The sequence below is a fragment of the Labrus mixtus genome, chromosome 7 (assembly GCF_963584025.1).
Source record: "Labrus mixtus chromosome 7, fLabMix1.1, whole genome shotgun sequence".
NCBI lineage: Eukaryota > Metazoa > Chordata > Actinopteri > Labriformes > Labridae > Labrus > Labrus mixtus.
This window is the reverse complement of record NC_083618.1, coordinates 26,361,057-26,643,541: the sequence shown is the minus strand read 5'-3', so window position 1 is coordinate 26,643,541 and position 282,485 is coordinate 26,361,057. Positions and strand designations below refer to the sequence as shown.

Sequence of the window (282,485 nt, the reverse complement as noted above, 5' to 3'; positions counted from 1 at the left end):
GACAGTTTTACGCTGCCCTACAAATGAAAGCCATGTAAAGACTGTGTCAGTGTGTGAGGCGGTCCGATGTTGAGTAAAAAATTCCTTCAACTCTGTTCAAACAGAGCAGCCAGCGCTGACGCAGAACCTTCCCTGTGAAACACATGCTTTCAATGCAAAGCTACACACGACGCCCACACGTCCATCAACACAAACCCAACATAAAAATCACACTTTACAGCTTTACATATGCCGTCTATGCATCAACACACACACACACACACACACACACACACAAACAAACACACAGGATTCCAGTCTTAGAATGTCCAAGAATCCCCGCGTGGATTTACTTCAGCATAGCGTATCCTTTATCGAAGTTTGATGGAGCCCATAGTGTGATTTATGTGAAAGGCAGATGGAGTCGTCATGCATAACAACTCCAAACCTCCTACAGAATAGAATGCATGAGCAGACCCCTCTGCTGCAGGGTGTGTGTGTGTGTGTGTGTGTGTGTGTGTGTGAGCGTGCGTTGCTGCGTGCGTGTGTGTGGTGTACTGTCAGTGCTTTCTTTGTGTCGTCTTACTCTTCTTTGATTGAAAGAGGGAGAGACACACACAGGCCACTTTGTTTTTCTGTGTATTTGTGGCCTATGGATTTGACCATTGTTTCTCCAAAAGAGAGTGGGAGGGGGTACAGTAGACAACGGAGGTTGGTACAGCCGTCTCTGACTGTTCTGCCTACAGCCACACACCACATTTTAATACATTTCCATGTTTCAAAACTCTGGAGTTTCTCATTTCTTCCTCTTTTAATAACACTAACCTGTGCCAGTGCAATGCTTTATGCTTGTGTGCGTGTGCATATGCGTGAGCCACATGGTTGGTCCTTGTTGCCATGGTGACGTGGCGAGCCATGGAGACAGAGGTGGCAGGTTGGGGTCAGGCACAGTGGGGAACGGGGCTGAGATTAACTGTGACTGTGACTCTGGACAGAGGAGAATAAAACAGCAGGCTATCAAGGACTGACATGACCTCCGTCTCTCCACTCCTCCGGCTTTACTGGCCGAGGATCCAAAAGGAAACTTATCATTGTTCAACGTTTGGGGCTGAAACTTTCAAGATCAGCCTTTCGCTTATCTCTGTAAACCCTTGCTCAGCACTCCGGGAGATGTGTGTGTGTGTGTGTGTGTGTGTGTGTGTGTGTGTGTGTGGTATAGTCCAGATACTGAGCTAAAGGCACAGCACAACCCTGGGAGTCCTTTTTCCTAAGAAAGTGTTTTTTGGCCCGCACTAATAAAGTTTCAATGGAACTATTTAACTGACTGACATGAGGAGATATCCGAATAGTCGCTAAACACACCCCCTCCCTGTCATTCTAGAGGACTGTGAGGTGTTACAGTAAAAGACAAGGTCAAACTGTAGCTGTCAGTTCCATTGCTGCTGTCCGGCCCTCTTCTCTAAAACCAACCTTGTGTTAGAAGGACAGAGGGGTCCATTGTTTCTGCTGGTTGTTCTGACGGATGCCTGGCCGATGACTTCAGCCCGGCCATGAACTATCTCGTTATTCTCCTATAGGACTTGGGATCACAGCCGTGCCGGTCTGGGCTTGGGACCACAGCTGAGAGGAGAGCAGAGGTCCGGTTAGGTGCTGGGCATGTATAGCTGTGCAGGAGGACAGATCTATATGTTCCAGACTGCTGGGGGAATTATTTTTCCTTGCCCCCCTCATTTGCCATTATTCTTTACTTATTTGTTTCTGTGTTGTGGTAATCCAGGGGAGAGAGATGATTCAATCTGTGTTTGCCCCTTTTGTCTGCTGTTTTCATCCCTTCTTTTGAAATGTATTGTATAAGGAATTATGTGTATAATATACTGTATATGATTCTCCTCTCCTGTATATTTGTGGGCTGTTGTTAAAACGCAACATCTTGTTTTTCCTTTACTGTAAGTGTCAATGTTTAAACATAAATAATAACAAATTGATCACAAAAAAAATATTCCAGACTGACATTTTAAAAATAATTTAACATGGCAGCAAAATAGTTGGATCTGACTTCAGCTATTATTCTAGCACATAAAATAAATCTTAGGATGTAAGGACACTGTACTGACAAGGTATTTGGGGCAAATTTGTAAAAACAAACAAACTATTTGGTGATTTTACTCGTACTGGAGTATTACTTTGTAGTTAATGAAAGGCCTCTTTATAAAAGTTGTAATTTGTGAATAATTATAAATCCCCTGTTGCATTAGTGATGGGCCTGTACGATTTGGTTTCCACGATTTTGTTACGCACAAGATGTTGCTCAACAGTGCATTTGTTTTTAAAGTTCTGTTTCTGGCACAGAATTAGTCTGGATGTTTGCTCAGCGCTGTGCGGAGGACCTAATGGACCTAAATAAACAAGCGCTAACATCTGAATGACATTTTTATTGGCCCTCATAAAACAGGATGTAAAAATAAGGATTTTCTACAAATCCCATGCACTCTATCGTTGCCTCACAAATGCACAGTTTCAGTGTGAGTGAAAGCAGAGGTCCATCTGTTAGTGTGTGCATGCTCGTGCTGCAAGGTTAGTGCGTGAGAAGACATCAGCTGCTCTTTTGGGAACAAGATCACTGCGCCGGGGGGTATTTCAGAGAAGTTAAACTCCATGTTGATATATCGCTCCACTCCTTCAAGGCAACTACATTCCCTTTCCTACCTGTACCTTCCTCTACAAATCTCTGGCTTTAAGCCCAACGGCTGCTGCCCAGCACCCATAAGCCCCCTCAGGGAACAGCAGTGATTCTTGGAGGCCCTTTTGTCCCGTCAAATGAAGACATCTCAGCTGGTTGTTCACTGAAGGCAGACCGGGCTCACTGCCATCCACACAGACAGATGGGTTGGTGGGAGGGAGTAGAAGAAGATTTGGAAAGTTGGGAAAGATTTTTGCATGAGAACAAACAAAATAATATAGTATGAAAGAAAAAAGAAAAAAAAGGCTCCTGTATGTGGCAAAAAGGCAAATGGTTGGTGGGAACGCCAGCAAAAGGGGAAGTGAGAGAGACGGAGAGGGGGGGGGGGGGGGGGGGGGGGGGGGATTCTCCTTCACGAGACAGCATGAACATGACAAATTTTTGGAATAGCAGCCAATAAAAAGGTGGCAAAGAGTGTGAGAAAGGTTTTGTAGACACTAGTATCTAAACAGTTGGAGAGCGCTCTCAGACAGTGTTAACATGTTGTCACATTCATCCATGAGATGTAGCTCTGTCTCGGGTTGTCGTTTCGATAAGTTTAGAATTGTTTTTTCTTTTTTAGTAAAGGCTCCTCAGCTGCCTAGAATATTTCAATTTCATGGCTGGATTGCGTTTTTCACCCTGCAGCATTCCAGATATCTGTTAATCTTATAAACATAACCACATTTTTTTTCCGCTTTGTCAGCATTCTAAAAAGTTAGACTATGTTATATTTTTTTTGAGGGATTTCTCAAAGTTTCACATTGCTACAACTCAATATTTGTATTGGATGGTTCCCACTAGAGTGTTAACCCTTTGAGTGCACATCGAGCACATAACACAGTCTCTGACTAAGGATTGACGGAGGTGGGAAAACGTGTCGGTTTCCGGCAGAGGTCACGCATTTGAACTCAAGCAGTGCAGAATTCTACCTACTTCTTCTCGTATAATGTGGATAGAAGGAGAGTTGAGATCAGAAGAGAGAGAGAGGGATTTAGAGACTCAAGATGCTGATGGGGCCCTATTCATTAGTAAACAAAAAAATAACAGAAGCCATGTCCACACATGCACAAAACTTCTTAAAATGTCCTGAAATCTTCAGGAGGAGCTGCATGTGTGAACACAAACAGCCTAAACTTCAGGCCAATTTTATCACATTTTTTAAATACATTTTCCACAAGAAGTCAGAGTGAGCGGATGTGTGAATGCAGCAGCTAATATTCAGGAAAATTCAGCTGGTGACCAGTCGCTCTTTGTGCATTTAATAAAACTGCTTCATGAAATGTTCCGCTCACCTGCACTCTTCCATTTATACCGTGAATATGTTCAATTACACATGGCATTGATATGAAGACAAAAACTGTTATCCTAGTGTCCAGACGATGGATCAATCAGCCATCTTGATGAAACCTTTTTACATCACCTCTTTCCTCTGAGACCCCCCCACCACCACCACCACCACCAACACCACTACCGCCCCAGCCGCCATGCAGCTGTAAAGTACATGTGTGAACAAGCAACTCTAAACAACTTACAGAAGATTTTAGGGGCAGGTTGTCTGAAAAATGTGTTTTTATTTTTAGCAGTGCATGTTTGAAAAGTTCATCTATTCAACACTATACCGTCATTAATTCTTATACTTTCATTATGTCCTGCTGCTTTGAACTTAATCTATATGGTATTTTTTCCCCAAAAGATTACACTGTCATTGAATTGATTTTACTCACTCAAGACAAACTTTGACCTTAAAAAAGCCTAAGTCAACATCTACAACATTATCTAAAAGGTTACTGTCTAACACACGGTGACGTTTTGTTAACATGCTTACACTATACTCTTGAGCGTCAGGTCATGCTTATGCTCATTTTGTGACATAATTGTGAGGTAAGAGCTGAAGGCATTGTAGGGAAAAGATGGGGAGTGTGCGGAGGTGGTGGAGGTTTTGAGGGGCAGAGGGCTGCAGCCGATCAGAGTCGAGGGGCTGTCGAGTGTTTGGTTAAGGCCAGATGGCAGGAGAATGGCGTCTGTAGCCCCTGGTCTGTGTGCTGCGTAGCGAGGGCTGGAAGGAATGCTCGTCTTTTCTTTGCTTTCTCTCAGTGAGTGGAGACTCAGAGGACTGCAGTATAACAGTGGATTAAGTCCCACATTCCCTTTTTAATCTCTCTATAGTCACCCTTAGCTGTTCACCCTCAAGCCTCGGCTTCTCTACCTCCCACTGCCTGTCTGTTGATGTTGGGCTCACATACAGTATACACACACACACACACTCACGCACACACACACACACATGGGCTCATGCACGGACACACACACACACACACACATGGGCTCATGCACGGACACACACACACACTATGACCAGACATGGACAAAACCCCATCACTCAAGTGAATGTATCACAGATTTTACTGAAGGACACCTCAAGAAACATTTGCCAACCTGTTCACAGCCACCGTGTTTATACGGAGCTGATATTGTATATTTGTTTTGATAACACACGGACATAAAACATTAAAAAAAGGCATGTCATGAAGTTGAATGGCACAAAGAAAACAAGGATGGATAAAAAAATAAAAAATAAACCACTTCTTCTGCTTGTTTTTGGGGATTAGATCATGAGTATATTGTGTTTTTAATAACTCAAAACCAGGTAGACAGCATCTGAAAAAGGAGGCATTAGCAACATACAGTAGCCTAAGGCTGAAGATAAATATTGAGTATTAAGCTAGCATGCTAATGCTCATTGTTGATTTTAGCTGAGTTGAAAAAATGACACTATGATTATGTAACACAAGTTTTTTGTTGAAAAGTATTCAGCGGAATTGTTAACTATAGTTCAAGAATGTTTTTAAGATGGTAAAACCTGCGGTGAGAAACCTCAGGTAAAAAGCTAGCAAAGCAACACGGAAACCTCAAATAGGTAAGGTTATACAAACATGTTTGAATATTTATCTTTAAACATTATAATGAGGTCCCAGAATGACATGAAATACACAAGTTTCCTGATTTCACATTGAGTTTTCTCATACTGTATGCTCCTCCTCACTTGCTGTCCACCCAGATGTGAATGTTTTTGTAAGCTCAACATCATAGTGGTTTGTCTGGTTTTTAAAACAATTTGACTTTGGACTTTGGAAAATCAGAAGCCTGAAATGACGCTCCATCATTACGCAGCCTTTGTGCTTTTAACCTGAATTAAAGAACTCTGTCATATTGCTGTTCCAGTGTCATTGTACTGCAGAAGCAAAAGAGGTTTGACATGTAAATGGAAGAAGCTTTGCACACAAACACATGTTGCGTTGCTCTGCCATTTACACAGATGTGATTTTGCTTCAATAGAATATCTTCAACCGCCTGAATCTTGACTTTTTACACAGGTGGAGATGTTCGAACACCCAGTGGAAAAGTGGCAAAAGATGTCTAAAAAATGGTTAATCATAAGAAAAATATATTTCTCTGACGCAAGCTAATTTTAATTCACATTTAATTCGGTCTTGCAACTAGACAAAATGGTGATTAAGGCTAGCTGCTCATTTAGACTGGTCAGTGGGGCTTGAGGTTAATGCTAATGTCATGCATGATAAAGTGCTACCAAGAAAATGATTACGAAGGTTTAATGAGTGGGCTACCATGTTCTTGGTCTTTCATACAAACAAAACAATGGCTACTTTGCATTACCTTTAAGACCTTACTTTCACAGGTATATTTAGTAATAAACAAAAGCACTGGATAAACTGAACTACTGACCTGGACGGAAAGGTAAAGTAAAGGTAAGTAACCAAATGGTAACTTATCATCTTGATGAAGGGAACATGGAAGCCTCGGTTAAATGTCACAGTTATTGGGGTAGAGTAATAGAAACAACTTTGATTCTCTATCCTGTACTTTCAGCTAGATTCATTTCTAGGTTAATCTATTATTACATTGTGCCCTGGAAACATGGTGACACATAAAAAGCAGAATCCTGATTTAGCTAACAGAGCAGCACATTTAGCTATCACTCAAAACACATGTTATAAAACTGGAAAAGCTTCTGTTTCTTGAGGGGGGAATTTAAGAATTTAAGGATCAGGTTATTTTGGAGGTGAAACATTTCCCTGAAAAACTTACATGCATGACAGTGACCGTCTCATTTTTCACATGTTGGTTATTATTGGGCGAGAAAAACGCAATTTATACACCTGAATAGTTAAGGATGTTTAATCTTAGTTAAGGATGTTTAATCTTAGTTAAAGTCATGTAAATGTAACACATAGGTAGGAGCAGTCGGAGTAAATGCTGAAGCCTTACATTATGATTAAACATAACCAATGAGCTGTAATGAGCTCGTCATTGTTATGAATGAAACATCTGATGCTAATGCATGCCTGCTTTAGTTTAAAGCAGGAACTTATGCTTTGCTAATGTTTTCCTGTCCTACCACAAAATATTCTACATATCTTGCAAATACACGGCATCGTGTTAAAGCTATATTACAGTCCTGTATTTCACATCATTGACATTTAGTCCTATGTTATTGCAATAAAAAGCTGGCGTTGACATCCTGTAGTGATGCCCAGAATGTGCTCCAAAATCAATCTGTATGTGACTTGTGAGCCAAACATAATGCTAAGAGGAAACTGTACTGTTACAGAGGAACTCAGGGGCCCCACTCCAGACCAGGGGACCCTGTGAAATGTAGTTATTGTCCTGAGCTCTGGGTTAACCCTGGACTTCAATAAAGCTCTTTCTGGCTTAAGATAAATGCACACTAATAAGAGACACCCTCCCCTCGACTTAAAAAAAAAGGGTTCCTGCTTTCCTTTCTGTTCCCCCTCTCTTTCCCCTCCCTTTCCCCCCTCCAGGTCCCCGATAGTGCTTCCAGGAATTCAGGGCACCGGATAGAGCCTGAACAAACAGGTGCAAGAGGTTTGGTTCCGGCAACTGCATGCGACGAGGAGAGGCGAGTTATAAGGTGCCAAGAGGTAAGGGGCAGGAAGGGAATGACGGAAGAAGAAACAGACAAAACACAGGCTGGATAATTCACGATTGTTGTGTTGGTAAAGAGGAGGAGACTGGCAGGTGACAGAGCCAAATTAAAGAGAATTGAAAAAGTAACTAAGCATATTCAAGACAATGGCTGTTTTTTAAAATGTGCTGTCCCCATGAAATGAAAAATGCATTTTCCTGGTTTTAATCCAGCATCCTGTGTTAAAAGTTATATATGTTTCAATAAAGTATCATCTGATCTCAAAATAACTGTATTGTATTTTCCTATAAAACGTTTCAAATGTCTGATGGCTCATCTTGCACTTAGAAGCGTACTCATTTTAGTACTAAGAAGTTTTGTAGAAGCCTGCGATCCAATCAAATTCATCCCAACGTTATGTCCCTCCTTCTGTCTTGGTGATTGGTTCTACTTCGTTTCAGTAGGAAATATATCAGGACACAGCAGTTAGATACTCCCAAAGTTCTGTTTCATTGGGACTTTAACATTTCCAATCTCACCCTGATCATGAATTAAGGAAGAAGACAAATAGATCGATCATGTCTGTAATCTATATGAAGCTTTAACCATCATGTCTATAATAGTTACACACTGGAGAAGAAGACAAATCAGAACAGAAGATTCACTTCGGCCTACTTGATGTTTCTGGAGTGAGTTTGTGGTTTTTCCTTTGACTTACAGAAACTCCATCTCATTAACACAGAGACCTTGAGATGCTGCTGAAAGATACTTGAAAAGCAAATAACTGGACCTCGAGTTACGCTTTACTACAGCAGCCAATCAGAGTGATTCCTCTCACCAACAGTGATTCAACATGTCGAATCGGACCGAAAAAAGGCAGGCGGGTGCCGACAGGTAGCGACAGAGCTGGACACGTCGCAAATACCAAAGCGACGACCGCTCATCATCCGTCCTAGTTGGACCGACGGCCGGCGATCACCTTGGTGTGTCATTGCCTTTATCCTAAACCGCTACGTTTAACAAATGCTATGTCATGGTTGAACACATTTCTATGAACACACATATTCCATCAGCTGTGAATCTTTCAAAAGACAATACAACTAAAAAAAAAATGAAATGATGATGCTTTGCAGATTCATTTGAGACCAAACTCAGAACATAATTTACCACAGTTTCCATGGTTAACATGTTAGCAGGTTAAAAGAGAGCCGGCTTTGTCACGCTTAAAGTCTGCTTCAGGCTCAACTTATCAGGCTTATCGGTTAATCTTGCTTCAGAAAACTCTTCTGGTTACTGACAGGCTGATTGCCTTTTGAGAATTCCCATTGACCCAACATCTTTGGAAAAAGATCAAATAATGATGTTGTTGTCACTTTACTTTTTCCATTTCTCATTTTCTTCCAAGATGTAGTCTACAATCATGCATACATTTTTCCAGGGATTAAAGTTTCATTCCTACTGGCGTCAACCAGCTGCCTACAGAAGGGCTACAGTTTACACTGTAAAAGTAAAAGGGACTGAAACAGATGAAAAGGTCATAAAGGACAAAAGAAAAGAAAGAGAACAAATGGAAGAGGTGAAGGAGGGAAAGCCTGCTAGGGCTAATTAGAGTGATAATAGGGGGCCAGAGCATGCGAGCAATTGAAGGGGTTGACATGCCAGGGAGAGTGGTACATCTAGAAGAAGGAAAAGGCGGGGTGAGAGGGAGGAGAGCGTTGGGAACAAGACCTGGACCTTCCTTTCACACATAAGGGGAATGCTGGGTAATGGAGGGTGGCTCACTCTGTGGACTCAAAGTCACCCGAGCAAACCGTCAAATTGTCCCGTGGACCTCAGGTCAACCTCTGAAAGAATACATTTATTTTCTAAGTAAAACAAGCGGTCTGTGTATGTCTACCACACAACTACTCATGCAGTCACACGGGCGAAGTGTATAATCAGCTTGTGTCCCCTCACGTCGATTTCAGTTACAGTAGGTCTATAGTGGTGGAAACCCCTGGGAGGTCCTGTGTCGTTGGGAACTCTCGCCTCTAGTTAGCCACTACATGACTACGGTCTTTGATCAGCTCAGCTGACTCTTAAGCTGAGCTTAGTGCGGCAGGGGTCTGGAAAATCTGGGGAGAGGGAGAGAGGTAAGAGGTGGGGAGAGGCGATGGAGAAAGGGAGTAACTGATGGCGCCCACTGAACCATGTATCCTGTAGGAGAAGGAAGAAATGGATAGAAAAGTGATTGGTGGAAGGTTTCAAACAGATGGACGGGAGGGTCTTCTTCCATTCCACCCCAGGCATTCACATGCTTCATAACGACCATCACCAGAGGCCACTGACCTAACGAACGAACTGAAGCCAGGCATGAAAGAAAGGTCAACGTAGCGAGTTTAGGAAACAGTGGGATGAAAAGAATTCGAAGAAAGCACAGCCTCCTTTAGGCTTTACAACATGCATGGCAGTGCTGCTCTTACAGCACTTTTAGGATTCAAGTGTCCAAAATGACAATCGCGGCAATTAGGACACCAGCCAAAAACAATTACCTTGCCAAACATCAACTCACCAACAACTTTCCTCCTCAACATTCTTAATGTGTTGGTTTTGTTACAGCACTTGATGTTGCCCTGTCTATGGGAAAGATGTCCTATTCCGCCTTATAATGAGCAGGTTCTTTAAGAACACTTGAAGCCCGACAAAAATGAACTCTCCTCAGGGCACAGACATACATCATGCATCTCTATGCAGAGTTAGCTTTTAGCTTCTTTCAGACACCACCTTCTCCTAGTTAAGAACATTAACAGAAAAGGCTGATTTGAGAATGACAAAACGGGAGTACTGCTAATTACAATTACCTTCCAGGGTCATGACTGCATTCAAATATTCTCTATTTTACATCAAAGTGAACCACCTGCCTGTTGTGTTACATAATTCTCGTCCAATACTGTTTACATGTCCACATGTCTCTCATGGTTACCCTGACAACACAGGCTAATCTGATAAGCCTGATGTCTTCACGGGTATGAGACTGTGTTAACCACATTTTCTGGTTTCCTGTTTGGAAGAGTCATTTCAAAGACATAACATTTTAGATAAGAGAAGGGGTGGATCCAAACTGTCATTGGTAGGAGAGCCTAGACAATCAGCGCGAGAGTTTTGGGGTAAATCAGACAAAGAGAGCAGGAGGTCTTTTTGTAAACTCTGTCTATAATTGCACCTGTTTGACCACACTTATTTCAAGCTGTGAGCAGTGAAAAAAGAGTTAAAGATGCATGGCACAAACAAACATTTACCCAACCTGCCTTAGGTGGTGACAGGCCATGCCCATCTGGAATTTAATTTAGGTAACCATAGTAAAATTAGATATTTCACCATACCAGCATTATGACTTTTCATACCCGCTCCAAACTCTTCTTGAAAGAAAAAAAAAAGAAATTCCGAGACATTTTGGAAAACAGATCATATGCTACGTATAAAAATACAGCAAGTCGCCAGTGGGCCTTCCTTACCTTGACCTTTGAACCCTTTCTTCACCCCTGTTGTTTGCATCAGTGTTATCAGTGTCAAAATTATAATTATACAATTTCAGGCATTTATGCATGGGCTAATCGTGGCTTTCATTCCCACATGGCGCACGCACGATAACACCATAAAGGAGAAGCTCGTTCTGAAGCGCTCTGTATTTTGATCCGTGCTGGATGGAGACCTGCTGCCTTTTTTTTACTTGTTGACTCGTGAGCTTTCTCCAGCCTGGGCTTTTGGCAGGCTCTTGGCAGTAGTAGTTTTGATGGTTCATGCTATTCTGTGTTTTCCCAACAACACATACACAGCGGCTCAGACGAGCTGAATGAAAAGTGACGATCAGGGATTGTGCTGCCGCTATAACGCATTTCAACACGTCGCAACTGCGAATGCGCGCCTTTCTTCTGTAATAGGGTGCGTTTCATTTATTGTTCAGGGACTCTCGATTTCACAACACTTGACCACGGACAAACGACCTTGGAAGATGAACCTTAGATGGAGTGGAAGGAAATCAGAATTTTTATATTAATTATTATTATTTATTATTAATTTATATTTTTAATGGTTAAGGTGCAATCTTTATCAGGCAAATGTGAAAATTGACAACTTTCAAAAACATGTTTTCTGTTGTGCTGGTGGCATAATGGTTAGTGCGCGCGTCCCATGTATGGAGGTTATAATCTTCCAAGGGGGCGGCCCAGGTTCAAATCCAGCCTGTGGCTCCTTTCCCGCATGTCTTTCCCCACTCTATCTCCCTGATTTCCGACTCTATCCACTGTCCTATCTCTCCATTAAAGGCACAAAAAGCCCCCCAAAAATGTTTTCTTTCATTCAAAGAATCTTAATTTAACATCTTCAGTGTTCTTCTGTCTTTGACTTTTCAGAACATTGGACATCAAAAGAACAGATTTTTGAGCAAAATCTCTTAAACATAAGTCTGTTTTTGGAAAATCCTTTAAGTGTTCTGTTTTGGTGGATGGAAAAATCCATCATTTAGCACATTGTAGGAGATATTTGAAGAGATTTTGCTCATAAAAATTATGATCTTTTCGTGTCAAATGTTCTGAAAAGTCAAAGACAGAAGAAAACTGTTCAGATGTTAAATACGCTTTGAATAATAAAAAAAAAACAAGTTAACAAGTTTCCTTCTACTCCATAAGGTATCCTTAAATGTTAAAGTATTTTTTTAAGGAGGCCTGAAGCCAAGGAGAGTTTAGCAATATGCAGAGATGGAGGTTGTGGCAAGAATTTTTAACTACTTTCACCCCTGGCGCGATGTATCTTGAGAGCAATCCTTCATTGGACGGGGAAAGGAGGACATATTTTTCAGCAGCATCTGAAGGAGTCTTGAATTTTGACAGCATTCTCCTCACCGCAGTGATTTAATCGGTTCTAAAATGCGCCCTCCAAAGGATGCAGCCTCTTACAGTAATTGGGGCAAAGTGGGCCTTTCTCAAACCACTCCCTACACACTTCCACTCCGTTTGTGAGATCGCGTGGAGGGTCCTCCACACTAAGTGCAGTCCAAAACCTGGGAGTGTGGAGTGAGAGTGGGTTATTAAACCCTCTAACAGCAAGTCTGCACTGATTCTGACTTATTGAACAGGTGTAACACCTTTCATTGTTCGTCATTGAAGACGCTCCGTACATCAAAGTTGTGTGTTATCACCCGCAAAAACCTAAACACTTGGAGATGAAAATATAAGTATCATACAAATGTTTATATCAAAGGGTTAACATTGTAATCAGGATCTAATTATTGATCTATTCGTCTTGAAAACAGTATTTATATACTGTGGAGTGTTTAATGTTCACAGGGAATTATCTTATCAACATCAGATCAAATTGATAAGTTAAAAAAATGTAAAGAGAGATTTGAGAAAGGCCCAGTGTGTGTGCGTGTCTGTCACCTTGTTTGCAGGTGTACAGAGCCTGGGTTTCATCTAATCTCTATAATCAAGCCTCTTCATACCGTCAACTCTGCCATCTCCATACAACCAGGTTGTAAACTCAGTTGCTGTGGATCCAGATATATCGGTAAACGTTGCCATTCTGCATTGAGTTCTTGTTCCTTTTCCCCCTCTCTTGTTGCAGCCTTCTGTTCTGCCCGAGTTCCTGCCTGCCCCCTGCTCTGCTTTGGTTCCAACATCCCTTGGAGCTCTCTCTCTCTGGACCTGCTCACTTGGCTCCAAGACCAATTGGAGGTCTTTCCCTGGAAACTTTCCACTGGCTTCCCTAACCATCCCTACCTGCAGTTTAGCAACTTCCATACCCATAATCCAGACATCATTTCTGCACCCTAAAAATCTTCTGAAACCAGATATCTCAGCAGGCAGTGGGAGAGCAAGGTGTTTTGTACTATCAACTTGGGTTCACATTATAAAGCCCTTACTGCAAAATGGTAGGCTTGAATAGCATACTTGCAGGCTATCAGATGCATCAGTTCAATAAAAGTCCCCCGGTCTGAAACTAAAAACTGTCTCCTGTGTAGCAGAAAAACAAACAGAATCTATGAGACTCCGATTGATCTAATTTAATTCACCTTTTCTTTGTAAATGCCAATACCCTGCCCCCATTGTTCTTTCGAAACCACTTTAAAAAAAACAAATCTGACTCAGAATGGGGACCACTGTTTTTGGTGCTTGGCCAAACAACATGGTTTAAAGGCCCTGACACGCCAAGCAGAGGGCAAAGAACTAGTGGCGACAAAGGCCGCCTGTGCTGCGGCGCACAGCGCCTTTTGTCTTGGCCAAAAAGTTGCACTAGAACACACTGCAAAGACTACAGCCGACGGCCAACCACCACGTATGTTTTGTGCATGTGTGAGAGGCAATAACTCTCCATGCCAGCAGGTGGCGGAAGTCTGTAATCGTCATTCCAAAAAGGTGAAACCGTAAGAGGACGAGGAAGAACGCGGATAAATAAATCGTTGTTGTGATACGAGAAGACAATTTTCTCACCACTGTTGTTCAACACTCGTAATATAGGTACTTCTAAACAAGACTAATGTCTGATAAAAAGTTGAAAATGGCACTGCCGTTGTCAGCCCTTGGTCTTTCATTAGTGGAACAAGAATAGAAGAGGCACTTCCGTATTTCTTCTCGTGCACTGGCTCTCCTGTTTTGCTTAGCTGAACAGCCAATCAGAGAGATTACTACCCCCAACCGCGCCGGCGACTGCTCACTCTGATTCAATATGGGGAATCTGCCAAAAAGAGGTCAACTGTGGCAGAATGGTAGCGACAGAGCTGGACACGCCGCAAAAAGTAGGGCGTGTCAGGGCCTTAAGTTGTTTCCTGTAACAGTCAAGACCTAGGGTGGTTTCACAGTGGGGACTCGGGCCTGGATCCGAGTACGCTTGACCCCAAAGTTTGGTTCATTTGATCAATGTGAAGACAAAAAAGTACAGGGAATAAAACGGTTGGTGTGAGTGACAATTCACAAATCATGAAATGTCATGAAGTTAAGAAACCTATTCAACCAAATAAAATTCAATAAAATTATTTTTCCAATTGCATGCCAGATCAAAAACTATTTAATGAGTATTAAGGTGTTGACACACAGTGAGAGTTTGACATTTAAGTTTCTCCGTTGGTTGAGTTCCACACTTACAAAGCCATAACCTCACCAACTGTAGTGTGTTGTTATGATTCAAAGTCAGAAAGACCTCCAAAGCCTCAAAGACGCCCCCACCGCTCCACCCACCACACTGGACCTAAGCACTTGTTTTGCTTCTCTTTCATCTCTTCTCGCCTCTCGGGCTCAGCTGACCCCTTTACTCCGACCAAAACTCACCCCATATGTCAAACCCCTCATTAGACACAGAAAACCTGTACACACAAGGTTTGAACACACACGTACAAACACCCTGAATATTAAAATCTGTAAGGACAGAGCAGATGAAAGGCTTTGAGGATAACAAACCAGGAATGGTTTGAATCATGGGTTCACCTCTAAGTGAGATTCTTTCTGTCCATATACGTGTGCAAATGTGTGTGTGTGGTGAAGGGCGTTCACAGACATGCTTGGTGCCAGATAAGTGAGGTCACATGCATGTTCACATGCTGTTTTAATGGCAGAAAAAGTTCAAGTTCAGGGTTGAAGGAAACACAATGGCAATCAAAAGGAATCAGCTGAGAAAACCAAAAGTGGAGAGAGATTATGTCAAAGCAGAATCATTTCACCACCAACACACCCAACTTTTCCAAATGTGTTTTACTTATTTCTAACTATTCCTAATGCTGAGGTGGATGAGTAATCCTTTTTTTTTTTTTTTTTTTTTAAATCTTAGTCAGAAAAAGAAAAGAAAAGCTGGAGAGTGCATGCAAGAACATGGATGTGGTGTAGAAAGGCTGGCCATATGTGTGTGAGTGTGTGTGTGTGTGTTTGTGTCTGTGCAGGGTGGGGGTGAGACATGTCTCTTACAGATGTGAGAAAACGGCCATGTCCCCGAGAGCGAGTGTGTCCACAGCCTAATTGGCAGAATGGAATTATTGAGTCAGTCGGTGGATTGAAGCTAATTTAATGAGTGGAGTTGAAGCGGAGCTGATAGGATGTGCGACTGTGGGAAAACAGGTTTCTGCGCTCTCCACACACTCACAAAGGACTGGAGTGTGTCTGCGCTTACAGGATGTACAGTGGGGGGAACTCTTACTCGCTCTGTCTCTTTCTCTCTCCCTCCATTGGTCGGGGTTGCCATGGTGACCGGGGAGGCTTGCCTCGGCGGCCCATAATTTCCAGAGAGTCTGTCTGGATGTGACATGTCCTTTTCAGCCGGCATTGTTTGGATGCTGATTTACGCGTGTTTGTTGCACTTTACCACCACCTCCTCCACACCTCCAGCAGCGGCTGCAAACTTTAGAGGATCAAGGAACACAACACCTGCTAAAACAGCATGATGACGTTTTCGGGAAGAGTTTGATTTGAATGAATAAGATACAACGATGAATTTATTATTTCAACTTCATCATTTAATGAAGTTGTTACATCTTTTGCCTTTTCTTTGCCTCCCGGTTTAAAACAGCAATTATTCTCTCAACCAGAGCTGCCCTCTTCCCTCCCAGTAGGCGTTCCTACAATCCTGAGGAGTCCAATCACAGACCAACCTCTTACTCCATCCCTCTGTGGTCATCCTGTTAAGGACTTTTTGTATTCACATGCTTTTTTTTTTCTTTTTTTCCCTGCTACCCCTCATTGAGCCACTTGAGCCTAGAGCAGATGGAAAGATTGTAGAGGGAGGAAAGTAAGCAAGCGGCAGAGATAGAAAGAACTGGCAGGAGCCATGCAGAGAGTGAGGCAGCCCAGCGACAATGCTTGGTGAACTGAACCACTGAACATCAGAAAGTCGTTTTTTTTTTACTCCATTTCAGCCCACTAAGAGACCAAGGAATCAGACAGGACAGCCTTGAGCGGACACATCAACTCATCGTCCCAGCCAAGGACGTGGAAAGCAAAGGAAAGAAGGAGTTAGAGACAAGGAGAAAGAGGGGAGTTCTACAGATGACAGTGAAAGCAGAGAGGTAGACGGATGTGATCAGAGGGACCAGATAGTGAAGAGAAAGTGACAGGATTGCTACAGGTGTGTCCGCAAAGACTGCTCAGAGGAAGGGGTGACACGCCAGTCGACAGAGCGAAAGCTGTTGCAAGTCAAGCAGGGAGTAAAGAGAGCAAAGGGAAGTCAGAGCTAGATAAGGATGGCCAACTCAGGTCTCCAGTTGTTGGGTTATTTCCTGGCTTTGGGCGGCTGGATCGGCATCATCTCCACCACCGCCTTGCCCCAGTGGAAGCAGTCGTCATACGCCGGAGATGCCATCATCACTGCCGTGGGTCTGTACGAGGGGCTGTGGATGAGCTGTGCCTCGCAGAGTACAGGACAGGTGCAGTGCAAGATCTTTGACTCCATGCTCTCGTTGGACAGTGAGTACGATGTTTGACTTTGGCTTAGCCTGACTTGTAGTGGCTGTTTCTCATATCTCGCCTTTGAAGACTGTGAACTGATGCAATCGAATGCTACTTGGTTAAACTGGTCAAGAACTTCCAAATGGATTTTTACAAGAATATTATCGATTTGCTTGTTTTACCATCTTCATTAATAAGTAACCGTAAACAGACAACATATGCAAGATGTTTATGGGGCACTTTGTTGGAAGACTGAACAAGTATTTCATCTGATAATTAATTTGATTATTGAGGAAAACTTTTGGATTAAACTCAGGCAACAACATTCTTGTCAAGCATCACCAGGGAATGTATTTTTTCCCCCTGGTAGTTCTTCTTTTGAATGCACACTACTTCAGATTTTACTGCTGCTCTCATTAGATTTTATTAGTAGTCATGTTTTACATACACTATATGAGCTGTCATTGGCCAAGATGACTAAAGAAAGATTTACTGGAAACTTCTCTCTTCCCTTTGTCCTTCTAAGTTGCCCTGAATAAAAAATCAAAAAAAAAATCCATGGAGCTCTAATATAAATCACAGCAGTTATTACAGTTGGCCCATTCATTTGGCCACACATATAAATCAGCAACAGACGCAAAACAAGCTCTCACTATCTGGGACGGATTATTTTCAGGAGCTGTAAATCTCCCATATAATGCTGCTTCTTAAAGTTTTAATGAAGTTCAATTAAAACTCGAGAACAAAATGAAATGTAAAATGTGAGGAGTGGGAGGGGGTCAGGAATGTGGGGTTCAGACATAAATTAGCTCAGAATATGAGCCTCCTGTCATCTCTAATCTGTAAGTAGGACCCAGTGACTCATAATTAATGACACACAGATTATAGGAATCCATCCATCTACTGTCTGCTTGAATCACCCTATTAGTGATTCTAATGACGGACTAAAAAGGGGGGTGGGCATCGGTCAGAAGACATTTTCTTAAAAACCTTATTGAAGACTTTCAACGCGTCTGTTTTTCTCCCTTGTTTGACCATGTTCTGGTACACTAGCCATGAGAGCAACAGTTGCCGCACTTTGCAAACATTTGGGTGTCTTGTGAGTCATTATATCAAAACATTTTCTGAGGCCTTCTGTCTGTGTGAGGGGTGCCCGAGCTGATCTCCCATCTCCTTTGGTTAGTTGCAGCAATAAGAACAGCGTATTGTCCTGGCGGATGAATAGAGGCTGTTAGGAGAAGAAAAGGGCAGTGTTGAGCCAAACACCAGAGATATTCCCAGAATGCGCTCCGTCTTCCCCACACGCGCACATTGTTCCATTTGTTCATTAACACACCCAGTGAATACAGATTTAGACAGAAGACAAACATTGAAGAAAAAAAACCCCTTAACTCCATGCACATCTGAATGAACACTGAACTGGAAAATCATGACCAAACATTCTCAGGTTCATTCAGGTGGTTTCCCAGACAGATTAGGAAATGGAGCAGATCAGCATCCAATCATGTGCCTGGGGTTCGCAGAAGGCACCGCGGGTCTTGATTAAACACCCCTCAGGTGTTGGTTTGATCCGGCCATAAGACTGATGTGAGTTATGAAGGAACTCTTCTCCCTTGGTTACGTTTCACAGCAGGATTCAGCATGTGATGGTGGGTCGAATTGTTCACTAGACTGTGCTGCGCCTTTCTGATGTGGCGTAGCAAGCGTAGCGGAAGCTGCAGGTTAACCGAGCATCGTGCTCAAGAAGGAGCTGATGATCGGGATCATTCACGGTTGAGCAGGTTGGCTGTTATTATCACAGGAGTGGATGGTGGTGCTGAAAGGACAGCTCTTCAGAAGTACAAAAAATCTGAGCATGATATTAAAGACACATCGCCCCTGACAACACCCTTCATTTACTTAACTGTTGCAGACAACTTAATGTCCAGTCTGCATTAACATTCATGTTGAAGATAAATGCTGCTAACCAAAGCTTGACATGAGGACACTCATTTTACTTTATTGAGTGTTTTGAAATGTCTTTATCTAAATTAGTCAGTCCATCTCATTTCACGACAACTTACAAGTAACATTTGCTTGCCCCACTGCTAGACGTTTTTACTCAATAGAAGCAATTCAGGCCATATGTTTTGCTTTGTATATCTTCAAAAAGGATGTTTATCTGGACTTTGTAGGGGAATGTGGCTTATAATAAGTGAAATTAGATATTTTTTTTACTAGAAATTCGATAAATAGACTTGCTACGATTTGTTTTGTTGTGTAGATGAGATCAGTAAATGAGAGACCAGTTGCTACTAGTAAAAAAGTTTTTAAAAATGTTGCTTTCGGCGTCTGTAGGTCCACACAAGTTTACAAGTATCCAGTGGAAATGTACCATGCATTCAAAACTGAAAAAGTAATAAAAAGCATATAGGCAGAAGTGACAAAAATCAAAAGCACTTGAACTACAGGACAATGGGAGTTTTAATACATCTAAATCAAATATAATTAACCAGTAATCCATCACTATACAACACCATTGCCCATTGATTTAACTTTTAAGAATCCAGCAGGTATAGATATGTGCCCTATAATTATTTAAAAAGCCAGAAACAAACAATGTGTAGTACGCCTCACATTAATGTCTGACTTCACTTCACAGTAATACCAAGCTCAAAGCTCATTGGTGCTTACTAAGGACATACATCTTTGAAAAATCACTAACAGTCTTTTAAAATCTGTATTTTCCACACACATCACACAAATAATCAATTGCTTTGGACCAATCTCATGTGTGATTTAAATACATTTGGTGGGCCAGTGATTATTTTGCGCAACAGGACAGTGTGGTGAGGATATTTGAAAATGAACTGCTGTGTTATTGGTAATGACCAAACATGCTACCTTATGTAAAAAAGGAGACCCATTGATGAGTTTTTCAATCGTTTTAGAAGAACAAAGGAGCTCTTTGGCTCAGACAAAGAATAAACATCACACTATCATTTAAATTTGGATCAATCCATCGCTGGTTTCTGCCTCTAAATGGGATTTGTTGATGGTATAGAACATTACTATCTTTATCTTTTAACATTGAAAAAGTACATGAGTTGAAGTGGTTCAGTTAGGTTTATGATTAACATTGCCAAAATGGTCCTCAATTGTGATAAGGAATAGTGAATAGTGCTGTAATGTGCGATGATGAACAATATCAACATCTACCTGAAAAATACCTTTTTTCTTGTCTGTTTCAGTTTTTAACTTTTAGAGGTTAGTATCGACCAGTTAGGATAATCGATTAGGACAAATTGAATGTCCACATTGGCAGAGTATGTATACATGCATGGTTCTGTAGTGAGTGGGCAAACGCAAATTACGTACGACAGAGTCACAAGTGACCTCACAATGGGACCTTACAGTGCCTACACACACACCAGCTAGCACACACACTCATTGAAAGCTTGTGGCTGGCACCACCAACCTTGGCACTGGAAAGAGAGGCGAGCCCTCCCACACCTCCCTCCTATCCCTCCTCTTAACCTCTCCTTCACCCCAAAGGCCCCTGGACACCCATACTGGTCTGTCACTGATTGAAACTGGTCAGAGCGGTGTCACTATGCAATGGGGCAAACACCCGTACACGCTAAGAAGAAAAGAGAAATCCCCCCACGTGGATGAAAGAGAAGGAAATCAAACCTCTCTCTGTTCAGACACTCCATCAAAAGGAGCTCTGGAGCCATAAATCAGACTTCAAACATGTTGTACCCTCTTTCCTCCATCATAAGTCCCCTCAGATCGGCTTCTGAAGTTATACTTCACTGCCACACCATGAATGATGGTGTGTGTATTTCTGTCACAATGACAAACGATGACTTTAGGAGTACTGCTAAGGCTGTTGTTCAACAGCTCCCCTTGAAGTGATCTTCTTTTTCTTTTAACGCTTTGGCACAAGAGATACCCCCACGAAGAGTCACGACAATGAAAAAAGGCCTTTTCAGAAATCCAGTGAATCTTCGGCTATTGTATTTTAATATTACTGTGAATCCTTGAGACAGCAGTTTGACAAAAAAAAATCATGTTCGTGGACCCTATTTAAAGCTCAGACGTAGAACTTTCCGATTGTGTTGATTTTGGCGCCCCCTGTGGACAAACCCGTACCTTATCTCTTTTTTTATATGGTCCTGTAGATGTGTAAATTTCATCGTCCATTTTTTTAACTGTCAAATATATCATTCATTGTGAATCTTTGCCATGGAAAATATAAATAATAAGAAGGTTGTTTTTGCAACTTATTGTCAATTATTTGTTCGACCCGTGGAAGCATTTTCAGGCTTTAAAAACTACCATATAACGATTATAAATCTTTGTGTCGATGGTCTTGTTTGCTTCAGGAAATCACTTTTAATCCCAGTCTGTTTCATAACCAGCTAAAAACTCTGCATTGGAGCTTTACGATTTTCTGTCAAACTAATCTATTTAATGTGAAAGTAAGTAACCCTGACCTTAAAAAATGTACATGCAAAAATGTTTTACATGGATTCCCTTCCTGGTCTTTATTAAGAGTAATGAAGAAAACCATCTGTTGTTGAAATATCATGAAAAAGTTGCCATTATTTTCTGTTGTATGCTGATAAGCTCTATTCATTTAAGTGTAATGCCAGAGCTCAGTCTTGACTATGATATAAATACCATTAGAAAGTCAATAAACATCATTAAGTAAGAAACTTTCAAAGCTGTAAGCTGCAGAATAAAGCTCCATTAAAAAAAGCTTTTTTATTTCTAGACAGAATCAATGCGATAATTTACAATAATTTCCAGGAAGGAAAACCTTAAGAACAAATAATTTGGCTAAATCATGAAATGGTGTGGTGCAATTAGAAAAAGAAAAAATGAAAAGAAGATCTGTATTTCATTGTAGAAAAGTCAAGTTGTTCTTGATTTATTGATGAATGAACCAAGCTGATACTTAACATTAAGCATTGAAGCTGGAGCAGATGCTGTGTTGTCTTATCATTGTGTAAGCAGGTTAAAACAGAGAAACTGTTTAAAAATCAATCTGTGGTTAATAAAAGTATAACAGACGGTGTTTATTAAAGATGCTAGCAAAGGATGAAAAAATGACTTAAAGCTTCAAACATTACAGTAACAACTTCACATGACATCAGGAATAAACAAGTGTATCTATTGCAGTGATATCTTCTCAGGTCTCTAGTTAACCATGTGTCTAAGCTACATGGGAGACGGCATGCTCATTTTCATGGGACATCAAGGTGATAGTTGTTCTGTTTTAGTTTAGTTTAAATGTTAATTTGGATGTATGACCCCAAGTATGAACAATTAGATCATTTACTGGCTATACTGAAGACTGAGATACAGTCAGATACACATACACTCAGTGTCCAAACCCATTGTTAACTATTCATGTGAATTAAGAACATTAGTTGCAGCTACCCCCCCCAGAGTTTTGTGGCTCTGGAGAAAAACTCAATAGGGAGGGAATCTTGGATTTGTCAAATCAATCTATTGTTTCTCTTTTTTCTGTGGATTTGATTTAATTTGTATTTTCTCTCTTCATGCTCAAACGCTGGATCGCACTCTAAGTCATTATTATTTGAAGTTAATGTCTGAGACCTTGTGTGTGAGGAGCTTCGATATATTGACTTTAATTACCATATTTGTCAGCTTTGTCACATATCAGACTCAGGTTATTGGAGTTTGCATGTTTACCGCCGCTGCTGGGATTTCGGCAATCCCCTCGGTTTTTGTAAATAAGACGCTCTCCGTCAGTATTTTGACAGTGTTATTAAGCGCTTAGCACTGCTTTCTCTTCAATACAGTTGTGAGCGGCTGCGTTTGAGGCAGTAATGTCTGATCGCTGTGGCGACGGCCCCGTGAAAACAATCTTGCTTTGTGACAAAGCCACACTAATCCCACTGTGTGAAGCATGTAAAGCAGGCCCTCCTACAGCTGCTCAGTGTGAGAGAGAGACTTCTGTGTTTCATCCATGTCTGTCCCACCTACAGTTATTGCCTGTGTGCGGATATTGTGCATCTGCACATGTGTGTTTGTGTAAATATGTTCCTCCCACTGAGTTATGTGATCTGACGCCCGCGTGTGGGCAGCACATTAGATTTTTGAAAAGGCAAAAACCACAGTGGAATGACGTGGTGACGATTTAAAGGATCGTTTAAGGTCAAAGAGCTTGGCCAAGAGGGTCACCTATTGAAATTTAAAAGAGAGGAAAACATCCTGCTGAAAAGTAGGACAGTGGTGGACTCGCCCTAATGAGCTTTTAGCCACAAATACATGTGGTCGCCCATCAATCCTTCATGCTGTGAAGCTTTATTTTCATAGTGGTCATTTTGTTTCTAGAAATGTTTTCTTTATACCAAGTGATTGACTAAAGCACTATTTGTTTTCTTATCCTCCTTTTCCCCCTTATTTCCTCTTTCCTTCCTTTGTATCACTATCATCCATCATTCTGTGCTCCCCTCTGTGCTCCCTGCCTCCTGTCTCCTTTTCTTTATCTAGTCCACATCCAGACATGTCGGGCCCTCATGGTAGTGTCAGTACTGCTGGGCTTTATCGGGATCATCGTCAGCGTGGTGGGCATGAAGTGCACTAAGGTGGGAGATAACAACCCAACTACCAAAACCCGCATTGCTGTCACTGGAGGGGCTCTCTTTGTTCTCGCAGGTAGGTTTTCTGTTGTGTTGTGTCCGTTTGAAACCAAAGATAAACAGCTGTAATTCTCAGAAGCAGTGCATTAAGCAAGAGTGGTCTGGAATTTTTCCTAGCCTGAGTCTCTCACCGGGGGTCTTTTCAGTAATTAGAGTCCCTGCTGTAAACAGGAAGTGGTCATTTTAGAGGCATTAGCCGCTGACCTCAGATATAAACCACAAGACCCAGAGGAGAGAAATGAACCGAGGAAGGATTTCTCTTATTCATTTGTGTGTTGTTTTAGCTATGAGTAATGCAACGCACTTAAACTTATTCTGTCTCTCTCGACAGGGCTATGTACACTGGTTTCTGTGTCCTGGTATGGCACTCAGGTGTCCTACCAGTTCTTCAACCCAAATACACCGCCCAACGCCAGGTGTGTAACCGAAGTGCTGAACAACTCTAACCTTTAATTCTTTCTATGGATCTAACTCGGAGAGAGAGTTTATGTGTAACCTCCTTTATAGTGACTTGTGTAAAATCCAAATATTGTTGCCAATCAAATGTCATTACAAACATTGCTGTCAATATTTGAGATCAACAGTAAAAATTGAATTTTCGATAATTGTGACATTTTTTTAGCATTGGAGCCCTTTTAATGACTGATTGACACAATCAGCTTATTCAGCTTTGTCTGTGAAACATAGTGATCACCTATGCAATCTAATGCAATCCAATACAGCAGCTCTATAAATTCTACATTTACGAAGCTTCTATATATATTTTTTGTTGGCATAGTCAATGATTCTACTTCATATTTAAAGAAGTCACTGAAGTCATTGTGGGTGGTGTACTGGAACGCATTACATTTACAAGTGTTTTTAATATATAGCCCCACACCCTGCACACCCTGCAAGTTCTAAAATAAATATAAAGTAAATGGTAAACAGACTTGAGCTTGTATAGCGCTTTTCTAGGCTACTGACTACCCAAAGCGCTTTTACACTTCAGGTCACACCTACACATTCACACCACATTCACAAACGGATGACCGAGGGTGCCACGTGAAGTGTCCATCAGTGTTAGCTAATCCCATTCTACACATTTATACACAGCTGACGAAGCAGCAGGACACAATTTGGGTTTAAATGTCTTCGCCAAGGACACATAGGCATTTGGCTGTGGAGCTGGGGATCATACCCCCAAACCTGGATGAGAGACGACCGACTTCACCACTAAGCTCTTATCACCGTTCTGACCATATCGGCAGAAAGCTTTGCACAAATGGAAATTTATGGTAGAGTTTTTGTATTTGATTGTATTGGATTGCACGTCATAATGTTTTGGCTCATCAGTGTAAGCCATAGTGTCTTTTACATTGGCAGAGTATTCAGTCGACTGAAAATGTATTAGTTCAGTTTGAGGCATAAAAATCCGAATATTAAAATTGTATCTAGAGAAACGAAAGTATAAAGCCCATTGGATAAATAACCCATTTTAAAAGTTCTTCCTCATGTCACTTATTATGCATATAACAAGCTGTGTGACTGTTGTGCAGCTGAGCGATGAATTCATGTTGAGAAGAGGATGTGCAGAGAGAAACTGATCGAGGAAAGACATCTGTCTCCATGCTTATCTGTTGAGTGTTTACATAATGGCAATGGAATGATTCAACAACTCTGGCCCCATGTTATACAATACTGTTATATCACTGTACTATATTATACTAATGACATTCAGTCATTTCCTTCAGTCATTATGCTTTACATTAGTTAGAATAGATGTGAAGCTTGTACTCAACAGTGATCCACGCTTAACAGTCTGTGTCAATCAACAGTGCTCATGACCCCATTTTCAGAGCGTTTCTCATCAGCACCTATTGTTGCTATGTTACGAAAACTAACTTCTACTTTCATCAGTAGTGGCCGACATTAGCAGCAGCTCTGGTCCTGGAAATTGTAACATCAAACAGTCGAGTCAGATTAGCTTTTCCTCCACCAATGTTGTTTAAAAAAAGCTGATTAGTGATGTTTCAGTCGCTAAAAAAAGCCTCCTCCGTTAAATGAACGACGGAAGCTGGCTCCTGTTTTTAGCTTGTTTTCCTTTTTCGCCTTTTTTGTTATTATTTAATACAAAACGGAATAAAACAATGACCGTTTTTTTTAACGTCACTCGGCCACAGGCACACCTATCGCTCAGTTGTATAACGTTAATGTTTATATCAAACATCATGTTAAAATAGTTTTATTCTAGGAATAGTACGGTTTGGTATAACTAGATTGAAAAATGTCAAGAAAATACATTCGCAATTATCAATCATAGGTGAAAACGTTGCTAAATTTGGATGATTTAGTAAGGCCAAAATGGTAATAAATGAAGAGCCTTTTGGAAAATGAAAGCCGGCTGGTATTACTGAGCTGAAATAAAAGCTGATATCAGATATCCCTGCCCCTCTTTATTTTGATTGGTCGGTAAGGAAAAAATGACGTTGAGTGCAGTGGCAAAAAATACAGGACATTTCTGCACCCAGGATGCTGAGTGCTTTACTACATTGGTTTTGTTTTGAAAATGGGTGCTGCCAGCGAAAAAAACAGTGTTAGTGGCCAAGACCTTCATTTTGTGATTAATCACCTTAATTGTGGTGATTGGTGATGAACTAAAGCTTCTAAGATTGCCTAATTGTAGGTGATAAACATCACTGCTTTAACTGCTGCCAATTACTCAACTGAACAAATGGTTAGCTTAGCTCAAATGGTCACTACTACTTATACTAAGTCGGTTGATCAACCGCCAAGGAGATGCATAGAAAATGATTCATTATCCATATGGCTTGGTTTATCTGCTTAAAGTTCCTTATTAAAGCTATATCTAAATGATGGCTGTCATTCATAGAACAACTGCTTATGTTTCCTTATTATGGCTAATGAATATGGCTAGCTTAAACTAGTATTTTTTCCAGTGTGCAGCCCTGAATACCCAAAACCAACCCCAAAGAAAAAGTTCCTTTTATAGCATTAGTTGGGGATGTCTTTGCTTTCCATCACACATCGACCTTCTGAAAATCAGGAAATGCAGAAATGTTGTGGGCGAAACCTCATGACGGTCACTTTCATTGGCTCTTTTAAACGTTCAGGTTTGTTTGGGAATCAGAGAGGAGGTTGCTCTCGATCCTTCTTCACCGTCTTTTATAACTTTTCTCATACCTTGGTTCTTGGAATTACACGAATGACGTGAAAGCAGTAAAACAGCCCACACTGTACGTATCAATCCTAAAAGCGTTTCCCTTCTCTTTCTTCCACAGGTATGAGTTCGGCTCGGCCCTGTTTGTAGGCTGGGCAGCAGCCAGTCTGACGGTTCTGGGCGGCTCCTTGCTGTGCTGCTCGTGCTCTAAAGAAGAGATGCGAGGGCAGCAATATTACCGCCAATCACAGCCTTCCACAACCAGGGAGTACGTCTAAACCCACCCACCCCTTCAAATAGCCTCCCAAACAGAGAGCATAGGACACATTTGGCACTACTGCCCCTTTTCTTCTTAGTATTATAACTGTAAAAAAAAAAAAAAATCATGCAATCATGTAGGTACTCACTTACTGGCATGTACAAACACAGGTGCTCATACAGTACATACAGTATAACACATTACCCAGTACTGGGACTTTGCAAATATTATTAATGAAAGGAAAAGTATAACAAGTATCAGAGAAGATACATGGAAAGACTGGACATGATAGGTATAAATACTGATATAGTACCACTGAACTTTCGTTAGCATGTCCTCTGCTTCCTGGTTGGCGCTTCATTCTGCGGTTTGCCTTCATATTGCTCTGTGTGTATTCACACTCCACTGGTGCAGTTCAGTTGTGTCAAGCAGGAGCCCCAACCACTGCTCAGAAAAAACTTGGGAAAGTCACAAAGCGGCTCCGCTGCAGCTGTGGGAGAAACAGCGGTTGGCCTGTACAATCTCACCTGAGAAAAACAGCAGCGATTGCAGAGGACACTGATTTCACCTGCTCAGACTCAAAGCATATAGCTGCAGCTTAACAGAGAGCAATACAGGATTCCTCAGGATAGAGGAACCTTTGCAATAAGTTTTACTCTGGTGCAAGTGCAAGTATCTAGTTTGTAGTATTTACGTTGAAGTTATGACGAAAAACATGTTTTTAATCTAAAGCTAAGCAAGATGTGGAGTAATTAAAACTAAGAAGACAAAATACAAACTTTACTCAGAAAGACTGGCTGGTTGTTGCCTGAATTTCTGAAACAGATTTTGATGAGGAACTGCTAAATACTTAAAGTCTTAAAAAATAAAACTACTGCCAATGCAGAATTCTGGTTAAAAAAAACCCCAAAAAACAACCTATTGGAAAGAGACCATAGCTTGATGAATACAGCTAATGTGTGTCAAGAGTTTAACAGTTGCATTGTGTGTATTGCCACATTAGAAATAAACAGTTTGTCATATGGCAAATTAACTAATTGATAAATATATGAATTACACCAATTATTTTCTACAGCCTCCATCGTTATGTTTTTTTATTTTTTTATTTATTTTTTACAACTTATATATTCATCATGACTTCTCGTTATTTCAGTCTGACAGAAGCAGACAGCCGGTGATCGAACACTTTCATAAGGTACAAGAGTTTAAAAAATGTGAGTTTGTGTGAGAGAGAACACAACCTTGAAGCAGAAAGCCAGAGTTAACTGAGTAAAAAAAAACATAACCAGCTTGTTAAACCCAATTTCCCCTAACTACAACTTAAGCTTTGGCAATCCAGCTCACTCAAAGACAGCTCCGGTGCTTTCAGTGTCCTGTGTAATTAAGACTTCAGGCAGCCGTTTGATAATCGCAGAGGAACGTCCTCACTTTAAAAGAAGCTAGTCTTGATATAGTCCTGAATCATACAAGAAGTAGGCCTACTCACTGAGAGCTGCACATCATACACACAGTCTGCACTGCAGGAGTGGAGGTGAACTGCTGGTTAAAAGATGTGTATTGAGTTTGTTCTTTGTATGAACACTGTCAATGATCATTTCAACACTTTACATTTGGACAACGTGAAGGTTCTCACTAACACACATAACCGTTCTCCATTTACTAACACCATCGTTCTACGTTGATTTCATTATCTCTTGTGTACAAACACATGAATGACAAATATTTAAGCTATTTCATCGACTTCTCACACAGGTCTGATCATCATAAGCTATAGAACAGGAGTGCGGTATTTAACATTACTTTAAAAGTGGATCATAAGCTAATCATGTCATATCTAACTTCACTGCAATAGAATTAACTACTTTTTTTTTTTTTTTTTTTCACAAAGATAGACTACTACATGTATTACAATAGACACAACCAACTTTTTAAAAACCTTCCCATCATAAGAGCCTTTAAAACGCAACAGCAGGTCTAAATTGGCTCTTGAGTTCCCCCTTCATGCTCCCACGTCACGGCCCCTGTATTTGTGTTTTTTTTCAAAAGAGCTGCTCCATCACTGCTCCAGATAATGAAGCCATTAATGCTTCTTAGAATCGCCCCCCAGTCCCCTCGTTTCCGGGTCCTACAGCCTCTCTTCTTGGTAGACACTTGTTTGTGGAGTGCTCTGTTATTCTCAGTTTGTGGGGGTGGGGTTGTGGGTCTATAGGAAAGTCCGCGTGCCCTTTAAATAAAGGGGGATGTCAGGCGTCGCTGGTCTGTCAGTAGCAGCTGTGCTTTGAATAGCAATGGCTCAACAACACGCCTGATGGAATGACCTGGTCAGATATGTCCAAAGAAAAGAAAATGGGAAAAAGTACGGAAGCCCCGAGCGAACATGCATCCATATCATTTATACTGGGATTTTCAGTGCTAAAAATAGATTGCAGTTGTTTTCTGGAGATCTCCACTTATTCATCTCAATCTCGGGATAACCGCACCAGTTGACCAATGACAGATCTTGGGAAGTGAAGTCAATGTCATGGGAAACCAAACAAGATAAACACGTTGAGATATCGAGAAAGCAGCCAATAAGTCATTATCACTAAAAAGAAAAAGGGAGTATAATAAAATGTATGGGTGCGTGTCCTCTTCGGGCTTCAGTATAAAATACTTTTTGGGGTTATTTTACTGTTTTGCTTGAACCCAGATCTTTTCTAAAATGAGTTTTGAAGTGATAGTTAGCATATAGCATAGTTTGTCAATGGGTTTTTTCAAGCAAACCAAAAAAAAGAGATCAAACTAATCCTTAAAGATATTTTATAAACCATCAGTTAGCTTAAGTTAAGCATTGTTTGTATTTATTTGAAGTAATCTAGAGATTACCGTTGGCCAACATGTAGCAGCACCATCCACGCTCTCTCACTGACTTTCTGCTCACGTCTTCATCTTCATACTCATCGTTCATCTGTTTCTCTTTCTAACACTTCAAAGCTGTTTGTGAGAATCTGAGAGGTCTTGATGTGTCTCTTATTTTCCCCTCGCGTCCTCTAATCCTGTTCTTCTCTGACTGTCTTCTTCTCTCCTCTAATTCAGGGCAGAGTTGTTGAGTGAAACTAGTTTCCCTGACTGATCAGCCCCCGCCTTTTTATCGAGGACTGTCCGACTGTCCCACCACTGTCTTCCCCCCCCGCCCCCTTTTTTTCCTGTTACCTCTTAGACCCCTAAATTTGGACCTCTTGTAGCAGAATTTCCCCCCCTTTCCTCATTACTACAGATGCACCTTATCAGTTTTAGTGGGAAACTAGATGAATTGTCTTCTCCCATTTTCCCCCTACCTTCTGAGCCTTTTTCTGTAAATATGGACTCTTTAAGGATACATGATCTGACCTTTAAACTCAGAGATAAGGTGACCGCCTCCATTTCAAACCTGTCGACCCTCTGCTACACCACCCACAAGCCGGCTCTGTTCATTCATTGGTCGAAAGTTAACAATTTCTTGAAACCCTTTGTGGTTTTGTTGCGCTGATTTATGAGTTCACTTATATCCTATGACCTCTGGGTTTTGTTTTTTCTTGAGTTTTTATGTGTGTGTAAATGTCTCTTCTGCGGTTTGTTTTGTTTGCTGTGACTGTACTTTGACTGAAACATGTCTTTTTTTTCCCTTTTGAATTGCAGACCAAATGTTAAAAGTACCCCACCAGAGAAAAGGGAGCAGTACTTGTAGTTTGGGAGAGTCTTCTGGCCTTACCATGGTTTAGATTCTGTCAACAGGCAAAAAAAAAAAAAAAACCCTCTCACCGAGGAATTCAAAACAGACAAACAGACACCATTAATGAAAGACGTAATGCACAGCAACCTTACAACATGAATTAAACTGTTTTTCAATGTTCAATTTGTTTGGGTGTATGAGAAATAGTCTCGGGGGTTTGACAAACATCAGATTCTGTCTTGTCTGTTTTGTTGACTTTGGGAGAGACATTCATTCAGGGTATGTTTTCTATAACATTGTTAAAATGCCCGGGTGTATATACCACCTTATTCTTTTTTTTTTTTTTTACTACATATATAATGTTTTACTACAGTGCCTTATAACACATGTTTGTGCACATGTTTGTTTTTGACTTCAAGGATTCTTTATCCCATCCCGTCTGAGGGATGTGTGTCTATAGTTCCTCTGCCAGCATTTCTGGATGGCTTTTTCTATTGTTGGATTTCTGAAACTGAATGTGAAGCTACTCTACAGTACCACTTATGAAACAACAAACACATACACACGCTAGATCTTCAGCATATAGTGCCTTATGCCACTGTTTGTGAGACGCTGTGTGCCTGCTTCAATGTAGCCTGGATTGAGGATATACCCAGTAGATTTTGTTTTTGTCATGTGCTGATTATGATTTGGTGTGAATGACAGAGTCGTTGTCTTATCGGCTCCGAGGATGTACTGTACTGTGCCGTCTCCTGTACTAAAGAGCACCAGTTAGCTGAGTGTTCAAAAAGCCCTTCTGATGCCTGCATTTATTTACCATGCCATTCCTTTCTCTAATATTTACCTCCTTGATGTTGTGTATCATCTCATTTACAGTATACCCCTGTCTGTTTCTTTTAGAATAAAGTAAACAGAGACATAAAAAAAAAAATGTGATCAGACTGAGTCATTGCTTTTTGTTTTTTTGTTATTTTCCTAACTTTCTTGCCCTTGCCTGACTCGTTCCTCCTTTCCAGCTCAAATACTTCTTTTGCACCCTGTTGTTCAATAATTGCAGACGTGGAATTCCACTTCTGCTCCACTGGTCTGTGGCACATTCTCTACGGTGGGCTCACAAAGTTAACACCGCCGCTACGACTGACAACAACACTTCAATTTGTTTTTTTTTTCTCTTGTTGAGACTCTTTGTTTATTTGTTAAGTAGAAGCTAGCGTGTTAAACCTCTTTTGAGGGTGGCTGCATTTTGGGAGCAGAGACTTTACATGCCAGCTGATGAACCTGAAGCAAAACCTAATTTTATACTGTGAAATGTTTCATAAAAGGAAAGGTTAAGATAATACGCCTTACATGTAGTCCAACAAGTTTAAGCAGGCTTTGAGGGTTAAAAATTGCTGAGCTTGTTTTTCTTTAATTTGACGCTTCAGCAGTCTGAGTTTGATAAATCAAGTCTTTCAGTGCAAACAGTGTCAGTGTTTTTTTTAAGGGGGAGAAACAGACAGTATTTGAGTTTGCATACGGAGTAGAAATAAGGCAGTTTGAGTGAAAAAAGTCACAGTGAAGACACCAGTGATGTGAACACAGTGTGGGTGTGAAATCTCACATACACCTGACATGTACGGATGCACCTACACCACCTATGACTATACAGTCTGTTCAACCAATCTGACGCGCAGCTTTGACACCCTGTATGACTATCGTGAAAAAAAGAAAAGCGACATTCGCTCCAGCTGTATGTACTATATACAGACTTATATTAAAGAAACTGTGATTTATGCACAATCATAAAACTGACATCCAAAGAAAAACACACGCATCAGCATCTTTCTCCTCCACATTTTCCTGCTAATCTCAAGCTATGCAAGCGATATTTTTATCCCTCTTATCAGACATAAACTTCTACAGATATGGGACGTAGAGCTGCAGAGACGATCACAGCGCAGATCCACTGTTATGGTGAGTGAATGAAGTTGACACACAGAGCAGAGGTTATTAAGATAATTATGCCGATTAACTGAAGGTTGCGGCAGAAACCGAATCATTATAGTAAACACGGGAATGTGTTTTCCTCCCCATGATGATTGATAATGTGTAAACATGCATTTGATTGGATGCGCACTGTGGTAATATAGGAATGCGAGACTGGAATCTACTATTATTGCTAAACAGTAAACATTATTACAATAATATAACATGTTTACATGGGGAGACTGCTCGTTCATATTGTGGGGGAAATGAGGGGGAAGACTTTTTGAACTCATTGAACTGGAGCTTGATTTAAACAACTCCTCCAAAGAGCGGATGAACATAACTCATGCTGAATGTAAGGAGAAACATTGGAAACACTGTTGATACATATTAATTTAGGAGAACATCAAAGTCCCTGGAAACCCAAAATATTATGTTATGTAGCCTACATAATGTTAAGTGTTTTTAAGTATTAGAAAATAGTTTCACTCCAGTTTTTTAAATATTATTCAGTATCAAAGTCCTTTAACTTTCCGTGTCATTAGGTTTGGATTGGGCTTTTTTAAGCTTGAATATTTATATTAAAATGACACAATTATTCTGCTTACAAATCACAAGAACACTGGCAGCAATGTACATCAGTTGTGAGGATCTTCAGGGAGTTATTTATTGATGAGAGGGATCCAGTTTGCTGCAGATGCTAATGCCGGACGTTGATGATATATTTTCTGTAGTATTTTTTTTTTTCGTGTTGCTGAAATTCATATATATATAATTTTTTTTTTTTACAATTCTTAAAAAGTGTCTTTTCACTTTGATTTAAGTGAATGCTTGAAAAGACTAAAGCATTAACAGAATGAACAGGAAATAAGTTTGCTTAAATAAAAACATCATATTGAAGATTTGTAAAAAGTAAAAAGTCAAGATTTGTCAGGTCTGTCCTTAAGAGGAGAAGAAAACTACTTTCAAAAAGTTTGTTTGTTGAATGGATGTCAGATTGATCATTTTTGCTCTATAATCGATTGTCACCTGCATCTTAAATATATCTGCTGCGTGTGTCATTTTCACAGACAATGCTACACCTGTTTGTTGCTGTCCACAAGGACTGTTTTTCCTGCATACATATAAGGCTGCCGACATGTAATTGCTCGATACAGCTCAGCACAAATGTTCTAAAAATGAAACAAGAACACTTGTTGGAAATCCAGATCTCACTGAACAGATTCTAAATTTGTATGTAGAATCTGTTAATAGAGATGACTTCCTGATGGACTGACTGAGAGAGACACTCTCCTAAGCTGAGGTAGGAGTAAACTTCCCTGAGCCTAACTCAACCTAACTCAAGTGTTATTTTCAGCGTCCCTGGATTGATCTGTTGGAAAGGTCTAAAAATAGGGAAGTCAGCACATTATGTCTTCCTTTGAACAAGCCTTGAAACCATTCAAACTTTCTACTTGTGTTTTTCCTGCATCTCTCTCTCACTGATGGATTTATTAGAAAGTCAGTGAGTGGGAAGAAAAGAAGGGAGCTGCTGTTTAAAAAGAACCTCAGCCTTGATTTCTCAGGTTCTTAAAAATATATTTGTGAACTGCATTAGATCTTTGCTACAGGTTTTTATCTATTTATCTCTCTCTCTCTCTAGAGCCGTTTTCACATATGCACTCCGGATAATATCTAGATAATTACAGGAGGAACACTCCGGAGATTCTCCCGACCTAGCCGTTCACATATGCTCCTCACAGCGGGGGACTATCCCTGTCAGAGGGGAGGGGGGCTCGGGGGATTTCCTGAGGTAAAATGTGTTGTAAAAAAACAATGGGGAAGTAGCGGCCGAAGCAACAGAGTCCGCTACACGACGTTATAATGAGAATATTTGCCTTTATATCAATGCTATGTGTAATCCAATGGAATGACAACATCCACAAAAGAGAGGAGAACAACATACTGACGAACAGAAAACAGAATGCAGACGTTTAATTACGCGCACGGAGATCGCAGCGGTCGCGTGCAGACACTTTATGCAGTCACTGTATATAAACGTCACTGGGGTCCCATTGGCTCGAGGTGAATCCTTCAGAGAATATGGTGCCGCGTTCAGACATCGGCTCACTCAGACTTTCTGCGGAAAAAATACTAGGGGTCTGGTACTCCGAGTAAAGTCAGCGCAAAAAATTTGTAACAGAGCATCTTTAAACTCAATATGTAAGGTCTGTTTATTGTTGCATTATAAAGCTTACTTAGGATGTAATGTAGTTGGAATTGAATTATACAATGTGGGTGTGAATGTAAATCCAGGAGAGGGAGGGAAACAGCTGATTCATGCTAAATCGACACAAAACAACAAAACACCCAAGAGCCAGCCTTCATGCTGCTGCTACACTTTCCCTTGCAAAGTCGGCAGAAAACATTTCATTTGACATTGTGGTTCATGATCTAGATATCTAAAGATAACTCAGTTTTGCATCCTTAGTCGTATAGAGGATTTAAAAGTTTTCCCTCTGATAACATACAGCCTCTCAGTAGCTGATCAGTTCATGGGTTTATTTCAATGGCTAATATACATGATCTCATATTTCATCCACTTTGGTCTTGTGTGCGTCACAGCTGCAACACACACACTTTTTCAACCAAGACACAGATATGAGTCAGAAGTTCAACATCACAACAGTCGCTGCCTGAAGTTCAAATAACAACAAACTCCATCATGTGGAAATGTGTCTAAACCACAGAATGATATGAATCTGAAGTAGTCGCCCTCTGAGCACAAACCACAAACCAAACAAACTGCTTCTGGCAGGATTTGATTAAGACTGAGAGTGAGGAGCTGCAGTAAAGACCTCCACACAGACAGAGGGCAGCAGACACCTGCAGCAGCCTGACCCGCGTCTGCATGCAGGGGATCCATGTCCCACGCCTGTTATCTTATTGTTTTCATATTAGACAAATCAACTACCTTCAAAATAAGCACACTACAGTTAATCCATTGAGTTTATTGTTCTTTAATTAGTTTTAAAAGTGTCTATAATTATATATCCAGCCTGTAACATGAGCATTTAAATCAATAAGGAAGCCAGATTTACAAATTGTTTTTTTTATATTATTTTGGGAATAACCAAAATATCTTGACATTTATTAAAATAAATTGACATTCAAGTTGAGATCCTTGTAATTTACTTGATTTTTTCACGTCAATATTGCCACCGCTATATGACCTGTATGTCAAAGGCAAATATCATCTTTTTTCTATCCCTCGTTTTCTAGTCTTCTGACAACTCAAAGCGCTTTTACAACGCCGGTCACACCTACCCATTCCCACCCGATCACACACACTGATGGTGGAGGCTGCTATGTAGTGAGACCAATCAGAAGTAACTAATCCCATTCACACACATAAACCCTACGCCACCGACGAAGCAGCGGGAGCAAATTGGGGCTAAGTGTCTTTGCCCGAGGACACCTGTAGCTGCAGGAGATGGGTATTGAACCCCTACACCTCCAGGTTAGGAGACAACCGACTACCAACTGAGCCACAGCTGCCCACCATGACTGCGACTGTACAAACAGGGCGAGTCACTGAACAGATAAATATATAGATTTGACACATAATGAATTGATAAACTGTAAACAAATCTAAATTCTATAACGTAGTAAAAACATGTCTTTCCCATCCAGCTGCAATATTAAAATACTGCATATACATCATCATTACCTATTATACTTTTTAATGATATCACAGCATATTGGAATATGGCCTGTCACTGCTTTATTTTAGGAAAGATATGCACTAGTGAACGTGAGTAACAGAAAGCTGCTGCGCTGTACTGAGGATCACAGATTGTGCCTTTAAATAAAGTTACAGTGATATTTGTTGGATGGAAACATACCATGTCCACAGGGGATGTAGCTACTGTTGTACCTGGCAGATGCTCCATGTAAGATACAGATACATCTTCTGTCTTCAGGGCCGGGGAGCTGTCAAGAACACGCTGCCCCTCACTGAGGAGAACTCAGACCTGCTGAGGTGAGCTGATCTTCAGCGCTTTGCTCGACCATGAGACACAGTGCGAATGTGATGTTTAAAAAGCCTGATCATTAAAACTGTGTATGATTGACGTCCATTTAGACTGTTGGTGGTAAGATAGGGGTGTTTGAAAATAAGAGAAAATATCGAGAAGCCTTCTAAGCGCATGTTGAAGCTCAGAGTTTACCCACCAGTGTATCACTGCAGTCAGATAAACTACACAGTAGTGCAGCCTAGTGGTTACTCTACATGCTTTCTACATACAAGGATTAGCGGTGAGTGCAGATGAGAAGTTTAGTGTGTACGTGCATGCAGAAATGTTACCCTCCAACAGTCCTTTCCAGCAGCAGCGATTAGCAGCAGAAGGCTTGTCAGCGCTATCAGCAGCCCCAGGACCTGAGTCTGTCCTCTGATCATCCTGTCCTCTAGTCAGCTGCTGGAAAAATTACCAAATACTTCCATCATTAAAAGATCAGAAGTGACGGTTGCAAAAAAAAAGCCTCCTGAACAAATGCAGCTGGTATGGAAGGAGAGAAAAAATATTTTAAAAAGGAGTTAATGACCCGTATGATACACGTCAGAACAAATGGAAAAAGAAGTCTTCACATCGGGCCTCTTACGTCAGAGTACATGTTCAACAATGTAAAACTAAAGCATTGCAATTGAAAGCCCATTTAAAAGTGGGTGTTTATTCTGCACAAAAATAACTCCTGTATACAGCTGGAAATAAAGATTTTTACTTCAATAGAAAACTTTAATGGGACATGTACCACTAAGTTCCTTAAGACATTTTGTAAATAGATAGATAGATACTTTATTGATCCCGAGGGAAATTCAAAGCAGTGTAAATCTGTATTTCTAAAATCATTGCAATGACAGCATACCTCTGTATTAAAATATTTGTAAGAATTGATAAGTCATTGTGTACGTAGTATTTGTTTTAGTTAAAGCATGCTGGGATGAAGGTAGGTTTCGCTTTTCAAACCCAACACAGTTTCAGCAGATGGTTTGGTCCTGCTCGAGGTTTCTGCTTCTTAAAAAAGACGTTTTTCTGTTGCCACTGTTACTTTGCTAAATTATTCTTAATGTTGGGTCTCAGATAATAAAACAAGAGTAAGGTAGTTTTACCTGCTCTTTAGTGTCCTGCGATAACAACTGTTTTGAATATGTGGCTACACAAATAAAGATTGATTGAAAACAATAGTTCGGCATGTTGGGAAATATGTGCATAGTTATGTGGAGGGGCCAACAGAAAACAGATCATTTGGCTGTACTAAATAGGAACCCAATTTGGCCAATGATTCCTCTGAAGCTTTCAAACTAAGTCAGTATAATTTGCTTGTTTAATCCGGGTATTGGTAGACACATTTCTGCATTAGAAGGGTGTATGTATCCAGTTTGCTGCAGTATTTCCAAGCTTGGCCCACCAGGAACCATGCAGAAACTAAACCCAATTTGCACATTCCAGTGTTCCAGCTGTTTCCCCTTTGCTGTGAGGTCTTTGTGCTAAGCTAAGCTAAGCTAACTGGCTGCCAGCGTTAGCATCATGCTGAAAAAAAAAAAAAAAAGACCTGAAAAGCGTTATTGATCCTACCGTAACATTTTGAGCAAGGAAAGTGTCCAATGTGTCTAAAAGATGATCCTGACATGTCTTTGATTAAAAGATGGTGACCGTGCTTTCAACAAACGCTTCAAACAAAAATGTTTTCAAAGAGCTGACATTATCTTTTAATGAGAACAATTTCTTCCACACTTAAAATGTTCTCCCCGTGTGTTAAAACAACCTTTCTTTACATATCTCTAAAAGATAATCACAGAAGTAATCCTGCAGCTGTCACGAGGGTAATGAACACTACTGTGGAACTATGGTAAAAAAAAACAAAAAAAAAACATCTCCCACTTAAATGTTTTTCTTTTTTCAAGGCTTAACTTTCAAAGTGGCTCTGCTCATTTCCAAAAGACGGAACATGGGAGAAATTTGGAGCGGCGGCACAGCGTGAGAGTGTGTGCACGAGTGTGTGCACGAGTGTGTGTGTGTGTGTGTGTGTCTTTGCCCTTGATCATGCTCAAAGTAAGAAGTGGTGTTGGCCTTTTTAAAGAAAAGGTTTTGGCAAAGAGCTTAAATTAAGAGTCTAAACACATTAACCACGCATGACCTTCATAACTGCACAATGACTTTCTGTTTTCATCCTCTAAGAAATTTTCAACCCGTCTGAACTTTGACTGGAAAAATGAAAATCTTCCCCTCGGAGAGAAAAAATTGTATTTGAACACTTTGTTTTGCACGGATGTGTCGGGCATATTGGTGTTGAGGTGAAAGGAGGAAAAGTGTGAGCAAAGAGACAGACACACAGAGCGCCATATTGAGACGTTCACATCTCGTGGATTACTGAGTGTGTGAAAACATCAGGCTCACTGTTGGCTGCCCGTGAGCTGCTGCTGCTGCCAGGCTGAAGAGGGCAGTGTTTGCCTGCATACTGCATGAACACATCACTCTGAGGTTTTGAGTTGTTCGGCAAAAAAAAAAGAGAAAAAGGAAAATGCTCTTATCCATAATTACTTTCAGTGATGTATACTGAACCCAGAAAGCTCTCTGCATATTAATATGAAACATTAATAGGTTTCACAATAATTAAAAGTGAAAAATAATAATTTACAAAGATTAGTTCAGGACTTATAAATAAATGTGCTTTAATAAAAAATAGAGGGATGTGGTTGCGAGCGTTTCTGCTGGGCCAGTCATTAGTAATGAAACACGATGAGTCACAGAGCTGAGTTATTCATCTGTGTGTGTGTTTGTGTGTGTAATCAGAGAGTTCTTCTCCGCTGTATCAGTGTGAATATGAGTTTAATTGTGTGTTTTGGTGAATATAGGCATCCGTTGGCATGTTGTTTTGTGTGCATGTGCTTGCATGAGCTCATATCGCTGCATGTGTGCATCATTTAGTGTCGGTTGTTTTTATTCACGCCTCTTTCTATGTGAATCCTGCCAATAATTTCACAACCTCCCAATCTTCTCTCTGAATTACTCTGCTCCGTCTCCTAACAATGTGGCTTAAAGCTTCATAATCACCTATTGATTCCTCATCATCATTACCACAGTTAGGGTTGTATGTGTAGCCTGATCTGAATGGGGTGCTGAGGCGGAGAACTGCACGGGACAATCGCAGCTCTCTGCCTTTGATTTCGAACAAGGTCACGGGAATCGATCTCTTTTGATCGGAGACTCGCTGAGAGAAACAGCCATTCCCAACATGCACGGCTGCCTGGAGAGTACACAGTCTGAAGCCTCTCCACATCAGACACATGCATGCAGCCAGTGTCTGCTGGTAAAAGACTACGAATGAAAAGAAGACTGCACATCTGTGTTCCAACATGCACAGTGTGTGTTTCATATCTGCACACTACAAATACATTTTGGCAAGTGAATAGTCAAAAATATCTCATCACATTGATTAAAATCCACATTCAGCTGACAAGTCTAGAATAACATCTTATTACAAGACAGAAAAAGCAAAGAATAAGGCCTGCTTGTAATATGTAAAAATAAAAATATTTACTTATTACAAGTCATTCAGGCCTTAGTTTTTGCTTGATATATCTGGAAATAAGCCGTTATCTGGAATTGCCCAGTGAATGTCGCTTATATTATAAATGCAATTAGATCTTTTTGCATAGAAAATAGATAACGTGCTTAGATTTGAGATTTTGCATTGCATATATCCTTTTATGGTCACTTTGAAGTTAAGGTCTAACCTTTTTTTTTTCATGTTACATACTAAAAACTCACTGTGCAATATTTACATTTTAAAGCTGTTATTCTGTTTACCAATTTAAGGATTTATTTGATCCTTTCTTTCCTTTTTCTGTGCTACTGCTGCACTGTGTTTTTTGTATTATGTGTTTAATTTTTTAATACGATTGTAGCGACATTAGAATATTTTTTTTATATCGCTCTGTTATCTAGAAACGTGAAAACTTGCTGGGAAAACTGGAGGGTAAAAACTGAATATTATGTGTGCTGCGCTTTCAGCTCCATCACTTGGCATTAGAAAATGTTCAAATACATATGTAGGATAATCTAAATGGCTACCCCCGCGCACAGCCTACACACCGTCCTCAGGTACACACCGTTGCAGGAACATACCATGAAAAATAAATCAAAACTCTGTGGCACACCGAAAATAACTTTTTTGTATTTAATTATGAGCTAACGGCGCGTTTCGCCTGTAGCTTCCTCAGGTTCGTCCAGCACTTATAATGATGTCAACATGCGATAAAAAGGAGAATCCTCTGACAAATAACGGTCACAAACAGATCATTATTATTTTTGTTAAAGTTTTACTAATTTTTTTATTTTATATTGGATTAAATGAGCTTTTTTTCCACTAAGTATTATCCTAACTCTAAAAAGTCAAGGTCAATCTATCGACTTCTTTCTTTTCCTGTAGAACATCACGCCCCTGCTGCTCGTTGTTAAGGAGAACCAGAGGTGAAACTCTTTGAGTGACATTAAAGCTCTTTGTATCCAGCAGCTTCATCCAAACATGCAGACAAAGCTGACAGTAAAACCTAACGTCTTTCACCGTCTCCTCTCCCATCAGCCTCCGAGAAACAGACAATTAGAAGATTCAGACGAGTGTGAAGTAACGAAGTCCTTCAAAGTTTCACAATGCAGACAGCGATGTGTTTGTGTGTGTGTGTGTGTGTGTGCTGCTTGAGGCTGTGTTGCCTTGGGCAGCATCACAAATAAAGACATCTCTGCATATGTTCTGTTGTCTCTCTGATCTTTGAAGTCTTTCCATTGAGAGACAGCATCAGTGGAAATGCATGCTTGTTTTTCACACTGCTGTTTTGAGACTTTCCAGAGTCTAGTTCTCTCATTTCTACATGGCTAAAGGCAGATCTGTGCTCACCATGCCTCACTGCACCTATACAACCCAAAACAGCCCGAGGATTTGGGAATAATTATCTAAAATTGCCTCCACTTGTCGTGCTGGACCACAGAAGAGGTCTTTTTTTTTTTCTATTCCACCGAAAATTTCACACAACAGCTTGAAAATAAAGGTTTTGTTTTTTTTTGTTTTTTTTTGTTAAGCAACTGATACCTGCTGCCAAACTTTGAGTGATGCCGGGAAGTTGGCTGAACTCAGGACTGCGTTTTCATTTCTTCCTTCAGGTTTGCTGTAGCAGTAGCAGGGCTGACTCGGACAACTCCATCATTAAATTAACTGCGCACAAGTGATTACTTCCAGCCGCAATCACCGGAATCAAACTTTGGCAGGCATTCATGCACAGATGCACACACACACACAGACACACACAAACACACACAAACACACACACATACATAAATACAAGAGAAATACAAACACAGTTGAACCCACACTAAGTCAGAGTTCCAGTTAAAAGTGTGTTTGGGAGATCTCCACAGCTGCAGGCCCGGCAGCTGACAGCTGGAGAGATGTGTGATAGAGAGTGTTTGTCAGTGTGTGTGTGTGTGTGTGAGATGTGTGCACATGATAAGCTGTGAGTGATTATCATTGTTGTTGTATCGCAGTTTATCACACCACAGGAGAACGGTTACACTCACCTGGCCATGTTTTCCCTGGAAGCATCATCATTCAGATATGCACACACACTCACACTCACTCACACTAAACTTAATCTAATCTGTGTGTTTTCTCTCTTCTGCAATAATACGACGGCCTAATTGGCTCTGACAACTTGGCCAACTCAATTCCAGCCAGTCTCGTCCAGAATGCCTCTCTATGTCTCTAATTAGGTCCAATCAGCCAGAGTGATATTTATCGATTCACCTCATCTCTCTTTCTCACACTGACTCACACACTGACTCACACACTGACTCACACACACACACACACACACACACACACGCACAGTCTCTCCTTCACAGCGGCTTCCCTTCAGCGTTCCTGCGTTGCTTTCTGAAGGAGACTGTGTTCCTCCTTTCTTTGGCTAATTTTAGTATGAGTAAAATAATTATGATTGATGCAGGTGCCTCTCTGTTCCTTCAAAGCCTTTTAAATAGATAAAACATCCCCCACCTTAAAAAAAAAAAAAAAAACCCACGAAGCTAATTAGCTTGTGAGGATGAGCGAGGAGAGAGGCCCTTATCGAGCCGTTATCAGCTCGCCTGCCCCGCAGCTTTAAACATCATATTAGATATCTTAATCGTTCATTCTGACAGGGGCGTCAGGGACAAACTTTCTCATTTTCCCGTCCAATTGATGTGCTCTTTTTCCCCCCTTTGGTTCCTAACTTGTTTTTTTTTTTTTTTTGTCCTTTACCTTTTTTTTTTTTTTTTTTTTTTAAAGACAGCCGTCAGCTACGTGTTGGGAATGTTTGACGCTTTAATTCATCTAAACAACCTTTTAGCCTCGCTCCAAATGTAATGCTATGATTGAGAGTCTGAGCTAAGTCGACGTGTGTGTCATTTCGGGAGTATTGACGTGCCAACCTCACTGCCTAAGACATGTCTGCAATGACATTGGAGCTGATGGTTATTTCTCTAAGACTGTGATGGGATAGTTTCCAGTTACAGACAAAAGGAAAGGTTAGAAGAGATTGACTGCACATACAGCTTCAAAATGCAGCACCATGATATGATCAGGGGAGCCGCGCATTTAAATCATCATCAGTATTATTAGTTTATAAGTCATTAGATAGAAAGTGAAATGCTTCCATTTAATAAAAAAAATATTCTAAACAAAAATCTGAATTTGTTTTGACAAACAGGGTCAGATTATGTCCGAGATATTATTCATAATGTAAGAAAAACAACACTTTCCTCAGATGAGTTTTTTTTACTTTTATTTTCATTTTACTTGAACTTATTCATCCTTCAAATAAGAACGCTGTTTATTTTATTTTTTATTTTATTAAATGCTAATGTAAACCTCAAGGTCCATCGTGTTCATTACAAATGTTAATTTCTGTTTTCAATCGTTCTTTTTGTGCGCAAATAAACAGTTTCCAAGCTGCGTTGATTTCTAAGATTTTATAAATTGTAAAGTGTCTTGAGATAACATTTATTATGAGTTGGCGTTATACATATAGAGATTGATTGAATATATATTTATGATTTATATTTACATTTGTACAAAAGTAAATAAGAGGTTGTTTTTACTTCATAAATATTTTTCTGTTCTAATAGGAATAAAACATTGATTGATATGGAAACCCTTATTTTGGTAGGTTCAGACTTTGCTGCAACAACACAACAAAACTAAAAGCGGCACAAATCATTTTCCTAATACAATAAATGAATCACACATACAGTACATATGCACACGTTGAAGGGGATTACCTTTGACTGATAAAATGAGTTTGAGTATTTGATTGTCTCTCAGCTCATTGATCATAATCCACCAGACGGTTCTAAGTAGTTCGCTCACCTTGATCAGAGCTGGATGAACTTCTGATGAAAAGTTGTTTCCTTGATCAAATTGATGGTTATTGAATGGGCAAGTTCAAAATATATATAGGGATATACATAGGGATGCTTAAAAATCGGAAACATCAGCATCTCTGCCGTGATTTTGAAATCCTGACAGGTTGTGTAGGTCACCTGTAAACCTCAATCTAATTATTTAAAGCTAATACAACACGGTTTTCTGTAATCTTTATAACAAAGCAGCAGGATGCTGTCATCACTTTCTCCACATCGGAAGACTCCAACCTTAAACCCAGTCTGCTTTCACTCTTGCTCGCTCTTTCAAAGTGAGGTGAGTGAACAGTAGTTCTCACCGAGGCTTCGTGACCTCTACATAACCCTGATTTAAGACAGAATGATGCTTTCTGATCTCTGCGGCTCTACCCAAACGTGCCTCTCCCTGTCTGTATCAATGTCTCTCTCCCCCACTCCCTCCCTCTCTCTCTTTATTCTCTCTGTTCTGTGCCGAGTGTGTACAGGCTGGCTGTTTGTGTACCTGCAAACTGACAGACTCTGCTTTGATCAGGTCCGAGCCCCGGGGGCAACACACCGCTGGCCCTCCTCTCCTAGTCGTCGTCTGTGCATAGACACACTCACACACACACACACACACACGCTCATCATTCACATACACTCATTCATGCGCACATCACAGAGGCAGAGCGAGGTGATGTAGCGGGAGATAGCGGGAGAAAGAGGGAGAGAGCGAAAAGTCTTTGATGTGCTTCAACATTTTCTGTGTTCATGTTTCAAACAGCAGCCGTGAAAGAGGAGCAGGCTCAGAGAAGATTGGATGACGGCAGATTGACCCTTCAAACCTGGCCTATCTTAACAGGGGGCGATGGGAAGAAAAAAAAAACATAGGGGCGGTGCTGTCGTCTGGTTTCCCCTCGACTTCCAGATCTGGCCCCTGCTAACCCCTCCAACTGACAGACATCTTCTGCCTGAGCATCCTGCTAGGTGATTAGCAGTTTTCCGTTACCCTGCTGGTGTGTGTGTGTGTGTGTGTGTGTGTGTGTGATGTGACCGAGGAGCCGGTACTTGTAGAGATTTTTAAAGTGCCGAAATTGGCTGCTCAGATGCTTCAGCCATGACCCCTCTCCGAGCAGATGGCGTTCAAGTAGTTAGACCGCGGGTGGATGGAGCGGAGGTTGAAGGCGTGGTCGGTACAATGAATGAAGTGTTTGGTTACCTCGCTTCTCCGCTCGAATCCTTTTAGGACAGACATGGAAGAATGCGTTAAGTGATTTTCTTATTTGGGCGATTAAACCGTCTATTCAGTGAACAAGCTCAATTCGACCCCCCCTGCTGTGCCACAGACATGGAATTATGGAGGTTAGGGATGTCACTTTTCTTCCAGCAGATCTTCTCCCTCCATCATCTTGAATATCCGCTCATCATCCCTTCATCCACTCTCTATCCGCGGCATCAGCCTGGAGTTGTATACGTGTCATTTATTCCCCGGCTGACGTCTCGCTGATGTAAAAATGATTTTGTGTCCAGGTAAACGCTTCATAATCGAGACACAGACGCCGCAGGGGAAATTAAGTCCCCCCGGACAGTTTCTCCCGGCTGGTGAAACACTTGAAAGGTCCAATCAGAAATAACGATCCCCAGCGCTGCATTGAGCGCACAACACGAAGATTGTGCGTTTTCCTATCTGCCGTGGATACGCTTGCTCCCAGGTTGCAGGTTATTAACTGACGACACAGGGTGATGAGAAATGAAATGTAGCTGTAGTTTTTCCACACTGGATTTAGGTCAGGATATCTACAGGAATAAGAACGTTCTGGTAGGAGACGGGCTTTGGTGCTAGAGGGGGGAAGCAGGGAGGTAAGGCCCAGAGAACATCGGATTTATTTTTTTAAACATTTTTTTCCTGCTCAGCAAATCATCGCAGCCTGAAGCCAGATGGGACAGAGCCAGTGCATTCTGCAGAGAAAAAGCAGGTGTCTACTGTATGACTCACACTAAATAACACACTCCCATCCCTCTTGCTCACAATTACACTCTATTTGTGTGTGCTGCTCACAATTAGAAAAACGGAAAGGAGGAGGGTTTGCTTTTCAACAGCCAAGCTTCTCCAGGTGCAATACAACGACTGATTGTCTCGGCTGACCTGCTGGACGGCGGTCAAATCGGCTATTGTTCTATTGAGGGCTGTATTCAGTCCTGGCGGTTGCAGTTTCATGTCAGATCTGCAGGTTTCATTTTAGTCTAGATGGTTAATATGTACAGGGGAAGTGTGGCCACAATGTAATAGCTGTATTTTGTTTTATTGTGAGGCAAAACTCACATTCTGCAGCGATGGCTGTCTGTGTCGAAAAGGTGTAACCATGCTCTAATGCTAACAAAGGCGATGCTAACATGCTGTTGTCAAGGTCTATAGCCAGTTTGCATAATTACATTTGTTACACATGTTCCAAAAAATAAAAAATGTCTTTCTTAATCATGTTTCTTGTGTTACATGAAACGAGTACACAGGAGAGTACCTCCATTTTACTAACTACATGCACAGACTCATACATCCACATACTCACACGAGGTTGTCAGACCAAACTAACAATAATCATTTCCTGCTTGCTATAAATTTCCAAGTAGTAAAGCCATCATTTTGATCTTTAATGGAGCTGAAAAGTCATCTAAATGACCTTCTTAGATATGTTGGTAATAATCCTCAAGCTCCCTGCGCTTTATTTTCGATGATGGAGCATCCAAACTCTTTGTCCAATTACACTGCACTTGAATATTACCAAAGTCTAGATATTGCGTTTGTATTGATGTTCACTTTAATTTCAACACAAACAAAAAAATGGTTTCCCCACCCTTCATGAGCTAGAGCAACTACTAATGATCATCTGCTGTTATACAGGTGCTGTGTGTGGTTTTTTTTTTTCGAGTTATGTAGATGCTGCATAGACATGTGCATTCATCTTTTTTGGGTCACTTATCAGGTTTTTAGGTATAAGGACAGACAGCAGGGAGGCATGGCACAGTTACAGTTGGTTGTTATGATACCTGGGTTGCATCCATCTGTCACATTAAAGCCTGTTCATCACAAAGCAAAAAAAGGAAGGCTATATGCATTATGTCAGCATAATGCTCACATGTTATGTCTCACTTTATGATACATCATCAACACCATTAAAAATGAAAATAGTTGTTCAACATGGACCGATGTGTATTCTAATGATGTATTCTGAATACACTTTGTTTTTATCAGGGCTTAGGCTTGTCACTTTTCCAATAAAAAAAAAAAACTTAGACCAAATGTAGAACATGACACAGTAATGTTCAGACATTGGGTGGGCTAAATGTAAAATGACTGTCAACAGGAGAGAATTTCAAAGGCTTTGAAATCGTAATAATATGAGCATTAAAGCAACAGCCTGCTGACAATCCGAAATTACAGTTATTTTTTAATATTACTCGCAAGAAGTTCAAGTCTTTCAACTTGATTGGGATCGAGTGCAGGTCTCTTTTATTTACAGTATTACCTGCTCACGAGAACACCCGTTCAGATCGCATAGAGGTTCGGGGTACACACACTTTTCAGCCCCGACTCCACCCAGCGGTCAGGTTCGCTTCACTACAGTTTGGTATGGTTTGGAGCGGTAAATCCTGCTTACGTCTCCACAGCCAAAGCGACATAGTGTAGACAGCCAATAAATTCAACAAAGAAGAAGAATGTAATGTGACACAGTAAAAAAAACAAAAAAAACAATGATTACTAGGAAGGTCTGCATCTCTGAGCTACGCGCTGACAATAGTTGCAAAAAAACAAAACAGCCTTGAAAACACTCCACAGGATTAAATCCACAGAATATTTAAACATTGTGAGTTTTGTGTTGTCCTTTATTACCACTGTCACAAAGTAAGTGAGTCTAGCTCCAACCTTTAGGGTCGGATCAGTATGCTTGGCACCCCAACAGTATAGGGAACAATAAAATGGGAGGGTACGGATCAGTTATTTTGGTACCAATCCCAATTTTTGACAGACGAAAACTGTACCGTACCGAACCAGACTGAACCTGACTGCTTGGTGGAAGTGGGGCTATAGTTGCGAGCCAGCTTGGAGGGTTCTGGGTATCTCACACACCCTGTGTCTCCATCTAAGCAGTGTGTTGCTGTCTACAGAGAGAGAAGTCTCCCTCATTTAAGTTTGCATCACCTGAATCGTGCCCCAGTTGCTTTTGCCACAACATTACTGTCTTTATCAGCTGAGGTCAGGAGTGTATGAAATGCTGAAGTTACGCTGAGAGCGCCCTCTGCTGAAACAGACCGCAAACTACTTCAGACAGCCTGATGCGCTGATAGACCGCACATTTTAAATTTGAACGGGTCATTACAGTTCTAGTGTGAACTTTCTCCCTCAGGTTCGAATTTCAAATACAAAGTGACATCTCAGGGCTGTCAAACGATTACAGTTTATATTTGCGATTAATTGCCTGAATAATAGTTAATCATGATTAATCTTTTTTTTTTCTCATATTTGAAATTGAACCGTTTTAGGGGATTTTATTTTAAGTATTTGTAACTTCTTAAGCTGAGGGTACTTAACTTCCTGACTGAATATAAACCTGCTTTCATTTTGAAATAAAATAAGGAAATTCCAGTAGAACAATAGTAATTAGTAAAGTAAATGAAAACAGCTAAAAGGAATAATAAACAAGTTAAATGTTTGATGTCATGAAATGGATATTACTACTGAGCTGTCTGAGATTTTCTTTTAAAGTGAAATGAGCCATTCAAAGGCACAGAGGTGTCGTTATTTTTTAACGCTGTGCCTGCGGGGAGAGGCTATGCAGGCTAACCTGTGGTGTGCCTAAACGACAAATTAGCATGTGATTAAAAAAAATGAACGCATTAAATTCAGAAAATCGCATCCTGATCTAGATGTAAATGTTACACATCTGCCCAACAATTGCTTTTTCTGTGTGTTGATATTTTGGATCAGGTCTAATAGAATTCCTGCTTCAATTGGAGGTGTAATATAATAGTTTATAACTGAAAAAAACCAGCTTATAAAAACGTATAAAATTTCACTGTCAATGCACACAAAGGAGTGGAAAAGAAAGTGATATTTGGGAAGAGAAAAACATTTTCATTTGTTCTGCCCTCTGTCTTTTTTCCTGGGTCTGTGTCTGACTGTAAGGCACTTTGGGAACTTGGTGCAAAAAGGATAACAGGATACAAATGAAATCATCTCTGCATTATTATGCAAACCTGCTGTCAAAGTTCCCTAAAGATAACACAATAACTATAGCAAAGTAATGTTATTAGTTAAATTGTGTGATCCCACAGCAGCAGAGTTGCAGCTTTTCATGCATAATAAGAACAGCATTGATTGATGTGCTATAATCGCACAATCTCTGTAATCTCGAGTTGCACATGATCTGGGTGAATCCGGACTTTGTTGGTTGATAGTATCCCTTCAGGTGGTCCAGACTTCATTACTAACAGGGAGTCCATCTGCAAACAGCGAAAGTCCCCACATATTACACTCATAAATGGCCTGTGTGTTTCAAAATCAGACTGGAGACAGTGAGAAAAGATATGTGGTTGCTTTGAGATTATCTCTGTCTACAAGATGCATGTGAATGTTCCAGTTTGTAATTTCTGTGATTTAAAGTTCACGGCTGAAATAGAGGCTGATGGCCTTTTGAGCTTGAGCAAAAACACAAAACAGCTGTGAGTGTGAGACTTTCCATTGCTCTTTTGTTTTGGGGACTGCAATTAACCTAAGAGAAAAAAAAAAAACCTCTTTACTTTAAATCATGTAAATGAGTGAGACCATGGAATAGAGGCTTGGAGATTTCTCTCACAACATCTGGCTTTAAGGCGCCAGCTAAGGGACGTCACGTCCTTTTCGGGGGTCAGAGGTGAAGTTATTGAAGTGGAAATCAATGGCAGATTCCCAGGTGGCCTTAAGAGGACTAGAAAGGAAAGGTACATTTCAAACAAATAAATAGCAGCATTTTCAAGGTGCCCTCAACACTTCACAGCTGTGGATTGATCTCGCTGGTTTAACCCAAAGGAGGCGGCAGAGAATGGGAGAAGCAAGGAGAGCCCGGCTCTGACTCGCTCTCTTTTATGTAATTGCTACTTTTTCACCTTGTTGCTGACACGCTTCCTCTCTGTGTTAGTGCCAGCCAGGCTGGGACTGCAGTCAGTCCAGACTTACAGGCGGCCACTGAAGGGTAATCTACTTCACACACAGCCTAGGCCAATGTACACTTTAAAACAGTCACGTCAAACAAGTCTTTGAATTTCAAAGTTCAATTAGTGTGGACAACTTTCTGATGAAAAGTGACAGGCCGCTGAGGCTCACATTTTAGCAACGCAAGAGGCCTTAGAGGGAATAGATGTCACAGTCTTGAACGAGCGCAAAAAGGAAATAACAACTGTGCTTAAATTTGTCTTTATAGCAGTCATACAGTTAGGGCGGGAGAACTATGAAAATGAAGTAACGATGAATAGTAGGGATGTAACAATAATCAAAACCTCACGATACGATGATATCCCGACAACAAGTCCATGGTAAAATATTTATTGTGATTTTCTTTGTTTTTAATTGAGAATTGAAGACTTGGGGGGTAAAAAAGTATTTTCTTAAACAATGATAGGACATTGAAACTGGGGATTAGGTGGGTCAAATGACCTAAAAGAGAACAACTGCATGAGCTTGACCTTTTAAAACAAAACAATAATAATATAGACCAGCTTATCAGAGACAAAAGAAAAAGCATAATCTGAAGGTTTTTTGTCTTTTTGCAGCCTACGCTTTTAACAAATTTGTTTATCTAAAAAAATAATAATAATGATTGTTGTGCTTCGGAAAAGGAAATAAGAAATCTTTTCACTACTGGAAACAATTTGAAGATCTCTTGTGCCTCCTTAATCGGTAACATCTAGTAGATAAGTAATGAAAATGCAGTAAATGTATATATATATATATATATATATATACATATATATATATATAGCGCTTTTCTAAATACTCAAAGACGCTTAAAACAAGTCATACTCACAGTATAACATTTAACGTTTTTTCTCCCTGACCATCCAGGAGGTGTTATATGGTCCTCTGAAAGGTCAGGGAGTGAGTCAAAGTATTTATTGAATTCAAAGAACTATCTACACAGTATTTAGAGCTGTTTTGTAAAAAGTGCACAGATACTAGAATAAGCTGAATAGGATGAATCCATGCAATTTCTTTGCTGAGAGCAGACTGTGATGTCTGTCTCAGACTGCCCTTACAGGTCATCTGATCGCAGATACAGCAGTGTCCAACTAGCCGAGAGAGCGAACAACAGAAATGACACTATTTCAGTAAAATGTTTATAAAAATCCTCACGGATTGCCTTTGTTTTTTTGGGGGGGGGATTGGATCAGGACAGTCTCTGAAAATACATTGATCTTTACACTGATCTTCTCAATGGGATAGAAAAGCCCCTGGATGTCACAGAAACACAGAGCAGAAAGCTGCTGATCTCGCCACTTCAAACCATTCTATTTTTAGAATATATTGTAAAGAAGACAATTTTCATGTCGTATAAGACAGCTTTGACCTCAGAGCCAATATGGTCTCCCTGTTCTCCCTTCCCACTGATGCTGGTGTCCGCCATTTTTGCTGAACTAAGGCAGCTAAGAGCACACAGGATGATAGTGTCTGTAGTTACAAAACTTTTTGTTTCAAACCGTCACAGATCCTTGACGGTATTGAGACACTTTAGTTTGCAAATTTACGTTGCCATTAAATCCCTAATGAACAGTATTTTATATTTCATTGTTGCTGTTTCGAACACATCATTCAAGCAGTGATTTATGCTTTTCTTGTCATAGTACCTTTCTGGGGTTTGAATTTTGTAAGCCAAATAAAAAAAGGCCTAACCCAGATCAAACTGAGTTTCTTTGGGTTTATTCTTGGCTACATCCCCGATAAAGTGCAGTGTTTGAAAATGATCCAATCCCACCCCTGCCAACCCTTCCATTTGCATTTGTGTACCATTTTCTCAGATTCTCAGATTGCTCCTGGGAGCCGATCTGTGATCTGTGGTGTTATCTCCCTTGGGTGCATGCATCTATATCAGTTTAATACCAGGCCACCGACCTGGGAGACCTCTCTGGGTGACATCTCCTCGGACAGATAAATATCAGGAAGAAAAAAAGAACCTGCTTCAAATATCCGCTCTGACTCCAATGGACGGAGCAAGCTCCAGTCCCTTTAAATTGTTTTTTGTAGTAATCTGTGCCCTTGCCTGAAGCGAGCCCAGACAGAGGGGGGTTTGTGTGGATAGGTTTGATTATGGCTATCAGTAACCCTAAACACTGTCCTCAGCCAAGGTGACAAGCCTTCAAGCGTCCCCTATTTGTATGAATGACACTCCCCCCAAAAAAGTGCCTACCAGATTGCCACAGCCATGACAAAAGGGTTGAAGATTCAGTATCCTAGCATTAAGGTGAGACGGCTATTTGTTTGGTCGAGAAGGCTCCAGTCCTACAGTTCCCTGGAAGGTTTCCTCTGTTGTCTGATTTTATTTGTATTTTTTTTTTTTACTGTTTTCTTACGTGTTCTCTTAACTTCATAGTTAAGTCATGTTTAAAGCCATTTTAAAATCATAAAATGAAAGAAAAAGGAGATTCATATTCAGTAAAATTCATTTACAGTAGTAGTTTAGAAGCAGACGTTTGATAAAGCAATTGATATCAATCTCGTGTTTGAAATACAGGATGCGGCCGTAACAAACTACAGTAGATGGTAACTGGGCAAGTAGCCAACCTGATTTTGTCCTGGTGCATATCAATACTTAAAGTACCTCAACTTGATATTGATAAAAAAATGTTCTTTTACTTAGGTAAGGTTTACATGAAAGACTTTTACAGTGTGGTATTAATATTATTATTATACCCTGACTAATGTTTTAGCATTGAAGACTTTAAGATTAAACCTACCACCATAATAAACATAATTCATCTTTATAAAGAGATCTTAAACTCATCATTTAACGACTCTTGATCACCTTGCAGGAGACATGGCTGGACCAGCCGACTGTCAATAATCGAACGAACTGACCAGCCTTGCCCCTGCTTAGCGGGCCTGTCATAAGGAACAAGTTTGTTTATTATAAATATTATATCGGTCCTTGTTCCAATCATTCCACTAGGAAAATGTCCAGTATATCAGATTTTCAGTCCATCCCTGAGAGTTTCACATATTTCTATGAGACTTCTTTGTTCTTATGAATGTCCAACTCAAAAAGTCAATTAGCTTGAGAAATCCGAGCAAAAACACCGACGAAAAATGAAGCACGCTGAACTCAAGCAACCAACGGGACCGTGTGTCCACTTCTTATATACAGTCTATAAGGCTAAAAAGTATACGTGGAACCACAGCTAGAGTCTGTCTGACTATTTTGAAGTTGACTTAAATGGATTTTACTTTAGTGGTTAGTGGGTTTTCAGAACTTTTATTGGATTTGATTCCCCAATATCATTTGACCCCGCAGCTGATCCTGTCAAAGGTATATTTCATTACAGCACAGAAGACAGATTCAGGCCTAGAATATTGGAACAATATTGGACTGTTATTGAAACTCAGACATCATCCAGTCACTTCACAGGTCATCTGATGGGGGTCCCTTCACTGACCACAGCTAGTATTAACCGCTTGTAGTTTTTCGTAATTATGTTTCTATCAGGTGTCTGAGCATAGAAATTAGTCCAGTGTGACAAGCGTCAGATTTTTTTTCTGCAGTCCGTAAAACCTGGCTGATAGCATGCCTCCCTCTCCACCACTGTCAGATTCTGTATCAGGGTCCTATCAAAAGTATCTAAATTATGTAGCGGCGCTGGTTGCGCGGTGGTTGGAGCGCGCGCCCTGTGTGTGGAGGCTGTGGTCCTCCGGGCGAGCGGCCTGGGTTCGAACCCGACCTGTGACTCCTTTCCTGCATGTCATTCCGCTCTCTCTCTCTCTCTCTCCCTGGTTTCCAACTCTGTTCGCTGTCCTGTCTCTCTAGTGGAGGCCCAAAAAGCCAAAAAAAATAAAAAATCTTAAAAAAAGGCTCTAATTTTGATTTTCTGCAGGGCCTTTTTCTGCAAATATGTAAAGTAATTAAACCTATACAGTTAAAGCTGTATAATCTACGTGCGTTTGGATTTTATATTTCCATATCTGAAACTAAATGAACACAGAAAGAGAATAATATAGTTAAAGGAAGCAGGAGGAGTTTGAGTGTCAAATGTCCTTCAAATCAGCATTAATGGAAGCCCAATATAATGAAAGTTTATTCATTTAAAAATGTTTTTTTTACAGAACTCAAGAAAACAAAAAGACTGCCAAGCAGCATGCCAGGGATTGAAAAATTAAATCGTGACATTTCCAATAGATTAGCATTAGATGTAGATGTTACAGTACCACACAGCAGCACTCTATTTGACAGCCATGCACTGTGGAGGGTTATGAGTCTCAGCAGGGTTGTTTAGACAAGTATAATGCCCCATTAGCTGGAGCTTTAGTTTCATTATGCTCCAACAGATGAAGCGACTCAACACCTTGAGCCTTATGCTGGTGTTTTCTTAGTACAAACGCTGAGACGATCATAGAGCTTCCTTCCAAAACACTGAGCTTTACATCCTCCCTTTTCGACTCACTTTGTACACAGACTGTCCTCTGAATCAAAGCAGTTACATGAATATGAAAAGGATTCTCTCCACCTGTTCATCCCTGCATTGTAGCCATTGGAAACCATAAAACATTTTTATAAGCGTACAAATAGTGTTGTTGCTTATCTGCTGCCTAGTTTTACACGAGATTGGTTTCCCTAAACGACACAGATATTGTTATTGTCACATCGTGGACAAAAACAAGAGGAGGACCCACATGCAGAAAAACCAAACATATATATATAATTAACAAAAAGACCAAAAGGCAAAATCAGGCTTACCCCTTTAAAGTCCAACTTGAAATAGAAAAGACAAGGCGCCACCAGGGAATAAATACATACCACAGGAGCAAGGAACACGGGCAGGAAGTGGTAACACGTGCACAGGCAGGTTAGACAAATGAACTGACGCAGAAGAGAAGAAACACAGAGATACACACTGAGGTAAACAGACAAAGGTGAGACCAGTGACACAGGTGAAGAAAATGGAGGGAAAACAGACAAAGGGAGGAAGAGAAACACTGAAGAGAAGAACTACAAAATAAAACAGGAAACACTGAAGGCACACAGAGAACTCCAGAATATAACAGTAACAATACAAAGAGGACATTGAGAAACACGAGGAGAAATGACAAAATAAAACAAGAAATAAAATCAATCAATCAATCTATATTTTTATAACCCCAATTCATGGCCAAATGTTATCTCAAGGCACTTTACAAAAAGAGAAGTTCTAGACCGTACTCTGTTATATTAGTACCAATATGAAGTGTCAAGAGCTCTGATTGGCCTGGAAACTTTGGGCAGTTTGAACTGAGCACTTTAAAGTAGCTCTTAGCTAAAGACTCAATTTTCCTAAACGTTGAATAAGGACTGATCAGGTTCCTTGACAACTTTTCTTTAATGTCTGAGATTGTTGTTTTGATAAATTTCACTTTCTATAAATGTTGAATGGTGGTTTTAGTTAAAGGCAGGAGTGGTTATTTTCTCCAGATACACTTTTTAAGATTTTGGTTGAAATTGTCCTGTCCCGACAGAAATTAATAATTAATGAGCTCTGAAAAAGGAACGAAGAAAATCCATCATCTGTAGTAGTTTGTAAGCGTGTAAAAACTTTGACCAATGTCTGCCACGAGGTACCAATCTGATGAACCAATCACACGCCTCCCCGTCTCCCTGCTCGTTCTCTACCCCTTGCGTGCACTAGCCCACACCTGTTAGTGCATGCTAGTGAGGGGGCGTGGCTTTTGAGGGAGCACAGGGGGTGGGTGCAGACGGAGCGCTGAGGGAATGCTACTTTCAAAATCAAGCTAGTTTTTAAAAATGACCAACCATGCCTTTAAGTTTAGGCGACTACCACATTTGGTTTAGGTGAGGGATTGTGGTGCAAACTCTTACGATAAGAGTGCTATAAGTTTAGCTTTGGACTGAATTCATAAAGAATGGAATTGACCAATTTCCAGGGTGTTAAGTGCAGATCACTTTGCCAGTAGAGTCTGTTTCCATGCTTTTTTTTTTAAAGGGGGGAGTTCATTAAAGTTTCATAAAAGAGAACAGCCCTGTACTGCAGCTTCCCCTCCATTTTGCTCTATTGAGTAGCTAAGAGGAGTAGAAAACAACTCTGTGCTTCAGATCTGTGAGAGACTCAAAAACAAATGGTAAGTGGTTGTTGCCAGGCTGTAGATCCTGCGTGCCAGAGACTATTTGCATAAAATTGAACCTTTCACAACCTTCACTCAATGTGAGCACAGTTTGTGAGTATTGCCAGGCAGTGCCAGCATTTTTTTTTTCTAAAAGGTTCATCAGCTAAAAATGATTGCGTTCTGTCACGTTTCCAGACTTCCGTTTATATATCTGTGGAAATGGTCTAAAAAGATCACTGCTTTGAGGTTTGTGGGAAACATTAATTCTGCCAATGAATAAAACTTTTAATTGTAATGACCCTAAGGCCTTTCCTGTGGTTTCATCCTCTCATAAACTGTAGTATGAATGGAAGGTGATTTAGGCTATTCTTCATTTTTAGCCGCAACTTTCCTGTGTATTTTTAAGAAATAGCCCGACACATGATACATTTATTTTGTTAAAGATTTATTTTTGGGCTTTTGTGCCTTTAATGGAGAGATAGGACAGTGGATAGAGTTGGAAATCAGGGAGAGAGAGAGGGGATTGACATGCGGGAAAGGAGCCACAGGCTGGATTCGACCCGGGCCGCCCGCGTTGAGGACTACAGCCTCCGTACATGGGGCGCGCGCACTAACCACTGCGCCACCAGCGCCCCACATGATACATTTCTATGTTACTGTATCTATCCATTAAAAAACAGCGAGGGTTTAATTTCATATTCCAAGGAGGAGTGTCATTAACTATATTTTTAAATTAACTTGTGGGTGATTTGGAAAGGACCTTTGGGTGAATGACATAACACATCTTCTCATAGCTTTTGGCTTGTGTGAGCATAATTAGTGCAAGTACTCAAAACTCTGGAGCGGATCCAAGAACTGAACTCTGGTCTGCTTGAAAATGGGGGTCTCTGTTCGCTTCCACGTGCAAAGGTGTGAATGCGATCCAGCCCATATAGGGAAGTGAACCAAAAGGCAAAAAAACCAAACAAATGTTACTTTTTCTACTCATCCCTATAATGCAGCCTGTCTTATTCTGTTCATCTTTATACTTGAAGGTTTAAAAAAAACAAAATGAACAGTACAGAGAGTAAATATGTATACTGGTACATTTCTTGAATGCTCGTTGAACCCTCGGGTCAGTAACATTTTAAGAATTATGTTGGACCCGTATTGTGTTAGAAAACAATCGACAGCGTGCTGAATCTATATGTGGTCCCCAGAGAGAGTGAATCACTTTTGAGTTTCACAAACTATCACTGGGGTTTGGTGAGGCCGAGCTGCAGCTCTGCGGAGGTCAGTTGTCCACTCTCTCACCCTCCAGCCTTTTCCGCTGGTCACACTCAAAAAGTCCCCCGCGGTACCCGTCCCAATCCCTATTCAACCCGTGGTTACTCCCCACTCCTGTCAGCAATAAGGTATGGATCCTGTGGAGCAGTAATGTTATGCTACAATATGGCAGCTTGCTGGATGAACTCTCCATCACCCCGGTGTGCTTTAAGGTGTGTCTGCATGCCTTCCCCTCATCTCCGTCCCTCACTCTGAGGAGACTTTGAATTAGTCTAATTATCATCGCCTGTGTCACGGAAACATGAAGAGGAAGGTATCATCCCCAGGAGGCCTTCTTAGATTTAATGCCATACGTGTGTGCCTGTGTGTGTGTGTGTGTGTTTATGTTAATATGGGTGCGCCTGTGTATCTTTTATGAATTGCCACAGCTGTGTTAGACAGCTGCTAGAGGGGCTGTATTCAGCGCAGGCACCTCCCCTTTCGTCATTGCTGAAAACATGCCGCTCTTCTCGTACACAAACAATTACAGGCACAGTCTATCGCACACACTCAGGGCTTCACATAATTACAGAGTTCAGCGCTTACATTTAAGAATATATGCAAATTAATTCTGATCACCCTCAAGACGAGTTGAGGGGATGATGGCAGCCGGTGTTTGAGCACATTCAAGTTTATGTGTGTGTGAGTGTGTGTGTGTGTGTTTTCTTGTTGATATAGGCTGACACTATGAAGACCATTAGCCTTGGGATATGTTTCTGACAGGACATGAAGGGAGTGCAACAGTGGGGAGAAAAAAAAAAAAAACCCTTCCCTTGTAGCATTTGTGTGACATTAGCTGTAGGCGATGGTGGCTGCTGTGCGTCAACACCAAAGGAGTGTTTCTCTCCCGGCTGTGATCTGTACGCTGCAGACTCAGCACATTGTTCGTCTGTCATCTTGAAAAGTTCATAATGTTTACCGTTCAAACTGCCAGATCTGCTCACACTGGACCTCTTATGAATGATCGAAAGGGATACATTTCTCCCCTGTGGTGGACTTTTCGGGCTACATAGTTGTGCTGAACCACCTCGCCGCCTCCGACATTACACATCGGCAGCTCGATTCCACCCTGTGAATGGTGATTACAGAGCAAAGAAATAATAAATAACAGCAGAAAACACTGAGAAATAACACTCTTTATTTTAAGTTTAATAAGGCAAATACGACAAGTTCAAAAGTACATTTTTTTAGACGTTAATGTTCAAAATCAAGGAATTGCATGGCATTGATACATGAAGCACTGGCTTTAACTTTATTAAATAAAAACTTTATATCAATTAATGTTTGGAAAAAAATGTATTACTAGGGCTGCCTGTAGGTCATACATGATTTCATTGTAAAAATACTACAATTTATTTTGTGTAATTACAGAATAAGGTTTAGTGAAAAGGGCCATACTACTATATGAGCCGTGTATAATGTTTTGGGGGGTTTGATGAAGAAGAAAGAGCGTCCACTGATTGGCAGTTCAGTCCCCTGCTCACACGGTCTGCATGTCAGAGCCAAGGGCAATACTAAATCAAAAGTTGCTCTGTAAGGCATTTGGTGTTTGAATGTCTGGGCTGGTTTTTATTGCAAAGTCATTTGTATCTGTATATTTGAAGCTGCAAAATCCAGGAATAAAAAAAAAAAAAAAGCCAGCGTGGAAGAGGTCAAATCTGCAGTTCCTCAAGAGGCCACTTAAGGCTGTCCATCCCCCTTTATACATCATCTTCAGTAACTTACTTTGCAACACAATTAATCCCAATTACTTCAGTCTGGTACAAAAAGATACTATTAATCTCTATAGCGCATTCTCTGTTTGTGACAATACAGGTGAGAAATGTTAATTTGTGTCAATGGTATTAAGATCTGCAGTTTGGGGGCATAATCGCTTTGAGTGTCATACTAGCTGTCTGCTAGGTGTCACTTCTACTAATTCAGAAACGTTATTTAACTGTGTTTGTGATGGTGCCTCTTGGATAATTCTTTAATGCATTGGATAATATGTTTATTTTTGTGGGGTTTATTGTGCTAGCAGCAGACTGTTAAAGAGGTCTACATGAGATGAGATTCAACTTTATTGTCATTACACATATACAAGAATAGAGTAACAAAATGAGGTTTGGCATCTCACCAGAAGTGCAATAAGCAGAAAGTGCAAGAATATGTGCTATGTACAGTAATTACAAAATGTACAGATGTAGACTAAACAAAAAAAAAAGTTAATTATTGGGTATATGTGGCTGGATAAAGAGGTCTACATGTTGATATTAATCAAATCTTAGGACCAATTATCAGGTATTAATGTCTGCAGTCACTCAAAACTTGTCCAATGCATGTCTAACAATGATTTATTTGTGAAGTAAATATGGTTGTTGGCTTTTGACTGCAGAGATGATGGTGGGCTGCAGAGATGAGAAGAATATTTTCAGTTACCTGCCTCGTGTAGTTCACCTGCGGTCTCTCCTACAGGAGATGTGGCCAGCAAGTGCGTTATGCTCCTCAAGCTCACTTTAGCTTTTTTTTTTAATTCCAGGAAATAAACTTAATTCAGCAACCCCCTTTAATAGAATCTCTATCTTGGAGAAACGTTAAGATCAACTTAACTTAATAGCCAGCTAGTGTATTAGCCTCAGGCACAGACTGTATTGCTTCTCTTCAGGGACAAACTGCTGTCCAAACAGGGTCTCCAAAAAACCCAGAATAGCTATTACCAAAATTTTACACTTACTTCAAGGCTTCAAAATGGCAGTATAAGGACTGATATTTAATAACGCCTGACAGCCTTTGTTTTAATTACCTTGTCATCTATGTAGAACCTTTAATTGTTTTTACAATACCTCTGTGAATGGAGATGAATTTGACTTTAAAGCTTTAGTTCAACCCTTGCTGCAGACTGCTGCTGTTTTGTTTAAACATACCCTGATGGGTGGGAGGTGATGACTCCCTGCTGCTTTTCTCCACCCACAGCCCATTTTGATGCCCCGATGATTTCCTCTGTGGTGAATGCTAGAGGGGAGATGTGCTCCCTGCCATGATGCCAATTTCCAGGTGCTGCCTTGCTGTGGTAAATTACATAGCTGTGAAGCATATCTGTATGTCTTGGAAATATGGACTTTTGCGAGATTGTTACTGAAAGAAAATCTATTCAGGTTACCGGATTTCATGAAACAAATCTGCTTCCCAGGTTTAACGTTGAAGGTGGATTGTACGTTTCTAACACAAGACTTATTTGTCTAACTCAACTAATCAAAGAACAATCTGGTATTTGTTCACAGCCACTGTGTAATACAACCAGGGCTACACCCTTATATTCATAAGCACTAGCCCCATGGGGCCACCAAGCCCCTAAAGTCAGTGGCCAAATGTCTTTGATTGCACAAATGCAGCCTTCTAATGAAAACGTAAAAATTTGGTTTATTTGAAGACATGAAAGAAAAAGTCATATCTCATGAATTAGTAATTACATTTTTAAAAGGCCTAATAAACACAGCAAGCATTAAGGAGAGGTATGAGGATTCAGGCAATTGTGCATTGGTCAGTCGTTACATGAAATGAAAGACTAAACAATTACATTTGATTTGGAGTTAATGAAAAAAGGTGAAGACAAAATATGTGTAAAATGTGCTAATTGAACTTATTAATCCAATCTGAAGCCTTCGAGTCAGGTCAGAGAGTACACGGGAAGTTGCTGTTATTCTCTACAAAAACTGAAAGCTGAATGCATGGATGAAAAAAAAAATGGTTCACTTCAAAATGCCTTAAGGCTACCAAAATATCAGCGGGCCACCCAGTGGTTGCTTTGAGAGAATTCCCTCCACCCTTCTTCAGTTCATTTGCTGCTGCAGCAGTTCATTAGCCTTTGCAGTATTAGCCTTTGCTTACACGAACACAAAGGAGTCTGGATGTTTGTAGACGGATACATGCGATGGCAAATGCTCACAAAATCACAAAGATTGGTGGCTAATGTTTAATTTGCTGAAACTTTGTGGCCACCTGAACATTGGTCAATGTTGAATCCTGACAACAAAAAGGTTTCAAGAGCGCCGCATAACAGAATTTTGGCCCATTAGCAACACGTCCCCATCGATCAGCGTCATTCTCCCTCTTTCATACCGTCATCCTGAAGGACCATAACTACGCCATGATCGGGGTCAAAATACCTTTTTTCATTGAGGCTTACTTACCCATAGGCATTAGATGGTCATGATACAGTCATTGCTCAGGGAGGGTTGCATTTGGTTGACTGTTGAGTTCAGATAGCTATACCTATTTTTTAATCTACATTTATTTGAAATACCAACAGGGATGACTGGTGCTCCTGCTATTAAACTATTAGTAGAATTACTTTAGTACTTAAGTAATAACTGCCCAGTCATCATGTTGTCTTTTACTTGTAAAACGTATGTGCTGCATTACAGTAAAGGGATGGGTTGTTCTCAGACATCTGATGTATTTGTAACTAAGAAAGGGTTCCACTGCACTGAGGCTGATGGTGCTATACATCCCTGTGCCTTGCAGTGTCTGGGTGTCTTCTCTTGGTGATTTTTTACTTTGCTGCTTTCAGAGGAGAACTTGTCTTTGGTGAAGAGTAATTTCACAGTAATTGTAGAGGGATGCTTGTAGGGAAGCTTTGCTTAGGCTATCACTTTTCATTTCTACCTCAGAAGTTATTTTCTCCTTTGCAGACTCAAATAATTCTGATATTTACCTTTGCTAAAGAGATGAATGCTACCTACATCCATCTTCCTTCAACTCATTTTAAAGATTCCTCCAGTGAAAGCAACCCTCAGTAACCCTCAAAATGTCAATGCAAGTGGCTGGATGTGCTTCTGGACAAAATGAGCTTTTGCAATTTGCTGATGACATTTTTCTTGCTGCTTTTCCTTCAAAAGTGCACTGGACATTTGGCCAAGGAGTTAGGAAGGATTAAAAGGTTTCTCTAGCCAAATGTTGTTTGTATTTCCACTGATCTTAAGGCCTGTGATAATTAGGCAAGAGAGTCCTCCAAATGTAGCAAATACTCAGCTAATAAAAAAAATGTTCAGCACTAACATTCCTACACCCGAAAGTCTCTGTACTTTCAGAAAGTTCCATCCCATAGTCTCAGGGACTTCATTTAGACCACGGGCCCGGTGGTGGAAATGCCCTGCGTACCCCATAAAGCCCCCTGTTTGACCCTAAGAGATGGACCGGTTGGAGAAGGTAAAGTCAGGTCATTTTACTTTCTGAACAAATGATGAGCACTGTCATCTTTCTGTGGAGGATGCTGTAAAGATCAGGGAAGTGCTGAGCCGCCGGAGGGCATCTCAGGTGCCTGAAGAATGTCAGCCCCAATTAAGTAGAGTTCCCTTTGTCTGTGGTTCTCATTTCTCATTAATCCTTTGGAAACTATTTAATCCATTTAATCCATTCACACTAATCCTGTCCACTGTTTTTAACTGACGGACCAAACACTTACCGAAAAACGACCTCATCTCCATTAGTCATGAAGAAGACCATCTTATTTCATTAATCCTGCAGTCAAATCTGAAGATTTCAACTGAAGATCAGTAAGCAGAAGGGTTATTTAACCCAAACTGTGATACAGTGCTCCTAACAATTAGTTTACATACTGTATGTTTCCTGTATATTACAGAAGTGATGTGATTTCGCAAATAGTTGTACTGTAGCCAGATTTACCTTTTGAGATTTGACCAAAAAAAAGTGATTAATACAAAGGTTTCATTTAGTGTCAGCTGCATAGTGAACCTTTACTCAAATCTATTATCTATACTTTTAAAATAAAAGTTCAGAATCATTTGGGTTGTCAGAGTCTAAAGACGTAGAGAGATTTTTATTAAACACAAAAATGTTTTCTTAAATTCCTTCTTTTGACAGCAGTAGTATTTCATCAACTCAGAGCATTATTGGAAGATTAGTTTCGAGCACTTCAAGCTCAGACTTCCTCGTCTGGGACTCAGAGAGGCTCCGAGTTCTGGAACATGAATCAGTAAGAAACATTAAGACAAGTTGCACAGAACAGCTGTGGTACTGTGTTAGTGTCAGTTCTCTAATGGAAATGCCGATCACACACACACACACACACACACACACACACACACACACACACACACACACACACACACAAAGTACTACTCTTACAGATTTTTTACATTCATCCGACTAAGTGGAATAATCCAAGTTATGCTTTCTATGATGTATTTGTGTGTTACTGAAGAGACCTCTTTAGGGTTAGGTCATGCCATCACATGCAATCATCCAGTTATTCACCAGTCCCCTGCCATCATTACACAGTGATTTAGAGCCCCCCCCCCATAACCCCTCTGCACCCAACTATTATTACTCCTCTTTATTCAGTTCAGCTCAATCCTTACTCCTATACAGTAACAAGGGTCATATGTCCTACCTGTGATTCACTTTGTCACTCAATGCATTTCTTTTTAATTTCCAAAGTGAACAAATCAGATTTCCACGCAGGCACCCAAAGTAGGAGAGTGTATCCCATTCAGTAAGAAAAACTGTAACATAGGGCTGAGTATTTCCCTTAACCTCACGATAGGATGTGTATCACATTACAGAGGCCATGATACGATATGTTTCTTGATAGACATTTTGGATAGTGACCATGTCGTCCATAAAATTCATTCAAACAGCTTTTCTTTAATTTAGAGAATAACAGCAGGCATCATTCTAATGAACCAACAACTTAAAACACTTTAAATTCCATCACAACGTTTTTGTTTGGACATGAAACCTTAAAAACTTACCAATCAGAATCCAAACACAATGTTTTTAAAGGCTTTATATGTGATTTTTCACACTTAAATATAATAGAAATCAAGTATATCCTCTGAAAATAACTCTGTGAGTCATGACTGTCTACAATGGGTGTAACACCCGAGTCCCACTGTCTGTGATGTTTTCAGAGTTTTCAGAGTCCTATCTTCAGTTTGTTTACATCGCCAGGACGGCCGGATGACTCCTCCCCTCGCGTATAAAAGTTGTTTAATTGAGGGACTAGAGAAAAGAAGAATAACATACTGTACTCACTGCTTAACTACGTTTCTAGATCACGCTCATTTCAGGTAAATTTACATGCAGTGTGATGATACGAGCATAATAAAGATCACTAGCATTAGCATGCTAACACAACAATGCAGCGCGAGTTGTTTTGGTTTCATGCTGGTGCTCAAGGGCGACATCTGCTGGATCAAAAAAAATCACATAGTCCGCCTTTAAGACAAACTATTACTGGTGTGATGAGTTATCAGTTATTGTTACAGTTCAATTATAAGCACTGTATCAAATTCAAATTGATGACTTACAAACAGAATGTGTCCTAAGAGCTGAACACTCTGGCCTTGGTGGGTCTTTATGTCTCAGAATCCATGTTCAGGAGTTTTTTTTCTTCACACATATGACTAAAAACTTACATGTGGGAGGATTAGATCATAGACATGATCCCTTCACGTGCTGAAGAATTTTTATTTTTCAGTGCCTCCAAGTTTTGAGGCACCAGGCCTATTGCGGTGAATCAGAAACTTTTAGAACAAAAGTCTCAAGTTTTGTATACGAGGCATATAGCTGCCATACCACCTACAGTATATGTCTGGCATTTTGTGATCCATCACACTGTCTGCTGGTGAAAGGTGGGAGGGGAATTGGGAAAACTCAGACAGGAGGTGAGATGAGATTTTAGAAGCTGCATGTCCACGTTGACCGTGTGTTTTTTTATTCCGGTCTCACACTGTCTATTGTTTGAGTGGCAATATACTCAATTTGGTCCACTTTACTTATGTTTCACACAGACGTACACACAGACGCCACTCCCACCCACGCGTCGACGCTGGCGCACACACATACAGATGAGGCCGAGTCTCCTTTCCCTGCCTCCTCTCAAAGCCCTTGGCGCTGCTTGTTTACCCTTCACTGTGACAGCTGTGTGTGTGTGTGTGTGTGTGTGTGTGTGTGTGTGTGTGTGTGTGTGTGTGTGTGTGTGTGTGTGTGTGTCGATCTGAGGAAGGAGATATTGCGTGTCAAGTGCTCTCCAGGGCTAAACTATCATTTCTGAGTGTTATCACACCATCCAACTTCCCAGGGGCTGGCTGTCTTTCTCTCTGTCTCTCTATAATACACACTCTCTCTCTCTCTGTCTGTCTCTTTCATTCACACACACACACACACACACACGCACGCACGCACACACACACACGCACACGCACACACACACACACACAGGAGGAGCCCCAGACACTGTTAGCCCAGCGAGGCGTGCAGTCAGAGGGAGAAGAAGAGACTGGAGTAACTTGACCAGTTGGTGAGCACAAAAACACACACACACACACAGACACACACACACACACACACACACACGTGCACACGCACACACTTTCTTAGACTGGAAAATCAGTCTTGCATCGGTCCCATTCAGACACAGCGCTCCAAACCTGCGACTACTCCACAGAGTTTAACTGTCAGGCCACTAAAGTAAGGACAACTAATGTAAAGTTTTCACATTATACATATAAATAGTAATAAGCTGAGGTCCTCTGTAGTTCATAATCCATATCGAAGAGTTCAGCTCCAGTTGTGAAGGGAAACACTGACACTGATGCATTCAAATTTAATCGGTCTTTTTTTTTTTCTCCCTCATGCCACTGACTGGTATTCAACACAAAAGTCCTCATCACTTCTTATGGCCATCCCTGACACGCTGAAGGACAACACACATCAAATGTGTTTCATGTGCATCAAAGACACTCTCCTCCCAAGAAACAAAGACAGCATAAGTTGACCAGCAAATTCCTCACAAAGCATGTGGGGGGATATAATTGGAGTGAAGAGGAGGTAGTTTAAAACAAAATCATTTTAGAGCTACAAAGGAATGGATGGAATAGTTAAATAAAATACATCACTCCAACAGTGGAAACCAAAGTTTGTTTCACATTTCAAACTTCTTCAAAAGTCTTTTTTTGCTCAAACTTCAATTATTTCCTGAATGGTAACAAGTTCTACAATTCTACAATTCTACAATTCACTTAGCAGACGCTTTTATCCAAAGTGACGTACATCAGAGAGTAAGTACTACATAAGCAAGGATCTAGAAAAAAGGGAACAATGTCAGTAAGAGCAAACGATCAGCTTTGAGTCTGATTGGACACACAGGTGCTGACAGGAAGTGACCAGAGGCAAAGCACAACATTGAGGGCAGTTCTTGAGAGCTCTAATCAGTATAGAAACCATCTTATAAGTCGTCGTTATCAAACAAAAACCATCGTCATTACCATCATCATCATCAATAATATGGAGACCATCATCATTAAGTTAGTAGGTAGTCATGAATGGTCTTTAGTTTTTTCTTAAAGGTGCAGAGGGACTCTGCAGATCCAATGGAGTTTGGAAGTTCATTCCACCACCGGGGGGCGACAGAGGAGAAGAGTCTAGTCAGAGACTTAGGACCCTGTTGTGAAGGTTACCATCCTTTACGTAAGCTTTTTTTTTATGCTTGCTATCATGGGTTGATGCTGTCCATGTCATCAGGATACAACCAATCACAGCAAAATTTCACAAATTTGCTTTCTGACTCTACATTTTTATAGCTGCTGTATCCTAAAGGTACTACACATGACCATTACCTACCCATGCAGATGATTTCACTTTTTTCTTCTGATACCTTTCCACAGCAAATACTTTGATCGACATTGTCCTTATGCCCCATTAGGTTTTTTGTGACTAAACTGGGGTGGGAAAAATCATTGTATAAATTTTTACTGGTACAATTAGTGACCCTATGTTAATGTCAGAATCATTCCACCACAATAACTGAATACATCTGTGTGGACATGCACGGCTTTAAAGTAATGTAACAGGAATGTTAATATCCCTCTCTTAACTAAATGTATAAGGGGCTTCTAAAGTACTAATCACATAGGTTTGGTATTATCTGGGAGCTCTGGTAATTTGGCAATTACCCTCAAACATACATTTCTCTTTTTTAAGATAGCTGTGCAACATCATTAAACAAATGAACGATCTCCCCTCGCTCTCCTCAGAGCATGAGATTGCATCCATCCAAAACTAAAAGTGCAATCATCATCCACACGGAGATCATCCGTTGTGATCACAGAACATTAAGTGACACATTTCAAAACCAGAGTTGTATTATTTGGGCGACTTTATAAAATGTACAGCTATTGATATAAGATCAGGCACAGGTGGGTGAGAGAAGCGCTGTAGGTAAAAGGGGAGGAACTGTTCATGCATGTTTGTGTGGATAGTAAAACTGAAAAGAAGTAAGATAAGCATTTGTTTACAATTCCTAAACCTCTGTTATTTTCGACTGGAAAAAGGTGCAGTAGAGCCCATGTAGACTTTCACATCAACACCGACCCAAATGACTGAGATGCTATTACCAGAGGAGTTCTGTGTTTGCAGAAATTTGGAAGGTAATTTGCCCTGGGATTTTTACTTTACAAATGACATGAGGTTGATTCACACAGGATTAAAAATATTAACATCCTCTGCAATTATTATAAATTATCAGATGGCTCCGGCTAATTCTGAGTGAATAGGAATCTTAGAATGCTTACTTTTGTTAGGCTATTACTTTGCTTTAGTGAAGATAGACTCTAAAATAGAAGAAGGTATACCAAGAGAGTGATTAATGATTAATTAATTTAAGCCCATTTTGCCCGATGATGTAAATCTGATTAGTGTAATGGCTATACTGGTCAGTGAAATAATGATTGAATTATCTATGTATAATTGTTATATTCTCAGTTGAGCATTCAGCCTCCCCTAAGACCAAGAGACCAACACTTGAAAAATGGCTTCATTCAATCGAGGCAAACAAATTTATAATTTCTGACCCTTGAATTCCAGCCTTTCAACGAGCTCTTTGGCCTCACCATCTGTTGTAATGTTACATCATCATCGGATGATAGCATGCACATTATTTGTGTTTCCAGTAAACAGAAAAGCTGAAGCCCACGCCAACAGGCAAAAAGGAGGAAAGCATTTCTGAATAAAATAAGTTATCAGTCCAACAGCCAGCTTACCTTTCTGGGGTAAGAAGGTCAAATGCTGCTCTTAACAGTCCTTATAGACTTTTGTTTTTTCGATCCTGCCATGTTGGTAGGCTTGATGAGTTTGCCCTTTGCATGTCTGAAACTTTCACTTTCACATACAATGAGTCATCTGTGGCATGCAGGAGAGGAGTTATGCAAACACACACGCGAGGACTCAGACGCTCATACGAAGTTAATATTTCAGCATATACAGTCATGGTGCATGTTGACGAATCTCTTCAGAAGATATTGTTGCTGGTTGCAGAAAATGACCAGGCATTCTGCTCGGTCTCGGACTGCTGCTGAGAGGCACAGATGCCACTGTTTGTCTAAGGCCTGTGCACGGTTATGTGTGTTTGTTTGCAATCGCTCGGCGGTGCGGCAGATGCCTCTTGTTAGAGACGTCCTTGAAATTTGTCCCTGACTGCCAATTAGCGCTGCCTTATTTGGCCACTGCAATGCCGCCCCAATTAGCATCAAACCAATACCTGTTACAAACTGCCATGAACCTGCCACACCTCTGCTCCCCCACTTAAGGCATCCAGACCCTGGGTCATCTCTGTTAAATGGCTGTCACCAAGCATTTAATTATACTGCTGCTACGGCTAATGGGATGGCAGATATTCTTGGTCAAATTAAATGGGATGTGTTCTTTGTTTTTGTACAAATAGCACAATAGCTGGTGTGTGAGATCATTCATCAATCCCCTCTGTGTCTCAGACCGCACTGCTCCCATTTTGAGGAAATACACGATGCATCCGAGAGATTTAAAAAGTGACACTGATTGCCCCAAAGGAGCGAAAGGGGAAACAGACTTGAAGTGACAAAATGAAACTTGTCCTTGGTGTGCAGAAAAAAATGACTTACAGATGTAAGTTAAGTTGCAAGCTGTAGCTGGGGTAGGCAGCTTTGGAAGAATCTGACAAAAGGAGGCTGCACGGTGTTGCAGTGGTAAGCGCTGTTGCCTCACTGCAACAAGTTTCCTAGTTTGAATCCCCATCGGAGCCCACAGGAGCCTGCGTGAAGATTTCATGTTCTCCCCGTGCATGCAAGGGTTCCAGCTGCAGCTTCCTCTCGCAGTCCAAAAACCTGCTTGTTAGGTTCATTTGATTTATTTATATTTGTCAGCCCTGTGACTGTCTGCCGCCCAGTCCAGGGTGTGCCCTGCCTCTCAACCAATGACATCTGGGAACGGGATACAGTGTATAGATAATGGATGGATGAGAAAGTAGGCTGAAAAAATCCAACAAAAAAAAAACAAAACATTAAAGTCACTCCTCCAAAACTCTACCTCAGTAAGTCTGTTAGAGGAGCGCAGTGCATCATTGTTATCAATCTACGTTCCTCTGCCACCCTTAAAAAATAAAATATGGTTATGGCTAAATGACAAGTGACCTACAGTATGATCCAAATCTTCAAGATGTTTAATTTTCAGGCTGCTAGCACGGAGATAGGGACAGATTTCATGTATCAACTAGGATTTTGAATAACTTTGGTTTTCAAAAAGGGGAGGATAATTCTGTTTGTAGTTGGGGGGCAAACAGCAGACTATGTGTACTTAGTATTCATCTTGTGAGTCTTTGACCAGCTTCTAGCAATATTACCATGAACACCAGATCTAAGCAATTAAATCACTGATTTAAAACCCTCAAAATAAATACACATAATGACCACAGATTTTATGTTGTGAATTGGGCTCTGTGTTCATATGAGCCTTGAATGTAATTAGAAAATGTCTAAATTATTGGAATCTATAATATAGTCATCTTTCATTCTTTTCTATTTAATGTGCTGCTTGTTTATTTATATAAGTGAATGAGTGTGTGAGTTTGTCACAGTCTGAGTGTTAAGTTGCTTCATTCACCCCCCCTCTGTGCAGGGAATATATTTCATTCATGAACACTTTCTTTTCTCTTCTGGTGAAAAGCATGCTTCAGTCACGGAATGACTCATCCCCACACACACACACACACACACACACACACACACACACACACACACACACACACACACACACACACACACACACACACACACACACACACACACACACACACACACACACACACACACACACACACACACACACACACACACACACACACACACACACACACACACACACACACATATTAGAGCATCTGAATGCATGCATTTTTAATTGATGAATAAATGAAGGAAAAAGCTGAGAAAGGTCGTAGTTGTGGGAGAGGTGTGTAGTGAGACGGGATCATCCATGTGTCAGGATGAGCCTCTCTCTCTTTCTGTGTGTGTGTGTGTGTGTGTGTGTGTGTCTGTGTGCTCTTAAATCGGTCATTAACCCTGTGCCCCCCCCCCCCCCGAGGCAGGCTTCCATGTCATGATGTCGTGTTTTAGGGGTAGGCACACAAATAATACACACATACACACACTGGTCTGGGTCTGTGCTTGCGTGCAGCACTCTTAAACCAGGCATCAACCCAGATTAGACTGGCTTCCATGTCGTGTCTGGTGGTTCAAACAGCACACACACACACACACACACACACACACACACTGACATACCGGCTCACACACAGTCACATAGTCCAAAAAATATTGATGCATGAAGTAGCTTTAAACTGGAGGAAAGAAGAGTACTTTTCAGCCCTCCAGTTCAGTTTGTAGACTTCGACAGTCCACGAAAACACACCAAGTCCTGAAAATGAACACTTAATTAAAATATATTATATAGCCTTTGACATTTCAGGAACATGCTATTTAATGGCACAAGAGCCCCAAAAAAGATTTATAATTATTTCTGATTTGGATTTACGTATGTTCTGTTTTGCATCATGTCTTTGCATCATTTTAGAAGAATCAAGGTCTTCCTTTGTGTTTGAGATGTTGATCTCCATGGGATGCACCAGGCAGAATGAGAGCAATGTATGACTTATTTTACAACTTTAAACAGTCTTCATGAGATCATAACAGAAACCATCTTTGACTGTATGTGCTTATCCAGTTATTTCGACTGAAACTGTTCTGTAAATCTTCAGTTGTTTTTGTAATTGTTTGTTTTATTGTCTTTTTTCCAAAGAACATTATTTTGTGTTTGTCCGGCTTCTGCAGCACATTCTAAATGATCCAGAAAGGTGCTTGGTGACACATGAGTTAAGATGTGAAAACTGAGTTTTGGGGTAGCAGGTTAAAAAAACAATTAATATTTGGCTTGACTTACAGTGTATGGAGAAAAGTGTGTTCAAACTCATGAAAAGCTGAAACTCATCAGCCTTATTAAAGCAACTGATTGCCAATCAGCCGGCACACCTGGTGTCTATAAAGTATAATCCTGACTGTGTTTCAACAATGAAGCGCATTGGAAGCACTACTTTAGCAGCTCGGCGGCTTTAATCCTACATATCTGTAAAAAGACAAATTCTCAGTGTCCTACAGTACCGTAGCACCTCATCGTGTATGTGTCTGTCCACTACTTTAAAGTCTAAATTGCTACAACGGTTAAACATCTGCTCAAAGATCATAGGCCAACAAATGCAGAGACTTTATGAATCAGCCTATACGATACAAACATGTTAAGGCATCGCCTCTGATCCTAACCACGCTCTGAACACAGAATACTATTTCCATCAAACTGGAGATACAGAGTCCCACGTTTAAACAAGGTCAGACTGACACACTCGTTTGTTCACCAGTAAATACTAAAATTGAATGCGGAGCTGAATCCCAGATCAAAGCACGTTTAAGGCCTCTGAATATTTGTTTTGGGGTTTTAATGCTCTGTAAAATGTTTGTATCTTTGTATCTGTGTCTTAACTTTTTATGTTGCAAATGGAGCAGCTGTGATGCAAGACCATTTTCAGAACATGTCTGACAATAAAGTTAAATCAAATCAAATCAAATCCTCTCTCTACAAAGTTATAGGTCTGGGTTTCTGTTTCTGGAGTTTAAATAAAGTTTTACCTCTTCAAAATTTGATTCCACCTTCCTGCTTCTAAGCAATCCTTCAAGAGCCCCCCCCCCCCCCCCCCCCGGCTTCACTCAAATGTTCAGCTGTAATGTCGAGCATTGAAAATGATTCATCATGAGGTATTCTCCTTTACCTGACTCTAGTTATGAAACAACCACCTATGGCAACTGTTCACTTGGAGGGTGTGGTGCCATCCAAAACTCCTTTGAATGGAGTGATGGTGGTTTACTAGTTGATAGTTTGAAATGGGGTTGTATATTATCTAGTACAGGGTCCCTCTTTAAGAATGAACCCAGGTAAAACAGGTGTGAATGGAGTTGTTACCTGTCCCTGTATTAAATAGATATGGAGAACATGTTGGTCCCGTTAGAGATGGTAACATATTATAATGCTGCTCTGTGTTTACCTGTGTCTGGCCTTTGTTTGGATGCTGGGCAGGCAGTGTAAAATGTGTTCATCAGAGGACATGCCTCGATCCCGCTGGTGGAAAAACGCTTGATATGACCATGAAGTTGTGTACCAATTATTCACAAAGGAACTAAATGTAAAACAGGGGAAATGCAGTGAATCCTCTGTTGTTCATCTTTTACTGACCCTTTTCTCATAACAAATAGGGTGATACATTACTCACATGAAAATCTTCATTAGTGCAGCTTTAGTTTGTTCTGTAAAGACCTTCTTCACCTTCGACCCGTTTCTAGCTTTGAACAAGACCACACAGAGGTTAGAGTCATAGAGTACAGAGACGCGGTATCGGTAAGTCAGCAGTTTCATCACTAACATGTATCGGCCCATGTTGGTTGAACTCTGGCGTTCGGCTGTGTTGTTCGAGGAAAGCAGGAATCCTGCTGATGTTGGTCATTTTTATTTTGGGAGCGATTAGTCTCTTAATTTGCATATTGGTAGCGCCTGATCTCCCCGGCACTCGTTCATTCATCCATATGCAATACATCTGGAGAGGAATAATTTTCCAGCTTTAGCTTCAGGCTGGTAGAAAAGAAACACAACACCTCAAGAATGGTGTGGCGCTTGTGTTTAATGTATGAATTATATGCATGAAGCCTTTTTTTTTTTTTTTTTTACAGTTGATTTGAATTCCAAATTACCTCAAGGATATGAAAGGAGAGGGTCAACAAGGGTTGTGCTTTAAAAAAAAAAAAAAGAAAGGCTTTAATGTGTTTCTTATTGATCTCCTGGGGTTCATTGGGGAAGAGGAGGTTAAGAAAATACACACGATCAAACAGATCATGTGATCAACAGATGACTCGATAGCCTGCCGCAGTTCGTTATCCAAATCATTAGACAAAGTGGAGCCCAAGTTAGGAGAAGTAAAAATAAAACTATGGGAGGAAAATGCTGGATATCCTAATCATTTTACATTCCACTCTTCCTTTTATAACCTTTTCTGTCGTCTTTCAGTGATGGCTTCTTCTTCTGACAATGACAGTAATCCAACTCTTAGGAGGGTCCACCTTTGATCCAGTGTCTATCATGCTTTGGGTATTTGACTGCAGCTTAGTCCTTTCCTCATAATGAAACACAGCAGAGATTTATATGCAGAGCATAATATGGAGAATTGTTTTCACATTGATGACTGCTGAATATCATTCTGAGTTCAGTTCCAGTAAAAGAATACTTTACAGCAATACTTTAGGAAGAAACTTTATTCATTGAATCAGTCCAGATGTCAAGGTTGTTGGAAAACAAGGAGAGGTGGACCCAAGTGCAGAATAACAAAAGACTATTTAATTAAAACAAAAAGGCAACCAAAACTTACAATGAAAATATCCCAAAAAGGGTCAAAACAGGAAGACACGAGGAGTCAATAGGGAGCACGAGGAAAACTAACATCTGACACTAACATGCACATACGACAATGACCTGACACAGAGGGGAGGAAACACGGAGGGTGCGTTCAAATTGTCATTTTTGCTTAGGAAGGTTCCCAACTGAGTGGAATGACCCGGAAGCATTTAAGTGGCGGCCATGATAAGAGCCGTTTGAATTCTCTAAAAGCTAAGGAAAGGTGGGTCAATGCTTCCTTTATAACCTCCTTTAGCATAGGACACACCGGACCATCCTTTACCAAAGGAGATGAGATATGCCGCCCCACAATTCCTTGCGGCCGCAACATTTAAAGCGAGTCGCGCATCCGACCGTTCACGGAAATGAACGATGATCGTAAAGTGACACAGATCATGTAAGGGATAAAAAGATAAGAGACATTTTTATCCAGATGATGTTTTATTCAACATATTTAATTCACTTAAGAATGCTTTGTGCAGTTGTACATTTGTATGCTTAAAACATTATGTGTAGGTTATATCCTGCATAAATGTAACAATTAATTTCATACAATCAAATTTATTTTGATTTCTGAGTGGACAGGAAGCTGATGGTTTCACTTTTCTTACTTGTAGCCTGGTGGTCTATATTGCTTTTATTTAAATCCCAACCTTGTGGTGATTAGGATTATTTCACCGGCAAGAAGGCACAGGGGAAAGTTTTTTAGATGTGCTTTTAGTAGTCCATTTTCGGAACATTGTAGTTTCAACACGGCGGACCCACGTCATTAACCTCCACCAGCCCGTCGTATGTAATGACGTGGCCTAGTGGAAATGTGGAGGGGATTGTCAGAGCAGCGTGATCGCCTTTCCCTAAGTCCTTTATGAATTCTCCTAACATCTTTCCTGAACCTCATGACGTTTCCCCCGGGGTTAAAGTAAAGTGGATAGTGAAAGGAGATAGGAGGGACAATTCAAATCCACCCAGAGACCAAACAGACACGGGGTAATCAGAAACAGGTGAGACTAACAAGACACAGGTGAGGACAATCAGGGCAATCACACTGGGAAACACACAGAGGCAGGAATAAAATACAAGAAACTACAAACTAAGTCATGAAACACTGAAGACACAGAACTGAAGAAACACTAGAGTACGAAGTTACAAAATAACACACGAAACACTAAAGACTAAACTATGAAACATTAGGACAAAAACACACAAGGGAAACAAGCAACACTAGGATGAAGAACCACAAGGAAACCTAAACTTTGAAATAGACAAAATACAAACTAAAGACTGACTCATGACACCAGAGTCACATCATGCCTTGGACATCACAAAATAAGAAAAACAAGGTCAATGTAACAACGGGTATCGACTGAGGGCCTTAAAACACGTAAAATATGTTTAACTTTAGAGGCCTTCAGGTCTGATATTCTAGATGGAGTTAGCAAGTGTTGCTTTTTCAATGTCACTCATCTCTTTTTCTGCTGGGATTTGAAGCTTTTTAATAAAAACGAAGCTGCTCCAACATATACTTTGTTTGTTTGTTTGTTTGTTTAATACTCTACTCAAGAGACTTAATGGAAGTAGAGAAGAAGCTGGTATATCACGCTGTTGTTGTTGAGTTCACCAGGGAAGCAAACTCTTGATGTAGCTACGATACACACAGCTAATGATGTTATTTTAACGACAGGGCAAATTTAACATTTTACAAGAGGCTACTTTCTTCATTACCTTGTGTTGCTAGCTGTAAATAATCAGTACAGTAAGTACTCTCATGGATATGAATTAAAAGACAAATATGGTCTTCTAAATCTACGTTTCAGAATACTACTTGAAAACAATAAAGGAATCAATCAATCAATGAATCTTTATTTGTAGAGCACGACTTCATAACAAATGTTATCTCAATAAACTTTAGAAAAGAGCAGGTAAAGACCTTACTCTTTGATATCTACAAAGACTCCAATGTTGATCAATCATGAGCGCTTAGCAACAGTTAGCAAAGTCACAGTGGAAACAAAAACCCATCCTGGGCAAAACCAGACTCAGGATGAACAGCCATCTGACAAAACTATGTTGGGCTTCAAAACTGGAAAAGAGGGGGATGCAGGAAGAAGGATGGGGAAGAACAGGGGGGGTCCATAGCAACAGGCCGTCCCCACCAACGATCCAGAGGAACATATGAAACAAAAGAGCTCAGGAGCTCCCAGGAAAATATGTGGTTAGAAACTTCTTACATATTACATGAAGATTTACAGATAGTGAAGTACAGTAATAGAGAGAGAGAGAGATCCCCCGGCAGTCTAAACCTATAGCAGCATAACTAGGAGCTGGTCCATATAAGCTTTATCAAAAAGGAAAGTTTTAAGTTCTTTAAAAGGAAGGATTTCTACTCTGGCCAGCCTGTTATATTAAAGATAGATTGTTTATTTTAGTAAGATGGAGTTTTCTGTATGTATTAGGATTGAAGTCTCCATGCATTGTGTTTTTCTTTGGCAAAACCTTTTAGGGAATAAATAAATAAGAGAAATTGTTGATATATTCTGGGCATCAAGAAAAATCCTAAGGTCAAGTTTTCTCGATGAAAAAAAACACATGTAATGTTGCTGTAGACGTTTCCCCCTCAAAGTTCCTGTAGTGATGAAAAAAGTAAAAGAATTAAAAGGACAAATTCATATCTCACTGTCTGTCTGTTTGTTTGCCATGTAAAGATTAACTTCTGTGTTTTTAAAAAGGAACTGAATGCTTAAAAAAAACAACATCAGCACATTGAAGTGGATGTGTTGCTGTTCAAACTGTAGGCCTTTTTTTTTTTTTTTTTTTACATGTGAGTCAATCAATGAGAGTGTGAAAGAAAATGACTTCAATCTAATGGATGAACAGTTTAGAGGAGCCGCTGCTGGATAACAGTGTTTGAGCTCGCTCTAATACGGCAGTTCACCCTATAATAACCATTTACACAGAGGAGGCCATTTTCTGTTATTCCCCTAAATTACCCGAGTCTATACCAGTTTATTGATGTACTGTATCTCCCCGGTGCCCGCGCTCTGTGTGCCTGGCATACACTGCTTTACTTGGCGTGTTTCCTCTCCTCACTCTCTTCTCACACGGCAGCGGGGGGGCGAGCGGGGGGGGGGGGGGGGGGGCGTCACACGCTGTGAACACAAAGATCTCTGGTTAAACTGGGACATTACACTCTGCCACGCTAGACACACACACACACACACACACACACACACACACACGCTCACATGCTACAGAGACATGCTGATACACATTCAAACATACGTACACTTGCATGCAAGCTTGCATACATGACGTGTCTAATGCTGAAACAGGCACACAATCTGTTTCCACACGATTCTTCTTCTTCTGTGGTTGTTTTTAAGAATAGTTACTGTCTGTCTCCAGATGAAACACAGCTGGCTGCCAATTTTCTCTGATATTTTCATTAAAACTTAGTGTATAATTCTTTCCATATGTGTCTGCATCTTGTTTTTTTCTTTTTACAGCTCTACTGCATGAGAAAGCATTTTTCTGCTGTGGCACAAACAACTCGTGATTTCACTGTTTTTCTTTTCTTTGTTATCGTCTCTAAAACTTCTGCTCCTGTCAAAGACATATCAAGTCACAGACTACACAGATTAAAATCCAATGCAAGGCCCCCTCTTCAAAATGAGTGTGACATTTAAATATATTTTGAATACCAACGAGGTGTTTGTGTTTTAAAAATGTGGTTAAGAATATAATTTACACGGATCAAAAATCTTTGAGTAGTTAATTTAAGTAGAAGTACAAGAGCGTTACAGTGCCTTTTTTTCATTTAAATATACTTTATCAACTGAGTATGTTTTTGTTACACTTTGTCATTACTCAGGATTCAATGTTTAAATTAAAACATCACGACTTTGTAAACCATCTTTACATACCTGTCATGATTGATCGATCGGGAATTCTCATGATTACAAACAAATAATTGAATCAAAGTTATCATACATTTAATTTATGAGTTATCATTCATTAACTCTTGTTACTTTAGTTTCTTTCTCACACAACTTAAAACATCTCAGATCATGTCAGACACACACTGACGCGGAGGTCTGCAGTTTCCTTTGCCCTTCATTTTTCTTATTGCTTGATCTCAGACTTTAAAGATTAAGTATTTATCTTGACGGTTTAACGTTTACATTTCTGATAACCAATTATTTGCCCTTACTACTTTAGAGAATTAATTCACTGTGTTTGACTCCAGCTTTCCCTTTTCTTATTGCGCTCACACGTCTCAAGAAAAACAAACCCAGTGTCTCATATACATGCAACTCTTGCACAACACACTACAAATGAGCACTTTCCTCTTCTTCTGTTCTAAATATGAAACATGCCATTCAATTCACTTCTGACCTAGAAATCTTAATAAACTCATCTGTGTATTAATTAGCCTCATGCACTCTTGCTGAGATCTTGCGTTTCACATTTGCATTCATTTTTTTTTCCCCTTCTCTGAACTCTTCCCATATCCTCTCCTCACTCTTCCTGTTTCTCCCCCCCCCCCCCACTGGAAAGAGTAAGTTTAGTCAGGGCGACATGCCTTTGGCACCGCTTGAAAATCAGGTTTCCCATTAAGCCTTGGAAAGTTGAATCTGGGGGCACGATGTGTGTGCGTATGTGCGGCTGTGGACTTTGTATTTTGGAGCTTCTTGGCAGAGCGAACCAGTTTAGCGCCAGTAGCCTTTGAGCTGCTGTTTAACATATTGCCCGCAGTCAAACGTGAAGTGCTCCTGTCTAGTAGAAATAAATGTTTGCTGTATTTGAAACATAACATCTTTGCTGTCAGTTGGCTAAAATGGCCAGGACAAATAAAAAACAGGGTGTCATGGGTAAAAAAATAGATCATGGATTTGATAATAAACACTCCAAACGTCCTTTATTTCTTTTGTATTATCTTTAGCCGTAATAAATCTGAATCAACATCATTTAAAGGGTGAATTCAGGCAAAGCAGCTATTTATCTTCACACAGAAGGTATTCAGATTTAACATTTCACCCTGTAGCAGTTCGAGCTGATAAATGCTGTTATCAGTTGCTCCTCATCCAGCCTTTTAAGTCTCTGCCGTGTTGAAATGACTGCGAGCGCTGGCGGTGGAAGATGATATATTGTGGAATGACAGTCAAGAGCAAGCCGTCTTCTCAATCCATCTCCCAGCTTTTCATTGCAATATTACGTCCCAGGTTTATTGCATCGATTTTTGTTGCAGCTTAATCTTTCTGCAGGGTTGTGCCAACTCCTTGCGTATTTGAAGGTGTTTTCCGCTTCTTGTGTGCCTTCTACAATCCCAAAAGCAATCCCCGGTAACCTTTTCCCCAAAAGATGCAAAAGGAAGGTTGCATCAGTGCAGCTCTCTGGACGTGTTATATACTTCCCCTTTCACGTTTGCTGGACATTTTTGTCTTTCATTCGGCAAAACAACTTTGAAAGTCACCTCTTGTCTTTTTTATTTTCTTTCTGTTGGCTTTGGGCATCTGAACTTCCCATCACACTAAGCGTGCTGTCAAGTTGGATTAGTCCATGAAGTTTAACTTGTGGGTATTTTTTTATTACAGGAAAGGCACTCTAGGCTTATGTCTGACAAATAAACCTTGCTGAGTTGCGAGTTCAAAGTTTATCCATTTATTTTCTGCAGGCCGTTCCCCCCCCCCCCCGATTATTTCTCCTGAGTCTAAAGTTTTCTGCTGCAGCTTAACGATACACGTGTGGCATCATCAATAGCAGGGATACAGGGAGAGGTGGAGGATGAAGAAAGAGAGGGGTGACTGGGAGGTCGGCTCCTGCTCTGCCTTTTACGGCGGGGAGGAAAAGGAGAATGATCCGGAAGCACAAGTTTAAAAAAAAAATAAAATTACAAAGGAGCAGTTGTTAAACAAAATCGAGGTGATCGTCAGAACTTGCAGAGCGAGATGTGATGTTGGAGTAAATGCCAGGAGGTCTGATGCAGCTTTGCTACATGCTTAATGTTTACTTCTGAAAGAGGATTGTTCAATGAATCACTTCACAGTTCTGGACCTCTTAACAACACATGTACAACAAAGCGAGAGAACGTGTCCACAGCAATGCTAGCAGTTCTGTGAGGCTGTGTTTTAAGGGAGAGGCTAACACCAGTAAGATACTGAGTTGACTTTATGACTTGCAAATGGAGGTCCTAAACTTCTTTTTACATTTTCCAGTGAGATCAAACCACAAAGAGTGGCTGAGGCTGATGGGAGAGTCATGTTATCAATGTATTGTTACTTTAGTTTTGCAGGTTTTGCAACTTAAATTTTGACTTCATATACAGTATGGAAACATTCCAAGTTGAGGATGTTTTTTTTATGATTCTTCCTGAGAGAAAACAAACATCTGAACCTTATGCAAATCTATGTAGCCTACTACTTGTAAAGATTTACCATTTAAATATACAAAGGGCAACCTCGCGATGCATTCAATTTAAAAAAAAATCCAGGGCATCACCCATCATTAGGATTCATTCTCGTGTTGCCATAAGTCAGTAAGTATCCTACGATTGTCAGGACATCAGAGGGTTGGATATGTGCATGCAGGGTAGTTCATTTTATTCTATCAGAGAAAAAGTCTGAGGTAAGATGAACGTTAGCTCCAGCATGTGAAGATTTATCGCTGACGTTTTGACTCTGATGTCAAACTGAACCTGAAACGACTGTCTATCCCCGACCTGAAAGCAGCTTTGGACGGCCGACTTGGGGATGAAATTGTACGTAATGCAAAACACTTTTTAACCTAGTTGTAAGGATTTGTGCATCTTTTGGGCCAGAAGAGGGCAACAGACACTTACGAGATGTGATGGTAGTGAGTGAAAGAGAGGATGAGAGCTGTTATCAGAGAAGGAGAAATTCTCAGTCAGTACTAGAGCAGACACACGCTTCTTCAATTATTTCTTCCAGTTTGAGCGGTGCATGTATGTATTTCTGCAGCCATTCTCCAATCTGACACCAGCCTGCTCCCTCTACCTTCAGCTCTCCCACCGTTTTCTCTTATCACTCCTGAACTTTTCCTTTCCTTTTCTCCTTCTCTTTGACTCGTCTCCTGCCTCCTCCCCTCCTCCTCTCTGATTCAGCAGTGCCCCTTTGGCTGTGTCGCAGGAAGGGGAGTTTATCATCATCATTATCACCTCATGTTAATTCCAGAGCCTTATCTTCCTAAATAAAGTGTGTGCTTTTGTCTCTTTGTGCTGACATCCTCAGGCTGCTCTTGAATGTAACTTGTTTCTATCTTGCTCCACTTAGCATCAAAATGAACCACTTTTTGGGGGGGACTAGTGCTAGCGTATAGCTTGCATCAGCTTGGTGCAAGCTAATAGGGGTATCAGCAGTTGCCTGCATCTGAGAACATCAAAGCAAGCAATTCCCTCTGAACACAAAATCTGAGTGCACTCAGCGGGCACGCATGCACAAACACACACGTACACACACACACACACAGACTTGTGCACAGACGGGTGCATTCAGCGGGCATGAGGGAAGGGGTATAGCTTGTTTTCACACTGCATTTCCATATATGTTAATAGCATTCTTGTTATTGTGCAGAAACAGCCGGCGGTGTGATGAAGTGATGAGCTGTCCTGGCTGCAGGGGAAGGAGGAAAGACAGGGTGCAGAAAACAGTCTGTGTTGTTATTACTGCACACAGACTGTACACACATACACAAAAAAAAGAGGATACACATACACACAATTGATTTCCCGCCATTGTCCGTGTTAGTGCTGATATGAATGATGTGTTTGATGTGGAGCACTTTGAGGCGGATCATTGATGTTTCTGCTAACACCACATGATTACCCGGGAACGGCTTCATTTGATGGCGCTTCTGAAAAACCTGCATGGGAACTGGGTCATGAAATTTCCGACGTTCAAACAATCATATACTCCAAAGCTGGATGAGTGAGTTTTTTTTTTCTTTTGGAACAAGCGCAGCTTTTGACCGGCTAACTGATCCACTATCAGCTGTGACTGGAGCGATCGCTGCTCCTTTATCTGCACGCCGGCGTGACAAACAAAACACATTATCGGCTATCAAAGTCCTGTAATCATGTTTGGTTAAGAAGCTTTTTTTCTTTTTTATTTGCCCCATTTGTTGAATAATTTGATTTTCTTGGTGAGTGGCCGCCGGAATAATTCATAATGAATTATGTTTGTAATTTATTCTTTTATTATCTAACCTCTTTCATGTCATGAAACAAACGCATCAAACAGATAGAGGTTAATATCTTTTGCATGTATTTTTTTCTGGAAATAGAGACCCACTCTCTTCATTATTTTTCATAGACCTCGTCTTCTCCGGTCGTAGGAAGCTGAAGCTGCTATTTGGGAGAAAAAAAATGTGGCGCTTGAGGATTCTAATGCCAGTCTCGCGCTGCCATCCCCAAAGTTTTGAATGATTTGATATAATATGCGGTAATAAGTACCTCTGTGCATTCTTAGCGTGTGGAGACCCTTAAAACATTTAAGTGCAAATTGCTATGTGCTCTAAGTGCACATGAGTTATTTTATTTCGATCATTAGCTTCTTCAGTTGAAGGGCAGGGGCAAAGTTCACCTAAAGTTCACCTAAATCTGATGAAATCTTTACACAGCCTACAGCCTTGCTGCCCTCCTGTCTCCATCCACTATCTAATCCAAATTTAGCTCCTCCTGACTTTTTCTTGAATGCTATTATGAATTATTGATACAGAAACGTGAGAATTCATGGACTCCCAGGATTCTGAAGTTTCATCTCCGATATATTGCTTGCAGTCAAGTGCAGAGTTTGTTTTCTCCGTATTTTTTCAAGCTTTTTTTTTTTTTTTTTTTTTTTGGTACGTTCCAGTCTGACAGCAAAGACTTAAAAAAAAAAAAAGACATCTGTGTGTGTTGGTGAAAACTGATGTTATGTGTGGAGTTATGGTCTTCTCAGATAATGAAAATGTGTTACCAACTTTACAAGTGTTACTTGTTTAGTTTGTGTTGGACTTTAAAAGAGTTGTGCTTTGAGACTTTAATTTCAAGACATAGGTGATGAAGACATAGCTAAGATCATGTCATCTCATCATGGCTGGGATAGAGCATGTATGAGGGGAAAACATTTTACAAAGCTGAGATCAGGACTGTAGGTCTAAAGTGTGATTTTCTCACCTCCTTGTAATTTGTTTATAATTTGTTACCTGCGTATCTAAGTTAAACTATCTAACTATGTCTCAATGTGTGTCTGCTTACTATTACTATTTTTAGTGCATTATTGTGTTCAGACTTCCAACAATGGCAAACTGCAGTTAATTATCAATAAGCCAGTGTATTTTTTCACATGAAAAAAGGGTTCACTAAAGGATCTTAAAGTCAAGAAATTTTTTTTCCATTTCTTAAAAACTGAATTTTATTCTATTGTTGCAAAAAGTTTATCAGGAGGCATTTGAGGTCAAATCTAATGATAAAACTCAGAATCATTGCGATTGAAAGTGATTAAAAAGCAGTCAGTTCTTTGTGATTGTAATTACCGGTGAGTGCAACAACAGCCACGTTAGAGATGCTGATGCAGGTAAGAAGATAGTGTACAGGAATAACTTCATGTTACCTTCAACTTAACAGGGTTAACTTCATGGCAGTGCACAAGCAGAAGTCTACAAATAGCGACCCTGCAGATCTTGGGGCGGCTGTGGCTCAGTGGTAGAGTCAGTCGTCTCTTTACCAGACGGTCCGGGGTTCCTGCAGCCACTTGTCCGATGTGTCCTTTGGCAAGACACTTAACCCCAATGTGCTACTGCTGCTCCGTCGACGGCGTGTGAATGGGATTAGTTAATACTGATGGACACTTAACATAGCAGCTTCTGCCGTCAGTGTGTGAATGTGTAGGTGTGACCTGCGGTATAAAAGTGCTTTAAGTAGAAGATTCAGAAGATTAGAAAAGCTCTTATCTTGCGGTTTTCTCACACGTTGAGCACAGTAGACTGGTGAGGTGAATTACTGTGAGGGAAATGTATCATGCAGGTTGTGCTTCTGTTGTTAGGACAGAGCTTAGCTGAAAGGAAAAGCCAGGGGAACTGACTTCATTGCTTAAAACCCTGACATAAGTTCTATGAAGTTATAAGATAGTTTTTGGGAAAATTTCTGGTCCCACTCCCACTCCAACTGAGCTGTTTGGTTATGTGATGTAGGTGTTACCCATGATGTCTCCATGTTATCGGGAGAAGACCCTGAACATGCTGGAGGGTGCAGACTGTACTCCAGCTGACCTGGAAATGCCTCAGGATCCCTCAGGAGGAGCTGGAGGCAGGGACTGGGGAGAAGTCTGGACTGCACTGATTAAGCTGCACACATGGATGGATGGATGGATGGGATTTTCTGTATTGTGGAATCAACCTGCTAATACAACGATGACAAATCATCACTTTATTAAGTTGTTAACACTTTACTTTTCAACAACATAAGCATGTATTGCAAGGTGGAGCAGTAGATTGCAAATCAGCTGACATTGCTACCTGTGCAATAAAATGGTTTCTCATTAAAATAACCCAAAAGGCCTGATACAAGATACGAACTTAGGTTTGACCTTGGACTAAATAAAACTTAGCCGAGGCCTTTAATGGCGACGCAGACTACACCGAGGAGTGCCTAGGGGTGCTACCACTACTCACCTTGAGTGCCACACAGAATAAATCACAGCAAAACTGGTGCATGTGTTCTTAAATCTCATGATGAGGTGGAGGGACTTCAACTTGTTGCTTAGCCTTAAAAAAACGATTTTGTGCTTTTGCGACAGAAAAACAACTAATTCACAACAAACAGTTAAGAAGATCATGCACATACTCACCACCTCTGATAAGGGCCATCACAAGGAACGCTCGGCGAGAATAAGGCGAACCATGCGACAGGGTAAGTATTAGGGCCATGTGGTAGGATCTAAAACAAAAAGGGATCTTACTAATGTCGACATTTTAAGAAGATGCCGATTATAAGTCAAGGCAGGAGCAAGAGGTCAGAGGTGTCTTATTTTACCTGGCCCTGATTAGAGGGATCAATGGAGGTCACAAGTACAGGGGCTGATTTCTGATTTCACATCGCCTTTCAGTGTTGCAGAAGCCTATAGCACACGATGTGTAACTAGCAGAAGCTTCACACCTACACACACACAAGCAGCACTGTTCTGCCCTGCACTCCGGCCTTTTAAAGCGATCCTGTTCGACCTCTATAATGCCACTACCTCCGATGCCTGAGTAAATATCCTACCTTAAACTGGCAATGTAAAAGGGGCTTCAGAGTCTTGTATCCAGCCACCAGGACACAGCTCTACCTCTGTTGAGGTGTTCCACTTCTTCTTTGATGTCCCCTCTGTTCACAAGTTGACCCTTAAAATGTCTGCATTTGTGTTTTTTTGTAAAGTGTATATTGTGATAACAGCTACAAGTAGCAAGTAGCATCCTGCAAGTAGGATCCTGGTTCGATACCCCTCTTGGACAGGGCCTTACTGTGTAGAGTTTGCATGTTCTCCCCCTGCATACTTCACCCTCCACCGACAGTCTAAAGACATTCCCTATAGGTTAATTGGTGACTCTAAAACTGAGTGTGAAAGTGTTTCTGTCTCTATCTGTCAGCCCTGTGATTGAATGGCAACCAGTTCATGGTGTACCACGCCTCTCAACCAATCACAGCTGGCGTGAGCTCTAGCCCCCCTGTGACCCCGAACGGGATAAGTGGTATATGGATGGATAGGATAGCACAGCCATGATAGCTACTGACCCAAAACTGTTTTTTTTTTTGGGGGGGGAAACCAAAAATAATGAGTTGAAGGATACTTAAACTAACTAAGAGCCCAGAGGAGATGGGTGATCATTCTCTGTGGATTAATCAAAACAAGCTACCCCTCTCACATTACAGCATCATTAATATGAAGGTGATTTGTGCAGCTTTAATTTTTTGCATGAATGCAGCTTTTTATTTTGTGAATATAGCAGAGCACTGCCCTTCTAAAGTTTGCCAAGGTCTTTGATGAGAGCAGATCTTTACATCTCCTCCTCGTTACTCCTCCATGACATGAGCACAGCCCAAACAGCTCAGCAGGGTTCTCCCTTTTTTTTAAGCTGATTTAAAAATTAGGCTAGTATCAGTGGGACTGTCAAGAGTTTACTCTCTGTGTTAGGGATTCTGCAGCTTCTGTTTTATTGATTACCGACATTGACTGCTGTTCTTTATAGCTCAATTTAAGGCTTGTGCTGCTGAGGCAAAATGAATAATGTAATCAAACTAAATAACTAGGTAGATGGATAGATGGAAAGATAGATTGCACACAAAATGATATAAACAATCCGTAGGATATAAATTCTTAATGATTTATGAAGCTTTCCAGGAAAAAAAAAGCTCACAGTGAAATCAAGAGATATTCTTCCACTTTATCAAGAGGTCAAACCTACGGAAGCCTATAAGGGACATACTGTACATCCATACAATCTATATGTTACACTTTTTTCAGTATTAAAGAGTCCACTTTTTTTCTTTTTTAAGATCTCAACTTATTTATCTCTGTATCTCGGGATCACAAAGCTGGTTTTCTCGTGATAATGAGTGAATTTCTCCAGATCTCCAAAAAAAAAAACATCTGAAATGAATTTGTTTTCAGTCGTGTCAGCTGGAAAACAGGGTTAAATATGTCCACTTTGGGCCTCTGTACCACCTGCTGACATGCAGAATGCTTGTGGTGGTTTTAACTACTTAATGACTCCCTCTCAGCTGAAGTTGTGACGCAGCCTTAAACTGCCACACGGACAGGTGGTGTGTGTCCACTGAGAGGAATACTGTCCAGCAGCAGAGTCTGATTCAAATCTTTCTGTCAATATAACAACTTCATGCCCGAACAAACACATGAATAATTGCACTGATGCAGTCTTAAATCTGTTACCATATGGCAAACATTTACACAGTCATTACTATTCATTTGTTGGCATGCATAGCGTTATTTGGTAAACACTTATGATGACACTTAGCGCTGACACGATGCTGCTGTCGTGGTGAACAACAGATTCAACACTTTGTTTTCTTTTCTCTCCTCTCGTGTTGAAACTAATCGCTGACCTGACCACATCAGCAGCTCTGTGACGCAGCAACGCGTCCAAAGTCCACTCCGAGGTTTACGTATCCTCTGAATGTATATATTTATTTTGTCTTTGTCAGTCTGTGTGTACCTCATGAATTATAAATGACTTATTTACAAAGCAGCACCATTAAGTCATGAATATGTGCACAAAATAATAGTGTTGACTCGATACGGTGCAGAGGAAACATATTGTTAGATTCACTTTCTGCTCAAAGAGTCGCTGAGAAGTCTGATCCTCCCATTACCCCGTCAAAATCAAATCACATACAGTATGATATTGTTGTTACTGTAATTAAACAATATGTCTTAATAATATAATAAAATAAACATGAATTATGACTTACATTCTCCACTATTGAATACATTAAGTTAACAGTAAGTATAAAGAAAGTTAAAATAATACATTAAAATAAATTATTCCACTTTATTTGTTTACACTTTTTGCGTAAAGTATCTGTCCTTGCACAATTTGTCACACAGTTAAACATCATTAATCTTCCTTAGCTCGTAATTTTGCAAAACTATTATGATACATTGGTGTAAATATAACTTTTTATGTTTTATTCCCCTATGCATCCATTTTGTCTGAATGTTTTTGTAATTATATATACTGCTTATGCTCTGAGACAGTACTATTGTGATAAATATTTGCCAAACAGTTTCTACCCTGCATCTCTTGATAACGTAAAGCTTCAATGGACAGCCTGAGCCGTTTTTCAGTTCAGTCTATGAAGTGAGTCTGCTTTAATTGGGACAGGCAGCAACATGAGACGGGCCTTTGATTATTTTAAAACAAATATCAAACATGGAAGAGAGACTCTAAAATTGTAAATTTACACAAGAAATAATATTTTACTGTGAACAAAGTTGGATATCAATAAACAAATTAAATTACAAATCAAGAATTAGATTTTGCTTTCGAGACAACACGCTCACCTGCTGGCTGGCACACACACAAGCGTCAGATGTTAAAGTTAATCTTTATTTTTTGTGTCTTTCTGCTTTTATTTTTTAAAACTAATTAACACTAAATGCACAGTGGAATCTAACTGAAGCCGGCCTTTGTTTTAAAAAAAAACATGCAGCTACACGAGACTAGTAAAGGGGACAGGGCCTTAAATAGGGGTGAGCCTTTATTAGAAGTTTTACAGAATTTAAATTTCTAAATAAACTGAAGAATTTAACTTTCTTTTGAAGGTGTTAAGACTTCCCTTCAAAAAGTACACTTTGCTCTAAATAAGCAGAAAAAGTTTATTTAAAGATGTCATGTTTAAGTCTCTTGTTTCATGATACATTTTGTGTTCAGTCATCAGTAACAACAAATTCTGAACTTAAATTAAATGTTAATTCTCAAATATTTTCTTCTGAGAGAACACAGTTGTGCTGGGGATCTTGTCATAAGGACACGCTGACAAAGATCTGTTCAAACAACATTTATAACCAACACATTTAATTAAAATGTGAATTGTCCAAAATCATGCAAACCTGAAATAATGAGACTTTAAAAAGCTGCATTTGCCCGATTAAAGCAGATATGTGGGAAAGCTTTCAGTGTCCAGGTCAAAAGTCTGCTGTGTTAAAGTGTCAGGACGGGGCTGAAGAGAGACATACTGTAGTGAATCAAGCTAAAAAAAAAAGAGTCTGTATTACCTCATTCGACTTTCCAGACTTTGCCAAGCTGCCACAGTTTGATTAGAAACGAAAATAAAAGGTGAGAAACATTATCTGAATCTATTTAGAGCAAAATCCTGGAAACACAGCAAGACAGTTTTCAAATGTGTCCTCTACATATGACCTTATTTTAAAGTAACGATTAATTAAGGAGCTTTTTTATTGAAACATGTATCGTGTGTGTGTTGTGAAAGGGAGGGTGAGTATCCCATTGCTATGACAGGCTGTTAAATAGGAACACACACTGTTTCCTCACAGCGTGAAATGTGTCAAGTCTTCTAAACAGTCGGTGTGAGGCTTAAATGTGGAAATCAAAGTATTTAAGGAAACTAGTTTTTGTCAGTTTCAGATTTGACTTGACATAAAATATTTACTTTAAAAAAAACCAACTTGAAATCCTTCTGCTGGTGCTCGACTCTCCTCGTGCACTCTGCTGTCACTGTGGTACTTTTACTTGTTTGATGCCTTTGTTAAACACACGCCTCCTTGTAAAAAACAGAGCAGACATCTGGTTATACATGACTCAGAAATCTGCTTCATTCTTTTCTCCTACCTTGATTTCACACATCGTTTGTGGTTTACGCAACAAATCTGCAAAAACTGAGAGCAACACAAATGTTACAAAAAACACCTCAAGTTGACTGAGGCCTAATCCCTGATCACATGATTATTTATTTTTTTTTTTGCCAGAGAGGAAGCCTCTATCTCACTCCCCAGAAGTCATTTTATTTCCTTGACGAGGATTTTCCGACCAGTCTTCAGGATGTTAAATACACATAATGCTTGGCTTTAACGTTTACTGCACATTTTTTTGAAACAAGCACGGTGGCATCAAGTTGAACCGAGAGCTTCGGGCTTATTAAACAGTTAGCTTTTTTAAATAAAGAGTTCCCTTCCTCTTAGAGCGTGAAAATCACATTTCAGGTAGAACAGTGACAGGTCAATCCAATAAACTGCAGGTGCTGATGAATTTGCACACCTCTTTTTTTTTTTTTTTTGCCATTGTATCAAATAAAATGCCTTAAAATAGTGGAACTGGAAGATGTTTTTTTGTTTTGTGTAAAAATAAGAAAGAAGAAAACTAAAGAGTACCTATAGCAGCAGCCAGAGTGAGCTGACAAGGCGTCCCCCAGAGACGGCTTCTCGCTCAGCCCTCGCCGATTGTTTACTTGATGAAATATAGTCGTGGAATTACAACACTGCCAGCTATACACATGCATTGTTCCAAGGTTGTTCACAAAGACTCCATTATTATAGATTTAGACATCGATTTGAAAGCTGCTAAATGAATTTGCATTGTTGCTACTCGACGATAGAAGCAAATGTTGACAATAAAGTGCTTAAATGTTTAAATCCATCTGCATTGTCTGCCACTCCCTCATGATGTGGACCTGCTGTAAGGCGATAAGAAACCGCTCTTGTCGTGATCAGCTTTGAGCTCAGTCTGCAGTCGACCACGGGGGTGTCAGGAGGAGGAGAGGACACGGACAGCGCCGAGGAGAGGAGGGTAAACGGTTGCAGATACAGAGCCCTATCGCCGCCGCTCTCACTGAAGTCAATCAGGGGACAGTGGAGATGGCCGGTGGTGATGGGGACGGGATTCTGCGGCGTCATGGGGACACGGCCGCGGCTGATAATTGGGCGTGGGACTCGGTGGCTACACAGCAACACGGCCTTAGTAATGAGATTAATGATGTTGTGTTAGGTCTTGTTTCACCAAGGAGAGGATTATCTCCTAACATCCCTCCTAAGGTGAAGGAAAGGACAATTACTCAGACACAGATTCATCAGAGCCATTCGCTATTCAGGCTGAGCTCAAAATGATGTTTCAGAGCTGGGTCAGGGCTCATTCCCACAGAAAAAAAAAAAAAAAAAGCAATTTACTCAAAAACTCAGCGACGAGCATTAAGGAAGTCAAAGTCAATTGTTTTCAACCTGAGTGTAGCAGAGTGAGTGTTATGGTGCTGCAAAGTTCACACTGACTCCTGATCAAACACCGCAGGGTGAATCTAAAAATGCTTCTCGTATGTGAGCGACCACGGCGAGTAATGACAGTTGTCTTTGTCAGAGATGACTCCTAGATTAATTTTGTTGAGCTCTGCCCTCTCTGAACACAGGAAAGAACATTCATTACAAAAGGATCTTCGGGCCATCTGAGGAGGCTGCTCAAATGACGCACCACTTCTCAAGTGAATCTCTGTATGATTGCTTCCAGACTACATGCTGAGGTCTTTCATGTTTGTTAAGATGAATCCGAAGAAATCCAAGGAAGGGAAGTTAAGTGTATTGAGAGGGTGGAAGCAGTTTATTTAAGGCCCTGCACTCCTTTCACTGGTTAAAGCTTCCTCCTGTTCCACTCGGTTTTTTTTCCCCTGCAAAATTAAAGTTTGTGTCACTTCAATTTTTCGGGGGGGGGGGGACATTCAGCAGGAACATCAACAAAAAGCTGAAGAATGACGCAAATGAAGAACATTTTTCTGAATCACGCAGAGAGAAGGGAATATTAGTATTCATGAGAAGATGTCATGTTTTTCCACCACACAAACAGAGCAAGTTCAATATTCAGCTTGTTTGCTGCTTTAGGGCCTGGCAGCGCCCACAACCTCAGCTTCATGGCGCTTCTCACCAGCGCTCGTTGTTGCTAGGTTACTAAAGGTAACCACTGCTTCCCTTGGTATTGTAGTTATTTTTTTAGATGAAGCAGTCGTGTCCTGGCATCAGCAGCGGCTCTACGCTTGGAAATGATTCCCTCGAAAAGCCGAGTCACACTAGCGTCTCCTCTGCCATATTGTTGACAAAACTGATGTCAGAAGTCCCTCCTCTTCTTGATTCTGATTTGTCGGTGAGCGAGAAGTGACATTCTTCTTTGGACCGAGAGCGCTGTGGACGCAGCTGAGGACATTTCAGCGCTTAAGGACAGTGAGCGCTGAAAAAACGTTGACCTGCAGTACATTGGTTTTGTATTTAATAAGGGGTGCTGCCAACGCAAATAATTCTGGATGTGGACACAGGCCATTATGTCTGTCTATTTTAAATCCCAGCTAGGTCATTTTGATCACTGATCTGCAAGTTGATGAGAACGGATCCAGGAAACCAAACCGCTGCGCCAACAGGATGATATTTGTATGTCGGTTTTTCTCTCACACATTACATTTAGTTATTTGACTCACCGGTGCAACTTCAAACCAACGTGATCAAGTCGTGCATTTAACTCCCATCAAGTTTAGAGTTTGCATAAATTAAATGTTGGGTAACATCAGCTCTGAATCTTCTTAGAAACAGACAGAAAATCACTGTTGCAGTCACACACAGACAAACGTTCCTTTATTGTGTAATTATGGACAGTTTGCACATTTATCATTAGCAACAAGGATGATTCATCAACTGTAATAAAACCTCTCAGAGTTGTATTATTTGGAAAACAAACAAGTATGAATAAATAATGACATGTGAATAAATCCGGTTGGTTTTTTTTCTTCCTTCCAGTGACTGAACTTGCTGTATACATTATAAATCAATTCATCTAGCAAAAACATATGCTAACTTTATAAAATATGGGTTTTCAGTTCAAGTCCAGTGTTTTTAAAAGCATCCTAAAGAAAACAAAGAAATATTTGAAACCAGCAGTGAAATGCCACTATGATACATATTCAAGAGATATCATGAGGTTCTTCTCTAATAAAAACTGACATCAATCATCTAGAGGAAAACCTACCGAGGTGCACAAGAAAAGACATTCTCTTGATGGCACAGGGGGGGGGGAGAAATCAGGGCTGGTTACGTACTTTTCAGAGCGTTTAGATATAAACATTCTACTTACATGTTCTTCTTCACTTTTCACCAAAACTGAGGCAAACGGTGCCATCACATTTAATCAGAAGTAACACTTTATTTTACAGTCTGCGTAGCTTATTTGTACTTTGTATTCCCAGGAGGCTCCCCGGGGAGGGGGGGGGGGGGGTTAGAAATATTGCACATGAATGGAATAAGCGCTGATGTCGTTCCCATAACATCCACTGCACTAAACAAGCTTCTGCACCGGTTTGTTCATAAATGCCAAGAGTAGGAGGGCTTTCAGGTGTAACACACCTTCCCGGCATTACATTAGGCCAATTAGAAGAGCTGGTGGAAAAGGGCAGCTCGGGGATAGTGGACGAGCAACCCTAATGAACGTCTCATTTTGGTTGAAACTTAAAAAGCACATTATAGTTATATTTAATAATTCAGGATTTCTTAGGATTAACATCTAATGGAACTTTGAGGAAGTATAACATTTTGGATAACAGGTTAAGTCATGGGCTACATTATAAAAAGAAATCATGATCTGTTAAATTTTAACAAGTTTTTCTGGGCATGATGTTTGTCACAACAAGTATTAGTTTAAGCTAACAGTTGGTGCTAAGTGGGTCGGTTGCAGCCATGTCGTACGCTTCACACAGTCATTTCTAACAGGCATTGTTTAGCACTGAAGCAGAACTTCAGGTCATGAATGTTACACATCTTTTACTGATGTTCTGTCCAAAAACGTATTGACTGGTTTGAGATTGAGATATTTTAGCAGCCGTAAGCCAACAAACCTTCTGCTCAGCTAATGAACCTGCCGTATGCTACATTTAGCTTACACTCTGCATCATGTAGTTAGTTAGCGAGTTAGCATATACTTGCCTGTTAATAGCAGCTGCTTTGCTTGATGAACTTGTGTTAGCTACCATGCTAACAAACAAAGAAAGATAAACTTATATTAATTTAGGTAATGAAATATTTACATTCTCGATGGTTTGGATATTTCAAATGCACTTCAAGAATGCCTCAAAATACAAAATGAATACGTAATTCTGAAAGTAATTCAGGAAAAAACTGTAGGCTAGCACATTTTTGGGATTGTAATGTATCAAGGAACAATGTTGTTTTCCTTCTTTGTGCGTTTATTCTATTACTGGTAGTTTCAGGTGAATTTGAATTCATTTGACGGAATAATTAAAGCTCAGTGTTTACTGGTGTTCAAGCTTTTTTTCTTTGTTAAGTTTCCTCAGTTTCATGATGTAACTGTAACAGTTTGCATGTAACTTGAGTCCCATGATGATAAGCAGTCAGGTATACTAAGTGATACACTAATCCTGTGGTTCCCAGCCTTTTACCTTAGAGCCCCCCTATGAAGGGCTAGCGATACTATGCTGTCAAAAACTAACCTACACTTTTAATTATTTTCACTGAATTATTCAGAATAGGCAACACACGTCTTCTACCAAAAGACCTTTGCATAAACTTCCTAGCACGTTTTTTTTTTTTTTTTTTTAATCATAATTTTAATTAATATGTGCAATTCTAATTTTAACAGAGCCTCGCGCCCCCTCTGAGATCTCTGGTGCTCCCCTAGGGGGGGCCAAGACCCCAGGCTGGGAACCAATGCACTAATCACTTTAGATTCATTCTTAAAGTCAACTTTAAACCTGAAACTCATTCAGGTTTGCTTTGCTAGAAGTGTACTGAATAAATCAAATATATTTTCTATATTTCAAACAGATGTTAATTGCATTAAAAGAAGCATTGCATATGAAATAAATGTTAAAACGTGAATGTCCAAATATATTAGAAATGCACAAGATGCAGGATCTATTAAAATATCTTAAATAATATTTTGTATTCCCTTTCAAATGTATTTGTATAATTTAAATATATTTTTGTTTTCAGTTTATTGTCACTGCAGAACAGAAATATTGGAAAGAAATCTCATGAGCAAGCTACTAATAAATATTAGATATCTCTGACTCATTTTAGTTTTTATACTGTTAATAATGTTTAAAAGTAATTCTCTAACGGACCGACATTGTGGCTCCAGTTGTGGCTGAGAGGGGATTTGTGACACAACAGGAAAGCCTCTCAAACACAGAGAGATTGTAGAATAAAGTGCACTGTAACTGAATCATACACATCTTCCAAAGTACAGTAGTTGTGCGCCGCGCGGCTTCAAACTGGGCAGAGGGCTCCACGGCTCTCCTATAGGAAAATTCATCAAGGTTGGGCGCTGCGGAGAAATGTGCCTGTTATTGGTATTAATAGCCTTGGGTGAAATAGGTCTTCTCCACTGTGGAGATGATCTGGCAACTCGGGTGAGCCCTATCTCACTTTTCTCCACTTTGAGACACAGACTCGAGCCTCGGTGTGGGCATCGCTGTCCTCGAGCGTTTGCTGCAGGAAAGGCAGCGTGTGTCTTCAGAACATTTGAAAACAACCCCCCATCCCCAGCCACCACATCACACTTGATATTGCTCGTTCACTAAATCATATTTCTCTGATAAATTCATGATTGATAAATTATCTTCTCTTTGTAGGCAATAAAATGAAAATAATTTGTGGTAATTAAGGCAGTCTTTCCATGTACAAACGAGACAATTGAACTCAGAAAATGTAACCAGATAGGAAAAGAATTGAAAGGTTGGACTTGTCCCATTGAAGTCGTGTTTGCCTTCTCCAAAGTTTATAGTACCTTTCAAGTTTTGCTCTCCAATTTCTTGAGAAAAAACGTCTTGTAAAGTTCCCATATATTCACTTTTCCTGTTAAACAGATCATCTTAAAATCCCACAGAGTCCCTCTAGACCTTACAGAAGCCTTGGTTTTAGATTTCAGCAGAAAGAAACCTCAGATGTGGAGTTATACGTGCACAGATGGCACGCTCTTGTTGAGTACCTGCGCCCTCATCAGCTGAACGCTGGTCATGATCTTCTTCTGGTGGCCCATCAGCGTCACCCCGAGCCTCTGGATGTCCCTGAAATTGAAAATAAGGATCAATCTGCGTGGAACATACGCAAATTCTCAAATAAAGGCCAAGCTCTCATTCACCTCAACAGTAGAGAGGACAAGCCCGGAAAGATTATTGAAATTTGTACAAAATTAAAATATCGATAAACGAATCAAATTACAATTCACTAATGAAATCATGTGTGTAAGACAGCCCATCTCTGCAAACCTGTGGCAATGTGTGGGAGAGACCCCTGTTAATATAATAACCAATGAGCGCTGCGCTGGAGCTGTGTCAACATATCAGAATGTCTTTACTGTAGCTATTTAAATAGTTTTTATAGAGTTACAATTTTGCACAGAAGAAAAAAAGAAAGAGAGGAAAAAACATGATTCCATAATTTCCATATTTATTTCCACCTCTAAAGCCAGCACAAGTTTGTCTTTATTTTTGGTGTCTTGCTGCTTTTTTCTTCTTAGATTTGATCTGAAAACTATTTCAACACTGCATGCATAGAGGGCGCAAATTGACACCTGCCTTTATTTGTCAAAAACATTTTAAAAAAAAACGGTGGCTTTAATTCCGGTTTGACTTTATCTGAAGTTTTACAGTATGTTTCTTCTTCTTCGTCTTGCTGCTTCACAATAGTTGTGACTATGACATTACTCTGCTGTTGTAAATCTACTGTGGGAAGGTAATTTCTTCCTGGGGTTAATGGTAGCATTGACTACCAAGCTAATAATGGCATTTTATTCTGTTTTTAATAAACTTGCTAGAATATGAAATTTGACATAATGCAGACAATACCAGGTATTTATTCAATTGAAATGCAATAAGTCGGTCTTAACAAAAAATAAACGACAAATTGGTGCATAAAAATACACCAGCATACAATAAATGACGAGTTTGACATTCAAAATGTACCTTGGGAGGTCCCCCACATCCAGCCAGAGCTTGTACAATTTAAATGAGGCCTAAAAAAACTTGTAAATGAATACAACCTCTTACAAAAATAAGTAAAACCAAGTCACCACCCCCACCCCACACACACACACACACACACACACACACGCACACACAACTCACTATATACTGCAAACAGATAAAGAGAGGAGGTCATGTAGTGTGAGATGATTATTGAAAGCCAAATGAATTAAGTAAATCATTTTAACGATTTGACCGGAGGCTGTAAAGTCTGATGTCAGTAGAAGTGGCTGCTTACATGTAGCTGTGGAGGAGGTAGTTAAAGTAAATGAGTGGCTCAGAGACACAATAGTAAACAAACCGATTTTATCTCAATTCTAAGATTTAATGTAGTTGTATAATCACCCGAGTGTTTAAATGCGTACTTCAGTGTAACATTTAAATGTTTAAGGTCCCTGGGTAGTTATTTCTCACCCTACAGGGTCTTAAAGCTGGTGGAGCCCTTGAGCTCACTTCTGTCAACAGCTAAGAGTTCACATCTTGATCTCACCCTCCATTACGGTCAATACTTACCCTTGGTTCATGCTTATGACATGTCCCAGAGTGTGGTACCCCCCTGCTGCAAAGTGGTCCTTATAACGGCTCATCTTTATGGTGTCCAGCCACTCGTTTACTGAGTTACAGCTACTGAAGTCTGGGATAGCTCTCTCCATCAGTGGGGGACTGCTTAGACTGCGGCCGATAGAGAGACAGATGGCCGTGGATACAGAGGAGGGAGAGAGGAAGATGAATGGGAAGACAGAGAGATTAGTCGGAGAGAGTCCGAAACAGCAAAAGAGTCAAAAAGTGAGCAAGAGGCAGAGCGACCGGGGGAATGGGAGGGGGGGGGGGGGGGGGTCTTTGAAATGCGTTAGTAGCTGAGGCAGAAAATCAATAGTGGTTAAAATGATAGAGAAGAGGGGGCTGCTGTGGTAGCAGGGCTGCTGCTTTGGGTAGATTAATACAGGGAGAAATCCTTCACATTCCTCCTATACCTGCTACTTCTCTCACCTCGCGCACAGAAGCACAGTGTCATGCACCGCTGACTCTGTAGGACCTGCGATCTGAGCGGAGCAATTTACACAGGTCCGTCCTCAGCTCGGGTGTCCTTTCAAACCTGCTCCTGGATTCACTGCGGATCAATGTCAATATCGCAGCTGGGCTTTTACTTAACGCACAGCGCGTCTATCAGAGATGAGCTTATCGGAAAAACGAACGCGACTGCTCCCTACATCTGCCAGAGAACTTTGAGGGAAACTTTAGGCTGCTACTTTATCCCACTGCGCGCATGTTTGAAAGCAGCTGGATTTGATTGGATTTAGTCTGCCTCCCACACTAGGACAGTTACTTAGGAGCCTAACAGTCTGTCAACGTATATTGTCCGGGAGATCATCTTCTCAGCCCCTCGCAGGCGGCGTCTAGCTTTGATTTGCAGCCTAATCCGCTAATCACATGAACCAATATTTGATTAAATGTTGGCCAACTGTCACGCCAAATTAAATCAAAAGAGTCCTCGGCATGTGACACAATGCACCCATGTTGCCTTCCAGCGAGTAAAGATCTATTCAGAGGCCCACCCACCTGCAGAGTGTGTCCATAGACTTCAGGTTCTCTGGGTTGCGGATTAGCTTGTCAAGAACAGTGACTATCTGGCAGAAGCGCGGCCTCTCGTTGCGCTCCTTCTGCCAGCAGTCCAGCATGAGTGTGTGTAGAGCACCGGGGCAGCCCATAGGAGCAGGCAGCCTGTAGCCCTCCTCCACCGATTTGATCACCTGCACATGGAAAGCAAAATGCGAGTGTGCATGATGAGGAATAAAAAATAACATTTCAAGGTAAAGTATTAACGACAAATATTGCTCACATCTCTGTTTGTGAGGTTCCAGTATGGCCGCTCCCCGTATGACATCACCTCCCACATGACCACTCCGTAGCTCCACACATCGCTGGAGGACGAGAACTTTCTGTAGGTGATCGCTTCTGGGGCCGTCCAGCGGATTGGAATTTTCCCGCCCTGTCAGGATCATAAGGAGGAATGGCCACGATGAATTACAGGTTTTGAGCCATGTTTGGAGGGCATTTCGAGGTTTGAGTATTAGACCCACAATTACAGTTTTCATGGTAAATCAATTTGAACCGTATGGTTTACGTTGCCAAAAATACTTTTGTATCTAAACCCTGACACATCTAATTCAGTGTCACAGAGCTTTATTTGTGTCCCAAACTTTTCAAAACACATCTGTGAGTCACATTGTTGCAGTCAGTGATCTTTTCCTTTATTATAAAGCCACATTACCATGAAACACATACTGTTTATTTTGACTCTATGCACCAAGAAATGTTAACTCTAACACCAATCCACAGCTGAAGAGAGTTCTCAACAAATGCACTAGTTCTCCTATTTTTCACAAGACTAAAGTGACTTAGAGCTGAGAATTTTTTGTGTGGATAGTTGGTCTTTTTCTGTAATTTTTTTTTGAGAATAAAAAGAAGATCAAATATAGCTTGTCGTTGACTTTGAACACTGTTGGGGAGTATTCAAAGATATGAAACTCTTTGGCTTCTACATGAAGGAGGAAGACAGACTGAAGGAAGTCACTTAACCTGCAACTGTTTAAAGCCTTACTGTGTGACTTTCAGAGCAGATTTTCAGATCAAGAGGCTCTCTTTAGACACCGCTCCTTCATCCCTCAGCCCCCTCCTCCCCTCATGTCTCCACACTTCCCCTCACCCTCCTTTCCTGTTCCACTAGTGTGGAGTGTTCTGCTAGGCAGAGACAGCAGCAGACAATTATAAACATCCAAAAACAATATTTGATGATCAATTTCAAGTAATGATATGCACCTCAAAGTAGATTTGTTTTTTTTTACGTTTTTGTCTTTTTAGGACATAGAAAGTATTTTCTACTGTTTTGTGTCCTCAAACAGGTCGTTTCGAGACATCACAAAGGGCAGTAACCCCTCCCCAAAGTGGATGACACTCCCACAGCTAGGTGTTTGTTCTGCCCTCTGAGGGTACAGTCACACTGGCAATCCGTATCGTGCCGTACTCAAGCACGATTGCCCCCCCCCCCCCGCTGTGCCATTCCCACACTGGCCGGCATGGCCCGCAGTCACACTGTACAGGACTAACCGTGCCTAAGCACAATTACCACTTGTACATAAAGTTGTAATACAACACATGCATGCTTTATGTTATTATTAATCTTGCTCAGTTTACAAACAGGCAGACGCTCTCTCTCTCTCTCTCAAAAAAAAAGGGACGCGCAGTCGAGTCCGCGTCTGCACATCGGAGAACAACACAGAGAGCATGACAGCTACTTTACTGACTTTGTGACTTATTTCGAGTCACTTTGAGTAAAAAATAAATAAAATAAAAATGTGCGGTCGAGTCCACGTCCGAAGTGTGCCAAAGCCAAGGAAGTGTACCCTGCCTGAGCACGGCACGGAGCGGTCACACTGGACAAACTAACTGGACTTTAGGATTGAAGCGCGCTTGGGCACGGTACAGATTGCCAGTGTGACCGTGCCCTGAGTCTGCCTTCTCACCATAAACAACAGGGCTTGGAGCGAGAAAACCTCAGCGACATCACCTTCCAGAGAGGGGGCGTGGTCAGACACAGCTCATTTACATTTAAAGGTACAGACACAGAAACAGCCTGTTCTGAACAGGGCTGAAATAGAGGGGTTTAAAGGCATGATCAAATACAGGATCAGAGTGGATTTAGAACAAGAAACTTCACAGATGTGTTTTGGGGAGCTCTGAGAATTATTTAAACTTGTTGAAAAGGAGGAGAATATGTGACCTTTAACTGAAGTACTTGTATAATAATAATAATAATATTAATAATAACTTAGATTTATATAGCGCCTTTCACAAAACGTATGTAGTATGTAGTAAATGTATCCTGACAGCGTAAAGTCTAACACACTGGAAATGAAAACGAGCGACTCAGGGTACAATAGTGTACAAATTGATTTTATCTTGTACGACAGAAGATAGAGATCAACTGTGGTTAAATGACCACAGTGTCGTTAAATTGCTTAGCAGAGCTCCTAAAAGCATGTGTTACAGGAAAGGTCTAAAATGGACTTGCAATAGCTGGCCAATATGTGATCTACTTACATTATGTGCATATAAAACTGACACTTCATTAGGCTGAAAAATGGAAACATCACATCTTAAACAAGCAACGCGCTCCCTTTGGGTTCTTTTAAACATCTGAAGGTTACTCAGAGAAGCCCATTAGAAACACTTTACGTCCTGCTGAACATTCAAAGCAGCCATCTGATCTGCTAGAATTCTCCAACCTTAACTTATGATCTTAATACTGCAGGTTCTTCAAAGTGACTTTGCAGCCAGATTCCACATAATAGGCAGCTTTATCCACTTCATTTAGATTTCCCCGGCAGTAATGTGAGCTGTATTAATCTTCAGCCACTATCAGGCATTAATTCCTGATGTGCTGTAATGATGCTATATAGAGTTTGTAATGTCATCCGTGATCCAGAGAGATGCTGTGTGTAATCACCTTGCCTTCTGTAATCTGATAGCTGTGCTTTAACCGACTGTAACAGACAAATGTGTCAAAGGCGGATTTCCATCAGTGCGCGGTGAGCTGATAGCATTTGACTGTGCGAGGAGCCACCTTTGCCTTTTCTTTTAGTTGAGATTTAAACGATTTGTTCCCGTCAGGCTGCAAGGTTTAATATTGGACTGTTCTCTCCTAAAGGACTCTGCTCTTACTTTCATGTAGCTTTGATTGTATTTGTATTGCTTTTACAGTCGTGTTCGTCTCGATGATACTCTCCTGAACAGATTTCAATGGAGCTGGAATCGCAAATACATTTTTACCTGTCAGTTAACGTCGTCAAATATTAAGCCATGGATCTTCAAAAAATTAAATGTAATGGCTGTAATAACATTCAGCAGGGAAAAAAAAAAAGCTCAACTCACCATTTCATTTCTTTTCTTTATTATTCAGCAAATCTCAGAAGGATTTGTGGATATCTGCAATTACATCACTTCTCCAAACCAAAGCTGCCTACTTATGTCTTGCTGCAGGTGCTTGTTAATAACTACAGCTCAGTGTGCGTTTGAGTGAGAGGTCTATCTTCACACCTTATTCTAACATATCTCTCCTCATCTCTCTTCCTGCTTCTCTGATCGGCTGGACTTCACATGTATTTCAGTTTAAACCAGCAGGATTCTGCTGAGCTCTCCTTCAGTCAATCATAATGCTGCTGTCAAACTTTAAATATGTCGTTCTTCAACCCTCCTTTGGCCCGTTTAACTCAGGGTTTATCACATCTCGTGTCTGGGCTGATCCTTTTCAGAAATCCACACCTCATCTCAGGGTTCTTCCCGCATTTAAAACTTGTCGGTAACCGCCAACGGATGGCGTCAAAGTCTGAACCTGGTTAGTTGGTCATTTCAAACTGCAATTAGGTTTGTGTTCTTTTCTGCTACGCTGCGAGGCATGCCTTACACAAATGTCCATGTGAATGGTAACCAGCGTTGGGAATAACTTACTGCTAATCAACACGCTACTGCTACACCACTATTTGTGGTAACTAGTAGCATTTAGCTACTTTTCAACTTCAACAGCGCCGTTACAATGAGTAACATTTAAAAAGCACTCATTACTCGTTGATTTACGTAAAATATCTAACATATGTTATGCTAACATATGCTTAGCACAGTGTAGAAAGAATATCACCCGCAGTCAACACACACGCTGATGATCCTTCAGGCATCAGCTTTCTGTGTCGGAAATACTGACATCATTTTTTTCCATCCTCGAGTTCAACGACAAGAATCTAGCGGTGAGTTGTAGTCTGTGTGCAGGATGGAAAACTTTGTCCACCGCTAAGGAGAGTCATTCTAATCTCACAAAGCACCGAGCTAAACAACAACACACTTCTACTAAGCTAGCTGTCAGAGAGCCACGTGCTGCAGACACCAGAGACCCAAGCCACGACTCCACAGACTGATAAGAAAGATATGTTGTGGACGACATGCTTCATATAAACTGTTGAGTCAGTTGTATTCAGAGAACTTATTAGCAGAATAGATTTACCTACATATTGAAAATGACTCCAGTGTTATATGAAATTAGATGTGCAGGTTGTTCCTTCTCACACTGCCACAGTAACACTAGATAATGTTTACATCATTTGAGTATTCAAGCAAAAAAAGTGATGCCAAAGTAACTGTAACTAATTATTAGTGTTGCAGTACTCCAAATCCGTCTTGGTTTCAAGACCGATGTCGAGACCACCTTTTTGAAGGTCTTTGTCTTTTCTCTGAAACACAAACATTTTTCCTTGGTCTTGTCTCCAAACTGGACAGACTCCTGATTTGAAAACAACACCGGTCAAGACCACCACTGACAGGCCATCTCCGCGTCATAACTGTGATAAGAAGGAAAAACACCCTTTCAAAACTAAAGAATAATTTCAAATAATTTATAATTAGATTTTTAACCCCTGGTTACGGCCGCAACCTTTACGGTCTAAGTGACTGACACGTTCCCAGCACACACGATGATGATTTCTCAGTGACATGATCTTGGTCTTGTCTCGCTCTCGGAGTGCTCTGGTCTCGGGTATGTCTTGGTCTCGGTTAGCGTGGTCTTGACTACGACGCTAAATAATTTTTAGTAACTTACCCAACACTGATGAAAACACTTTAAATCTGCTAGAATGTGAAATTTGAAATCCACGCAGTACCATTTTTGTTTTTTGCTGTGTTTTGTCACTATATTATTGACTTGATTTTTAGTCGCTGTAACGCACTTTTAATTGTATGGTAAGGTGCTATATCAAGCAGAGTATTTTCTGGCACAACTTCACCAACTACCAAGGTGCATGAAGAGAGAAAGGCTTGAAGAGGTCAAGAGGCTTGTGGCACTTCATCACAGTCATCCAGCCACAAGCCGAAACGTGTCGGTCTAATTTGTTAATAAAGTTGATCTTCGTACTACAAGTGTTGTTGGAGCTTTTTGACCTCTTCGAGGTGCTATATCAATAAAGCTTCTTTGATTGATCGATTATTTACATGAAATAATTTTCTTTTTACAAAAATAAAGGGAAGATAAAATATTTTTGCCAGATTGGTGCACAGAAATACACCAGAGTACAAGAATTACAGTGTTTGATGCTCAAAATGTCCTTCATTTGACACAAGTGGAGAAGTTTCTTCATCACGATTCTTTAAAAAGGATGTGCAGATGTTAAATAGCTGAATTGTCAGTCCTTACTTCCTGTGATTGCTTCTCTTTAATGCTACTATTTCCTTGAAAGATCTGTGCATGTGTATCGAATTGCATGTGTGTGTGTGCTTCGTTAATGCTTGCCTCAATGTGAAAACTCACACTGGTGGTGTATGCGGCGTCGGGGTCATCCTCCAGTACCCGGGACAGGCCGAAGTCAGACACCTTACACACCAGGTTGCTGTTGACCAGGATGTTCCGGGCAGCCAGGTCTCTGTGGATGTAGCCCAGGTCAGACAGGTAGGTCATACCGGCTGCAATGCCACGCAGCAAGCCCACCAGCTGGATGATGGTGAACTGGCCATCGTGTCTCTGCAAGGAGAAAGAGAAGGAAGGGGGAAGAAATTCAGGAAGGAGGAAGCAGAATGAGAGAGAGATTTATGTGGAGATAAAAAAACATGATGGTATAGGAGCAGAAAAGACGAGGAGAGTGATAGCAGGAGAGATTTTAATCAAGATAGAGAAGAGAGTGAAGATAAGAGAATAAAACATGACAGGGAATTTGCCTTTTAGTAATAATTCACATTCATATACGCAAATACTGGAGCTGGTTGACATTGTCTATGAAGTACAATGTTAAATCAACTCATCTTGTTAAAGAAACTTCGATATCTGCTCAAAACACTGCTGCTGTTCTGATATTCAAGAAGCCATGCGATGTGATGTGACGTCTTTCTTTTCCAATATTCAATAACAAATACAAATATTGCAACATTTGCAAATATGCTAAATAATTACACCTTCATGATGAGATGGGAAATAAAAAGATTGTAGCGCCTCATACAGCTTTTAGAGAAATGCACTAAATTATCCAGACAAATGAGACATTTTACATGAAAGCTGTTAAAACATTTCTGAGAAGTTAAAAACTTCTGACACAAAGGCTTGGTTACAGAGACATCTATGCACTCCTTAAGGCACGGGAATTTCAGTTATGCTTTTCGGTTGCTTTACAGCAACATAACTTTTTGAGGATTAAACCTAAGTGAGAATTCTGCCGTCAATAAAAGTTGTACGCACTATGTCAACAAAGGCCGACCGCAGCAAGCGATCACAGTTTCTATCCTTTAAAGGAGTCGTGTTTTTTTTTTTTTATTAATGGGGGGGTTCACTGTTGAGGGCCTAAATGTGCCAACAATAAAGATAGGCAAATTTTTGTTCTCAAAATTATAATTTCAATATATGTTTTTTTTTTTCAATCTTCAAAAAAAGAGACAGAAATCTCTCAAGATTTTAGAATGAGAACTGGAATTGATAAAATCTAAATATAGTGACACGTCATTGTTTTCAAAGGACAGGGATAAAAATAAGAAGGAAAGAAACAGTTGAACAAAATAAAACAAAGAGTTACCGTCACTGCTTATAAACGTGTAAAATCTCACCCTGAGGAAGGAGTCCAGAGAGCCGTTCTCCATGTACTCTGTGATGATCATCACTGGTTTACCTGAGGAGACAAACAAGGTCCTTCAGGATCCTTCTGAGCTCAACAAGTTTGGCACTAATTACAAACAGTCTTTTATTCATGTGTATGAATGGTAGCTTTTGATTTTAAATTGTGCACAGCTTTGTATTTGGGTGTTTTTTTTTTTTGTTTTTGCTTAACATTTTCAAAACATTTTAGTTTTAATAAAAAATGTAATCCCAGATAGAAAACTTGACTTTCAGCCAAGGACACGAGTACAAGTACCAAGACAAAAACTGCAAAATTAGACGTGAGCAGGAATCCACTCAGCTAACAAAGCTGTGTCTACTTTCCACCCTGAATATACAGTATGTGGTAGGATCATTAAAGGTGCACTGTGGAGTTTTGGTAGAGAAATTTGAAAGTTGGAGAAGAGTACAGATTCTGTAGTATATAATAATAATAATAATAATTTATCCTTTATTAATCCACACGGGGGGAAATTCAGTTTTTATATGTCCATAACTCTAAACACAAACTGTCCTCAGAGTGAAATTTGGACCCTGTATCTGTTTGAAGATAAAATGCTACACGAGAAGTTATGATGGAGGGCCGCAACAGTGACACCGTAACTCTCCTGGTAGCATTGTAGCTCCAAACAGTGTTCAGGGAGCCATTTTTTCTTAAGTTTTGAGTTAAGTTTGTGTATTCAGAACAGAAAATAAAGCATAAAATTGTTTCACTTCTCCAACTTTCCAATTTCACCACCAAATTCTGGGTTAAGTGTTTTCCCCAAGGACACGTCAGACATGTAGCTGCAGGAGCTGGGTAGCGAACCCCCAACATCCCAGTTGAGAGACGACCTACTGTAGCAACTGAGCCACAGCCGCCATCTCGTCTCATATCAGTAAACTGTTAATGTCTTTCTATATAAGCTAAAAGATTACGTTGACATCTGTCACCACTACCCACATTATATAGTTAACGACCTTCATGTTGAAACACTTTTTGAAAACAGTGTTTTTATGATCTCTGGGTGAACTGACCCTTGGATGCACTTTGTTCGAGAAACGAACTTTAAAGATTTTGAAAAGCAACGTCACATTTACACAAAGGAGAGATGTGTTGGATGGTTTAAGATTTAAAGGAAGAGATGGTTCATTTAATTGTTTCCAGTATTACCATTCCAATAGGGATAATTTTACTATTCAGCCTCTTTTTTATCTTCAATCTCCCAGTAAGAAATCCTACAAGTTACAGTGGTCCCATTTGAAGGCTTAAAAATTGGCACATTTTAAGCCATCTTTTCTTATCGGTTCCATTCTTTGATACACCTTTACTGCTAAAGTCTTCAGCCCGAGTCCATCACATGATCACGAGGGCTTAACTCAGTAAAATGTTAAGTGATAGATTAACTAAGTCAAGCTCTTTTCAGACTTTTTTTTCTATTTTCAAAAGTTGTTACAACTTTAACCCAAGTCCTTTCTTGAGCTTATGCTATTAGTGATTATTACTCATAATCACATAATCATGACTGATCATTTGTTGTCCTGAACATATCTTTACATTAACGTATCGTTTAAAAAGCTTCATACTCTGGGTCACCACTCCCTCCAGGCGGATGACGTTGGGGTGGTCAAACTGGGCCATGATTGACGCCTCAGCCAGGAAGTCCCTCTTCTGTTTCTCCGTGTATCCTGCCTTCAGGGTCTTCAGGGCCACTGGGATGTCTCGCTTCCCCGGAAGTCTCATCCGACCGTAACAAACTTCCCCAAACTCCCCTGAAATACACAACCAGGAGACACGAGAATGATTTTTTTTTACCTCAGAGGAAACACATGCTGTCTTAACACTAAAAACACAACTGCAGTCATTTTGATGTTAATTTGAAATGTGATCACTTTATTGAGATAAACACGGAAGCATATGACTGTGACTCTTTCAAAATGTATGAATCTTTAATTACGTGATTTCATTTAAATTACAAAACACAAAATAGTATTTCTACTTTAAATAGTCATGAAAGTTATATTGAATGTATTTATTATAGACGAAGCATCAAATGAATGTCTGCACATCAGCGTTGCTTTGAAACATGTATTTATTGTTTTATGCTTTTGAAAGTATCAACGCTTTAAGCCAAAACCACCAGATGCTTCATTTAAGTGAGACAACTGAGAGGAGAATGCATTTATTCTTATTTAAACTTTTAGCCTGATGATTTGATTAGGAATGAACAGATGCGTTTTGATACATAAATGTAAAAAAGTAGCTTGGTTACTCAAGTTTATTAGAGCTGCAGTTGAGTGATTCTTCATGTTTTTATAGTGATGGTCTCATTGACTCTTCACACAGTTACATGCAGGGTATACATGTTGGTATATGTGTCTCCTTACAGGTCCATAAAGGTTTTTAACAACACATATTTGCGATGTTTTTTAAAGTTCATACATCCCGGGGAAAATAAATGAATTGATATATAAATCTGATCTCATTTGATCATGCATCTGCAGGCTCTGTATTTGAATGAACTAATAAATATTCACATTCATTTAAATACGACTTCATACATCTAGGTTTTATCCTTCTGAGACTTTTGCAAATTACAGATCCATTTATTCGTAGGTTCTGAATGGATAATTGAAATTATAGTTAATTAAATATGAACAGTCAGAACGACTGCTTTGAGCAATCAAGTGTTTCATTTACAATCATTAAAGTATAAACTTTAATACACTGTATTCAACATACTACGCTGCATCCCAACTAGCTTTTAAGACCAACTACTTCATGAGAACTAATGTTAAAGGAAGAATGTGCAACATTTTACACATGAATACAGCATGACTGTTTTTACTGTGTTTACATCATGTTAACATGGACGGGACGGCCGGCTCCTCCCTTTGTGTACAAAAGCTTTTTAAGTCAAGGACCAGAGAAAAGAAGAAAAACATACTCACTGCTTATTTAGATGTCATGTAAGCGTTTTGAGATCAAAGTCATTCTGTGTCAATTTATGTGCAATGTGAAGCTTCGAGCTAACTAAAGTGTGCTAACATTAGCCTGCTAAGACTACAATGCAGGCCAAAGGCAATTGCAGCTCGAGCAAAGGACATTTTTGTAAAACTCCTCCATGCGAACGTGAGTGGAGCGGGGTTGGAGGTGTGTCGCTGGAGGAGAGCGGAGGCTTTTATTATGGAGGAGGTGCAGCCAGTTTGGTTTTTGTTCCATGCTGGTGCTCAAGGGGCGACATCTACTGGATCAAAAAGTTGCACATTCTTCCTTTAAGGCAGTGGTGTCCAAACTTTTTTTCTTGCGGGCCAAAATTGTCGTGTGAGAAACGCTCGCGGGCCACAGGTTTTGTTTTTTAAAATATAGTTGAAAAAATAGTAAGGCTTTGTAGATCAGAATCAAAAGGCTCGCTAAAGAAACCCTTTAATAAAAATAAATCAAATATTTAGATTTCTTCGTTCTACTTTATTTAAATTTTTTTTCTCAGAATCAAGCCTGTAACGTGGTTCATTTTTTTGGAATTCTGCATTTAGCTCAGGTCATTAAATGGTTAAACAACAGTCCGCTTGTTTGCAAAAACTGTGCATACGCTTTTTTTCATTTCAGTTTACAAAAAAATGTGGAAAATAGTAAAAGCTGTAGATTTAAAAAAAACAACAACATACATGTTACTGAACATTTTCTATTTTAGGAATATTGTTCAACCCTTGTTAACATGAAAAATAAAAATAAGATAATGTGCCAATCTTCTGATTCTTCATTTGAAGTCACGGGCCGCAAAAAATCCCCTCAAGGGCCGCAAATGGCCCTCGGGCCGCACTTTGGACACCCCTGCTTTAAGGTAATGTCCTAACTCATATAGAAAAAAACAATTAAACGCTACCAGTCTGAATTTTTATGCAAATCTGAGCTGATCATCCAATGTCCATTTTGTCATCAGCGCTTATCTTTAGTTTAGAAGAACTTTTTTTTTTACGTCGATTGCTGTTATTTTATACTTTCCATTAAGGTGTGACTCTGCAGGGTTTATAACAAGCACAGTGTATAGCGGAGCTGACACACCGTTAGTATTCCCTCCCTGTCTGAGGAGCTTTGATTGACAGCCCCACGCAACGCTCTGATTCCGCTCTGCCATCCTCCTCTCTGCTGCACACCACAGCTTTTACACCGGCCAATGATTTTAAGTTAGCTCAGCCAATGATTCTTACTCTGTGTGTGTGTGTGTGTGTGTGTGTGTTTGTGTGTTTGTGTGTGCTGTGATAGTGTGTGAGTTCATGGTTTTACCTGAACCAATGATTTTCTCTATTTTGATCCTGGAAGCTTCAATTTCTCGGGCAAACTCGTGCACCGCCTGGCAGGGGTCCTCGTATGTGTGCGGGTCGATATAGAACCTCGTGTCGGGGAATGACACTAAGATAAACAATATTAGCATTTGGTCACATATCGGAGAATGAGAGCAACATCGCATCTGAGCCCCTGTCACTGGTGTGTGCGGAGGGGAAACTTGATGAAAAGGGAAGAAATGACTTGCAGAAAGGAGCAGACAGAGAGAGGCGGAGAATGAACAGCATGCGAGGGAATAAAGCCTGTGTGCTCCTGTAATCACTCAGCGCATGATGAAAATTGTTTGCTCTAAGGATGAACTTTATTACATGGGGATGAAAATGCGACCTCTTTGCGAGGAATGCGATCTAATCTATTACTGGTAATAATTCGGGAATGGGCCAAACATACCGTGACCGTTCTGGTAATGCATCTTCTCCTCGTCAGAGTCCTGGAAAGCTTTGCTGTAGCCACAGTGTCTGTACAAACCACACGCATACACACACAAGAGGACAACCACACACACGCACACACACACGCGCACACACACACACACACACATAAACATACAGTGGGATGAATACAGGACAATCGTGAAACATTTGTGCTATCAGACTCTAACCACAGCTTATAATTAATAAATCAATAATTGTTCAAGAGAAATGATTAACTTCAGCAGAGCTATTCATCACTTAGTGATGCTTAGTTATTAATGAAGAACAACCAGTCAACCTGTTCTCCCCCCGCTAATGAGCTTTTACAATGTTAACAAGGTAGAGGGGAGAGAGGGCAGAGAATGCTTAAAGGGTCAGTGCTGGCACATTACACGCCATACTTTCAAGTTAAAGAACAGAAAACAGTATTCATGTGAGGGAGGAACAATAAACATGTCTCAGGAGGGGACTTAGGAGAGACAGGGCAACACATTCAAAGCCTTCTATTAAACAGAGATTAAAATACTGGCAGCCTGCCTCACTGTCTTTATGAATCCAGAGCTTCTGAGCCAGTCATTCAAATGACTTCACTCCCACTGAGCTGGGGTTAATTTGACCGACTTCTGCCTCTATTTCCATGTCTTGTATAAGTGTATTGTTACTGCTTATTTAACCTTTGACATTCTTTTTTATGTTACTTAAAAACACTCAGTTCCTTCATGAAGGGAATTGGTGTGGAAATAACAGATCTATGATTTGATTTCAGGTAAGAATCTTCAATAACTGGATAAAAAACACTGGCGGCCCTTTTGAGTTCCATTTCAATTCAGACAGTATTCATACAAAGTGTCTTCATACTGCCTCCCATCAGTGTCTGGGTCAGTGTCAGGCTGTCTGTGTCAAGTTTTGATTTAAAATGTATGGGGAATAAAAACACAGTTTTGGCCTTCATAAAAATCTTTAGTTTTTCATTTTGATTGATTAATTTGATTTATTTCACAGCTGCACATTTATAGAAATTCTGAAACCTGGCAATGCCTTTAAGATGTCTACAACCTTCAGAAGTTTGTTTCTTTCAACACAAATCATTGACTAATTCAAGCTCCCAGAGACTTAGGTAGAATATTACAAAAGCAAACTTATCTGCAGTTCAGGTATGTAAGTCCGATAGTCTCTGGTGTTTGTGGGTGTTTATTTATCAGTGAGGAGGTTATCAGCCCATAACTCTCTTTTTTTTTTGATTCTCCATCTCAGTATGGTTACATAAACATGATTTTGTCTGGATAATATTTTTTCTCATCCTTCAATGTTTTCTGTTATTGCTCCTCAAACAGATTGTAATGAAACAAAATGAAAAAAAATGCATTGAAGTAGGAATTAATTAAGTGCAATGAAATTAATTATTCGGTGCAGTACTACAGAGATGTTAGCTGAAGACATCAAACGGGAGGAAGAGGGGGGGCTGATGGGATAATTGGGAACATTTGGCTTGCAAGCTACTGGACATGAATCAACATAATTAACTTCAATATGAGGTGGAAATTACGAGTTAGGAAATTAGCTAGTTATTAAGACAGTGAGGAGACGTTACGGGTTGAGGAGGCGGGATAAGCTAAAGCATTAGCTTTAAAAAAAAAAATCCTTTCTACTCACAGTCTTTATTACTGATAGAAAAGCATGCACACTATTTGTGCGCTTAGACATTTTAAACATTTCATGATGACAAGGGGGACTAAAGGTATTTTATATTCTGAAAAGACAGGCTTAAGTGAGATCCGTTTCTCGAGAAAATTGTTAGCTTTCCTTTAAAGCCTCTCTCAGATTACAGCCTACTTTCATTTGACTTGCAGGCAATACTACATGTGGGAGAAGCAGGGAGGAAAAGACAGTGCACACGGGGCTTTGATCACAGGCAACATTACACAAGAGAGATATGGTAGAGTAGTGTAAGAAAGTGTTCCACACACAGCAGCGATGGGTAGTGTGGTAAAGTGTAGCCTTGCCGTTTCCTGCAGATTATGATGGCCAGAAAGGTGACCAGGCAGGATACCAGGGCCAAGCAGATCCAGATTATGGACATGGTGTTGTAGCGCAGAGGAGCTGAGAACACACAAAAAAACAAAACACACACAGTGTAAGGAAAAGGTGGCGCCGACAGTGGAGAGTTTGCAGTTTACACCGACACACACGCGCTGACACCGTCTGGCAAACACAAGCGGCAGGTGGAGTGTTCTTGCTCAAACAAGATAAACAAGAATCTGGAGCTTCATTAAAGAGCTCTGTGCTTTTTTTAATTGCTTCCTGTTTGCGTTTGAAAGTTTGTCAGTGGCATTAGAGGTAGGAAATATATTCGGCGCATGTTGTCATCTATTTATAAAGACTTAATGCTGCTGTCCAAACTTGTGATTGATCCTCTACCATTCATTAAACTTTTATATTTAAAAACTCCTGGACGAGTGAGATGTTATGGATGAGGAAAAAAAATCTTACAAGGAATCTGCCACTGTCAGCATTTTAATACCCGTTCTCTCTCTTCCACAGTCAGTTTGTCGTTTCAGTGCGATCGCTGCGACCCTCCTCCGCCTCAGTCACCTCCATTCCAGCTCAGCAGAGTTCAGATACTGCCTCAGATGCCCACTCCTCATCCCATCCTCTATTCTCCTATCACCACCACCACCACCAGGTTCTAGACTCCATAGGGGGGCATCCTATCCTGCTGCTGGCCTCGCTACCCCTCTGAGTGCATGAAGTCATCACGCCGAGTCTAATCGCCAAAGACTTTGCATATTTATCTTTCCTAAACTTTTAAATAAATAATTGCAAACTCTGACTAAGTCTTTCCTGATTGACTTGATAGTGCACTAACCTGTTTGTCATTTTAAAGAGTATGTGTGTATGTTTGAATAAAACTATGTTTATGACCGTCAGTGAATTTAGATTTCTGCAGAAATTAAAGACAAACGTAAAATCCAATAACTTAAAAGTATGAAATTACAATTTAAAAAAGACGGCAGTGACTGTAACTCTTACTGATGGGATGAGGGACTTCACTGCCTAAACCGTGGACAGTGACATTCAGCCAGGTGATGGCACTGAAATGTACAGATGTTTCTCATGATATTGTTCTTTTGTCATTACTATCAAATATCAAATCTAATGCTTTTTAAAATTCACCAAATTCCAAGAAAATGGCTTAACATTTTTAACTAGTATTTTTTGTTTACCTTAAACAGCTAGTTGAGGGTCAAACCTGCACCTAACCACCCAGCACACTGAAACAATTTTTTAAAAATGTTCTGCCCACTGATGAACTTAAGACACCACAGTCCTCACATGTCCTCCACCTCCCAATATTTCACCTCGAGGCTTTTTGAGACAGTTGTTCTGCAAGTACAGTTCAGCGATTAGCACCACAGGTTCCTCCAGGGAAGGACTGGGGATTGAACACCTCACTGTGTATTAGGATCCCTGCCTCAGGGCTGTGCCCTCTTCAGTGCTGCATGTACCAAAACTCACCGTAGCCACTTTCAGAACCAGTAAGAAATGACAGGATTACATATTGTGTCAGATATGATTGCAAGAGACAAAAAAACTTGATGACTGACTGAATGATTAAAAGATGAGAAGTTCTAAATTCAAAACATGTTTCAGAGAAGATTAAAGTATGTGTACTTCATGCATTGATGCTCTTTATATGTTAAAGAAAGAGTCAATAGCTTTTCCTAATAACTAAATATAATATTTCAAAAAAGTAATGTTATTAAACATCTGTTAGGATTAACTAGAAAAACAAACATGTCACTATCTTTTTGTGGATAATGATGAGTTTCACTATATAAGCTACAACTTTTCCTCCTGATGGCAAATGGCCATCAACATCTGCTAAAAATGTCCTGAAAAGCTATCCAAATATTGTGAAGTTAATTCAGTCTAGATGAAAATGATGGCCTGCCATTTCTTCCTTCAAATGAATATGAATATGAGGTTACCTCCAAAAATGTACGAGAGATGGAATAAAAGTCAGTATTGTAGGTTAACTCCACCGTGTTTGCTGAAAGCAGACGAGGAAAAAGTCTACCCAGACTGTTTTTCATAAACTTTAGGACGTATTGATTAGTCAGCACGTAGGCTAGTGGGATTTGTGCCGTCCTCTTGCTTCCAGTGTGAAAATGAATCAGTATCAAGAGGAGGAGAGTCGGGGTCCAGTGAGCAGCGGAATGAAAGGAGACTATTAGTCAAAGAAACAGCACTGGGACTCCAACCAGGCGGGAGGTTTAGCTTTGCAGACCTAGAGTCTGTTCTGCACGCTATCTGCCAAATCCCCTATTAGGAGAGAAAAATGTTCTAATAAAAGGTTGGTTTTTTTTGTTGTTATTCCTAACTTTGAGAGTTGTACTTGCCTCAGGTGGACAGACCCACAAAGACTTCCACCCGACCCCGGCTCTGTGTACAGCTGTTTGAAGCGGGGATACTCTGCGGTTCAGCTGACAGGGGTGACCCTCTAACAAAGTGCAGATCAATGAAAACAGAGGGATGGACTCAGGCGGTTACCGGCCTCTCTGACACCCAGGACTCTTTAGCCCTTGACCCATGCCTGTGCAGCCTGGCCTGGCTTTGAGAAACTCTCTGTGCCAAATCTTTTAACACATCAAACCATTTTCTAACTGGACTTTTTCCAGTGTGTAAGAGAACATACAGCTGCTAGAGGGATCACGTGGTTTAGGGTGGGGCGGGGTGGGGGGGAGTTTTTGAGCAGCCGCCTTCTTCCTGTTTCTCTGTTTCTTGTAGAGCATCACAAACTCACCTGCTTTCCCAGTCTGGATCTCCACGTTCTGGCTGAAGCGTCCACAGCCAGCTGATGTTCTGGCTCGGACCTGGAAGATGTACTTAGTGCCCGGCTTCAGCCCTGACACACGGGCACTGGTATTTTTAGACTTCAGAGTGGAGTAACTGTGCTCTTCATTGTCCTGTAAAGGAGACAGCTGTAGTGAAGATAACGTTTAAGAGGACATTCTGGACAGCTCTGAAAACAAAAGCTCTGCAGACACCTTTTAAGAAGGGGTTTGTAATAAAACATGTGATGTAGACTAGAGCGGTAGATTTCACAACACGAAACATGAACAAATACGTCTGAGGGCGTAAAGTTTTTTTATTGGTTACATTTAAATCTGCAATAAACTGTCACAGATTTGGACACATGGGAGCAGCAGACACAACTTGTTGAAACCGGCTGTGGGTCAGTTGGTAGAGTCGGTCGTCTCTCAACCGGAAGGCCGAGGGTTCAATCCCCAGCTCCTGCAGCAACATGTCCGATGTGTCCTTGGGCAAGACACTTAACCCTGAATTGCTCCCCCCTCTGCTTCGTGTAATGTGTGTGAATGGGATTTACCTGAAGTTGTTACATAGAACTTAAACAGACAGAAACCCTGAATCATTTGAGGGTTTGATTATTGATGTCTGCCCGGTCTGTACAAGTCTAACATTCACTCTCTTATAGCTGCTTTGAAGTAGTTTGAAGAAACGATACGGCTCACTATACTTATTGCTTATTTGTCTCTCTGCTGTTTTTTTTTTGCAGAGCAGGTAGTGCATGGTGGGTTTCAAGTCCTTTTTTTTCTGAAAACAAATGCTTTCAGTGGTTAAAAGCAAAGATATGAGCAAACAGCTCAACTCCCTTTAAAGCTGAGTTAAACTGAGGGGAGTTTGGTTGGAGACGGTTCTTCATAGTTCAATCACTATCAGAAACACCTTTTTAATTTCCTCTTCTCACTTTGTCATTTTTTTAATTTATCGATAAAAACAGCTTTGAAGAGAAGAAACATAATGCAGTGAACAGATATGCATATGGTTGATTAGGAGAATAATATTAACTAGTTAGCTGTGAGGAATCTGCTGGTTACACTTAGATTTTAATGAATCAGAGTGTATTTGTGCTTTTCAGAGATTACTGCAGATAAATAAACAGGACAGCTTGATGACATTTATCTTGTGATTTTCCACTGGATAGAGTAGTTTGATGTGTCAGCGGGGGTTAAATTAGGACAGTGTCTGTCAGAGCCGAGCACCGCCTCATGAATATGTCCATGGTTGCCAACTCTCACAGAGTGGTGCAGGACACCTGCTCTCAGGCTCTAACGCCAAACAAACAAACTGCACGCCAAATAACAGCGTGCCTCAAAGCAGCGCCTTCATAAGAAACATCATTTAATAAGATCAGGTAAAATGTAAGCTGGAGTTTTCCATTAAATTTAAAAAGTGTCTGCACGTCAACAGAATCAGGATCTAACAGCAGCCCTTTGTTTCTGTACAGATGTGATAAGTACAAACTTTAAAGATTGAAAGTGAATTTACTTTTAAAACTTTAAAGTTTTGCTTTAAAACTTGTTTTTTATTTCAGAAAAGGTCAAAACACCTTTTTAAAAATCAAATATTTTATCTTGTTATGTCACCTGATGAATACATGGAGTTTAAAAAAAATTGCAATTAAATTTGTTACCATACAATACTGAGTTCACTATAAAATGTTATCAATAATATGATAACTTGATTTTAATTACCTGACAATAAATATAACAACATATCCCTTTTACTTACTTTTCTATATAAAACAAAAAATGTTTTTACATTTTGATGTTGTATAGATACTAATAACACAATGCATATTTTGCTTTATAAAATGTGACATTGATAATATTTAGCAAAAACATTTTGAAACTTTTGTTGAAACTAAATTAGTTTAAAAGAAATATTATCTTTTTTAGTCTGTGTTTCTCCCACTGGAGCACATAAAAGTTTTAAAAGACAAATAATTTTCTCAACTTTGTAAATGGTAAACAGACTTGAGCTTTTTCCACCGCACCAACTCATTCACACACTGATGGCAGAGGCTGCTCTGTAAAGTGTCCATCTGTAATAACTAATCCATCCACTCACATTCACATGCCGCTGAAAAAGCAGCAGGAGCAATTCAGGGTTAAGTGTCTTACCCAATGACACATCGACATGTCGCTGCAGAATCTGGGGATCAAACCCCCGACCTTCTGTTTGAGAGCAGCAGACTACCACTGATGCACAGTGGACGGGTTGTGTCACCTTCATTCAGGTTCTTAAAAAGTTGGGTCGTTACAACTGACTCATACATGTCAATCATTAGTCCAAATCCTAAAAACACCAGCGCACAGAGTAACATGTTGTCATCTCTGTGCCACTTGTTCAGACAAGAAGAGTTTCAATACTGCTCCCTAGTGTATGTTATTAATATGTTTTAGTGCGTGCAGATGTTTTACATGCTGCATCATGTTGGTTTTCCAATTTGTGTCATTTATAAGACTCTTGCAATATTTGCACTATTTTCGACTTAGCTGATAACTTCACATCTACTCTCCTGCTTTGAAACAAGACGCATTCTCTTCTTTGACGTCAAACAAGAGAAGCCCAAAGTAGATAGCGCCCTCTGCTGGTTAAAATACACAGTATCGCGAAATATATTGTATTAAATCGATCTAAATTGTCAATATATGCATCTACTGTATTTTTAATTGTATTGTGAGGTTTTGTTACATCCTAGTTGCATAATATTTATATATTGTTATAATGTTCAGTAGTCACGTTGCAGCATGCAGGATGATAATCATTCAGATGATCTGTGAACAGACATGTATTCCATGCAAGGACAGGAGTTTTATTGCTAAAAAATCATCAAGTCATTGAACCAAAAGTCTGAAAGCTAGCAGAATTGGGTGATTTATATCAGTATACAGAGTATTATTTTATTGTCTTCACACTTTTATTTCCTCATATTAGTCACCTTCACAAAAACATGTTTAAAGGTGCACTATGTCACTTTGGAAGTGAAATTTGAAAGTTGGAAAAGTGAAACACTTCTATGCTATATATTCTGAAATAAATACACAAACTTTATTCAAAGGAAAAAAATGGGTCCCTGAACTCTGTTTGGAGCTAAAAATCTACCAGGAGACTTACGGTTTCACTGTTACGGGATCACCACCATAACTTCTCGTTTAGCATTTTATCTTCAAACAGTGTTCCAGGGATCAAATTTTCCTCTGAGGACAGTTTGTGTATGGAATTGTGAACATTTACCACAGAATCTCTACACTTCTCCAACTTTCACATTTCTCTACCAAAACTCAAAAGTGCACCTTTACCTTGACCCTTAACGTTTCCCCAGTTCTCTCTGATTGTGGTCATGCAGATTGTCTAGTTTTTAAGACGAGGGATCTCCTTTAAGATTAAGATTAAGATTTACTTTATTGATCCAGCAAGGCACTGGGGGTTCAGTGCCTTGCTCAAGGGCACCTCGGCAGTGCTCAGGAGGTGATCTAACCCCTCTCCAGCTACCAGATTTGGTTCGCACCGGGACTTGAACCAGTGACCCTCCGGTTCACAGCCCAAGTCCCTACAGACTGAGCTACTACCGCCCCTTCTCTCTAATCCTAATTGAAATGTGTTCCACACACACACATCTTATCATCTGATATCTGATACACAAACACCTCTTACTGCAGTTTCTAGTCTGTTTTTTCATTCAGCTTCTGATCCCTTTACATTTTGCTTTAGAGCTGTTGCGAGTAATGGATTCCAGCTTTGGGGGGGGTAATTGAAATACTTAACATAATCCAGAAATCAGAGGTAATATTTCCATCACTTAAGTGCTTGTAGCTTTATATTTTTGCTTCAACAGTTACTGCCAGGATTTTATTTCTCACTTCATGATGCCTGATGTATTACAATAATCTAATCTGATAAACACTTGCGTCATCAAATTCATTTACATTACAACATCATTTTACAAACAATGCTGTGCCAAGTGTCTTCAGTCATTTGAAGAAACATCAATGGATGGGAAAGGGCAGATTGTGCTGGATCTTAAATTATCATAAATGAATAAAACGGGTCTGCCAGTCAAACGTAATTGGCAGGTAACTACCTCAGATATCTTTTGATCTGATTCTATCAGCCAGAACGCTGACAGGCACTGTGAGGAGTGTTATTTTCTCGCTTCCTTTCAGATTAAAGATTCATTTATATTACATCATTTGTTAGAAAGTAAATTCTCGAGCTTACTATGCCTAACTGGCATTGATTTCTTTTATAAGCCTCCAGTCATTAAAAATGGGATGCATTTGTTGTTTTTAAGGAAACGTCTCTATCTGAAGTCTTGATTAACGATGAAGTTCATTTTCCTCTTCTCGTTTTGTTATCATCCACATTCTGCAGCATATTCACAAACAGCGATTCTTGTGTGGAGGTAAAGTAAGTTCAGCACTAATAAGAAGTGCAAGGTGCATACAAACAGCAGAAAAAGTGAATCATTCATGTGTCCTTAGAAAGGATAAGAGCCTAATTATGAAGAAGTGCAGGGTGCAGAAGTAAGAGCCTTTTTGTGTCTTTATTATCATCCTCAGCTATAGTGTGCTGCTGCAGCGACTGCCAGCCTCGCTGTGACTCATGGTTGTTTAGTACAGTAGTAGAGAAGCCTTAGGATAGCACATTGCTGACTTGTCCACTTGAAATCCCCCACAGACGCCCCCCCACCCCAGGCGAGGCCAGATTAAGACACCAGTGCGAGAGACGAGCTAATCCTTCAGCACTCCCCACACCATCCTGCTTGTTGGGCTATGAGACTGCCTGTTCCCCGGCTGCTTCCTCCGCAATTAGCTGATTTCTATCGTCACACACACATACAACTACATGTGCACATTCACACACACACACACACACACACATACACACACACACACACACTCGCAGCAATTAGCTCATCACGAGGCTTATTCGCTCGCCAGCCGCTCGCTGTCACTGTCACTTTTGCTAAGTTGGAATCTACACCGACTCATCCTCCTCATTGCTCTCCCTCTCTCGACCCCCATTTCCTTTCAATTAGCCGAGCTGCCAGCAGGATCTTTTTCTTGGATTAAGTTATCCAGAGTCTATCCAACCGCCACTGCTCTGCATTTAAAGTTATCTCAGCTCCGTTTAGTCGCAGCCTTTTTGGAGACAATGTTCTCAGGTAGAGTGGAGACCATGACACTGCTCTTCCTCTCAATAGCCGCCTGAACAGTTTCCTGTAAGCCGTTTGTAGGTAAATACACTCAATGTGTTGACAAGTCCTTAGTACGAGTTTATCTATATTTTGAGGTATGTGCTTTTTAAGTGTAGTTATGGAGCGGTACAGTGAAAGCAGATGGTGAAGTACCTTCTCATAGTACTTGATGTCGTACTCCAGAATCACTCCGTTTGGCTGGTGGGGTTCATGCCACATCAGAATCACACTGTCTTGACTGGTGTTCTCCTGACGGATCGCCATGACCTCCGAGGGAGCTGCACAAGAAACAGGAGAGATTACTGCTTTGTCAGCTCCAAATGTGTTGATGAATAAGCTCCACATGTAAGAGAGTCTGTCATGTTAACACTTCATGAAACGTGGTGCTGACAGCTACATCTGCTGGTGCAGACTTCATACCGCCTCTGAAAAGATGTGAACATTCTGACAGACGAGATAGCCATGTGGTTACAATCCAGACAAATCTAGCCTCAATCGTCCAGGCAGCATTGTTTTCAGTGCATTCAGATGATAACAAATGATCATTCACGACTGCAGTTAATATTTGGTTACAGCAGAGAAAATGTTTCAGTTTGAGAAAAGATTTAGGTTATGGACAAACCACTTCCTTCAAGACTTTCGCTTGCTATCTTAACATCAGGACACCAAATAAAAAATCTGCATAGCCACAAGTTCCTTCACCCTTCAGCATTCTTTCTCCGCTCTAGTGTTTTCTCTGCACAAAGTGTGACTATCAGAGGGCCATTTTCAAGAAAAAGAGCGAGATCGTCCACTGATCAATCACAGATGGCATTGTTCTCGAGAAAGGATAATAAGATAACCACACCAGATGCAATTTAAGTCCTTCCAGGTTTACTTATATACGTATATATATATTTGAACTCGGCCATTGAACACCAAAATCTGATTAGTTCATCTCTTAATCCATGTAGTTTGTGCCAGAGGGTATTCCCTCCAGGTGTTCCTGTGATTTCACTTTCAAAAAAATAGGACAGAATAATGGACAGGAAAGTGATTTTCCAAGACGTTATTAAATTGAAATGACGTTGACCTCTGATAGAAAATGCCATCACGTCATGATTTCATCCTACGAGATGATTTTGTGTAAATTTGTGACAAAGTCAGAACATTTTATCTTAAATTAATGATGAAAAACCCACCACGAGTCCTTCCATTTGAATAACTTTCTAAAGGGCTTCCTCAGACATCAGACTCAAAAGAATGGAAGGTACAGACAGCTCACCTGAAATAAACATAATGCCTGCAGCCAGAGCTGTCCCTGTGTGCCTAAAAAATGAAACACAGGCTTCTTGAACACTAGTAGATGAACCCTTTGTGACTGACACACAGAGCAGTGTACAAAATACGGAGCTCACACATGGGGGTTTAAGACTGGTGCAGTTCCTGTTCTGTAGGATGATGACCACATTGATCTCTTGTCAGTGCTTCATCAGAATGACCACTGACATCTCTCCAGTTCTACTCTATTGTATATGTGGCTCGACTACGGTGGTTGGACTTTGATGGCAGACCACATTAGGAGGCACTTTCGTTTGCTCTTTTAACACCACAACCTCAAATGCAGACACTAGTCCAGTGGATTTAAACCACTGGAGATTTTTCTACATTAAAATAAATCAGTGCTGGCTGCAGGAAGGACTGATGAAAAAAATTGAAATCGTCTTTTCAACATTTGACAGTTTATTTATATATCATTTATATTTGATTTCAGGTATGACTTAATAGAGTCAAACAACCAATGGCAGATCACGCTGCATATGCGGTCCCTATTGTTTTTGTTTTTTTAGAGACAGTATGGAGATAAAAGTCTCAGAGCTGGACACAAGTTCTGTTTGCTGACAATTGCAACTTCTCCAGCAAGTCCTTATGGAAGCAAAGCTTTTGTGCACCAACCTATTTTCCATTATCAGCAGAGCAGTTCATTGAGACAGCACATTTCTTTCAAAGTTACTTATTTTGACACCTTTGCTAAATTTGACAGTAAGACAGAAAGCGGTATGGCCGGTTTCAGAGTTGAAATGAGGCGGCTGCAAGTCAGCCACCAAAAAATGTCTATTTCTAATTTATTTTTATTTTGGATAACTCAGGTTAACGGTAACAAGCAGAAATCTTGAGCAGAACCAGACTCATGTTGAACAGCCGTCTACTGCAACTGTGAAGGGCTTGATTCAGCAAAAAAAATAATGAATAAAAGGCTGCCCTCTCTACGTTTTTAGCTACAATACCAGTAATAATTGTGAAAGTTTATAGTATAAGCTTAAACAAGAAAGTATGATAGTAGTCCGATCACTCTAATTTTAACATTAGAACCTTTGAAGACAATAATAATAATTAAATCAGTAGCTTATAGCATACAGATCAAAGAAAAAATAAATTAATTGGACGGCATATAATTAGACTGCTTTAAAATACCTGTTGGGTCTAACCAGGTAAACTCTTGATACGTAGAATCAGCCCATCATGCCTTGTTTTCCATGATGCTTTATGCAGGATAACAAAGTCTATTCACCTGGTTGAATATAGTTTACACGTAGCTACTTATATTTTGTGATGTTAATGTCATGCTTCAGAGGATGTTATTTTATGCAGATAAATCTCAGTTTGTGTGAATCTGTTGTTTCCCATGATGACTGCAGATGAGATAAATGCATACGTTGGCTCTAAACGCCATGAAGTGTAGCAAGATTAAAATAAAATAAAAATGTTGAGCCATCATTTTAGATACCTCAATATGAGACATGTACCACACATAAAACCTTAAATAAACACGATGGCCAGGTACTGATACATTTGTGATTAAATCTTTAAGATAGTAAGAACTTTTGATTTCAAACGACGCTCAGGGAGGACCTCTTGCGGCCCGCCTTGCAGTAACCTCGACGCCCACCAGGGGGCCGCAGCCCAAGCTTTAGGAAGTTCTGTTCTACTGTGTTTTACAAACATGAATTCAGTGGAAATGTTTCACTCTTCAACATTGTCATTCTGATATTCTGTTGAGCCTGACGAGAATAAAATAAGACCCTTGTAATGAATCTCTTTCATTTTGATCACTAATGACTTCTGAACATCGGTTTCATTACTTGTAAGGAACAGTCTCGGAGTCGGAGGTCTGTGATTGAAGTAGTGAACCAGACAGAGACAGCTGGTGCTACGCTTGGCCTGAAAACCACTGCATGATACTGTCTGACAATGATGCTATGAGAGCATGACAGTGACGCTGCAGCCAAGCAGCAAAACAATGAGCTGAAACTACTCACAGAGCTCCATAAAGCTGAGGACAGCTGTACTTAGGTGAACAAATGTCTGTAGGCTCATCACTTTGAGAGACCTCTTTCACATCGTCATTTAGACGATCAATGTTATTGTCATTTAGAAAATAACTGCAAAAATGAATCTCACTGCTTCTTTTTTCTTTCACTAGAAGTGTAACACCTAGAACTGTACAAACAGCCTTCAGTTAGAAATGGACATGTGAAAAAAAGGTTATTTTTAGATACAATTTAATTTCCAGAATAAATCCAGTTTATCAAAGCCCACTTTCTTAAAGGTCCCATATTCTGCTTTTTCTGGTTTTATATGCTCTTTAGTGTGTTTTCCATGTGTCCTGTGCATGTTTAGGCACATCTATTTGCAAAAATTCAAAGTCCTCGGAAACGCGACTTCTCCTACCTCCTCCTGTTAGCTGTAGCATTAGCTGCATGTAACGCTCGGTTCTAGCCCCCCTCGATAAAAATTTGTCAGTCCGACATCATTGTCAGTGTGAGATCACTGATCTAAGCCCATTGGCTCGTTGTGGTAAGCCCTGCAGCTCATGTTGCACGCCCATTAACTTCTGTAGCACGCCCACGATATGCCGTAGCCTGCGGTAGCACAGTAGTGCTAAGGTGCTAATGTTTATGCTCCCCTCGGACGGAGCCAGTGGCTGCATTCCCAATATGGTAAAAGAGGCGGGACATTTCCGAGAACCGTGATGAGCAACTGACCAATAACGACAGAGCCGACAGGCCGACCAATCAGAGCAGACTTGGCCCACGTGGGGTCTAACAGTGTGGGCTCAGCAGAGTGTAGCTGACGGACTCAGAGCGTAGAGGGAGCAAGGAGGAGCAGTACATGTTGGGAGGAGCGAGTTGGGGTTGATATGTAGCAGAGGGCTTCTTACCCACAGCCGCTGAGACGAGGACTATAGCCTCTGCACATGGGGCGTGTGACAGAACCGCTAGGCTATCTGGCGCCCCTGTTGTTTTTGATTTTGTATATTTCTATGTTTCCTTAATAGACATAAAAGTAAAGAGGAACTTGTGGATATATATTGGCTTTTTTTGTAGCATATACAGTAGCCAAAAGCGATAGACATTAAAACATTAACCTTAATTAAATGAAAGATTTCTTCATGAAAAAAAAATGTGTTGTCATTGTTTGGCTAGAAACTTGTGTTAAGGTGACATTCGTTCAACCCATTTGAATTAAAATAGTAAACAGATATTCTTATTTAAAGGGAACATTACATTTTTCTGGTAAAAACTGCTTACGTATGCATTGCAGCACAGCCTTCAAGATGAGTAATTGTCCATCACTGTTCTGAACCCTACCTGCCTGGTTTGTTGTGATGTTGGCCACGGCGTAAAGCGACGGCTCATTGCTCAGGTGTGTCACCGCGTTCATGGCCAGGATACGGAAGGAGTAGTTGGTGTGAGCCACCAGATTGAGCACCGTCACCCACGGCTCTGTCAGGCCTGTCTGCCGGGGAACGAATCGAACAGCTGCAGTTCCTGTACGCTCCACCAATCCTCCTCCACCTCCTCCTCCTCCTCCTCCCCCGACCCCTATACTCGCTCCAGTTTTCCCCCCGCCGGAGCCTCCGGGGTAGGATGAGCAGTCCTCGCAGAGCCCTCCTTCCCCTGAGCATTTCTGACACAACACGCCGTACTGCAGGTCGCTGCGACCGCCGGTATCCAGAGGGCGATCCCACTCTAGATTTACAGACGTCCCATTGACAGAGGAGATGACGCTGACTGGAGCAGATGGAGGGCCTGGAGAACAGAAAGACGGAGGTTTCAGTTCATTCACACGTTTGATCGCTGTCGGAAAAAAGTAAATTTCATTTCTTAAGGCACACATAGCTTTTGCACAACGTTCCATAGCTGCTGTGTGTTATCGGTGTATGCGAATGCCTTTGAACTACTTGGAGATGTTCCTGCCTGAGGGATTAGTTGATCTTGTGTACCGTGTGTTTGTGCTTACGGGAGCAAGGAGCTGCTGCTGGGTCATCCGCTGCTCGATAGTAGTTGGAGTCGCAGGGGCAGGAGAGGGCAGCTCTGGTCTCTGAGTGGCTGTGTTGAGGACATTTACCACACAGGCCGTCCCCCGCCACCGGTTTATAGAAGCCCACCTCACATGCTGCACAGAGAGAGAGAGAGAGGGGGGGGGGATAATAAATAGAGTAAATAGAGAACTTGTGAGAAAGGGCTCTGCACTGCCGTAATCACTGAGACCATGATAAAAATGAGAGCATGCAGCCAGAGAGGCATGAATCACACTCCTATAGCAAGCTGTGCATATTATCACTGCTTCAACTTTTTCTAAACTGTGTCATCTTCTCCAAAGCATTCATTTTAGGACATGTCCCCCCCCCCCTCCCCCCCTTGCCCCCCTCCTCCAAATCTATGTATAATTACAGGCCTTCTAGCCGTAGAGACCATGGAGCAGGGGAGATGAAAGTCATACTTCTTTCTGCTCAGATTTGGACTGAAAAGGCTCTGCACTGTTGATACTCCCAGTGGGACTCTCCGAATCCAGACCCTGTTTCAACCTTATTCAACTCCTCTGATACATATTCACTTTTAACTCTGCACTGATTAATAATGGAGGGAGCTCTGATAAATATATTCTCTTTCCGAGCAGTTAATAGGCTGCTGCTATGTTAAATGGGGCAGGGGTAAACCTCGCACACACTCGTATAAAGAGCAGCAGCAGACACGGCTTGTGCTCTTCCTTTGCAGGGTAATTTATGTTTCTATAGAATGCTGTGTGTTAGTTTACAGATGTTCTGTTTTTCCAACCTTCCCTTTTTGAAGTTCATAGAAGAACGTTTGAGGTGCTTAGACTTCAAAGGGGCTGAAAGGAGCATGGAATTGGATAACCAGCACGAGTGAAATGCTAACAAAGAGAACATTTAGGATGCACTCTGGATTAGCGGCTGAGACATTTTTAGATGCGATTGAAAAGGAATAAAAACCTTCCTTAGCTTGTACCTGAAAAGTACACGTGAAAACGTTTACGACGGTTTGACAAAAACACACAAAGACACACACACACACACACACACACACACACACACACAGGATGCACAATTCATCCCTGTGATTAGAGTTTATGACATCCTGAATTGTGGTTTCTTATTTGATGAGGCTTAATTCTTAAGCAGCCTTTTTATTCTCCGACTACCCGAAAGGAACTTTTTTTTTTCTTAATGGTCACGTGACTATTACCTCATAACGTGTGTTTATGTTCACACAATCCTTGAAAGATCTTCTGAATGGAAAAGTTGTTCTCTTAATCAACCTGCACAAAAGCCCTCATTGGCTTCTGTTAGGTAAGCGTGTTTCTTTTGTAAATGTCTGATGATGAAATCGTGAAACAGACTGTGGATTATGTTAGATTCATTCGGCCGAGGTCAGACAAGAGCAACAGAGTACGAATAGCTGACAAACTTTTTTATGTTAAGGAGTCTTGCTTATATTCTGTTAGCGGGCATAGCCTACAAATTCCTTTCTATTTGGGAATGCTTCTAAAAAGACTATAAAAAAAATAATTAAATTAAATTTCTCGAAAAGGGAACAATACACCAAGATAACGCAGCTGGGGAGTAATTTACTCTTGCATGTACACGCCTCAATCGGACCCAAACTGAACAAGGTGCAACAACAATACATTCTGTCAACCTCTGCAAACAAAAAGATACATCAATAAGTGGCTCTTACAGATAACTGTAAGAAAAAGGGTGGAAATGGGCGGAGATGCTGGAAACCGCAACAGAAAAACTTAGAGAGAGCAGCCATTCTCCATGGGAGAAAGCAGGACTTCTTCAGATGATGTTGGTATGCAAAGTAATTCATCTTTTTATTCAAACTGTATCAAGTGTAATTCATAGTGACTTTGAGCTGTTGACTTATATATTAGCATCTTAAACTCAGTGCAGACCTGAAGTGCTTTCAGAATGAGGACAAACTGGGAAACGTGGAATCGAGCAGGGTGAGCCAGTCGATACGAGGTGAGGAAGCAGCTTGCAGGAAAGGATTAGCAGCTTAGATTTCCTCCACTGTGTTTACCAAAGAATGGATATACAGACGTCGAGATGACATGCCTACTATTCTCGAGGGACTAGCAGTGTTTGCATTGCACATTTGGACAAAGACAATGTCAAGACTTTTACACAGAAGTCCATCTGCTGAAAAGATGAAACCCGATTGTGCAGTTCAAACATATCCAGGAAAAAAAAACCCAAAAATCTTACTTGGCACTTCTCAAGATGATCATTTTTACATTGCTGAAATTATTAACGGCGTCTTCAAATGTTACTTTTTATAATGGTAGATTCTATTCTGTATTTCTTCCAGCTATCATATCATCATACCACATGCTTAACGTTTAGTATCTGCTCACGTGTTCATCTTTAACCACATCCATCACTAGGAAATTAAGCCGCTGCTATTTATATGTCACAAAGCTGTAGCTTTCCTGCTGTAATACCGGAGAATGGACTTGCAAAATATGCTACACAAAACATAAAACAAACCCATACATGCACCTGCACAAGTGCTGATCATGTTAAACACAGAGAAGATGTTCAGATAGCTGCATACAGACACACACATTCTCACTGTCGGCTGTGTATCATCGTGGACAAAGACACTGGGGCAGATAAAGCCTTCCTCTTTCACTGTCAGGACACCCATGAGAGCCAAAAAGAAACTATTCCTATTTGCAATATTTATCCCAGACTGTTTTCTCTTCCTCCTTTTTATCCCGTTAATCCCTCCATCTCTTGATGTTTCTTGTGATGCCCCCGAGTTGAAAAGCAGGTCACGATAAACATCAGGACAGCTCGTTCATCGAGGAGAGAGGCAGTGAGCGCTTTGATGAAACTGACAGATTCACACACACACACACACACACGTACACAAACGTGCAAAGGTTATGATAATGTAAAAAAAAAAACAACAACGCACACATGGGATGTCTGATGCAGCCACAGTAACCACAAGCAACATCACAACACACACAGGTAAGAATGCAAAGAGAAGGCTGTCCGTGTTGGGAGCAGCTGATAGCCTTTCACTTCACTAAAAATAAGATGATAGTGAAAAATGATGTTGCTACACAAGGAAGTCAATCACAGCCAGCATTTTTTATTTATTTCAACACGTAAAATGAATTCTTCATTTTCATTTTACACATAAACATCAGTTTAGGCATCACCCACGGTGCTACCAAGCTGAAAAACATTTATGAAAACAGTTATAAATGTCTTCTGCAGCTTGAAGAAATATGATAAAATAAAGTTGCATTTCTGGAAATGTAAGATCCAGGCAACGTGAGACAGGAGCTTATGAGTGGCTTTGATTCGTTTTTTAAGACACATTTCACGACACAGATATTCATCAACTCAATGATAGCTTTGGCCTTACAAGGTTTCGGGCTGATTGATGGCAGGTTGAACCACTTTCAACCTCTGGAATGCTGATTTTTACACGTTTGACATCCTGGCCATGAAAGATGTAAAGTCACTGAGTAATGATATGACAGTGCCGTCATGCCATTTAGATTCAAGCTGGAAAAATGTCTATTTGCTTTTATTGCAAATGTGATTTTCAGAGCTGTAACAATGAGAGATCCTGCATTTTTGCAACAACTTTTGTAATGATTTGTAAAGTGGCCTTGTGTCAAACTGTTGTTTGGAGTTCTAGTTTAAGAAGGTGCATCACAGGCATGATTCAAACTAGAAATGTTGGCATTAAATAGGTGACCAATGTTACATTTGTGCTCTATGGAACTTATTTAAAGGAGCAATATGTAAGAAAAATTGCATGTTACAAATTTTCGTGTAGCAGTTAAATATATAACTCTGGAGTGCTGTCCTCATTGTTTTTCTAGTTCAATCATTTTTCAGGTTTCAGCACCAAGTTGTTTTGCGTTGAAAGGCATTTGAGCATGTTTTTGTCTATCACTTTTTTAAAGGAGCAATATGTAAGATATCTCCTGGATTAAATCATAAAGTGACCTTACTATATTATCAGACATTAAGGAAACATGCTGTGTTAAAGTGCTGGCTTCTCCGACAACAACGCAGCAGAAAGTATGTCCTCCTATGTTTAGATTCTGGTGCAAAATAGTTTGCATTTGTTTGGACTAGAAAAGTGGGCGGCACCCCCAAACAGCCGTTTTGGACGCTCCTCAATTTACCTGGCAAACTGGAAACCAACCGGTGTTGCAGCGATGGAAGCGGGCAAGCAAACTAGTTTAAGATATAACTGATTTTATCCGACCTAAAAAGCATCTGCATTTTCTCAATAAGCTCCATGACCAGAAAAGTGGTCAAACTAGGATAAATATTGAAGATGCTTTTGAAAAATGTACAGAAGTTAGAGCGCGGAAAGGGTTCAAGACCAATGCAGAGCTGGCTAAACACTGAAGCTTCAGTGTCCGGGACACGGCAACCTGCGTGCACATCGCCTCGAGAGCTCTCTCAAATGTTTTGAACGTGGACTGCAGTACCCATTTTAAACACTAGGTGTCAGAGTTACATAATGCTCCTTTAATTGATCCAGAGGTTTTTCCATTTGTTACACTGATGTTGAGAAGTAATGGTAGACAAAAAAAGTTGCAACAAACATCCCCTTCAGAATAATGAATGTCCGATGTTCCTTTTGTGTTTAATATTGAGCAAACATTTATTAAGAAATAAGCATTTTATAATTTCTTACATGTTGGGGATACAGGGTGGAACGTTTGTCAATTTCACCGTCACAGCTTTCCAGTGTCCTATTGTTAAAGCTGTCATTGGTGTTTTGAAGTTTTTACCCTGAGAGGTCGGCCTTCATGACGGAAATTTGATTAGGTTAATTATCTTACCACTCAAACATCTTCATGCCAACATTCACCCAGACACACACAAATTCATAGTGTGATGGCGTTTTCGTGGCGCCAACCTGCTCAACTGAATCGCATATATAGTAGCACACACGCTCACACTGATATCTAATCATTAGGGGACAATTTGAGCTTCAGTATCTCGTTCAAACATGGTACAGCAAGTGGACAGGAGGAGCCGGTGTAAGACACACTCTGACGCCTAACCACAAACGTTATTCAACTAAACTTCAGAACCATATTCCAGGTTTGATGATACAATTAAAAATTATCTTGAGCAGCACGTAACAGCTAAAACAATATGATAACTGTACTTGCAAAAACTATTTTTTTCTGATTATTTATCCCATTTTAAAAGGTTAACCATTAAAAATGTAGCGAACATGATGCAAAGAAATATGCCAAGAAAACTTTCAGGGCAGTAAGGGATATGAAATGTGTAATTGACAATGTACAGAAAAACATCATGGGAATGGAGAAGGTATTGGTGGTGTCACAAACACATTTTTCTCTCTTTGGTTGCACTTCTTTAGGTGAACTGTTTACAGAATCTGTAAGTTGGTAAATGTGTGTGTCTCATGCACGCGTGTGCTCACGCTGTTTGTGTGTTGCCCGGCGTGTCAGTAGCTGTCAATGCAGTGCGCCGGCTACAGGAGAATTTGCATTACAATGAATCTTAATAGCCGTGTGCGGCATTGTGTGCTGACCTTGATTTATTCCCTGTATAAGTGGGTAAATAAATACATTGGAAAAAAAGGGGAGCTGGAGAAAGCACATCATCTTCCCACGCGTGAGGAGACTGAGGGAGGAGAGGGGAGGCGCCGAGGGGGAGCAGGGTCTTAAGTGCAAACTGGGATGGCTGGGAAAAGCTCACAGTTTGCTTCCTCTTCTTGCTTAGAGTCGAATTTGCTTCAAGGATGAATTAGAGTGAATCTAGAAATCAACAAAAAGATTTAACAACGACTGCAGGTGTTCATTAAAGACACACGTAAGTGCTTGAAAAAAAAACAAATCTATCTCTGAGTAGACAGTTAAAATGTGCCAAGCAACATTTGGACATGGCTGCTGTGGAAAGTCCCCTTAAAATGTTAAAGGGCTTAAAGGTGGAATTAAAATGGAGATGAATTATATTGAAGATGCAAAACCATCAGCGGTGCCAGAATGAAGGCTGAGCTGAAATCCATTAACGACTGGTGATGGTCGTATTCCCATCAATTAACCCTCCTCCAGCATTGTGTCACTTCCTCATCACGTCGCAGTGGAGGTCATGTTATTCTGCTCTGTTTTCTTTTGCTTACCTCAAGACTGTGCTCTACTAGTTGCTGCTGCTGTTTAGACTTGTTTGAATGCTCTTAAAGTGTACACAGACACTCTCATCAGGCAGCTTCTTGCTTTTCTTTTTCTCCTGAAAATCAAGAGTCAAGAGAATATTTTCTTAATGCATTCTACAAAAATGTTGTTTATATTATTGAAACTAATATAGCAAATAGGGCTGTCAAACACTTACATTTTTTAATTACGAATAGACGATAAATTTTAATAGTTATTCATGATTAACCACAAATTTGAATCAATCAGCATGAGATAAATTCCATCATCTCGCATTTAAAAATATAACCTGTAAGACTTCCAGTTTGGATTTCTGTACTGTCTTAAGCTCAGAGTAATTTATTTGCTGTTTAAAATCAACCCTGTTTTTATTTTGAAATAAAGTAAGGACATTCTGGTAGATCAAAGGTTACGACATTAACTTATCCACAGAATAAGGAACTTGTCACCGATCAAAAACTAATTGAAAACCGTTTAAAGGAACATCCAAAATTAAGACGTAAAAATGTTTGATGTCATAGAGTGGATATAACTTCTGACTCGTCAGCTGAACTGAGAGTTCATGTATAGTGGTTTCACACTGATGGTAGAGGACCGATCGGACATGTTGCTGCTGGAGCTGGGGATCGAACCTCATCAATGGTTGAGAGACGACCGACTCTACCAACTGAGCCCAACCATTTTCTTTTCCATCACAGTGGCTACAGTGAGACTCTGAGGAGGATTATCAACGGTGCGCCAAAAGGAACAAAAAAGCATGGGATTAATCGGGAATTTAAAAAACAACTTAATTGTTATCGCGATTAACAACTTAATTCCGACAGCCTGTATATATATTTTATATATATTTTATACATGGCACTCAAAAACCATCAGTACAGCAGATATTTCGTTTTTATAGGAAATAAAAACACTTCACTGTAAAAATTAAAACTTTGAAATGACAGATCCTATTCTTCTGCAGGAACATTAGCGTTAGACAATTGTGCCTTTTTGACTTCCCACGACAGATTCTCTCTTTAACAATAATCTTATGTCAACTACAGTATGAAAAGGGAATGATTGGGGTGACAGCAAATAAAATAAACATCTGAAATATTGAAGATTTGAATTTGCCTCAATTAAAGAAAATCCAACAAAGAAACAACAGAATTGTTCAAGTACGTTTTATCTTTCTCCCCCTCCAAAAAAGTTAAAAGAAACCCCTGAATGATTGTCTTTTAAATATGTTTTTATTAACAGTAAATGTATGCTATAAAGGAAATACGTTAATACAACAATGTTTATTTTATTGAACTTTTCTGCATTTCATTTGTTTTGGTTTTAACCTTTAAAATCCTCATTACTTAAATTAGGTTACAAATAATAATTCTACAAACCTGTATGCCATGAAAGACAATAAACATCTTGGGCTTTTCATAAAATCCACAATAGTGACCAACAGATAAATAAAGAAGCAAACTTCTTACTTTATTATGATGACAATTGGTATTGAATCCCTAAGAATATTCTGTGTGATACTGAGCATCCGTCTGCTGTTAGAGCAGCTACTGTAAGAGGTCAAGTCCAGACCACCAGACCAGAGCGAGTACAAGATAATACAAATATGACAGAACTAAACACCAAGCATGACCAGCTTATCAGAGACAAAAAAAAAGCATAATCTGAAGGTTTTTTGTCTTTTTGCAGCCTACGCTTTTAACAAATTTGTTTATCTAAAAAAAAAAAAAAAAAAGAATTGTTGTGCTTCGGAAAAGGAAATAAGAAATCTTTTCACTACTGGAAACAATTTGAAGATCTCTTGTGCCTCCTTAATCGGTAACATCTAGTAGATAAGTAATGAAAATGCAGTAAATGTATCTAAAACTATTCTGTCAACAGTAGGAGATTTGAAAATTCTGCATGTGCTTCAAGGACATATACAGTCATGATGTCCTAGACCTCCTGCAGCCTTGACCTTGAAAGGAAACGAACATGCTCCTAAATCCTTTGTGAAAGTTTGCCAAACACTCCTTAGCTGGTTCCCAGGGGAGCGCATGAATCCGCTAACGAGCCGCTGAGGCTGTCTGAGTGATGGATGAACGTGTCGGTGAGATCAGCTGTGGAAATGGGACACTCACCATCCACACAGACCCTCCTGTTCGTTCATATGCTACCAGCTGGATTGTCCCACCGTCTCAAACCCTTGTACCCTGTAAATGGTGGTTCGCCCTTCCACTTTGAGTTAGGCCTGATTCAGTCAGTGGCCTGTCCAGGTGCATGGAGATAAATGACCTTGAATTAAGACTGGATTGGGCTGCTTAGGGAGGATAGTGTAGTTGTTTCAGCTCGTTTGTGTCTGGTTCAGATGACAGTATAGGAACTAAACACGATAATTATTTACAGAAAATCAGTTATTTTTAATACTAAAGTGTATGGTGGCATGGTGGGAAATAAGAGCGAAGAAACAAGGGCATGGTCCAATTGGTTGGTTTGTTGTTTATGTATTTTTTTTTTGTTGTATTTTTTAAGGGCGGCAGTAGCTCAGTCTGTAGGGACTTGGGTTGGGAACCGGAGGGTCGCCGGTTAAAGTCCCAATGCGGACCAAATATGGAAGTTGGTCTGGTAGCTGGAGAGGCACCAGATCACCTCCTGAGCACTGCCGAGGTGCCCTTGAGCAAGGCACCAAACCCCCTACCCACCACCAGCTCAGGAGCGCCTGCCGGGGGAGGCTCCGTCACCCTGACATCTCTCCATTAGTGCATGTCCACAGGATCCTGTTTGTGCATGTGTGTATATTTCAGCCTATGTTTGTGTTCATGACTTACAGAGTGTAAAAACTGAAATTTCCCCTTGCGGGATCAATAAAGTAAATCTTAATTTTTGACTGATTAACAGCTGAGCATTAAGGGTAACAAAACACAAAGTAGACAAATTCTTGTGATTATTTTTAGTTTATATGCCAAAGATTGACACCGTTTTGAACGCAGGTGTTGAAGAATGAGAACCATTGGATTGAGTTGTAAAATGTTTTGTTAAAGATGTTAATGTTACAGCTGAGTAGCTCACTAGTTTGGAGTATTAAGGGAGCAGGGCACGTCACGCACGGTGGATGTTTGATTATCTGCTCGTTAAACAGAAAAAGACGCAGCACAACTGTAAAAGAGGACAGAAACACTGCAGAGCTCATTGTGCTTTATTCTCAGTCTGAAGCTTAGCATTTGGTTACCTCTGCCTGGTTATCACTCAGAGTCAACATGAAAACATGCTGACATTCACTACTTGGAGCTACACACTCATCTTTATTTTAATAAAACAGATTTGATATCTTTTTGCACCAAACTCTTAAGGTCTTCTGAGCTCTAGCATGTGAACGGTTTGTTTTGGCTCTAAATATCCTTTTTATTGCAGAAAACAAAACAACAAAATAATTGAGTTACCTGCTCTGCACCAACTGACAGAAAGAGTCAGAGTTAGCGGCTAACTTGTAAACACCATGAAGCTTTTGATAGATACAGTATTAATGGAATTAAAAAAACAGAACTAAAAGTTGAGTTTACATTAATGCCTTCTGGGAGACGCTACAGGTTTATTAGGTTTTTACCCAGGCGCCATTAAGGAACTGGACTCTGTAAAGAACCAGGACTGTGATCAACTATAGGTCAAAGTACAATAATCATGATCTATTTATTTTTATTAACTTATCTTATTACTGTCGTTCTGTGGAAATGTTTGCAATTTTAAAACCGTTATTTTTATTTTCTATTTCTTGTTAGAGAAAAGATGCACTGCATTGATGTATTCTTTCCTATTCCATCAGTAAATGTACTTATATTGAAGGCTTATTTGCCCTTTGTTTGATTAACAAAGTTTCACTGGCAAGGTGATACAATGTTGCTGGTGTGTTAATGTTTTTCACTGCCCTCAGGTGGAAAATGAATCAATGAATGAATGAATATATTTAATACCAGATAAAGGTTTAATTAGATTAACAATCAACAAAGAATGTAGTGTATGAATATAGCTAAGTTTAAAATGATCCCTTTTGGCTATTAATGTTTTGATTAAACAATAATTTTGTTTTTCATGGTACAGATTCTCCATCTGTTAAAATGTGGGTGTGCCTATAGAACATTGATGTGAGTTTAACTAAGTTAAATAACAAGCATGCATCAATGTCTTCTCTACATACACATCCCTGCCTCCCCTTGCCTCCATGTTCGCCTCCCTGCTGGGTTCAAATCAATCCCATCAATGAAGCCATCACAAAGGAAACATTAACGTGGTGTTTTCCTGTGAAAAAGCCCTGGTAATTACAAATCAAACGAGACAAATACATCCTGGTTAATGAGCATTAAACGGATGTTAATTATCCGATTGAATGGCTGTCACCATTAAACTATGTCTGACTGAGGGAGTGGGAGGCAAAGGGGAGGAGGGAGGTTTGCGGGGAGAGGGGCGAGGGGGATGGCAGCTCAAAAAAAAGACTGGCTTTCTGAAAGGCATATCAGCGGCAGATTGAGGAGATCAGACAGTGTGAAGCGCGTGTGTCGGAAATGGAAGAGAGAGGGGAAAAGCGTGGGGAGAGGCAGCAGGGGAGAGAAGCAACGGGGCGGTGGAGGAAGGGACGCTAAAACTTTTTCTCTTTTTTTCGACATTAGCAATTTGCTCCGATGCATCAGAGGGGAAATTAATCAACTGTTTTTGATTATTTATATATTTGAAAAGGACAAAGTGTGTGAGGAAAGATACTGCAGAGAGGCAGGAGTCACACTGTGCTAATATGGTCACAGCTGGTCTGCCAGGCAGCTCCAGTCATAACATATCCGTCTCCAGCATCCAAAAAAAAAAGAGGAAAGTTCAGACACTTAACATTCAAAACAAGGTACAAGTCCTCTCTGATTCATCAAGCAGCTCACATAACGAGTAGGGAGTCTACATTTGGATTAGGAAGAACAGACAGAACAACTTTAGAACTCATGTTTCGGGATAAGTGAGTGTATTTAAGCAGAACTTTGGTCGAATAAAAAATCCTGTCAGGACGAAAGGACACAGAATAACCGAATCAAAATTACAGTTATGGGACATCTAGACAAACAAGAAATGCTTAGACGAAAGACATCAGTCCAAACTGTTCAACAAGTTAAAAGAAAGTAGCAGTTTCACTACGTTATACAAGTTTTTCACCGCTCCAGATATCTCATGATCTCTGGTTCAGTTCGGTTCGGTACAGTACGCATTTATTAGCGTTTCCATTGTCAAAAGTTGGGAAGGGTACCAAAATAACTGATCCGTACCGTCTACAGGTGGGGGACTCGAGTCAGTCTAGTCGCAAATTTTGAGGACTTGAGACTTGCTTGACTGACTGATAATAAAAAGACTTTACTTTTAGGACTTTTATTTTACAGTTTTCGAGAAGCGAGGAGTTACTTCTTTTTAAGGGGGGGGAACATGATTGGGTGATAAAGTGCAAAAAAAGTAAGAAGGTACTACCCCATTCAGGGCGGAGCTAGACACACTGCAGTCTATTGATTGGTCGAAAGAATCTTCACTTCCGGTGTTGCAGCGGTAATAAAAGACAAACACAAAACGCACAAGGTTTAAATATCCTTCAGATTTGGAGAGAGGAATTTGAAGGCTGTTTTGGGGGGGTTTTGCCTTGGCGATACAGACCTTCCTAGGTATCATTTATCTTTGATTACTGTGTCACATTATTGTGGCTCAGTTGGTAGAGTCGTCTTCTCTCAACTGGAAGGTTGGGGGTTTGATCCCCAGCTCCTGCAGCAACACGTCTGATGTGTCCTTGGGCAAGACACTTAACGCAGTGTTCTAAGTGAAGCCTTTTCTCTGACTGTTCTTCATCCAGATATGCAGCCCAAAATTGATTTTGTTTTCTTAAAGGCTTTATATGTGATTTTTTGATCCAGCAGATGTCGCCCTTGAGCACCAGCATGAAACCAAAACAACTTGCGCTGCATTGTTGTGTTAGCATGCTAATGCTAGCGATCTTTATTATGCTCGTATCGTCACACGGCATGTAAATTTACCCGAAATGAGCGTGATCTAGAAACGCTTACGTGACATTCAATTAAGCAGTGAGTACAGTATGTTATTCTTCTTTTCTCTAGTCCCTCAATTAAACAACTTTTATAAGCGAGGCCGTCCCGGCGATGTAAACAAAGTGAAGATAGGACTCGGGAAAACTCGGAAAGCATCACAGACAGCGGGACTCGAGTGTTACACCCATTGTAGACAGTCATGACTCACAGAGTTATTTTCACTTCAACTACAGATAGGCCGGGGACTTGTATTGTGAAGAACTTGTCGGAAATAGAATGTGTTTATCATCGAAGGAACTCAGCTTTAGTGGAGGTACACTTATTAGTGGTGATTCTCAATGACGATGTGTCGGGAGTCAACTGTGTTTGAGTGTTAGAGTTTTTTCTTGGAGTTAAGAAAGTGAAGGCATCAGTTTAAACACACCTTTAGCTGTAATGAAGATGCTAATCTGTGCTGCGGTCGGCTAAAGAGACACCGAGTCAAGCCGTTTCAGCCTGCAGTGGAGCACTGTGGTCCGAGCGTGCAGGACCAACTGACTCTGTTCATAAAGTCAGCAAGCACAGGAGCGGGACTCAATTTACGTTGTTTTCTGTCACAAATCTCTCTGTTAGCCTACGTTACTTTCATTACACACCACTGTGGCCGATAGGTTAAACATACTCACTCAACGCTGCGCAAAACAATCGCAAAAGCACCGCTAAATTCACGTAACTTCAGAGGCTGTAACAGTGCATGTCCTAGGACCATGTTATCATCTATCCAAAGTGGTTTTGAATTGTCAACAGCCTGATCCAGACTGCATAAGGCTACACTGGCAGAGGGAGAAACAAGGGAGGCACTCTGTTATTACGGCTCACAATATAGTGGAGGCTTTATGCCAATGTACTGGGTTGCGAACTTTAATTATAGCCATCTGTAAAAGAGCACAAACACACAAAGCAGCATTTACTAGAACAAAATATTTATATTTGTCGGCTCGGAAATAAGAGCCAATTAAATGTGAAACTGAAATGTTTGCAGATTGGATCCGAGAGCATTTTGAGTCTTTGTAGAAAATGACAAAGTATGTCCTGGCAATATTTCAATCATTTTAATTATTCCAAAAAAGTGAAACTTTGACTTAAAGTTACTCCCCCTTCAAACAATGTGACATCATGTCCCCCTATGTTAAATGTCAACATCATTACAATTCATAACGCGCACATACACACACACACACACACACTCAACCATCCACATCTATACAAACTCTGCTCCCGTCATTGGAGGCCTGGAGGAGGGAGAAGTAAATGACAGCGCCCTGCGTGCACATCAGTTTAACTCAACAAGAAGTCGGGGCAGAAAATCATTTGAAGAAGTCCCGCAGTCCCTTCAGACGGAGGCTGCCAGCTTCTCAGTGATCTGCTATCATGTTGCCTGTCTCTTTACTGTCAGCACTAATAGCTCTTAGACACTGGACTGGGACGAGGGTGGCTACAATGGGCCAAGGGTGGCACACACTCAATCAATAATTCACCCAGCAGCTCTCGGCCTTTTGTGTGTGTGTTTTCATTCCTGCATTAAGCATTCATATGGGCTGCACATAAGAGGATTTGTTTGCGAGAGTGTGTCTTTGTGTAGCTGGAAACACTGGTATGCAAGTGTGTGCATGTGTGAGTGTGTGTGTGTGCGTATATCTGCAGAGTTGCTTTGTGTACTGATGTGTAGCCCTATGCACCTGCGGTGGAGATAGGGCTTTGGCCAATCACAACAAAGATTGGATGGAAGTTTGAGTGACACAATAGTGCTGTGTCTGGCTGAGATACGATTCATTCTGTTATCGCCCGCTCTCTTCCACACACTCTCACACACACGTGCACACACACACACACACTTCCTCAATCATGACTGCTTAACAGTATTAAAATGTTTTATTATACCATCTTTTTCCATCCACTGTTTCTTTTCCATCACTTCTTTCCCCTCCAGATTTTCCCTTTCTTCATTTGTACCCCTTTATTTCCTCCTCTATCCTTCCATTCCCCCTTTTTTCCTCTTCCCTCTACTGTCCTTTATTTCCTATTCACACTATTCTTCCCCCATTAACTTTTGAGCTTCATCCTCTGCTCTCATTTTTTCATCCTTTCTCCCTCCTTTCCACTCATTCTCCTTCACTTTCATCCCCTATCCTATCTTCCCTGTTTTGTTTCCTTCCTCCTTTATATTTCCTTCCATTTTCATTTTTCCGCCTTACGCTTCTCTCCCCTTTTCCCACAACCTTTTATTCCTTTGCTCATTTCACCTCCTCTTTTTTTTTTCCCACTTATCTCTCTTTCATCCCTTATCCTCTACTGCCTCCTCTCCACACTGACCAATCAAAATCCTCGGTCATCCCCCAACAAGGAACAACCAGACACACAAAAAGACTAATTAGTCTTGGCACAGCAACAACAAATCCCTCAGCACTGACGCTCACACACTCTAACAAACACATGTACACTGCTTACACATTTAATGAGACACACACACACACACATTGGCGCAGCAACACACACGTTCCCAATGCCTCGTTTCCCAATGCCTCGTTTCCCAATGCGCAGCATGCAGACACTGCAGCTGTGATGGCTGATGTTTTGTGCTTTTGTAAAGTTTTTGTTTGGCCACATTAGTATGGTTGACATCGCTCTCTGGCAGAAACTGCACTATGTTTGTCTGTGTATACAGTATAAACATGATTGGGTGTTCATCAGCGAGGGAAACCTTCAGAGTCCTAATTCAGCTTATTGAGACGTTTCTATTAGCTGCTTGTCATGCCCTGCCAGCAGGTGACCAGTAGAGGGACAAAGAGGGACAGCGTGAGAAATGTTACCTTTATGCTGAGAGGTGGGTTAGACATCAATATAATATCCAAATTGCATTGAAACCGTTATCAAATTAAAAAACAATGCTTTACCACAGGTTGATTTGATTTGCATACACACTGCATTGTGCATATCTCAACAGAGGCAGGTGCAAGCACATCTGGTCGCTGCTTTTTCACATCCACAGAATCTTTTTTTTAAAGCAATTTCTGCACTTCCCGAGTCCGGAAAATGACCAGAGCCACAGTCTGTTGACCTGTATGATCGTGAACGCTGCACATCTGTTGGGCAATGCTTTGGTTTCCAGAGGATTGTATCCATAGATCAACATTTCTCTTTATGAAAACGGCGTTTCTTGTAACTCTCACATGCAGTGTGTCGCTTCAAGTCGTAGTCTCCTCCATGCACAATTAAATAATTGTAAAAACTCTGGCAAATGTTGCAAATAACTTTCTGGGATTTGCCCTTTCAGGAGCTTCACCAAAGAGTTAACACTTTCCCAGACTTTGTTGTAGCTTCCCTCAAAAGTGCGTCCCCTAGCTTGTGTCCTTGTTTTGTGCCAGCAGGGCATAATAAGCACTGAGCATGGTGAACAGTTTGGCGAGCCCTTGACCCCACGTGTGCACTGATTTATAGATATCTGAAGCAGGCTATGGTGATAGCCCACTCTTGCTTTTTTAACAGATAAAAGTCAAGTTAGGAAAGATGATCGGGCCAAAATCGGGCCAATCAAAAGCGGGACATCATCTCCATAAACGAGACATGGGACAAGTGATGAAATGCCAAAATGTGAATCCCAAAGTGTTAAGTCAAATGTGGGTAGGCATGTGTGTTTGTGCACACCAGCCAGCCACCCAAGGCTGTTAGTGTGGGTGGGTTTCTGGAGCCTCTGTGTCATTTGCCTCCAAACAGTAACAGTGTTGTTGATCAGCGGTTGTTTACAAACCACCAGGAGGATGGAACTAATTTGAACACGGCGTATTCCCCCGTCTCTCCCCCTCTGGAGACCGTTTCAATTTGAGCTCCTTATACGTTCTCGATAGCGGCCCGCCACAAGTTGATTCTGACAGCAATTATGAATATCGTGTTCCACTCAAGTGGTCGTGAGCCGGCGAATAATGAAGTTCTCACCAAATCATCTGTTCCCCAAATCACTTAACAACATCTTCATTAGGAACTTTACAGCCCGGAGGAAATCATAGCAGCACTCCGCTGAAAGATGCAATACACAAATATTCAGCACATGACAAAGAATTCCATTTTTGAGCTTTGTTATACTCTTAAATCAGAGCTGTCTACAGAGAGGGTCTCATGGTAGTTTGGGATGTTGAAGCAGAAGATACATTTTTAACACTGAATACATTTGCACTTGTATGATTTTAGTTGCAATGATTTCATTAAAAAAAAAGATTTTTTTAAACACAGACTTTCAAACAGATTTAAGCTACTCTTTAAATTTCATCTAAATTATTTTAAATGCTTTCAAATCAACTGAAAACTTTTAAATCCTGAACACTAAAGAGATACTTCAACAGTTTTATTACATCTTAGCTGCGTTAACACATTGAATACACTTCAGCTTAAGTTTCTCTTTTTGCTTACAACTAAAAATCTTAAATGATTTAACTTTATCAGCAAATTTTATAATACACTACAGACGTGAAAAACAAATTGGTAGACATTTTGCAGTTTTTGCATCAATTTTTTTTCACTTGAGTACCTCAATTGTTATCCCATGTTGTGAATCTTTTTGATTTATCAGATAATGATGAAATGCCAGTGAATAGAGAAAATAATTCCAATCACAGTTTCCAAGAAGTCAGGTGATAATAACAAATTACTTTTACTAAGACCAACTATTAAAATGTTCAATTTCCAATGACAAGAAAATGTAATGAAGACAATTTGGGGTTGGTGTATAATCCTCGGAAAAATGTCCCTTATTTTGACTTCGTTTTTTTTAACTGTGTGAAAGGAGAGGGAGAGGATAACAGCGGTGAAAACCAGATTTAAAGAAAACTGTACGCTATGCCAGAGAAATCTACAAAACCCATCTTTATTGCTTTTACATATTAACAACATGTCCGTTGAATAATGTCCATACAGAATGTGTGTTTTTTTTTGCTCATGGTCAGTTTAATGTGAGTAATAACAGCTAGGCTAACTCATTTTATCTTGGCCTGAGTTAAATGTCTCAATATATGCAGCTTTAACTGTATATTTTAACTGGCAATTTGTTGAGGGAAAACAATCACATCATTTTTTAATCAATTAAGTAATTTCTAAATCAATTGTATTGTTTAAAATCATTAATTTCAAAAGTAAGTAGTCGTGTTATGAGCGAGATAATATATAGTAAACCAGTTGTTAACATGGAGGAACCCTGAAATATCATCACGTCAGGCTCCTTCTGTACAGGTTCCTTTCCCCGATAACCACCTGAACACTAAACATTATCATATACGTATATAAGCAGGCCATTACACTGGTCTAACCCCCGATTCCACGGATGAGTGTCAGCTGTTTTCACCTGTGTGGACCTTTGGGACCAAGGGCCAATGAGAGGGCTTCACCCTGTCAGTGAAGAGCTCAGTCTCTAAGACTTCAGCAATCTCTGTGCGAGTGTGTTTGTAGGTGCTAGCGTGCGTGCTCGTCTGTAAGTGTGTGTGTGTGTGTGTGTGTGTGTGTGTGTGTGTGTGTGTCTTGCATACCTGCATTATATGAAAAATTATGAACAATACCAAAAGTGAGGAGGAGTGACAGCAGAGGTAAGTGCTGACAGGCTGAGAAAGGACAAATCTCCTGTGTGTGTGTGTGTGTGTGTGCGTGTGCGTGTGATTGTGATCAAAATACATTTATAATAGAGAAATATTAAATCCTGCGTGTCGCCTGCTGCCTTCTTTCTCTGATATTTCTCTCTGGTGCCACGTTGACAGATAATGATCACATTATGTGGCGAGATGTCACACCTTCTTCTCTTCTGACGCCTCACCTCCTTCATTTTACTTTGTTTTATAATCTCTGTCTCTCAGTCTTTGAATTTTGGAGTCTTCTCACCTTTCCCTGTATTCATGCGACCTGATTTTTATTGTGTCCCAACCTCTTTCATTGCTCTTAAAGCCTTCCTCCTCTTTTCTCAGACAGAGAGGAGTTTTTGCTTACATGAGAGTCAAAGAGGCTCTGAGCAATCCCACAATCCCTCAGAGACCGGAGGAGCCAATAAATGCTGTCTGCTTAAGAGGGAGAAGTGATGAATTACACCTAAACACAAACATACCCATCCAGTTATATAACACAGATTATTTTAATCAGTATGACAGGAACTCCCCTCCAGTCTTAGATCAGCAGAATGTGATTATGATCTATAATAAAGTTAAGTCATCATCTTAGACATATATCTGAAATAAACACTTCCAGACAAAAACTCACAGAACTTCCAGTTTTAACAGCTTTTGTTTCACATCTGTAAATGTTCCTGAGGCAATACAGATGTTTTTTCAGTTTAATATTTCATATAAACTAGTTGGTCTTGGTCGTTTCATGATATCAGAAAAATGTTCTTTCTAATGCTGAGATGAAGATTTCAGCTTTTCATTCCTGTCGCTAAAATGTGCCATTCAACCAGAATAAAAGAAAACAAAGATAAAGGCAATGTTCAATAGAGCATAGGATAATCCTTTCAGATTCAAATATTATCAGACACTAGATGTTTTCTACAGGCAGTTCTGACTGACATGACAATTACCTAAATCTCCTTATTTGCTCTTGTCAGGATTTTATCGGTACGAAGGGACAAAAATATAAATCTTGAACCCTAATATTCTCAGGTCATAAACATGTGGCTCTGTAAGAATTACAAAAAAAACAAAGTTGGATCAAACCTCTTCAGTGAACAATAAGCTTTGCAAACTGACTTTTGTCCCAAAACTAAACGCAGCAATTAGCAAATAAGCTCCACGTTGTTATGCATGATCAACAGTGTAATTAGTTTTGCCTGATACTTTTTTTTTTTACTACGGTGTGTAAAAATGTTTAAGAAATGTACAACAAATTAAAGCCATACCAGTACTGACCATAATAACACATAAAAACAGTAGCTCAGTCTGTAGGGACTTGGGTTGGGAACCGGAGGGTCGCCAGCTCAAATCCTGGTGCAGACCAAAAATATGGCAGTTGGCTGGTAGCTGGAGAGGTGCCGGGTCACTTCCCGAGTACTGCCGAGGTGCCCTTGAGTAAAGCACTGAACCCCCAACAGCTCTGGCGCGCTCCCTGTGTAGCAGTGTGTAGCAGCTCACTCTGACATCTCTGCATGTCCACAGGTCCTGTTTGTGCATGTGTGTGATCTGGGCCTATGAGAAGCTCTCAATAAAAGAGTGTAAACCAGAATTTTCCTCAGGGATTAATAAAGCATTTAAAACAAAAGACAGATTAATATGGTTTCATATTTCATTTCAAAGTAAAGTGGCTTGGATTAATAAACTAGTGTACTTGAGATCTGATTCTGGATAACTTTTACATGATAGGCACGTTAGAATAATACAGTCCCACCTCTGAAAACTTCATACAGGGGTCTATGTCATTAGAGAGTTGATACAGAACATATATATGTGATACTGTAAGAGAGTGAAATTATGATTTTAACCTCCATTAACACTAGAACCGCCAAGACCGTCTGACGGACGGTTTGGGTTTTTATAATACAAATAACTCTTTTTAAATAAAAACTACGAGCCTCTCATCCGGTGACTTTTCTTAAATATGTGTCCTGTATGTTTTCTGAAGCCTATGTGTAGCTAAAATAAAACACACAAGATTTCTGAGCGTTTATACCTCTAACCGCCGCCGCCTTCATATTGACGGCAGTTGAAAATGATACATTTCCCTGGATTGTTTTAATTCGCGCGTCGTTTTAATTTGTATTAGTTATTGTTTCTATTCATAGACTTCATATATATGCGCAGGAATTTAGAGCGACAGATAGATATACAGACAGATAGATAGATAGAGACCATAGACAGATAGATACATGCTCATTCTTGAGCCGGCAAAGGAACAGAGAGAGGAACACCTGCGTGTCAAGGACAGTCTGACGTCGGTGCCCACTGAGCCACAGCATCCACAAGAGCTGAGAAGGAGGCAGTGTCAGACAAACACGCACTGCAAGAAAAACATGACCATTGTCTCCTGTGAGGTGTGCAGGCGCCCTGTGAGTGGGAAGTGCACCGTAAAGGTTGAGCACTTGTGCAGCAGGTTGGTGCGTTACGTGCCGCGGCGCTGTCCGAGGTGCCGATCGTTCATTTGGTCATCCGTTTGTTTGTTCGCCGCTGCATCTGTTATGGATTTCTGCAGTTCTTTTTTTAGGCTATATAGTTTGTCATGCCCATAGATAGCCGTGTTTTTGTTGTTGTTGTTGTTTTTGGCGTGCGTGTGTGTTGGTCAATGATTTCCTCTATGTCGGGGAAACAAACCCAGTTGCAGAGAGGAGGAGGAGCATCGGTGTTTATCTCTTTTCTTGCAGTGTTTTTATTAAAATGCATAGTCTAATATATCCAACAATATAATAGACTAAAAGTTCTGTATGTTTCATTATTGTACAATGTCTTTTAGCAACGGGAGACGTGGAGCAGCAGTAAAAAAACGGCGCACTAAAGAAGCAGACAGATATTGTAAATTAACATGCGACATTTAAAAGGTTACCGATCCTGCCTTATGCTGATAGTCTATTTGGTTTGTAGATAAAAGTAAGTTGTATTTAACTTCATCAAAAAAATTCATTATTCGTGTGCTTCTGAGCACAAACTGTTTCATTCATATGCTGCCTGAAAGACGGCTGCGGCGCTTGGAGGGGGGGTCTAGACTGTTGGTGGTCCTAGTGTTAAACAATACTTCCAGAGGAGAACTGCTGCATGTGAAAGTGATTAGTGTATATGTTTTACATCAAAAAAAAAATCCACTTTCAGTTTGAACTTAACATAGTAGATGGATCCTGTTCAGGGCTGTCAAGTGATTCACTTTTTAAATCACTACTAATCGCTGAAGTTCAATAACTAGTGTAGTAAAAAAAAAAAATGAATGCATTACTTTCTGACCTAAATCACATCACGATTAATGTGTTAAAGCTGACAGCTCTAATTGTGTTATTTCCAAACTTGACCATTTATCACGCAAACTATCAGAGTCACAGTTCAGTTCACAGAGCAGGAGGAGGGGCTGTGGCCCATTGACTGAGCAGAGGAGTGAGCTAACCCACATGTGCGAGTACACACCACCCCCCCTTTCCCTTGTAAGAGTGTGTATGTGTGTGTGTGTGCGTGTGTGTGTGTGTGTGTCAAGCTTGGATAGGCCGGCTGAGCTGAGTAGATGCGACCAGACTAAGTGTGTGTGTCTCATATCAGTGTGTCCTCAATCGCTCTCACTGTATGGGGCACTTTAGCCCATTCTTCACTGGCACCAGGAGGCATGCATACAGTACACAGTCACACACTCACACAGTACTAACACACACTACACACACACACACACACACACACACACACACACACACAGTACACACACTCCACACCTGCACAACTATACACACACACACTAACACACCCACAGACTTAGTGTTTTGACATAAACTCAAGTAGACGAGGGGTCCAGTCAACCACTCCACCAGTCTTCTTCTCTCTTTTTTCCTTCGCCTTTCATTGCCTCCCTCCCTGTGACACTTTTAACGGCATGTCACGCAACCCTGGGCTCACACACACACATGCGCACACACACACACACACACACATGCACACCATGTCGTGCTCTCAGCCAAAGCTCTGCACCTTTGTCAGGGGAGAACCACTTAAGCACGCTCATATACACACACATATTCACGCACATTCATGTCTTATTTTCTACTCTCTCTCTCTCTCTCTCTCTCTCTCTCCCCTCTCTCTCTCTCGCCGCACACACACAGACACACAGACACACACACACACAGACACACAAGCCTGCACCACTTAAGCCGTCTTCCTTTCACCATCTCGTGCCCTCCACTCCCTCTCTGTGTCTTGTCTGGTCTCGTGTGTGCGTGACTGTGGCTGGCTTTGGCGAGGGTGAGTTAGCACGGCGACCCAGTTTGGTGCCAGAAGAGACAAGACGTCAGCGGAGGATATATTGAAGAGCTTTTTTTTTTTTTTTCTTCTATTGCAAATCCACTTTCTACTCTGGCGTCATGATGTAATGGTAAATAAAACACGGGGTGAAAACACATCCTCCAGCTGAGGATTATTATTAAAAAAAAAGGATTTTTATGCTTTTATTTACACCTCTGTAAAGATGCGATCCCCAGAACCCCCAGATAACTTTCAAAAGTGTGTTACAGCTTTACACAAAAATGTCCTTAAAATCAGTTCCATAACACAACATGACTGGAGGTGATTTTTGCCATCCTCTTCTCTGCTTTCTTTATGGGCTCTGTTTTGCATATCTGTGCTGATGCTAATTGCCTGCAACTAATTATAGAAAGTCTGAGTGGCCCTCTGACCAGACACACACGCGCACACACACACACACACTCCACCACCCACGCATTAAATACATTTTGAAGAGAAGCTCCCACTGCGTTGTACCAAGTGGATCTCTGCTGCTGCCCTCAGATTGGTTAAGACACAACAGATATTCGAGAAAGCCAGAGAGAGAAAGAGAGAGAGAGAGAGAGAGAAAGAAAGTGTGTGTGTAGGTGTAGGTGTGTGTGTGTGTGTGTGTGTGTGTGTGTGTGTGTGTGTGTGTGGGTGTGTGTGTGTAGGTGTGTCTGCATGTTGGGAGGAGGGAGGATGCAAGCAAACCACTGTTGCGTGTCTCGTTCGGCTCGTTTAGCTGACAAACTGCTTTTAGCGTTTAATTATCCATCGCTCTGTGATTAATAGGTTTTAATTACCGTAACCCATGGCAACCTCAAATATGCACAGGTCTCCACATGAGGTCAGCTGATCAAAACCCCGTGAAAAAACAAAACAAAAAAAAAGACAAAAACAAACAGAATGTGATGTCAAAAACTAAAGAGGATCGAGAATCTTTTGTATCTCATCATCATCATTCATCAGGGTGAAACAAGGGGAGAAACTTCAGACACATCGGTGATTTCTCAGCATTTACCTGCACTAGACGGCGGTCTTGGTCAACCTCTAAAAAAGCTTTTGGCCAGACCTTGAACTTATTTACTTGATCCACAGTCATGACTTCAAACAGACTTCTTGATTCACTAGAAACATTTGAACCTTTCCAAAGTCATGTGTTACTTTTAAATGTAAGAGACATCTCTGCTCATGCTCTCAGCTTTGAGGAATCTTTGAGATAGTTAAATAAATTGGCAACTGTGATGGTTATGTGTCTTTGTTGAGAACATTTTTCTCCATGTGGAAAAAAAGGGCCAGAGTTGAAACATTTTAATAAATTGAGTCAATAGGATTCAGTACTTTTCAGCATCCTTCAGATCTATTCCTATCCAGAATAGATCCATCTTTGGTCACATTCATACCTGTTAATGTGCTTCATTCAGTCAGAAAGAAATGTTATTATGCTGCTTTTAACTTCTGGACCGGTAAGTGTTCACCGGGGATTTCAACATACCCACCAAGATGTGCAAATATAAGGTCCTATGGGGAGACTAGGAATTCATCGCCTCATGGATTTAAGGCCCAATTCTGACTCTGACATTAGAAATGAATTTAAAGGGGGTTCAATAATACATATTGTTGTATCATAAACTCTATTTGCTTGACTATCTTTTTTATTGCTAAATGCAGAAAGATGTTTTAAAAACCCAACCTGAGACAAAATCAGCTTCATTTCCTCTGCATGCTTCCAGTTCAGTACAGAATCAAATACAGACATTTACTTCTGGTCTACAGAGCATTAAACGCCACAGCACCTCAGTACCTTTCTGACCTGCTCACTGACTACAGCCCAATCAGATCCCTCGCATCAGCAGGTATGGGTCTGCTGAATTTACCCAAAGTCAAAACTAAATCAGGTGAAAGTGCATTTAGTCACCATTGTGCCGATCTGTGGAACAAACTGCCTGATGACCTGAGGTCTGTAGAAACTTAAGATGAACTAAAGATCAGATATTGTTCTCCTTTTCAAAAAGTTTAAATAAGTCTCAGAGCTCCCCAAAACATCTGAAGTTTCTCGCTCAGAATCCACTCTAATCCTGTATTGTATCATGCCTATAAACGCCTCTATTTCATGCCCTGATCAGAAGAGGCTGTTTCTGTGTCTATAGCTTTAAATCTAACTGAGCTGTGTCTGACCACGCCCCCCTTTGGAAGGGGATGTGGCTTGGGCTTCCTTACTCCATGCCCAAATGCAGACAGACTTAGTGGGCAGAACAAACTCCTCGCTGTGGGAGTGTCACCCACCTGGGGGAGGAGTTACTGCCCTTTGTGATGTCATGAAGGGAAAATCTCCAAACGGCACAGATTTTCTGAAAAGTGGAGCAGGAAAAAGACGGAGAGGATGGAGTTTTCTCATAATTGGGGGGTTTGTAGAAAGACTAGGGACACATGTTAAACTTTATGAAGTGTATTATATGTGTTCCCTTAAGAATGATCTTAAAACATCACTTTTCTCTTGTGCCTTCGGCTGCTAGTTTATCTTAGTATGTGTGTGTGTGTGTGTGTGTACATAAGTGCAGTTTATGTATGGCCCTGTGTGTGCACTCTGATAGCAGCGGGTGTATGTGTGTATGTGTTGTATGGAATGGTGCAGGGTCTTTTTATACACGGGTTTTGGATTAAAATGTGCATTTGAATCTTTTTGTTCATTTTTTAATGAATGAGTTTGTACTGTGTTTGGGTTTTTTTGTCTCCTGTAAAGGACATTGAGTTTACATTTGTATGAAATGTGCTACACAAATAAAACTGAATTGCATTTTTTAAGATTTTTAAATTTAAGAGTGCACACTTATGTGTGTATAAATGTCAGCACATACAAAATGAAGCTCATTATACTATGAATTAAGTATAAACCACTTCCTCATAATGTCTTGTTCAACAACATGCTTTATGACATTGACAGAGACAGACAGTCGCCCTGCCAAAGACCCTTAGTGTTAACAACTTAATGAGGTGATGAGACACATTGTAACTGTTAAGCTGATAAAGAATATGATGATCCGGGTTTTAATACATAATCAGACCAAGTTGGACTGAGGCCTGCTCCAGTCTGGTCGACTTGCTGCAGAGAGCTGAGAGGTGACTCATACAGTCTGTGGGGTTTGGGGCATTTTCTGTCTCTTTCAGTAGTGGACTGAAGAAAGATGACCGGGGGTGTGAGGGGAGGAGGGATGGCTATTAATTCAACTGTGTTAAACAAATAAGTCTCTGCCTGTACTTGCCATTAACAATAATGACAAGTTATTACACAACTGTGTGATCAGGACGGTTTGAATCATGAAGAGGTTGTCTAGTCATAAAACTGCTGTTTCCAACAAAGACTCAGTGAAGCTCTCTTATCTCAGATAACTTTACAGTCTTTGGTTTTGTTTCCTCTCCACTCCCTCTCCTACATGTTTTCATTACTCTTGTGTGCATACTTCATCTCTCCTGGCATGTATTTAGTTCTTAAATCTTTTTTTTTTTTTAAATCTGAGGACAGCCTGGCTGAAGTTAACCTCACTCTCTTAAGGTTCACTAACTTCTGGCGTTCTCTGGAGATATGACAGTTTGTGTTACCCTCATCTCTGAATCCACCATTTCATCTTCATTTAGTTGTTTCCCTTGCAGCAGAGATTAGCAAGGCCAGCTGTGCTTACCAAATGTCTGATTTTATTTTGGTTCAGGAACACTGGAGAATTCATTCTCAGCTAAAGTAAGGCCCATGTCAAATCACACACGGGGATGCCATTTCTACGCAGTGTCTGAGAACAAAGGCGTGATGATGGCAGACCTTCATTACGGCCCTCTTACAGATTCACTATCTGTGAAGGGCAAATGATATTTAACCTGAAATGGATTCACTTAGTACCTTGAACAGCTTTATTTTAGAAAATAATTTAAAATCAAATAATTTACTTTAACAAAGTCCCGTTGTTACGGCCCGGGTGCCTGAGTGATTTGACTTCTGGGAGTGCATGCTCAGCATCCCAGCTTTGAAAAAGGCTTCCCCATGAAGAGTGGCATTCTGAGTGGCAGCTTGACTTCTCTCCTTGGATTCTAAATAATTGTTTTTTTTTCTGATTTTAAATTAGTAAAGCTTGGAGATTTAGAGTTAGATTTTTGGTTTCAGTCAACTGTGGTTTTGGGTAAATCTGACGTTTGAAGCAGGAGGGCTGATCTTCTTTTATACAAATTTATCTCCTGTGTTTGGTTAAAGGTCACTTATCATCCTCCTTTTCAACAAGTTTCAATAATACTTAGAGGTCCCCAAAACATGTCAGTGAAGTTTTTGCCAAAAATCCACTCCTGCCTTTAAACCCCTCTATTTCAGCCCTGCACAGATAAGGCCGTTTTTAAGTGAGCTGTTATTGTTATTTGGTTTAATTTGTTTTTATTCCGGGAAGGTAGCATTATAATAAGGAATAGTTATGAGCTCATTTAGCTAAACTTGTTGGTATTGCTCTTTTTGTTTGCAACTAACAATTTTTACCAGCATTTGGTCTGGAGACCGGGGAGGGAACAATTCTCTTTCTTAATTTTATGTTGCACCCTAAACGGGCACGTAACACCTGCGAAAGCTTGAACTTGAGTAGGATATTGTGGTTCTTTGGTTCTAACCAGCAACCACACATGCAGAAAAAAACCCACCCAACTGGATAACAAAACGGAGCTTATTAAAACAGCACCACACAACTAAGGCAAGAGAGTAACCTGAGTGAACTTACCCACGCAAGAGTCTCTGTGTTCCTCAAATCCTGCAGAACAAACACACCTCCCGATGGGCACCAGCCACTCCCCCTCAGCGCTGCAGTACATCTTCGGTGTGTCCCTCTCCTCTGCGTGATCCACACACTGTCCCCTCACCTCCACCAGAGAGGACGAGTCTGCTCCTGTCACCACGTCCGTGAACACGGCCAGGTTTCGGCTCACACCCACACAGCGTTTGTAGTACACCCGCACAGAGGTGAGGGCGATGCAGGCTCCGATGTCCTGGAAGGCCAGGTAGAAGCCTCGCCTGCTCAGAGGGCCGACACCTCGCACCTGGAAGGAGAAGAGGAGGTTTGATATTCCCATCACAGATACTTCAGGGCATCATGTGAATGTTGGGCTGCTTTTGAAAAGGGCAACAATTGCAGAATAGGCTGCGTCATTAATAACAGTGTCCTTTTGAGATTTTTCTTTACTTTCAGCATGTTTCGTTCGTTTACATTCAAATGTTCAGTTTTCAACAGTTCGGTATCATGTTTCAAAAAGAGCACTGCATTCAGATACAACAACTGCCCTTATGGTAAATGGTAAATGGACTTGAGCTTTTAAAGCGCTTTTTTAGTCTTCTGACTACTCAAAGCACTTTTACATTACAGGTCACACCTACACATTCACACACTGATAGCAGAGGTTGCTTTGTAAAGTGTCCATCAGTATTTTAACTAATCCAATTCATACACATTTATACACTACTGACAGAGCAGAGGGAGCAACTTGGGGTTAAGTGTCTTGCTCAGGGACACACCGGACATGAGGCTGCAGGAGCTGGGAATTTAACCTCATACCTTCCGGTTGAGAGATGACTGACCACTGACCACTGACCAGTGAGCCACAGCCGCCCTTAAAAAAGCATAAATGCACTTATGCATTTGTGTAATTTAACTTTACTTTAAGAGATAAATCTAATTGACTGTCTTCATTTTGATAGTTACTGTAACTTTAGTAACTTGACAAATTGTATTGTAAGCTTGACAATTGTATACAAACGACACTATAACATCCTGCAAACACATTGACCATCTGTGCATTTGATTTGACTTACTGGACAACATCCTAGAGTTTTCAAAGTTCTCTTTTTGAAAAAACTCTTCACTTCTCTAACTAGTTCATACTAAAAGCTCAAAGTGTGGTTATTGCAACAACTTGTGAGCAAAGCAGGATGAACAGTGTGAACACAGCCTTAATGTAATCTCTTAACCGGTGTCTATTGTTGTGCTCTGGCAGCAGTCATTAATCAACTGCTCCGCTTTCAACAACAACCGGGAAACTTTAATATGCTTGTTTTTCATAAAATATCATCATATCACAGCTGAGTATCTTGTTAACACCCAGGAGCTGATTCAAAACACGATTTCACAAGTTTGTTTTGGAAACACAAGAACATCTACGGACCTTGTTTTAACAGAAAACTTTGTCATGTCTTCTATTGTCACACCTGACAAAAGTACAGAACATTAAAGGATGAAGGATAGATATTCAAAATGAGAAATGGACTTGAGCTTGAATAGTGCTTTTCTAGTCTTCTGACTGCTCAAAGCCCGTTCACACCCATTCACACACTGAGGGCAGAGGCTGCGATGTAAAGTGACCATCAGAAGTAACTAATCCCATTTATACACATTCATACAGAGCCAAAGAAGCAGCGGGAGCATCGTAGGGTTAAGTGTCTTGCCAAAGTACTTATCAGACATGTTGCTGTAGGAGCTGGGAATCGAACCCTCAACCTCCTGTTTGAGATATGACCCACTCTACCGACCGACTCTACCAATGGAGCCACAGCTGGACCAAATGCCTGTCTAAAGAAGTGTTGGATATGCGTATTGAAGAAACTATAGTCGTGTAAGTATACCAGTATCAGCGACCCCAGTAGCTCTATAATGATTTGTTTTGAAGTGAAAACTTAAATGATTCTGTGGTTGAGTTAGTGTTCACACTGACATCATGGAAATATAACATTTCACCATTGACCAAGAAATGTGCTGATCTTTGGTGAGAGTTTCCTGAATGTTTGAATACCGATTCTCACCCTTCACACGCTTGATTTTGTATTCATTCAAGATGTGAAATACAAGCGGCGTGCTGATGTACAGATTGCAAACATCCAGTTTGTTTCCGGCCTTTAAAGGAGCCGTCTCTGCATGCTGAAACATCATTGCTGCTGCTCGATTAGTAGATTTGTTTACAGACTGACTCAACGGATTGAATGGATTTTGCAGAGTCAAACTAACTCATAAAGCTCCTGATGAACGCTGTGTGCTAATTAGACAGTTAATTATGAATTGTGAGCTTATATGGGCCATTCTTTTTGGGTTAGAATGGGGGCTGTTTTGTTGCTATTTAATGTAAATGCCAGAAATTAAACATGTTGTATAGTCTCAATCAACAGTTACTATTCGACTCGCCTCAAGCATTTTCTCCACCCTGCACTGTGTGATAACAGTTTGTGTTATAGGCACACATTGTATGGTTTCAGCTATGTCAAATACAGTTTTCTTTGTGGTTCACTGTTCTTAAAGTGGCAATATATGTTGGACAGAAAACATAACAAGAAAAGGCTGCCACCAGGGTTCTCCAAGTTATATTGAAGACCATCTTAATACTGTTTAGAGTTTATTTAAAGGCCAACTTTATGGCCAAACTGGAAACAGTATGACAAATATAAATGGAAATGAGAAACACAAAGACTCTTGCAAGGAAAACCGACCTGAAACAGTTCTTAAAGAGGACTGTTCTGTTTGTTTTGCTTGTTTTCTTGTGTTGTTTGTGTCTCTTTTATTGAGTTTTTTGTGTTTTAAAGGCCCATAGGGACGGTCACTACAAATTAGGCTATAAATGCTGTAGTGTTGGTTTACTTGCTCAATGCTTGTCCTCATACAAATAAACATGAAACTATAATAAAAGTGCACATCAGAATAAAAAATGGGTAACAAGAAGGTTACATCATAAGGTGTATATTTAGAAACTGGCTGCAGAACAATGCACAAAGTACAGATCTAAAAAAGTTACTCAGCTCCCCCGACAAGATCAAACTGGTGGAAGAGCATCATTAGCAGAAGTGGCTGGTAGACCAGTTTAACCAGCAAAGCTTATCTGCTCCGACAACACAGCCATGCTCGGTCACCTGCTGAACAAAACTCAACTTTCTTTGGTGCAGGTTAGGTATGCAGCATAGGTTGAAAAAGTGGAAAACTGTACTCTTCAGGTATAAAACAACTTACCAAGTAAACAAGCACGGTTTTGGGTAATTTTCTTTTTTACCTGATTCACACCAAAGAACAATCTACGGACAAGTGTTAAAGTTACACACTGAATAAGATCAAAGTCACACTTAACAGCACACATAAATAAAGAAATAAAGACTAATGTGTCTGTTATTCATTAAGTTGCTATATTCATTTAGTATTTCAGAAATATTATGACCTTCGTGGTGAAAGTACCAGTATTTATTTTAGTTAAGAAGTTTTAATTCAATACTTTTCAAAGTGTTGTATTTCAGCCCTGTATGTATAAGTATTAACTCCCGCTCTCTGTAACACTTCAGTGTAGCACAGATGAAAATCTCAGCTCACAGGAACTGTTTCATGCCTGGCTCTGAATCATTTTATAAGAAATATCATCTCTTGGTGCAGTACAGAGGGAAAATAACAGAGTTCGCTTAAATGGACATCTGCTGGATGTAAATTACAGAACCTTTTCCAAAAGTGTAGCTTTATTTAGCTGCTTTGGAATATTTGCGTGTTCACACTCAAACGGCTTCAGGACTGGAGCCATCGAATGGGAAGGAGAAACTGAAAGTATTGAAAGACAGAGAACATTCTCGTTTTAAGTTCTTCTCCTGGGAGCTCTAAACTAATTTTAAAAAAAGACACATTTATCCTTAAAAAAAAGCCTTGATGAGATTATAACTCAACAAAACTTCCTACTTCCAACACATTCTATGCGGTTGCCTTGTTTAAAAGTGAAAGCATAAAATGTATCTGCTTATTCAACCCAAACAGACTTGTTTCATACTTTAACTAATTGTTCAACAGTTGAACTTAAAACATAAATAACTCCAAAGCAGCTTAGTTAAAGATGTAATATGTCGAATTTATGCACTAAAATATTTTTAAAAATTTAAAATGGACCAAACCTACATCATATATTTTGTTGTTGAGAACTTAAGATTACCATAAATATTTCCAACAGTTATCAAAGCCAGAGGAATCCATAACAGACACGACATGTTTATCGTTGCCATGGAAACACTGGATGTAACATCAAAGACCGCTGCATAAGGAAGCGGGAGCTGCTACTGAAAGCTGCCGTACTGTTGCTGTATGTGCTGCTGCGATAGAGACTTCATTTAAATGATACTTGGACACATCGTCGGTAAACATATTCTCTTCCTCGGGCGTGTTTCGCACATTCGTCTTGACTGAGGTCAACTCGGAGTTCGTTTTCATCGGTTGGGGGTCGAGTAGTCGAGAGAATCTTTCCCAGCCTCAATGTCATCTCTTGCGCCAGAATTTACATGCTTTGGGTTTAAGAACCTTTTGTAGCATTGTTTAAAGTTTAACATTTGGCACTTCAGTACAAACAAAATGTAAAAAAAAAAGACTGGGTTGAAAGTTTAATGGTGAAGCAATTTAAGATGGTGTAATTGAATTACACCATATCTTCATATTTGCAACTATGTAATCAATAAAAGAGAAGCTCCACTAGTTAGTTTCTGATTTGAACCTTTTATCAATATCGAACTCTTTCCTGAAAGGAGCCTGGCTGTTTGTTGTCTTCTACAGATCTGCAGAAGTGAGCACAATAAGCCCCTGAGTGACGAGGCAGGAAGAGGCACTCAGGGTCTCTGTGGGGCTGGGGATGTTTCCAACTTGTCTAGAACTCCTGTGGAGGAGTACGTGCTAAGAATTGGAACAGACTCACAATCCAAAGTGAAATATTTCTTCAAAGTGTCTGGACTGCCATTTACCGTATTATACCAATCAGATGTCATTCCCTCGTTCAGCGTTTTCATTTTACCTCGGTGTTGAGTTTGAGCCGTCGGACTCCCAGGTCCACCCCGGTGAAGCTCTCATCAGCAGCGATGGTGTCAATCTTAATGAACTGGTTCTCCCGTATGGATGAGCCCACCGCTCTGTCAGACTCGTAGTAGTACATGTTGAAGGTTTCCTGCAGAACAGATAGGTTGTATTATTTACCCTGTATGTTCGTTCACTGTGTTTCAACATATATAGTCCATACTAATACACAACAGAAGTTACTTAATATGATTTAAGAACTCTATTTTACAGCGTGAACTTCTTCCACACATGGCCTCCCCACCCTCTCCTCTGTGTTTGGGTGTTACCTTGCAGGTGCCCAGTACTCCAGGCATACTGTTGCAGTCCCTCAGGGTGAACTTGACCTCGATGTAGATCCTCCTCGCTCCCTCTCGAGGGATCCAGACCGTCCTCAGCCAGTTGTTCTGGCTGGGGCTCATCACATTACAGACCTGGTTCAGAGTAAGTGTTATCATCAGCGACTGTAGCAGCGACGTACATCATCCAACAGCAACCATTACAGCGTGTTAAAGAAGCGGTCAGCAGTAGCTCTTCACAACGTCTCATTTGTATTCAGATGAAAAGGCATAGGCTGACATACAGATGAACCTGAACTCAGAGGGGTAGAAATGTGTTGCTCAAAAATCATTCAGTGTTTCCTGGTGTGTGCCATTCATCAATTTACCAAATTGTCCCAGCATCAGAAAAAGTTAAAAGCAGTGTAAGTGGAGCTACTGTCTGCTGACTTCATTTAATTAACATGTGCAACTTCCTATCTGATGGTAGAATTCTCCACACATCACGTGTTAACACTGGTTGAAGTTACATTCGCTGAAGTTACATGCGGTAAACTGACGTAATGTCTGTATTTTAGAGGTTTGCTGTTTTTCATACTGTGACTGGGGTTTATATCCTACAATTAAATACGAGCACTTTTGTGTCTTTATTTTATGGGCTTTTATAGGTCATCGGATTTAAGTGTGACTCAGCATTTTAATGTTTCATTCTAGATAAAAAAGTCACACTTTAATGAGTTTGTGCTCTCACCAGATTCGTTGGAGAAAACTTCATAATGCCATTTAAATCTTCAGACTGTTGAATAAAAGTAAGAGTATTCAATTCCCAATTATTTCCCTGATTCATTTTTGTGGTGGTTTATCCATTAATGACTGTTTGGTCTACAAAGTTAAAAATGGTAAATTGTCAATCACAGGAGAAACATTCAGCATTGGAAAAGCTTTTTAAGCATGTGGTTGTCTAGCTTACAACCATTAATCAGATCTAAGAGCAAATCAGTCTCAACCATGAATTGGACACATGATAAATCTTCTCTTATTTTGGAAATGTTTGTTAAACGTTAAAGCTCTCTGAGATAAACTTTGTAATAACTGTTTCAAATTTCCTGTGATAGATATGATTTATAAGTCAGCGTCTTTAGAGGTTGCCTAATATAATAATAGAGTCCATGCACGGCATTGGTGGACTGAATCACTTTCTAGGATAAATACAGTCTTCTGAGTCTAAGTCTATAACGGAGGTCCAGAAAGTGGAAGTGTAGATGAAAGTCTTTGCATTTAAAGTTTATTTTGGTATCACTGATTAACTTTTAAAACCCATTCAGAAACGCCTTTCTCCTTATTCTTTTTAAACTGTCTTTCTGTGATTTTACTGACATGAATGATTTTCTTTAAATGCTGAACATGGATGGAGGGATGGATCAACACAGTTGGACCTCATGTCTCATGTTTTCTGTAATGTTGTTTCTATTGTCTTAGAAACTATTTCTCTATAGAGACAAAGTCTGTCTTATAAATAATAGCATAGATATTCTAAATATTATCACATTTGGGATGGGGTGTTTTATGAGTGGGCTACACATGAGTGCTGTCACAGTTCTGGTTAACTCCCTGCTTTCCTCCCTCTTTCATAAACCAATGAGGGACGATTCTCTGTGAGTGTATTTAGCTTTTTCAAATCTTAAACTTTAAACTTTACTGTTTGTTCTGAGGAAGACGCAGTGCGTACCTACATACATTTGGCTTACGTGTTTTGTGTGCTCCAGTACTTTCTCTGGATCCTGTCTGAGAGAAGAAGTCCACTGAATTCTATTTTGATTGATTCATTATTTTCCTTTTTGTTGTCCCTGTTTGTGTGATAGAATGTTTTCAGTTTTTAAAGCTTTTTTTATTCTGTGATTTAAAAGTGTGGGCCTTTTATTGTAAAGCACTTTTAACTGTGTAGATAGAAGAGTAGGTTAAAGTGGAGTACTGTTTTGTCAGGTCCATGAGTCGTTGTTTATGTCAAAGTCAAAGTCAACTTTATTGTCAATTTCAAAATATGCCAGACATACAGTGGAATCGAAATTGCGTTTGTCTCCGACCCGCGGTGCAATACAACCAAAATGAGGTAAAAAGATAAAATAAAATGAGGTAAAAATAAGATAAATAATATTTACAGTAATAAATTCTAAATTGTGCAAAATGGTAAATAAAATAAATAAAATACAATTTTAAGAAAAAGTAACTTGTGCAATATGTGCAGTGTGCATTAAACGGATTGATGTGCCCAAACAAACTGAGAAAGATGGTCTTAACATAATGTTATCCCAAACAAGAGCAAATCCAAAGAAAGAATCATCAGACAGAGACCACATGCACATAATAACCTTTGAGTCAGCATGGGATCAGGTTTTTTAATTAACGTTAATGTGAACCAGGCTGCACAAAACAGGTTTTACACTGTTTCCTTAAGAACGAGAAAGACATCTGAAACAAACTCTTATTGCCATACAGTTGGTACCGCAAAGGAGAAATAAATTAAGTTGCTGAGGTTGTTGGATTACAGCTTTTTCATTATTTAATGAAAATTCTCAGGATATGATTTTTTAAAAATACAACATAAACTTGTATTACTTTAACCCAATTAATGTTTTGAAAAAACATTTAAATACATTGGGGAAATAACCCACCCAGCAGTGACCAAAGGTATTTATTTAAACATTATCATAAAGGAGTTAATTTAAATAAAACATCCACCCGCTCCACACACTGAGAACATTACATACCTGGTATGTGTGGATAGGACTGAAGTACTCATCCATCTCATTAATGGCATCCCACTGTGCGGAGAGACAAAGAGAGAAAAAAAAAAAATGTTCCCGGGGTCAGTCACACGTTCACACGGTTTCAGATTCATAAGCAGCAAATCATTCAGCTTCTGTCTATATTTCCCTCATGATGGTCCGTGCCTTCGTGGCTCCCTAACCACATCGGAGGATTATTAGCTTTGACTTCAAATGAAACATGTGACGATTCCTGTCGCACATGCAGCAGTCATGTTAGTGTGCACGGTATGAGATGTGCTATATATGGATCTCTCTGAAGATATAGTGTGATTTAAGTTTCCAGATGATTGGTGGTGATTTCAAACCTCGTTTGTCTTCATCGCTCGGTTGGAGTTTGACTGTCAAAAGCAAGCAGAAGAAAGTTTGTCTTGGCATAAGGCCCTACACTTTGTGTTTCTGTGTCAAAGCATTATTTTACATTCTCTGTAATTGCTGTTAACCTGGGATTTTGGTTTCTGGTTTTTAAAATGATGATAGTCCCCCCCCCCCTCCCCCCAGGTGTCCTGATGAGAATTGGCTTCCATGTGCTCTACATTTTAGCATGTTGGAATTCAATTAGTGTAATTCCAACAGGGCACATTTCCCCCTTAATGAGATGCCCCTCATGTATGTGATTGGACTTGCACTGTTTACTGAAGGCCGTCAGCAGCCAATAATAGAATCACAACAGGGACCACTAAGTAAATTGTGTTGGTATTTCTAACTGCGTTGATGTGCATTACACCTCCCTGCCTGCACCGAAGTTTGTCTGTACATCTACCGAACTTAATTAAAAGCAGCAGTCTGATCTGCTCCTCTGAGTGTACTGTGTTATATATAAAAAAAAATAAAAAAAAGTACTGTATGGACAGATCAGGAGCTCAGAAAATGCTTAGATTTCATGTAGTAGGATGCACTGGAAGATTTCTGTTAAAACTCTGATTTATTCCATCCAATCAGTGTGCATGTAGAGGCATAGTTTCCACAGTGTATGACAAGGTGGGTGGGTGGATGCACAACAATACAAGATATGTACAAAGTAATGATACAGGGTTTGCAGAGACATTAAATTGGGAGATAATTTAGTGTCTTTGCGGTCATTTTACATTTCTTTAGTCATTTTAAACTTCCCATTAAAAATGTGTTTGATGTCCTTCATCCTTATCACATGAATAATCACTCCCCTAATTAGCCATGTGCTGCATTACACAGAGAGACAAACCTCAGCACTGAGCAGGAAGAAGTGTAGTCAGAACAAAGAAAGTAGGTCCATCATATGTATGTACACTATGTCAGTCAAAATAAATGCAGACATGCCCATCCTAATAAGTCAGGGTCTAGTTTCCACCTTCTAGTACACGATGCTGCCGCAGAAAAAGTCACTGAACACACACCAACTCATCTGAACTGTTTTCAGTAACACAAAGCATAATGAGGAGAGATTCCCCAAAAACAGGGTCTGAAACTGAATCTAAATGAAGTCTTATAATCCAGTTGAAGTGTGGTACTATCTGCACAGACTCTGGCGTCTGTCTTTTTTACTGAAAGTTTTTTTTTTTTGCCAATTTGTGAAATTGAACGGCTGTTCATCTGTGTTTGTGTTTCTGAGTATGCGCCTCAGTAGATGTAGGTCTGACTGGACACAGACACACAAAAGCATATGTATATAAAGAGCGCTGCACACAAACAAATCCAACTCCGTCTGCCGAGCTGTAGGTGAGCTCACGACAGTTTTAAAAATTCTTTTACCTCTTTATTTACACCACTGCTGCCCTCTCTCTCTTGCTTTCGGTAGCTTTAGGCTCAAGGAACCAACCTACTCACCAGAGACATCTACAGGCGGAGGGATCGTTGTAATTTAAGAATTTAAGAGGAATAAAAATATATTTTTGGTCATTTAATGTACCGAACGGGGGGGGGGGGGAACAATATAGCAGTTGTGAAAACGAATACCATGATACTGCACGACCCTCCTATTCTCACAGGTGTGCAGTACATTTAAAGAAACTCACCAGAGCTCAGACATAGAGGAAAGAAGTAGCTCGACTATAACTGCAGGGATTTGATGACATTCAGAGAGCATATTTCTTTTGTTTCTACTTCTTAGTAATAAATAACTTAAACACCCCTTTGAGAAAGTCATTGTGCCATTTGGGTTTGGATTTTAAAATTGTTGGGGGGGGGCTAAGTCAGCATTTAACCAAAGCTCCCAAAATTACTAATACTGTCCCTGTGTGTCATAAGATATCAGGCCAATGAATGAACGTTTACTCATTTCCTGGAAAAAAAACAATACTAAAAATACCATCTCAACGGATATAAACAAATCCTGTGACTCACTCAGTTTCAAACTGTATGCCTTTCTACTCCTCATCCCATCCAAGAGAAGATAAATTCTCCCGGCCTCCCTCCTTCAGAGGAGCCGTAGTGAGGATTACAGGTGAGTTTTTAAAATAAATATTCATTAGATCCAAACCCGGGGCTTTCTTATATCATCGTCATGATGAACTTTAACCTTCAACAATACTCTGTAGCGATGCTGAACTGATTTTTAAGTGTCAGCATAGTCAATTTGTATGCGTACAAGAATGGAGACATGCATGTGTGTTTAACCCCAGTATTACCCATGATCCTCCTTGGCTGTGGATACTTGTGCAAACGGCGGAGTAATTGAAAGGGAAAGTGTCGACCCCGGAAAGCTTTGGGACGCCCCTAGCTGAACTCAGCCCCCCTGATAAGACATCCAGGCTTTACACAGAAGCCCTCCAACTCATCTCCTGAGCCCCGAGTCCCCCTGCTCCCCCCCCCTCGCCCCACTAACACACACTCCCCAAGGCGACACCAGCCAAAAACCAGTGGGATAATTATGATGTGAAAGTCTCACCCATCTCACCCTTTTCCTCCCTTCTTCATCCTCTAATCTTTATCAGCTAAATTGAATCCGTCCTTGAACTTGTGAAGACCTCGGCTAATTAGCGGGGTGTATAACCTCTCTATCTTCCTCATTATTCCCGTCTTGCCATAGCTGCACTCTTAACCCCTCCTTTTTTTTTTTCTTTGCTTGGGAAATCTGAGATTTTTCCTAAATGTAATTTTCTCCAGAAGTGGAAAACCACAGCAGCTGAAGTCAGATTGTTAGGAAGTAGCAATAAGGCCCAATGGGAGGTGATGAAATTTGGCCAAGAACGGTAGTTAGGTCATGTAAATCTTCTGCTCTTCCAAACCAACAACACAAAAGAAAGTCGCAAAGAAATCAGAGAGTCTGTAACGAGTGCAGATCTTTCAGGAGAGAGAGTCTGTCACGTTGACCACTGAAAGCATGCGCTCCAACCAAGCGGCAACTTCCAGTCTTGAAAAATGAAGCCAATGTGGAAGTGCAAAATCCTAAAGTTTGGAGAGTGTCCACTTGAGGCTGGCTCCAGGAACACCGGAAGTCACATACACATGACTGGCAAAAAAGCAGTTTTTACAGCATAAATGAACATGTTTACAGCCTGGTACGAAAAACCAACTAGGTAATTAGTGATTGTCATTACTGGCGCACACTGTGCATATGTGTATATTTTTTTAAATGGCTCTGTTTCAAATTTGAAAACGATATGTGTTATCCGTAGTTAGGCGTCAGCTGACATGATTGGCAGGTCGGCGCGATGCATCAGTTTGTCAAGAGGCTTAAACCCCGCCTCAGCTCCCGCTCTCAGCCTGACGTTAGGTTGATTTAAAGTTAGGCTGAGACAGCATAAATAATAACCCCCCCCCCCCCCCCCCCACTGTTGATGACTTCCTCACCCACACCCTGCTTTCTCAGCTGTAGAATAAGCAGCTCCCCACAGTACTCATACTTTAAATATAAATAAACTATTGTTCATCCTTGCCCTATGGCCCATTCATTACTTATTTTTTAATTTATGCAATATATCGTTTTTCTTTTTTGCTTACACTTGCTTTGTTGTTTTCTTCTCCTCTCTCTTACAAAACAAAGCCCAAAAAATGCAATCTATCACCAAAATGTGCCCCAAACACTCTTTGGATTTAATGAACTGCCTTTGTGTGAGCATAACAAACATTATTTCTATTTCACAAAAATAATGACAATATTTACGTTTGTTTTATCATGAGTTTAGACTTATGTCAAGATCTAATGGTCAAATTATTTTCTTAAATTTTAACATTTTTTTATCTGCCTTTGAACACCGTCCATCATTTTAAATCACAAAAAAACAAATAATAAAACATATAGTACAGTGCTTCATAATAGCCAAATGATGATGCGTGTGTGTGTTATTAGTGTGTGTGTGTGTGTGTTCTGGCATGGAGATATGCGTGGGGCAGACGGACACACAGAGAGTAAAGTACAACAGCGAGATAGAACAGGTGAGGGAGAGGAATTAATTGGCTTTAAATTGCACATCTGTTTCCTGCCTGTCAACTCATCAGGTGTCATCAGGAGAAATCAAACATGGCACACAGAGAGCAAAAGTGTTCCCTCTCACACAGAATTAATACGTGCACGCAATGTGAATACGATACAAAATATACAACAGGTACATGAAAATGTGAAGTGTATGAAAATAAAATGTCTATCAACTCTCTCTTTATGGTATTTATGTCACACTGGATGTTTGAATCTTGCTGTATACATTTCAGAGGTGAAAAAATGACAAAAAACTATTCAAGGTTAAGTACGGTGAAATTTGTATCAGTCCTGAGTCAGGACTAGGGATGGAGATTTTTTAGCGACATTGATGCCCTTCTTGAAAGTCCTTAACAATCCCAGTCTTTATCGATACCACTCTCGATGCTTATATCAGGAAAGCAAACAGATTTCTCCTCCAGATAATTGTATTCGTCCAAGTTTCCCGCCAAAAAAACGAAATTGTCTTTCTCTTGTTCCATTTGAACGCATCATGATGATGATGGTTTTATTTCCCTGAGCTGACAATGAACACATCATAAAATCTTTTTTTTCAAATATGCACTCCTAAAAATATCTAGATATGTTCAGGACGACTGCTCCAGATATTCTCCTGACCGGGCATATCCACCTCACACCGTGAGACTATCCCTGTCAGGCGGGAGCGGGGATCTCCTGAGGTAAGACAGGACGTAAAAAAACAACAACATGGAAGTAGCGGATGGGGCAACATAGTCCGCTATACAATACTATAATGAGAATATTTGACTTTATGTCAATTCTACGTGTAGTCCAACTGAATCACTGAATCAACAAAAGAGCGGAGAACAACGTATTGACGAACAGAAAACATAATGCAGCGGTTTAATTACATGCACGGAGATCGTAGCGGTCACATGCAGACACTCTATGCACCGTGCAACAGCCACAGTATAACCATAACTCCCCCTCCCGTTGGCCTGTCCTGAATTCACTGGAGAATATCCTGCTGTGTTCTCATATCAGCTCACTCGGAATTGCGGCGGAAAAAATACGAGGGGTCTGGCAGGAGAAACTCCAGTTGAAGTCAAAGCAAAATTCTGTCTTTTTGCGTTCCACATACAGCTCCTTCAGCAAATAGCAGGAGTTTTTTGCAAGTGTGAAAGACCTACAGTATATTTAACCCATGTCAACTTGTTTAGTTCCATCCTTCATCCTGCTGCTTTCAGCTGCAGCAGCCTGAGATGACAGTTGTAGGTGCTGCATTTTAGTTTAACTTGATTTTCAATGCTGATGTGCCTGTTGGCTGGCAATCATATTTCTTTCAAAAAACCTTAATAGATAATCAATGTATGGTCAACAGGGCACCCCGTGCACAAGCCTAAACACGCTCACAGGTGCTCACGGTTGCGGGATCAAATCATGAAAAAACAGAAGTCCGTGGCACACTGAAAATAACTTTACTATATTTTTATTGTGGGCTTCTTGACAGTAGCTTCTTCAGGTTCGCCCAGACAATCAATGTATGTTTGGGCATGTGTGATTTAACTTCAAACAAATGACTTGGCTCAAGATATAATTTTACGTTATGGGACCAATGAGACTCGATAGCAGTATCAATGAGCTCAGCTGTTATTGATTTCTGGGTTTTGAAAATAAAGAACCGGGTCTGTTTTGACCTTTATCCTTAGTCAGGACACTCCTGAACACTTTCAGTTTTAATTCTTTTCAACTTCAACTAAAGTCTCACACATATGGCATAGCTGGTTCTCCAATATAATTGTTTCATCCCAAACATTATCCTATGTAGTCTAATTTATTTGACTGCTATTACATGCTTTTTTTATCCTTGCTGTTGACCACAGAGCGGTAAGTAACAGTGGCTGGTGTGAGGCATACGTCGGTGTTGTGAAAGAGCAGAGAAAGTGATCCTGCAGTGAACCGAGGAGAAAGACAGGAAACATGGTTGATAAGAGAGAGAGTGGACGATAAGCTGTGTGTTGTTCCAGTGTACTAAATTTGAGCCTGTGTTGTTGTGACTCACTCTTACTTCAGTCAGCTGATCGCCCCAGAGCGCCCCGAGTGATCTGATAGTACGACTGCTATCATCGCTATCTTTATTACATCAGACAAAAACAAAAACAAAAGCTGTAAATTCAGCCTGTAGATATTTATTTCTTCTCATGCACGACTTATTGTGTTTGCAATCCAGAGATTATTTGGACAACGGGACAAAAATCATCGGTGGCACTTCTGACTCTTCGTAGCAGTTAGAAAACATCTGATCCTCGTATCTTGACTTCTCAGATTCTCTTCACTCCCCTTCTCCCATTAATCTCTATTATTTCATTTATCCTGTTAAGTGTTTTTATTTAGACAAAGACGATGCAATATGAGTAGCTTGAAGATCACAAAAGCTGTTTTTCAGAATGAAAGTGTGTTCGTGCAGATGCTTTGAAAGTTTGAGTCTGAATCTTGTGGCCTTCCCTGGTACGAAGCCCTGCAGCATGAAATCCATTTCAGTCTATTCACAACTCATGATATGAAAGAATGTGGATGCCTAAAAGATTTAGAGAGAATGAAAGATTGATTAGCAAATATAGAGAGAAGACGGGTTGAAAAGAGATGATTATGTGCTGCTGGTGTGAGGGACAATAGAGAGGGAGATGCCTGTTTAAGGCTCCATTCATCATTGTTGTTCCAGAGGAAGCTGAAGGCAGCTGCGGGTAGAAACACAGATTCTTGCAGCGAGTCTGCTGTGCTGATTTCCTGCTTTATTTTCAAATTCACGGCACGTTAAATTTCTCACAAAACTAGCCTTGAGTCCTTGAGGCCAAACAAACAAGACGTAGTAGTTGCATTTACTGAGATTAAAAGTTAGACATACTTATCGTTGTTATCAATGTCCTCCACTGTCCTATTCGTCCTCTAAGGCGGAGCACACACTGTACACATCAGAACAGACGTCCAGAAAACCCACAGCTCAAGTGAAAAACAAAGGTACCACACTGAGCCAGAGGCGGCAACAGTTCAGACACAGCTCAGGGAAGTGCATTAAGTTAAATAAAGTGCTGTGCAGTAGGTCAAATAAAAAGTAATAACACATGATCAAGCTGCGGCCTGGCAAACACTGAAATATTTTTAAAATCTTAAAATGTGAGAGACTCCACACATGACGACAAATCATGACAGATTAACAGTTCATTTCTTGCACGCTAACCGATTAATTCACCAACATTTTTTCAAAGTATTGTTTTATTGTGGTAGGGGTGGGCGGTGCATGAATATCTAGAACTGACTTGTCTCTTCTTGGCTTTTACATTTAAAAACCCAAATGAATTAAACAACAAAAGGCTGCCTTGTGCTGCAGCATGCTACAGTTCCGACTTGTGAAAATAAATTACAAAAAAATCTGCGTTAAAGTGAGAATAGGCAGCTGTGTCTTAAGTTGTTTCTCCACACACTCTCTAGGATAACACTGGCTGGCAACATTTTGTCAGTTCAACAAAGTCTTGGGCACAGACAGAAGACAGGCAGATGGTAGGAGACACGTGTTCAGGTTAAGGCTGAGAAACAACAAAGGATGAGGTTAGGGAAGTCTTTTAAGACTGAGGAAAACAAGTCCTGCAATGCAACTCACTGAGGGGGGACTTTTTCACAAGTTACTTCATAAAGTTCTCCAAAGTAGAGTTTTTCCTACACATAACTGTGTTCTTGTTCACAAATGAGGCTAACTAGGTCTGTGTAATACTTTTAACCTGAGCTCGTTGTTATGCAGATGGAGCTGAGGTGGAAGGCAGAGATTTTGATTTACCACTTGATCTACACCCAACCTCTTATCTGTGGTCATGAGCTACAGGTACATATCTCCACAGGGGGCATCAGGACTAACCACCATGACCCAGCCGAAGATAAACTGCAGAAAGTAGTTGGCTGGTGGATGGATGGAACGCAGCCTGCAAAATATGCAAATACTATGGTGTGACAAACAAACATCAGAGGTTTTTTCTTAACTTTTCTCAACTATGTTGCTTTCCCCAAGTAATAAAAATTGCTCAGCTTTTTTCTTTTTATTTTCGGGAAGAAAATCGCTGGCTTTGCACTCGGGAGCGATTGGATGAAGAGCTTGTGCGCTGAGAATGAAAGCGCTGCACGTGGTTTAGTCTCTATGACAACAGTCTATTGATAGCAGCCACAATATGACTGTAACTGCTCCAGCTTAAGAAACAGAGGTTGCTCGCCCTCCTACTCTGGATGATGAGCTTAATAATAACGACGGCCCGCTATCACGGCTCCGATCAGACACAGAGCAAGGAGGATGTGGGTACACGACACAAGCCGTAGGAGACAAAAATACAGGGAATATTATCTTCTGAAAGAGCACCGTGGACGTCAACAGTGCCTTTCTGAAAAGTTGGAAGATTTTCAAACTAGAAGCGCTGAGAGCGGCCGCACAAAAAAAAAAAAGAGAGCGCTCGGAAAGAAGGATGCTGGGCACTGCATGTTTCTCTCCTCACTAGAAACAATTTTTAAAAAGAATCTGGCATTCGGAAAAAAAAGGCCAGGAGGATTCAGGCACTTATGGACGTGCATCATTTTAGCCATGTAGCTGATAAAGGCTACTAGATGTGATTAAAGTGGGTCTTAAAACATAGATCTAAGGTTAAAAAAATGTACTTAACCTTTGAGGTTAACTTTTTTTCGCTTTTGACGTCAACCGATACAGAGAATTGGAAAAACTAGAAGTGTAATGAATGAAGACATTACACCAACTGAGCCTCAAGTCAAAAGACCAATCCCTATTACCCCCTGATTTCACTACACTCTCTAATGAGCACAGTGCCAAACACCTGAATGCTCCTGTTAAAGCTGGTTAGTAGACCTTCAGTTGTCAAAAACAATAAAGTATCAAACAATATACATCGATTCAATCAAATGAAAGAATGATCAAAATGCTGCTTTTCTGCACATACTTTAAAAAAAATAATCAAATAATAATCAGTCCAACCTTCAAGACTTGAACATTTTATGACCTGATGACAGGATAATCCAAAAGGCCATTACTATCAATTTCCTCGCTGTCCTTCTCTTGCCTTAAAGGATGCAGAAGCTGCTGACCAGACACACATTCGAGGATGAGAGGCGTTAGAAGAAAGACAAGACAAAGCTGGAGTCTGGTTCTTCTTTGAAAGATCTCATTTCAGATTAGTTTGTTTGATGGAGGTTTCTTTAGAACTCATAGACAGAAAAAGAATGACAGAGAGCGCGGATGATGAAGATAGAGAGTCTGTGGGGTGGGATTGCTGTGAACCACAGTGTGCGTGTGTGTGTGTGTGTCTGTGTGTGTGTGTGTGTGTGTGTGTGTGTGTGTGTGTGTGTGTGTGTGTGTGTTGTCACTCTGGCATTTCCAGGCTTAATGCTGGGCTCTATGTGAAGTAACAGGTCTGCATATTAACTCAGTGGAAATATCAGGCTCTGCCCAGCACCTTTCTGCCTCTCATACTATCAGCCACACAACCAGAGCAGACTTAATAACTTTGCATGTGTGTTTGTGCGTGTGTTCATGTGTCTGTGTGGGTCTGTACTCTCTTTGACAGCGATAACCTTTCTGGAATAGAAGTGTTAATTGCACTGGTCTGGGATCAGTGGGGGAGATGGTGTAATTGCTATCTATTCTGGGATACAATTTTTAACAGGACAGCCTGTGTGTGTGTGTGTGTGTGTTGCTATGTGCAAAAAGATGCAAACACGTTAACAAAGGGGCTTCAAAAGAAAGTGTTTTACCTCATACACAAGTCCTACAAAAGAGTTTTTTCCTGTGCGTGTTGGATAGGGGGATTGGCGTCATCATTGAAGCTTTTCAGCCAAATATTCACTGTGGCAGCAATTACAGCAGAGAGCAGCTTTAGTGTCTGGCCTCTGTTTACCTCCTTTGGCCTCATGCATTGTCAGCTGGGAACATTTGGGTTGTTTGGGATTTTTTTTTTTTTTAAATGTAATTTTGGGTCCAAACTTCAATATTTTTTCGTATTATCCACCTGCTCCAACGGAAGAATGATGCCAAAGAAATAGAGATACATGTATCTGAGACCCCATTTGCACCTGTGAAAATTTGATCCGTATCTGGACATGTCTTGATAAAGAAACATGCATAATAATGCAGGGTGTGAATCCATCTCGATCAGCCTGTGATGACATCTGGCTGACTCAATCTAGAGGAAGTCTGCCTCAAATTGTGGTTTGATATTATGTAGGTGTAATTGCTTTCTGTAACAGATGCCTGCATCTACTAAACGGCTGGGAACCTCTGACCACAGGAGATCAGGTCTCCAAGACAATGAAGAGGACGAGGATAAAAACAGGTATTAACCAAAATGCATGAACATTTTGTTTGTTACATGGATAACGAGACTTTATAAGTAACACAATACCAGGTTTAAATGTGATGTACAAATGAGCTACACTCACTTCTATCTTCAGTTGCACAAGGGCCAATCATAGGGCCCTATGAAATCCATTTCTAGTTTCTTCCAGATACCGTTTTTTTTCTAATGTGTTACAGTAGACCGAATCACGATATGTCACGGATCAAATAATCAGATAATGAAATTGAGAAAAGATAAAAAAATAATCTGCTCACAAATTACCCACTTCATATATCTTCAAGTGGAAAGGGGGTTATGCATTTACTGTACAGTGTATCTTCAGTGTTTGGATATAATGCAGTTCATAGACTATGCAGGCTGTTGGGTAGGCTAACGTTACTATCATAAAGTTAGCGATTGTTAATAAATTCAAACACAATGAGTAAAAGGAGGAAAGTCAAACCGACCATTTGATCAGATCACGTGCGTTCCCGACCATAAAGACTTCCGTACAGATCATGGACTTTGTTCCTTTGCACTAAAAGTAAACAGGTGCATGTGATGGCTAGCGTTCCTCTGTGTGTGTGTGTGTGTGTGTGTGTGTGTGTGTGTCACCATGCCCCTACGTCGCTTTCACATGCAGACAGAGGAGGAGCAGGAGTAAAATGCTGCAGCTACACCAAATGTAAAAAAAAAAAAAACTCAGCAAAATGAACTTTAATAGGTCTGAAATAAGTAGATTTTTGAATACATGACGACATGATGATGATATTTTGCGTTGAAGAGCCGATTCAATTTTCATTGTCAAATTCCGTAATTCTGTCCGTGATTTCCACATCGTGGAAAATCATAGAGGCGTACAATTATTCTACAATTTCAATTAATAACATTTCGGATCTTATCTTCATCGTCTTGCTTCTAATTTAGCTCTGAATTTCGGATCACATTTGAAGATATGGAAGATATTTTAAGATATGGAAGCGCGCCTGCGTTGCTACAGCACAGTTGGACAGAGCAAACAAATGTGTCACCCTTGTGAGAGGCAGTAAAATATTCCCAATGTGTCCATGGCTCTCACCCACTGTAAGCTGGAATAGGCTGTAGCTCATTTAAACTCTGCAAAAAAAAAAGTAGGTATTGAAAATAGCTGGATCAAAGTAGCTCCTGATCTTTTTCAAATGAAAACTGCATAAGAACCTATACCTACAGTATGGTAGTGGAAGCAGCAGCCTATATAACTCCACCAGCCTTTCGAGAAGCTGCAGGGAGAGTTGACTCCACACTTGAGGCCCATTTCAGATCATTTCATTCCAAGCAGATCATCCCTGCTGTGCCTGTTACAGCCCATAGCAGAATAGAGCTGTCCGTCAAACTGTCGAGGCTGAGGTGGTCTGTCAGCCTCAAATCTCTCATTCAAACACCTGGGCAGTTTCTTCTCTCAGGTCTGCAGTGCTGATCAGGGAATGCAAACCTGGATCAGGTAGGTTTCAACCGCCTTTAGGAAAGCTCTGGCTCAAGATCTTTGAAATAAAGATGGCCCATCTGCATGCCGAGGCTACTATCTTCCCACCTGCCTGCATCCACACGTACTCCTCTGCTGCTACAGATGCCACAGTGAGGCCCCTCCAGTGATCCAGCGCCTGCAGCAAATCCTCGCTTAACTTGGCATGTTTATTAAGTGAGATGGTTCCACAGAGCAGCTGCAGAGGTGTATTTCCACCTCCATCAGCCAGAAGCAGCTGTGCTGTGTCGGCCATGCTGCCGTCTCATGGGGGCTTATACGGCCAATTACACCACCATGGACGGTCATAAGAAGGGCAACAGGGGAAGTTCAAGAACTAGCCAAAGGTGTGTTAAGGAAGTCTGTATTAGTCCTGTGTGATGGTGCTGCTGATCACAGCAGAAAGGCACCAAGAGAAGTTTTAAAAAAGTAAAGTTTACAGTCACTAAACAGACTTTCACCTTTATATGAAGCAAAATTCAGTGAAATAAAGTGTAAGGTCACACAAAGACACTGTTCTTTATTTTGGCAATCCCTCTGTTTCAATGTTTTTTCATTGTTTTCATACCGATTGTTACATGACTTTCTCTTCTCTAGGACAGCAGACGTGTGAAAGTTAAGGGAGACAGAAAACAGTCAGTGGTAAACATGACGTTATATAAAAATTCTTTAGAATGCACCTTTAAGAAAAAGCTAAAGACCCAGCTCTTTCATGAATACCTACTAACTTAATGATGATGGTCTCCATATTATTGATGATGATGATGGTTGTGACGATGGTTTTTGTTTGATAACGACGACTTATAAGATGGTTTCTATACTGATTAGAGCTCTCAAGAACTGCCCTCAATGTTGTGCTTTGCCTCTGGTCACTTCCTGTCAGCACCTGTGTGTCCAATCAGACTCAAAGCTGATCGTTTGCTCTTACTGACATTGTTCCCTTTTTTCTAGATCCTTGCTTGTGTTGAACTAACTCTCTGATGTACGTCGCTTTGGATAAACGCGTCTGCTAAGTGAATTGTAGAATGGCTTTTGGTCTTTTGTAATTTTGTACTAATATTAATAAAATTTCATTTGTGGATTCATCACGGATTTCAATCATGCGGTTTTTACCACAGTTGATAGTCAGTTGCTAATTTGAGTCATTAGCTCGCTAATGCTCGTTATCGCATCACCTCGTACTCTGTCTGTTGTTGCTCTGCTTCACTAACTAAATTCCAGATGTGTGTTCAGTCCGAGTCGGCAGCAGCTTTCACTGACTCCGTTGTGCTTCGCCTCAGCTCCGGCAGTACGGATCCCTCTGCAGCAGATACGCAAGGCTTCTATTGTCGCCTTACGCTGGAGCACGGCGCATCGATTTAGCACACAGCAGATCAAGCAGGACAGGAAGTCAGACACCGAGACAACATTAAAACATCCGGTTCATTCACAGGATGAATCACTCGGTTTGACGGTTGGGAACAATGACCTCATGTGCGTTTTGGTGTGTTTATAACAGTTTCATAACCACATACACCGTATTATCTAGCACTGTCGCTCCTAATTTTGTAATTACCGCGGGAACTCGGTGGTCCCGAGACTCCAGCTGTCAGGCGGAGCTGCTCTGTGCTGCGCTCCGAGAACGCAGCCTGTGGGGGGGGCACGGACGAGGGAGTACGGAGGCATAACGGAGCTGACACACACACACACACACACACACACACACACACACACACACACACACACACACACACACACACACACACACACACACACACACACACACACACACACACACACACACACACACACACACACACACACACACACACACACACACACACACACACACACACACACACACACACACACACACACACACACACACACACACACACACACACACACACACACACACACACACACACACACACACACACACACACACACACACACACACACACACACACACACACACACACACACACACACACACACACACACACACACACACACACACACACACACACACACACACACACACACACACACACACACACACACACACACGTCTGGCTCACTGCCTGGCACACATACATCTCTTCTCCCTCCTGCTTGTATTTAACAGACATGTTAGACGCAGAGGAAGATAGGCCCTCGTGGGTTTTATATGACCACCAGCCCAACACAAACATTTTCTTCCCGTTTTGTCACATTTTTTAGATATATTATTTTTTTCTTTGTTATAGAAAAATGGTTGTTGACGAACATTGCTAGTCATATTTTCCATTAACGAAATTAACAATAGCCCACCATTGGAAGACACTAAAGAAGATACAAATATATGAAAGTGTGTGTGTGTGCGTGTGCCAGCGTGTGTGTGTGCGTATGTGTGCCAGCGTGTGTGTGTGTGTGTGTGTGTATGTGTGCCAGCGTGTGTGTGTGTGTGTGTGTGTGTGTTTGAGAAAGTGAGAGACAGAGAAGATGAGAAAGTAACAGGGAGTTGTGAGAAATAGTTAGTAATGGCAACAGACTTTGGGCTTTTGACACTTCAGCTCATCACTTTCTCATCCACATCATGGATTCCTCAGCCCACGTTAATCATCTGACACACACACACACATACACACGGACACACACACACACTGTACTGTCAGCAGTATCGATTGTGGTGTGCCCGGTGGATGAACCTGTCATGGCCAACATAGATCGGACTGGAGGATAATGAAGTCTTCCTGCCCTAACTGACAAGCTCCAAGAGAAGAGAGAGCGGGAGAGCAGAGGAGAGAGAGAGAGAGGTAGTGCTGTGTGTGTGTGTGTGTGTGTGTCAGGGAGAGAGCGAGTAAGAGAGAAAAACGGGGAGAGATGCTCCTGGGACAGCCCACGGGCGTCCTAACCACTGCTTGAATAAATTGGATGGAAAAAAGCCCCTCGAGCAGAAGACGTGATCTGTCATGATGTCATCTAAACGAGACTCGCATAGAGGGAGAGGGCAGGGTGCTAATAAAGACCTAACCCTCACACACACACACACATGTGCACTATCGATTGAACGGTGAGTCTCAGCTGACAATCTTCTATTTTCCTGGAAATATTTTAATCCAGCTGCAAGATTGCTATTAAAAAAAAAAAAAAAGAGCACGGGCATGGAGGGTTGTTTTCTCCATGCTGACATATTGCCAGCTCAAGGTGGGATATTTATGCCACTAAAGCCCGTATCTGCAATGTGTAACAGTGGGAGGCAGAATGGTGGGGCAAACTCGTTCTTACCCTGACGCACCTTCGGAGCTAACGCAGGGAGAGGGTGGAAATGTATGACACCGCCAGTAGGGTGGAACAGCGCTGTGTGTTTGCAACCCAGTCTCATGTCAAAATGTGTAATGCCTACGTTGGTCCACAGCGCAAAACGCAGTAGTTTCACAGTGCTGTTGATAGCATCCATAGCTACCAACCTTAGCGACAGTAGAAAACGTAACAGTCCAACGTTTTTTCTAGCGAGACCTGAAAGAATCTTCGTAGAAACGAACAAACTGAAGATCATAAACATAAACCGAACGACGATTATGAAGATACAATGTACATTTGTCGCCAGAAAGGTTATCAAAACGACACTTAAGCCTCAAACTATCTTAAAATATTGCATTTTCCACCGAAAATAGGTGTTTTTTTTTTTTTCGCCAGGGGAAAACTGGGCAGTCACGTGACCTGAGGTATGCCTATACAAAAGAATAGGCAAAAGGAAACGTAGGCATGTCACAATTTTAGAGCCCCTATTGTGAAACTACTACATTTTGCGCTGTGGACCAACGTAGGTATGACACATTTTGACATGAGACTGGGTTGCAAACACACAGCGCTGTTCCACCCTACTGGCGGTGTCATACATTTCCACCCTCTCCCTGCGTTAGCTCCGACGGTGCGTCAGGGTAAGAACGAGTTTGCCCCACCATTCTGCCTCCGTAGGTATTACACATTTTGAGACATGAGACTGGGTTGGTGTTTGTGTATGTGTGTGTGTAAGCGGAGTCATTGCCGTGACCCAATGTGAAACCACACACTGGGACACTAATGTGTTAGTACAAAGGCATCATGACAGAGGAACCTAGTTAGGCCCCGTGTCCACCTAGTGTTTTTTTACCGGGCAGAAAAGCGCTGGCTGTACGCTCGGGAGTGTGTGCATGAAGCGTTCGTGCGCCAAGAAGAAAAGCGCTGCACCTCCGTCCCGTCTCTATGACAACAATCGCTGTTGACAACGGCCGCTGTATAACTGACACGGCTCTGTTCCTTTTTTACTGCATTTTATATATTTTAGATCGTTTTTTAATCGTTTAATCGTTTTTTAATCGTTTGATGCGGCTGTGGCTCAGTTGGTAGAGTCGTCGCCTCTCAACCAGAAGGTCGAGGGTTCAATCCCCAACTGAGCATCGTGTCCGATGTGTCCTTGGGCAAGACACTTACCCCCGAATTGCTCCCGCTGTTTCTGCGGCGGTGTATGAATGGATTAGTACTTACTCTCTGATGTACGTCACTTTGGATAAAAAGCGTCTGCTAAGTGAATTGTAACATTGTAACCCGACTTGGAGCAAAGAGGATGTGAGTACAAGAAATGATCCGCAGGAGGCTAAAATACAGGGAATAGCATACATTTTCAAAAGAGCGCCCGTGACGTCAACAGCACCTTTCTGAAAAGTTGAAAGATTTTCAACTTGACCGCTCAGAGCAGCCGCACAAAAACGGCAGAGCGCTTGTAAAAAAAAAGACGCTGGGCTTTTCATCCAGGCGGCTGCTTTCTGCTGCGAACGCTCTCTACCCATTGAAAACAACTGGAAAAAAAGACGCTCGCGATGTGAGAAGAAAACCGCTAGGTGGACACGGAGCCTTTACTGCACTGCTGCAGAATCTCATTCTGTGAAGGTCTTAAAAAACACCAAACAGAGAAATCCCTCTTCTCCATCTTTAAACATACTGTACAGTATGCCTAAAAGAAATAGATGACATCTAGGGAGAAGCAGAAAATAAAGAATAACAGAATAAAAAAACGGCGTTCTGATCTGCGGAGAGGAAACGTCTGTCCCCGACCCTCGTCCCTCTGAAACATTCAGGAAACTACACCCTGATGGTTTTAATCCATCTTCCTCCAGCGTACACTTGACACTGATCCCTCTTGTATCCCCTTTAGGCAACCTCTTTATCTATTTCTCCTGCTCTCCCGCTCTCACCTTTACCTTACTCGCTTGCTCATTGTGACATGTGTCCCCTCCTGAACAACATTTCGGTGTAAAAAAAAAAAACATATTGAAGCTGCAGGATAAAAGCAGAGCGGCATTTTTGCCAAGATTTTGTTATGTAACGGTAAATTCCACAGAATGATATCACAGAATGAAAACACAGTGTGACTGAATACCGCGTCCCCCTCAGCACCAAACAACAGCAGTCCTGAGTGATATAATCGTCAGGTGACAGGCTGAGAAAATACAACTGCTGCCAAAGCAAAAGATTCCTAAGAGCATCAAAGAGCTGCTGCTGCTGCTGCTGCCCCGAGCGCAGGCCAGCTGAAAAAAAAACTGATGCGGCTAGCATGGCACATTCATAACACTGATTTCTGTCAGGATGGCAAAAAATGACCGTATGCATGTGCTGCATGTGTGAAGGTGTGCGTGTCACTGTGAGCGAGAGCAAGAGTGCGACAGAGTTAGAAACTGTCAAAACATCCATTTATCAAAGAACCCCATGAGGTCCAAGCAATGTTTTTCTCTATTTTTCACACATGTTAACACACACTAGCACACACACACACACACACACAAATACACATATTCAGAAGTAACATCAGAAACTAGGGGTGTTAATTACCGTAATCCTTAATCGATTAATCACAATTAAGAATTAAACCAATTAAAAATGTATTACTATTTTATACCAAAAGAGGCTGTCCCTCAACTTTGCAACTCGGGGGAAAAAAACGACTGTTTTTACTTATGAAGGAAGAAGTGGTGCTGAGAAAAGTGAGGCAAGAAATAAGCTTCGATGAGCAGACTGCGCTCACGACTCACCCCTGATCTAAATCAAAAACGACTAGGCCTTAAACTGTTTATATTATGACGAGTAGAGTCGGTTATGTGCTCACAACTCACTCGCTGACATTTGAAACCCTATCAGAAACATTGTCATCTGTCTAAAAATAAGAAAAACAGGCTCAGATTTTCCATCCACACACGCTGCCGGTTGAATGTTTTGAGTTACTGGTATCTGTGATAGTTTCTCATGTCCACACAGGCTGTGAAGAAATCCTGTGTTTTAGCTTTTATCAGCTTGTTGTTTGGTTTTGATCCACAAGTTTACTCTCTCTCTCTCTCTCATAACTTGAATCAACTTGAATGTTTCCAGCAGGATAACTTTTTTTTTTCACCGATAAATACATAAAAGACCATTAATAAATAAATATATCATATGCTACCTCCTCAGCTTGGAGATGTTGGCAGCCATACGCTTTTAAACTCCAGACAGTGTCCCAATGAGTTGCTCTTTCATACATGTAGTACACAACAGGAAACGATCCATGTCAGATGGGTTCTTACCAAATAGAAATATAGACTGCAGTTGAACTTAGAGGTGCAGGAGGAGGAGGACTACACTGCACTGGTGACTGCTTTTGCATCACAATGGACCGTGAATTTGGTGAATGAATCTCTGCATAATCATTGAAAGAGTGTAACATCCTTATACAAGCAAGAAAACAAAAGAAATAGATTGTTACACTAAAAGCAGCATCCTCAGCCCCCCCACCCCAACGCTTAGAAATCTGCAGACAAATTATGAAGCTGTTCAAGACGATTAACACTGCGCTGACTTAAACTAGAACATTTTTAGGACACGCCTGTTGGTTTATTTAAACTGATTTAGACAACTGTATTTCCATGGTTTCAGTGCAAATGTGAACGGGCCAATAGTTAAGCAACAGTCATAGTAGAGCATCTTTCCACTAACGAGACTTTTTTCTGCCCTGGATGTTAAACTGTCGAAAAAAGAACCTAAATAGGTTGAAGATTAGCCTTGCATTCATCTGTGTGATAGAAAAGACCTTGCACTGTGACTCTTGAACTGATTTGCCTACTTTGTTTATATTGCCTTGATAGGGGCGTACGTGGCTCAGTTGGTAGAGTCGTCTTCTCTCAACAGTAAGGTTGGGGGTTCGATCCCCAGCTCCTGCAGCAACATGTCCGATGTGTCCTTGGGCAAGACACTTAATTGCTCCCGCTGTGTCGTCAGCAGCGTATGAATGTGCATGAATTGGACTAGTTAATTGTGATGGTCTGTGTACATAGCAACCTCTGTCATCAGTGTGTGAATGTGTAGGTGGACTTGCGGTTTATAAGTGCTTTGAGTAGTAAGAAGACAAGAAACGCTCAATTCAATTCACCATTTTAAATAAGTTAATCTACTAAAACTACACAGCATCAGTCTGGTTTTGCCAAATGAAATGGGTATGTGTGAATGATAAATGCCGTTGTTGGGTTCTGCAAACAGACCTACATTTGACGATCAGGATGCATCTCTCCTGGTTAAGGGACATTCATCCTTTCCTTACTTACTTTATCTATCCTTTATAAAGTACATTTCCTTTCAGTAAAATATAAAACACAAGATTTAAGTTACAAGACATCGGTAACTTTCAGGTAATTCTTTTAAGTCAGAATTGCAGAAATGCAGTAAAAGCAGAAGCAGGCCTGCAGCCTGCAGTCACATGCTGCTGCTGCTCTGATAGCTTTGCTGAAGAATCATTTTGAATGCATCATTATCAAGCTGAAAACATACCCAGCCGACAGCGGCACTTACTGCTCCCAGTAAATCAAACCTCCCACATAACGGACAGCAGCTCTTTTGGGACTTAGTATGTACAAACTGAGCTCTATGGACAGAACGCTATGTATGCAGATAAATGAGTTAGAATACACAGTCACATTGTTTACCATCTAGATTCTGTGTGTGGGTAGTAATCTATTACTGGTTGAGCTGTATGGTATTCTGTGTGACTGTATAATGGCAGATGTATTACATGCTGCCACGCTGATCTCAGGCAGCTTGGAGACACTATTCAGAGTTCTCGATTGCATTTTCTCTAAAGCCTTTTTTTTAAATTTAATCTTACATATACATTTTTACAGTGTTTTTCGTTTGTGTTTAATGAGTACAGCAGCTCAAAACAGTAAAGTAGTTTAGGTTCTGTCAGCAGCAAATCAATAACGTAATGTTACCTGGATATGTTGTGTTTGTCAGCTCTTCCAAAAGAGAGGATTGAGTGATTTTAGACATATCATCAAAGTAAAACCTTCATTGTTACAAATGTAGTGTTTATATACATCTGCCTTTCAGAAACATCAAGGAAATACTTTTTAAAAAATACCTTTCATTTATATTTTCTAGATTTCTGAATTAATTTTGTGGTCATTATTTGCATTTCCTGATGCAAGAATGTCTGTATCAAATCTATGTATATGTCAGTGTGTGTGTGTGTGTGTTTTCATACATTTATTTATGCCTGCATTCCTTCACTTTCACTCAGATAATATCGTCACTCAGATACAGTTTGTTAAGAGTGAAGATTTCCTTTGCAGACTTGTTTTATGAGGGTTATTAAGTAAAGTTGACTGTGATTTTTGTCCGTTTGCACATATTAACAATCAGTGCAAGTTGTATAAAAAGACTGAAAATAGCTCATTCATTCATGTGGCTGTAGCAACAATATGAGTATAATATGGTTCATGTCTATGTTTTATAAACTCTCACTTTACTAATCACAAGAGTAGAGGCACTTAAAGAAAGGCGATGTAAATCTGTTGGTGCAAGATGTCAAGATTTGATTTTGTGGTGGGAAAAAGTAAAAAGTTCAAAAAAATGCTTTTTCAAAAGAATAAAGAACCTGAAGCTTGATTGATATTCCCTTGAATGCAGAAAGAAAAAAACTTCATTTAGGGAAATAAGTCAAAATGGAATTATCTGCTTTCAAGAAAGAAGCCTTCACTTCACATTGTTTGCTTTTATATTAACAACAAAAAATATATATTATATTTGATGTAAGATTGAAAAGAAATAATGAAGGAACTTAGAATAAAAAACATAAATGTATGTACTTAAGCTTCGCTGCTATCGTAGTTGAACTTATTTTGCGCAGAAGTAGAAAAGGTAATTCTGACAGGAAGTGAAACAGATTTTACAAATAACGAGACACTTCATCCCTCGATCTAAAGACACAAAGTGCAGCCCTCCAACCAAACGAGCAAACGTCTAACTACAGCTTTGACTTTTGCTGCTTGTTGATGATGGAGGTGCCAGGACAATGTAACGCCCATGAAAATCCAAAAAAAGTTTTTAAACCGCTGGCGTAGACAAAGAATGAATAAAAACAAGATTTTAAAAACAAAGTAACAAGATAGCTATCGTGAACCGTCATCGACCCCCTCCCAAGGACAAGTAGTTCATTTTTCCTCTGTAAACATACCGTTGAGCCAATTCAAATCAGCAATCAGAGAAAAAAAACTGTCTGATGAGAACAGAACAACAAACAGCTTGTTTCACCTTCCCCTCACATCCTTTCTATTCAGCACCAGATGTAAATGTTGCATAACATCCACGTAACTCCACAAAGTTGGGCTCCGGCTCTGAATTCATCCAGTCAAACATTTCATGTGCGTGAGCTCAGAGCGAGGAAACGTCTCTCATCAAGTTAAGATTGAAAATGTCTGGCAAACTGAATCAATTAGATGAAGCGGCGCAGGCTCAGTTATTACAATCTAGATGTTATAACACTGCTGTCAAAATGAAGGAGATTCACTCTTCACGCTGGTTTTACACAGAACACTCAAAACTCTAATCCAATTCTTCCAGCTCTTTCTCAGGACATGAAAGACAATCCATCTGTTCCTCCTGGCCGACGTTCAATCACAGCGCCTTCTGTTGTGTGGGCCGGAGGTGAGTTAAATGTTTCTACTGCATCTCTGACAGCAAGGGGACTCTGGGACACGGTGGCATCTTGCTGCTATAAAGATCACGGCTGGAGTCCTAATTCATCACCCCAGGCATCATCAGGTGGCATTACAATATGCTAATGCGGCGACGATGTGGCCTCGTCTCGCTGTCACCTTTTTCCTCTCTCTTTCATCCCCCTCCCTCCACCCTCTCCTACTCCTTCTTCTCCCCTTGGGGGTGAGCCCACCAGGGGGGGGGGGGGGGTCTGCCACCTTTCTGGGGAGGGGGCTGAATGTGATGTCTTAGTCGATGTTGGAATCAGCGTCGTTTATAAGTGTTGACAATCTCTGGGGCTGAGATGAGGGCGAGTTTCCACAGAGCGAACACCACTAAACTTTTTTTTGATGATCCTCGTTGTCCTGTCTCGAGGGATTACGTCTACCTTCATTTAAATGTTTTGTTTCATATGACCATGGAAATCATTAGACATTTCATCTGGAAAGTATTTTTAGCTGAGATTACTCAGGACAGACGTCTGTAGGGCAACCGAGGAATAGACAAATATAACGCACCTGTGTTTAACAATTTGACTTTTTACTGTTTCAATGATGATTGCCACTTTGTAACTTTGTTTTGTACAAATAAAATGAAACAAAAGCCTAAAAGTGCTTTTTATGTTTGAAATAAAACAGTATGTAATATTAGCATCATTTCAATGTCAGTATCTTTATTACCCAGCCCAGCATCTTAGGACATACGGCGGACAAAGACAAGTCTGAAATCTATCTGTACCGAGTTACAACGGCGCTGATTCCACAAAACACGTTTTCTGCAGTGTTGAACATTTAACTTGTGCACACCGTTCATTTAGAAGATTTTTGTGTTTATGCAGTGGCTGCACACGCACTCACATGTGAGACAGACGACAGACAACAAATGGAAAACGCTCCTTTAGGGACTGCATCTTTTGACCCAGCACAGCCCTGTTTAACAAAGTCTCTGTAATCTGAGAAGGTTAACATCCAGAGACTGAAGCATGCCGTGAGATGAAGTGAAGAATAGAAAAACTGCAGACTATCATCACGCGCAAAGGCTGTCTAATTCTTGCAAAGCAAATGCCAACTCTACGCGAGATGGGGGTTAAAGTAAGACAAACTTTTGAAACAAAACACATTATAAAACCATCATTTTGAGAGCTTTTCTTTGTAAATGCCTGCACAGGGTTGGAATAAAATATTTAAAAGACAAATGGACTGTCTCACCTTTTTAAGGCAGATTTTTAAATGCTAATTAAGTTGTGCTGTTATCATCAAGTTTTGCATCGCAATAAAGTAAGAATGTATGATTACTGCAACCCCGATGTTGAGTGAGATTGGATATGAGACAGGCATCACTCCTGTCCCACAAAAAAACGTTTTTTATTTCCAATTCACATCGTCCGCGGCTCACATTCATGCCAAACCATGTGGAGGGGGAGGGGGGGTGATCCATACAGACCACAGATTGACTGATCTGTCGCATAATTAGCCATGTGGTCATGTTGAAACAAATGTTATGTTGTTAAAAAAAATAAGGAGCTCTAAACTCCAGACGAAAGGTAACTGTCAAATGGTGTGCACGCTCACACACACCGCAGGCGTATGGCTGCGTGGTTGTGGTGTGGAGTCTCTGCTGCGTTGTGCTGACAGGCAAGCAGAAAAAGCATTTCACGCCGTGCGTCCTTGCCAAACATGCTCCCAGATGGACTGACTGCACTTTATCCAGCTTCACCCACTCTCTCTCTCAACACAGGGACCAGCAGGCTAGGAATAGGTCGGGAATCAAACTATTTTTTATGATGATAAATGTGAGACAAATGTGAACAGTTAACTGTTTGATCAAGTAAAAAATGCCCCAGGAGTGTAATGCTGAAGATGTGGATGGATTATATTTGTGAGTGTGGCAGGTACTGTTCTGATTTCAAAGAAAAAACGCACTGTTCCCAGCATCACGTCTTCAGATGGGGTCAAAAAGGAGTATATCTTTTATATGCACTTTTTCCTCGATGCACTTGTTGTTCTTACCCCATGTGATGGATACGTTAGCCAGCCCCAGTCTCCCGTGTACGTGGTCGTGTCCAGGAGACTCACTGCAGAGGAAGAAGAAAACAAAACAGAGGAGGTCAGCCATGAACTTTAAATGATTGTTTGTCCCCTTCCTCCCCCATCCATCCTGTCCTTTATCACCATCCTCAGAGTGCAGTGGCACCCGACAGCGTCTCACACACACACACACACACACACAGACACACACCAACACCTGTCAGACTGGTGTGACTGATGAGGCGGGACGGTTGTCACGGCAACTCTGAGCCAGGTGTCACAGCATGTGATGTCACCTTGACCTGCCTCACCCTCAGAGCTTGGACCTCAGCGGTCCACGTTGAGAATAGAACAGGAAATAAACTATTTCCTAAACAGTGCAGAGTCTCGTCTCAAAAAAGCCAATAAAATATTGATTCAAAATGAAGGTTTAAAATCAAAGTCACCTGCAGGTCAGACAACAACCCAGGCATGGCTTTGCTTATTTTTTTTTTATAGATATTTTGGACATTTATGCCTTTACTGGATATGACAGCTGAGGACGGACGGAGAATGTTGGGAGGAGGGAGGAGGGGAGGACATGCAGCAAGGGGCAGAGGTTGGAATTGAACCCACGGTCTTTGCGGCCAGGAATACAGCCTCTGCATGTGGGGCACTGGACAAAACCACTAGGCTATCTGGCGCCACGGCTTTACTTTTTCAAAGTTTCAAACAACAGCTGTGTGAACAGTTTCAATGTACACATTTTAGCTTTGCTTGAGATTGCAGTAAAAAAAAAGAAAAGGAAAAGACAGGGATACCTGTAGCACAGGTGGTTAGATTTAACAGCAAAACAGATCCAATAGGGCGATTAAAATGATCTTTTGGGGCGCTGGTGGCGCAGTGGCAGTGCACGCGCCCCATGTATGGAGGCTATAGTCTTCCAGGCGGGCGGGCCGGGTTCAAATCCGGCCTGTGGCTCCATTCCCACATGTCATTCCCTGATTTCCGACTCTATCCACTGTCCTATCTCTCAATTAAAAGGCACAAAAAGCCCCCCCCCCCAAAAAAAGATCTTTATTTAATAAGTTGAAGGCAAAATTCATTTTTAGAGAACCACTGGTTGCAGTGATATCCTGGCAGCTGCCCACTGGGACTAACTAGTTTACTGAACGGACTGAAATGAGATGAAGCTAGGAGAGAAAATAAACACTGGACAAACCATCTTTTCCACTTGAAAAGTCGTGCAGTGGGCACAAATCTTTTGTCAAAACATTTTAAAATCCCATAGTACCTCTATTGAAGTTGCCTGTAGAAAATATGCATCTTTGAGCACTTTTGATATCTTGCCCCTGACTTTGTTTGCAATCTAAAATTTCACTTGATATTCTGTCTGAACACACCTTTAGATCTGAGTGGCAGGATATTACAAGCAGGAAGGATGGACTGATGGGGGAAAAAGTGGATGAAGAATGTAGTGAACCACTAATTCTACCCTCTGGGGCTGTCCATATCTTGTGCTGTAGCAGGTGTGTGTGTGTGTGTGTGTGTCTCCCCTTCAACACTTCCAGCTAATATAATCTCTGCCCCAGGGCTGCTTGTCAAGCACCCAAGTGATGTTCCTCACATTAGAATGAGTTTAACAAAACACTTCACACTTCTTAGCTCTCCGTCTCTCATCCTTCATCTTTCTGTCTGACACTTGCTCTCTTCCCGTCTCTTCTGCATGTTAAAGCTACAATATGCAACTGTTTTGCCTTGAAGCGGGCGGTGAACTGCGAGGCCTGGCCTCAGCTGGCCAAGTTCATGTCTGCATACTTACTATTCATACTGATGAGTTTTCAGAAATACACTTGGAGACTAAACTAAAGCAGAATGGTTACTTGGAAATGTTGAAAAATTAAGATTCAAGAAGTATTTTCTGAAAAGAAACTGTGTTATTTTTTATAGATCTGTATTTCATATTTTTTAGGGAGCTGCAGTAATGGATTATTTTAGTAATGGATTATTTTATCGACTGTTATTTGGAGTAAAATAATCAATTATTAATGTAGAAGGAAACTCCGCTCTCAGCCACTCCACGCATGGAGGTCGGTGCTCTCAAAGACTTAAAGATGTACAAAAATTAATTAAACGTGTCGAAACCTTAGTCCTTTGCACCTTTATTAAATTCCTCTTTCAAATAAGATACTTTTTATTAAATGAACAATTTAAAAGATTTTTAAAACATTTTCTCAAGTGCAATAAGCAAAATATATTTTTACTATACTTTGCTAATAGGGAGAAAAAAAAGTGTAAAATGTCGCACATCAGTTGAGGTGCTTCAGATTTATCAAAGTGCATATTGAGGTAGGCTAATTCCACTGTACTATAGATATACTGCACCGTCATATTTCAGTTTCAACATGTAGTGATGCCACACTGGACATGTTCTGTTGTTCCTCCAGGAGTGTGTCTTCTTTTAGCCTCTAGCTATTTCTGCTTTCTCTTCCTCCATGTTTTGTAGTCCCTGCCTCACATCCATGTCACAGTAAAGGCATAAGCGAGCCCAAAGTGCCACAGAAACAACCATCTGTTCAAAACAACGGTGTGCTCTACAGTAAAGTTGACCACGTTTAAACAAGGCGTGGAGGCAAAGAATTTGCCCGGAGGCTTTTTAGTGATGGAGGTACTCGAGCGAGTTATTCGTTGAATTGTTTCAGCACAGGCAGCAGTACATTCTAACTGTTACCGACAGAAATGCTGAACAATTACAAAACTGTAATTGATTTGTAGATGTTGTATTCCCCTGGTAAATAAACTAATGCGTTACCTTTTTAAGTCCTGATACAATTTGAAGAAAGACACGAAGAGGAAAGAAGAAGGAACAAGACCGACAGAAACTTCATCTCATGAAGAGACACCAACACAGTGTCCCTGAAAAGAAACATCCCAGTGATGAGCAGTGATACACTAACCCAGGTGTTATCACTTCGCTCTGATTAAACCTCCTCACTGGGAATGTGAGCGCAACACATCTGCGTGATTCTCTTGGAGCGGCATTTTTTGCCACATGTAATTATTAGAAATTCATCAATCCATCCATCCATTGTCTTGGCTGGAGCCGGTCACAGCTGTCACTGGGCGAGAGGCGAGGTACGCCCTGCACGGTTTGCCAATCAATCACAGCGCTGACATATAGAGACAGACAACCAGCCACACTCACATTCACACCTAAGGGGCAATTTAGAGTCACCAATTGACTTCACGAATATGTCTTTGGACTGTGGGAGTAAGCCGGAGTACCTGGAGACAACTCACTCATGCACAGGGAGAACATGCAAACTCCAGACAGAGAAACACCTGTCCAGCAGGGTTTTAAACCAGGGACCTCCTTGCTGTACCACCACGCAGCCCATTAGAAATACAGAAAAGGCTTAAAGTAGACAATCCTATCTTCTCAGGAGATGGGTTATGTGATGGCAAGAAATCCCCTATTACTGAGCTACACAACCAGTAAACATCAAGCAACAATGTTTGGAAGAGTAAAGCCTCCTGAAAATACCCAATTTGTTTTTTTTTTCTGTTCTCTGTGGTCTCCATCACATCCTGAGAAAACATACTGTATGCTTTGGTAGCTGCTAAAGAATCTGCTGTCCAAGTTAACAAGTTGTTCGTTTTCTTTGTGTGACGTTAGACCCACTGGGTCTGGTGGACTAACCACTGCAGAACTAGCTGCCAATTCTGTGGTAATTCAGTGTGAATCAATTAATTATCGACAAATTACATTATATGTACTTAAAGTTTGTTGACTTTACAAACTCCTAGCATAGCTTTTCCCATCTTCATCCTTAAAAAAGATGTACATAATTAGCTAGAATAATTGAAGCCCCTGTGTGGGCTGACAAGGCTTTAACACAAATGATGTTGGGGAAAGAAATCACTGATTTTGCAGATCAGTTTATTAAAAATATACTGGGCAGTCTGGCTCTTTGGTGGCTCCAAATCGCAGGCGTCAGCCATTCTGAAAATAATGAACCTCAATAGCAAGAACTCTCACAGCCTTGGGATGTTTTTTTTTTTTTTTTCCAAAAGTGTAGAAGCAAGAGCTCTACTCTCAGTTTATCTGTTGATGCTGGTTGGAAGAGAGTTTAGTGTTTAACATGGAAGTGTTCATTTGTCACTTCCTGTGGGTCAAAAAGCTCCCAAACTCACAGAGACAAATAGTTTGAGTTTAAAGGTTGGTAATGGGGATAGAGCGCGTGTGTCTGCTGCTGCTCCACTTCATGATTAAGGTTTATAGGACGGGTGTATTTTTCCATGCAAATATTGCCAAGTGGAGCCACATGATCTTGGTAATTCTCTGTGCAAAGACTGTTGCTTTCCTCACAAACACACACACAATCACGTGTTGCAATTAGCCGGTGTGTCACTCCTCCTAATTTGAGCACTGGGCCGCTGCGGAGGCCAGTGGGTCAGAACACATAGACAGATGGCGGTGCCACCATCCTCTCATCCCTCCATCCATTCCTCCCCCATCTAGCAGCCTTCTCTCCGCCTCTCTCTCCCTGAGGGCGCCGGCATCCCGCCGTCTCGTATTGATGATGCGACGGCCTCTCGCACTCTATCCAAGGTCGCAAATGGATGCCGCCAATTACACTCCTCTGAGTGCTCTTCATTGGGCCACCGAAGTGACATAATGAAAGCACCGTACTGGGCGCAAGCAGATTTAGTAATTCCTCAACATACCGGGGGAATTTTGCTCTGCTATACCGTTATTATTAAAGGACTAAAAAAGGACAAATATATTCCCTCCCTGAACCTGGAAACATGTGAAGGCTGTGTGTTATCGCCCAAGAAGAGTGTATGTGAAGACTCACAAGGCGTTCCCAGTGGTATTAATTTAATTTCCACTCCAATGAGAAATCCCTCTGTCTTTGAAGGTGGTGGGAGTCATTTATCTCATTTGCTCTGGCTGTCTGAATTATGACTTGTAAACAAGCGACAGGGTTCAGTGGAAAATCTGGTGCCGTGCTTTAATGTGACAAGAACTGTGCAAATAAAACAGAGGACAGCCAGTAATTAGCACTTTTCTTTCTCTAAGCACTTCTGCTCATCCTAAATGAAGGGAAACTGAAGTGAAAGCGTGCTTCTAGGGCTGGGGAACATATCAGGAAAAAGAGATCTCGATATACATCAATATGGAAATGTACCACTGGATATCGTTTATTTACAAAGCGCTTAATATCACATTTTTAAAAGGATGATTTGTACGGTAAATAATTGGTAAAATATGATTTTTAAAATGACTTCACTTTCCAAATAAAAAAAGAGCTAAGATGCTATGGCGACAGTTTGTCCATGGGGCTGACTTTAATATTAGCCCAGCTTGTTTGTGAGGATTCATTAACTTTTTCTTTCAGAAGGTCTTCAACTGGAGACAATTTAAACGTACAATATGTCGAATTTTATGACAATGTTTATAGTAAAATATCTAAATTAATAAAAAATGGACTAAACCTATGTTAAGATTTTTGCTTTGTTGAGTACTAACATTACCTAAAATATTTTCTAACAGTTATCAAAGCCAAAGAAATCCGTAATTTTAAAGTTATAATGGGACGTGTCTTGCCGTGGTGACTGAATGTTTAACGTTGCCGTGGCAACACCAGATCTTATGTCAAAGACCCCTACACACGGAAGAGAAATTGCAACTGAAAGCTGCTTGAAAAAAAGGCCACGTAAATTATACTTGGATACATCGTCGGTAAACATATTCTCTTCCTAAGGTCGGTTTCGCCCGTTCATCTTCACCACGGTCAACGGGAGTTCGGTTTCATGGGGTGGGGGGGGAGTAGCAGAGAGAACTCCCATGATTCCCTGCCAGCCTCGACGTCATCTTTTGTTATTGTTTTCATTGAGAGCCCCCTGGTGGCGGAATCTACATTTGGTATCTTTAACACCAGGGTCTGAAAAACAAATGGATCCTGTGATTACAACAGTAACATACCAAGTAAAGCAGATGAAAATGTGTTTCTCCTACGCTCTTTGACAACTCCACTGGATTCATCTGACAGCAGTTAACCTTTTTGTAATTGCTATAGACGTCAATTCATTGACGAGCCCCTCCTGAGAATATAATTGACTCGCTCAAATTGTTTCTACTTCATCCCCTGATTTATGTTTGGACTTTTTACACACATTTTTATTCAAGACAGCAAACTAATAATAAAAAGTACTTTACATATCAGGCCACATTACAGCTAGACTGAAGCATGCCTTGTTTTTACACCACTGACTGACCTTCATGAAGTCTTGAACAGAAGGAGCTGAAAGGTCAGAGGGTTCTACAGCTTAAACAAAAAATAATAATAATAATAACGATTCTGCAGCACTGACAAGGGTTAAAGCCTTTGTTTGGAAGTGGAGGCGGGTGCGGTGACCAAGTGCTGCTCCTCCAGGACTCCTGGCTTGAAATTGAGTTTGTTCCTGTTTCACAGCTTCCTGTTCATAACAGAAACACAAACCACCAATACGAGCCCTCCACGCTTCCCCACAACACCACCACCACCACCACCTCCACCAGTTTTTTTTTTCTCTCACCCTCTCTCCCTGCACTCCTCCACATCTTGGAGAGCAGCACCAAATGAAAAAGCGTGTCTGTCGACTTGAGAGCTTGTTTTAGCTCGCTCGGAGACTCGCCACATATTTCCCAGGGCAGTGGTCAACTTTCCTCCTCCATTACTTTTCCCCCTCCCAGCACTCAATCTGGCCAGTAGGTTAGCGGGTGTGTGGACGCCTGCGGCCTGGCATTCATGTCCCGGACATGTATCAAATCAGCCCGGCCCGCCAATGCTGTTGAAATGCAGTGACGCGCATACACACACAAACACACACACACACACACACTCTATATGTGCCTATCAGTGGTCATTGCAGGCTCAAAGAGGTGGTGTGTGTGTGTGCGTGTCTGAAGTCAACATGGAAGAATTATGGGCTGTCTTGGAGGAAGTGGAGTTCGCCTGCAGCACTTGCAGTGTCTCCAAACAACAACAATGTTGCCTTTAATAAAAATAGGCACACACATGCACATATAGAGGGGAGACTATAGGAAAAATCACACAATATAGCTGCAGATGCTCAAAACCTCATTTCCACCCCAAAAGACACGGCCATACATTTCAAAGGAAAAGTGCAGCTATTATTCTACACCAAGAGTCTGGAAGACAACATGTGAAAGCAATCAAAAATGTGCATTGTACCGTTGTTTTGGAAAAGATCACACAATGTACACACCCTCAGAAACCTGCACAAATGCAGACAAATTGATGGCGTACATATACAGTACATTTACACACACACACACACACACACAGAGAGACACACATGCACACGCACCGACACGTTGATGGCACAGCTCTTGGGCCAGACAGGGACTCTGACAGCTGTGTAATTATCTCATCAACACCTCCTTTCTCTAACAAGCCTCTCCTTCTCTTCTCTCTCTTCTCGCCGCCTGTAAAGCTCCTCATCAGCGCTGCGACCAGAGGAGGCGATAAAAGCCTGCACAGAGATGAGAGGAGCTCCACCAAAACACAAAACCCTCTCTCTCGCACTCCAATTTTCACACACATATGCTCAAAGACTCACAGCCATCTTTTATTCCTTACTCGTGTCGTGCTGCATTTGCTCCACGGTCCTTATACCAAATCCCCACTTGCCAATTATGAAGCCGGCATAAATTACTTGCTCTCAAAAAAAAAAACGTTGGGCCTTTTTTCAACCAAGACAGCAAAAAAACCAAGACTTCACAACTTCAAATGTTTGTTTTCATCACCACCCTTCTCCTCGCCAATGCAAATTTATATTTTTACACAAATTGTTTGAGCAAGTGTGCTGAACTAAATTGCACATTCTGAAATAAAAAGGTTGAGTAGAATCACAGTAAAGGCATTCGGTGACTCCTTTGATATGCAAATTGTTGATTGAAAATGTATTTTTAATTTTGTGCATGTGAGAAATAGAATAGAGAGAAGTAAATAGACTGTGGTTCAAGTGATTGCTGCACAAAAGGACACTCAAGTGCACGAGCATAGTGGTGCTGAAAGCTCCTTTCAAGCATGTTCAGATCAAACCCACACAGTCACAACGGGGAAAACAGGATTCCTCTGACAGAAGTGATTCATAATAAACTTTTTAAACTTTTATTTTTGGCAACAAGGAAGTCACAGAGTAAAAGATTGAAATAATGAGTCCTGTCTTTTCAGTGGTGGTCAGGAATAAAGAAATAGGTGAGGAAAGATTTGCCTTGATAACAAAGCCCACCAAAGGCAGAGTTGACCAGCAGACAAAATCCAAAACTAAGCAAACTGTTTTTTACAACTTTAAAGTGGAAATAAAAGCAACAACACACATTATTCTATCAATCACATTTTCTTTCATAGAGATCTCCCTTGATTCAAATCTAAACTCTCAGACTGAATCACAGTAGTTTCTTGTTGGCATTGGCCAAAAAAATGTTGGCATTACTTTGTACAAGGAATCTATACTTCTAAATGTTTTAGGCTCCAAACTTCAACTCAAAGTGACTCAAGTATTTCCTACAGGGCTGAATGTTTTTCAGCATCGCACTTAATGTTTGCCTCACTGTTACCAATGCAACATTCACAAATCTGTCACCAAAAATTAAGAAAAATTATATAACTAGAATACAAGAAATTAGATCAATAAAACATCAAGTCTGCTTTAAATTGTGGCTCAGTTGGTAGAGTTGGTCGTCTCTCAACCGGAAGGTCAGGGGTTAGATCCCCAGCTCCTACAGCTACATGTCCGATGTGTCCTTGGGCAAGACACTTAACCCCAAGTTGCTCCAGCTGTTTCGTCGGCAGTGTATGAATTTGTATGAATGGGATTAGTTACTTCTGATGGTGACTTTACATACCAACCTCAGCCATCAGTGTGTGAATGTGTAGGTGTGAGGTGTGTAAAAGAGCTTTCAGAAGTCAGAAGACTAGAAAAGCGCTTTACAAAATCAAGTCCATTTATCATCCATTCAGAGGAATGTTTTTTTGAACTGTTCACCACAAACCTTACAACTGTTTTCAGTCTTTAACTTTGTAAGGATATAACACCCATGACACCCAATGCCGCAGTCATATCAGGTCATGTTAAATAGTGACTCTTGCCCATCTGCTGAGGCCAATCTTCTCAAATGTTCCTTTTATGCATCAGTTTACATGAACTCTTCCCAGAATCCTGATCACAGTTCTGTTCAGGCTTTAACACAGAGTAGACTAAAACACATTTCAAAGTGTTAGCTGATTTCTTTTGATAATATAGATGTGCAAAACAGATACATTGAAAATTTAACAACATGCTTTCATTGTTGTTTCCCTGACTTTAGCGAAAGTCACTGAAAACTATTCTAAACTGACTTTTGGAGAATTTGCTCGTCCAGTAATCCCCGTCATTCTACAAAACAGGGAAGAGAAATGTGTATGAGTGTGGCTTTCTCAAGGACGAATGGGCTGTAAAAACACATGGGAGCAAAACTCAAGCTGGGATCATACCCAACACACAACATATTTGTGTTGCTGCAACTGCTGTCTCACAACCTGACATATGTCGCAACACATTATGCCAGGTTTTTTATTTTTAGTCAGTGATCTGAGTTCATCTTTTCATGAAGTGAAAACAGTGACACCCTAATTAATAACAATATATACGTATATATATATATATATATATATATATATACTATTAACATTTATATGTATACTAAAAACTCCTCTCTTTAGTTTGATTATTTTTATTGGTCTTAATAAAATCTTTTAAAAAATCACTGTTGATGAAGAACATGAAACGTTGCTGAAAATTCGAGTAGTGGACTAGAAGAAGTTTTTTGTCAGACAACTTTTGCCTGGATTGAAAACATTCAAGATGAAATGTTTAGGAACAAATTCATTAAAATATTTGAAGTCACATGTCATTTTTTATTTGTATTTACTTACATGTTTTTACCTGTGCTGGAGTTACCTTTGCATTAGCCTCAGTGAAGTTGAGGGAGAAACGTGGGGACAGCCTTACCTTCAAACACACTTACACACTCGCACACACACAGCCCCCACAAACACACACACACACACACACTCGCTGCACTAAAGTCTTTTGGATCTCTTTTCATTGCCAACGTACCCCTTCATCGGTGCCCTCATTTCTCTGCTTTCTCACCCATCCGCGTCAGTCATCCTGTCCTTTTTCTCCCCAGCAGAAGGTAAACTGGCTCACTGACTGAATGTGAACTTGCTGATAAAATACTAAATCATGCTGAGGATAGCCTTATAGGATGTTAGGATTTATTGAAATGTATTTAAAGGAATAATATGTAGAATTTTATGAAAATGTTTACATTGAAATATCTAAATGAATGAAAAATTGACTGAGCCTATGTTATATATGTTATTGAGTACTCACATTACCGCAAATATTTCCAACAGTTATCAAAGCCAGAGAAATCTGTCAACACTCCCATGATTCCCCACCTGCCTTGATGTCATATCCTGTTATTGTTTTGATTTAGAGCCCTGTGGCGGCGGATTTTACATACTGTGCAATTAAAGAGCTTTCAAATTCTAAATAAGTCAACTAAAAATGTAAAATGTAAAAATGACACTTTTAACTTAGGAAACAATCTGTTTAAAAATAGACTGTTCCTTAAGTTAAGATATGAGAAGAATTCACCTGACACTAATTAATTCTTCTACTTTTCATATTTGATCAAGGTTATCAAACATATTTCGTTTGCACAACAGGTAGTCCGGCTGTATTACCACAATACTACCAGGAGCTGGAACAAAAGATATAAAATAGAACATTGTAAAAAAAAAAAAAAAGTTATTTTTGGGCGTATTATGTGTTTATTTTAGAGATAGGACAGTGTGGGATGCTGGATAGCCAAGCAGTTATGCTGTGTGCACCGTGTACAGAGGCTATACTCCTCACGCAGCGGCCTTGGGTTCAAATCCAAACGTGGCCCTTTGCTGCATGTCATCCCCCGCTCTCTCCTCCCAGCCTCTCCTTTCCTGTCTCTCTTCAGCTGACCTATACAATAAAAAGGCAAAAATGCGGCAAAAATAACTTTAAAAGAAAAAAGATAGGACACTGGATGGAATCGGAACCTGGGGAGAGAGAGAGTGCGGGAAAGGAGCTACAGGTCAGATTTGAACCAGAGCTGCCCTCTGTGGAAGACTAAAGCCTCTGTGGGCACGTCCACTAACCGCTAGGCTTCCAGCGCCCCAGAACATTATAATTTTTAAAATGAGATTTAAGTGGCATGGACACTAAGACACTTAAATATATTGACTAAACTGAGGAAGGCTGAACAGAATGAAATCTCTAGATGCAAACTAATATTCACACTAACTTAATTTAAGTATCACAGTCAGTACATTAGGAGCTGATTCTGACTAGATCGAAATGTAACTTCAGTTGCTGCTACCATCCGTCAGAGATCTCCACTTTCTCATCAGTGTTTGGTATTCAATCAGATACAGTGTGTGTGCGCGCGAGTGAGTGAGTGAGTGAGCGAGTGAGAGAGAGAGAGAGAGATGCCCTGAGACATTTTTTTCACACCCACCCACCTCTCATCACTAATGACTCAGCATGACAGTTATTCTAATAACATTGTCTTGAACATCGTATGGAAGAGACGACTCTGACGGAGCAGGTTGAATATATACACCTGCATATCATCGTCATGTATCCCGACAAACGTACAATGATGCCAGGCATTACTTTTAATCAGCAACATGATCATCTTATCAACACAACCATACTGAGCAGGTTTAGACCGAAGACAAGGCTCTAATAGTTTAACCTGCCACGTTTGTCAGATAAGGTGGCAGAGTCCTTGAGATTGGATGAAGGCAGCTTGTTACACTTGGTTGAGAGTGTAGACGGGGGATTTAATTAATAGTTGTAGCAGAATGAAATTACATTCTTGGCGCTGTCTTGAATTACAAAAAAAAATGATGTCAAACTAATTTTGTAGTTCCTCTTCTCCTCAGCCACACGTTGCCGATTCCCACTAAAGAGACAAATCTTCAACCAAAAACTAATGTGTTATATATCATTTACATTGAAAGGGTCAGTCATTTCCTGAAACAACACAGCGCCTTCAACATGCGTTCATCTCAGGAACAGAAAAGTGCAATTATTCGGGATTAATCACAGATTTTTGTGAAATTGTTATTTATAATATATTTCTAAAAGAATGCAGTAAAACAGGTAGAAATATAAAAGGCTGCATCATTTCAACAGCCCGATTCAGACTGCCGATCCAAGCCTCAAGATTTACACCCCTGTGATGTTTCACCTTCAATCTGAATGTCACAGAAGTGCGATGGAGCAACGATGACATCTCCCCTCTCGTCTTCGGAGGCGTTACAGAGTCAAGGCGGTTTCAGCAGAGCCAGCAAGGAAGCATAGCGCTGTGTGTGTGTGTGTGCATATCTGACTGTGTGTCTATGCGTAGCTACCACTGTGTACTGTGTGGTACTACGCGGTCGCAGAATCAATATGAATGTACGAAGATGTGATGACGTCTGAGCTTGGTTACGCAACTTTTACTAAAAAAGCATTTTCTACAATTCATTATGCAGATGATTTAATCCAAAGCGACATACATCAGAGAGTAAATACAACACAAGCAAGGATCTAGAAAGGTGGAAACAACGTCATTAAGTGGAAACGAACCCACTAAGTCTGATCGGATACGGAGGTAACACACAGAGGCAAAGCACAACATCGACGGCTGTTCCTGAGAGTTCTAATCAGCATCAGAGCATCCTAAAATCATCCTTATCAAACAAAAGGGTAACCCTGACCCTAACCCTAAATACCCCACAACAAAGTACATCAACATTAAAACACTAAATAGAAATATCAGTGCAATGTAATCAACAGATCAAACAGAAGTTTGTTTCTTGTATGTGCTTTGACAGTGTTGTACACGTTGTCATCTTTACAGTGTTTAGCTGTTTCATTACCCTCGTCGCAGTCCATCCTAAAATTGGCAACATTTTCAATACCTCCATTCTCTTCCATACATGCTCTAAAGCAGTGGTTCCCAAAGTGGGGGTCGTGGCCCACTGGAGGGTCGCGGAACACTGTTTAGGGGGGGTCGCGAGATTCCTTTCAAAAACATATAAAAATGGAAAATGGTTTAAAGTTGGATATTTCACCCATTAATTTGAAAATACAGTAGGTAAAAAAAAAGTAGTTTCTTACAATAAATTACAAAAATAATATGATGGTGTTTGGGCTATTGTTTGCTGTTTTAATGCCAGTGATTTGACCTAGTGCGTCAAATGTGGGGTCCCAAGTATCTATCACCGTCATAATGGGGGTCGCAAGCTGAAAAGTTTGGGAACCCCTGCTCAAAAGTGATACAATATCTGTTATTTCTACGTTCAGTACTGCCGAAAAGAAAAGTGCAAAAGTTCTGAAAACAAAAACAGATACATTCAGATTTTCAACACAAAGCTACTTCAAGCGAGAGAGAGAGATAAAGAGAGAGAGAGAGAGAGAGAGAGAGAGAGAAAACTCAGTGGAGAGTCGACAGAGCGAGTATCACTAATGTCAACAAAGCAGACAGAAAAATAAGATGTTATTTTCTGATCGCTTCACAGCTCTAAAGAAGCTAGAAACATGTCGACAACGCCGCACACGTACAGGAAGGTTCAGGTTTAACAGCTGCTAATGTCGCGCTCCTTCCTTCCTTCCTGTGTGTGTGTGTGTGTGTGTGTGTGTGTGTGTGTGTGTGTCTCTCTGTTCCGCCCTCCGTCACACCCACTACACTGCTAAAAGTTTCACCATGCCAACATTTTGTTAAGCACATTAATCATCTCATAAAGATGCACGTTAGTCTGTTGCAGACAGAGAGCAGATAGAAAGCAGCTGGTCCCTCTGTATTGTGTAAAGACGTTAAGACTATTGAGACTGTGAGCTTCACGTCACTACACAAATGCTGACGCTCATTAAAATGCCCTAAATAACAAAATTAGAAAATACAGACAGGGAGCAGAATCACTGCGTACACTTCATCTGGATTATTAATAATTCAGAGGAAATATTTGAATTGGGGGTGTACATTATTTTCTGGACAACCTTATTCAGTTTGCCTTTCATTGCTATTAACAGTGAGTCTACGTTTAGTCTGTGTTCAGTGACCTTTTCTAATGTACAAGCTGGAAATAAAAATAAAAAAATCAACCAGTTTTGGGTGCCCAGGATGATCATTTAATGTTATCGAGGCATCTAAATATGTATCAGCATTGCTTGATTTTGACTGTTATCGTATCAAAGTTCAGGTATCCTCTGTGTCCAACATACTCTCACATCCATCTTATATAAAAGGTCCAGGTTTCACTGTGGTTCAGTCATTGGTGTTACTCTTCCATGCTGACATCTTTTCATCTTTGCTTTAAGTGTTGACACTCTTTCTGTCTTACTTTGTAGCTGTATGATCTCAGTATTTGTTGCAGCAGTGGCCTATTTTCCCCACAGGGATCATTAAAACTTCATCTTGTTACCTCTACACCTACGCTCACCTTCTTCCCTCCCCCCTCCTCCTCCTCCTCCTCGTCTCATCTTTCTCCAAACTCTCCCTGAAGTTTTTCTCCCCAGAGGCTTTTCTTTTCCTCCCTGCGTCTTCACTGTGGTGTAAGCATTTTGTCCTTGGTGCCGAGAAAGCAGAACAGACGGATGGAGGGAGACGAGTGCTGTGAGACTTATTATGACTCTGATGGAGACCTTCCCTTAAAATACACTTTGTGTTCAACCTTTCATCTTCTCCTTCTCAACTCTTCTGTTTGTTTGGTTAGTGTGGAGAGTGCAGAGACGTTGGAGGTTTTAAGTGGTAAAATAAAGCTCAAAACAGCTAAAAACACACCAAGGACACACCAAGTACACACAAACACACACAGATGCATGCATGTCCGGGAATAACCATAAAAAACAGAACCATGTATCTGTATGTGTTGAGATATTTCACTTTGGATCATTGTTTCTACATTTCAGGGATGATTAATATGAAAGATGTGTGTGTCTGACAAAATACAAATAAAAGCAAATGAAGGGCGCTGGTGGATGAGTGGTTAGTCTGCGCTCCCCATGTAAAGAGGCTGTAGTCCTTGAAGCGGACGGCCCGGGTTCAAATCCGACCTGTGGCTATTTTCCCACATGTCACTCTCTCTCCCTGACTCTATCCACTGTCCTGTCTCTCCAATAAAGGCACAAAATACATTTAAAAAAAAATAATTAATAATAAATTAATTCACTACAAAGTGAAAACCATTGGTTTACGTTTTCATTTTTTTGAATTTGGTAGAAAGACCTGATTTTATATTATATTAAAAGAAATCGAGCAGGAAAACATGAGACTTTATGAAAAGTAGCTCTACTTCAAAAAACTACCAAAGTTAAATGCAATTTATTTTTCAAAGCATCAAATAAAATCTAACAGTGAAAAAGAAAAAATAACTTGTATTTTAGTCATTTTTATAAAAATTAAAAGTACAGTAATGATAACTCAGTAATGTGTGTTTATGTTGTCTTAAATACTACGGGATTTTCAAAATAAAAGCTTAAAAAAAAGGTGTGTCTCTCTTCTCACTTGAGCTTAGCTCTACTGATATCAGGTGACACCCTAAAGATGCTTTGTCCTCTGGAGAAGGAGCTGTGGTCCGCTCCATTGTTTGCTAACTAATATTGTGTTAAAAAGGAACAACACCTGAGTTCTGATGAAAACTGGGGAAACAAAGCATACAGAAACATACATTGCCAAAAGTGTGTCTGCTATCTGTGAGGGATGCAGCAAATAACCGGTTTCACTATTACTCACACTTTGAAACATCACGCTTATTTAAAGGAAAAGTTTTCGTTCTTTGCTTTGTTGTTATTGTTTTTCCTTAGAATTTGGCTTTACAGGACAGAACCGCTGGGGAGAGACAAGAAATAAGGAAAGAGAGAGTGGAGCAGTGAAACATCAAAGGGTCGGGGCCGGGAGTTAAACCTGCAACTGATGCATCGAGGACCTTTGATGGGGTGTCTTCTCTACCCACTGAGCTAAACCGGCTCCAGATACACTTTCTGTTCTCACTCTCTAAAAAGAGGCCAGCACGTAATTGTTGGCGCAACCTGCACGGAACAAAAACAGTGTGACACCTGTGGTGCAGCAGCTTAATGTGCCGTGCCTGTGCAGAGACATAGCAGGCTACGTTACAATGGCTTTACTATGGCAGCGGAACCAAGCAGGGAAGCTTTGTATGCAGCTAAGAAACCAGTGAAGTCGGCAGTGAGAGGCCGCATTTGAGATTAACCCAACAATGACCAGAGGGTTACTCTAGACGAAGGATCAACTATCGGCGAAAACCTGCCTGAAAACACAAGGGTCAAACACATCAAACTTATGCAGCATCTGCAGAATCAATAAAAAAAAACACTGGGACAGGAAATACATTTTCACTTGCAATCACTGGAGTAGCGGTGAAAGTTGGGTTTTCAGTGCAACGTTAACAAACAGCAGTAACGCCGCATGTAGTCTGTGAAGGTCAAAAAGTCGTCTTACAGGCTTCAGTTAGTGATTGTTTAACGTTCCTCCGCTCTGTGTGAAGTACACGCTACGCATTTTAGTTTAATATACCAGGTGTCAAACTCTAACACAACATCAGGAGCAAGTAGACCTCTATTATTTTACCATCAGAATGGATTAAATTAAATCAGTTATGTGCACAAGAGATTTTCTAAATGTCTTTCTATCATTTCGACGAACACTTAAAAGAAAAAAAAAAAATAATATTCCAAATGTTCTAAGGCCACATGTAAGATTAGATTATTTATTAAAAATAGATGACAATAACTTTTCTGTTTATTATTAAAGTTTAAAAAAATCCCCTGCAGGATTAAAAAAGTTCATTTTAGTTATATGTTTAAAAAAAAAAAAATTAAATACAAGAGAGTTAGAGAGAGTTAAAGAGAGAGAGAGAAAGAGAGAGAGATGTGCACTGCATGAAGGCAAGGCAGTGGTACATCTTCATTTGAATTAACAAAGTTTTTCACACATGAGTATCCCAGCATGAGTAACTTGTCTCAGACAAAAAATGAGAGGAGGCTCGCTTATTGTAAGGATTGTAAGTCCTCTGCAAAATAGACCAAAACCTGTGGAGAGCCATACTGACCTCACAGAGCAAAGTTTGACACCATGATGGAGCGGGCTGCTGCAGACCAGCGTCACTGCCAGCACATGCTGCACACACTGGCTTTATGGAGGTGTGTAAGCATCATTTTTAGGTTTCAATCTTTTTGCTGATGACCTACGTGTCATTTCTCGGGCTGTATTCATAAGAAGTGAAGTTCTCTGCACTGGTTAACATGTTAGCCCGTGTGTGTATATATTCGTAATCCTAACTCTTGCCCTATGTTTTCAAAGTGAGACTGTGGGAGTCGAGAACATTTAAGTGCCCAAAGATCAGTGACGTGGCATGGTGCCATCGGTCCGATATCTGATATACAAAATATGTCAACCGATATTAGAACGGATCTGTCCCTTGAAAAGGAACAGGAATAATGGAAGATGTATTAACTTCGGAATTCAGCAACATTTAACATCAAGTGTATCTGTTTGTAATCATTAAACATGACCTCTGTGTTTCATGCTAAAATATGGGTCGGGGTAATAACTTATAAAGTACCTGCAACATTGACATGGAGGTTTGGTATTGTTTGATATTAATAATAGAACCCAACAACCTCAGTACAGACTTCAGTATTGTGTTCGTCTTAACCAAAGGATCTGTATACTTTTCCTGTCACTGGTTTTAAAAAACAGTTATACACAAATGTCACATTGCTGTCACACTGCAGCGTCCGTGGCTGTGATTGACCTGGAAAAGCCTGAGAAATAACATCGAGTCTGACATTTAATGTGAACGTATATGGTATAAAACACTTTCTAGGACAAGGCGACCACGAATGGGCGACATCACACGCGGCAGAGCTCCCCCCCCCCCAGAGACTCCAGCAGACAGAGGACGAGGATTCAAGACTTGATTTGTTAGCTTTACTGAACTGTTTGTGGCATTATCACAAAGTAATAGGACTTGATACTTTGTTGATGAAATCGTTACCTGGCTCATACATTTTTGATGCGTTGTTTTTTTTCCAGATCGATGCTTTAGGAGACAACAAGCACGGCACAGAATTCTAATATGTTTGAGTTTACTTGTGTATGGGAAGAATTATTAGACAAACTAACAAACTCATGCAGATATTTATGATGTTGTATATTTGTGTCACACCTTTAATGAAAGCCCATGTGTCTGATAAATATCAAACTCTTTATTCAACCACAGCAACAAGACAGGGATGCTGTACATGGCTTAACAAAATACCGGGATATCCAATAATAGTTCTTGCTCTGAATGGATCGGCACGTTTCTGTAGCCTAAGAATCTTTTAACACCTGGAGTCAACAGGACGTCGCCATCATCTCTGCCTCAGCATCCAAAATTATTTTTGAGAAGGAGCATGGAATGTGCACCACACAACATTTTCCATAAAATCAGCACAAAATGCACTGGGAGAAGCACTTTTTCAACAAAAAACAAAACAGTAAAATGTGCTGTAAACATGTCCCAGTTTACTCCCTATTCCAAAATAACATGATTGGGTCAAAAAGAGTGCCTGCTCCTCGGCTGGAGTTCTGTCGAAAATCATTCAGTTTACAGTGCCTGTCTAACAAGGCACAATCCCTCATATCTTATTTTAGCAGGTGCTCCCAGAATGGAGCATGGGACCATGCTTTGTATTTCCCTGCAAGGCATCATGTTTGCTGCATGATGGAGGGTGGAGGATGCTCAGGGCCACTGAGACTCCTCCTTTCCCAAGGGAGAGGAGTGAATAGCAGGCTATACTGCTGCCCAGGCCTGCCTGGCGTCCCCTGGGAAAGCATCCAGAGGGGTATAGACGTATCAGCGGAGAGGCACGCAGAGCTATTTATAGAGCAGGTAAAGAGGAGAGGTGAGGAGAAAATGAGAGGGGGGGGATGTGAGGAAGAGGGGGTTGGAAAACAAGAAGAGGAGAAACAGAAGAGTTTGAGAGCAGATGACAGAGTGTGATTTCAGCGTCCTCAGAGATCTGGGCTGACGCTGACTGCAACAGCTGCTGAACAGAATCGAGCCCCCTGACTTTAAGCATGGCCTGCTGGTGCAGAGGCTAAGAAAGTATGCCTGAACCTATTGATTTATGAAGGAGAGAGTTCAAGGGAAGGTCAGCAGGGCTGAAGTAAAATAGAGCAAGATTCGAGCGGAGAGAATACGTGTCAAGACGACGGAGATATTTTATCAATACAGACTGAACTTTGTGCCCAAAGATCTTTGGGATGTTTCTATACGGGCCAAGTTCTGCATGTGCTTTCCTCTTCAATAAATAAAATCATTTTTATTCTTTATTTATTTCCCCACTCTCTGGCTTCTCCACCCTGCAGGCCCCTATGCTGTCAGCTCCTTTCAGCCCGTGTGCTGCATGTATGTCTCTATTTCACTCTGATGCCCTTTAATCATTTTCATCATTTCAGTGAGCTGACATTTTACATAAAGAGCTCTTATCATCCCTGGCTTATGCTTAATGATGAATGGGGATAATTACTGTCAGTCAGTGTGTCTAAGGTGCCACGGTCACGTCAGTGTTTCTGCTCTGAAGTGTGCGCTTAAAGAAACAGAAGAGTCTGCAACATGCAAAGCTACGTGAGATAATAAAGTACACCCAATATTATAGCAGACATGGTCATGACTCCATTAAATGAATAACCTTGAATAAAATCAAGCAAGTGGTACATCAGTGATGTCAATTATTAAAGCAGTAGCTGACAGACACAGTCATGTCATTTATTCTTGAATACGACAGATAATATGGAGCCGTGGGTCTTCCTTTGGATAGTTCACTCAGCACTCGTGAGGAGTGTGTGAGGGCCGCCTCGCTGTTCAGCTGCGGCTCGAACCATCCAGTGTCCTCACAGACATTATGTTAGCTGCAGCACTGCTGGGAGCTGCTGCTTCAAGGCTCTGAAATTGTAATGTTTGATCTCGTATCATACATTTCAATCCTATTAAGACTGATATCTGAAATGGATAACGTTTTTTTTTTTTTTTTTTTTTTTACATGTCATGGCTGTGACGACTGTGTGCTACAAATTAGTGTTGTAGAACTCAAAATCAGTCTCAGTCTCAAGACCGGTCTTGTCTCGGAATCAAAAGCACTTTTACCCGGTCTTGTCTCCGTCTCAGACTGGGCGGACTTAAGGTTTTAAATTAAGACCAGTCAAGACCACCACTGATCGGCTATTTTCACATCGTGACTGTGATTAGACGGGAAACGCCCCTTTCAAAAAGAACAAATATTCAGTTTTAATTAATAATTAGATTTTTAAGCCCCGGTTACGGCCGCTACCTTCCCGCTGTTACAGTCTAAGAGCGCGGTCACACTGGCAATGTTGTCCCGTACCGAGCTTAGGGGTGAAGCATACTTAGGCACGGTACAGATTGCCAGTGTGACCGCGCCCTATGTGAGTGACACGCATGCTGCACACAAGTTCCTGATTTGTCATTGATATTTACGGTCTTTCGGCTTGTCCCGGTCTAGCCCTGCCTTGGTCTTGGTCTGGACTCGATCCCTAAATGTCTTGGTCTTGGTCTTGGTCTTGTCTCGGTCTCGGAGCACTATGGTCCTGGGTATGTCTTGGACTTGGTTAGGGAGGTCTTGACTACAACACTACTACAAATGTGGACACTGAAGCTTTAATGGTGGGTGTGTATTATTATCAATCCATCTCAATGTATTAGTCTTTATTTGTATAGCGCCAATTCAACAAATGTTATCGAGACAAAAAGAGCAGGTAAAACCCTTACTCTTTGTTATTATTATGGACCGATATGGATACAATTATTTTAATATCATGGCTGTTACATTTTCTACTAATATGGACAAAAGGCTTTAGTGATAGGTGTGTATTATTATGTATTACTATGGCTATCAATTCATCATTTTCTGTCTACATCGCAAAAAAAAAGAAATCCGAAGCTAAAGTAAGGCTCCAATCCTGAAGGCTTTTTGGCGCTGCTCACGCTGTAGGTGTGGCTGCTCTAACCTGTAAACATGCACGAGTTGAAAAGAAAAGCCAAAGGTTCAGTGAGCAACGAGCACGTCTCAGGTGTGCTGATCTGATCAGCTGCTGGGTGAGGTAATAAGCACATCATCAGCCCCGCACAATGGCAGGTTTCTCGTTTTTTTACAATAAAGCTTGCAAGCACGGGTAACAACAAAACCATGAATAGTTGACAAAGGAATTACAGATTCCTCAGAGGAGCTACGCCTTATATGCCAGTTATAAAATACAAACTGTTACAGATGTGTCGGCCGTTATCATAATCCATGTACAGTCAGAAGAGTAACCACAGGTATAAACCCATGATAGATGATTGTACTAAAACACACTTTCCTCCAGTTTAAATCACATTTTCTAGAATCTGCAGTGCCTTGCTGAAATGCTTTGCATTAATAGAATTATGTGTTTTTCAGCAGGAATGAATGGTCTTGTTAATAAGCGCAGTCAGGATAAAGGGAGTGGGAAAGCAAAGAGAACGATCAGACAGAGCTGTTGTTGCAGCGAGGGCTGCTTGCAGGCACTGAGCTTTCTGCACACTGCTTTTCAAGAGTGCTCTGAAAGCCTTGAGGAGAAAAAGCTTCAACTCTTGGCTTCATTCGCTTCATTTTCTAATAATAATATGGACAATTTGATAGATTTTTACTCTCTTTAAGGATCTCATGTACAGAAACATATATATGCTCTCCAGTGTGAAGCTTATTGTCACAGAATCTCAACTGAAAAGTTGACTGTCAAATATGTTTGGAGATGTTTATTGACTCGTAAGCTAACAAATAGTCGACTTACTAAGGTTACTACTACTACTACTAGCTAACCAACAAAGAAAGACACTCATCTGTACCTCAAAGCAAAATGATGATGATTGCCGAATAAAAATAAAACACTTTTTTTTAAAACCTTCTATTTAAAAAAAATATTTGCCACATGCACTAAGCCTCCTCTCTCACCGAGAACTGAGAAATAGAAGGTGCAAATTATTTAATCAGTTCAAATTTGTAAGATGTAAGATGCCTAGTGTCTACCTTTTTATTTTTTAAATGTAAATTATCTATATGAACCAAATCATTAAGAAACAGAAAAGAAACTAGTATTCAGCAGTTTAAACAAATCTAATTCACTTTTTATTTTTAACTCCATCCATCCTTCCATAATCTATTCTGATTATCCTGTCTGGTGTCGCGTGGGGGCTGTGGCTGATCTCAGCTTGTCATTGGGCGAGAGGTGGGGTACACCCTGGACTGGTCGCCAGTCAATCACAGGGCTGACATACAGAGACAGACAACCAGCCACACTCACATTCACACCTACGGGCAATTTATTGTCACCGATGAACCTAACGAGTATCTCTTTGGACTGAGGAAGGAAGCCTAACGACCTGGAGGGAACCCACGCATGCACGGGGAGAAGAGACAAACTCCACAGAGGAAGACACCTGCCCTGCCGGGGATGAGCACCAGGAACCTTGTGAGTTAAACCAGTGCAGCGCTTTCTTTTTTAACTTCTCCACTTTAACTACTCCAAGCCTACTCCACAATTGTCAATCACAATGTGTTTTATTTTATTCTGTATAAAATACTTCTGATCATACTTAATCCTTCTGATAGGGCTGTAGTCAACGATTCTTTTAGTAATCCAGTAATCTATGGATAATTCTGACCTGATAGGTCGAGTCATCGGTCAGCCTTTTTTTCATTAAATCACTTGCTTTATTCAAGAGCAATAGTAATATATATATAATATATGATATACAATAGAGGACATTTTTCAATCTCTTAAATGAATAACTAACTTAGTTTCCCTTTTTGGAAAGGGCCTTTTTTTACACACTTTTTATTATTAATTATTATTAATGGGTTTTTTTTGCTGTAATTTTGCCTTTAATGCTGTAACAATATTCATCTGCTGTGGGACACTTGACGGAGTGTCTCATCTTTTCTTTAATTACAAGGCCTAAATATCCTAATTTAAGCTACTGGCTAATTTAAATGATTTACTAAATCGAGGGGATTTCCTACACATGCTCATCCTACTCAGTGCTTACAAATGTAAGAAACGTGCCGGGAACACATTTTACTCAACGTCAACAAAACTACAACTTTTTAACAGTTACTTTTTGTTAATAATAACTTTTGTTAAAAAGCGTAAATAAATGATGAGCCTTTTTGTGAATGCACACAAACTTCCTGCATAAGTCCGAGTTGTGCCACCCGAGACAATAAAGTCTGGATTCGCCCCTGCTCAGTTAACTAACACGCTTTCAAGCATGTCATGTTGGGCCAGAAGTAGGAGGACAGAGGGCTCTGTTGATGGACAGAGGGGGCAACGACAGGGGGTCAAGGACTCAACTTTTATCAGGTCAAAGTACAAGGAGTACAGGAGTACAATATTTCCTTCATTGATCTCTTCCACTGTGATGCTGCTGCTGAGAGAGTCATTGTCTGATTTCAAAGATCTGAAAGTTCCGGCCTACTCTGATTGCCCATACATTGTATTAAAAGCACAACCTGACCACGGGTCATCAACAGACCACGCAGCGAGCCACTCTCTCTCTCTCTCATTGAGAGTCTATTTAGCTCGCCCGACGATGAGCTCTCTCCTTCCCTCCGGTTAAATATAAACCAATAATAATCCATACAGATCATCAAAAGGAGAGAACTTTCTTAAACAGAATAATTATCTCTCTGTTATGAAAAATGGTTATATTGGTCTACACCATCCATTGAAATTAGTGCTATAAGAGCAGGGAGTACGTCTATTAAGATGTTAAAAGTCAGCAGGGGAATTAAGCTGTCTCTGTAACGTTAATGTTCAGAGAAAATATCTTTAGAGGAAGGCAATAGAATATGGTATACGAGATGGAAACAGTTAGTTAAGCAGAACTTCTTCAGGCTCAGCCAAATTCATATGCTGGTGCTGCGTCTGAGACAAACCATGAAGGAAAATGTGTCAGTCAGAGTGAGTGTGTCAAAAACTCTAACCAAGAGCAGAGCAGAGACGTTGATCAGGACAGAGCAACACATAAAGACGTTGATGCTCCGCTGAAATAAAAGGAGAGCACATAAATGAGCCTATGTAAATTCTATATATAAAGCTTTTTGTGCCTTTTGACAGTGGGCTGGATAGTAGTCCGGATTTAAACAATAGCTTACAGGATATTTAGAAATTGAAGTCTTAATGTTCTAGTCTGAGGCTGTGTGTGTGTGTGTGTGTGTGTGTGTGTGTGTGTGTGTGCGTGTAGTCCAGTCAGAGTGAAATCCTGACACTGCGTCTCTGAATGAGCGCGTCATGCAGCCAACAGCTGACTATGCAGCGACACCACAACATGACGCACGACTCTCCGTGCTAATAACCACGACTTCATGAATCCGCCTGAATATAAAAAGATCAGCAATGAAAACTGAGGTGTATGACTCAATATCAAAAGATAACATTCCAGAAATAATGTGATGACACGCTGCAGCATCACTGTGTTTGTTCCCCACCCCACCCCACCCCGCAGAATGATGTGTCGAAAGCGTGGAAAGTTGCACTGCAGACCTTACTCTAGATTTTCCCTCTCTGTCATCACAAATAAGCAAAGTCCCCCGACACGCAGGGATGCACAAGCTTTGTTGTTAATCTAGTTTGAGTGTGAGTAGATGAATGAGTTTAGCTTCATGCATTTAAAAGAGCGGGTATGAAGAGAAGACAGCGGAGAACAGAGGAGAAGAAAAGTGCGTTTTGGACTCGCTGCTTTGGATCTTTTTTTTTTTGTGGCTTTGTTGCTATCGAGTCATTCCATTAAAAATCCCTGGAAGCGTAGTCTGCGAGATCTCCACCTCGATAGTTAATATGTCTGATGAATAATTATTGGATGATAATTATTTATTTATTCTGCATGAGAGGCTTTTTCTCAGCTGTGGGTATTTTTCTGGCATTATTTCTTAACATCCACATTTTATGGGGCCTAACATACAGTATATATGCCAAACCAGACCTTGAGTGTTAGCCAGCGGTAGTGGTGCTAAAAGAGAATAATGAAAAGGTATAATAAAAAATATTCATAGGAGCAGAAATAGATATCATAAATTACTTGTAATATAGCTTGGTAGTCTTGGAGACAGTGCAGTAAATGAAAAAGTAACAACAGGAAGATTTCTCTCCTAACGCCTACCTTTTGCAGCCTTTTGTGACTTTTTTTTGACTTCTAGAGATTATATCACTGCTGAATCTAAGAGTGCTCTTAGTGTCTCACCCTGTGCTCCGAAAGTGTCTGAGGGTAATGATGGATTGCTGAGAGAAAAAAAAGCGATAGTACACTGTTAAGTCAGGAGATCAGAACAGGCATACAGTGTTTTATAGGCTTTACTAACAACACTAACAGTCCTGTCCTCCAAACAAGGAGAGACTATTATTATTAACACACTTTTTCCGACACTAAATGCTACGGTTACTTCAGCAGCAGGTAACTCACAGGCCAGGTGCTGATGCAAGACATTGAAATAGACTTTTACAAACCTTTTGCCCGAATAGCCTTCATTTTATATCCACACTTTCTCCTCTTCCCTCTCTCTGTCTCCCAATCTCTGTGTGTAAATTAAACATTATAAATGCTTCCATTACCTCGAGACTAATGCTCCACATATTTCAGGCGTTAATATCGTCCACACAGAGATACTCCGTTAGAGGGAGTGCTTGTCTGCGTGTGTGTGTGTGTGTGTGTGTGTGTGTGTGAGCAACATAAAGATGTAAATGTGCTCGGTGCACCTGTGTCCTGTGTACTTTTGCGTCCAGATTTTTGTAAGAAGAGAAATGAGTTATTTGGCTTCACCACCTTCCCTTTCCGTGTATTAATTAAATCAGGCTTGTGATATATGGACAGATTACTGGGTGTAAAACGCATTATTTCCTCATGGAAGCAGGCCCCAGGAGAGATCCATCAACCTGCATCACGCTCGGTTTGGAGCTCACTACATCATAAGTAAGCACACAGCTTACCTGCTGCCACAGAAGGGGAAATCAGCTATCCTCCTGTACACTATTCAAATTCAAAACTGTCTCGAACAGATAAATGAGAAGTCGTTTTAACAAATGGAAAAAATCTGCTAATTACTTTGACCTAACAAGGACAACTTCTGTAGTCCCCCTGAGCAATTTCTTTTGCTATGCTTTTTCATTTTTTTCTATAAGCATTCAGCATCCCACTTGTGCACCCTGGGTACCTGACATTATATACAGTGTGTCGCAACCCTGCCGCCAGAGGGGGTTAGGGCAGGGCCAACCCAGCCAGGAGCCAAAACCTGCAAGAGGTCTGTCTCAGTGCCTTAAAAAAAAAATCCCCCACCTCAATGTATGTCAAAGGTAGTCTCCTCGTTGCCACGGAAATGCATTCATGCATATACAAGTCAAAACCCCATTCTCTGTTTCTCATTAAAAATAAGAAGCTCTGGCTGAAGTAGACGGTCATTTGTGATCATTTCAACCTTTACGATGTATGCAAACCCCGTAGACTACTGTTCATACAAAAAACCTGGACACCAAATTGAGTAAAGGGGTGTTTGATTACTTTGGCATTTAACCTATAATTTATAAAAGATTACTTTTTTTGAAAAGTGAAAAAAAAAATAATAAGCAAATGTATTCTAATCTGAGCTCCTTCTAAAATTTTGAGCAGAAAAAAAAGGAAAGTAGAAAAGCTACTTATTTCACAAATGAATATACAAGATGTTGGCATGGCAATCAAAAAATCTGTTCACACTTAAATGCATTAAAAGTTTCAACATACTCAAAGTATTTCATGTGATAAAAGAAAGGATCAGAAAGGTGCTGCAGTGAATCAGACACACCACCGATGCATGATGGGAATCCCTTTGAACTGCTCTGATGTACACAGCTGCAGAACCAGTGTGTGCTGAGCATTAAAAAATGTCTTTTACATCTTTCACATTATTCCACAAAGTCGTAACATTCCTGGAATCAAATATTTTTATTCCATTAGTTTTTATGATACACAGTCTTTTTTTGCCAAGAGTCACAAGCAGCACGCAGATTTAATAGGCGAGTCTTCTATTCATGAATAACACACTTCTAAAAGCTATTTTTAACATTTTTCTAAAATGTTTTTTCTCTTATACATCGGTGCAACCAAGAGTGCAGCCGCCACCATACCCCTCTACCCTCAACCTGACACGATTGAAAATTCATCCCCATTCATTGTGATTGCAAGCTGTGCTGGGATACACTGCCACACAGAGGAGGCTCGCCGTGCGACTTTTTAAACTTCTTTTCTCCGTGTCAAGGTCATAAAAATGCATTTAAAGCAAACAGTGGTATATTGTTCCAGAAAAAAAAAAAACCTTTTTGATTGAAAGACTGAATGTTAAAGTTAACAAGTGACCAGTGGGGTCAGGAAGCGTGACTCACAGGCCGTCGGTACTGCATCACTTTCACTGCAGGCTGAGAGCTCAACTACCGTACTGTAGCTAGTAGGAGGGCAAACTCCACAAAGCGAAAACAGACGGAACTAAAAGAGCGACACAGCTGCACAGAAACTGCACGTTGTAGACATCGCTGAACACAATAGGAATCGTCATGCAGGAAGAATGTTTAAACCTTCTTTCTTCAATCAACCCCCCACCCCTCTTAAATACTGGTGCGACCTATATTCCTAATTTTACGGTATGTGACAACCCTGCAGATGTACATGAATGCTCTTGCAGACTATGTGGCCGGTCTGACTAGTTACCATGGATTATGAAATAAAAGCACAAGTTACGCTGACGCACTGAGAATAGATAGTTTTGCCGTTGCTAATGATTTCATTCAACCAGGTCATCAACAAACCTCTGCCCTTACATACTTCTAACTGCCTAAACCTTACCTAAACGTAAACAATAGGTGTGCCACATCACAATCAAATGTGTACATTTTATATCATTTAGGAGGGACTAACAATCAAAGTTGTCCTTCAACGAGGAAGTCAGATGAGAAAATGGTTATCTTTTGAAATAGCTGAAAAACAAGCTTCCTATTGGTTTAGAGGACTTGTTGATAGCTTCACACTCGCAGCGTGTTGCTGTGTGAGCCTTTGTGACTGAGGAAGCACTACACAAAGTGAGCTGAGCACAAACTCTGAGTCTGACCTTATTAACTGGATGGTTCTTTGTCGCGGCAGCTATTGGAACAGGTTGGCAGGTTTGCCAGCGTTTATCAGAGCATATTAGACCTTCGCTGGGCTTCTATTAGACTTAATGAACATTTAAATCCTTTAATGGATTGAAGGGAATTGACTGCGGCAAATTATCAGCTAGTCACTCTCCGCCGGTGTTGATAAAGACACCCGCCGATAGAAGTTGAAGAGACGCATCTTTCCTCTTTTTCATCTCACTTTGTTCCCTCCCTGTGACCATCTTGCACTCTCCTCTTTCTCTCCTTCTCTCTCTCTCTTTACTTGTGTTGCATGTCCCTCTAACACACAGCCGCCTTTGTTTCTTACGCACGCTGTGTTCCTCTTGTCTGTGACATAGCAGAGGAGACTGTTGCTGCAGAGCTCGATCTCAGTCATTCATCAGTCCCCATGAAGGGAACATCATAGAGATCTCTCTCCAGGAGGGATGTGCTAACACAACCACAACAGCAGCCCATTACAGAGCTGTCAAGCATCGCCTGCAACCTTTTCTCCCCGTCTCTCACTCTCTTACTTTATCCTAAGACATTCCAGTGAGGAATCCTCAACCCCACATGCCAGCGGAGCAGGGGAACATAAATTATCCAGCGATACAGCTGCAATCACAGAGCGTAGCGGAGCCGGCCCAGAGGCAGCTGAACTCTGGCCATCCCAGCATCAGGTCCCGCTAATGGCTGGGAAAGGGCTCAAGAGAGGCCCCTGCTTCATGAGGCCTCGTCGGCTTCTGGCTTCAGATCAGGAGGACTGGCAGACCCGATTGTATTGATCTGGAAGCTCCCATATTCCTGCCGACAGCAGGCTAACAAGGCTGATGTCTCAATAAAGACCCAAGCCTTAGGGAGAGAAGAGGGAGCAGCCGTCCAGCCGACAGCAACCTGTGTTAAAACAAACCAGCAGACAGAGGCAGGGAAAGTTCACATCCTCACTGGTAATCTAAGGCATTCACTCAATGCTGCACATACAGGCTCTCCCCCTTAGGATGACACTGAGAAGTGGTAGTATTGAGCTGTAACTTAGAGTAGGTCATGAGCCAAGGAAAAACACCATTTTAAGAATTACTGACATGACTGGCTGGGAGAGGATTCACTTTGTGATACTTTAAAGTTAATTTCTGTCTTTTACTTGCAAAGCGCAATAAATAAAAAAAACTCATGTTTTAGCAATTTTTTTCAAGGTGAAATCATGAATAATACCAGGCTCTGAAGTAAAAAAAAGAAAAGAAAACCCATGTAGACTCTTCCTAAAGCCAGACGTATCGCTGAATGCTCTTCTATCTTTTATTGACCGGGAACTGACAGCACTAAGTGATGGAGCAAAACAAACAAAGGAAGCAGGTGTGCGTGTGAAAGACGAGCACTGACAGATGATGAGGCTCGTGATCTATTTTTAATAGTGAGACTTTAGGATAGAGTCTGGCCCTTCTGTGTGGCGAGAAGGTGGAAACAAGTCAATAAAAAGGCGTTGGGAGCTGAAATACGAGACGCTGTGTAGGAAAACATTACCCCTCGTCAGGCAAGTCTGCCGATGCGTCCAAGACACTGAGGACTGCACACTTGAGCAAATGCTGTGCTTATTACAATGACTGAAATGTTTTTCTTCCCTCCAAGCTATCAATTATGACAAGTTCTCATGCTTTTCTCTCTCCTGATTGTGTTACTAAACATGCAGGAGGTAGTCTATTGACTGAGAAGAGATCAATATAATACAAACCGCAGCATCTTAGCCAACTGCAGCGGTAATCAAAATCCAAAAGCTGTGCTGTGTTTTTTTCACAAGCCAAAACGTGCTCTCTGTTTTATTGCACAAAGAGAAAAACTGCAGATCCCAGCTGTCTGTTTCCTTTCAACTTCTCCCTCTTCATTTCCTGTTTTCCCTGCGATTTAGTTGCTTCTAAATGACGTGTTCAAATCTGAAATTAATGGGAAAAAAGGGATCTTTGTTGCTATTCATCGCTCCCTTCCTAGATGTCTTTTTTTTTTTTTTTTTTTCCCAGTTGGTCCTCCTGCAGCAGAGGTATGTGGTAATAATCATCCACCTACAGTTTGCTCATTAGCAGCAGGTCCTGCTCTCTGCATGAGGCTTTTCATGTTCCGCAGCGCTAACAACAACCTGAAGGAACGCGCTCTATTCTCGCTGGGAGTGTGACGGTGTGAGACAGTGTGCAGGAGTTGAATCAGGGACAGTGCTCGCAGCCACGAGGGGTGCTCAGGGAAACCACCACCTCCATACAGTCCAATGAGTCAGTCCACAACAAAACAGGGAGCTGCTAGGAACAAAAAGGTTGGGCTTCATTTTGTTTTTCTCTGTGCGTGTTTGTGCCACACTGTTTCACCTGAAATACTGATAACAAGCATTTTATACCAATGACTATAATGCGGCCATTTCCATCCCTGAAAATAACAGAGTGATTTTCCTTGAAATCACCACCTATACCCCCGATGGCTCCTGTCTGTGAGGACCTTTTACTGCTGTGTTGATGTTATGAGTTTGTTTATTCCTCTGACTTAAAAAGAAAAATTAAGTTCAAGGTCGCGTGTCATTCATGTCATTTATGAGATTTTGCTCTCAGCTAGAAAAGTGTCTGTTTTTTATTTCAGCTGGTTTGTTTTTTTAAAGGCGCTTTACTCTGATATTTCAGAAAATAACAACTTCCAAGTCCCAAATTGTTTAAAAAAATAAAATAATAGAATAGCGCTATACAAAGAAATGTGCAAAAATTACTAATAAATAGATTTTTTGGCGCCGGTGGCCGAGTGGCTAGTTCGCGCGCACCGTGTACAGAGGCTGAAGTCTTTGAAGCGGGCGGCCCGGGTCCGAATCCGACCTGTGGCTTCTGTCCTGCATGTCATACCCCTCTCTCTCTCTCACCCGAATTTTCAACTCTATAAAGTAATAATAATAATAATAATAGATTTTTATGAATTTATTAACATAACTACAATAAAGGGAAAAAAGTTCAAAAAGAACGCACCCTTTAAAAAAACTCTGTTGGCTGTTGCTCTGGTCTGAATAAGGAAACGGACTAATAGGCATTTTACTATTGACTTAAAGATTAAAGTAACATGTAAGTAACATAAACCAGTAACACTGCCATTCAACATTGAATGTCATAAAATCCTATTTATGGATTTTTTTAAAAAAAACATTTACATTTTATTTTTCTGATGATTGAAACTGCTAATAGAAATTGACTTACAATAACTGAATTCATATTTTGAGTGTAACATTTTTAATTTTTTAAGCATTGCCTCACTCCTTCACTAGAAAAGTCATACTTCTTTATTCTTGGAGTAATTTATCATCACGGGAACAAGGCTAAAGCAAGAGGAGGGGAATAGAAAGAGATGTGAGTAAAAGGTCATTGGGGGTTTATAAAAAAAAAAAAAATCTAAATCAGACAAAAACAAACCTTCATATTATCTGAATAGTGCAATTTTACAAAAATATATATTTTTTTATACATGATAGTAAACTTATTTAATGTGTTATTTTAACGTTTTTATTTAATAAAGTAATAATGTAAAAAAAATAAAAAATATCAACCTATACCGTGTGACGCTAAAGTAATGAGGATGCCCGTTTAAAAAAAACTTTCATAAACAAAGTTTTGCATCTGCTCTTATAACAGCTCTGTCCTCCCCTGCAAGTGAAATCACTGTAAGCTGAGGAGGCTTTCCTCCGCTTCGTCCCCGCTGGTCTGTCTCCGATTCAAGCCTCTTCTCTTTTCTTCAAAAAAGGAACAAAAAAAAAAGCTGCTGTTTGATTCTGTAATCATTACGCTGTCTCCATATTACATGTGATCGACTGAGGTTATATGAAGAGGTCCAAAATATCAAGACTAGTATTTCTTTAGTCTCGTTCTCTCCCCTTATCCTTTGTACATTTGGTGTCGACGTACACTCACACACACACACACACACACACACACACACACACACACACACACACACACACACACACACACACACACACACACACACACACACACACACACACACACACACACACACACACACACACACACACACACACACACACACACACACACACACACACACACACACACACACACACACACACACACACACACACACACACACACACACACACACACACACACACACACACACACACACACACACACACACACACACACACACACACACACACACACACACACACACACACACACACACACACACACACACACACACACACACACACACACACACACACACACACACACACACACACACACAAATGGCGTCTCAACACAAACAAATTAGTGAGAGGGTTTTTTCGGACACAGTTTTTTGTTTTGACAGTAATACTTGTATAACTTAGAGAGAGTGTATAACTTAGAGAGAGGGAGAGGTTGGCTGTTTGTATCTGCACATGATGGAAACAACGATAAACATGAACCACTGGAAAATAAAAAATGGCTGTCCATGGGTTCGCTCATTTTTTAAATATACATCTGCCTCGGTCTTCTCTCGAGTCTTATGTGCGTGTGTGTGTTTTCATGAGAGGAGCTATGCATGGGTGTGTGAGCAGATACCTGTTTTCCCAGCAATTTAATTTGCAGCTCTCCAGTCATTCCAAAGGTTATCTCCCCCATGTACATGTAATATTTGCAATTGCCCCCGAGTCGGATCTCGGCAGAACCAAAGCAGGGAAGAGAAAAGTAATTTCTCAGCGCTATCATTTTTTAAACACAATCAGTCATCTTTTAGGCGTCAACTATTTGCTTGGGCTTAATTACAATGTTCCACTTTCTAAACAGGATGGAAGACGAGCGGTTACTTTCATGTAGCGTGTATGAAAATTGATTAGCGATTTAAATGTTTATTGAGATGAATTAGTATTTGGGTTAAAAGTAGAATAATATTTTTTTTTTGTTATCACAACTCGGTGGTGACTTTTGTGGTTGAGCCAGAACATTTTTCTAGGAATCCCAAGTAAATTAAATGATGCGTAATCAGACACATTGATCACATCGTTAAAACGCTGAGTTTGACATTCAGAGTTTTGTAAAGCTGCACAGTTTTTCATCCTATGATTAATAACGAAGCTCTGCACAGGCCCACAAGTTTATTAAAGCTCTATGAGCACTGCACCTTTAGAGTCCTTAGCCTGCAGCAATTCAAAGGGCTCCAATTAACAACTAATGAAAATGCTCTGTTGTGTTTATTATTAGTAGATTAAACAATACATTTTCGAGTACTCGTGTCAAGTGATAGTCAAACCGCTATTTAGGGGGGGGGGGGGATTTCCGACCATGCAAACACGTAATTTACTTAAAGGTAACAGTTTGGGTTCAAAACACACAGATTTAAAAGAGATGGCCGATATCTGCATCATCCCTCATTTGATTTCAGCCAAAGAAGTCACCTCCCTCTCCCGCCATGTTACCTTTTATTCCTAGAATTACAACAAAAAAAAAAAGGCCGCTATAACCAGCGTGTGTATACCACAAATTAGATCATTTAGGTGTCAAGAAGTGCCTCGCAATGTGGATCAGAGTCATGTAAATAACCTTTATGTACACATATGTATTTGCTAAATATGGCAGAAAGAAAGCATTGATAAAATAATATAAACATGATTTGTAATTCGAGCAGGAAATTGTAAGTCTTGAGCGAGCGAGCAACCGATAGCACGGCAATCCCTCATGCAGTGCAGTGAGTGGAAACACATTCAGACCTGCACGCACACCAGGATAGTTAAAGAGGTTCGGATTGCACTGGAATAAAGTGCATCTTACACTTTATTTACCTAATCACGCTGAATCGCTAATCAGCAAAGGGCAGCAACCACCACGGGAGAGGTTGAATGGTGAACAAGAGGGAGTGTGAAAGACGAGGACGCTTGACATAGAAGTCAATACGTGAAATTACGGTCAAACAGGAGCGGCGGCAAGGAAATAAAACCTGACACGCAAATTACACAGGATGCAAAAGTGCAACACACACACCACGGACATCTTGATCAGACTGTCTGTCCGTCCACCGCTGGTCTGTCTGTCTGTCTGTGTATGGCGACCCCTAGCTTCCTGCTCTGTCTGACCCAAGGCGGCTCGACTTTCCCATCCCGACTTTACACAGCTTAATACAGGATAAGTGGCTGCCACAGCTGAGGTGATCCCCCTGAACCAAAGCACTGATCCTTTCCCCCCCCCCCCCCCCCATTTTTCTCTTCCTCTTCTTCTTCTGCTGCTTTTTCCCCCCGCAGAGGTAAGCTGAATTTTGCTGTCAGGGCCAAGAAGGCCCTAACAGTTGAATCGCTGCTGTCACTCAGCCTCCAGAGACCAGACCTATGTCAAGGACCCTGTCACACAGGCATACACACACACACACACACACACGCATATACATAACGAAAGGCACTAAGGGACTTTTTGGTGTGTGTGTTGCATTAGTTGAACAAGTGACAACAACAGTTTTTCCATCTTTGTGTGGAAAGATGAAGGACAGGAGGATAGAAGTAAACAAACCCAAGCTGGGATTAAGGGAGCAAAGTGCTATGTGTGTGTGTGTGTGTGTGTGTGACAAGACACACACACACACACACACACACACAAAAAACATACACATCACAAGTGAGATTCATAAAGATGTTTACCTCAGATTACATACAGGATGGGAACAGCATAACAAACACACTCCAACACGTCACCACCTTACCCCCACAGCACACACATGCGCTGTTACCGCAGCTGACACGCAACCCGCGCTAATGTGAGCAATGTCAAAACGAGTTCACACACAAACAGCCCTATTGCCCCGAGTTGTTGTGCAAAGCAAACTTTGATGTCATGGCCCGAGTAATGCACACTAAAACACCACCTTTTTTTTTTTTTTTTTGTTTGTGAGTCACGCGCTGGCTCATAGTCAGTTTCTTATCCAGGGTCTCCCACATGTATGAAGTTAATCCCCGCTGTCAGAGAACATGCATGGGTTAACTGTCCATCTATAAAGGGGTCCACACACACACACTCCCCCCCCCCCCCCCAAACATACACACTCTTACCTTCATTGCTGTTACTTCCTGCGGTGCCAACAGCCTGTAGTGATATAGTCCACAGCAGCATCGCAGCCAGCCCCGGATCTGAAGCCATGGTGTTCTCCCTCACACCCTGCCAGTCTCCCTCTGCCTCTCTCCCCCTCTCTCCTCTCTTACACCCTCACTCTCCCTCTCTGCCGCTCGCTGCCTCTCTCTCCGCTTCCTCTCCTCCTTCTTCTTCTGAGTCCCAGGGTTGAATCGAGCGCGAGAGCCGGCGCTGGAGAGAGTGTGTGTGTGTGTGTGTAAGGAGAGTGTGTGTGAGTGTGAGGGCTGCGAGCTCATTGGGTTGGAGTTGGAGGCTGCCTCTGTGGCTCGCTTCAGTCTGCCGGCTCCCTTACACACACATACACATTCATACATACACTTTCCGTAGGCAGCCGGAGGGGGGGAGGGACATGCGTGTCAGTCAAAGTCTCACCAGCCAATTAGAGCGCGGGGATCAGCCGGCATTGCTCGTTAGATGCCCTCCACATTGCCACACCCTCCTGTACTACCTGCCTGGCCAACTCACACTTTTCTGTTTATCTCTCTGGGTCATGAGCCACCACACAGCATCCTCCCCCCTCTCTCTCTCTCTCTCTCTGTTATTTACACTCATTTGTCATTGGCTCGCTTCTCCCACACACACTCTCACCTACCCAGTGGCAAATATCTGACTGATGGGATGAACTGAAAACAGCAGAATGTCTGCAAGGCTCAAGGACAACGATCAGTTATCGATCACCTGTATTTGTTTTCATAAAGCTATTATCAACCGTAAGTCCAGGTGCAGCTGAGTGCGTCCTCACATGAGTCTGTACGAGCGCCTGTTATTCAAGCGCTGTGATCATGTATTGATTCATGTAATGGTGAGGAACTCTGCAAATGTGTCAGATCACAGCACCTGTCCTGATCAATTGTTGGTTTCACTATGCAGCACAAAGCATGCAAACACACACACACACATTTTCACAACACTGCAAAGTGACCTGATCTGAAGAGGGAATCACCTCACAAGGGTCAAAAAGCTCATTTCTTACCAATTTTGTTGTACAATTGTATAACGAGAATAAAGAGATTTATTCTATTCTAAATCTGAAAGGAAAAAATGTTTTGTCATTGTTTACATCAATTCAAGAAAAACTAATCATACTGTTTGCAAGGACCGAACAATCCAACTTCAGAGCCCTTTAGTATTAAATCTCTTTCTGTCAGCTGCTGTTTCCAAGTTCAGCGAAGCGCTTTGAACTTTAATAATAAATCATTCTGTAGTAATAGAATTAATTTGAACGGCTGCTACGATTTGTTTTAAGCACAGACAATACTAACCCTCCTAATATATTATGTCTTTTAACCAAGTTAGTATATTACTCAAGTTTGTCATTATTACTCCAACAGAAAATTATACTAAAACTCATACTCATAAGGAGTTAAGTATAAAAAGTGGTCTTTGTGCTTCCATGACAACCGTTGCTACTATCATTAGTACTTCTAACATCAGATAAAGGAGTTCATTATATATTTTTTTAAATATATTTTTAATTTCACAACTACCAGTTCTCAAACGTCTGCCAACTTTTCTATAAATATTAATACAAATAGTTCAAATGTTTTTTGCTTTAAAATGTAACTCTATTATTATATAACATGTATGAAGTTGTTTGAAATGTCGACCCACTAACTAAACTAACACTGTTCATGCTTACACTACTTCCACAACGACTTCACATTTTCTGGTTATAATAATAATAATAATAATACAAATGTTAAATATTATTAATTGTAGCAGTAGTTTAATGCCATGTCATAGTTATTTATGATAAGAAATTCTACTTATTAACTACGATGTGTTAAAAGAACTTTGTAGGATTATAGTGAACAGAGCGCCCGGCTGCCGTCGCTTCTAATATCACACGTACCGTCTAACACTAATACAGAAACCACTACTTCTAAAAGTCATTATTATATAACAAAACATGTTTATGGTACTTTTAGAAGTATATACAAAAATAAAATAAAAACAATAATTATAATTTTAATAATATATTTTTTTTTACAAATGTTATTATTAATATAATTAGTAGTAGTATATTTCTATGTTATGTTGTTGTTGTTTACGATCAAATGATTATACTTATATGTTAAAGTACTTTGTAGGGTTATTTGTGTTATAGTAAAGCTGTGCGCACGGCTGCTCTCCATTCTAATATTACACAAACTGACCAACACTGACACTGCGATTACGACTTCTCAAACTCAGTGATATAAAAAAAACATGTTCATGATACTCAAAGTTTAAAAAATAACAACAAATGAACATTTTAATTATTATTTTTTTATTTTGTAATTGGTTTGATACTATACACTTCCCTAATTTCCAAGGCTTTTTAATTAAATAAAAAAAGGTTATGGTTATTCTGTTTTCTTTGCCTTACAATGATTTATTATTTATTTACCAAGCATCTTTGAACTGTGGCCAGCTGCACCCCGCGAGTTAAAGTTGTGGTCTAATGTGCACAGGTCACAGCCCTTCCATGCTCTGATGTCTGCCAGCTCGTGCTGCCGTGCTGTTTCCCAACATACAAACTGTACAGCCTGTAAGCCCAGGGACATGGAGGCACAACATCGTCACCGCTCCACTGCCATCACGACACGACTTCTGCTGCTGCTGCTAAAGCGTCACTGTTGGGACCGCTTGATTTGCCAAGGAGGGGGAAAAGAAAAGAGTTCTACTAATCCCACAAAATAGTGAGGAATGTCTCCGAGTATTAAGTGTGTGCATACATGCAGCTGGCCTACTAAGCGTAGGCGACGGAGGGTTAGTTGAGATGAGTGACCAGGCCAAATTGAGGCAGCGCTGCGCCTGCCAAACCCCGTCCTCCACCCCCCTGAGGCCTGCAGACACAGGGGGTTCTGTGTGGGCTCATAATGCTTCCTCCACAGCATGTATAGGGGAGCCTTGTGCCTACGTGCAATGTCTCAATAAAGCATGGAGCAAGGCAGACAAACACAAAAGGTGCAGAGGGTTACGCATCATATACAGGCAAAACGTTGTTATTCTCTGTATCTGTGCAGTGTGTGTTCATGTGTGAGGCTCCATAGCTTTACCACTAGGCTGCACTGTCAGTCTGCCTGTCTAATAGGCTGCACGCCTGTGAGGACATCAACACTGTCATCTTCACCCTGACGCTTCGATCTTTCAAGTGCAGAGAAGGAGAGAACGCTCTGTGAAGCCCTTAACACAACACACAAAAAAAAAAAAAATCACTGATTTCTGTCAATGTCTCTGATGGAAACGCATGAGCGGAGGGATTTAGAGAAGAAAGAAAAAGGATGTTTTGTGGGGCTTACACACAGAGAAATGAAATCTATATTTATCCTATACAAGCATAACATGAAGAATATTTTGGGGGAAAAAACTAAACGTACAAGCCTGGAGCAACTCACCATTAAATGTTTTAAAAAATGTTTGCTCTGTTTTTACACCCAAACGTGATTTTTTTTTATTGTATTGTATTAAAGAAGCTAAATAAGATCTACACCCCCAGAACAATCTAACTGGCTGCCGTCTCAGCCACCTTTCACATCTCTGGTAATTGATTTTCTATGCCGAGACACTTCAGTGTGACATCTTAGTCACACTGTTGTGTCTGGCTACGGGAGATTGTAGAAAATTTCCACATTCAAAATACAATGTTGAAGAGAGTGTGAATGAAACGTTTTTACTCTGAGGCACAGGTATATGAAAATAATTCAACACAGAAAGAGAACATGAATATAAATGTGAACAAAAGAGGGATAATACCGATATTGTGGGGTCATTTTGTCCTTTTACCATAAATGAAGCAGTGTGACAGATGTGTTGTTTTAGACATAGACTGACACACACACACACACACACACACACACACACACACACACACATACACACAACCTCATTAAAATGGCTCCCCATAGCTCACTGTTCCCACAGTGAGTCTTTGGGAGGTCTTGTTTTTGTATACTCATAAAGTATATGCATCCACCATAATGAGAATATGTTGTAACCACTCAATTGCTGAGGCAACAATGCGGGGAGTCCCCTAAATACGTCTATGAATGTATGTGTGTGTGTGTGTGTGTGTGTGTGTGAGCATCTCGTGACAAGAATCAAAATAAGTCCACCTGGGTTTATCTCGGGGGTCTGTGGGCAGCAGTTGGCCTTAAAACCTTAAGGTGTTTGTAAACGTGACTGTGTGTGTGTGTATGTGTGTGTGTGTGTGTGTGTGTGAGTGTGAGCAAGCAGATGGTGGGGGTCAGTGCGTGCCTACTGTTGTGGTGCTTCTTGGTGTGTGTTGTCTAAATATAGCTCAGTAGTGAGAGAGCTGCTCAGAGCACAGTCACCGACGCTGTCGTCGCTCTCACCTGAATTCTTTGATCAGTTCAGCTCACCTCAACATAATCAAGCCACTTCAAAGAACGGGGATTCTTTTCAGGAATTTTAATTTCAACTAAAGACTAACTAGCCACAGAGTGATAACAATAGATTAAATATGTCCTTTCAACTGTTATTATCACAAATTAAAAATCATATTTCTTTATGGAAAAGCACACACCTCCTGACATTTTGTTCTTTTTTCATTCTTTATAATTCTCTAGTATTTCCCACGCACAGACAATCCTCAGGCGGCCGTCCAGGTATATTCATGGCCGCTTAAGTACATTTGCAACCTTTGTTTTTTTGTTTTTATCAGTTAAATAGCTGCATGCATGGCTGCTGATTGACATCAATCACATAAATACACTGATTGAGGTGGAACGTCTCATGTTTTAACTGAAGCTTCTTACGCCGTCGTTTTAATAGTTTTCTGCAGCTGCTCGCTGCCCGCTGATGTTCTGCACTCGTAGTTCAAGATCATCATTACGATGCCTGTCATACCGCTCTTCACCATTAAGCGCGGATCTCCTCGTGATCGAGTGAAACATTTCAAAACACTAATAATGACATCTAAGCGCCTCAACGTACTGCTGATGAATATTGTTAAAAGAGCAGAAAGGCACACAAAAGACAAAGCTAAAGAATGAGGCAGGGCCGGACAAGCTGCCGTGTAAAAAAAGAAGAGGTGCAGGTGTGTGTGTGTGTGTGTGTGTGTGTAGGAGCGCGTGTGTGTGGATAAGAGAATGGAAGTGAACTCATTCGTAAAAACATTTCGAGAATTCGTTGAAGACGTTATGTCATTTTGTTCTCAACTTCCAGTAAGTAAAGATTTTCAACATGAATAATTCTGATGTGATTTAAGTGACCCTCTGTTTGTTGAGCGGTGTATTTAGGTAAAAGTACACATTTGTGTTTTTGTTTCCCAAAATGCACTGCATCTAAAACCTTGATTAGTTTTCTATTTTACTAATACTTATTAAGGTGTTGCTTAAAATCCACATTTTTACTTTTGTGCAGAGCTTATAGAGGGCTGCAGGGGTGACGACCTGGAAGTTAGCATTGCGCGGGGTTCTATCGACAGACGCCCAAGGTTTTTGTTGATGGAACCGGTGCAATGATAACTTCTATGGTTTTTGGATTAGTGCAGTAAATACAAAAAAAAGTTTGAAACGTGCACGTTTTGTTCATCAAGATAATCGGAACACTACTTTCATAATTTCTGAAGCATGAAACACAACTGGCAGAAGTAAAATGCTAATGTTAGGCAGTAACGGTACTACACCGCGGTCGACTGACTTCAACGTCACCACCGACACTCTTTGTGATGAAATCAAATGTTACCGACAAATTATGGAGTCCAAGGTCAGCCCGTTTTTTAGCAAGCGCCTTTCGTAAGACATTCAAGCCTTCAAAATGTTAAAGTGGGGCACTTCCAGATGTATTTCATGTCATAGAAATTAGTTTTCTTTTTTCAAACATTGGCGTCACCTCTGCTGGCCATCAGAATAAATGCATATATAAAAAACTTAAAATGTGGCTTCACTGTTGAAACCAAGACGCTATAGCTACTTCCTATTGGAGTCTATTTCTTTTACTTTTAGAGGGGGGGCTCTGAAGTCATTGAAGAAGCCATTCTTGTGTTGTTGATTATCATCTCTCTCTTAAAAAGAGTGCTGAAGAGGTAGCCTTATTTTTCCAAAAGAATAGGTGATCCAAATGAAATTGGTTTCTCTTTCTACTACATTAAATCCCCCCCACTAAGAGAACCTTTGTTTTGTTTTTTTGCAATTACAAATTCAGCCAGCCGAACATGAGGGAAGATTACATGACAGCAAAGGCTCTCCTGTAATCTTCCTCTCATCTGGAGGACTATTTAATCAGACTCTTCTACCTCACAGCCCACCCCGATGTCCTGACATTCAGCTGCTTGGCTACAGACAAAAAAAAAAAAAAAAATGGCGACCATTTTGCTCGCCCTTTAAAGACCTTTTTAGCATCTTCTTGTTTTGCTTGTCAGCCCCCAAATCTCTGCTCCCCCCTCAACAGAGAGGTCAGTGAACTCTTTTTTTGGATGCTGTAGCTTACACAGCTAAGGGTCAGAGGTGTTGTACTTCACAGGTGCCTCGCAGACACAAGCGTTTTGACTCGGGTCATGTCATAATAGGCCAAAAAAAAAAGTGTGTTGAAAACTAACAGGGCTGATAGGACTTAACACAAAAGAGCTTGATCAGATATAGCAGATGGTGGAGAATAATACAAAGTTACTAGACACATTTTTTTCATTTACAGTTTTTCATTTTATACACTGAGAAATCAAGAACCATTTTCACTTATGCACTCTTGAACATTTCTGAACAATTTCAGACAGGCCGCCCTTGAAATCTTCCCATCGGAATGATGGGAAGACGGGGGTTGGGGTCTCAGGAGGCTATCATGACATAAAACATTTTTTTTTGTTGCATTTATACCAAAGCTATGTGTAGTTTGACATATTTAGCATGTCAACAACAGAACGAAGAATACATTTCTGGCAAACATAACACATAATGAAGACGTTTCATTATCACACGGTCTCACGGTGGTCACAAGGGATGACGGTCCTCAGCCCCTTCCAAATGTATGTCACTGACACCAGTCTGCCTTCTTTTCACTGAGACTATAAACCATTCACCAGGAATGTGTTCCATTATTCACCATGCACCTTAATAACTTATCATTTAGTATTTACCTACTTGTACATAGCTCTGTATATATATATTTATTTCTCGTTTACTGCACATAGTTCTGTTTACATCTGGTCACTACTGCACATAGTTCTGGTTACATCTGTTTACATCTGTTAGTCCGATCACTGTCCACTTATATCTACTCTTTCATATTTTGCATTTTTAAGTTAAGTTTAAGCTTTAAGTCGTATTTAAATTGACAATTTATATTTAGGTTAAAATGTTTCGTTTACTTGCACTGTTGTTAATTTACTGCTCTGTGTGCCTTTGAATTGCCCCCCGGGGACAAATAAAGTTTTTTTGAATTGAATTGAATGTGTATAAATGGATTTTGTTTTTTGCTAAAAAGTAAAATAAAGAAATAGTTCTGAAATTTAAAAAAGCATTTCACTACCCTGCTTGTGCTGTTCCTTTAAAATGTGCCTAAAACTCTAAAAAAAATTAAAAAAAGAATGGAATAGACCACCAAAAAAAAAACCCCTCTCCCAACAACCCAGGCCGTCAGAACCTAACCAGAAACTGTGACAAAAAAACCTTGATACATATTGAACCATGGGCAGACTGTATAGCTGCATCACTACCACACATCTAGAAGATCAGCATCATACACCAGTGAGCTACAGTTACTCTGTGATTGCAGGTCTGTTGTTGTGAGGTCAGCTGCTCCCATCACGTTTGAAATACTTGCATAAAAAGTCTGAGCTGTGACTTATAGTGACACTAAACTATAAGTCACAGCTGAGATTAACCCTCACAAAGCAATGTTGTCGTCTAGTGCTTGAAACACTTCACCTAATTAACATAGACTGATGACTCCCTAGGGTCCCTTCACCCAGGACCTGGAAGGACCCCCCTTGCCACACATGGGCCATGCTCCACGTTTGAATTCATGCATCAACACGTTATTTATGTATTAACACACATCATCAACTTTAGGAGAGTTACTGTTTTAAAACCTTAAACTGCAATCATTGGCCTGAACATGAAACACTGTTTGTCACACACAGCATGACATCAGAACAGTCTGTCATAAATAGTGGACATATGGACATACACCGACCACACGCATAAAGGCAGCACACATAGCCACCTACGCAGACACTGATATAGTGTAAACAAAACAAGTGTGCATCTGCTGTGCTCATTCGCAGAATATCAAGAAAGTCAGAACTAAGCTGCGCGTTCTCCGCTTGTTTGTTTGTGTTGTATTTGTGAGCTTCTGTGTTTTGCACTGAGATGCTACTCCATCCTGACAGAAAGCCTTCAGACTCAAATCAAGGCAAATTTCCATCCAATATCAAATTAAACCATTTTTGTTAATATGGAGCCAGCACATGGTGTAACAACACAGTGACTCTTCCACAAATGATCTGCTATTTTCTCTAATCTTCTTCTTTTTTCCTTCAGTCACAGACTGTGCTGTGACTGCTGTATACAGCCAGAGATAACACCCATTTTTTCAAGAATTTAAAGATTGTATGATACAGAGACACAGAATGCAGACTTGCTTTTAAACAGCAGATACACCTCTAAAATGATATTGTAGATTTTTTCTCATGCAGACATGTTCTACACATGTGCACTGAAAATATGACTGTTAGGATTAATTCAAACCTGTGCACTGTTTGCCTAGGCATTAACAACAACAACAAAGGATGTTTTTTTTTTTTTGATTAATCATCACTCAAATGATATATTAAACGTTATTACATTATATGATTTTGATGTAAGGGTTGTAAGATTATAAACCAAGCAGCAACCTCCAGTGTTGAAAAATTAAGCCAATGCAGCGCGAGAAGGTCAAAAATCTGCAGATCGTCGAGTGTAAACAACAACAAACATCCGTTCATACGTAGTCCAGTCATTTCAACATTCTTTCACAATATATTAAACGTATTACAGTACAGTTGCTTTAATTTGTATGCTGCTAGTTGGCTGACTGGGAGCCACAATGCATTTTGGGTTTAGTTTGACCTGTGTGCTCCTGTATCACACTTCAAGTCAATCTAGGAAACATCCGGGTATTTCTCACATAAAACAAAGTTGCATACTACTCACTTGCACTGTGAATGAAAATATCATGTACATTAAACTTATCAATCTATGCACACTGCTTAGTGAAAATACTGTAAAAACTATCTACCGCATGTAAATTAACCATCTGTTACAGAATTTCATATTCTTTTCATGTCCAAAACTGACCTAGAGGTAACATAACATTTCCGTCAGCACACTGTAATATAGCGCTTTCACACTTGCTGAAATCTCCTGAAAAACTTTGAATATTTCCAGGAGGAGCTGTATGTGTGATCGGCCAAATTTTTCGCTCAGACATCACCAGAGTTTTTTTCTGCAAGCCCCCTAATATGTTTTTTCCTCAGCAAGTCTGAGGGAACTGACGTGAGAACGCAGAAGGTTATTATCAGGAGAATTCATTTCGAGCCAATAGGAATGGGAGATGTTTATATACTGTGACTGCTGCACAGTGCATAGTGTATACATGCGAGCACTACGATCTACGTGTACATAATTAAATGGCTGCATTACGTCGTCTGTTCCTCAGTATATTCTTCTGTTGATAGTGTCATTCCTTTGGACTACACGTAGCATTGATAAAAAGGTAAATATTCCCATTATAGCCTTGTATAGCGGACTCTGTTGCTTTGTCCACTACTTACACGTTGTTTTTTTTACGTCAGGTCTTACCTCAGGAGACCACCTCCCCCCCTCCCGTCTGACAGGGACAGTCTCCCGGAGAATATCCGGAGCGGTCCTCCTGAAATTATCCAGATATTTTCTGAATATTTAGTGCATATGTGAAAACGGCTTATTTGTAGTGTTGGAAGAGAACTGAGTAAATCATACTTGTCTGTCTCTAAAAGGTAAAATGGTCTCAGTGCTTTGCTTCATTGCAGTAATGAATTATAACTGTGTGTGTGTGTGTTTTAAATTACTAGTGATCTCAGAGGAAATCAAATCCTCTTCTTGCCATGTCAGGTTTCACTGGGGAGCACAGGACTACAGGTAACCCTACATGCACTCCAAACACACTTTGGAAAAGAACATGTGCAGATGGCGAGCTGTCTTGTTCAACAAATTTGTGCTTTCTTTCTGCTCAAAAGGAGCTGCAAGGAACATGAATGCTAATTATTATCTCTTTATAGGATTTTTAAACCGTATCTTCCAAAATTGATTCCTTGAGAAAATCCTTTTTCTTGGCAACTATATTTCAGTCTGACCTTTTAACCTTGCAACATCCATCCATCCATTTTCTTATCCGAGGTCGGATCGCGGTGGCAGCAGGCGCAAGTAAGTCAACCCAGACTTCCCTCTCCCCAGCAACACTTTCCAGCTCCTCCTGGGGGATTCCGAGGCGTTCCCAGGCTAGACGGGACATATAATCCCTCCAGCGTATTCTGGTATTGCCCCGGGGACTCCTCCCATTTGGGCGTGCCTGGAAAACCTCTAAAGGGAGGCATCCAGGAGACATCCTTAACAGATGCCCAAACCACCTCACCTCAGCTCTACTCCAAGTTCCCCCCCCCCCCCCCCCCCCCCCCCGAATGTCTGAGCTCCTCTAAGGCTGAGCCCAGCCACCCTCCGGAGGAAGTTAATTTCAGCCGCGATCTTATTCTTTCGGTCATTACCCAAAGCTCATGACCATAGGTGAGGGTTGGAACGAAGATCGACCAGTAAATCTAGAGCTTTGCCTTCAGGCTCAGCTCCCTGTTCACCACAACGGTCCGGCACAACGCCTGCATTGCTGCTGACGCCGAGCCAATCCGTCTGTCGATCTCACGTTCCGTCCTACCGTCACTCGTGAACAAGTCCCCGAGATACTTGAACTCCTCCACTTGGGGCAAAGACTCACTCCCCACCCGGAGGGAGTAACCCACTGTTCGGCAGAGAACCATAGCCTCGGATCTGCAAAAAGCACAGATGAGATTTTGAGGTCCCCAAACTGGAAACCCTCCTCCCTCCGGCTGCTCCTTGAGGTTCCTGTCTATGAAAATGACAAAAAGGACCGTTGACAAGGGGCAACCCTGGCGAAGGCCATAACGCACTGGGAACGTGTCTGAATTTGTGCAGACACAGCTTCCACTTTGGTCATACAGGGACCGGATGGCTCGTACCAACAGCCCCACACGTCAGGTCAAAAGCCTTCTCCAAATCCACAAAACACATTTAGACTGGATGAGCAAATTCCCATGCCCCCCCCCCCCCCGCCCAAGGAACCTTTCTGAAGAAATGGAGGCCTGCTGGATTTAGCCAGCCTAGATTTTAACCAAACCTTTTGCAGTCATTTCTTCTAAAATGTGATGCTTTCTCTGAACCCTGCCAAAGCCAGGACCAAACACAATCCAGTCAGAACTGCCTGTGTAGCCAACCTTCAGGACCAGTGAAAACACGTTTACACACAGCAAAGCAAATCTGCAGAGATCAGTTCTCTCACACATCAAACGTCTCACACTCTGTTTGGTATGTTATGCTTTGAGTAATGAGCGTTGATTATTCAGTCTAATTTATCTGCACATGTTCCTGATTGCTCCTGCACTTTACTCAGTGTCCCCCAAACCCTTTTCTTATCCAAACCTATTCAGCCTTCTGCTTTTGATTTGGAAAGAATGACATCCCCAGCCTCTATTCTGTTAAAACCTGCTCCCTTGTGAGACCATATGAGATCCTTCGAGATCACCTGCGCTGATACATGCTAAGTCTGACATGGTCACTTTAACAGTCAGTGTTTCCCCTATATGCATCTAGTATTACCTCCGCTGCTGGGCTCCAGCTTATATCCTTAGAACCTAACATTATATGAATTTGTTTTACGGACTCAAATGTGACCATCGTTTTGAAATAAATCATTCATTTTCTTTGGTAGATGTCTGACTCCTCTCGTCTTTTGCCATTAACCACGAGCCAGGTTATGACAAAATGTTGGTTGATAATTTTATCTTATAAATGTTAATATTTCTTTTAAAGAAAATATATTTTTTTAAATTGCACGCAACTAAAACATTGTTCCACTTCACCTCCGGTGCTACAACTCCAACCTAGGGGGAAACACTGACAGTAGAACTGTAAAACTTTCTCTTTTCACATCAGTCACATTAAACGTCTATAAGGACTATATAATGCTAATATTATGCTCTTTATTCGGAAAACATCTGAACAGTCGGTCAGAATGCTTTTTTTTTTTTTTTTTTTTATTAAGGCACTGGTTATCCCTGCAGTATAGGTTAATAAATATGTCACTAATGTTCAAGCTCAGAAACAGTTATACAGGACAAAGAACCCAAATGCAAACCAGGCTGTCGGGAAAGGCAAGGTTCAAAACATGGAAACCAAAAATAGAGCAAAAGGACCAAACTGGAACACTGGCCCCTTATTGGAAATGAAAATAAATCCTTTTTAATCTGTTTGATGAACTTCAGGTACTGGATTGTATGGACTCTAAAATCCACTTTTCCATTGATATAGTTTTATACTAGGGATGTTCCAAACAAAATTAACGATGTAGATTAACCAAAAATATAAATTCAGCATCTGCAGGTAAACTATGTCAAAATGATTTACAGAGTGTGGCTAAGATTATCAGTGCTATTTTCAGCTCACGGTCCGCCTTGCAGGTTAATGTCCACATGCCTGTCTTGGTTGCTCTGCTTGAGCGGTTATGTGCCAGTTTAACTTGGCACAGCCTGCATACAACTGTATCTCCATTTCTGGATAAAAAAACATCCAAACTGCCATCGTCCACTGAACTGGTTAAAATCTGGGTAGTAGAGCATTATGGAAGTATGGCAGAACCATTAACCAGAGCTACAGCCCAAGTGTGTAACCCACGTTACTTTGACTGGCATAGTGGGCCTAAATTAATAACCCCCCCCCCCATCCTTTTTTCATACCATCAATTCAAAAATGGTTCTGTGTTGGTAAACCAAAACCAAGTGAAGATCTGTTACGCCTTAAATATAAAATGTAATGACTACTCTATTGTGTATTGACCAATATGTGCCTTTGTTTTTTTGTTTTTTTTTTCTCCAGGGAAGCCAAGAGCAGCAGGGACCGTGGGAGGGTCTTAACCAGGAACATCATCAATAATGAGGTTACACTTTGTTTATGTGAGTGTGTACATGAGACACTGTTTTATCACGTTTCGATGTGTTTGTGTCTGTGTTCCTCTAGAAAAACACAAAGTGTGTGTGCATGAGGGGAGGGGAGCTTTCAGGGGTCAGTGTTGTTGTTGTGCTAATACAATTTAGTCCTAATTAGCAGACTGCCTCTAAGCCTCTAGCGTCCTCTCACAATACACAACACTCCCTAACAATCAATTTCCATGAAAACAACAATTAGGCTCGAAAGTACAACATGATGACCCAAAGTCTTTTCCGTTGTTGTGCCTTTTGGGTTATTTTTCCTGTTTTATGTTTTCATGAACATGAAATTTCAGCACAAGAATAACGTCCCAAAAGACAAATGGCCAAAAGTGATGAGTTGTCTTGTATCTTGTCTCCATGAAAGCTTGTCTGGACTTATTTAGAAACCCCAAGAGTGGAAGCGACTGACAGGGACTGCTCCGCTGAGACTCTGTCAGACAGTGTGTCTGTGTGTGTGTGTGTGTGTGTTTTGAGTGTTGTTCTGTAGCAATATATGTGTGCAACTGAGGGTTAGGGATCTTCTGTGTAACCCATGCTGTATCATAAATACAGCAGGAAAAATAAAATCAAGACTGGAGATGGAGATAGGTTATCACATCTAAAAACAGTGTGAATGCATCATGAAATTTGCCCTGGTAAAATTGATCAGTTTTGTTAAATTATCAAAACGGCATGATGGCAAAAAGTTTGAAAACTTTTCAACCAAATGTACATAATCACATTATGGGGGGGGGGGGGGGGGGGGGGGGGGTCTCAGGTGGCAAGACAGGACGTAAAAAGAGATGCTGTGGAAATTCAAGATGGCAGACAAAGCGACAGAGTCCTAATCCATAAAAACACATTTCGGTCTTCAGTCAATTATACATGTACCGTTATATCAGATGTGTAAGACGCCACTTTTTTCATCTATAAAGCTGGCTGCATCATATAAACCAATGAAACTAATATACAAATGAAAAATCCTGATAAAATGTACGGTTATGACCGTAAGTGCAGCAATCGTCATCACCAACTGCACTTGACCTAACAGGATTGAAAATTTGCTCCCATTCATTGCGTATTGCAAGCCGTGTTGGGATACAGACTGACACAGACCAGACAGGCAGCGCCACTTTTTAACATCTATTCTCCCTCAATAGGTCATAAACATGCATTTAAAGAAAACGTTGGTCCAACCCCTAACCCTAAAACTCCTTTGATTGAAAGACTCCTAAAGACTTCTAAATTAAACCCACAGCCCAGCGGAGGAATGGAAAACACGTGCACAGAATCTGCAAGTTGTGGACTGAAATCACACAGGATGCCAGTTTAGATCTCTCTCTCTCTTGGAGACCCCCAAAAAGAGACTACATCTTATATAGCGACTTGTATACCGGATTTTACAAAAATGTAACATGTTCAAAACAAACAAGTGTATAAAAAACTACTGGCGAGCAAAATATTTGAGAAAACAACTTTCAAAGTTTGTTTCAAAAACCTGTGTTGTGTTTTTTTTTTTTTAAGATTCAGTCAAGCCTTACCTGTCCAGAAGCTGCTCTTTGTTCCTTTCACACCTGTTCTCTATGACCTCATCAGCCCTGTGACCTGCTGCTGCCTCCACAGCTGCAATGCATCAGCTAATTAGCTGCTCTGTATAAAGGGGATGTACATGATGTGACTATGTTCACTTCCACCTCAGCAACATCCTTTGCTCAAATAAAAAGTTACATTTGTTGAAATGGGTTTTTACAAATTAACCTATCGCATGTTTAAAACGGTTTCTGCTGTAAGGATTAAGACCTATTTGGAATGAACTGTTGGATGTTGCACTTGAAGAAAATATCAGTCCTACATCAAATATTTGGCTAAAGGGCACACCCTTCTTTCTATTGTTGTTTTTGTTTTTATGTATGTAGTTGATTGTGTTCTTGTTTTTATTCACCGTTTTCTTTGTCTGTAAGGTGACCTTGAGTGACATGAAAGGCGCGCAAAATAAAATGCATCATTATCATTATTATTATTATTATTAATTTAATAAAAATGTCCTGAAATCTGCAAAAGGAAATGAAAAAATACTAAAATACGATTAAAACCTACTGCATGTTTTTATCCACTATGTGTTTTGTTCATCTAGAAACAGTCAGTTGATATTATGTCATCACAGAGGGTTAACGCCAGTCAAACTTCATCACAAGTTCTCTCTAATGCATGCTCTAACTAACACACACACACACACAACATAAAGATCTATTATCTATTGGACTTCATCCAGAGTTTCTCCTGCCAGACCCCTGGTATTTTTTCACAAGCAAGTCAGAGTGAGCTGATGTGAGAACGCAGCGGGAGAATTCAGCTCAAGCCAATGGGAGGGGGGAGTGACTTTATATACTGTGACTGGAGTAGGGCTGGGTATCACCACAGATTTTCTGAATCGATTAGTTTCCGATTCATGAGGTCCCGATTCGATTTGATATCAGTTAATTCGTAGCTGCAGCTACATCCAACTCGCTTATTAATCATAGCACAGAGGGCTCGGTGTATATTCAGTGACTGTCCTAATGCAATAAAAAGTAATGTAATCCACCATGATTCATTTATGTATAAAATATAGTGTAACTCCAGTTAGCTCGCTCGGCTTGTCTTATTTTGCTCTTGTGTTGGTCTGTCGACCAATCAGATGCTGAATATGCGATCAGTTGACATGTAAGGGCCAATGAGAAACCACTACAGCCTGAAATAGACGTCACAGCCTGCTCACATCACAGATATAAGAAAGACAAACTGATTTCAATGGATGACGGGAAAGGGACTTTAGCCTATTAAAAGATCAATCTTTGGATTTTATGAATCGATATCAGATCATTCATGTGAGAATCGATTAAAATCAGAAAATCTATTTTTTTCAACCCAGTCCTAGACTGGAGTTAGTGCATTGACCGTCTACCCACGAACAAATATGAGCTCCGCTTTTGCATGTAATTAAACAGCTGCACCATGTTTTCTGATTGTCAGTATGTTCTCCACTCTTTTGTTGACTTTGTCATTCTGCCGAACGACACATAGCATTGATATAAAGGCAAATATTCTCATTCGCTCAGCATCGTAAAGCGCACTCTGTTGCTCCGTCCGCTACTTCCGCATCTTTTTTTTTTAACGTCACATCAGAAAAAATGCTTCTATCAAGGTACACTTTCTCCAACAGTTTTTAATGATATAGTGTCTAAGTATTGGAGACAGTCAAAAAATATTTTGGCCAGTAAAATGTTTTGGCTCCCAAGCCATTGGCGGATGAACCAAATAGTTAATTTTAGACCCTGACTATAAACCTGTACTGTACTTGTGTAAAGAATATGGATGACAGACCCTCTTTGCTGCCCACGGAAAATATTTGTCCTGTGTCACCTTGTCACATTTTATACTGGATAAGGTAAGCCACAGGTGATTAACTGAAACACTGATACACCCTCTCCCGCCTTTGGCTCCTGCTGTAGTGCTCTCTCTTTTACCCATTTGTTTTTGTGCCCTTGCTCTCTCTATATATATATATCACATTGAGATACACTTAGCCAGTTTAAAGATATATCAAATTGACCCTCAGTACAAAAATATATGGTCATATAGTGTAAAGAACTAAACTGTAATGCATTTTGACAAGAGGTTATGCATATTCTGGATCCCATTTAACATAAAAAAACATGAAACCTGGCAGCAGAATTAATGTTAAAAACAGGGCTAGCAGTTCAATGCCCTTGCAGAAGAAGCAATACCTACACCTGTATAGGTCAAGCTGCAATTATCACAAAGGCCAGTAGGTGGCTTAGCCCCTAAACCTTTTTATTAATTCATTGAGTTGGAGACGATCAGAGCAACACACAGAGGCCCTTAGTGTTTTTAATTTGATGGGGAGAGAGTTTTTAAAATAACTTGTACTGTACCAGTGAGTGTACTCCAGATGCACCCTTGTTAAACTTTTTTTTTTTAATCATCTGATTTTTTATTTGTTTATTTTCCAGAGTTCTCTACTGTGTTTATTTTGATGCACCCCACATGAATTTAACCAACTAATTTGCATCAAACAAACATATTAAAGCATATGAAATGCTGTCTTAATGAACTGAGCACTTTAAATATCTGTCAAGAACAATTCTTCCTAGTCTGTTTTTGTCCTTTTAAAGTATTGTAAATATTAAACAAGATCTTTTCTAGTTCATTCATCAAAGTTCCCAGCTAGCAGGTAACTAACATTGTTGTCATACAGTGGTCCACTTCTGAGTTTGAGCACGGTTGCGTTCACATCTCCCGCCAACCAATACGCGAGTACACATGAATCGTGCCCAAGACCACCTCTTCAATCGGACGGTACATTTGTGGTTACACTGATCAAATGAAGCGAACCTTGGGGGTCAAGGGTTCACAGATCCATGCCCATGTCCCTAATGTCAAACCGCCCTTAGTTGTTACATGATAACAAAGTGAGAAAGTTGTTGAAGCACAATTTAGAAAATATGTTCAGGATGTTCAATGCCTCAGATCACAACACATTTTTTTCTATAACATGTTTTCCATAAAGTTCCTGTAATGTGACATGTAAACAAAAGAAAAACTTTCTGAAGATGCTTACAGCACGGTGGTGAAGTGGATAGTGCTGCCGCCTCATAACAAGAAGATTTACAAGCTAAATTCCCCGGTGAAACGGGGCCTCTCTGTGGAGGTAGCATCTTCACACACACACACACACACACACACACACACACACACACACACACACACACACACACACACACACACACACACACACACACACACACACACACACACACACACACACACACACACACACACACACACACACACACACACACACACACACACACACACACACACACACACACACACACACACACACACACACACACACACACACACACACACACACACACACACACACACACACACACACACACACACACACACACACACACACACACACACACACACACACACACACACACACACACACACACACACACACACACACACACACACACACACACACACACACACACACACACACACACACACACACACACACACACACACACACACACACACACACACACACACACACACACACACACACACACACACACACACACACACACACGGTAGAGATAATGAATGGATGGATCACCAGACATTACCAGAATGTTTTTAGAGAACATTATCCTAGAAATACTAAAACTTAAAGAAAAAATCCCCATGAAGACACTTCGAGACCATTCTTGGTCTTTAGAACAACAAAATTAAAGGTTTTAAGTTTAAATAAATCATATTTATAGATCAGTAAAAGTAATATTTACCTGTTGTACCACATCAAGAACACCAGAGAAGCTGATGTTGAAAGTAACCATTATGCACAGCTGGTGATGTTCATAACACGTGTGTCATTATAGATCACATACAAGTATCTTAACAATATGAAAGGAGATAAATATTGATTAAAGTTACAGCACTAATATTAAAAGATTATTTTTCAAGTGTTTCACAATAGACGGTAAACAGAGACTAATAAATAAATAACGAGTATTTTCTCAATGTCAAATCAGACTTCTTTAACTCTGCCTCCCATTCTTTGGAAACGTCACATACACACATTTCACAACACTGTGATGGCTGTGGATCAGTGGTAGAGTGGGTCGTCTCTCAACCGAAGGATAGAGGGTTCAATCCCCAGAACCTGCAGTCAATGTCAAAATGTCCTCAAGACTCTGAAATCCAAACTGCTCCCGCTGCTGCATCAAGCTTGTGAATGTGAAAATGTGAAAATGTGACCTGCGGTGTAAAAAGAAGACTGGAAAGGGGCTATGCAAGCTCAAGTGTATTTCACACTGACTTACATTCATTACTTTATTGTAAGCTGCAATTCTTAACTCTATAAATATCGGTTTCATTTTGTAGTAATGTGTAGACCTGGTTTTGAAGTATCGTGTGATTAGGTCATCTATTGAAGGCATCATAACAACAAGCTGCTCATCAGTCCTGTACTGTACAAATTAGTCTTTGTTTATTTTGTGTTTATATTTAATGTACTTTTTGTACACGAAGAGTACACTTAACCAGAGTCACATTCCTTGTGTGTGAGAATACCTGGTCAATAAAGCTGATTCTTCCAAAAACATACACTTTTTACTGAACTAGTTTTTCACTACTTTTATGCAAAATCAAATCAGCAAAGCAGACACTGTTTATATAGAAATATCAAACTATAACTGAGGAGCCATTTGTTATTTGTAATGTACTGTTACTGAAGGAATACTGCACAGTCCAGGACCACCATGGTGAGGAAAGCCTCTTTGAATACAACAACCGCCTGTATTGAGTGCAGGCACCTCCTCCTGTCATCTCCACACACATCTACGTGCTCATTTACACTTCTAAAGGAAGCCTACCTCAAAGAGGTCCAGCACCTCTTCTATGTATATGTGCATATATCAGGGTCAAAAATTAGCATCGGCCACTCGCCAAATGCAGGTAAAAATATAATTTGGCAAGTGAAAAAAATGAGCTTGTGCACCATTATTGTACTTGTATTTGTAAGTTGACGATTACATTTTGTTTTGCAATGACTGCACCTCGCTGGTGTGGCCGTTCAAATAATAGTGTTGCACTACTTTGATTGAACCTCTCTGTCCACAATTTAATTGGTCACGCCTTTTTTATTTACAAGTCCAATTCATCAAACAACCCGTTTTTTGGAAGTCTGTGTTCACGCTGGTTGCAGCTCTTGGCCTGACTTGATGCAGGTTACAAAACAGAGCAACTGTTAGAAAAGTGAACTCAGGGCACCGGTGACCTTGTGGTTTAGTTCCCATGGACTGCACTCAAAACATAATTTTATTTTTTTAAAGAAGGCTAATCAGTGTTGAAATACTATGCTACATTAAAATCCCAATAATAGCCCAATTAATGTTTAAAAGTTCAAATCATTAGAAATTATACAAATTAAATTAAGGTAGGCTGGTCATTGAGTAGAATGGGCTATTTCAAAATGATGTCATTCCAATCACTAAATTATAGTTATTGATGCATAACTGTATAAATCATCATAGCTTGTTAGTTTAATAATTTTTGATATATTTATCCTACACTTCAAAGTTGCTAACCCGAGACGTTTAATCCATTGACAAAAAGAATCATGTGCAGTGGATCAAGCGTCAAAAATGTAAATTGCAATAGACAAAAATGACCTCTGTCTTTGACAAGAGGTTATGCATTTTCTGCAGCAGATTTAACTGAATTTATTCAGCCATTTATCATACGTATTCAGAATGATAATACAAACTTCTCCAATTTTTTTAAATCTAGAAATACAGTACACACCGTAAAGTCCACGACATAAGCACATAAGACGCAGTGCAGTCTGTTTTGGGTGGGCCAGAAAGAAAAAGGTTTAAACTGTCTTCTTGCGTGACGATTTCTATTGTGTTCAGCGAGGTCCACAACGTGCAGTTTCTGTGCAGCTGTGTCGCTCTTTTAGTTCCGTCTGTTTTCACTTTGTGGAGTTTCCTCTCAGACTAGCTACAGTACGGTAGTTGAGCTCTCTGCCTTTGAAGGATCAACATGTATATCTATCTCTACAGATGGAACGCAGACCTAAGAAAGATATTGGCTGATATATCGGTATCAGATTTTTTTCTCTTCCCAATATCGATATCAGTATGGGCCCCAAAAATCCAATATCGGCCAGCCAACTTTCTAGATGAAAAAAAAGATATAAAAAGTCTTATACACCAGATTTTATGGTTAAGTATATTACAATATCTTCAAAATTATACTGTAAATTTAGACTCAGTATTATAGTAATAGTATTTAGTTTTTATTTACCTTGCATCTAAGTTTGTGTTCGGTCAAAAATAGTTTGGCTAATAAACATTTTTGTCTTACCTGCCATTGGCAAATAGACCAAAAAGATAATTTTAGACCCTGACATATGTGAGAATAATTAGACAAAGTTATGTCTTCACACCTGTGATGTTACTTTTACAAGATGGAAATAGTTATGTCGATTAATTTTTAGATTTTCTATGATTCTTCTCTTTTCATTTCAGAACCTACAATTAATATGGGACGAATCCTGCAGCTGATAAACTGTGACGACCATGCTGTCTGTGTGATCTATCAGATCTGAGGCAGCAGGGAACACGCACACACACACACACACACACACACACACTCCTTTGCTTGAATAAAGGAGGACTGAAATAGATCTTCAGGTACGGTGCAACTAATTGTAAAGACAACAGGGTTGTCCTCTTTCAATGCTAATCTGCGTCTGAGGATCTCTTTATCCATGACAGACCTTCTCAGAGGAGAGGCTTATAAAAAAAAAAGTGAGAGAGACACCATCAGGGGAAGAGGAGGAGGAGAAGGGAGTGAAGGGAGGTAAACAAGGACTGTCATCAAACAACTCGAGAATTCGTTGTCACTTTGAGATGGAGAAAACACATCTCCGGCAGAGAGGGGATGGAGGTGTGTGTTTGTGTCAGCATCTCCGCATTAGGGGCTCGTATGTGTATCTGCAAGTCTGAATGTATCTTTGTGTCAGTAATTTAAAAGGAAGGAATTGTGGGAAGCCGTGGGAGGTTACTGGGAGAGATGCATCATGGGAGGTAGGGTCAAATAGAGTTCAATGTTGAGCGAGTTGACCCAGAAGTATTGTCAGGGATAACAAACACACACGCACACACTCTCACAGAATAATAGCTGAGTCCAAATTTTAGCATCTTGGGGGCATAATGCAATGGGAGCCTTAGAGCACTGCCTAAAACCCTTAAACACAAACACACACACGCACACACACACAAACAACAGCTACACTTGATGAGCTTATCTCGTCTAAATGCAGCCTATTCATTTGTTTGCCAGGGGAGGAGATAAAGCAGAGGGACAAAGCACACCAGACACTGTAAATCCATTTATGCGAGAGGAGAAAGTCTCTGTGTGTATCTGTGTGAGTGTGCGTGTTTGTGAGCGTGCCTAAGCATCTTTGTTACTGGCCCCTGCCCATCAGCATGAAGTTATCAGCTCACTGTTCAATGTCAAGTATTTTGCTTAATAACACATGTGAGGCTGGAGCACATTTGACATGAGCATGATGGTGCCGATTTTGAATCATTCAGTCGCCTTTTATAATCCAATCATCGCAGTTCTGTGGCAAAAACTGAACAGGAGATACTGCTGGTATTTTGCTAAATCTCAAGCAGGACTGTACAAAACGTATTCAACATCCGACTGCTAAGATAAGAGTGAATTGTATTCCTGTGTGGGTGGAATCACTTCTAAGATCCAAAACTGTGTACAAACATACGGTGCTTGATGAGCCTCACTGTGTGCGCATATAGTTTGTGTGGATGAATTAATAATGTCTATAAAAACAACTGCTCATGTTAACCATGTTTCTGCTGCTAGAAAAAAAAAAAGCGGTTGGTCCGGGTAATGCATCTTGAGAGCAATAAGATGGCTTTGTCATTAATTTCAGGAAGTTCATTGTTAATAGTACAAAAGCTGATGTTTCATGTAGAATTTGTTCAAACTCAAGAGGCTAGAGGCTATAGGCCTATAGCCAGGGCTACTGACTTCAACTGTAGTCCTGTTAATGTAATTCCTGGCCAATAGCAGCAGCACTGAGCATACTGTGATTGACCAGCAGTCACATCAGGTGAAATGTAGACCATTAGTGTCTATCCCCAACCGGATGTAAACAAGCACATTGACAGGATAGCATCTCGTAGGAGCAGTATGATTTGTCGGATTTGTTCTTCTAGAAAATTAAGAAAACATGTTTAGCTTCTGTGTCAAGTTAAAGCAGCATATCTACCGGAGCAACTGTAACCACATCCAGCACAGGCATGTGGATGGTAACCTGCAAGGGGGACCAAGTTTCACACCCGTCAAACTAAGTTGCATTATTTACTAGAGGTGGGAAGGAAAAAAATCGATTCATGTCAAAATCGATATTCTTAAAAAAAGAGTAAAAAAAAAAGTTAAAAAAAAAAGTTTTTTCTTTGGCTAATCAGTCACTCCCTGCTAAGTGCTAAGGCTAGCTCTTTAAGTAGAACGCCAAATGGAGCAGCAATAACTTCAGTCACAGATGACGGGAGTAGATCCTGAAGTATGTACTAATTCAAAAATAGACTTTGAATCCATTGATCAGGCACCAGAATCATTTTGAATCGAAAATAGATTCTGAATCGAATCGTGACCCCAAGAATCGAAATCGAATCTTGAGACACCCAAAGACTCCCAGCCCTATTATTTACCCACAGACAATTTTAAATACAAATATTTTCTGTGTGTTTTCTGACCTTTTTAAGGTAAGGTTTAATCGGTTAGTCTGAAGATAAATTTCCTTTTAACCGACTAGAAAAAGAATCGCCTGGGGGCATCCAAAGTTAAAACACCAACCTCCTTGACATAATATGCTGAATATTATTTGTTCTGCTAACTGTATTTTTATACCATTATTATCCAACTCAACTTTATAACATTTCTAAAAAGAATTCAGACTGGAGGGACAAGTAATATTTCTGCACCTAAAGAAAAAGCCAACCAGTTCTCCAAATGTTTGTGCAGTGTAAATCAGATGAGAAACGGCATCTGATATTTTGGATGACCTACATTGACATTAAACTGTTGAGAGTTCGAGACATCAACCTGATGGTATTTTTTAAAATTTAACCAAAAACCTACCTACCTCTGTCTCTTCTTCTAGAGTAACTTGACATAACTTGTTTGACATCAAGGCATGAGGTTTGTCTCACTGGAGTTCTCAGTTTATCGCGGGCTGCATCCACGACTCGATGACATCCTTCCATGAAAAGAAAAAATAAGGAAACAATTTTAGAGAACATTTATAAAAATAGTTTTTAGTCTCTGTTAAATTTAAAACTTCTGAAAATATTTTCACAGAGCTTTTACCTCCTGTGTATTTAATGTAAACACAAGGTATTTTGGTTTAATAAATGAACAGTCTTTCAATCAACCACTGCTGGATTTAAAGGTTTTAGAGAGTGAATGGTGTTTTGTTTTTTTGTTCAACCATATTGCTATCTGTGAGCAAGCAGCCATACTTGAATAAACTCACTGCATGGAGAATTGTGTTCTTAAAATAGGTTTTACTTTCATTAAGCTTAAAAAGACAAAGCGACAAAGCACCAGTGGTACGGAGAATGGGTCTGCATCCATAATCACTCCTCAAAGAGAGAGTGGCTTTGGAAAATAGTTTGGAGAATCAGGTGAGAAATTACAAATTGCACATTTCCAACACTTCAAAGGTGAAGTTATCCATGGCCATGATAATGCACACTCATAAGTAATGGCCATGTTACATGCTCATTATTTACAGCTTTATACCATTGTTCAGGTCAGGGACTGTCTGAAATGGTAATGAGGAAAGAGACATTTTGAAAGAATGTTTATATAAATACATATGATATATTTTTTAAACTTTAAGGAGTAATCTAGGGCTGGGTAATGTGGCCCTAGAATAATTCTCAGAATTTTTTTTAAATCTAAAAATTATATGAATGACTAAAACAAGTCTTGCTTTTATTTTATCAGTAAAAATTTTACAAACGCAAACTGAATCACCCCTGGAGGATTAATACATTTACCTAAATGTCCCTTAAGGGGTTACAAGTGCACTATGCAGTTTCAGCATACAGCAAAAGTTAAGATGAGGCAGAACAACAACGGGGTGGCTCATACCTAGGGCCATCCAGCCACTCTGTAGAAAGTAAACGGAGGGGGAGAGAGAGAATGTGGGGAGCCCGAGGGGAGTGGCGGAGTAAAATAAAGAGGAATCTAGATTGAAATAATTTATCTCCCAGCCCTAGAGTAATCTTAAACAGAATGCTTTTTAAACTAGTAAGCAGTATTTAGTAAATGATATTGTAGTATTGAGTGAAGTGAAGCACATTCAGACAGTATAATAAGGGAAGTGTGTAATAAACTGTCAATCAACTGAGTGATGGAAAATAAATTGTGAGTGGCAAAAGTAACACAAATATGTAAAGCACAGCTAGTTGAAAATGTCTTAGCAAATCTGAATCCTGGGCTCTCATTTATCAGCAGTGCCGACACACGGATCTGTGCGTAATGAGCGCGTAGGAACATTCCCACGCAAACAGTGGAGTTTATCAACTTCTACTTAGAAATGTGTGAAAAACACAAGCACAGCTCTGACCATGCTTACGCTCATAATCCAGTCAATAATAAGTCAGTAAAAAGAAAGCATTACACATTTCACAGCATGCATTATTCAATTACAAAATGCCTGTATATTCCGAGTTTTATCTAATTTAAAAACCATCAATTAGTAATTTTGTAAATTTTGAAACACACTTTCCTAATTGGTGTCAAAACCTTTAAAAGAAAGCAGGGACAGGCTTTTGAAATATTATAACATGGCTCTTTTTGCATTATTAGAAGAATTGGCAGACCAGATGTTTGGAGCGTGTTTTAACAAAGCACGCTGATCTGTTTGGTCCGGCTTGTTCAGCTGGTAGAGCGTCACCGCTTGATTAGTTTCCCAAACATAGCTTTGCCATCAATAATACTGAAATTGTGATGTCCAAGTTTGAAAATTGTGTGGTATTCTGTTATCCTCCAGTTGCAAATACTCCTTACTTTTGTACTGTCGTGTGTTTTTTTTTAAATTCATTTTATTTATTTGCACTTAGCTTAATATTAAACGTCGTTTTCTTGATTTCTTAAAGTGTTTTTTCCTCTGACCAACAGAATTACATCATTTGTCAACTTCTCCCATGCAGTGTTTTCTTTTGTTAGAAACTCCTCTACTAAGTGAACAAACAAGTCATTTATTTGTTTCACCTTGTGAGAGTTACTAATCTTGTTATTATTTTTTATTTTTTATTTTACCGAGGTATTTTTCAACCTCATCCTATTTCCATTTCGGTCACAAAGCTCCTTTGCTCCCTTTGCCTTTATTCTGGGCAGTTAAATATATTCACATGGTTTTTAAATAAGTGTGTTGTTACAAAATATGGTTCATTGGAAGTGTGCAATGTGCGTACGCCCACCGTCGTTTGTTTGACAAATACAGATTTATTTGTAATAATGGAATTCTAAATCTAATTTGACAGACAGAATTAAGAACATTTTTTACATTGTTGATAAATCTGGAGCCCTCTGATTTACAGACCAGACTCTGAGAAATGTGAGAGGCTGTGCTTTACACACACAAAAAAAACACAGGCACCGCCCAGTGTTAGGGTCCATTGCTTTCTTCCTTAAAGATAACATACAGTGGGTAAATAATGTATGACCATTGTATGTCAACATTCCCTACTCATGCACTCCATACACCATTTGTTACGTCTTAAAGTGTAGCTATAGTTATAAGTCATGTCTGGACCTTCTTTTACAGCCTTACCTCGGAGCAGGCAGTGACCACCAGCTGTTTAAATACACCAGCCTTCTCGTCAGTTGAAAGGTATCTTGGTGATGTAAAGTGTCTTATTGCTGCATGTCAAAAACTCAACATTTTTTAATTCCATTGGAATTTTGAAAGTATTTACCAAACATTGCATATTTACAGTATTTATTATTGCACATGTAAAAACTCAAATGAGAGGTACCTACATCATCATATGATGATACATCATGAGGAGCGACTGACCACGCTCTTTTGAAACGGGTGGAAGTATAAGCGTTCAACATAACGGTCTCTAATTTTCTCCCTTCCTCGAGCTGCCTTTTAGCTCAAATATAAGAAACGGTCGGCTAAGCAGACATAACTTTGTCTCCGAGATAACAATTATCTTTGTGGGTTTAGTCAAGGCCAACAGAAGCTTCAACTTTGTCCCACATGAACATGCAACTGCGTTTTGCAGTGCACATGTGTGTGTTTGTGTGTGTGTGTGTGTGTGTGTGTGTGTATTGAGGAACAGTAGCGTAATGTTCACAAGCACACAGCTGCTAAGTGACAACAAAAGGCCTGTCAGTGTGATTAATGATGAGGGAAGTGTCCCTGCGTGCTTCCTGTGTGCACTGTAGCTGCAGCTCTGAATGGAGCAGCTTGCACATGCAGGCCGGCGTGCATGTGCATGACTGTTGGTCTCTTTCTGTCTTTTTCCACAAAACACTACCTCCACTTATCTCCGACCTTGCAAACTATTGCCAGCTTTTCTTCTCTCCTGCAGGGCCTGCTCAACAAGCATGATGGATTTTTTCATGGTTCAAAGCAAGAAGTGGAGGAATAAAATGAGGACGACAAGATGCCTTGACTTGGAGAAAAGACAAAAGGTCTAAGTGATGACAGACTAGCATTAAATAAAATATTTACCAAGGTGCCTAAAAGACTACAGGGCTCTGACTTTTAGCCATTACGTTGTTTTTCTGCTTCCTCCAAGTCAGGAAGCGTGGGAGGCTCTTGTGTTTACTTGTTTTTGCGAGGTAAGAGAGACTGGAAGAATAAGAGGGAGAGCGGTTTATTGATTAACGTTTCTGATTCTCCCATCAGGAAGCAAGCACCAATCCCAGCTGGGGTAAAATCACATCATCCATGGGTGCTAAACTGACGGCTCAACTCCATAGAAAAATCCATACTTTAAGGTTTTCAGGGATAAGGATGCACCACACAGCAGCGCACCACAGGAAGCAAAACTACAGTATCAGAGTTTACACTTTGTTTATACTTTCCACATTTGTGCACACCAATTTTTATGCATCACTTTTGATATTTGAATGAAACAGGATAATTCAGGTTGATAATTACTTAAGTTTGAGATCTTTTTTTACTATTGGTTGGAAGGAACAAAATGACCTTTGGTGACGTCTTCCTGATCATCAGCACTGCATAGACCTACATGGAAAGCAGCCAATCATGAAGCATTTTACAGCGTTTGAAATAAAAGGATCTTCAATTCATGGAAAAGTAGTCGAAAAGAATCTCAAAGTAGTAATAAAGTAGAGTAGATTTGAACTATGAGCAGCATTTTGACAGGTAATACTGTTTATTAAGAATTTGTTAAGGCAACATATCATTTTAATTTGAAGTCTTCAAGCCTGTGCACACCCACAGACATCCCACGTTATGCGTTTTCTTTTCTTTTTTGCCCGAATAGTGCTGTGCCGGATTGACATCTCCAGTGCTAAACTGTTGATTTTATTACATTTGCTGGGACAATCTACCCTGTAATCATTCCTATTAGATCAGACTCAGGTGGAAAACACAAATCCCAGCCCTGTTCTACCAAAAGTCCACTTGAACAGAGGTCTAATTAGCCAGGGTCATTGAAAACACCTGCCTCACAAAGGTAGTTTAATAATCCTGTATTGCCTACATAATTAAAGAAATGTGCTAATGAGACTGTTCTCCAGACAGATCAGCTGATGGATTAAGCACGGTTGCCATGTTTTGTCACAAGCATTGCCTAGCAGAGCCAACCATGTGAGTGCTGTACATATTGAAGTGGCACACGCATGTTAACCTTTGCAATGGCATAATAACTATAGCACAATCTCAAAACCAGGTTCAAATTGAAAATTCATAACAGAAATGATGAACTTGAAAAAAAACGATTACATTCATATTTAACTATATCCTCAAGAAGAAATTATTATAACCAGGCTGATAATCAAAACTCAGTAAGATACTTCCCCATGAACTGAATGACAGATAGAAAATATGACTTGTTTACATGTTCTTGAGTTTGGAAAAAACCCAAAAGGCCATTTTTCAGAGATGCGTAGCTTTCACTCAAAAGCAGGATTTATCACTTCATGTTTTTGCTTCAACCATACTGACAATAAAGATCTCTGAATGTTCTTGGCACGCTTTAACTAAAGGACTAAACAACGCGGCCCGGTGAATGAAGACAAACTCCTGAAGAGACACACTTGATGGTGCTCTTCAATAGAACACGGCATGCTGTCGGTCGTCAGGCACGGTAACAAGACTGCGGCACTGCTCGACATCCTCTGGCTCCGAGATTGGAAAAGTGTCCTCTCCCTCAATGCTGAGGACTACCACGGGGGGGAAGTGAACTGTCTCATATTGTCCCTGATGGACTCATTATCCGAATAATGAATCTCTCCCACATGCACACACACAAACACATTCTCTCTCTTTTTTTTTGTACTTTTTCCCTCCCACTAACACACACGCCTCATCTCTCCATTGTCTCTCTCGTGAGTACATCAAACAAAATTCGAGTGAGAAAGAAAAAAAAAAAAAAAAAAAAAAAAAAGGACAGTGAGACGGACGAGAGGAAAGTTTTTCCTTGACATGCTACTCCTGATTAAAGATAGTGGGCATTTTCTTCACCTGGTTGATTGCAGCCTGCTCCCTTTGAACAAAAAGAAACCTTGGTAAACTTTACCAACTCACACCGGGACAATTGGTTGAAAAGGCGGATATTTAAAATTCAGTAAGGTCCAGCATCTGCTTCTTTATGCAAATAAGATTAATTAAAGTGGACTTTTTTTTTTTAGATTATTACGAATGCTCAGGCAGTGTTTGGCCAGCGTATCACCGCTGGCCACTGACTTTCACTTGGCAGAGGCCCCTTTGGACAGCATGTCCTAAAGAACACTCACACACACTCACACTCAATGGGAATGGGTCATGCTGGGGGGGGGGGGGGGGGGGGGGGCGCAGTGGTGCGACTGCACAAAATGGGCGCTGTTGTTCTGTTGACAGTTTGGCTGCCGTCAAAAACGCTGTTGGTGTGTGTGTGTTAGTCATTGTTGCCTCATGTTTATGTGTGTTATTGTGCTGAGCAGAAAAGAGCATGCTGATCAACACAACAGTGTCTCAGTCTCTTCTATGGCCCCTGCAAACACCAGGGACTCCAGCCACAATTAAAACAAACCAATTGCAATTATTAACCGTCTCTCCTCCTCCTCCTCCTCCTCCTCCTCCTCCTCCCTTTTCACTGTTTCTCCCCCCTCTCTCCCCTTTCCTTTTAAAAACGAGATAAAGCCAGCCCTGGGATGACTATAATCGTAGGCCTATTTACTTTCCAAAAAAGAAACACTGCACACAGAAGAACAGGAAGGGCATGGAGGGGAGGAACTGAAATAGTAAAGACATCAAACTCGAAGCCACCCAAAAAAGTATTTCTGTTAGCTTGAATTTAATGTTCACACAGGTATATTGCAATCTTTTGTATCAAGCATGCAGGCATACAATCCATAAGCCTCATTTTCAGTTGTGGCAGAAGAAGTCAGAATTGTCGGATAAGGAATACCATTCTTTTAAAAATACTCTTTTACAAGATTTTATACTAAATATGAAATGATGAACGTTGATTTACTGCCATTAAGATACATGAAGTGACATTCACATTACCAAAACTAAACCACTTTTAAACTCGCAAGTTGTTGGCAACCTAAGTTAAAAATATTTTTAAAAAACAGCAGACTAATAGTTTGTCACCAGAAGCTTCACCATACAATAATGCAGGCATAGTTCATGCGCTTATACCCCCCGAACAGTGACTGTCCAATTATAGCTTAGCTGCCGTATCTATAGGCACAGCACGCCTGTCAAGCTTTGGATTCCTCAACCAGCTGGAGCGGCATGCATGCATGGTAACTGTAGTAACAAGCCAAGCAGCATTTCATTACCTGACTGCATTCATTTACAGTTTATATCAAAAAAGCTCCATTCAGCACACACACATCTGTCTGGGGGCCAGTCCCAAAATCACTTTATCAGATTGAAGTATGGGGTCGTTGGCAGCTCTATCCTGTGCTTTAAAAGGTTTGCAGGGTTCATTCTATTGTCATTGGTTACCCAAGATGTTTTGTTTTACTTGTTAGTGCTCATAATTACTATAACTTATTCTCCAAAAGGATATAATGTCTATATCTCATCTCTGTGTTGCATAGTCAGTGATGCTTCTCTGCTGAATGAAACCAAACCAGGTTTTAAGGATAACTATAATAATCAAGTTATATGGTTTTTATGATTAATAATACGCGGACAATTCAAAAGCAATTCAGATGGTTATTTAGATATCCAACACGGCTCAACATCTCGTCCCTTTGCTGATGATTGTGCCTTTATTTGAGGGATAGGACAGTGGATAGAGTCGGAAATCAGGAAGACAGAAAGTGGGGAATGACATGCAGGAAAGGAGCCACGGGTCGGAATTCGAACCTGGGCCGCCCGCCTGGAAGACCACAGCCTCCATACATGGGGCGCACGCACCAAACAACGGCGCCACCAGCGCCCCAAAATCTGGCCTTTATTTTGAAATTTACTATGAAATATTTGTTGGAACAGACAGATGCACTAACAAGAGGTATTCATCAATTAAATATACGTATATATATATATATATATATATATATATATCCACCCTCCACCTATGACTCCCCCCCTTAAAAATCTTTAAGGCTTAGCCTTTAAGATGAAACAGGGGTAAACCTCACTAGGGAGAAAAAGAGTGGAGGGATCCTTCTTTATCCTGTGGAGCTAGCAGTAAGGCACTCACACATCAGCAATAATTAGTTTTAACATTATTAACGGATTAGGCAATGTAAAAAAAATCTTTGATTTTGCCCTGACATTATTTTATATCTTCATTCAAATGAAAACATAAAATAATGATCAGTAAAACAAAACCACTGATTTGGCTCAATATACCCTTTTTGACCATTAAAGTCCATGTATGCAATTTTGAATAATCATCAATGATGTATTTATGTTCAAGGTACATTGTACAGTTGGCCCACATAGAGACTTTTATTAAATGTAAAGAACAGAGTAGTTTAATCCATAACAATAAAATAGAATTTATTGACGGTATTGTAAAACAGAAATCTTTAATTCTAGCGTTGTCTGATAAAAAAAAAAACCCAGGGATGTTAAAAATTGTAGGCTATCCGATGTTTAACAGAATCGAAAATCAAATTCATGTGAGGTACCTCAAAATGGGAGTGAATAATTTCTATCTAATCGACTCACACGTACATGCATGTTCATGAAAGTGCACGTGTGTGAGAGTTAGTGTGTACGTGATGCTTTCCACAGGGTTTGCTCGGAGGGTGGGTGTTCCTAATCTTAGCTGGCGGCCTTCAGCTCTGTCGATCTCACACTGTTTAGGAGAGGCTTATCTAGAACTCCAGCTCCGATATAACACAGACACACTTCACAAACTTCACACACACACACATCAAACACACATACACACCTTCACCTAGAGTTCCCACTCCCAACTCTCAAAAAAGACAGTAGACAAAGACAGAGGAAGGAGGGCAGGGCAGCGATGCATAGACAACGCCAGGCAAGATGTCATGCAAGAAATGTAGTGAGATCTTGAGACATGGGGGAAAAAAAACTGCAAAAAGTAACAGCAGGGTGAAGTCAAACCCCAACGGAGGAGGCCCGACTCCCTGCTCCCCCCTATTGACTTGTCTTCCCCCCCAAGTTCCTCTGCCTTTGGCCCTCCTCTTGCTCTGGTCCTCCTCTCCTCTTCTCTCCCTGACATGCTGTGTCTCTGTCCCGGCCTCACCCAGATTAACCCTGTCTCCTTTGCCAGCCTCCTCCTCACTCTCGGTCCTCCCCCCTTCATCCGCTCCTTGACCCATCCCTCAACCTCTTCCATTTGATTTTTTTTTGCCTCTCCTCTTATACCGTCACCCCTGGAAAGCATTCAGGGTGGCTTATGCTATGCTGCCTGGCTGTCTTCGCTCACTAATGCATGTGTTCAGCGGATTAAAGGGAGAATGCGATGACTGCGCCATAAACCATTTCCATGGCTCTTGATCACAAAGTGTAGCTGACTCCTGACTACAGAGGCTGACAAAATACACAAATACTTGACACCCCCTTTACTAATTCAGCTTTTATTGATGAAGTACTTACAGAAATACAAATATACACACTCTAAATATACCAGGGTTTCTGTCCTGGCTCAGGGATTGAGCCTAGTTCATTAGTTCAGCTTACATAAGTATGCTAACGAGGCACTGATTTTATTGGCCTCATTACACCACAGGGAATTGGCCCGATAAAACAAGAGTTATGTAAGAGAAGAGAGGACCAGAGTTTAACATCTGCCCCTTTATGGCATTGTGCCCATCAGGAACCAATCAGCAGCACCAGGCTGTCTTCATACTGATCGAGAGAGGGAGGTGTGGAGAAAGAGACACACACACACACACACACACACATCCTTGGCCAAATCCACATTTGGCAGCCCATGAATATGGGAGGGTGTGTGAGTGTCTGCGTGTGTTTGTGCGGTTTGTTTTTGTCTTCTTTATTTGCCTGCTTCTTTGCCAAATCTGAAATTTCATGGCAGGGGACTATCAGAGGTGATCCTGAGTGCAAAGCTGAATTATTTCTTTTTCTGTCTGATATAAGAGCCTTGGGATACAGTATGTATGTGTGTGTAGGTGTGTTTGTGTGTTGGTGGGGGGTGCCAGTGTTTTTGGGGGTATTTTCTGTTCCTTTACACTGCAGTTTTCTCTCCTGAAAAAAATGTTTTGGTGATTCTTTTTCATTCCAGTGTATCTCTGAACATGAAGACGTGTAACCTGTGTGAGAAAGCGCTCTGTTTCAATCCCAAGCTTTAACTTAGAAGAGCTGAATTAGTGGCCAGCTCAGAACTGCTCCCTTTTGTACTGTGACGGTCATTATCACCTGATATTATCCCAGAGCTTTTGAGTAACTCGGGATAATGGAGAGATTCATTTAAATAACAGTAAATGACTTTGACTCCAACACTACAGTGAGCTGAATTTCATCAGAAACTTACCCTGCAGCTGAGAAAGTAATTACCCACAAAGATGAAGCTGTGGTACGTTTGACTTTTACATATGATTTGCAATAAAGCACGCCACTTATTTCTGTACGTAGAGCTAAGCTGTGAGGTCACAGAGACCTGTACTCTACAGAGAATATGAAGGCCTGAACATTTTTTTAATAAGTGAAGTCCGAGGCAAATTTCCCACCGGGACAATAAAGTTCATCTCATCTCTTATCTTAAGTAAGATTTTTCAAAATATGCTGAACTTATTGCTTTCAGAGATGGGACCGATCCGATCTAATATCAGTATCGAGTCCGATATATACAGAATTTATGTATCGAATATCGGACTGACGGATGAAGGCATTCAGACTGAACAGCAATGCGCCCTTAAATCGTCAACACCTAGAAGTTCAGACGAGATGGTACAGCTGCTTTTATGTGATTAGTTTACGATAATGAATTTGAAAACCTCACAGTTGTTGCTGCTGCTAACTGTTTGTATGTGACGCCAGCACAATGCAATGCAATTCCTGTTTTACTACAGCTTTGTGAAGCCTTAAACAGAATATCAACTACAACAATAAAAATATTTATTATGATGGGAAAAAAAATATCGGAATCGGTACATATGTGTCCGAATCGGATCAAAACTGAAAAAAAGTATATCGGTGCATCTCTAATGTCTTTATAATCAATATGTGTGCTCAGTTCAAAAGTGAAGTGAATTTTTGAGCAGCTTGATTACTTACACACTTAATGTAAATTAGGAGTGGGCAATAAGGATAAATACTGAATCACTATCACAATTTATCACAATTCTTTTTCATATTGGCTTTTAAGACTCATTTGCAAGTTACTGACCAGAACAACAAAACTTATGCAAAAAAAAAAAACACAAATACTGTGCTGAAAAGTTACGTTTAATAATTTTTAAATCTTTGTCTTTAGCAACAACCTGTTGGTCAATGTATGAACTATTAAATAGTTGTCATTTAATAGTGAGCATCAGGTAAGGGGGGGGGTCTGAAGGTTTCTCCAAAAACACTCTTATAGTAGCTCCAAACATTTGAAATGTGTTAATTTCATGAAACTTTGAAATTAAGATTTCATTCCTCCTTCCTGTCTTTTAGATCTATTTTAGTGTTCATCGGGCACATTTTCAAACAGTTATACATTCATTTGAAAAGATGTGGACTTTATGGCCGATTCCACATGTTGTATCGGAGGAGCCGGCGCGGTTGGGGGTAGGAATCTCTCTGATTGGCTGTTCAGCTAAGCGAAACAGGAGAGCCAGTACACGGGAAGAAATACGGAAGTGCCTCTTCTATTCTTGTTCCACTAATAAAAGACAAAGTGCTGCCAGTAGGCTTGGGCGGTATACCACAGTATTTAGAAATCCCGGCGGTATGACTTTTAATACTGCCGAAAATACAAACGCTACTTTTTCCGTCTAACTGAGTCAAATATAATGTATTGAGGTGAGGGGTTGTAGTGCACAGCACACGCCAGCAGGGGTCAGCTCCTATGTAGACCCTCGTTACCGTGGCCACTATGACTGCAGAGCTTATAGCCCTGCTAGAAAGGTAACCGGCTAACATCAGAGTGGAGGAGGGAGACTTATTCATGAGGTCATAATCATGCATTTACAGAAAACGGAGGTATATTGTTTCGTAAATAAACCTTGTCGAGTGCTCTTTTGATTGAAAGAGTCATATGTTGAAGTTAAAGAGTGACCAGCGGAGTCGGGCAGCACAACTCACAAGCTGCACAGAAACTGCATGCTGTTGACTTTACTGAACACAATAGAATCTGTCATGCAGAAAGACAGTTTAAATGTTTTTTTCTCTCTGAGATACCTTCAAAAAAACAAGGTGCATCTAATACCGGTGCGACTTACACTCTGGATTTTACGGTACATGAAACTCGCCTGCCGTTGTTGCGATATGTGGCCTGTAACAATCTCTGCATCTGTGTTTAAGTGCAGCATCCGAGCGAATCTTCAGCACAGCTGGAATCACAGTCACACCTAACTCCTAACTAAAAACAACGTAGATATGCTTATCTTCTTCCTCGATGATTAGGGTGTGCGATTTTGTTATGTTATTTGAAACAGAAGTTGTAGGTGTCGTTAATAGAAAAAGACATGATGAGAACAGGAAAGTTGGCTGAAGTAAAACCTAGGTCTGCAACCAGGTTATGAACTGTGACTGTGATCACTACAACAACAGAAGTTTTTTTGTTTGTTTGTTTTTTCAAACACCCTCATATACCGTGTACCATGGTAAAATGGCAGGATGGTATGGTATTATTAAAAAACGCATACCGCCCAAGCCTAGCTGCCAATGCCATTTTCACTTTATTTGGACATTATTCTCGATTAGAAGTACCTATATTACGATTGTTGAGCGACAGCGGTGAGAGAATTGTCTCCTAGTATCACAAAAACAGTTTATTTATCCGCGTTCTTCCTCGTCCTTTTCCCCCTTTTTGGAATGACGATTACAGACTACCGCCACCTGCGGGCATGTGCGAGTTATTGCCTCTCAAGCATGCGCAGAACATACATGGTTGCTGGCCGTTGGCTGCAGTCTGCTGCAGTCTTTGTGGTGTGGTCTAGTGCAACTTTTTGGCCAAGACAAAAAGGTGTCACCCGCAGACGCCACAGGCGGCCTTAGTCGCCACCAGTTCTTGGCCGTCTGCTTGGTGTGTCAGGGCCTTGAGAGTGGAGAAGCGATTCTTATGGTAGTTTTGCTTTAAGGGGGTAGGGCTTAGTATCACACTCGCGCCTGCCTGTTACACACTGAAGGAGATGAGAGAGAGATGTTGACTGAGATCACTTCAAGCAGTATGCATGGAAATAATATGGGAAATGAATAATTATACCATTAAAACATTTTTTTTTATAAAACCAACCGAGGTTCAGACCTCGCTGACATCACCGCTTCCTTCTGTATCGTAAAGTCGCCCAAACATAACTCCAGTTAAAAAAGTGTTACTTGCGATTCCATTATCACAACAGGTGAGCCTGGTGTGGAAAGGTTTCTTTATTCGGCTAAAGAGAAAGCGGAATAACATTGGCAGCTACAATTTAAAAAAAGCCATTAGATCTGCGTCGGCTGACTGCGGTGGGGATGTGTCTGTCTCAGCATATTGTTAAGGATTCTTTCTATTGAAGTGGTTAAAAAGGTTTGCTGTGTTGCCATCCAAAGTGCAAACCTTATCTGTAAGGACTTTGCAAATAACAGTCTCCCCCCCCCCCCCCCCCCCCCCCCCGTAAGTTTGGAAAAATCCGAAGCAGTTCCATAATAAAGATAGAGTTCTTTTAGGGACTAACTCTTAAGTTTCATCTACATTTTGAGCCATGAATCGCAGTCTGCTGTAAGGAAAATTGGAGGGGGATGACAAGTCAAAGAGACTATAGTTTGCTATGATTGGTTTTCTGTGTGTCTGTAGGGAAGGCAGGAGTGATTTGGGTGAGAGAAAAAAAACTCTGAAGAAAGAATGTGTACTGTAGCCCCATGCTACAAGCTCTCTGCATTGGCAGATCATCGACACATTTGAATCCTTTATGATCTAAGATCATCTTATCACACACCCCTAATGCAAAAGATAGACGCAAGTAGATGCAGATTTTCAACAGATGTATTGCAAAATGTTTCAGTTTTCCCCCTCAGTGAATGCCTATCAGCACTGACTACTCAAGGTGTGGAAGCAGCCTTTCAACCTTTTCCATGCAATTTCATTATTTGTTTGTTTGTTTAATGATGGAGGAGGGGGGGGGGGATCATAAGCTTTGTTCATTAGTAAACTTACAGCTGATGACTGACATACTGAGTACAGTGTAACAGACAATTGCCAGAGATGGACAAAAAGCACTAAACAGCTGAAACTGAACTCAAGTCATTAATGTATGACATGTGACATATGTATGACTGTGTGTAAAAGGTCATCAAACTGGGCACATTAAAATGTAAGGACAAATGTAAGTATTATTTAGTTTAGTATACATTCCTTTATTTGCTGTACTTTGGCCTGTGCTGTACTAAATGCCCAAATCCAAGAGAGGCTCATTTTGTTTTCTCTCTCTCCCCACTTTGACAGATTTGCTGTCAGTGGCGGATGACTGTTGACAAATGAATATGAATATGATAATTGTCAAATGTTGTGTCTCAGTAAATAACATTACGGACCCTCAAGGCCTTCTTTATAAGTTTAGTGTCACAAGATGACTTTTGCTGTGATTTAGCCACTGAACAATCAGTCAATCAATATTTGACTGATTTGTTCACCAGCTAGTTTCTTATTTAATATAGTTTTTACACAACACAGTTTATTAAGTTTCTCATGTGAAACCATGATGTTTGTGCAAACTACCCCGGTGTCACAGAAACTAACATCCTCATTCATGGACGTGAGCCGAGCAGCAGTTTCTGCTTTGCTCTCAAATCTTTTTGTTCAGCTTTCACTTTCAGCTGTTCCACATTTTCTGGTTTCTGCTCTCCACTCGCTCTTCAGTCTCAAACCCCCCCTTCTGTTTTCTTCACAGCACTGTGGTAAAAGCTCCCTGTCAGATGGGTTATACGACGTAAAAAGACATTTAGAGCCAGAATAAATGAATGGATGATGGAAAGACCTAAATATGAATGACTCACTTTGATGAAGTAGGTTTAGAAAACTGTTTAAACCTCAGTTTTAATAGCAGCAGCTAGTGTGAGTCTGGATTTCCATGTTATAAGTCAGGAGCAGGGCATGCAGAAGAAAGCAATATATACCGACAAATATATTGGTCGAATCTGTTAAATCAATTTGTCTGAGCGATCACACACACACATATCTTCAAAGAAAGTTACAATCCAAACAAAAACATCTTAACTGTCACACAGATAAAGTGCCCATGAGATGTTTTGAGATAAAAACACACAAAATGCAAAAAACCCTGCAGCATTTCAATATGATCAGCCAAAGAGATGAAAATGAATATGCAACCAACCGCAGGATGAACGAGGGAAGGACCAATGTTTTGGAGTGAGAGGAACCACAGATCCCCAGAATTCAACAACACTGCTCGATACTCCGCAGGAGGTCACGCTGCTCCTCTCCCGCTCTGCTTCAAAAACAACTTACACTAGAAACAGGGCATCTGTGTTTTAATGAAATGTAGTTTAATATATTATGACTAACTATGAGAAACTACATTTCGAACATAAAGAGTTATATTCGTTTTGTAAAAGCATCTGATCTGTCCTCTTATACTAAAGGAGTTGACAAAAAAAATGCTTCATATCTACAGATATTTAAATGTCCACTGTTTTCTTTTAGCTTCTCTAAAATGTACAAATAATACCCGCTTCTGTTCAGTGAAAAGTAGTTGCAGCTAAACAGCCCAGGTCTGGTATTTGCTGACTGGTACAGTATAGCGGAGCTCTGGGGAACTGCCTCTTATTACAGAACAACAGTGACCTTTAAATCATCCCATCAGGCACCCTGGGTGTTCTCGGTAAAACATCTGTTACTATAGCTCAAAGCCACACTGAGCAACCAGAGGCACAACTCGGTGTCCCGCTCTGCTCCATTCAGTTCTGCTCTGAAAATTTTCACACTTTCTTTCTCAAACTTTTTTTTTTTTCAGGAAACTGCAAGATTTTGCATAATACATAGCATAACAGGGGCCATACGCTTCTTTACTGTCTGCTTGACATGGATGGTTGGTATCTATTAAAAGCAGGGATTCGTCAATCAGTGTGTGTGTGTGTGTGTGTGTGTGTGTGTGTGTGTGTGTGTGTGTGTGTGTGTCCGCCCTTTCCAAGCACACAGCTGAGAAGCTTGATATTTCAGTATCGACTATACATCTTTGACAGTATGAAGCCAGTTTGTTCAGAGTGTAAAATCAGGATTATGGACCATGAGACTTTCGGCCCACTGGCCTCGCTGTGACTCTGTCCGCATACAGGACTGAACAAAAACAGGCTTTGTCCCCAAAACGCAATTTGGAACGGTGCTGTCAGACTCCCCCCCCCCTTTGACCACTGTGAGAGAGATCAAAACAATTGCACTGAGGCTTAGTGTCAAACACTGCAAGCAATTTCTACTCCAAATACAAAAGTGCTGTTTATGGAAAGTTCTGAAACTTCTGTGTCACACAGAGTTAGCACATTTGAGATGACTACAGAAGACAAAGGCGGATATTTATTACAACACTAAGTTAAACAATGAGTTTAAGATGAATTTTATAATAAAACAGCTTGGCTCTCATCGCTATAGTTATCACTTACACCAGTCATAATAACAGTAAAAAATTCCCAACATTCACAGAAAGACAAACCTAAATGATTCAAGTATATGAGTAAGAGGTTAGCGAGTGACTTTGTCTGTAAAGTGTTTTTTTTTCTTTGCACATTAGTTTGACTAACCTTCAGTTTTGATTTAAAGTTTGTTCTTATGAATACCTGCAGTTTAACTGTATCTGTCTTATTTTTAACAACGTTGGGATGTTCCCAGTTCAAAGCACTTTACTTAATGTGTTAAGCATTACCATGTTCAGTAGGTGGGAAAAAAATAGATTCATGTAAGAATCGATATTCTTATCTTCTGAGATTTTAATTGATTCCTAAATTCCAAAAATCGTTAAAAATAAAAAAAAAATGGCTAATCAGTCACTCCCTGCTAAGTGCTAATGCGAGATTTAACTCAGTAGAATGTCAAATGGTGCAGCAAAAAATTCAGCCAGTCTTACAGATGACTTGAGTAGACCCTGAAGTACGTACTAAAAAAAAAAAAAAATGTTGAATCTGAAATCCAGAATCGTTTCGAATCAAAAATAGATTCTGAATCGAATCGTGACCCCAAGAATCGAAATGGAATCGAATCGTAAGACGCCCAAAGATTCCCAGCCCTAATGTACAATAGAGGTAGAGAAAATTAAACCAACGTTAGCCAGCACAAATAAAAGCTATGTTGTTATAGTACATAATTCTTCAACAATCCTTTGATCCCTTTGCTGTTTTCGCTCAGGTTTCACTTTGGTATTCTGTATCCACAAGGAATCCAATGTTGCTGCTATGTCTCTGAGCCATTAGTGGCCAAGTCATTATGTTTTCTGGTTGTCCGTATGTCCGATTCTCATGATGATATCTCAGGACGCCTGGAGTGATTTTCTACTCGGGCTGGGCAATTAATCGAAAATTAATCGAAACCGACATTCAGAACCTCTAATCGATGCATCTTGCCCATGTCGATTATTTCAATTATTTTCATGGCAGAGTCACGAGGCGTCCAATCCGCGACATGGAAGCAATGTCCGTCGTTTGGACACATTTTGCCTTGAGGGAAGACGACAATGAACAAAAAGAAGTCAAATGTGAACACTGCGGAAATACTTAATTTCTACTTTAAAACTGAAATGTGTCGTTTTCAGTTCAAGTGATGCTTCGATTTCAACTCAGAATATTCAATAAATAACCACAAAATAGTTCATCAAATATGCACTCGTTCATTAGACAAAAAGTATCCCAGCTTTAATCGTTGAGTATACTTACAGTAGAGACCATGTCGGTTAAACAAAATAATCGTTCAAATGATCAAATGTTTAACTAATCGTGATATTGATTTGAGGTCATATCACCCGGCCCTAATTTCTTCCATTATTCCTAAATGTCTTATTGGACTTCAGGATGGATTGCTCCGTTACTCTGCTGTAAAACTGTGAATTGTTTTAAAACGTGAAAATTCAAGCACTGTGATGATTTTAAATTCCAATTGTTCTACTAACTTTCAAAAAAGCATGTACGTCTCATTATTCACATATGAAGAGTGTCAATTTTCCAGATCCTTTATGTTTGTTTATGATTTACATCCTGGCATTATTTTGACAAATTTATACCACAATGAGGGATTTCAGGAACAGACAGTTTGGTTTACTGCTGACATTTTCTTCTGACACCCTGCAGCTATCCTAATCTACCTACAATAGCGATAAACGTAGAAGAACCTGAAAAGACATGAAGTCCAATAAAAAAATGTATTGAAGGCCTGTGTGCGCAGCAATTTATTTTTTTGACGGCTGATTTAGTTGATTAAGTGCATTTCTTGGAATTGGCAACAACAGCGAGTTAAAACAATTAACACGAAATCTTCAAAGTTTGGCTTTAGGTATTGAAATGAAAAGTTACTGGATTGAATCATTTTCTTTTTAATCATACGGTTTAGTTCTTAATAGTGACTCTTTCTCTCTCATGAGACTTATTGACGTATCATCCTTCTCTCTTCCATTTGACACAACTTCTTGAGTTGTCAACAAACATTAGCTGTCCTTGTAATCATTTTTGGCAAAATCGCTATTCTTTCTTTTCTGTAGCGTGCAAATGAAACTTCTTACACTGACCTAGCTCTTATTCCCCCTGCAATCTCCAGGACTGGCAATTATCAATCAAATGAAAAAAAGAAAAAAAAAAACTAAATGCCAGCAGGGAATACACACTCCACCAGGCAGAGTTATCAGAGGTTGGCTGTTAATGAAGTCACACCAGGAAGACCGAGTGAAAAAAGTGACATGCATTTCAACTACAAGAATTCAAGTCTGGTAATATAATTGATGCCCTTGTGATTTGCTTTGATAATTGTTTTAATGTCACCACAATTCTACTTAGGGAACCTTCTTTTTTTTGTACTTAATTGTAAACATTTCCGTGCAGACGGGAAGCTAGTGTTCATGTTTCAGTGGGTTTGATGAAAAGACCAAAAAGACCTTGTCAGATCAGGACAGCCTCTGGCAGAGTTTCCTGTCTGGCACTGGTGGACTGGTAAAAGTGCTTTCAGCCTCCCAGTCACGGAATTTGTATGACTTCTACTTTCTACTGCATTTCTGTGATGGAGCATGTCCCCTGCATAACACTCCAGTCAGCATGTGTGCCTTACTACATTGTGATTTTGGGCTATTTCTGTGCTATGTTATGTGCTTGCATATATGCATATATACTGCAGTTAGGTTAGTGTTTTTGAGACTGTGTGTGTGTGCGTTTGTGCGTATGTGTCTGTGTGTTTCTATGTGTGTATGGTGGTAGCGTGAGCAGGAGTGTATGTTTTCAGTGCTTCCGTGACTTGCCAGGAAGCCCCCCTGCTGTGCTGCTGAGTGCCTCCCCTTCAGACGCATTAAAATAAGATGAGTGTGTAGTCTGTGTGCCAGTGTGCTGCATTGTGTATATGTGTGTGTGTGTATGTGTGAAAGTAGAAAGTGAAGTAGATAGTAGAAGAACAGAGAGAGTTAAAGCAGAGATTAAAGGATTGGAAACACACATCATTAGGCAATATCTGTGTGCGCAGTCAGACTGCACACATGCAAACATGCCTTTATATTTATGTGTGTGTGTGTGTGTGTGTGTGTGTGTGTGTTTGAGTCCCTGTGGGCCATTAAACTAAGATGAGTGCCATGTTGGATAGAAGAGAAGGAGAGATAGCGGAGGACGAGGAAGGAGGAGGGGGAGATGTGTACATGGTGGGTAATTGGCTCTTAAGTGCAGCACGCGCCTTTACCCAAGAGCCTCTGCTCTCGGCTCCTCATGGCTGCTGTTTGTTGGGCTGCAAAGTCCGTCCACTTATCTCCTCAGCCAGCAATCACTACCACCTTAAACACACACACACTCTCTCTATCACTGACTTACATGTTTTCTTCTATTCTGTCTGGCTCGCCGTTCTTACTCCTACCTCCTGATTCCCCCCCCCCCCCCCCCCCTCCTTGTTTCCCTCACACACATCAACACAAACACAGACACACAAACAGGCCAGGAAAAGCTGACCTTTGCATACTGTATGCTCCACCCCACCTTATATTTAAAATATGAATGAATATGGTCACGATAGCAGAATTTTAAACTTCAATATGATACTTCTTAAAATCAAGTGATATCAATACCTCGATACCACAGCACCAAAATGTCCTACTAGGCCCCCAATATTGGGCAGTGTCTTATTTTCAATTAGCAAAAATTGCAAGCAAACTTCTGCACACTGTTTAAATTGAACAAAAACAATGGTAGCATTTCTGTGCTGAAACAAGAGAGAATGAATTCCTCTCCTACATAATAATAACTTTATGAAACAGATAGTGTTTCAAATTTTCGGCACCTTTCAATACTCGTGACCATTAAACTAACAAAGATCGTATCCTTTGAAAACACATTCTATAAAAACAGGATTGAAGTACTGAGATTTCTTGACAACCTTTTAGGGGAAAAATATATATATTTATATCATGTTTATGAAAAGCATCAAATATATCTCTACTCACAGCCTCTCAAAGCTATTTAGTGTGGTCAATTTACCGAAAACAAAAGAGAGAGAGAGAGAGAGAGAGACATCCACCATTTAGTCTCTCCCTAAATACATTGAATATGGCAGGACATAACTGAGTGAAACTCTTAAAACGGTATTTGTTTTGACATACAGTATGCAGGAAAGAGATAGCGGGTGGGACAAACCTCTGCATGTATCCGAAGAGAAGCGGTGCATGTGTGTGTATTTGAGAACTCATTGGAGTATACACAAATTGGTTGTTGTCAGACAATGTTTGTGTACACTTGCTGCCGTACTCAACGCTGCCACCCTTCCGCATAAGCACAGCTACTGAAAAAAATCTGTACCAAATGTGAAGTGATTTTCTGATGGTATGACATTTTTGAAACTGAAAAGTGACACTGCACTGGGAAGTAGTGAAAACGTAGATCGAAGACAGAAGCCTTTGCAACATAAATATGATAATTTAGGAGAAGCATTTGTCAATTTTTTGTACCTAAGTACTTTAAAGTTCCATCATGGTCGAGGTGTGGTAGCCTCTCTCCTATTCTTTCAAAATGTATTAAACTACAGCAACACTAAGTCCATCATTGAGCTAGATGCTTTTAACTTCCATTCATACAACTTCATTAATGAAGGTCACCTGACAACCTAATCACAAAAGATGACTTATCTGCCCACAAGCGGCAGATTACGAAAAGAGTGGGTGGCACCTGGCGGCCTGGCCTCATTCCCGCTGGCTCTATGATATACCTGGCCGCCCTTTGGTATTATGGATTTGAATCTGGTCCATGACCTTTTTTCATATGTTGTCCCACTCCCTGTCTCCCATCTTTCCTGTCTCGCTCTGTCTAATGAAGCAGACGTAAAATAAAACTGCTTCCTGGAGAAGTTTTTAAAGAGAATTGAATGGACCTTTGCTCTATTCAAAAACAAAACTTCACATGCTCCCTAGATTTACACCATGTACCAAACGTGCAGTCACACACACACACACACACAAAAACACAAAAAGCAGATGGTAGTTCCTTGTTTCAAAATCCATGGCTCACCTGAGTATAGTATGTTAGGGTTTTCTTGAAAGCCTGAACTTTACTTTTGATTCAGCAGACACAAAGTGGTCTTAAACACTTAAAAAGTTTGTCCCCTAGGTGCCCCTAAATAACATCTGGCTAGCATGATCGCATTTGTTCCAACAACCAGGGGACCCTGAAAGCTGCAAACCCTCTTCAGCCTCTTCGTTCTGATGAGAACAGTGTTGAATATAACTAACCAATTAAAATGCCCAAACTATCAGCCCATTACTTTAAAGAAACTGTGTTCCATGTTTTAGAATCGTACGTCGAAGCATGCAGCCTCAAATATGTCAGTTTGTGTTTTTATGTGTCTTCCGTGTCTTAGGGTTGTCAAACCTTTTTATTACAACATCATGACACATCAGAGGCATGAATGATTGAAGAGGAAAGCAAACGGCGCATGCAAGACTAATTCAACCCATCTGAAAGTCCTATCATCCCTCTATCCCTTTCCATTTCCCAGTTGGTAATAAGAGCCCCAGACTCCCAACTTAAAGTATTCATGGAGAAGAGATAAGCCCTTCTGCTCTGACGGGGGAAAAAAGAAAACTCCCGCAATGATAAACAGCTGCCGGAGAAAAAAAAATATTATTCCTCAACAGAGTGAGAGAAAAGGCTTATGTTTATGATTTCTGAAAACAACTGTATTTCTGACCTCTCCATAATCCCCAGAAAGTCTTTCAATTAGAGAATGGCTGAGATTCCTCCTATTACTGCGCGCCCTGCTCCCAAACAGGCTGGGGAGAGAGGGAGATAATTGGCCAATAAAAATGTAAATAGGATGGTGGAGCAAACCAGCATGTGATTTGGAACGGGGGAGGGGGGGGGGGGGGTGGTTTTGGAATAATCCACTGTGACAGGTTGTGTTGGTTTTTTGAGTTACTAATTGGATGCTCACAGAGTTCTTTTCTGCGCAAATACAGTAATACCAGCAAAACGTTATGGGGGGGGGGGGGGGGGGGGGGGGGGGGGGGGGGGGTCCAAAGCCAGGGCAGTTTCTATGGGATCCCCCAACCTGATCGCCACATTGATTATTTGGGAGACAGGTTAAACTCTATAGAAAAAAATAATAATTCAAAAGAAGAGTTAGACCTGGAATCAATTTTATGATCTACGTAGTTTCAATAAGACGCACATGAATAAGGCCTGTAACTGTAACTGTATTCTTACTGAACCGTTACTGTTCAGGAGTCACAGTTCAATGTTGTCATGCGACAAATATGTCTTAGTGGAGAAAAAAGGCAACATGGCAGTATTCACACCGTGTGCTAACCACTATAACGCAACAACAGAAGAAGAAGCAAACATTGCAAAATACAAGAAGAAGAGTAATACACGGTAGCAAGATTGGCGTTTTTCACCTCAATGTTTGTTTAGCGAAGCTGTTGGGAGATATTTGACTGTAACGATATCAAGTGTAAGATTGCTATCTCTGCATTTAGAAAGTCTCCATTCACTGGCCAGTATGTGCCCAAAGACGAATCTTGATTTTGATTGGTTATATTGTTTGGGTTTGCATGCCTATCAAGTCAACATGCATTGCTCCAAGCAACCTAAAGTGTGCCAGGACTGCAGCCAGCTGACAACATCACGGTGGAAGGCTATCTCATTAATGAACAGCCTTTCAGTATTGGAAAATGCAACAATGGTTTTCATCTGAAATTAGAACAGGGGTCTGACACACCACCAGGAAGTGTAAAAATTATTTTTATTTTAAGGATTTGTTTAGCTCACTTCCCATGTAAGACATTTTTAGATTAATAGATTAATGTTTGGAAAATAGATAATATAAAAAAGAACAGAAAAATAAACAAGAGTTGGGAAACAATCAATTTTAAATCCATTATCTGTTTCAGGAATGCAAAATGTATTATTTCCTCAATTCATGAAGAGAAGATAGAGTAAAAGGGACAAATGCAAAATGGAAAAACCTTTCACAAAGACTGAAGGAAATTAGTTTTTTTTTCACTGTTTGGAGAAACGTCCCTCTGTCACCACAATGTCTAGGAACAACAAGCTTAGGGATTTAGTTTTGCGTGTGTGTGTGTGTGTGTGTGTGTGTGTCTGTTCATGTATAAATGTACAACTGTGTGTGCCGAGGACTTTTTGGATTGGAAGAGTTCTTCATTAAGACATTGTGCTGACAGGGAGACTTTCTTTTCTTATTCCATTTGTCCGGGTGTCTATTTACTCACAAAATCATTTATTGGTAGAATACACTGCTGAACTAACTTTAATCATTTATTATTTCATCACATTTTTATAAACTCGATGTCTCACAGATCTCCCAGCATGCCACTTTGATATGTTTCATCACTTTGGAGACGCAAATAAGCCGTCACACTTTGAAATAACAATGAAAGGGAGAGCATTAGACGGTTCTTTCTTTGAAAAACAATAAAATTTGTTCAGGGAAAGGGATTGCAGACAACTATGTGATTCCCTCTCCTTTACAAAAGGCAGTGAAATCCTCTAAAACTTCTGAAGAAATCCCCTCGATCAGACTGAAGGAGCAGAAACTCACTTCTGTCTGATGCTACATTCACATTTATCGAGGAATAATCAGATCAGCAGATATCAAAACTGAAAACACATGATAACAGGCAGTCCTAAAACAAGCTGAGCGAATCCCTCTCAACTAAAGGAGCATGAGATGGAAAAAAAAGTTCTAATAAATAAGACAGTGAAATAACAAATACAAATAATTGAACCAAATAAGAGACACCATGAGCTTTTGAACTCGTCACTCAAACAGTCACCAAAGAACTTTTTGAAGTAACTTATTGTAACTCGGTTTTCTTAATTGCATTTAAACTCAGTGTGCACTAAACATTGACATAGTAATTAGTATGAAATAAAAAGCAATAGTCCACACACTGGATACAGCCTTTCCACTGAACCTCTGGTCAGGATAGACTGCTGGGAATCAATCACTCAGACAGCCAGTGAAAGCTGACATTGCAAGACTCAGTTGACAGAAGTTACTGCTTCTATGTTGCTGATGCTTAAGAGCACAGGTTGAAATAAATGAATAAAAAAATGACTGTTTAAATTGAGCGCAGTGCCAAAAAAAAAAATCGATACAGCAAGGTATCACAATATTCTTTTTCATGATACTATAAAAATGTTCTGGTCCTACATTGATACATCAAATGGAATTAAAATGCCCTTTTATTACCCTTAAATTCCTGTTATCATGAAGACCTCCGCGCCAGTAGGTGTCGCTATTGGGCTCCTTAATCCTAAAACAGCCACAAGCAACAAAGAGCCTTTCATTATTTTTCTACAGCCGTTACTATCTATAAACAAATTACACCATTAAATCCACAAACATGCAAGACGGAGCTAGATTTAGTTTGCAGTGCACTTCATGCTGTGTGCCTGCACCGCCCTCCATCGGACACGGCCGTGACACAGACAGACCCGTTTGTAAAGCCCTTTTAACCTCTAATTGAGATGCATAAGTTACGTTTATGACGGAGAACAAAGGAGACTGACAGCATGATCACAACATTTTCATAGTCTCGACCTGCAGTGTTGCTGGCTGTGTGCTCTACAGGCCACTGCACAACTCAGAACTACACACAGAAATAAAAAACAAGAAAGTTCACAACTTCTGGTGCCTTGGGTTTATATTTGTGTTTCTTTGAGTATCATATGGAAGTTTAAAATACTGGTGAGCACAATTCATTTATAACTGTTTGTGAGTAGCCTGTGTAATTTGGTTTGCAAAATGTGGCTAACATTAACAGTGCTAGTACCGCCAGCCGGTCTATGGTTACAGCCCCGGCTAGTGGGGAAAGTCTGTGTTACGGTTTGAGCACATTTGACTGGCTTTGTGGGTCAACATAAAGATTATAAATAATTTGTTAAGCCAACTAGTTATACAGGTGCCGATGTCTAGTGAGGGTGACGTTGTTAACCATGTAGTAGACTAAACATGCACATCCCTGGTTCAGACTGCTGACTTTGTACCTAATAGGTCATAAGGAACTTAAAGGGATACTTCACCCGTTGAAACATGAGTCTGTATTGACATTGGGTCATATATGTAGTAGAAATGTGAAATACATTTTGAAGTTGGTGCCTTCTTGGCCGAGAAAAGGCAGAAAGTGTCTTTTTGGCTCATGTGGAGGAAAGACAATAATTCCCAGAATGCACAGCACCGCAGGCAACTCCCACTGAAGCTAGGGTCCCGGTCCTCTATTTACAGACATTTACTACAACACATACGGCCGTTTCCTCAACTGATTCCAAGATTTCTTCCAGAAGGAATTTGGCATCTTGGAAATTCCTCCTGGCAGCAAACGGACTCTATGTCTGTGTTCACAGGCAAACAGCCAGAGCCCCAGCTCGAGCCGGCCCGGGCTCCTCGTCCTCATCGCCGCCTCTTCGCTGTATTGATTTGAGCACAAGACCTTCAAACTCCCCTTCATCCATATCAGTTTGAAGTTGAAACATACTTTTATTTTGCTCAACTTTCTCCACAAAGCCTGTTAGCATAGCTTCCAAGCAATATGGCGGACGTTGAGTTTCGATTCTGGGAGTGAGGTCCCACCCACTAATCTGTAATAGGTCTGTAGCTTCAGTACCCCCCCCCCCCCCCCCCCCCTTGGGCGGGTTGAAAACATGAGGAACTAGCGATGTAGTTTCACCCCCTCTAACTCCTTTTCAGAAAAGAAATACGGCGCTTTCCCATCTCAGGGGAAAATGAGGGTGGGATGCACAACCATTCAAAAATACTAGCAGATTTCTAATGATACAAAGCTCAATGCAAATCGGTATAGTCTACCTTTAAATGTAAACAATTGAATATCTCTGCTACTGCATTGCCATTTTATTCCTGCACTTACTAAGAAAACGATTTTGGCAAAATCTGACACCTAGAGCACATATGGAATATTAAAAAGGGATGTGTGTTTCCAGTCAGGTGTAAGCCTCTTGTCTTGCTATAGGATGGAGATGTCAATCCCCTTTTGTGCAGCCGACTTTATATGGCATCTGTCTGCAGCTAACCGCTTGCGGCTAGATTACGCCGACTCAAATAGCAGCGCGTGTACAGGAAAGCTTCAGAGGGTATGCAGATTCTGGATGAATGACGGCCTTACATGAAGTCAATTCTGACAAAGAGAGCATAAACACACGTGAATGCAGCCAAACAGAGAGTCCGAGGGGAGGATTAGTTGGCAGGACAGTGTTAATCTCTCCATCTTCTCCTCTGTCTGCGTTTTTTTTAGATCTTTCATTCAGCTGGTTCATCAGACCCCTGAGAAAAGACTAACCTCAGCCTGAACCCGCATCTCACCTCAAATATGACAGCTTACACTCCCCTCTCATCTCCCTGTTCCGCTCTGACTCTTGACACACACACACTGTGGAAGACAGTCACACACACACACACACACACACACACACTCATCTCAGTTTTTCATCTCAGCTCAACTCTCACCATGCACAGGAAAGTTTGCAACTTCTCTCTTCCCTTCTCTCTCTCTCTGTCTCTACAGCGCACACACACGCACACCTCCCAGCAGGGGAGCTCAACTTTGGAGACAGTGAAAGGGAAGAGGAGATCGAACAGGGAAGAAAGGGCTGAAGAAATGTAAGCTCTGTCACTGTGACCTTTGATGGTGACAAGTGTGAGAGTACTGCCATACAACTGCTGTCTTTATACTCCTGTCTCTTCCTCACATCCCCTCTGAAATATTTTAGATGAAGCGCAACTCGTGTTTGTTCAAAGCTGAGAAGTCAAATTTTTGAAGTCTTGTCAACTGGAGCAATTGATAGATTTTTTTTAAAAATGGTTTGTATAGTTTCAGCAGGTTACTAAAGTCATTCATTTGATCATCTTTGTTTGCTAGTAAACAAGACATAAAAATGTGCCACACAGGATTGTTTATTCATCCAAGGAAATGTTGTGTTGTGTTGTGTTACATTTATACGGTACCCTCTGATGACAGTACTTACAAAACTCAACATTATATAGGTTTGAAACATCTGCTTTTCTGAAATATCACAACAAACAGGAATTATAGATGGCAGCTTATTGTCAGTTTTATTCATATGTAGCATATCTTCACATTTTTCTTTCAGTGGGCTGTTCCCTCTTATCTGTTGGTGTGCAGCTCAGATTGAGAGCTCAAAATAGTTCTAACAAAAAAGCACTTAATGAGCGGCTTTCCCTGCCTGATCTGTTGTGATGTCTGTTACTATTTTAAGATAAAGCCTTTGTAACACCACGTGCGCACACACACACACACACACACAAACGCCACACGCACACACTGACGTTCAGTAATTGACGCTCCGGTTTGTTGCCAATTAGTGCTTCTCTCAGTTACATCTTATTCCAGAGACTGTTTGCCAGGTTTTCTTAACATCTCCTCTTTCTTTTCTCATTCTGGATGATTGTTTTGGTCACTGGTGATCTCAACAGAGCTCAAGTGAAACACACATAAAGACACGGAAAATGTCAGGTGAAAAAAAAAGGTGTTGTTTTACGATGACAGTAAAGAATATCATCGGAGATATTCCTCACCTAAAAATCGGTTGCATTGGTTGTCCTGATAATAGTTGTACAGTCTCCAGAGTCATCACAGTCCATATTGCAATCAGTGAATGAAGGGGCAGAGTGTGTCATTCTCTCTGGCAATAAGAACTAGCTTTTACACCAATGTAGTTAACGGCAAATAGAATTCAGCACTCATTCCCCCGAAAAGCCACAATTAAGCCTCTTATTAGCCAAAGTCATTGTTAGGCCTCTTTTAACAAATTTTGCAGCAGCTGCCTTGAATTGTGCAAACGAGACGACATGTGACCCCAAAGTTTCTAAATCTGTCACAAAGGGGTAAATTGCCACCCTAGCTGCAGTGCAGTAAATAATGCCTCTAGATAAGAACAATAACACAGTCGGCTTAACAGCAAGCAGTGAAAGCAGCGCACCATTTTTAACCCAACGCCCAAAATCTTTTTTCCTTTCTGCCGTTCGCGCGGGCGAGGACCGAGGACCAAGGGAGCTCGACAAGACGCTGACGAAACAAAATAGGACAATTTTTCTTGAGTGTCTTTTGCTTTTCTCAATCAACTGAGTATTAATAATATCAATAGCCGTGACTGAAATTTTGAGCTTCGGCTTTCGTTAACATAGACGCAAACTATTTTCGGCTCATCGCCAAAAAAGGCACTTCTGCATCTCCACTTTCAAAATAAAATCAATAAATCTCACACTACACAAGGGGAAACTGAGATTCACAGAGCAGAGAAGTAAATATTTAACAGAGACAGTGTGGACAGCGAATATCTGATGCTGCATGATGAGACGCAATAGCCTTGCGTCTGTTAGCGCAAGTTGTAAGAGCCTGTAGAAACACTTTTTCTGGGTGATTGATAATGATTAGTTTCATTACAGGCAGGTTAAAAGAAAATGCCAAAATAAGTAAGCACCCCTATATATTTTTTCTAGTGTTTCTTTTGCAACTGTCATGCATATTTCCAGGCAGCAAAGTGGAACACTTTTCATCCGGTATATTTTTACCCTGTTTTGAAATTCTGTGCATGCTTTCCTGATCTCTCTCTCAGCCCTCCACACTCGCTCTGACATGCACATTCACATCTCCATCTCCACCTGCACTTCCTGACACACCTGCTTTTTCTGGTCTACCACTAAACCTAGACTCTCTGGGGCACACAAAGCGAGCCCGGAACTGGCCATAATGCCCCCGTTGTTATCCGCCTGCTGGCTCCGGAGCCTGGGAATAGATTCCATGCTTCCATTCCCCACTCAGCAACACTCGTCCAGTCATACCTGCATGCAAGACAATCTCCTAAGAATGTCCAACATTGTCAGAGGGGCTGTTGTTGTTTGCAGCTTTGTCTCGTGTGATTCCCAGACTGCTGCGAGCCCCAAGGCCAGACCAAAGGGAGTATTGCCTTGTCTTACAGAAAAGCAGAAATACATTTTTCTTTGTTTATGAGGAAATTCTCCTGCTCGGCTTACTTCTCTCCCCTCCTTCTTCTTTCAAAAAAGCAAAGCAATGAGTGAGAGTGATCCGTCAAGGAAGGAGAGCAGAAATAGAGACGTAGTGGATATGATGGACATTGAAATCTACCGAGAGGGGGAAGGAGTGGAAAAGAAGAGGGGGGGAGGGGGGGTGTAAGAAAATATGGGGTGGAGGTGAGCAGTCAGTCTGAGATGGAGAGAGGGACGAATATAGAGCAGAGAAAAGACAGAGAGCGTAGATTTTGTCTCCCCATCAGGGTGCCGTCAGGTTTATAAATAATAGTAATCAATGGCTCAGCGGGCTCGGGCCTCTGCACTAATTGCTCCAAGTGCTTAAAAAACAGCTTTTTATTTTTTACCAGGACAGGCTAGAGAGCTGCCTCTGTCCTTTTGTCATGTCCACAGCTTCTCCTGGTTTACAACAACTTCTTTTTGGACAGTGGTCATGACAATGCACTTACTTCTGTGGTCTTTAGTATTGGTTAGTGAAAAAATGACACTGGACTTGAACTTGTATAGCGCTTTTCTAGTCTTCTGACTACTCAAAACACTTTCACACCACATGTCACACCTATCCATTCACACCCATTCACACACTGATGGTAGAGGCGGCTACGTAGAGTGGCCATCAGAAGTAACTAATCCCATTCATACACAGCCGACGAAGCAGCGTGAGCAATTCGGGGTTAAGTGTCTTGCCCAAGGACACATCGGACATGTTGCTGCAGGAGCTGGGGATCGAACCCCCACTGTCCCGGCTGAGAGACAACGGATTCTACCAACTGGGCCACAGTCGCCCTAATTTTGATTTTAAAAAATAATATTGAGTTGTTTATACGATAGAATGGTTTATTGCTTGTGTTTGTTGAAAATAAAGGAGATAAGGAATTTAAAAAATTAATAAATAAAAAATAAATCGCATTTTAAATCGCAATTGCAATATTGGTAAAAAAAAAAAAAAATCGCAATTAGATTATTTACTAAAATCGTTCAGTCTTAGTACCTGCTTCAACAACTGTGATTAAAAAATAAAATCACTTGACAAAAATTAAGACCTTTTAGGCCTGATAAGCAAAGACAATCGCTTTTTTCAGGTGTTGTTCTTCATATATTCAGCCATTACGTATTTAATTTAAAAAAAAGGTACTTACCAAATAGTTTGAGTCAGTTTTGTGATAAACCAACAGGAGTTTTCTGAGTACATTGCAGTGGGACTTCTGGGTTTAATCCGGGTCACCTGGAGCACGGGCTAGCAACTAGTTTGAAGCGTCACACGCAATATCAGTGACTGCCTTGATATTTAAACCCAAGTCCTTGAAGCGCAGACACATTTCGACTGCTGGTCATCTAACAAGCACAGTCACTTCTTAATATTATTTTTCCAGGCTACATTTCTTTGCCGTTTTTTTTCCTTTAAGTTTTCCTTCCGGTTTACTTTACGACCTGGCTGGCTTGCTTGCAGTCTATGCTCCAGCCCCATAGCCAATCAGAAACCAGGAAAAGTGACACGACATGAACAACCAATTAAATATTATAAAGCTGAACAAGACAGGTGGTCTCTAATTAACAACAAGTTAACAGGTGAAATACAAACAATGTATTAAAGTGACAAAATGTATTTCTTATTTTGAATGGAATTAGTAAATAGGCTACTAAACAAAACATATTTCATTTTAACAACAATGAATATAGTTTTAAAACTTATTGATTTCCACAAGCCCGCCCCTGTTCTGTTCAGTTTGTCTAGAAGCAGTTGATGCCTATCTCTGACAATATTTATCATAATTTAACAAACATATTTTAGGCAATTCTCAAGTTGCATCTCATGTATCCTGCATTTATTATGATTGTGTAAACAGACAACACAACAAAGGAAATAATGGATGACAAAGACCATTATGTGTCATTGATTGATTGTGTGACGATTTGTTTGAAAATATAATATATCTTGTAACCGAGGAAGACCACATCTGCTTATGTGAAATTAACACAACCCCCATGGAAATCAGTTACTAAAAAAAAAAACTTGGAGATAACAACAGCACTAGCACTGTTGAAGAGGAGATACAGTCTAACAGAGTTCTGCTCCTTGACTTTAATGTCCTACTCCAGAGCAATCTCTCCCCAGGACAACTGAACAACCAGCTAAAAAAAGAAATACCTGTATCTAAAAATCTCTAAACATAAAAGAGCATTAGGTCAGAAAAATCTTCTAATCGAGAAAATGTAAAGTATTTCACTCTACTTACCTCCGCCTCCAAGTTGCTGAAGCATTAGAATGATTTCTGGGGTTAATGTGTTAAAACTGCATTAAGTACGCAATCTCTGGTATTTCCCTGAAATAAATGTGTTTATATCCTCGACTGTTGGCATTTGGATATTCATTCATTTACTGTTTTGACTATTTGTGCATATTCATTAATTCATGGTTTACATAGATGCACCTTCTTCTTAACAAACTTATTCTCCCTAACTTTGTATTTGTCTGTTGCTTATTTTCTTTTGAATAATCATTAGTAGTCTGCTCCCATATGTTCATACTTGTGTCCTGCACAGTATGTATTTCCGTTCTTTAACCAAAAAAACTGGTTAAACAATGACGTGCAAGTTTTCACTTTCACCAGTCCTGTTTGTTTTTTGGTTTTTTTTTTCAGATTGACCTACAGACAGACCTCCTCCTAATGGAGAAGACAGTTTAATTAACAGTTTGAAAAGTAACAAGAGGCTGGCCAGTGTTGAACACTTGTGAAAGTGAAGTGTGGTGACTGATGAATACTTACTAGTTGAAAACTGGCCTGATTTCCAATTAGAGAAATGTACCTTGCTTTAACATTAGATGCATTATCCAAATTAGGAGACATAAAGAATATGGACATAAAGCTGGCGAACAAATAATTGTGAACACATCAGCTTTATTTCCAGACATGGAAGACATAGCATGTATCATACAGTAACAATAAGAAGGATTCATATCAAATAGAAGACAAGTGAATGAGGCCGCAGAAAAAGTTCCTCTATGTGTAATGTGGTGCTAGAAGCCTGATAGACGGCTGACACAGCACCCAGTACAGTAGGTGCAGCTTGTGCAGCAGGCCATTACCCAAACGAGGACGTAGTGACATGTGAGGGGAGTGCATCAGCATATCTGGCTTCTGCTCAAACCTTTAGTTCCACTGTGGTTCTTTGTGGCAGCAAACACAGTGAGGCCAAGGATTAGTACGCTCATCAGTGCCCTCCTGACCCACGCTTCCCATTATAGCTTTGGACTTTCAACTAGCTCTAGAAATGTTACTTTGCTGACTCTAAGATTATCTGGCTTGATAAGCAGTTTGCATAAGTCTAATAAGTAACATTCTTCAAATCAAGCACATTGATCTACTGTACAAAATGCATCAGCATGCAAGGCAAACCCCCCCATAATTTCGCCTTTGATGACAAGCCTTGAAAAATATCAGGAGATTTATTTCCCACATCAACAGTGAGTGGTTTGGTGCTTTCTCGTAATGTATGAGCAGAATTAATTATGCACTTAGACCTCTTGTTTCTAGCACTTATAAGTTGTTCCAAATAAGATGTTGGTCTGAATCCCTTACAGGCAAATGAGGAAAGTGATAACTCATCAGGTGATATCTGGCTCTGCAAGCATCTGAACAACTCTGACATTAAGTTGTTGTTTGTTTTTTTTTCCCAACACCTTTCGCACAAACCATGTTCCAAGTAAGACTAGTGTGAACTCAGCAAATTCAATTTAGCTTCACACATACCTCCCAAAAGCGTTTGGGCCAGGGACTTGTCCTATATTCCAGCTCTACTTGGCAGGTGTCCTCTGTCTTTGGGCTGACAAACACAACTCTGCAAAAGAACAGAAGTAAAGAGTCAAGTCTACTGCAGCATGTAGAATCACTCAAATCTCATGCCTCATTTCTTTAGGAGGTAAAGCGGATTGTCCACTTCTCCAGAGGTATGCGTTTCGACCCACATGTTGGAGGGACCTTGGGCAAAACATTGAACCCATGCACCAACGCAACCTCACCCACAGACATTAACACTTTGCCACCAATCTGGAACAATATTCAGTCGCAAAACATATGCATATCATATAACACCAGTTTTGTCAATAGAATAACACAAAATGGTGTTTTTTAGTTAGATTTAGGCACAGAAAGCTAAATGATAAAGCTACTGGACTTTGTTAACCCATATAATGTGTAATATAAAGTTGCCATGCTTTGTAGTTTCCTTGTGATTATCATGTCACTACCATGGCAACGTCTAATCCAGGATGGAGTTGTAGCAATAAGAATTAAAGCAACATGGTGATAGCCTATATGCTAAACTTCAGGCATCAAATCAGCAGTTCAGAACCACAGGGTGAATTTAAAGTAACTCGGCCATCTTACATTATATAGTCTATGGTTTGATGACTTATCAGATGCAAAAATGATGCACTGTGACCTGTCAAGAAATCTGATTTTTTTTAAACTCACAAGTCATCTATTACAACAATCACAAGGGCAACAATAGAAGTAGAACAACTCACTGCACTAATGTAGAGTCATTAGTATTCGTGCATTACATCAGGTGTTTGTGTGACCAGAGTCCCAGTCTTGCTCTGAAATAAAAAGCACCTCTTCTTTGAAATCCTCGCTTACACGCCCTGTTTTCATATTTATCTGAGCTCCAAGGCCTACACGAGTGAGCCCCATGTAATGCTTGTGGCGACTTGATTTCTCCTGGCATCTGAAGGTGAGTGCTTACTTCCACTGTAAGCACCCAACAGTGCGATGGCTGCTTCTGTTCTGATCTGTCCTGCTGTCATGGATCAAATCAAAAATAAAACAAGGACTAAACCCATGGGACATCCTGAAGGCTTAGTGGGCTAAGCAACATCCCACGTCTCCTCTGTCTCTTTCTTTATTGTGTTTTCGGTACAGTTTTGTGCTCTTGTTGTTGTTCCTCTTATTTCCCCACCCTCTTGACCTATCCTAACCCTTCGTTTCCTTTTTCACCCTCAGCCCATTTTTCTCTCCCCTCCGTCTCTCCACAGAAACCACCGTTATTTTGTCCAGTGTCTCTTAAAGTTTGTCAGTATAAAAGTCATTTGGATACAAGTGAAAAGAAAAAACTTGGAGTGGCTTTGAATTACTGCCATTATTTTCAGACATGTTTCTCTGCTATTTGACCCCTCATTCCTTAAGGTGTCAAATCAAGGACAGTTGGAATAAAAACAGTTTTTAATATGAGACCAACAAAGAACTGTAACCTTCCTGGATCGTTCTTTTTGGAAACACCGGCAGATTTTCTCTAATCATCTCCAACCTCCTGTACTGCGAATAGTTTGACCAAATCACACACTTTGATGTTGGTAAGAAATCGCGCTTTCGATTTTCTGAGACGAGAACTTAGTCATGTATGAGTGTTTTTTCAGTGGCCGTTTAACATCCAAAGTGCTGTCTTTCTCCGATGCGGCTTGCCAGTTTGGCTCATTCGGGGCTGTGTTTTGTGTGTATGTGCATGTGTTCATGCTGGCATAGCACTTAAATGAAGTGAAACCAACTGTGAAGAGATGACTTTGCATGCCAGGTAAGTGTGTTTGAGTTTACGTGTGTCTGCATGGTGGTTTGACAAGTTGCATGTTAACCTGAAGTGCTGCTAAGCAGTTTTGTCTTTGTATTGCAAGCCTTGTATCTTGTTGCATATTAAATACGAGCTAGACAGGTTCAAGGGTTTAAGATGCTGAAACCAGCACTCCTCCTAAAAAAAAAAAGACCAAGGAGCTTTTTTTATCATGATTAACGACTCTCTGGCAGTCTGCGTATCAGTCACAAAAATATGATAAAAACATGCAGATGGACATGAAAATCTCTATTTTCCAACATTCAAGAATTCTAAACTGACTTATTTCCAGTTGGATGTTTATATCTTGTCTGCTACACAAAAGGGGACAGGGGTGTTTGATTTGTGCAGCTGTGGCTCAGTTGGGAAAGACACTTCAGCCCCAATTGCTCACGCTGCTTCGTCGGTGGCGTATGCATGGCATTAGTTACTTCTGATGGTCTCACTACATAGCGACCACTTCCATCAGTGTGTGAGTGGGTAAGTGGGATATGCAGTGTAAAAGAGCTTTGAGTAGTCAGAAGACTAGAAAAGCACTTTACAAGCTCAAGTCCATTTACCATTTAACCATTAGTTATAGTTACAGCCTGTATAGGCCAGAACATTTCTTGTTTTGCAACACTTAATCTGCTTGGTTTGTGGCAGAGACGATGGCTTACAATATGTATATGTAATATGTCTAAAACTGTCAACATAGAAATGGACACTTTCAGAGATTTTTTAACTATTAATAAGAGAGTAAGTATCGGGGGACAAAACACTCAGTAGGTGTTCATGCACACTTACAATGAGCTACGATTATAGCTCGATTAGGCAACTCAATTTCAATACTATCCTTGTTCCAGTACACATGCACCATGTTGTGATATGCCCCTTTTCAGCTAGTTAACATCGGACCTTCTCCCAGTTGACCTTGCTAACAAGTTAGCAACTAATTATTGCTAGTAGGAGCCAGTTAGACAGGTGTTGGTACATGATTAGATTAATCAAACTGCTGTAAATCACTGACTGCATTATCAAACTTTCCTCAAAGTTTGTGAAGGAGATGTCGGTATCAACTCAGGCTTCAGGCTTCATTGTTTTCAGGTGATACATTTTAAATAATCCACACTGTGGTATGAAAATATAACATTGTATGACATAAAAACAAACGTTGTTCCTGTGCTGGAAAATAATGATGCAGAAATTAGTGAGGGATTTATTGCTTGTTGTTCAACACCCCAAAGAACACTTATCCCTTGTGTTAATTAGAGCTCAGAGGGATCATGTAGCAGAAAATGAACCCTCAATGATGAATGACTTTTGAAATATCTCTATCCGAAGACTGAAGCCAAGTCGTTTCATGTGGCCCTCCTTAGAGGCGGGAATGTTTATTCAGAGGAAGTCAAACGAAAACCAAACTGTGCGGCCAAAGAGCCGGTGAACTGCGAGCCAAGGCAGATTTTGTTGGGATAAAAACAATTATCTGTGAAAAGATTAGAGAGGAGGAGAATTAGCAGCGAGATGGCGCTTTTTATTCAGTGACATTAGCGACAACAAAGAAGGCTTGTGGCTGTTTATTTAGCATAATAAAGGCTGCGTAGAGTGAGCCAAATAATGTGGGCTGGCCAGACAAAAGCAGGCCATCAAAACTCATTAGAGCCAGGAATAAGACACATTAGAAATTTATAATGCGTGGTCATAAAGATGAAGGACAGAGAATGGTGATATGGAATTAAATTATGTGTTCATTGATATAAAATTCAGATGTTTACTCTGCACAATATACAACAAGACGATAAAAGGCCCACTCTGTATCCTACAAAAAGAGGCAGGCGCTATTATTTATGGCTTTTACCTCCGCTATAAATGGCTCGATGGTGTCTGCCCAAAATTAATGCCTCCACCTGTAGCCAGATACAAGAGGTCAGGAGGCTAATGTTAGCCAACGCTTGTATAGTTTGACACAGTAAATCTTTTCAAAAGAGATAAACGCCGCAGTATCTCTCAGCGCACTGACAAGCCCCCGTTGTCTCTGAGAATGTGAACGTCTCATGAAAACTTTATTATTTATCTTCTCCTCCATTGCTTAAAACGGAGAGGAGGAAAGACAGGAACACAACACAGGAAAAGGAAGAGGGTTAGGGCCAAACTGCTGCAATAAAAGTGATGTATGAGACGTCAGTCAGTGATTGGCTCGATACATCACCCTCAAAACACAAGCGTGTGTGCACACACACTCACACGCTGAGCGGCGCGGTGATATAGTCCTGTCTGCCTGTAGGCTAATAGATGCAAGATAAACTTTGCAAATTTAGGATGAAGCAATCCTTTATTGGAGTGTATTAGCTCCACCAGGGTATCAACACACACACACACACACACACACACACACACACACACACACACACACACACACACACACACACAGAGAAAATAAAACAGAGGCAATATTGTGTATTGAATATAACTTTTTTAATGCTGGATGCACAGGAGCAATCCGGTTCAGAATAAGATGGTGGTAACTGAGATGACACCTGCTCTGATTGATCAGTCTATCGGTCCTCACTGACGCCCCGATGCTTCACACGATGCCTATGAACCTCTCCATCCACTGAAGTCTGGATGGCGAAAACAGCCTCAATACTGTAAAATAATAGATGGATTCTTCTTTTCTTCATGCTCT

General features: G+C 40.6%; 2 protein-coding genes across 10 annotated transcripts; one reads left to right on the top strand and one right to left on the bottom strand.

Annotated features, from left to right (window-relative positions):
- Positions 1 to 16,322: 16,322 nt before the first annotated feature.
- cldn19 (claudin 19) lies at positions 16,323 to 31,747 on the top strand. 2 transcript variants are annotated; one of them, XM_061041427.1, is made up of 5 exons: positions 16,323 to 17,068; positions 23,558 to 23,722; positions 24,038 to 24,122; positions 26,988 to 27,134; positions 30,201 to 31,747. In XM_061041427.1, the coding sequence occupies exons 1-5, from the start codon at positions 16,846 to 16,848 to the stop codon at positions 30,235 to 30,237; spliced, it is 657 nt and encodes a 218-aa protein (XP_060897410.1). In that variant the 5' UTR covers positions 16,323 to 16,845; the 3' UTR covers positions 30,238 to 31,747. The 2 variants fall into 2 exon arrangements, with proteins under 2 accessions (XP_060897410.1, XP_060897409.1); XM_061041426.1 differs by having other exon boundaries at positions 16,324 to 17,068; positions 30,783 to 31,747.
- A 61,008-nt stretch (positions 31,748 to 92,755) lies between these two features.
- Positions 92,756 to 221,248, bottom strand: epha8 (eph receptor A8). 8 transcript variants are annotated; one of them, XM_061041417.1, is made up of 20 exons: positions 220,765 to 221,242; positions 185,375 to 185,439; positions 161,069 to 161,122; positions 158,313 to 158,456; positions 157,985 to 158,134; positions 152,926 to 153,241; positions 125,953 to 126,108; positions 125,301 to 125,741; positions 120,823 to 120,947; positions 115,408 to 115,585; positions 112,571 to 112,703; positions 110,581 to 110,648; positions 110,131 to 110,256; positions 107,430 to 107,615; positions 105,815 to 105,876; positions 104,517 to 104,744; positions 99,024 to 99,173; positions 98,744 to 98,934; positions 97,697 to 97,855; positions 92,756 to 96,226 (listed from the first exon to the last, which is right to left on the bottom strand). In XM_061041417.1, exons 1-20 carry the CDS (start codon positions 220,850 to 220,852, stop codon positions 96,112 to 96,114), a joined length of 3,135 nt encoding a protein of 1,044 aa, XP_060897400.1. In that variant the 5' UTR covers positions 220,853 to 221,242; the 3' UTR covers positions 92,756 to 96,111. The 8 variants fall into 8 exon arrangements, with proteins under 8 accessions (XP_060897400.1, XP_060897402.1, XP_060897404.1 ...); XM_061041419.1 differs by having other exon boundaries at positions 104,535 to 104,744; XM_061041421.1 differs by having other exon boundaries at positions 112,607 to 112,703.
- Positions 221,249 to 282,485: the final 61,237 nt, after the last annotated feature.

Coding starts and splice junctions, on each gene's coding strand:
- cldn19 (XM_061041426.1), top strand. CDS start 16,846: ATGGCCAACTCAGGTCTCCAGTTGTTGGGTTATTTCCTGGCTTTGGGC. Junction 17,069..23,557: donor CTCCATGCTCTCGTTGGACA/GTGAGTACGATG, acceptor TTCTTTATCTAG/TCCACATCCAGACATGTCGG. Junction 24,123..26,987: donor AATACACCGCCCAACGCCAG/GTGTGTAACCGA, acceptor TTTCTTCCACAG/GTATGAGTTCGGCTCGGCCC.
- epha8 (XM_061041417.1), bottom strand. CDS start 220,852: ATGGCTTCAGATCCGGGGCTGGCTGCGATGCTGCTGTGGACTATATCA. Junction 107,616..110,130: donor AGAGAAAATCATTGGTTCAG/GTAAAACCATGA, acceptor TGTGTATTTCAG/GGGAGTTTGGGGAAGTTTGT. Junction 96,227..97,696: donor GTCATAAGCATGAACCAAGG/GTAAGTATTGAC, acceptor TTTCAATTTCAG/GGACATCCAGAGGCTCGGGG.